Source organism: Pristis pectinata, chromosome 10 (assembly GCF_009764475.1).
Source record: "Pristis pectinata isolate sPriPec2 chromosome 10, sPriPec2.1.pri, whole genome shotgun sequence".
NCBI classification, from domain to species: domain Eukaryota; kingdom Metazoa; phylum Chordata; class Chondrichthyes; order Rhinopristiformes; family Pristidae; genus Pristis; species Pristis pectinata.
Genome location: NC_067414.1, coordinates 70,456,657 through 70,706,636, shown reverse-complemented (window position 1 = coordinate 70,706,636; position 249,980 = coordinate 70,456,657). Strand labels below are relative to the sequence as shown.

At 40.9% G+C, this 249,980-nt stretch overlaps 1 protein-coding gene across 1 annotated transcript; it reads left to right on the top strand.

Moving 5' to 3' along the window:
• Positions 1–14,059: 14,059 nt before the first annotated feature.
• Positions 14,060–226,962, top strand: greb1 (growth regulating estrogen receptor binding 1). The gene is given in 34 exon segments (XM_052024566.1): positions 14,060–14,260; positions 106,013–106,082; positions 133,339–133,498; positions 135,836–135,964; positions 138,806–138,982; positions 156,736–156,918; positions 157,617–157,763; positions 159,269–159,409; positions 159,854–159,979; positions 162,545–162,682; positions 163,596–163,781; positions 165,168–165,518; positions 168,172–168,300; positions 173,392–173,514; positions 174,950–175,153; positions 177,155–177,335; positions 182,661–182,847; positions 183,626–183,762; positions 187,818–188,157; positions 192,273–192,388; positions 195,090–195,293; positions 195,997–196,471; positions 204,079–204,181; positions 206,044–206,193; positions 207,482–207,624; positions 209,264–209,425; positions 212,059–212,263; positions 214,509–214,561; positions 214,563–214,684; positions 215,717–215,944; positions 216,718–216,853; positions 220,746–220,946; positions 223,288–223,426; positions 226,623–226,962. Coding segments are annotated over 33 exon segments (5,685 nt in total). The 5' UTR covers positions 14,060–14,260; positions 106,013–106,037; the 3' UTR covers positions 226,787–226,962.
• Positions 226,963–249,980: the final 23,018 nt, after the last annotated feature.

Below are 249,980 nucleotides of genomic sequence, written 5' to 3'. Positions count from 1 at the left end.
TAATGAGAGTAATATTAAAATAACTATTTAAGAACTCTTAGAAAATGCAACATTCAAACAAGTTTTGCAATTTGCAGGTACAAACAATTGGCTGGAGGAACTCAGTGGGTCAAGCAGTATCTGTGGGGTGGGGGGGGGAAGGAATTGTCAACATTTCGGGTCAAAGCCCTGACTCCTTTGTAATTAATACATTGTAGAGTTTAATGCCAAATTTCATCCTTGGTGGTGATGATAAACAAATACAATAGCACATTGGGTTGGGTTTTGTATGTTATGGAAGTTCAAAACAGTATAACTGCCACTCCAATGCAAGCCAGCATCTTAATTTTGACAAGTTACCTGGGATGCAAGAGTGGGTAAGTGTTCTTCTGATTCTAATCCAGTTTTTGATGAAGTTCAATTCTCCACATTTTATTATTGCATGTTTCACCTCAAACGAATCCTGATAGTGGGAGCCTAATGAGAATTCACATCTCCATTTGAACCCTATAATACCAATGAAGAACCATTTGGGAAAGAATTCTTCAAGTATCATTATGCAAAGTAGGCAGAAAAGGGATGTAGAAAACAGACCCTGCCTGGAGTTATAGCACAATGGAGATTAGAGAATATTAGGGAAGTGGAGAGCAGATTATAGTTGGGTCAGGATGGGGACAGAGTGCAGCACAGTGTACAGTGAAATAGAGGACTGAGGGAATGATTGTGATTGAATTTATCAAGTATTCTATTTTCATGCCACTGAAACCCATTCCAACCCATGTTTGATGGCTTATCATTAACTATCTGGCACTCTAATCCTTTCCTCATTGTTTGTCTGTCTTGACATGAATACAATCCTCCTTGAGCACATTTAAATTAGGATAACGATTTCATGCTATTAACATTTCCAGGTTCACTTCAGAATAGCTGGATTCTGTTTACACTTTGAAGAGAGAAAAGTTAGCCACTTAGGAAAAGAGCTTCGTTGTCACTACATTAATCATTATTTGCCTCTATACTATAATTTTGAATGCATGTTGCAACAAATTATTAAAACAGCTAATATTAATTCTTGACATATGTTGCTCCAGACAATGTGATTGTCATAGATTCATTGAGTTATACAGCACAGAAACAGGCCCTTGAATCCATTACGTCTATTCCTAACATTAAGTATCTATCAATACTAATCCAATATAGATCCATCAGGTTGTCCCCACCCCCCCCCCCCCCCCCACAGCCTCCTCTGCTCTAAGGAAAACAAACACCATCTCTCTAGTCTCTCATCATAATTGAAAATTCCATCCCAGGCAATATTGTAGTGAATCTCCTCTGCACCCTCTCCAGTGCAATTATGTCCTTCCTGTTGTATGGCAACCAGAACTGCAGAGTCTTCCAGCTATGGCCTAAACAATTTGTACCAAGATCTCCCTGTTCTTATACAGTATGCCTGGCTAAAGGCAAACATCTCATATGCCATCTCTACCACCCTATTTACCTGTGCTGCCACCTTCAGGAATCTTTGGGCTTGTACAGCCTCCATTATTATGGCAATGCTCTCCCTGATAAATAATGCAATGCCTCCTCTTTTACAAGACAATATTTTACATGAAGAGAATGCAAAACCAAGGAGCAAATGAGTTTTTGAAATATTGTACTGACATGCACCATGACAACTGGTTGTTCACCCTCTCAGAATGCCCTGCATCCTCTGAGGATATTCAAGACCCTGGCACCAGGGAAGCAACATACCATTCGAGAGTCTTGCTCACAACCACAGAAATGGCTGCTGCTCTTATAGTATAACCAGTACTGTAAAGGGGTTTAACTAAGCGCTAGGTTCAAGGGTATGACAAGGGAACTCAGACACACAGAATGGTCCTCCTGCAATATGTGGGAAATTAGAGAGACAACGTGATACATCTGTTTGGGGAGTCACAGATAACTCCTACACTACCTGCTTTGTCGACCAACCTTTCTGGTGGTCACCCACCACTTTTCCACCTGTTCAGTGATTGTAACCAGCTGGATAAATGTGCTATCCATGATGTCCTCAGCATCATTGATGCTCCATAGGAGGTCCATCTGCAGCTCCAGCTGCATGAGGTGGTCAGTCAGAAGCTGTAGCTGGACACTTCCTGCCCATATGGTCACTTGGGACACTGGAAGTCTCCCTGATTCCCCACATACTGCAGAAGTATTCCATGGGTCCACATTCTCTGTCATACCCTCGGACTCAGCACTTAGTTATCCCCCTTCAGTTATGACAGGGTCCTTCTACTTTAAGCACTAGCAACTGCAATTGACAGTCCCTGAGGTAAAGGAAGGTTGAAAACACCCACCTGATTGATACTCAATCACCATCCTCATTTGAAGCCAGCACAACATTGTTTGTTACTCTGTGACAGCAGTGCTCCAGGATCCTCTGTGCAAAACCTCTTAAATGTTTCATAAATGGCCTCTAAAATGGTCCACAAAAGAATTGAATTATCAGTTCAAATAGAAGCCAGTTTAACCATACATAATAACCAAGATTGACCAGGCAACGAATTCCAGGAACAGCAAATTTGCTCTCAGCTCTTGTAAAGACTGCTCTTACATTTGGGAACTAGTGCCTATACTGGTTGAGCTGCCCCACAGACCCATCAAGCAACAACCTGACAGTCATATTCACAGAATCATACCATACAGACAACATAACGGACTCCATCAAAATCTCTGGATATGCCTTGTCCAACTGGCATAAGCTGGAGCAGTGGCCCAGGTACAGCTGCTGCCTGGAAAATCTAGCAACATAGATTTGATCTTAACTTCTGGTGTTGTTTGTGTGGAGTTTGCATACTCTCCTTATGACTGCTTGAGTTTCTTCTGGTTTGTTCCCAAATCCCAAGTTATGCTGGTTGGTAGGTTAATTGGCTGGTGTAAGTTACCCTAGTGTAGGTGGATGGGAGGAGTTAATGGGCATGTGAAAGAATGGGGTACCAGGAAAGAACTGGGGAAATGCGATTGATGGGAATGCCCTGAGAGCTGGCATGGACACAAAGGTCTGGAAGGTTAGAAACCTAGCACCAAAGAATGTTGTTCATTGCTAATTGGGAAGGAGAGAGTAGCTCTCAACATTGGCCACAGATCAAACATGGGCAAGAAAACCTTTTGATTATCAGATATTGTCCTCAGTTGATGTTGAATAAAAGTTGGAAGAAAAATTATGTACTCTGGGTTAAGGACTTCAATAAGATATCTTTATTAGTCACATGTACATCAAAACACACAGTGAAATGCATCTTTTTGCGTAGAGCATTCTGGGGGCAGCCCACAAGTGTCACCATGCTTCTGGCGCCAACATAGCACGCCCACAACTTCCTAACCCATATGTCTTTGGAATGTGGGAGGAAACCGGAGTGCCTGGAGGAAACCCACGCAGACACGAGGAGAATGTACAAACTCCTTACCGACAGTGGCCAGAATTCTACCCAGGTCGCTGGTGCTGTAAAGCATTATGCTAAACACTACACCACCGTGCCTGCCCATATTCTTCACTGAGACTAGATTGGTGGCTCTGTGGAAACAAAGTCCTGCCTTCATGGAAGGATGTTGTATGACTCTAGATGGGAAAGACTCAAATCAGATCTGGTCACTCAAAGTCAAGATGTGCTGTGGGCCACTAGCATCAGCAAAAGTGTACTTCATCCCAATTTCTAACCTCACTGCCTGGTTTATCCCTCATTCTACCATTACAGTCTAGTCAGACAGTCATTGCTGGTTCAATAAGTACAGCAGTGCAGAAGAGCATACAGGAAACCAGGTTTAACCTCAAAAGGTGCTTGCTTTGTGAAGTTGCAGCACAGGACCACATGTGCTAAACAGCAGAAGCAACATGCAGAGCTATGTGACCTCGCAGCTAACAGTTCAGATCAAAGCTCTACCTTACTGCCACATGGAGTCATGAATAGTGGTCGACAATTAAATAGCTAAGGGTAGGAGGAGACTCCAAAAACATCATCATCAATAATAGCAAGGCCCAGGATTTAAGTGCCAAAGACAGAAATACAAATTTATTCAGCTGGCAATTCCAAGCAGATGATCCAATTTGACTTCCTGCTGAGATCCTCACCATCACAGAAGCCAGTTTCCAGCCAATTTCATTCATTCCACATGACATATAGAAATGGCTGAGGGTACTGAACACAAAGGCTATGGGACAAGACAATAATCCATCTGTAGCACTGAAGACTGTGCTTCAGTGACATCTGTCTCTAGCCAAGCTGTTCTTATACAGTTACAACAATGGCACCCATCCCACAATGGGAAAATTGTCCAGGTATTGCTTCTCAGCTATGCAGAAGATATTGATGTGACCAATGGCCATCTAATTAATCTTTCCTCAATCATTATTAAGGGATGGAAAGTGTCAACAACTATGTTCTCAATTATGCTATCTGAGTTTGGGCAAAACCACTTGTCTCCAGATCTCCTCACAGCTTGCTCCAAACATGAGCCAAAGAACAAAATCCCAGAGGCGATTAAAAAGTCAACATTTAACTGAGTGGATCATCAATGGGCCCTGTAAAACTGAAGTCAGTGGGCATTAAAACACTCCAATGTTTGGAATCAGACTTTGCAAAAAATGAAAATAGTTATGGCTGTTGGAAGTAAATCATTCCAGCCCCGATCCCACTGCAGGAGTTCCTCAGGGCAGTGGCTTCCTCCAACCATCTTCAGCTGCTTCACTGATGCTTCATTGCATCATAAGGTCAGAAGTGAGGCTGTTTGCTGATGATCGCATCATGGTAAATTCACAACTCAACAAAGTAGTAGATGTCTAAGCAACAAGATCAAGACAACTTTCAGGTGCGAGGTGATGAGTGGCAAGTAACATCCACAGGAGGAAAGTGCCAAGCAACGATTATCTGCCCTGATATTCAATGGCATCACCGTCACACCACAGGTGCAGAGCACATCAGCTGAAACATACTCCGCAGTTACTCTCCAAGGCTACTTTGTTAGCACCTCCAGAACTTGCAAACTGTACTGCCAGGAAGAACAGGGGTAACAGGTATATGGCAATGCCAGCATCGCCAAGGTCCATGGCAAGTCACGCACCATCCTGACTCAGTATCATTACTGGGTTTAAATCTTGGAACTCCCTATCCAACGGTATCATGGGGATGCAGCAGTTAAGGAAGGTGGTTCACCGACATCTTCTAGGGACGAACAATTCATAGATTAGCCTTTTCATCAACACTTGCACCCCAAAAGAATAAATAAAAGGAATGATGCTGGCAATTATTGCCCTTCCCCATTTGCTGATCAGAAGCAAACAACTTTCCTGTACTGCTGTGGTTTGTGCTGTCACAATATCGAGCGAAGAGCAAGCTCGCAGAGAACCCAAATGCGGCACACTGGTACAAGACTAGAGTCGGGATGCTTACTCAGAACCAAACACAGGCAGCAACCGGAAGGAATCTTGCCTCGGGGCTCTGAGGTGGGGTCCCAACACGAAAACTAGATATCCTAAGAGGAACAGTGAAACCAGGACTGCTCTAGAGTTGACGGCTCTAGGCAGCCAGGTGACAAAGTATACCCAAAGGTTGACCAATACTCTGGCAACTAGTGCTAGTGAAACCAGGGCTCTCATGCTAGTCTCCTGATGGGCTCAGGTGTGTGTTGTTATGCGACTAGTAGTGCATGGAATCCATGTGCTGCACAACAAGGCACCATCAAAAGAGCCGAATTGAGGGCCAGCACTCGAAACCATGATAATACCCCCACCCCGCCACAACAGGAGCCTCCAGGCGACCCACTGGGCTTATCTAGATGGTTCTGATGGCATTCCCAAATGAGGGAGGGGTCCAAAATGATGGAGAGAGGAACCCAGGAACGTTCCTCCAGACCATATCCCTCCCAATCGACCAAGTACTGCAGGCCCCTACCCCGGTGGCGTATATCCAGTAAACACTGGACCGTGTACGCTGGGTGGTCATCAACAATCCGGGGGGGGGGGAGCTTGGCTGGAGGGCACAACAGGCTGCGAGCCACTGGCTTCACCTGAGACACGTGGAAAGTGGGATGTATCCTCAGAGGAGTAGGCAATTTGAGGCAGACCGTTGTGGGATTGATGATCTGCTCAATTTCAAAAGGTCCCAAGAAGCGAGGAGCTAGGTTCTTGGGCTCGTCCTTGAGGGAGATGTCCTTAGCCGAGAGCCAAACCTTCTGCCCAGGCTGGTACACTGGTGCGGGAACCTGCCAACGATCAGCGAATCTCCAGTTGCAGTCAGCAGTACGGAGCAGGGCCACGCGTGTGTCCTCCCAGGCCTTGTGGCAATGGCAGAGATGGTCCTGAACTGAGGGCAAGGTGATGTCCCTTTCATGGATGGAGAACAGAGGAGGTTGGTAACCGAGTGAGCATTCGAAGGGGGATCTTCCAGTGGTGGTGCGGACCAGAGAATTGTGGGCGTACTCAACCCAAGCGAGGTGGGTGCTCTATGTTGACGGGTCGTTTACCGTTTTGCAGCGTAGCGCTTTTTCCAAATCTTGAGTTGCCCATTCCATCTGGCCGTTTGTCTGTGGATGGAAACCAGACGATAAGCTTACAGATGTTCTGAGGGCCTGACAAAAGGACCTCCATACTGCAGAGACAAACCAGAGACCCCAGTCGGAGACATTGTCTGCAGGGATTCCATTGGAGGCGGAAGACATGTTGGATGACCAGGTCAGTTGTCTCCCGAGCTGTAGGGAGTTTGGGAAGGGCCACAACATGCACTGCTTTGGAAAAGCGGTCCACTATGGTGAGAACAGCAGTGTTCCCGTGAGAAGGGGGCAGTCCTGTGACAAAATCCAGGGCGATATGGGACCACAGATGGCTAGGTACGGGTAAGGGACGAAGCAGTCCAGCAGGTGGTCAGTGGGAGGCTTTTCCACGGGCGTAGACAGTACAGGCAGAAACAAAGGAACGAGTATCAGCGTCCATGGAGGGCCACCAGAAGTGTTTCTTCAGGAGGAAAAGTGTCCTATCAATCCCCGGATGGCAGGTGAAACGAATGTCCCCACTGCAGAACCTGAGAACACACAGACGCTGGTACAAAAAGGCAGTTGGGTGGTCCGTTACCCGAGTCAAGTTGGGCTTCCTTCACTACAGCCTCAATCTCCCAGGTGAGGGCCGCCACCACATAGGACCAGGGAAGGATGGTCTCAGGGTTAGGATGGTCCTCCTCGATAGTGTATTGCCGGGATAGAGCATTGGGATTCCTGTTCTTGCACCCGGGATGATATGTTAGCATAAACTGGAACCTGCCAAAGAATAATGCCCACCAGGCTTGACAGGAATTCAGGTGTTTTGCGGTTCGTATATATTCCAAGTCTTGTGGTCTGTCCAAACAATAAACGGATGTTCTGCTCCCTCTAGCCAGTGCCTCCACTCCTCTAACGCAAGCTTGACTGCCAGTAACTCCCGGTTCCCCACATCATAATTACATTTAGCAGGGAACAACCGGCAAGAAAAAAAAGCACAGGGTTGCAGTTTCTGATCCAAACCGGAGCATTGAGAGAGGACCACTCCCACCCCAGCGTCAGAGGTGTTGAGCTCTGCAACGAATTGGCTCGAGGGGTCTGGTTGGACCAGGACAGGGGAGGGAGTGAAGGGTTTCTTCAGGTCCGTGAACACTGAGTCAGCTTCAGGGTTCCACAGAAAAGGGGTCTTAAATGAAGTGAGTTGAGTAAGGGGCGCTGCCACCCAACCGTAATCCTTAATGAAACAGTGATAGAAATCCACAAACCCCAGAAACCATTGGAGTTGCTTGCGTGTTGTGGGCCCAGGCCATTCCACCACCGCCCAGATCTTCTCGGGATCCGCCCTTACTCGTCCGCTCTCAATGATGTAACCTAAGAAGCTGACAGAGGGGACATGGAATCCACATTTCTCAGCCTTGACGAAGAGCTCGTTCTCCCAAAGCCTCTGGACATGCTGGGTGTGTTCCTGGAGACTACTGGAGAAGATCAGGATGTCATCCAGACAAACAAATCGATTTATGAAGTCCCATAGGACATCATTGCTCAGAGCTTGGAAGACGGCTGGAGCATTGGTGAGGCCGAATAGCATTACTAGGTATTCAAAGTGGCCGAGAGGGGTATTAAATGCTGTTTTCCATTAGTCTTCCTCCCTTATGCTGACCAGATGGTAAGCACTTTGTAAATCAAGTTTAGAGAATATGGTGGCCCCATGAAGAAGTTCAAACACAGAATCGATGAGCGGCAGTGGGTACTTGTTCTTGACGGTTATGTTATTTAGGCCCCAGTAGTCAATACACAGACACAGTGAACTGTCCTTCTTCCCCACAAAGAAGAACCCTGTGCCTACCAGGGAGGATGAGGGATGAATAATGCCTACTGAGAGAGATTCATTGATATACTCCTCCATTGCTTCCCTCTCTGGTCTGGACAAGTTATATAGTCAACTGGTAGGTAGCAGAGCTCCAGGGAGAATGTCGATTGCGCAATCGTATGGCCGGTGTGGGGGCAGGGAAAGAGCCTTTTGTTTGCTAAATACTTGCCCCAGGTCATGATACTCCACTGGGACCCTGGACAAGTCTGGGGTTTCAGTGGCTGACGAACTAGCAGTAGCCTGTACCAGAGAAAGGGCCAACTGGAGACAAGTGGAATGGCAGAATGGACTCCAACTGACTATCCTACCAGTGGCCCAATCGAGGTGGTGATTGTGGCAGCTCAACCAGGGGTGCCCAAGGACCATTGGCATCTGCGGGGAGTTTATCAGGTAAAAATTGGACCTGTTCCTGATGGTTTCCAGAGATCAGCAACAACAGCGGAGGTGTATGGTGCGTGACTCGGGTCAACAGTCTGCCATCTAGTGCCCGAACTTCTAGAGGGGTACTCAGTGGCTCCCGAAGAATCCCGGCCCAGGAGGCTATGTCTTCATCCAACAGATTTCCCTTAGTGCCAGAGTCACCAAGGCAGAAAGGGACAGAGACTGTTGGAGGTGTCTTATGGTAGCTGGGTATCAGCATCCAGTTCTGGAGACAAGAGGAAAAGTTGCCTGGCTCACCAGGACCCCCTCTCTACTGGTGAGCCCGGTCCTCTTGGCCAAAAGGCACAAGTGGCAAGAAAATGACCAGGCTGGCCGCAATAGAGGCAACTCCCAGCTCTTAACCTCCAATATCATTCGGAGGGAGAAAGGTGGCTCCGTCCCAGTTGCAATTGGTTGCTCTCCCACGGTGGTGCAATCGGCTGGGTCAGGAGCACCTCTAGGGGCAGAAGCAGGAGAAGGAGCAGAGGGGCTCAGGCCAGGAGAGGCTGGGAAGGTGACCCATGGGATAACTGGAGGTGTTGGACGAACCATCGTCTCTCTGCCATTCCTGGAGTCAGTTGTCCAGTCTGGTAGCTAGGGAGGTCAACACATCCAGGCTGGTTGTCTCATCTCATGCCACCAACTCATCCTTTATCCCGTTGCAGAGGCCTTGCCAAAAAAACCCCTGGAGAGCCTCCTCATTCCACCCAGAGTCAGCCATTAATGTCCAAAACTCCACAGAGTATTCTACAACACTGCGGTAGTCATTTGGCTGGCTCCTTACCCGATGGGATGGTCGGAGACCTTTCTGATTTCCTTGATGAAGGTGTGAATGAATGAGAGCAGGTCTCTAGCTGATCGTCCCAGATGGCAGTGGCCCATTCCTGCACACTTCCTCACAACAACCCCACGATAAATGAGATCTTGGATCTCTCAGTGGTGTACATGGAGGGCTGCTGCTCAAATGCTAATGAGCATTGTAGTGGGAAGGACCGGCATTTTCCCGGATCCCCAGTGTAGGGTTCCTGGGTCAGGTACATGCAGTTCCTTGGTGGTCAAGTCATCAAACCATAGGGTGATGCTCCTACAGATTGTCCAGGCTGGTCAGACAGTTCTGAGTGGAGGTGGTAAGAAGAGCAGAGACTTGGCTGATCTGTTCACTGACCTGCCCAACAGTCACTGCTAGGGTACAGCAGTCTGCCATAACCTCCCAGAGCTGCTGGTCATGCCAGACTGCTAGGGTACAGCAGTCTGCCATAACCTCCCAGAGCTGCTGGTCATGCCAGCCCAGAAGTGAGTCCTGGCTGTGTGAGGGCTTCATACAGGGGATTCATGTCCACTGGGTTCAGGGAGGCCAGAGTATTCTGTCACAATGTCAAGCAAAGAGAGCTCACAGAGAACCCAAATGTGGCACACTGGTACAAGACTGGAGTCAGGATGCTTCTTCAGAACCAAACACAGGCAGCAACCAGAAGGAATCTTGCCTCAGGGCTCTGAGGTGGGGTCCCAACACAAAAACTGGATATCCTCAGAGGTATAGTGGAAACCAGGACTGCTCTAGCATTGCCAGCTCAAGGCAGCCAGAAGACACCATATACCCAAAGGTTGACCAATACTCTGTCGATTAGTGTTAGTGAAACCGGGACTCTTATGCTAGTCTCCTGATGGGGCTCAGGTGTGTGTTGTTATGCAATTAGTAGTGCATGGAATCCATGTGCTGTGCAATGAGGCACCATCAATGGTGCCGAATTGAGGGCCAGCACTTGGAGCTATGACATGTGCCATAGTTCCCTTACATTGCTTTTAGATAGAGAGCTGCAGGATTTTGAGAATAAAATAATAATACATATTGGAAGAGGAATGAATGTAACTTGGAGAGTTAGATATTATGTTTTCATGATTGTGTTACTTTTGTCCCTCTGCATGGAGGAGGTTGTGGGGACTAAAGTTCTCATAATGAAGCCATAGCAATTTACTGCACACGTTTCTAGCAAACAGTACACACAGCAGCTATTTAAAGTGTATGGTAGAGAAGTAAGTGATGAGGGGCGTAGGTAAAGTAGTAATGAAGTGAATTGCTTTGTCCTGAATGGTGTTCTGCTTCCTGTAGCTACAATCATTCAGAGAAATGGATAGTCTCATCAATCTTCTAACTTTATTGATATTAGAGATTCTTTGGTGAGTCAAAAGCTGAAGCACTCATCAGTCATTATCTCATCTCTGGCTTGCTCTTCTGGCTATAGTATGTATATAGCTGGTACAGTTGAGCTTCTGGTGATTAACCTGCCCAGGCAGTGGATAGTGAAAGACTCAGTAACAGAAACAGCCTTGTTACTTAAAAGGAGGTGGTTAGGCTCTTTTGAAATAACTCTGGCATTTCTGTAGCAGTCAGTCAGGTCTTTCAGTTGATCTAGGTTTTTGTATACAGCTGCAATTGCATCATTGTCTGTGGAACTGCAAATGAAGTTGATACTCACATTCATCATCAAGCAGTCCAACCTCCAACTTTATGATACAGAGAATGGCATTAATAAAGGAACTGAAGTTAATTAGGTGCCTGAAGAATACCTACACCAATGTCTTTGGAGAGTGCAGTGATTAATTTCTAACAACCACATCCATTTTGTTTTGTGCCAGTTACTTGTCAAATTTGTCCTGGATTCTCATTAAATTTTAGTCTTACTGGGAGCTCTTTTGGTAAAACATGACATAATGTTCTCTTAATTATCAACTGCACATCAACTCTGGAATTTAAATCCTGCTTCCAAAATTGTAATTAGGTCTAGAGCCAAGTGCTCCCACTGGACTGTCAGTGATCATAATGCAGAGTAAGCGTTAACACATAGCACTGTTGCTGACTTCTTCTAACACCTTTCAGATTATTCGAGAAAAATAATATGGATACTCGAAAGCTGAAATAATATCAGAACATGTGGTAAATACTCAGCAGTTCAGAGAACAACCAAGGAGAGACAAATAGAGGTAAGGCTTTATGTTGAGAACTTTTCATCAGAACTCTGAAAAGTTAGATATATAGCAAAGTGTATAATGGAAATAAAGTAGGAGGGAGGAAAGAACAAAAGAGAATTTCTATAATAGAGTGAAAGCCAGGAGAGAATGAAAGGCAGAAGGGCTGATGTCAGGTTGTAATGTGCTTAATCAAATGATGAGACACTATGCTTGAGCTTACACTGAGTTTCAATGGAGTGTGTAGAAGGTAATGGTAAATTCAGAATGGGAGTGATATGGAGGAATTAAAGTGGCAGGCAACTTGAAGCATGTGCTCATACTTGCACACTGAAAGGAGGTATCTTACTTTAAAGTTGGAATTGATCCCCAGAGGAATGGGGACTTCTGTTGCTCTCCGTTAATAACCTAGTGTGTAGTGAATAAAGAATTCAGAGCAGTTTAACAATTTTAGTATGAAGTTACAAAATGCTCAGTGTCTTCTTTGCAATCAGGTGAATTCCTTGGCATCACTGGAATACTTCAGTGAATCAGTTAACTGGAAAGAGATTCCATATTTCATTAGCCATCTAATAGACATGGCATTGCTGAATTGCTAAGTATTAAAATGACTGAAAGAAATATATTCATTTTGGAAATTAATTCTATGAAATATTTCCTTTGTTTGTAATTGACTATTGAGGCTGGAGGATAGGATTCTACTTAAGGCATAAATATCCATTGTTCCAGAGGAAAGTTATAGTTTCAGTTCACCCCAGTTGTCTGAATAAAATGAAATACTACTGGAAATATCTATGACTTTTGATAGTTTTTTGGCTGTTGCAGCATTTATCTCAGACATTTGGATTAAATTGAGCCACATAACACCTTCCATTGGGTTCAGAAACGACGGGGATGTTAATAAGACATCAGCAATCTAAACAATCAAATGAGTTCACTAAGATGCTTCTTGATAGTGGAACTAAAGTTTCCCAGAAGAAGTAGCAATATTTTTTTCTCCATTGCTTGTGATACAACATGGATCATGCAAATGGTAATACCTTTGTACTAGGAGACTAGGAGAAGATTGATAGTAATTTCTTTTTGAGTATTTCCAACATTTCTGTTTTTTATTTCACATTCACTGATTTGCAGGTTTATTTTCAACAATTTACAGTGGACTGATACTGATCTTGGGATGTTGTGCCAAGGGGGAGAGATCAGCCTTTTGGAAATCCAACAGTGCCAGGGGGTGAAACCCAGCAATTTGGAGTCACTTTAAAAGCAAAAGTTTTGCAGCAGTGACATTGATGCTGATTATATGGAATGGATCTCCTTTTTGGGATAAACTCTCACTCTAAAAAAGTCATGTTTGATTTGAAAACGTGGCAAGATTTGATGAGGAGTGCTTGGGTATGATGAGAATTACACATATCGACAATGTCTGTGAAATTAGATGGTATAATTGTCCAGGCGTTATCTTTCTGTACTTTTTTTTTACCTACATTGGACATCAGCCTAGTCCATTAGATCATTCTTGACTTTTGTTACATAAGGTTGTGGATTCAAGCCCAACTCCAGAAATTTGGGTATGTAATCTTGCACTGTACTTCCCATACAGGGTGCAAGGAATGCTTTATTTTTTGTTAAACAAAGGTCTGTTTGGTTCCCCAAGTAAACACAAATAACAGCAGAGTTTTCTATAAGAACGGGGAATTCTTTGAAGACAATCATGCCCAAAGAATCTAGATTTGCTTGACATTATCTTATTGCTGTTTGTAGGACATTGCTGCAGTTAAATTGGCTACTGCATTTCCTTGCAACAATGACTAATCCTCAAACGTACTTAATTAACTGTGAAAAGTGCTTTAGGACTTCCTGTGGGTCATAAAAGATGCTCTATGCGGTGTATATAAAAGTTGGCTCAGTTCGACCCATTTTGACAATGGCAGAGATTGCAACAATTGTGTTAAGCCGTAGGAAGAGGGCGCGAGTGTCCTGTGCAGGATGATCACTTAAGACACACGTATCTACATCTACCACTATTTGAAACTAAATAAAAAAAAGGACATCTCCCAAATGCTGCTAACATTAATTCCTGCAAAAAGCAGTCAAGGTTCTAACATCGTTGAGCGGGATACTTAGGGTAAAAAGTCTCGGAGAAACAAACCCACCTAATAGCGAGAAATCAGAATATGTTAAAACCAAACGGACATGCAGTTGCTTTGTGCATCGATCAACTAATTAAATAGCGTCCGTTAATCGAAAGCTGGAGGGTGAAGGGATTCAGTGCGTGGAAGCAGCGTCCCACCTCCGACCACAAACCCTCCTCCCATTGGTTCCCTTCAGAGGCACTCCCCGGTGCGCGAGCCTCTCGCTTCTGCTTTTAAGTAGTTTGGGCAGCGCGGGACTGGTCGGCGAGCGTGTGCTTTTCATCGCTTGTTTTGTCCTTATTTTTCAAAGCAACAAGTAATCTTGCGCAAACGAGATCGGAGATTTGGACGGCGATAATATACAGCTGCATTTTGTTTGGCGGTAAGATTTTATTTTGCTCCTTCTGTCTTAATTATGCAAAGTTCTGACCCATATGCCGGAGTCACGAACGCACACACAAAAGTACAACATCTGTTTGAACGGGCTGGTGTGTGTTGTGGGGAAGCTTGGCGTTTGGATTCTGCGTTTAAAAGAATGCTTGCATTTCTGTCCTTTCGAGTGCAAAACGTATAAGTATACCACGATTGAAAAGCTTGCCGGGCACTTGATTTGCAGCTTGAAAGTGATGCTTTACTAAGAGTCTGTGGTAAAATCTACGCCCCCACCCCCTCCCAATGCGCGCGCCACACACACACACACAACCATCATCCTCAAACCCTTCAATGGATAACATCGTGATAAGGAACAGTTTAACCTTCGGATTCTCTTTGGTAACATTCTTGGCATCTTTTGAATTAAAGAGCATTCCTTTTACCTGCTTGAAGCTACGTTAATGATATTTGTGATCTAAAATGCTCAGAGTACAGTACATTTTCACTCATTTCATGTAAAATAATTCCATCGCATAGAAATGTTTGTGTAATGTATAGTGATCTGTCCTTAAAAAAAAGATAACGACCATGTGTTATAGAACATTCTAATATATGAATTGCAAATCAGTGTTATTGGTGCTATCCAACAAAGTATCTTGTTCATTCAAAGGTAATGAATGTAGTATTTTATGTTGCAGATATTTCAGGTGAATGTTCTGTAAAACTATTTTGGGAAAGCAACCTAATTATTACATTGTTTCTGGTGATTTAACAAACTGAAAATTTCGAGCTTTGGCCAACTTTTGGAGGTGGGCATTTTGAAGCGAAAACAGTCTTTTATACGAATTATCTGAAATAATTGTAGACCCTGTAGTTTATTCCTAGATCTATGTTGCAAACTCGCCCATTTTTCGGCATTGACAATTTAACATTCTGAAGAGCACGGTTTTCTACTATGTGTTTATTTACTTCGTAATATTTTTGAATTTCATATATTTGACTTTTGAGATCGTTGATGCAGTCGATAATATTTTACAGGATTGTTTCCCTCCACTATTGCAACCATATTGCATTGTTAATTTCACTCGTAAATCATTTAGGCTCGGGATTTGAATAAGCAGCAGTGCACATTGTTACATGCATTGCCATATTTGGTTCCTTTATTAATCATTAAATATGCACTCGCCACATTATAAGTAAATCAGACTAAATAAGTGGGTTTGAACCACTAACTAAATTAACAGTACAAGGATAGGGCACCCTGTCTCAGCCTATGTTTCTTCTGCAAAAGAAAATTCAAAACTAATCCTACCTACGTTTTTAAGCCCCTTACTTCTCTGCTTCAGAAATATATCTGCCCTCTTCTTTTGAAAGATCCAGTGATCTTCTCAATTGTTACATATGATAGGACATTCTAAGCTGTAATAGCTGACCGATTGGGGGGGGGGGGGGAATCCCAACTTCTGTCTCAGTGACAATTCTAACTTGATAGCTATTTGCTAAATCCTCAGAAATTTGTCTTTTCTCATTCAGACGATCATAACTCAAAACACTTGAAGATGTTTAAAATTTAATTTTAGATATTTCTGCTCTATTAGAGATATTCCAGTTCCACAAGTTTTTGATTAAGAATTAGAGTTCTTAATTTCTTTCTCCCATGAAGAATATTTTGCATGTTTCAAGTTGTTTAATGGTTATAGTGAAAGTAGTCCTACTTAGTTTAATTTTCTCTATACAGTAAAGTACACTGATTAGATTTTTAAAAGATTATATAAAGAAGCCCACAACATGGTTTTTCACTAAGAGAATTTAATGCCTAACATTGCACCTGAGTGTGATGATGCTTTGTAATAACAAGTCCCTGCCACTTAATGTGGTTTGGTTAAATTGTTCAAATTTTTTATTGGTGGCATGGTCAATTGTGAAAATATTGACCTAATGCTTCATAAAATAGAGCAAAAACAGACTGATTTTGAAAAATGATTTAAATTATTTTAGTACTTATTGATTTCTGCCTTTATTTTTCCTCCTTCCCATGTTGGAAATATTTGACCCCTTTCTGGAATGGGGTTCTGAATGCCACTTGCTGTCTGATACTTCATTCAGTTGTTCATTATTTAGGAGTCTTAATGGTGAACCTCCATAGCTATTTAAATAGTGAAGACATCACAACAAAACCCATTTCTGTTCATGAAAGCAGAATTTATAGTGGGGCTTTGTTTTTAGTCACCAACACTAAACCACGTGCAATGGGACTTCTGCTACTAGCTGATTTGAAATTAACTCAATAAATATAGCTGTTAGAAAGCAAGGCTGAGAGTTTGCTGATTTAATTATTTGTTAATAAAACATTAACATCTTTGTCATAATCTTTTGAAAAGTGCCTTTTTCTAGTACTTAAAAATCCTCATTGACAAGTTGCAGTGGAAATGTTTGGTGCCATGTTGATAGTAGAGCCACAGTTTGAAATTCCTGCATTTTCTTCAATGAAAGGTCACTTGGTTTTGAGATTATACTGAACCAAGCAGACTGGGAGGTCTTGGGTTTACCGTCGGTTTTTTGGTGAAATTATTCTATTGTTCAACTGAGGTAGCAGTGGAGTACTATATTTAGCATCTATGTCTTTGGGTTAGGAAGGGACAGAAGTTTGCCTTGGTTCTTGGAAACCAACACACTGTAGATGCTGAAAATCTGAAACAAAAACAGAAAAGGTTTGAAAAACTTATGAGGTCACGCAGCATCTGTAGAAAGAGAAACAGAACTTAATTTTTCAAATGGCAGACTCTTTGTCAGAACTGGTGAAAGGAGAAAACAACCTGGTTTTGAGTTGTGGATGAGGGATGGAGTGCCTTGGTTACTGCTTCTTCTTGCAATGGATTGATCTCTGCAAAAAGTAAGCAAATCACTCAAGTTAGAATTCCTTGGAAGTGCATCAGTCTAGTAAGTTGAATTAAAACCAAGTACATGGAAGTTAAAATCTTGATAAGAACTTGGATTCCAAAAAGAAGTTTCTGTCCTTGTTAATGTAAAAAGTTCCAGTTCTGTGTCCTTTTGGGGGAACAAAATGGTTCCCTTGTTCATTTATTACAGTGACATTACCATGTCCTATTGGAAAGCAAGAACCCAAGCATTTTGTCTATTCGCAGGAGGAAACAAAATAACACTTGTAAATTGCAAGCTTCTATCCCTCCTCTCAAGCACATTGGAGCTCGTAGGAATTGCACTTCAGTGATAACTTCAGTACCATCACCATTCAGCTATATTGCATGTGAGCTGTCAAATTGTCCAGAAGTGGACAGAATGGCTCACTTAGCTCTGCAGTGAATATTTCTTTGTCTTCTTCTGCTTTGTATTCCAAGATAACTGGTGAGGCCAATGTGGGACCCATACCCCTTTTATAGATAGGGCAGCAAGTATATGCTGGGACAAAGTAAGTGCTGAGCTGGTTCTACTTTTGAGACTGGGCTTCCACATGCTCACAATACATGCATTTTATGTTCTTAGTGCTACCCCAGATGTTCCCCCTGCACTTTGAATGGTTATGGTCCACACATTCCCTAGAATCAGAGGGGATGTTGCATTTTTTATTTCAGGAAGGCTTTGAGGACATCCTTGAATCTTTTCCTTGGATGCCCCTGGTAATTCCTCCTTGTGATTAGAGCTGGGAATAGACAGCCTGTTTTAGGAATGTCGGTGATGGCATGTGAATGGCATGCCTTCCCAATGGAGCCATTTGAGTATATTTAGGGCCTCCATGTTGGCAATATTGTCATAGAGAGGTTGTTGATGTTAGTTCACTTGTAGTTCGCCAAATGCACTGGAAAGATGTGGAAGCAGCATTGATGGTAACTCCCCATGGCTTTAAGGTAGTTGCTGTCATTTGTCTGTGTCTGAGCATCACATGGGAGGTAGGGATCCTCGTATATTCATGATTTTGTGTTTTGTTTGAGGTCTTGATCTTCTAATACTTTCTATTATTGGCCAGTGGCTATACTGGCTCAGTGAATGTGTTGGTGAATTTCATTATCGATGTTGTCTTCGTTGAGTGACCTCCTGAGATATGAGAGGCATCCATGTTTTTGGGATCTTGTCATAACTTTTATTGTCAGAAGGTGTTGTTTGTAAAGCTGGGCAGGTTAGTAGACCATATCTGCCTCTCAAGATGTAGTTAGACATACATCTAGATTTTTAGATTTCTAACTTTTGGGTAAGCTGGCTTGAAAACAGAGCTCTTGAACTTTACAACTGGATGGAAAAATATAGTCCTGCGAGGGTATCATGGCTTTCTATCATCAGTTCAGTGAGGGCCTGGCTCTGCACCTGGTGCATATCTTGCAGAACATTCTTCTTGCTGATGGTTAACAACATTGGAAGAAAAGTTCACATATACTTGGACTGTAGTTATTTCTTTTGTTGCAGAGACTATCAAATCTCTGGGGCCAATCTTTTTGAATGTACCTGTTATTTTCTTGTTTGGGTTTGTTGTGGAAAAGGTCCTCTTAAAAATTATGCTTTTGTAAATTCCACAAGAGTTTAACCTAATGTTTTGTAATACCTATTAAAACTGAATGAAAAGAAATGATTTTTGCTATTAAAATTAATGAAATACTCAATTTTGCCATTACCTGCTGAACATAGTTTTCTGCTTTTTTTGGGAAACTGATGGATCCTTGGGCTTATATTAAATCAGATTTTAGGGGAAGTAAAGCATAATTCCTCTGGAAAATCCTGATGGAACTATATATCCTTACCAACTTGATTTGCCCATTGCTAGTGCCATTGTTTTTAAATTTTATTTACAGCGTGGTAACAGGCCCTTCCGGCCTGACAAGTCCGCGCCGCCCATTTTTTTAAACCCAAATTAACCTACCCATACGTCTTTGGAATGTGGGAGAAAACCAGAGCTCCCGGAGGAAACCCACGCAGACACGGGAAAACGTACAAACTCCTTACAGACAGCGGGAATCGAACCCCGATCGCTGGTGATGTAATAGCGTCATGCTAACAGCTACGCTACTGTGCCGACTGAAAATGACCATTTTATTTTGATAACATTGATTGTTATAAGTGTCTGGAAGCTTACCCTTAGTTACAACAGAATTTTTTTCTGCACTGTGGATTTTCACAGAAGTCATATGGAGTTGCTAATCATTTTCCATTTTATATTTCTTCTGTTATCCAGAAGATCATCAGAGCAGCCTTTGATCAAATGAAGGGTCTTTTTCTCACATCAGTGTTATCCCTACATCAGTGTGCTTCTTGCATGAAAGGGGAAGAAAATTTATATCAAAGTAAAATTATTGTTCCCATAGCCTTTTTAATTCGAAACAAAATTCATGTGCAAGTATGTTTGTAATGGCGATGTGACTTGTATAAATGTTCCTCAAAGAACTGAGCTGTGTCTCCAAGTGAACAAAAATGAGACTGGTGTGGTAAAGTTGCTTCCAGCATTGCTAAAGTCATTTTGTATGTTGATGAGTTGCAATTCATGAGCTTCATTTTTTTTGAGGGTGTTAAAACATCTTGTAATCCTAGTCCAACAATGCAGGTCCTCTTTCTCCTCCCACGTGGAGGAAACAGCACGGGTCCTGAAATAGTGAAGTAGCCTGGAAATTGAATCAGTTAGCACTGGTGTGTTTAGGTGCTTGTAGCTAATTTTAGCAATTGCTTCTGAGAGAAATAGCAATGCTTTCAAAATTAGATGAGTCGCATTTTCCTGAAGCCAGATGTGTACAGAATACTGTCACCATGCATGCAATGCCCATTTCTGGCCTTCCTAACATGGGTTGCATCTTTGAGCTCCAGTTTGTTGCTTTTACTGCATTAGTTTGTGCTTTTCTCATTATTTAACAGGATATTGTGCTGCCTTAGGGACATCTAACTGGGTGGCTGCAGAACTGAATGCATGCTGTTCAGACACTTTCCAAAATCTACAGTGTGTGCTGAAACTACCAGGGAATATTTTCTTCAGCCTTTAGCTGCTAAGATACTTGTGCCATGGGGTACCTCAGGACTGATGCTACTGGCAACTTTCCACTTCTGCAGGTATCACTGTGATCATAACTTGCCAGTGAAAGGGTTAAGAGGTTTGGGGCAGGAGGTAAAACAGTCATCACTGTACAATAGTTTTGTGGGCTCCAGTTTTCCAAGGCTGTCATCACTTAGAGATGTGAAATGCTATAAATAACAGCTTTGGCCATGCTCTCATACCTGGACTGCCCTCTCTATCAATGTTAAGGCCACATTGAGTTCCAACTCCCTTGTCACAGAATATTTCTATGCAATTGCAGATTTCTTTATTTTGTCCCAATTTTATGCTCACTGTTGCTTTAGAGAAGGCACTGTAATGGTTTCACCTTTGAATTCGGTGATGAATAGGTGGCATCTCGGGAACTGAAATTTGCCAGCACTGCTAGCTTCCCATGAGTGCAAGCACCATTGTCTGATTTGTGCCTATTGGACTTCCAAAAACATCTGACGACCTCAGCAATAGGAAAAATTTCCACTCCCTCAATGTACAGGTGGGTATGGATCATGAGATGAATTTCCTGATGTACAATGCATGCTTTCAAAAAGTACATACAGTACCTTGGTGGCTACATTGCCAAATGTTTTGGGGGACAGCAACTTCTGGAGGGATGCATCCTACGCCAATTCACATGGTTATCAGGGCGGCCGAGGGCTCCTATAACAAGCAGTTCATTGTGGAAAAGTTATTGGTCTTCTAAAGAGGTTCCACTGCCTGCATCCTGCAGTACATACCAACCTGGCATGGAAGCTTCATAGTGATGCTGTACAACTCAGTTAACCAAAGGCAGTAGATGGTGTTGGAGGGAGAGCAGGAAACCTTGTGCAGGAAAGACGGCCATAGGGCAGAGCCTGAGGAGCAGGAGGAAGAAAGCAACAATTGGGAGATGACGAGGCTTGGATTCAAGCCTCGTCTCCCAGCTGAGCAGACAAGGGAAGCATTGTCTGCATCAGGTTTAAGGGACTCATTGATAGATGCTTCTCATAAGGAACTTGTGAAATCCTAAGCAAACCAAATGCCTCTGTCCACAGTCAGTGGTTATGAACAATCAAATATAAAGGCAAAGGACATCCGATGACACTTAATCCATCGTATGTTGGTTTGCAGTCCACCTATACTAGCGTATGTTTCTGTGTCTAATCCACCTTAATGCTGATTTGAATGTCTTTTTTTTGGGATAGTTTCACTATTTTCTTTCTTCCTCCTGCCAATCATCACTACATTTAGTGCTGAAAGGGGACAGGCACTAATTGCAGTGATAGCTTAGTGTGACAAAACTATGTGAAGTTCAATTTCCAAGATCAATTAAAAGCATCTACATTTATGTTGCCCCTTTTCCCCCAGAAGGATCGTGCCTAGCTTAGGTGTGCCCTTCTCTTGTTATTTATCACTGCAGCCTAACTTGAGGTAACTGAACCAGTTCCGAAGACCAGAAGAGGAAGATGAGGTGGTGGTACAGGGTCAGGAGGATGAGAAGGCTGAGGAAGTTAAATGTGAAGAGCACATTGTGTTGTTGCACCTGAATCTGCTAAGCACCCTGCCTGATCCTCGCTAGGGTAGAGTGCCATGGATTAGAGGGGTATGGGGCAAAGGAACAACAATAAGCACAGGTGTGCTGTTGTCATATAGGAGGTGTAAAGAATCTGGTTATGGCAGCTTGCTGGAGGGGATATCTGCACATCAGCACTGCTGAAGAGGATAAGTATAATAAAGAAATACTCGAGGTGGCAGATATGGATACATGGTTAGTTGGTTCGTGTGTTTAGATTGTCAAATAACTGAATGGGCTGATAAGAAATGTTGACAAATCCATTTCCCACCTGTTGCAAGAGGCTGTGCAAAGATGGGAAGCCAGGGAAACATCCTTTCCACCCTGAAGGTGAAATACAGCTCTCGTAACTTTTCAGTTATATGAAGACTGATGGGTCATGGTTCAGCCTTGAATAGGGGCATAGCAGAAGTTATTGATAGCAATGGAAAAATGGGATTGTTGTCCTGCAGTAGTGAAGCTGGCTCCGAAGAGAATATTTGAAGCCTTCATGGTGCAGTTAGCTTGTATGCACAATATGGTCATTGGATTTGGCACAGGTTTGGGGAAGAGCAGTCTGGATCACAGTAGACCACACTTCTTTGTCTACCTGGTCCTCCAAGAGATCCATTGGAATTGGGGAATATGCCAATAATGTCTGTATTTATCCTTCTCTCCCCTTTCCTCCTGCCACCCACCCCTTATCTCCCATTGGCTCTTAGGCAAGATGCTTGCCTTCGGCCCATAGCCAGTTCTCCAATACTGTGGCCACACAAGGTGGCATGCAGAATTTGGAAGCAAGCCATGTTCTCACGGGTATTTATCTCAGATATTTGCTGGCCCTCCAAGTACAATGGAGCAGCTATGTGCAGCCACTGTAAACACTTGGTCATTGTGTTAGGCCAACCAAACCTAGCTGAAAGCACTTGCAGTGGGGGGGCACTGGATTATATTAAGTTACCTGCTCAACTTTCCAACTGACTTAAATCCTGCTTCAGCCCTAGACAACCTTCATTGCTATCCATAACACCACCAATTTTCATGTCATCTGCAAACTTGCTAATTATGCCTCCTAAATTCGTATCAGAGTTGTTAATCTATATCACAAGCAGCAAAGCTCCTGGTACTAATCCCTGTGGTACACCATGAGTCAGACTTCCAATCAGAGACGCATCCTTCCATCACTGCAGTCTGCCACCTAACATCAAGCCAATTTTGGATCTATTTAGCCAGTTTGCCTTGGATCCCATGTGCCATAACTTTTTTTGGATTGGCCCACCAAGCTGGACCTTTTTAAATGCCTACTCAGTTTACAACCTTCAGATGCCATTTGCAGTGTTAGGCAGTGATAGCATGATAATGTATGTACCCTGAATGAAATAAATTTTCCTGCCTGCCAGTTTCAACTTTGTGTGATTTCCTGAACTATTTGTTTTTCTCACAATAATGCAGTATTTCATTTTCTTCATTACATGAGATCTACTGTAGTTGTAGATAATATTGGCCATGGCATAGTGTCCACTGATAGTAAATAGACACCCAGACAAGCTGTCCCTCCCGTGGTATCGCATAATCCAAACACACTGGCGCTCACAGTACTTGATACTCTTCCTGCTTTGGCTGAGTCCTACACCTGCTCATCATGGTAGTTGCTCGAGCAATAGATGACCTTTTCTATTGCTTATGTTGGTTAGGCTACAGAAGGTGATGGCAAAGTATTAAGACCTGTTTGGGTGTACAGTGGTGTGCTGCTTGACTGGTGGATTATTACTTTGCTGGTGGCATTCTCCTCTAGGATCCTGGTAGTGCTGGGGCTTTCAATATAGCACTGCTCAACTGGTGTTGATGGAACATGGAGAAGTGTGAAAAGCTGGAGAAGGAGATGATTGCCCCTCACCAAAATCCAGGCCTCAGCAGTGCTGGCTGTGAAAGATGGCCAGCAAGTGGCCTCCTTTTAGAATGAACTGTTTGGAAATCCGGCCCTAAGAAAATTCTTCTCATTGTTATCTGTGACATGAATGTTAGGGCCTAGTAGGCAATTTGTATAGTGCTCGGGGGTTCTCAAGGGGAGCCTGACATTCTTCAGGAGTGGAGTCCTAGCACAGCCTTGGTAGAAGCGAGAAATGCTGAACATCTACATGTTTGCTCAGCTCATCCTTTCCACAAAAGCACAAAACGAGGCACTCCTTTCTCCTGGGGTATAGTGCACTCTAGCAAGCAACAGATAAAGTATGGCATCATTAATCACCTGGAATAATCCCGAGGCTAGGAAGTTGCAGTGACCTTGACCTTGCATGGATGTAGGCCTGAACACAGAATGTCTCTTGACACTTGACTTGGTAAACACCAGTCTCTATAGACATTGCTATATGGGGCATTAACATAAGAATATGTGTCAGTGTGGAGCAATACACAAAAAGTGCTGGAGGAACTCAGCAGGTCAGGCATCGTCCACGGAGGGACATAAAACAGTCAACGTTTCAGGCCGAGACCCTTCATCAGAATTGGAAAGAAAGAGGGTAGAAGCCAGAATAAGAAGGTCGGGGGAGAGAATACACACAGGCAGGGGATGGGTGAGTGTCAGGTGATAGGTGAGCCCTGGTGAGAGAGGGAAGGTAGTGGGAGGGGGGAGAAGATGTAATAAGCTGAGAGGTGATAGAAGAGGCAAAGGGCTGAAGAAGGAGGAATCCGGTAGGAGAGGGCATTGGACCATGGAATAAAAGATGGGGGATGAGAGGAGATGGGCTGGTCATCAAGGTGGGAAGGGAGCCATAGGAATAAGAGAAGACAAAGGAGGAGCAGGGCAGGAAGAAAAGAAGGGGTAGGATTACTGGAAGTGAGAAACCGATTTTGATGTTCCTACAACCTGCATCTGGCCTCAGCGTGGTGGTAGAGGAGGTCATGGATAAACATGTCAGTATGGGAATGGGATGTGGAATTGAAGTGGGTGGCCACCGGGAGGTCCTGGCTGTTGCGGCAGACGGGGTGAAGCTGCTCGACGAAGCAGTCACCCAGTCTGCGTCGGGCCTCACTAATGTAGAGGACGCTGCACCAGATGCAATAAATGACTCCCTCAGACTCACAGGTGAAGCACTGCCTCACCTGGAAGGATTGTCTGGGACCCTGAATGGTGGTGAGGGAGGAGGTGTAGGGACAGGTGTAGCACTTGGTGTGGTTGCAAGGATAGGTGCCAGGGGGGTTATTGGTGGGAACTTTTTCCACCATCGAGCACCTTCACTCTGTCCGCCGCAACAGTCAGGACCTCTGGGTGGCCATCCACTTCAATTCCACATCCCATTCCCATACTGACACGTTTATCCATGGCTGTCTCTACTGCCACGTTGTTGAGGCCAGGCGCAGGTTGGAGGAATAACGCCTCATACACCTTGGGAGTCTCCAACCTGATAGCCTCAACATCAATTTCTCTAATTCCCAGTAACTCCACCCTTTCTATTGCTTCCTTTTTCACCCCCCCCCCAACTCCTTTTGTCTTCCTTGTTCCTATGGCTCCGTTCCCCTGCCTTGATGACCTGCCCATCTTCTCTCCTCCCCTCCCCATCCTTTTCCATAGTCCACTGCCCCCTCCTACTGGATTCCTCCTCCTTCAGCCCTTTGCCTCTGCTACCTATCACCTCTCAGCTTATTTCATCTTCTCCCCCTCCCCACTCACTACCTTCCCCTCTCACCTCCTCCCACCTTATTCTGGTTTCTGCCTTCTCCTTTCCAGTCCTGATGAAGGGTCTTGGCCTGAAACGTCAGCTGTTTATTTCCCTCCACGGATGCCTCCTGACCTGCTGAGTTCCTCCAGCACTTTTTGTGTATTGCTCCAGATTCCAGCATCTGCAGAATTTCTTGTGTGTCAGTATGGATCCTGTCGGCATAGATCTTCAAACATGAGCACTTCCATACTTCCTCCCTTGGGTCTCTGTCTTTGCCTGTAATACTTGGCCTGCAACTTCCAGCAGGATTGCCATGGAAGCACACGTTCTTAATAGTTTCCAAGTGTTGAAATGGCGATTGGAATCTGCAATCATGAGAGATTTCAGTCTGAATAGGCAGCTGAACAGAAAACTGAGGAAGACAAAACTTTCATTATGTGTCCTTAAATTGTATAGCTTGAAGGCAAATATGGAAACTTTTTTTGTCTTCTGAATGCTCACTGACAATGTTGCTTTGTCTTAATGTTATTTAATTTCTCCTGGCCATGCTTTAAAATTTCATTGCATGGGTATTGTCTTTATGTGCACATCTGAAATGGAAGATGCATCAACAGTGCAACAACTATCACGACCAGAAGTGTCTGCTTGAATTTCTTTTGATGCAAATTGGAAGTGGTTGTAATCCAAATTCTCTTGTGGGTAAACTTAGTTTTCACTTGAGTGATTATAATTTGTAGGCACATATGTTTGAAGCTTTGATTTTCAACCTGACATTCATATTTTGGTGCTGCAGTTGTTAGGCACTGTCACCCTGAGTAGCACTGAGAGGCTCATTAGAGGCAATTGCCTGTTTGTTCCAAGGAGTGAGGTAAAGAAACCAAATGTAAGCATAAAATAAATGATGTTCAGTGTTATGACTAATGGTTTCTTTTAGTGGATATATTATTTTAAATATTTACATGAAATTAATCTATATGATTAATTTAACTTTTATTGTAAATTAGAATTATTCTTAAAATATCCTGGCTACTTCCTGTTTGGTCTATTTGCTTAATATTTACAGCTTTTTCAGCTAGTTGATGTTTTACATTTGTATTAGTTTCTAAGAGTTTTGACCTTGCAATGATTTGATTTAAGTTCGGTTTACTCCCACACAATCTGTTGTTTCTCACTTCATGTCCAATAAGATTATAATATGTTTTGGCCCACTATTTGGTTCATTGCAATTGGCAATTGCTGTTCATTTGCTGCATTATTTGTAGGACCTTGGCCTTAATTTTAAATTGATTTGATTGAAAGTGACTTTATAATCATAAATCCATAATTTATGGCTTTGTAATTAACAGTAGGACCTGATATTGAATAGAATTGAATCAGAAGAATAGTGAAGGAGCAATGTGTTAAACTCATTTTGTTGTGAGCTAGTTCAGTTTAGAATTTGATTCAATGTAAATATAAAATTGATCATCTGAGGCACACCAATGAAAATTTCATCACAAAAGAACACACGCAAGAGTTGATTGAGCATTCTTTTCTTTTAATGAGATCAGTGAATAATGTAGTTTTGGCAGCCGAGCCACTTTATCTTTCTACTCAAAATACTGAGGAGAGGTGTGTTGGTATCATAAGTACTGATTGAATTTTGTCTCTTTAGAACTCTTTATGTTCTCATCTAAGTCTATTTCAGATCCATCTCAGTGTCCTCTGCTTTTTATAAGGCTGGACACCACTTCCATCTTATCTACATTATTTACAGTTACACTGGACATGTGACTATGGTTTGAAAATTACGTGGTTAAGAATATGAAGAACATAAGGCGCATTAGCCCATTCAGCCACTCAAGCCTGCTTCTTCATTCACTGCCACAGCTCTTTGGATTCATTTTTCCTGCTAATCCTTATAGTTAACTATATGTCCAAAAATCTCCCCATCCCACCCTTAATATACTTAATGAAATAGTATACACAGCCTTCACCAATTGAAAAATTCAAAAATTCACAACCTTTTGAGAGAAGAAATTCCCTATCTAATTCCTGAATGACAAACCTCAACTGGAGAGAGTACAGGCCAGCACTGCTTGACTCTTTCTTGAAGGACAGTGCTTTTATCCTCAGAAGTCCAATGAACTTCCACTGCACTGGCTCCAAGGAAAATATCCCCTTCCTGAAGGAAGAACAACAGAACTATCTTGGAGTACTCCACTGTAGTCTCGTCAAACCTGATGTCGATATTACAAGTCTTTGCAGTCCATTCTCCCTTGCTAAAAAGATCAACATTCCATTTGGCTTCCTATTGCTTATAGTACCTCTGTACTAACTTAGCAGTGTTTATGTACAGGGACACTGATATTGCTCTGAATACAAACTTTTAATTGTCTCTATGTTCTGCGTCTGTTCTTTTTACAACATTGTACACCATATGCCATCATTTTGACTTAATTTGTTTATAACCTGTTGTGGACTTGGTCCTCACAATGTACCTTTTCTCACCTTGCATTGTCCACTAACTGGGGAAAAAATTGATCCCTTCAGTTAAGTCATTAACATAGGTTGTCAATAGTCAAGGTCCAGTGTTGATTCTTCAGGCACCCCATCACCTGCTGCTTCTTGAACTGGAAATAACCTGTTTTTCCTTGTTGCCCGTGCATTAACCAATCCTTTATATATGCTAATATATTATTGTCAACCTATAAACCCTTCCATGTTCAGTAACCTTTGCGCAACCTTATTGAATGTCTTTTTAGAATCCAAATACACTGTATTCCATGACTGGCATTTTGTGGGTTATTGTCAAAAAGGACTGAGGAAGCAGGGAAGCTGGCCGATGAGTGGTCTGAGTCTTTGTCCTGTGGTGTCCAGCTGCTATGTAAGTTGACAACTGAGCCTGACTGAGATGAAGCTGAGTCCGCTTTCAGAGAGGATGGAGATAGATGTGTGAGGGAGAGAGTGAAAGAGAGAGAGTGGTCGTGGGGGAGAGAGAAATTGTAGTAGAGAATGGTAAGAGAGAAAGAGAAATTTTAGAATGAAGGGTCAGCCATTTAGAACAGATGCGGAGAACACTCTTCACTGAAGGCATAATGAACCCTCGGAATTCTCTTTCTGAGAGGACTGGAAGCTCATTCATTGTGTTTATTAAAAACATGGATTAATAGATTTTTGGACAATAAGGAAATAAAGGGATATGAGGATGGTGCTGGGAAATATTGCTGAGGTAAGAAGATCAGCCACAATCTTAATGGTGGAGAAGGCTCCAAGGGTAAGATGACCTATTCCTACTCCTTATGTTATAATGAAAAGGGAGTGCAGGCCAGGCTCTCTCTCTTGCACGCATGCTCTTGCTTTATTTCCCTTATGTCTTAAGGAGGGATCCAGCGGGGTGTGGCGGTCACATCAAGCTGACTGTGAACATAAGCTCAAGCATGTATTACTCATGAGTGAATGGAATTTTAAAGCACAGCGAGATTGCTGCTTTGGACATCGATTCTCTCAAGCTGTTTACCTTAAGTTCGGTTAAACCTGCATCCTTGAATTTCAGATGTCTATGTGTAGCAGAGATAGTGGAAGATCTGTCAGAGGCAACTGGAGTATTAATATCCAGTGAAGGGATTATAACTAGTATTGTCAAACAGTTTCTTTTGTAATCTTTGCAATTTGTTTTTGTTTTAGCCTGCTTAATTAATGCATTAAAAATTACTGTTTTATTTTGTATGTATTAACTGACATCCTGGTAATTAATTCTGTCTGGTTAGGGATATAAGATGTATCCTCTTCCTTTCTGGGTGCATTATGTATTCTTCTAAGAAACAGTCTTGAATACATTCCATGAACTTGTCCACTTAAAGTTGCCCATGGTTAATGCTTTATCTTTTGTTGAAGACCCCATTATTTCTTGCTTGATGCCCTAACCAACAGTTATAGAGCCATTTGGCTAAACCCGGCACTGTTTTCTGTCTCTCTTATCACAACCTAACCTGATTCTCTTTCTGATCTTCTGAGCCAGAAGCTTTTCACAACTGTTGCAATATCTTCCTTTGTTTTCAGAGATACTCTTTTCCCCACCTACACCCTTTTTCGTTTCTGCCTCTGAAATTTCATTCCATTCTGATACTTGAAGTCCCCAGAAAAATGCAGTGCACAGATCTATCATGCAACTATACTCTGTAATAGTATTACACGAAGCCTATATTCTCCATTTTTGCCATTAATTTATCCATCTTGTTACAACAGCTTTATGCATCCAGATAAAATTGCAAAACTTTATTTTTTTTCCCTACTTTGTCCTGATCTGCTGTTGCACTATAATTATTATATGCTCTCTCCCTGAAAGGTGCAATCTGATTATTATGGATGACTGGTTTGTGCATTTTCCTCAACTTTGTTTCCCCTCTCCTTCACTATTCAAATGTCCCTCTGCTGTCCTTAAGTTATTAGGACACTAGGCCTAATCCTATTTGAGTAAAGCTCCCTCTTTTCCTGGTACTGGTACCAGTGCTCCGTAAATCAAAATGCCTTTCTCCTACAACAAATTTTGAGCTATTTTTCAACTCTCTGCTTTGTTTAACCCTATGCCAATTTGCAGGTGGATTTGATCCAAAGCTGCTGGTGCTGCTGCTCCTCCTCCCCCCACCCAGAAAAACCTACACTTTTAAAAGAAATTTATCAATGTCATAATTTCCTTCATGGATCATATCAACTGGATCCTCCCCCTCTCACTCCAACCCTGATTAATATGAATCAAGAATTGATTGCTTTTTTGATCATTACAGACTCGCTGGACAAAAATCAGAATGACTGAAATTCGCTTCAGTTTTGTGATTAAGTTGTTAGTGCAAGTTTCCTATTTTCTCATACAAGTAGGGAGGGCCTCACAATCTGCTAATAAGAAGCTCAAATTTTGTTAAATGTATCCGGAGAAGTGTGAGATGGTACACTTTGGAAGGACAAACTTCAGGGCAGAGTACAGGGTGAATGGCAAGGTACTGGGGGATCTGGGGGTTCATATTCACAGTTCACTGAAAGTTGCCTCACAGGTGGATAGAGCAGTTAAGAAGGCCTATGGGATGTTAGCTTTCATAAGTCGTGGGATTGAGTTTAAGTGCTGCAAAGTGATGATGCAGCTTTACAAAACTCTAGTTAGACCACACTTAGAGTACTGTGTTCTGTTCTGGTCACCACATTATAGGAAGGATGTGGAGGCGTTGGAGAGGTTGCAGAGGAGATTTACCAGGATGCTGCCTGGATTAGAGTGTATGGAATATGAGGAAAGGCTTAAGGTGCTAGGGCTTTATTCACTGGAAAGGAGGAGGATGAGGGGAGACATGATAGAGGTATATAAAATATTGAGAGGATTAGATAGAGTAGACAGCCAGCGCCTCCTTCCCAGGGCGCCAATGCTCAAGACGAGAGGGCATGGCTTTAAGGTTATGGGTGGGAGGTTCAGGGGAGATGTCAGGGGGAGATTTTTCACCCAGAGAGTGGTTGGTGCATGGAATGCACTGCCTGAGGTGGTGGTGGAGGCAGATACATTGGACAGGTTCAAGAGTTTGTTGGATAGGCATATGGAGGAATGTGAGATAGAGGGATATGCGGGAGGAAAGGGTTAGATAGTGTGAGGGTGGTTTGACGGACAGCACAACATGGTGGGCCGAAGGGCCTGTTTTGTGCTGTATGGTTCTATGGTTTTGTCCCCATCTTTTTTATACATTTCACTTGTGATGTGGATATCATTGGTTTGGAGGGCATTTATTGTGCATGCCTAATAGTCCTTGAACCAAAGAGGTAGTTAAGTGTTGGGCCCAGAGTTGGATCTGCACAAAACTGGATAGGAGGCAATAGCTTTCCTTTCCTGATGGACGCGAGTGAACCAGATCAGCCTTTATTATAGGATGGAAGTTTTGTGATGGAACTGGAGCTGCAGCTGGATGACCTTCGGCTCCTACGGGATACCGAGGAGTACATAGACAAGAGCTTCAGGGAGACAGTCACCCGAGCTGCGGAGGCAGGGTAGCTGGGTGGACTGTCAGGAGAAGGATGGAGAATAGGCAGATAGTGCAGAGTACCCCCTGTGGCCGTTCCCCTCAATAGTTTATAGCGCTTTGGATACTGTTGGGGGGTGGGGGGGAAACGGCCTACCAGAGGAAAGCGGCAGTGACCAGGGTCTCTGGCACTGAGCCTGGTCGTGTGGTGCAGAAGGGAGGAAGGGGGGGGGGGGGGTGGGAGAGGAGAGGGAGCGGTAGTGATAGGGGATTCCATGTAAGGGGGGCAGACAGGAGATTCTGTGGATGTGAAAGAGACTCCGGATGGTATGTTGCCTCCCTGGTGCCAGGGTCAGGAGTCTTGGATTGGGGTCCACAGCATTCTGAAGGGGGAGGGTGAACAGCCAGAGGTCGTGGTACATATGGTACCAATGACATAGGTAGGCAAAAGAGATGAGGTCCTGAAGAGGGAATATAGGGAGTTAGGTAGGAAGCTGAAGAACAGGTAGTATTTCTGGATTGCTGCCTGGTGCCACCTGCCAAGAATAGGATGATTTGGCAGATGAATGCGTGGCTGAGAATGAGTATGGTGGCGGGGCAGGGTTTCAGATTTATGATCATTGGGATCTCTTCTGGGGAAGGTATGACCCGTACAAAAGGGACAGGTTACACCTGAACTCGAGGGGGACCAATATTCTTGTGAGCAGGTTTGCTAGAACTGTTGGGGAGGGTTTAAACTAGTTTGGTAAGGGGATGGGAACCAGAGTGACAGGTCAGAGGTTGGTTCATTTAGTGTACAAGTAGATGCAGAGTGTAGAAAGACTGAGAGGAAGGATAGGCTGTTGAAAGGACAAAATTGCACTCAGTTGGATGGGCTGAAGTGTGTCTACTTTAATGTGAGAAGTATTAGGAACAAGGCTGATGAACTTAAGAGCGTGGGTAAGTATGTGGAACTATGACATGGTGGCCATTACAGAGACTTGGCTGTTGCAAGGGCAGGAATGGCTGCTGGATATTCTGGGGTTTAGATGTCTCAAAAGGGATAGGGGCGGAGGTAAAAGAGGTGGAGCAGTGGCTTTGCTGATCAGGGACAGTGTCACAGCTGTAGAAAGGGAGGATGTCCTGGAGGAATCGTCCACTGAGTCAGGGTGGGTGGAAGTCAACAGGAAGGGAGCGATCACTCTATTGGGAGTATTCTATAGACCCCCCAATAGCAGCAGAGACACTGAGAGCAGATATGGAGGCAGATTTTGGAGAGGTGAAAAAATAACAGGGTTGTTGTCGTGGGTGATTTCAACTTCCCTAATATTGATTTGCACCCTCCTTAGTGTAAAGGGGATAGATCAGCAGAGTTTGTGTCAGTGTGTACAGGAAGGATTCCTGACACAGTCTGTTGGACAGGTGACGAGAGGAGAGACATTACTGGACCTGGTACTAGGCAATGAGCCCGATCAGGTTCAGATCTCTTGGTGGGAGAGCCATTTTGGAGATAGTGACCATAACTCCTTGACCTTTACCGTAGCCCTTTAGAGGGATAAGGGAGCAGACGATATGGGAAAGTATTTAAACTGGGGAGGTGGAATTTATGATGCTATTAGGCAGGAACTTGGAGCGTAAATTGGGGAACAGTATGTTCTTGGGGAAGTGCCACAGCGGAAATGTGGAGGTTGTTAAGGAGTATTTGCATGGGCTATGGATAAGTTTGTCCCATTGAGGCAGGGTAAGGATGGTAGAGTGAAGGAACTGTGGTTGACACGAGATGTAGAATATCTTGTCAAGAGGAAGAAAGGAGCTTGCCTGAGGTTTAGAAAGCCTGGATCAGACAGGGCTCTGGAGAGTTAAAAGGTAGCCAGGAGGGAGCTTAAGAATCGACTGAGGAGAGCTAGAAGGGGGCATAAGAAGTCCTTGGTGAGTAGGATCAAGGAAAACCCCAAGGTGTTCTACATGTATGTGAAGAATAGGAGGATGACTAGAGTGAGGGTTGGACCGATCAGGGATAAAAGAGGAAATGTGCCTGGAGTTGGAAGAGGTAAGGGAGGTCTTTGCTTCAGTATTCACCAGAGAGAGAGACCTTGACATTTGTGAGGATGTCATACGACCGACTGATATGCTGGGGCATGTCGATATGAGGAAGGAGGATATGCTGGTCCTATTGAAAAACATTAGGATAGATAAGTCACCGGGGCCACATGGGATCTATCCAAGGTTATTATGGGATGCTAGGGAAGAGATTGCTGTGCCTTTGGTGATGATCTCTGTGTCCTCAAAGAATTGAATTCTTTGAGGATGTGACAAACCACATTGAAGGTAGAGTAGTGGATGTGGTGTACATGGATTTTAGTAAGGCGTTTGATAATGTTCCTCATGGAAGGCTTATTCAGAAAGTTAGGAGGCATGGAATCCAGGGAATCTTGGCTGTGTGGATTTAGAATTGGCTCGCCCATAGAAGACAGAGGGTGGTGGTAGATGGAGTGTATTCTGCCTGGAGGTTGGTGACCAGTGGTGTTCCACTGGGATCTGTTCTGGGACCCCTGCTCTTTGTGATTTTTATAAATGACTTGGATAAGGATGTGGAAGGGTGGGTTAGTAAGTCTGCTGATGATACAAAGGTCGGTGGTGGTGTGGATAGTGTAGAAGGTTGCGGTAGATTACAACAGGATATTGATAAAATGCAGAGCTGGGCTAAGAAGTGGCAGATGGAGTTCAACCTGGATAAGTGTGAAGTGAAACACTTCGGGAGATTGAATTTAAAGGCAGAATACAAGGTTAATGGCAGGACTCTTAGCAGTGTGGAGGAACAGAGGGATCTTGGGGTCCACGTCCATAGATCCCTCAAGGTTGCCACACAGGTCGATAGGGTTGTTGAGAAGGCGTATGGAGTGTTGGCCTTCATTAGTCGGGGTATTGAGTTCAAGAGCCGCGAGGTGATGTTGCAGCTCTATAGAACTCTGGTCAGACCACACATGGAGTATTGTGTTCAGTTCTGGTCACCTCATTATAGAAAGGATGTGGAAGCTTTGGAGAGGGTGCAGAGGAGATTTACCAGGATGCTGCCTGGATTGGAGAGCATGTCTTATGAGGATAGGTTGAGTGAGCTAGGGCTTTTCTCTTTGGAGAGAAGGAGAATGAGAGGTGACTTGACAGAGGTGTACAAGATAATAAGAGGCATAGATTGAGTGAACGTTCAGAGACTCTTTCCCAGTGCAACAATGGCTAACATGAGGGCATAATTTTAAGGTGATTGGAGGAAGGTATAAGGGGGATGTCAGGGGTAAGTTTTTTTACAGAGTGGTGGGTGTGTGGAATGCTCTGCTATCAGAGGTTGTGGGGGCAGATAGATTAGGGACATTTAAGAGACACTTAGATAGCCCTCCATTTCTCTATGATTCATGTGACTATGTGAGAGGGAAGGGTTAGATAGATCTTAGAGCAGAATAAAATGTTGGCACAACATTGTGCGCTGATGGGCCTGTATGTGCTGTAGTATTCTATGTTCTATATAGATCTTGTGTATAATATAGTCATTCATAGTATAGTATATATAGTCATTCATCTTATTATTGCAACTTACTCTGTTTTCTGAATGGCATTTGAGATGAAAGTGCAAAATAAGATTGCTTAAAAAGTACCTTTTCAAATGTGAGCCTGAAAATTCTTGACAGTCATAAGATACCAAGTGCTTAATACAAGTGCTCTTTATCAAACCCCTCTTTCTACTGTTTTACTAAATGGGTCTAATGTTGAAATAGTGGAGCATGCAAGTTGCCTAGAAATTCTTGCACACCAACTGAGGTTTTGCAATTTCTTGTAGGTGGAACTGTGGCTGGTTGGGCGTTTGGGGGGGGGGGGGGAGATGCTTGGAGACCAATATGGGGGTGCAGTGTGGCCAGGAATGGAGAAGCATTCGGAGTGAAGCTGATTTGTTGTGTGTGGGTTTGGGGATGGATTGGGAAATCAGAAGCTGGGAGTTTATGAAAGAGAAAGGGATCAGAGACAGAGAAGTTAGGTGATTGGCAGCAAAGACAGGGTGGGCTGGAGGGAATTCCAGGGACTGTAAATGTGGATTGCATTTTTGACAACTGTCTAGAGATTGGGGTTATTGTGTTTGGTGCTAGGACAGTGGCAGAGATTGTGATTGTTATTGTGGACGTGGGACCAAAGGATACGGGTAAGCAGTTAAATGCAGTGGGAGCGAGACCTTGTCCTGGGAGTGTCCCATCACAAATATTCCCAAGGGTAACTTCCAAAAGGAGCAAGGGTTAGGGGTTGATGTCCTCCTGTATGTCCCCGATGAGGGGATTGTGTTGGGGTGGCCAGGGTGATTCAGGGCCAGAAGTGTCAGTCATATTTGACAAGTGACCCAGAATGATTGAAATAAAAAAAAGGTTTTCAGTTACATAATGCTGTGGGGTTTCTTTTTGGTAAAACAAAAATCAGTCTTATGCAATTGAAATTCAAGGGAAACATGTTTAACATTTGTGATATTGCACACAGTAATTTCCAAAATACTACTTGGTCTTGTAGTAAATCCCTGGAATCTGGAGCATGGTGAACATTATGGTTAACCACCTTCCGCAGAATCAAACCCCCAAGATTTTTAGGTTTATTTTAATGCGTGGTTTATTGTAAAGTTCTTCCCCATTTTGGTGATATAGGCTTGTACGAGAAGGTCGGGGAAAATAGTGTGCTTTTACATCCCTTAAAAGGCTTCTTTAAATTTAACGAGGATGCAGTAACTTAAAAGGTAATTGAATGTTTTGGTGAATAAAAGTTGACAAAGATGGTAAAAATACCAGAAGTGGAGATGTATTTTAGCCTCTGCAAAGGCTTAATTAGGAAAGATAAGAAGGTAGACAGAGGAATTTGAATTTGTGGGAGCAAGTGAGAGAGCAGCAGAATACATTCTGTCTGCTACTGGGGCATTGTTGATCAGTTGGCCAGTGGGCTTTTTGACTTCTTGTTAGTGAGAGGGTAGATAAACATGTTCCACTAGAGTAGAAGCAAATCATCAATCCCCAAGGAGCTGCCTCAGAAGAAAGGACACCGAGTCCCTGTGTGACATTGGCAGTCAAGTTGCTGCTCTAAAACATGAAAGCAAGGCAAGGGTGAAGCATATCCCCAAAACCAGTTAGCAAGTTGGTCTGTGATTGTTTTGGCACAGACATTTGCCTGTTAAATGTTCAATAATCACTGCTCTTTGTGGGATTTCCCATATTATTTTATTGCTCACACAGCATGCCTATTCTCCATTGTCACATATTTGTGTTAGTTTTTAATGGATTGCCTTGGCATATCTGTGCTTTTAAAAGGTCTTTGCAAATAAAAATTATAACACACAACTTGAATACTGAGGATGGGCCACAGAAGTTTCAGTATTTCTTTGAGTGACCCTCGTGCTTTGAAAATAGTGGTTGTAGTGATATTAGGAAACTGTCATGCCATTGTTGATCGATACGTAATTAGATGAAATTACTGGCCCAAGTAAGCTATACATCAGTCATTTATTTGATAAGTGGCTGGGTTGCTCATTAACTGATACTCTGGATGATTCATCTTTTAGCATGAAAGAAAGCAGCAGCAACAATTTGAGGGATAGTTGGTGGGTTTTACAGAGACAGTGTTGCAGGTTAGCTCAAGTTGCTCTTTCAGCCAATGACAAAGAGCATGTTGACCGCAGCATGATATGATAGAAGTGAAGAAAATCCACATGGTGGATAATCAGTACATATTTATTTTGAAAACTGATGTTGAGTCCTGGATTGTAGCATGCATCTGCAAATAGATTCTGCACGGTTTTGAGAGTCTTTAGTGCATGCAAAGCCTGGTTATTGATGCCGACTTGGATTTAAACCCATACGCGGACAAGATTGAAGTTTCCTATCTTTTCACTACTCAATAGCATCCTGGTGGCAGGTAGCCACAAATGGAGAAGAAGATGGTTGTAGAAAAATGGAAGATACCATTGTGGTGATACACAGTCCTACTGACTGGTACTGATAGGTAAAGGGTCCATCTCTGAATGACTGCATAAAGCGTTTGCAGTCTAATGCTATGCAGGTTTATGATGTTGACTAATTACTGTGGCCAGCAAATTTGGGTAGCAGCTGTTACAGGTCTTTACAGTTGAGAGGTGAAAGCCTTACAGAGATTGCTAAAAGCCACAAATGGTTCTTGCTTTTGTTCTAACTTTTTTAAGTTGTGTCTGGCCTTGGAATTCCTCTTGCTGATATAAAATATCACCTAGGAGTCCAGGAGGCATTTTTTTTTCAGGAAGAGGAAGGAGTCTATTGAAGAGAGTTTGGGCAAAGTGTTTCCCCAGCAGTGGATGCATGCCATGGTAGGTCCCATAGTTGGACTTGATTCTCTTCTTGAAGTGAATGATTTTAACATTCTTCAAATCAGCAAGATTTTCTTTCTGATTGCAAATTTTAATTGAGTCTGCTGGTGAAAACATCTCCATCAGCTTTGAAGATCGCTGCCAGAATTCTATTAGACTGGGGATCTTGCTTTTTATTGCCTCAATGGGATGACAAAGCTCACTGAGAAACGGGGTTTTGAAAAGATCACATTTTTGTTGGGTGCTATGTGATTCAGTTATGTTATCCATCTCCTGTGATTTTCTGTTTAGGAGCATCTGGAAGTTCTATTATCATCAGGTTTTGTTGGACATTCTTCTTTTGGGATGGTGGCACTATTTCAGGATCATAAAGGGGCTTGACCAGGAGAGCTTAGGCCATGAATGATGTTAGGAGCACTGTAGAGGCTCTGCATGTCATGCCTCTCTGCAAAGAGTTAGATTTTCCTTGCATTTTTATTTCACCAGTTGTTATTAATTTCTTCAAATATCTTTTGTATGTATGCCATGATGCTTTGGTTCCATTTGTGAAGACAATGGCTTGCTTTGCCAGTCACAAAAGGCTTTCCTATTTCCTCTGGTAAGTTCTTGTTTGGTGTATCATTTTCATCAAACTGATCCTGACGATGTTTGGTATAAAAGCCCAAGGATTCAGTGCATGCTTTGTCGATGGCAGTTTTCAGGACATTTGAACTGGCCTTCGGTTCTGGAGTCCTCATTATCATTTTGGAGGACAGATTATGGTGCAGCAGGGTGTTATTTTCTTAAGAGGCTTTTGGCATGCATGCATTGGACTTGTCTTGAATTTGATGGTGGATTTTACAAGCCAGTGATCAGTCCAGGGATTGTTAGCACCTCAAATGACTCTGGTGATGCAAATGTTCTCAATATTTTGGTCTTGGATGTCTTGGTGTTCTGACCATTGGTGTAACCATGAATTGTCATGTGATATGAAAATTTTATTGGCAATCACAAGGTCAAACTTGGCACATTTGCTGATATGGGGAGGTTGTTGGAATGTGCCAAGTTTGGCCTTGTGATTACCAACAAAGTTTTTAGATCACATGACAAGTCAGTTTAGCTGGCCACTATGTCTTAAAGATTCCATGACTGTTTGTGACCAATTTGTTGCTTTCAGCTTAATAGGTTCAGCTTGTTAGGTTCAGGTAATCTATTACTGCAAATGACAGTGCTATGGACAAAAATGTCAGTGTCAAACTTCACAAGTCACAAAAGAATTTAAGTAAAATATTTGTGTAGTTTTGCAATCCTCCACTGAGGGAGCCACGGTGTTTTTTTTTAATTGGATTGATGGTCACAATTGCATTGTCTTTAATTTAATATTTATGTAAGAGATGTGCAATGATATGTTGATATTCAGTTATGGGTGGACACCATATCTGTTTTTTCAGGAATGTGAAGTGTTTGCATCTTGAATCTGGTGTTAATTTGAGACACTTTTTAATCATTTGCTTGCCATTGTCCTCATTCTTGGATGGAGACTCGACTTCCTAAACACTGAATTGTAATAGGAGCTTGAACATGTTTAATTTCGAAAGTTAATCTGACACTCTCATTTCACTGCAATGGTCAATATAACATTTGCCATGGTTCATATTGTCCTTTTGAACTTGCAAAAAACAACTCATGAATAATTAGTCTGCGTTAGAGGTTTTATACAATTCCCTAAAACTACAAAGACCTGTCAATTAGTATTGGTTTATGATTGTCACATGTACCAAGATGCAGTTGAAAGCTTTTGTTTTGCATACTATCCAGATAGATCATTCCGTACATAAGTACATCAAGGTAGTAAGAAGAAAACAGAATGCAGAAGGTAACGTTCCAGTTACAGAGATTGTGCTGTGCAGGTAGACAAAGTGCAAGGGCCACAACAAGGTAGGTTGTGAGGTCAAGAGTTCATCTTTTAGTGTATGAGAGGTCCATTCGATAGTCTTAAGACAGCAGGATAGAAGCTGTCCTTGAGCCCGGTGGTACATGCTCTCAGGCTTTTGTACCTTCTGCCTGATATGAGGGAGGAGAAGTGAGAATGACCAGGGTGGGAGGGGTCCTTGAATATGTTGGCTGCTTTCCTGAGGCAGCAGAAAGTGTAGGCAGAGTCAATGGAGGGGAGGCTGGTTTACATAAGGACTGGGCTGCATTCACAACTCTCTGCAATTTCTTGCTCTCTTGGTTTGTTATTGTCTTTTGTACTGAGATACAGTGGAAAAACTTAGTTTTCCAAGCCATTTGTATAGATCATTTCAAAAACCAGTACATTGAGGTAGCACAAGGGAAAAGCAGTATAGAATGCAGAATAAAGTGTTACAGCTATAGGGGAAGTGTAGGCAGACAGTAAGTTGCAAGGGCCGCGATGAGTTAGATTGTGAGATCAAGAGCTCACCTTTGACGCACAAGAGGTCCATTCAAGAGTCTTGTGACAGAGGGATAGAAGCTGTCGTTGAACCTGGTGATGCACATTTTCAAGCTTTTGTATCTTCTACCTGATGAAAGGGGGGAGAAGAGAGAATGTCCGGGGTGGGAGCAGTCTTTGATTGTGCTGGCTGCTTTTCCGAGGCAGCGGGAAGTGTAGACAGAGTCCATGAAGGGGAAGCTGGTTTTTGTGATGGACTGCAGTGTCAAATAGACAGATTTGTGATATATTTTCAGCAATGTCACAAATATTAAGTATTGTAACCTACTCTGGAACAACACAATGGCTGACATTTTGTATCATTTAAGCAGCAGTTATATAAGCAAATTTTTTTTACTGGTAAACACAAATTGGGTGTCAACCAGCATGAAAGTTACTGTGACTTGGGGATTAGAACAACAAATCTGACACTTGATTGAACTGAAACAAATATTATAAGGCCATGAATGAATTGTATGAAACTAATTTGCTTTGTATAAGGGAGTGAAGCTATACACATGCACCTTAGCAACCTTTGGCTAAGTTTGTTTTCTGTAATATAATTGCACCAATTTAGGCTAAGTAGGGGGTTTTGCAGATTGGATAGGAAAATTTAGGAAGAACAAGAAATGGGATTAACATTGGTGTAAATGGGTGGTTGCTGCAAACTTGGTGGGCTGAAGGGCCTGTTTCTGTGCTACATCTCTCTATCAAGATTACTTTGTGGCAGCCTCGTAAGTGCCTCTAGTCCATTTGGTTTATTGAAGCTTTGAAGAAGGATGTAAATCCCAGAAAAATTTGATTAACTTTTATTTATGCCATTCACAAATATGGACAGCATTTATACAAGTGCCTTCCAAGGTGCTACGCAGAGGATGCTATTTGTGAATAGATCTTCTACCAATGAAGGCATTAAGAGGGATAATCAAAGACGTGACCTAGGAATGGTTTTTAAGAAGGCAAGGAGGAGGAAATTAATTTGCATTGGGGCTGGAATCACAACTGCTACTGATGGGACAGATGGCAGATGTATAATTGAAGGCTGGGGTCAAAGAAGTTGAGCATTTTTTTTATCGATTCTCAGGCAAGACCAGTGTTTGTTTTTCATTTCCAATTGGCAGTGAGTAGCCACCTTGAGCCACTGCAGTCCTGCTGGTGCATGTACCCTTCCAGTCACAGAGCAATACAGCATAGATACAGAGGACCTTCTGCCCAAGGGATCCATGCCGACCTTGGTGCCCACCCAGCTTGTCCTAATTCCCTGTGTTCGGCCCATATCCCTGTAAGATCCCCCCTCTATGTACCTATCCAGGTGCTTCTTAAATGATATTCTTGTACCTGCCTCAACCACCTCTTCTGGCAGCTCGTTCCATCTGCTCACCACCCTCTCTGTGGAAAAAGTTGTCCCTCAGGTCCCTTTTTAAATCTTTCCCTTCTCACCCTAAATCTATGCCCCTGAGTTTTGGACTCCCCTACCCTAGGGAAATGACTGCTACTATCCACCTTATCTAAGCCCCTCATGATTTTATAAACCTCCTATAAAATCATCCCTCATTCTCCTATGCTCCAAGGAATAGAGACCTAGCCTGGCCAACCTCTCCCTGCAACTTGGGCCCTCCTTACAGAGTTCTTGGGTAGCAAGTTTAGACCTAATGATGAAAAACTGGCGATACATTTTCACGTCTTTGATCCGACACTCAGTCAAATGTTGCTGATGTCACTTCTTCTACTTCACCTTCTGGAATCAACTCTTTGGTCCAAGCTTGGACCAAGGCTGTGGTGAGGCCTGAAGCAAAGTGGGTTTCACCAGGACCAACCTTGGCAGCAGTGAGTAGGTTATTGGTCAGTAAGTGCCAGTTGATAGCACTGTTGATGGTAGCTTCCATCATTTTGTTGATGATTTGAGAACAGAATTTTTGGGTGGCAATGAGCCGGTCATACCTAGACAGTTTTCCATGTTGTAAGACAGATGCCAATGTAACTATACTGGAACAACTCGGCTAGAGGTGCTGCTGGTTCTGGAGCACAGGTTGTCAATACAGTGTCTGGTCCCTTAGCCCTTTGTGTATCCCAGTGTTCTCGGCAGTTTCTTGGTAGAGAAACGTGGAGTGAATCAAATTGGGTGGAAACTGGCATCTGTGATGGTGGGGATATCAGGAGGAAGCCAAGATGGTATTTCTGGCTGAAAGTGGTTGTGAATGCTTCCGCTTCTATTGCTCACATGCTGGGCCCGGCCACCTTTGAAGAAGGGGTTGCTCTTGGAACCTATTCCTCCTGTTAACTATTTAATTGTCCACCAGCATTCATGACTAAATGTGGCAGGAATACAGAGCCTCCATTTGATCTGTTGATTTTGAGACTGCTGAGCTCTGTATTGTAAGCTATCTTTGTTAATTAGTCAGATTGAATGTTGTAGGCCTGGAGGAGATAGCAGGGAGAGCCAAAACAGAGATTCCTCCTTCAAACATTTGCATTAAAAAGATGAGTTGTTCTTTCAGCTCCAAGGAACTTTGTTGTAAACAAAATTGTGATCATTTGCACGACATCTGTAACTTCAATTCTTTAAAGGAAGAAGTTGTGGAAAAATTAATGAAGATGTAATGGGTCCCACGTAAACTTTTTTATTATCTGATACATCAGTAGACTTTGCATTACTTAAGTTAGAAAGTAAATCCCCACCTTCGTGAGACGGTATTATTGACAATATTTTGTGTTCTTTGTCCTTTATTTACTTTTCCACTACCGAAGTAGACAGTCTAACATCCCTGGCTGATTTCCAATAGCTAATTTTGCTCAAGACTAAATTATATCTCTGTGAGTCCTGCTTTATCTCAACATCCTCTCTTAATGTCACTTTTTAACTGCATATTGTAGCTAATGGTCACTTCTCAGCATTTCATATCCAAGGACATCCAGAACTCTGTACAGCAGCTTTCTGTAGCCTTTCTACAATTAAACAACATTCTGTTTTTCCATCCTTCCTACTGAAGTGGATAAACTGACATTTCCCCACATTAAATCTTCTCAATTTTTGCCTGTTTGCCTAAGCTGTCTACACCCTTTTGCAATATCTGTGTGTGTCTTTCCGAAAACTTGCTTTCTCACTTGCTTTTGTTCCATTCCCAAATTTTACTGCAATAGATTTGGTCCATTCATCTCAGTTATTAAACTCATTAGTGCACAATGAGCTTGTTTTTGTGCACATTTTTATTCACTTATTCACGACAGCATATAAGAGGATGTGTCTTGTACTTGACCTCCACAAAATAATGGTCCTTTACCAATCTATTTCTACCGTACAACACCACGCTTCAATGATAAAGGTTTATGGCATGACCCTGGACAATGTAGTCCACTTCCCATATCTCGGGAGCCTTCTCTAGGTGAAGACAGATATTACCCAGAGAAGATCGTCATTGACTTGAATATGCTAGTATAGCCTTTAGTTGACTGAGGAAAAGAGTGCTTGAAGATCAAGACCTCCAAACCAGATACAGAATATATGATGTACGAGGCAGCAGTGATCCTAGCACTCCTATATACTTCTGAGACTCTCCACAACAGCCACCTTATGGCACTGGAATTACCAGCAATACTATCTCTACAAAATCTCCAAGGGTAAACAGACCAATGTCAGCATCTTCTATCAGGCCAACACTGAAACCTTAATTACACCCAGTCTGCTCTGTTGTGCAGGCTATGTTGTTTACATGCTGGATACCAGATGCACAAAACAGATACTATTTGAGGCTCTGTCAAGGAACGAGATTACCTCTGATGGATAGAGAAAAAGGTTAAAGGATATTTTCAAAGTCTCATTTTCTAAAAAAAAATGAAGTACGCCCACTGATTCCAAATAATACCTGGCCTGTGACCACTCAAAGTGGAGATGGTACTCTGAATTTTGAGTCCTTGCATCAGGAGCACATTGAAGCCCAGCCTAAACAGTGGAAGGAGCGCATCACCTCACAAGCTATCCACCTGCTCTTCCTATCAGCTACCTCTTGACCTCATTTAAGGTAGAGATCGTAGGTCCATTATTGGCCTCATCAGATCCCGCAGAACTGGAGTGCAAGCAAATCATCCTCGGTCTTGAGGGACCAAGAAGAAGTAATATAGCTTTAGGACCCAGCTCTGATCCTTTGGCAACTGAAAATTTCCGGTTTGTCAGTGATTCAGTAATACTGACATTTTGCTTCTGCTACTTGGTCTCTATCCATTGCTAATGTATTACTGCTAAAACCATGAGCTTTAATTTTGTGCAGTTAACCTTTTCTTGTGGCACTTTATTGAAGAACTTCTGGAAATACAAATGCACTACATCTACTGGCTCCTCTTTATCTACTGCAGTTACATCTTCAAAGAACTCTCATAAATTTGTCAGACTGGATTTCCCTTCCATAAAAGTGTGTTGAATCTGCTTAATTGTATTTTGACTTCCTAAATTCCTACCACTTAATAATAGATTCCAAAAAGATTTGCTGTTTGAATACATTGCATAGTTCTCAAAAAAAAATTGTAACCATTAGAAATTTGTTTTTCTGTTGGATGAAGAGGGAATTTTAACACCAGAGTAGAAGTTGAGAGTCCTACTGCAGACACAGATCCTCACTAAAGATGGGATGCTGTTAACATTGCAGCCTGATTTTCAGTCCTGCACTTCAGTTGTAGTTGGATTACACATTCTTGTGGCCTTTCAATTTTCACTGTAATAAATTACTGGCATGTGAATTATACTGAAGTGAACTGCACATCAAGAAGAAAAAGTGAAGTGGTAGTTGTGTTTTCAAAGTAGTATTTGTTTCATAGGTAATTTTTATACCACGTGTGTTCTCCTTGGTGTCTGGGATTGTTGGTTATAAAGTTAGTTTACAAACGGTATTTTGTGATTGAAGTCAATATAAAAAAAAGCATGAAATACTCTGTGAATAATCTGATTGCATGGATTTATCTTTATCCATGTCCTTTGCTGCTGCTTGTTGGGGAAGCCAAGACTAGTTTCAGGCTTAAATGAGTTGGGGAAGGCCATGGATAATTGGCCAGGTACAGTCCCACTGCTTTAAGCATTCACTTTATCCTTAATTTTATTATCCTTTTTTATTCAAAGTTGGCACTAATGGCAATTTGAGAAATGGGGTTGGTTGGAGTGAGAGAGGGAATATCACTGCAGCACAGGCTGAAGTACAGGGAGACATATAACCAAGGTGTTACTGCAGCATCACTGCTGTGAAAGGTTAATTACAGCTTGACAATTTTACTGTGAATGTAGACAAAAGGATGTGTGTAAAATCTGACAAAGTGTGACAGAAACATTACAACAGGAAGTCGGGTTCAGTAAATGGGATGCTTTGGTGTACCAATTACACTTGTAGTGTTGAAATCCTGGCCAAATGTAGTCTGAATGAAATATATCAGAGGCTGAGAAATAATTGACCCAAGACACCAAAACAAAATTCAGTTCGTGTACAGTTATACATTCTTACTACTTTTCCAGCAGCTGATCTTCAGTGTGATGTTGAATGCAGATTTTTGGGTCATACATGTTCAGAGAATATTGGAGAGTGTTGGAGATGGGTAGAGAGCAGACAAAGGTTTCACTGTAAAGTTGTTCCAGGTCAGCCAATTTTCTAGTGTGCCACAGAGGAAGGATAATTGAGGGTGATTGTTCAGCTGCAATACCACATGATATTAAGCCTTTTATTTGCAGGTTAGATTGACAAGATTTTTCATTTGTTGTTCACCATTTTATCAATTGAAATTTAAAAGCTGCAATGCTGTATACTTGGGATGCCTGTTTTGCTTGGCTGCTGACAGCAGCAAAATGATGATTGAGAGTTGCAAAAACGAGTAAAAGAGAAATGGCCATAAGAAAAAGAACTACAATTTACACTGGGCAAATTATATGTCAATAACTTTAACAACTTCATAATATGAGGAAAGGTTTAATTTATCTTTTTTTAAAAAAAAAGGATAAACCTCAAGCATGGATCCAAAAGTTACTTGAGGAATAAAAGGTGACAGACATGGGCTCTGTAATTTTTCAGAGGCTCTAAGGAGATGGACAGCAATCTACCATTCAGGCAGAATTTAGCATATCAAATTTGAGAGTAAAATTTAGCCATTATAATGGAGAAAAAGGTAACAAATATGAGTAACCGTAATAGATGTATGCAGATAAGATTTTTAATATTACTTATTAAAACACAATTTCAATTTTGTTTTGAAAATTAGCTGGAAAGATATTGTGGCTGTGATGACTACAACAGATGATGTTACAAGTTTTACATTACCCACACTTCAGTTGCTAACAACTTTTGTATTCGACAATCTGAAAATGTTCTCTTTCAGAAATTTAATCCATGGCAGATCAACATTATTAGCCAAAGAACACAGTGAAGTTAATTTTCTTTCTCTAAGGTCCTAGTTTGTAGCTGCTTTAAACTGGGAGTGTGATGAAAAACTTGGAACAGTCTCAGATATAAAAGAGAAGTCTGTAGAGAAAAGATTAATATTGTATGGCTTACATTTGCATATTGTCTTCCACTTCAACCTCAATGTACAGCTGGTTTTTCTTTTGAAGGTGACAGTATAAGCAGCGAGAAAGTTCAGCTAAAACCAGAAAACTCTTGAAATATTAATGTGTTTGAGAGTAACTGGAAAATCTAGTTATATTTTGGGTGAAGAAGCTTTGGCCTAGAAATATCTCAAAATGTGCAAGTGTGCATTGGATAGGATGGTGGGGTGCTCCAGTTTTGTTTGAGGCATTGAATATTTGATATTCTTGGATGGATGACATTCATTGTGTCAAGCATTTTAGAGTGGTGAATCCTCAATCTTTTGTTGGTAATTGGGCATAAGCCATGTTTGCGGCAGCGGTTTGTACTATCTTTTATCACATTGGGAACCAACGTTTTAACTAATGGAAATGCTTTGTGGAAGTGCAGCCTCCAACAGATGTGATATAATGCTATCAGAAGTGGATACCAAGGAAGATGTAATGGCCACTTTCTCTTCCCCTACCCCTCCCCCAGCAATAAAGAACAAAGGACAGCCTTTGCCACCATCTGCTATGAATCAAATCATTGCCAGCTTCTTGGACATTGGTTCAGGTACTGATGGGCTTTTTAACTACACAGCAGCAGGTCTGCATCCTTTGGTTTGGGCTTGAAAAATTCTTGAAGCTTGCATTTGCAGTGTATTACAACTATGATGCTGTTTACTTTTGTTTGGTATAAAATTCTTCGAAACAGAAGTATTTGCCAATTAATTGGATATTAACAATCACTGAAGCAAGACAATGCCTTCATATGGTCATTTTAGAAAAAAATATGTCTTTTCATGATGTGTGAAGCAATTTCAGCCAGTTAAGTACTTTTTTTGAAGCATAATCTCTGCTATCATGTAGAAAATATTGCAGCAAGATAGATGTCAAAGTAGAGTTCATTGTTATACACAAGTGCAATAAAAGTTTACTTGTAGCAGCATCACAGACATAAAGCATCAAATAAGCAGCATTTGCAAGAAAAACATAAACTTAAATTATACATTTTTTTTACAAGAAGGAACACAATGAGAACAAGTCCATTGTAGTGTCAAGTGGTCATAGGGAGGCAGTGATTAGGGTTGTGCAGGTTGATTCAAGAATTGAATGGTTGAAGGAAAGTAACTGTTCTTGAACTTGGTGGTGTGGGACTTCGGGCCTCTGTACCTCCTGCCTGATAGCTGTGAGAAGAAGGCGTGGCCTGGATGGTGGGGATCTTTGACAGACATTGTCTTTTCAAGGTAGCTCCTCTGCTGGGGAGGGATGTGCCCATGACGTATTGGGGTGATTCCACTACTGTCTGCAGCTTGCATTCTTGTGCATTCGAGTTGCCATACCAGACCATGATACAACCAGTCAGGATACTTTCAACAGTACATCTGTCGAAGTTTGTTAGAGTGTTTGGTGACATTGCTGAACCTCCTTAATCTCCAAAGAAAGTAAAGACACTGGCATGCCTTCCTTATGATTACATCTATGTGCTGGGCCCAGGACAGGAGTCACAACAGCAGTGAGATTCTGACTGAATAATATTGCTTGAGACTTAAATATTGTCTTGGACACCAAGGAGAATGCTACTGTTATTCAAGATAGTATCATGGCATGATTCATGGTCAACCAAGAGGGTGGATATTATTGCACTAAAAATATTTCAATTGTGGTGCATTGGCTATGGAGCATGGCACAGCTATCAAAGAGGTACCCAGACAATACTGCACATATACCTTGTCTGAGTAGCAGTTGGTCCTTTAGCCTTTCGCCTTTTTGGGTGAAAATGTGACTCAGTAGTGGTTGACATGATGTAAGAATGATTAATGGAGATGCTTTGAATGGGAAAATTATGAATGCCACAGAAAAGTATATCCAGCTACATGGTAGCCTTTTACTAACAAATCTAGAGAATGAGTAGATTTGCCAGGAGTGGAAGGAAGAACATTTTTTTAAAACAATGAAGAATATCCTCTTTTCTTAAACTGCCTCAAAATAAAGGGATGTCCATTTAGAACTGAGATGAGGAGGAATTTCTTCAGCCAGAAGCTGGCAAATCTGTAGGATTCATTGCCACAGAGGGCGATGGAGGCCAAGTCATTGGGTGTATTTAAAGTAGAAATTGCTATGTTCTTGATTGGTAAGGGGGTTAAGGGTTACGAGGATAAGGTGGGAGAATGGGATTGGACAAAAAAAATCAGCCGTGATTGAATGGCAGAGTAGACTCAATGGGCCGAATGGCCTAATTTCTGCTCCTATGTCTTATGGTCTAATAACTGGTCTTCAAGTCCTGTATCATTATCCTTTTAGTTAATAACTTAATTGCAGGAGCTATACACTATTATCTGTTTATCTATTTATTTAGGGCGGGTCTGGCAAGGTGAGCACTTATTGCAATCCTTAATCACCCTTGAAGATGATGACGAGCAGCTGCCTTGAACAGCTGCAATCCTTATGATGATGGTAGTCCGTCAATCCTTTAGGGGAGGGAATTCCAGGATTGAGACTGAGCAACAATGAAGGAACATTTCTAAGAGAAAATGGTGTGTGTCATGGAGGAGAACATAGAATGGTTTTGTCATGTACTTGAAGCCCTTCTTGGTGGGAGAGATTATAGGTTTGGGAGGTGCTGTCTGAGCAGTCTAGAAGAGTAACTGCAGTGCAGCATGTAGACTCTGCAATCATTGTGTGCCTATAGTGAAGGGTATGAATATATTCACAGTGGAGGATGGGATACTAATCACGTCCTGGATGCTGTGAAGCTTGAGTGTTGTAGGTGCTGTACTCTTCCAGGTGAGTGGAGAGTATTTTATCACACCATCTGCAAGGTAGAAGTCAGAGTATCAAAGCTTTGGGGTATCTGCAGGTGAGTCACTCGCTGTAGGAAATAAAGCTTCCATTGCTCTTGTAAGCATGATGTTTATGAGGTTCTATCAGCAATGACCCCCAAGATGTTCCTGATGAGGGACATGATGATGATGTTACTTAATGTCAAGGGTGGGTGGTTATTCTCTCTATTGTAGGTAACAGTCATTGCCTGGCATTTTTGGGGCTAAAATATTACTTGCCATTTATCAGTCCATGCCTGAATGCTAGGTAAGTTTTGTTGCTTGCAGGAACAAACTGATTCATTTGCTGAGGAGTTGGGAATGAAAATGAATATTGTTTTAATCATAAAAGAAGATTCCCACTTCAGATCATGTGATCAAAGGAAGGTCATTGAAGCACTGAAGATGGTGGAGCCTAGGACTTGTGGAACTCTTGCAGTGATATCTTGGGGTTGTGGTACATGATCTGTGTATATGGCACTTCTAATGATTGAAAGCAGTTGTGCCCAATTCTCCTTTCGGTACTTGCAGGCCTCTGAAATGCACTTCAATTTTAGAAATTCCATTGGCAATTGTATAGCTGGTGTTGAAAATTACACTATGTTTTAAAGGCCTGTTGGACCACACTTCTTTGTCTGGTATTTGTGAATGTGATTTTGAAGGTTACTAGGGTTTTGATGGTGCGTGTGTTGTCCAAATTGGCAGATGGAACCGAAACAAGGAATCGCCAAGGATCAAACACGCAATTAAGTGCAACAAAATCAGTTAGCAAAAATAAGGTGATATGTTGATAGAGCTTATTTTAAGGAAGGTTGCATAAATTTAATGCTAGAGATTTAGGACAGGGAGCACAAGGTCTTGGAGTTATGAAATTCCTGTAGGTGATTATGATTGAAACAGATATATTGCTATTAATTTCCATGATTTGTCTGATCATTCCACTGAATCTTTGATGTTTTCTCAAACCTTTTCATTCATGATAAACAGAAATGCAAAAGTTTTCAATTTATCCTTTTGCATGTTGTTGTCTCATTGAAATGTCACATAAGGTAGATACTTAAAGTTCTGTACTGCATTGTGATATTCACAAAAAAAATCTACACTGATAAATTAACAAGTCGTAAATGAGAATGAAAATGCCAACACCAGAATACAAAGATGCACAGATTTCCATTTAAGAATTAGTCATCAACGAACTGCTGGAAATTTAATCATAATCACTCAATTTTTTTGAATATGTGTTTATCTTGTTTCCTTGTTTTATTAATGGTAAAACTCGCTTATTCTGGTATGCGTGGGACTTTGATAGACTAGCAGATTTTTCTGGACTACCATTTGTTATTAATATTACATCACACTTTTGATACACTTTTTTTTAAAAGAAAAAGATGTTACACAATAATATTTCAGTCAACCCTGTTAAATTTAAAGAGCACAGGAAACAGAACCAGGTGAATTTACCTGCACCCTGGTGAGTGGATGGAGACAATGTTAAATGTTTCCTGATGAGCCAGGTTCTGAATGGTTGGATAGTGGAATATTGGAGACTCCAAAGACTTCAGATGCAGGAATCTGGATCTGTGGAGCATATCTGCATCATCCGTGGAGGCAAATGGATTGTTGACGTTTTGCATCAAGGCCCTGCATCAGGACAAAGTGGAGAAGGAAGCTAGCGATTATATAGGAGGGGTAAGAGAGAAGCTGATAGGTGGAACCAGATAAGGAAAGGAAACTTGGGCAGATGGAACTGGGTGGGGGTGAGTAGAGACAGAGGATTATCAGACTTTTCCTGTAGTTTGCTATCGTGGTCAACAGTAACACTTGCTTCCAAGCCTGAAGGTAACACCAACAAAAGCTAACCATCCCATTCAGCTGTTTGAGGCTTTTCTATGTGGAAGTAAAATAATGACTTTTTGGCCAATTATGTAATTTGCCATAAAATCATTAAATTTACTTGCACAATTTCCTTTCCCGTACTTCAGAATTGCAGTTGACATCAGGTCAGTAAGCGGTTACTTCACTTAAATAAGCTGAACCTCTCAGTGGGCACCAGTTCCTGGAATCCATCGATTCCTTGCTTCAAAATGTAAATGACGTTTTGGAGCAGGACATTGCACAACAGAACAGGATTTGTAGAATACTGGCTAAAGGTATACTTGTACTAACGTACAAGTTCTCAACATAAAAATTCCTTAGACAGTGAATCATTTTAATCATGGAACACTACAGCACAGAAAACAGGCCATTCGGCCCTTCTAGTCTGTGCTGAAACTTTATTCCGCTAGTCCCATTGACCTGCACCCAGTCCATAACCCTCCATGGATCTGCAGCCTTTTGCTATGTCACCATAATTATTGTGTGCAGTGGCTTGTTATTTGTGATTCTCTCACCCCTTCTGTTCTTCAAACATAAATGGTTAATGGTCAGTTTAACAAGACGGCAGGGAAAACCTGAACCTCTGACTCTATGTGAGGTAACTTAGACAGGAATTGTAATGTAACTAATCATGATTAGCTTTCATGCACACATGCTACATGTTATGAAGATCCTTTCTTGCTGTTCTTGAAGATGTTATGAAGATCCTTTCTTGTTGTTCATTATAGCCTCAGTATCAAAACTCTCCTCTCTGGTTGTGCCCCAAGATAGCTTTGGTACATTTTGCAGGGAGGTAAGATTGTACATTTCAAAATCCTGTGAAGTGAATCTGAAGAGGTTTGGCAGTTTCCTGTCCATTTTTTTTTCTTCATTTTACTGGACTTGGAGTGTTCTACCTTATTCTATATTCCCATCACTGACCCAACCCTGCTGGAAGAATTCTTCATTACATTAACTTTTTTTTTAAAAAAAAGTTTAGTACTTATTGTTTCTCACAGAAGAACCTGGATCCACTAATGATTTCTAATGCCATTTATATAAAACAAATTACTAAAAGCAATGTGTGGGATATTCCAGGGGATAAGATTCATGGCAGAGTTTTCCTTCTCAACCACCAATTTAAAATAAAAAGTTTTGACCTGGTTGGTTATGGGAAAGAATACCAAATGGTTTGTCCAAGCAGCACAAGAGCAAAATAATTATGGTGACGTAGCAAAAGGCTGTAAATCCATGATTGAAATGATTCACTCCTGTAAGGAATTTTTATGCTGAGAACTTGTATGTTAGTACAAGTTTACATTTGGCCTACTGATATTATTGAGGTTGACTGGCACAAATTGTAAATTAATTTGAAAATATAGGATTGGCATCATTTTTTTAAACAAAGCTAGACTGAGTTTCACTACACCACCCTGGACTTCTGATCTCACTCAAAACACCCAGGCATCACAATAATTCATTGACAACTGACCTACTCAGATTTTATTGGTAAGGTTTAACTCAACTTGCAATTAATGTTGCCTCTTGCATAGTTAGTTGCTTTTATGGACTTCAGCTTTGTGTTGCCATAGGTCTGAATATCTTCTACACTTTGCTTTTCTCAGTGAATCGCTTGCTCTCCTGTTGATTCTCTCATATAAAGCACTTTTCCCACTATAACTCTGTAGAATATATGCAGAACAAGAAGTGAAATTGTGCATCTAGTTTGTAGTTGCTTCCTTTCTGATGTCTAGATTTTCCACTGACATTATAGAAGATAATTGGGAGGATTCTAATTGACATTCAACTGTTACTTTTTTATGTGAACTCATTGCTCTGTCCTCTGGTTAATGAGTTATCATTGGGCTTCAGATGATGGCAATGAAGTGTCTGCTGCTTTGTGAATCAATGTGCAACTCCTGTTACTTCTGTGTGGATAAATCTGTTGCTCAGGTTGTGGCCTGCTGTACCAATCTGATCAAATCCAAAAGTAATTCATTAAATTAAAGTTCAATTTAAAGCAGGCACTCATTCCTGCCTGATTTTGTTTTAGCCTGCCTTGTTGTTGTTGTTTATTATTATTATTATTAGAGAAATTAGCTTGTCTTTACATGTTCTGTGAAAACATTCCAATGTGAAAACATTCCAATGTATTTTGTATACTAATCTCGTGTGGATCAATGTGGCAGAAATTCTTTATGCTGTGGCCTCCCACAAACAGCAGTCAGGTGAACAGGCAGTTTGTCTGTAATTAACATTACTTCAAGGAAACTGGCCAAAATAATAGAAGAACTCTCTCTGCTCTTTGAAAAACACTGCTGCATTCTTTATAATCTACTGGAAGAGGCAGACTTCTGTTTGGCTTAATGTTTTGCACAAAGGAAAGCTCTTCAGACGATGCAGCACTGCACCTTGCATTGACATAACCCTTTAATAAAGTCAAATTGATCTTCGTTACCCAGTAGAATTTCTATATTTTATGCAACAATTACCTATCAGATTTTTTTGAGATAAAGCCTTTGATGTGGATGTAACAGGCAAGATCAATATTTATTGGATATCTTTGTTGTCCTTTTTTTAAAAAAAAGAGCAATGTTGGCAGCTTCTGTCTTAACCTTGTGCATTTGTTTGACTTAGTTCCACAGTCTCGTTAGGTAGGAAGTTCCATGGTTTTGACCAGATGATGCGTAAATCGTTGTGGAACCTGCAGGTGGTGGTGTTCCCATGCATGTGCTGCCTTTGTCCTTTGAACATTGATTGTAGGTTTGGGAGGTGCTATTGAAGAACTTGAAGGATTGTTGCACTGCATATAATGAATGGTATATATGGCGGCCTTGCTGCGTCAGTGGCGGAAGGAGTGAATGTTTTAGTGTTGGTGGGTTTCTAATCAAGTGAATTGCTTTGTCTGAGACAAACTGAGAGTATTCATTCACATTCCTAATGTGGCTCATAAATGATGGAAAGGCTTTAAAGACCCACTCTGCAGTATCTGTTTTGACTTTGATGCATTTTAGGCTGAGATTTCATTTATCTTTTTGATTTTTATAATTTCCATTATAAATGTTAGTAAATTTCTTAAATTGCCCATCATTATTGACTGAAAGGGCTTTAAATTGTGACAAATCATTATTTACATTGAAGTTTCCTACGTTGCAACAGTGGCTGCCTTTCAAAAATGTTTGTTTAATTCTGGGTGGGATATCTTGATATTGTGAAGATTATTATACAAGTGTCTTTCCGTCTCTGACAAATGCCCTTTAAAAGAGAAATATCTGTTCAAGATTCTTACCTGTGTTTTGTTTAAAAATAAATTTAAGTTATTCATGTTTTTGCATTATTGATTTTGTTTTGCCCAACACCGTGGATAATACCATATCCATCAACCTTTTTGAAGTGCTTAAATTTTACACAGTCCCTTTGCTAGGTGAAAATGGGATGGATTGATATGTTTAACTTGTTACCTTCATTCCAAATTTTGGTGTAAGAGGTGATTTAACTGCTCATGGATGTTTTCCCGAATCATTTTGTATTCGTGTGAAAAGCAAATACTTCCAAGAATCTCTTGACTACATAGATATATTTACAGGATCCTTCATAATATTTGCTGCTTCTCACAAAGGAAAGCTCTTAACAAGGGCCCATACCTTAAGGCGAGATCAGAATGGGCTAACTGGACTATTATCGTATTACATTATGCTCCCCATGTTATATTTGCTGTGATTTGATTAATTTGCACTGCTTCAATGCTTCAAGTTGAGCTTTACTTAACTGCAATAACTCCAGTTAAAATGCCATATTGTTACAAGCCTTTACTATCCCTCCATTGCTTGTATTGAACCTTTTAAAGTGAATTGCTGTCAAGAGCATAAGAAAATACTTGGGCTGCATTTTCATTTCCCATTTGATAACTCATGACATAGACAAAAAGAAAGAACCCTCTGTCTCAGTAATTTAACACTGAATTTAATTTTTGACTTGACTGATTAGTTCCAAAATGTAGCCTTTATGTGAAATGCACAGGTCACAGTACAAGGGCTTAGGGTGTCAAAAGGTGGTGAGAATAATAGCTGAGATGGAGATGTGGCTTTCAGCAGTCTTTTGTTTCTACAGGCTAGTTGGTGAGGATGATGCCTGGAGACATCAAAGCAGTGTTATATAGCTTTTTCTTTCAATGGTTTTAATTCCCAAGGAAACATCATTAAAAGAAGAGCTAGATGTGAGAAAGTTGGAGAATAAAGCAATTCTGCACAAACAAGCTAGTTTCTGTTCTTAACCTTGCTAAATTCAAGTTTGCCAACAGCTAGTCTTTCTACTCACAAATTTTAACAAGTCGGTTTGCAGCAAGTGCAGTTAGCATTTTTCCAGCGCAACTTACAAACTGAATTTTCCTCTCTATTTAGGGGCATCATATGCTATCTGAAATCACGTTGGTATAGAAAGCCACAAATTGCAAACTTTCAAGAGGACTCTTTTATCAGGGAAGGTTACTGGAGTAGCTAAGCAAATCATAAAATAAGATGTAGAAGAGCACTCTATTGCAAATCCTCAGAATCGCAGTTACTGCACAGAATCATTCAGCCCATCAAGTCCATGCTAGATCAGTGCTTTCTCCTGTTTTTGCCATGGAGCAAGATGTGAAGACTTGGGAACCTGGCAAAGTTAATGGAGATGTTTTGGGAGCAGTCCATATTACATTAGGAAAGGTGTTACACGTTTAAGATGTATGAATGTTGACAAATCTCCAGGTCCAGATGAGGTATATCCAAGAACACTATGGGAAGCTAGAGAAGATATTTGCAACATCTCTGGCAAGGTGCTGGAAGACTGGAGAATAGCAAATATTGTGCCTTTATTTAAGAAGGGCTGCAAGGATAGACCTGGTAATTTTAGATCTGTTAGCCTAATATCCATGGTAGGTAAGATGCTGGAAAACAGGGATAAGATATTCTTGCATTTGGAAAGGCAGGGGTTGATTAGGGGTAGCCAGTGTGGCTTTATACATGGGAGATTTTGTCTTAAGAATTTGATTGACGTTTCTCAGACAGGAGGTGTGTAATTAGTGATGTGCTCCAGGGGTTGGTACTGGGTCCATTGTTATTCGTCATCTATATTAACTACTTGGATGATAATATACAAGGAATAGTTAGTAAGTTTGCTGACATCACTAAAATAGGTGGTGTTACAGACAGTGAAGAGGAGTATCAAGAATTGCACCAGGATCTTGATCGGGTGGGCTGAGGAATGACAAATGGAATTTAATTCAGTTAAGTGCAAAGTGTTACATTTTGTAAGGATGGATCAAGGTAGGACTTTCACAATGAACAGAAGGGCCTTGGGTACTGTTGTGGAACAGAGACCTTGAAGTACAGGTGCATAGCTTCCTTAAAGTGGAGTCATGGGTAGATAGGATGATGAAAGCTTTTTGGCATGGTGGCCTTCATCAGTCTGGGCATTGAATATAGAAGTTGTGAGGTTATGTTGCAATTGTACAAGATGCTTGTGAGGCCACAGTTGGAGTATTATGTTCAGTTTTGGTCACCCTATTTTAGGAAGGGTGTGATTAAATTGGAAAGAATACAAAAAATATTTACAAGTATGTTGCCAGGACTCGAGGGACTGAGTAATAAGGAGAAGTTAGGCTGGTCCTTCACTCCTTAGAGCACAGGAGACTGAGAGATGATCTCATGATATAAAATCATGAGGGGCATAGACAGGGTGAGCAGTCTTTTTTCAATGGTTGGGGAGTTGAAAACTAGAGGACATAGTTTAAAGGTTAGAGATGAAATGTTTAATAAGAACCAGAGGGGTAACTATTTAATATACACAGTGGATGGTAGATATGGAACCAGCTGCCAGAGGAAGTGGTTGATGCAGGTACATTTGGTACACTTGCATATGTGGACAGGTATATGGACGACGAGTTTAGAGGGATGTGGCTCAAGTGCTGGGAAATGAGATTAGCTTGAATATACCTATTGGTCAGCAAGGACAAGTATGGACCGAAGGGACTTTTCTCTTGCTGTATGAGAGTGATTCAGCTTGTTCCACTTCTCAGTCTCCCCAAAGCCCTGCATACATTTTCCTTTTAAGTACTTATCCTGCTCTTTGAACACCATAATAGAATTTGCCTTCATTTCCTGTGGGTGTACATTCCAAGCCCTAAAGAACTGCTATTCAGACTAAGCTTTTCTTTATTTAGAACAGTGCAGCACTGGAAGGATTATTCAGTCCACAATGTTGTGCAGATCTTGATGCCAATTTATACTGTATGTCCTCCTCTTGGTATCATCCATCTCACCATTCCCTTCATATTCATGTGTCTATCTAAAAGCCTCTCAAACTCAACCAAACTGCCTGCTTCCACAACTACCCCTGGGAACCTGTTCCAGGCACCTACCACTCTAAACACCCCACCCCACCCCACCCCACCTTAAAAACATGTCCTCTGGTGTTTGACATTTCTACCCTGGGGAAAAGATTCTGACTGTCTACCCTATCTATTCCTCTCATTAACACCTCTCGGGTCTCCCCTCAGCCTCTGATGCTCTAGGCAGAACAACACAAGTTTGTTCAACCTTTTCCTTATAGCTCATACCCTCTAATCCAGGCAAAATCCTGGTAAACCTCTTCTGCACCCTCTCCACATCCTTCCTATAATGAGGCGATCAGAACTGCACACAATATTGCAAGTGCGGTCTGATTAAAGTTTTATATAGCTGCAGCATTACTTCCTTGCTTTATCTCCACCCCTAACGATGAAGGCAAGCATGCCATATGCTACCTTTGCCACCTTACCAACTTGTGTCGCCACTTTGTGAACTATGGACATGGACACCAAGATCCCTCTGTACCCCAATGCTATTAAGGGGCCTACCATTAACTGTAGCACTTTTTCCTTTCATTTGACCTCCCAAAATGCAACACCTCACACTTGCTCAAATTAAATTCCATCTGCCACTTCTCTGCCCATATCTGTAACTGATCTATATCCTGCTGTATTCTTTGCTAGTCCTTTACACTATCCACAACTCTACCAATCTTGCTGTCATTTGAAAACTTGCTAATCCACCCATCTACATTTTCATCCAAATCGTTAATATACAGTATATCACAAATAGCAGTCCCAGCACTGATTCTTGCGGAACACTCCTGGTCATGGATCTCCAAGCCAGAATTACAGCCTATTCTGTCTTCTATGGACAAGATAGTTCTGAATCCAAACTTGCAATTCACCCTGGATCCCATGCATCTTTATCTTCTGGTATGGGTAGTAATCCTGAGATTACAACCCTGGAAGTCATGCTTTTTAAACTTTCTACCTAGCTCCTAAGATCTCTTTGCAGGACCTAGTCCCTGCTCCTGCCTATGTCATCGATACCAATATGGATCACAATCTCTGACTGCTCACCTTCCCCTCTCAGAATGTCCTGTACCCACTGCAGGGCATCCTTGATCCCGGCACCAGGGAGGCAACACCATCCTGGAGTATCAATTGTGGCCACAGAAACTCCTATCTGCACCATTAGTATTGAGTCCCCTATCATTATTACTGACTTCACCCTTCCCTTCCCTTTGCCTCAGAGCCAGGCACAGTGCTACTAACTCAGCTGCTGCTGCTGGCCTCTGAAAGGTCACCCCCCGATGTATGCCTGTTACTGAGGGGAATACGGCGCTGTCTGCTTACTCCCCTTACTTCTCCTGGTGGTCACCCATCTATCTGTAGCCTGTACCTGAGGTGTGACCACGTCACTAAAACTCTCATCCATGATATCCTCAGCCTCCCAGATGACCTTGAGTACATCCACCTGCATCTCCAGTTCCTTGACCTGGTCTGCCAGGAGCTGCAGCCAGGTGCACTTCCCACAGATGCAGTCATCAGGTTCCCTGACTTCCCACATCTTGCAGGAGGAGCATTCCACTGCCCTGACTACGATTTTGCCTACAATAAATCAAAGGTCACAAATTAACAGGAAAATAAAAACCTTACCTGCTGCTCACCAAAACCTCCACTCCCCACTCCTACACTGGTCCACTCGCAATATGGCCACTCTGCTTGACCCTACCTTCCTTTTCATCGACTGAATTGCCACACACTTAGCCAATCGGAATCAACTACTTTATAAAAATAAAAGCTGCTGGCTCCTCCTCTCTGCTGCTCTGGCTGCTGGAACTGCGGAGGGAAAAAAAAACAAGCTCTCAACTGAAAAACACTTTTCCTCGTGCTGTTTTTGCCATTTGTCTTAATTCTGTGTTTTCAGGCCCTGAGTCTTCCACCACTGGGAACATTTTCTACTCTTGTTATCCATTTTGTTTTTAAATATCTCCATCAGATCTCTCTCCACCACCTCTGTTCTGTGGAGAAAAACTTTTATTTTCTGCATATCTCCTCTCTCAGTACTTAAAAACTTCACTCCTGGAATCTTTCCTGTAAATTTCTTCTGCACCCTCTCCAAGGCCTTCTGATCTTTGCTAAAGTGTGGTGCTTAGAACTGCACACACAACAGTAAAACTCTGAGAACCTGCTGTCCAACTGTTCAGAAATTCTGACTGGTTTTTTATCTGGCTCACCAGGTGCTCCATTGCAGCTTGCTGGAGCCCCAGTTCCTGCACTTCCTTTCAACTCACCAGGACCCTGTGTCCTCCTGGTGCAACATGCAAAGATTCTGCCTTGGTAGTCTCTAACTTTTTGTGTGTGTTGTTTCATCTGCAGTCTCTTGTATGCCCCTGCTTCCTTTCAACTCCGCGAGTTCACTGGAAAATTTATTATACAGTTTGAAACTCTCGAATCATCCCACAGAAAATCCAGACCACAGAATTTGTCCCGATCATCTTCCTCCTAGCAGGAGAACTATTCTTTTTAAGTATGGATTTATCAGGTCATGTAAGGGTTTCAAGAAACGTCCCTAAGTCAGAAACCTTGTCAGCTGAGATTACAAAAGTGGGTTAATTAGCAACAGGTTAGTACAGACCTTAGTTACTTTTAGATCTTGGTTAGAATTAACGTGCATTGATCTGTACTGTAGATTCAAAACGTCAGGTGGTGCACCACAGAATGCCGGACCAGAGAGTTTCAAGCTGCAGTGCTGTGTAACGTCATAAAAAATGTGAATTAAAAGTGTTTTTTGGTATTAATAGAAATAACATCCAATCGTGCAGAAAATCTCCTAGTCAGGCACCATCAAAGTCCTAATGTGCCACAGTATTAGTTTTACTGCATTCGCAATTGTGGTCAAACCCGTGTTTCATGAAAGTTTATCAAAACTTCCTTGCTCTGTGCCTCTGTTCATGAACCCTAAAGTTCTCTATGCTCTTTATAACTGCTTTCTCAACTTGTTCTACCACTTTCAATGACTTGTGACATGTAGCCCGAGATCTCTGTTCTTGAGCTCCTTTTAGAATTGTGCCTTTGTTTATGTTCTTCCCACTGAAATTGTAACACTTGGTGTTTTTGGTGTTAACTTTTATTTGCCACTTTTCCACTGATTCATTCCATTCCACCCAGACTATCTATATCCTTCTCACACTTTACTGTGTCTCCCAAGTTTTATGTCAGCTGCACATCTAGAAATTGTGCTTTGCATGTTGTGACCAAGTCATTCATATATATACTAAGAAATGCAGTAGTTCTGACCCCTGGAGAGCTCTATTGTATACTATGCTCTGCTCCAAAAACCAACCATTTGACTGCTCTCTGCTTCCTACCATTTAGCTAATTTTTCTTATGTTGCCAATTTTATATTGAACTGCCACTTTTATTCCATGAGATTCAGTCTTTATAACAAGACAATTTATGTGACAACTAGTCCATTGCCTTTTGAAAGTCCATATATACAATACCAACCTTATTTTTCTCATCAACTCTGTTACCTCATGGAAAAACACATTTGGTTTGGTTAAATGTTCTGACTGGAGCCTTGGACAGGTGGTCGCCCTCCTGATTGGAGATGTGAGACAGGCGGTCCCTCTTCCGGCTGTCTACTGACAGGTAGTCACTGTCCCAGCCATAGCCTTGGGCCGGGTGGTCCTTTCTTCTGTCCTGGAGCTCTGAGCAGAGCATTCTTCTCCCAGTCAAAGTGGAGTTTATTGTCACATACACAATTACAGGTGCAATGAAAAACTTTACTTGCAGCAGCATCACAAGCACATAGCATCATATAAGCAGCATTCACAAGAAAAGCATAAATCATACACAATTTTCAGTTTTCAGCCACTCTCATCCTTTGCCTGACCTACTGAGCACTTCCAATATTTCTGTTGTTACTTTGCATTTGCATCATGAAAAAAAAACAAAAATGAGGACTAAAAATTATAATATTTCCCTTGAATTGTGGTTTATTCGTAGTTATGTACTTGTTGAAAGTGCATGAATAGTCTTTCTGATTTTGTGTCCAATACTGGAAGTGTTCATTCCTTTTGAGTAACTTCATTTTGTAAACATCAAATTTTCAAATTAAAAAGTAAATTTGATAAACAGAGGGCAACTTACCATGACACTGAGGATACTTGATGTGATACTTGATAATAATCCTTTGAGTAGCATTCCTCTTTTTAAATGGAGTTAACCATGTTAAGATTGCAACAGCAAAAATAGGTAAACTTATCAGTCTTTTGAAGTGTGTTTTGTCTGATACTACTCCATTCAGACCTTGTAGTTACCCAATAGGGCCAACAAACTTGGTAGGTCACAGTAACCTCTTTATTTTGTGCCTCTTACAACAAAAATGTTTGCTGTTCTTTGTCTTGAACAAATATTTGACAAAATAAGTTATTTCTCATATGAAAGCTTTCTTTAAAATGATGCATACAATGTTGTTTGCCTGTATTTAGTAGATTTGTAGTGCTAGTTTTTCCTTTTCGTATATAATGTGCAAAACATTCCCATATAACAAATCAGTTTTCTAAAGTTTTTTTGTTTATTTTAATCCATGTAGCTCTTATCTGGGCTACTGGGAGGAAGTGAGCCAAAAAAAGCAGGTCAAAAAATGGATTGAGTGACATTGCAAGTGGCAAGATGTAATCAGTGCCAGGATTAATCTTTTATTGCTTCACTGAAGCATGACAGAATAGATGTTGTATTTTAGAAAGGGATCGTTGCTTTTGAATTTTTTTATCTTTAAGTTCCTCACATACCAGTAGTGTTCTTCAGTTAATATTATGGATAGTCTTAATTTTGACACCATTCACTTTTGTATGACTTCATTTATTTTTGCAAAGTTAACAAATTACGATGGGAATGAACTTCATTAGTGTCTTATAGCTATATCTTATCACATGATTTCCACCTTTCATGGTTCATATTTGAAGCTTCCTAACCCAACTTATCTTCACTTACGGTGTCAGCTTGACTTGGTGTTTGCATATACGTCTTTGAGTCAGTAGATCATGGGTTCAACCCCATGACAGGGATGTTGACATGATCTCGACAGCTGTTTCAGTTGGACACTGAAGGTGTTCCACATTATTGGAGGTACTTTGTTTTACATGAGGTTAAATGCTGGCTCAATCTGTTAAGTGGATGCAAAAGATAAGCCAACGTCCTCTTCCTTTATAATATCAGCTTGGCTCAGTGCTCTCATCCTCGAGTCAGTTTCAAACCCTTTCCAGGGACCTTGGCAATGTTGGTGTAATGTATGCTTCATTATTGGAGGGACAACTCTTGGATGCGGTGTTAGACCTTGGCTTTGTCCACTTAAGTGAGTGAGAAAGAATTCTCGGCACGATTTTGAGAAGAGTTCTCCCAATCTTGTCGTTGACAATTATTTCTCAAACACAATTTGCTGTGTGCAGATTGGCTGTTGTGTGTCTTCAAAACAATGACTACATTTGAAAACAATTAATTCACTGTCACTCTTGAGGATGAATGCTAACTTTCTATTTTCATGGATTTTTAAAATGTGAGCATTGAATCTACTTTTCAAGCTGATTTCACCACTCATCTTTTCAAGTATGAATTAACATAGAAATGTACTATTAATATCCTCTCCGGTAAGTTTATTTTTTACATTGCTGAATGCTGTCATGGCTAGTTCTCTGCTCAAAACAAAGTTTCTTCTATCTGCCTTCCCTCTGAAATTTTATCCCCCACCCCCCTATTCCTTCCCTGTTTCTCTCCTCTCACTTGTTTCCCCTGCACAAACTGTCCTAACCTCTCTTATTGGCACAAACTTCTTCATCTTGCCTTTGCATTCAAGACCCATTTGTCATTTCAGCTTAATTTTGTTGACTGTACATTTAAGTTAACTTTTATATCATACTGATTTTTATCAAAATGAAAAGGAATGTATTTAATGATAACATTCAGAAACTCTGACTTACCATGTGGCAACATAAACATCAACTTTAATATTGTTCATCTCCTATGTCTGACAAAAATTGTGTGAGCTGAGATTAAAATGGAGTATAAAACTTGCTTTATTTTCATTTCCATTTTAACTACTGTGTTTTGGGAAGTCTGCCAGGTAGACATGGTTGTCATCGATATATGTGAATATAAATTTCTCTCTGTTGCAGATACTGTTAATATGAAGGACACGAACAGCATTTTAAATATTTAAACAGAATACTTATGAGTATTTCTTGGTGCAGGTGTAGTAAAACAGTCTCGTCATGTGTTTATCACAGCAATTAGATACATGTATGGACAGAAGAACGTGAACGGAGAGAGACATTGTTCTCCTTTCCATGCAAGTGCAAGAGGCGCCAGTTTTATTTAATAGTAGATAGCAATTGTTGTAATTTTCTATTATGTTTGTAGAAGTTGCAATATTATTGGTACAGATTTAACGTTCTATCCATGCTGGTAAGATTGATTCTTTCTGAACTTTATTTTGCAAACGTAATTTGAATAAAACCACAGATTTATACTTGTTTTCAAGTCCTTTGGAGCATAATCACCGCAGACATGTCTGTTGGTAATTTAAGTAAGTTTGTTGCATCAGTACTCCTGGATATTCCCTATTTTCATAGGCACTGATGTAACAATTGATTCAAAGTGTACAAAGTTTGGAGATGCAATGTATTTGGCTATAATGTATTGATTACAAGTACAGCATTGTCTTTAGCTGCTTCTTCAGAAGAAGTGATTTTGTTTTCTGAAGACGACCAATACAAGATTAGAGTTTCCCATGGCCTAGCGCGTAGGCAGTTAGTTTGGATTTCATCTGGTGACTTGCAAATCACGTGAGCACAGGCAAACAGTGGAGTTGCAGATGGCTACAGAGGGTCTATGTCAGATAGTGCAGCGCTTTGCTGAGGTGGACACACATTTGCTTCACTTTGAGATCATCTGTGAAAGGCAGGGAAAATCTCTAAAGGACTGACGGATCTTCCATGATTACAGAGGGAATGTAGAAGTCCAGCTCGTGCCCAAGAACCCTGATGTTGCAGTTCTTTGAGAATTTCTTCTTTGTGATGGATGTTCCATGGAGTTAGACAATCACAGTCAAATGAGTTCCTGTAGGCTTTGGCCACTCTCGTGTATATTCCACTTGCCGATTATGCCTGCACCATATGCAGTTGCAGTAGTCTGCAATAAGTTTCTCTCTGGACAAGTGGCTTACCGGGGAAAGGTAAACTTAATTCTCCTGGAGTTGGTCTCTGGGGCAAAATGTATTTTAATTATGTAATTTTTTAAAAAACCTATGTCTTTTTGCAATTCAGGCATTGTCAAAAAGGCACATTTACATCATATAACAACATCTGATGTTACTAAGCTGGAATAGAAGTTGCAACTGATCTATTTTTAGTCAAGTTTTGCTTAAAAACAAAATGGTTTGATCTAACACTGAGATTTTATAGGGGATCCAAAGAAAATTTACAATTTATTGACATCATAGTGCTAGTAAGAATGAATGGGCAGCACCTGTTTTATGGTGTGTGTGAACAGGGTATCTTTGAGAGAGTTGCGATCAATAAATTACTTTACATGGTAGGGAAATTGTTGGAAGAAATTCCGAGGGACAGGATTAATCTGCACTTGGGGAGGCAGTGATTGATCAATTATTAGTTTGGGGGGGGGGGGGGGTAACAAAGCATCTCTTTGTTGACGGGAGGTCCTGTCTGATGAACCTGATTGATTGAAGTTTCCACGGAGGTGACTAAGTATGTTGATGGGCTCGTGCAGTTTCTGTGGCCTGCATGAACTTCAGTAAGACCTTTGACAAGTCCCGACATGGGAGACGGGCTCCAAAGGTAAAGAGTCTGTGGAATCCAGGGAAATTTGGCAAGTGGAATTTGAAATTGGCTAGGCAAAAGAAGGCAGGAGTGATGGTGGAAGGTCTTTTTTTGTGTGTGATTTTGAAGCTGTGACCAATGGTGTCCTGTAGGGATCATGCTAGTATTCCTGCTGTTTGTTCTAGTAAAACTACAGAAACCTCAGGACATCAGTGGTGCCAGACTGACACATCTTCTAGAATATTGGATATTATTCCTATTAATAGACCAGCACACATTTACTTCACTTTTATTGATGTTAAACAGTAGTATAATGCATTTTCCAGTGAACCAGGTGAGTTTAAAGGGAACACAGGAAATGGGCCCCCAGTGAGTTTAAAGGGTGTATGGGAATGGAGCTCTGGTCAGTTTAAAGAGTGTGGGAAATGGAAGCAAGGGTGCTGGATGCTGAATTGTCTTGATTTCCAAACAACAGGATAGCAGATTATTGGAGTTGTACTGTATATGCATTAGTAATGTGAATGTTGGAGGTATGACTAATATGTTTGTAGATCACATGAAAATTACTGATAGTCAGGCGAGCAGTCTTTGGCTGCAAAATTACATTGATCAGTTGGTAAAATGAACAGAGAGATGTGAGACGGAGTTTAATCCTGAAAAATGTGGGACAATGCATTGAGGGAGAACTAGTAAGGGTAGGTTATACACAAAGGAATTTAGAACCCTAAGAAGAGAAGCATCTTGGCGTACATGTCCAAGCATGTCTGAAGGCGGCAGCATGGGTGGTTTAGAAGGCATATGGAATACTTTTATTAGCTAGGACATAGAACATGAGAGTAAGAGTTGATGGCACAACTTTAAACATTAGTTAGGCCACAGCTTGAGTTCTGTGTGCAGTTCTGTTTGCCACTGTAGGAAGGATATGATTATATGGGAGCGAGTGTAGAGGAGATTCACCAGGATGTTGCCAGGGATGGGGAATTTCAGCTGTGAGAAGAAACTGGATAAATCATCTGGGTTTGTTTTCCTTGAAGTGGAGAAGGCTGATGGGGGACTCGATTGAGGTATACAAAATAATGAGAGGCATTGATAGAGTAGATTGTAAGAAACTTTTTTGCCACAGCAGTGGTGTCTGTGACCAGAGGGCATAAGTTTAAAGTGAGGGGTAGGAGAACTTAGAGGGGATTCAAGGAAGAAATACTTCAGCAAGAGTAAAATCTGGGACTTGATGCCTGGGGCAGTGGTGGAGGAATTTAGATGAGCACTTAAAGTCATGGCATAGAAGGCTATGGGAATATGCTGGAAATTGGGTTTAGTATATAGGCAGGCACGGTCGTGTAGCGGTTAGCGTAACACTTTACAGCGCCGGCAACCCGGTTTCAATTCTGACCACTGTCTGCAAGGAGTTTGTACATTCTCCCTGTGTCTGCGTGGGTTTCCTCCGAGTGCTCCGGTTTCCTCCCACATTCCAAAGATGTACGGGTTAGGAAGTTGTGGGCATACTATGTTGGCACCGGAAGCGTGGCGACACTTGCAGGGTGCCCCCAGAACACTATGCGAAAGATGCATTTCACTGTGTGTTTCCATGTACGTGTATCTTACATTGGTACATGATGGTTGGTGGGGACATGGTGAACTGTGCTGTGTGACTCTGACTCAATTTGGATCATTAAACTGACTTGACTTCAATATAGGTTTGTTTACCAAGTTTAGGGGAAAGTGATAGTTAATTTGAATTTGGAAAGACAGTTTTCAAGCTGCATTGAATGGGAATTAAAGGGATATCAACAGTTAAATTGCATATAAAACGATGTGAAATCATAAAATGCTGGCAATGCTCAGCTGGCCAGTCAACATCTGTCGAGAGAGAAACAGCTATGTTTCAGGCCAGTGGCTTCATCAGAACTGATGAAGCATTTTAAAAATCATAATAATAGCCCTACTCCAGAAATAACTGTATTTCAAAGGGTCAGCCAAGGCTCGCATCTCAAGGTAGCAGTCATAAGAATATTTCCAAAAGTTAAATAATCTTTTCTTAAATTATTTACATCTGTTTCATTTTGCTGGAGCTAAAGATATAATCCCATGCTTTAAAATGTGACAGTTATCTGTTAGTACTAGGTAACGGTAAGAAAATGCCTATTTTAATTAGAGCTCTTACAGAAAAACAAGCTTTGACCTTAAAAATGCTGATTTTTTTTTGAACTGTTAAAGCAACAACTAATGTCATCAGGGGTGTGAATGCATTGTGACCCTGATCTATCCATTTGTTCACATGTGACCCCTCATCTTCATCAGCTGATGTTGTGGTCGACCACATTATAGAAAAAATAATATGGAAGTGTTATTCTTTTTGGATCTCCAGTCCAGCTGGGCAGAGTAAGTTGCTTTTAATTGAAAGAAAGGAATGAGGTACTGTATTTCAAATTGCTCATGAAGAGCTACACTTGTTTATTATGAACTTGGGTTTCTTGCTGATTGAGTTTTAGAGGTCTCTTGCTGGTCAAAGAGATTTTTGACTCTTGGGTAGTGGCCAAGGTATTTTTCTTTTAAAAAAGGTTGATTTGATTTTATTGACTGTTTACCAGTATAAAATGAAACTTCAAGCAAAAGTGCAGAAAGCAAATGCTGCTGTTACTGTGATTGCCAATACCCATAGAACTGAAGGTACTAAATGATTTGGAATAAGATGATTTTTAAGATGATCTTTGTGTGACTTAAAGCAATGATGTAATTTTTTTTTGTACAAGTAGTATCCTGTGCTGTTATCAGTAGAAAAAAATTCATAAATATTGTTCTGAAGGTATTTCTGATGATGACTAAAATAAACTAGAGTGACCTATACACTATTGAGATTATTCATTTAACATCTGAAGTCCTGTAGACAAAATTACTCTGAGCAAATCCTGGTGATATTCCAAAAAAATAAGTTTGGTAGCAGCTGCTTTGGTAAACCAAGGAAGTTGAGTTTCAAATACCTCTCAAATGTGTCAGTTAAATAGAAATATGCCTGTTTATCGCTTTGCTGTGGAAGTGCGGCCTAGCTACCTTCAGTTTGATACTGAATAGAATGTAAATATGGGATAGCGTCAAACCTGGCTTTCAAAATAGTCTGGCAAACACACTTGATTTTAATACAAATGTTTAGGGGGAGAATGCTCCCAGTGCTTCAACCTGGGAAACCAGTTTCTACCTTTTTTGATGACACTTGGAAAACTTGGTTTTAAATAGACATGTTTATGCTCCTGTCAGGTAAGAACCAAATAGTGTGAAAGGGGGTGTGTCCGGCTGGAACATGAACCACAGCAACTACTTGCCTACCAGTAACTGCAATATAAGTACTCTTCAGAAAAGTGTTAGTTCTTTACATGGAGCCAAACTGCAGCCAAATTTAGCAATCCAAAAAGTGCAATAAACTCATCTGAAAGAGAATTTGTTATTGGAGGCCTAAAATCAAGTGATAACAAGAATAAAGGGAGAGCTGAAGGACTGAAAGTAGGATCTATCTCAAATCATAAATGTGATGTAAAGATTGCTTCTGGGGACTGCACTATTCCCAGGCTACATAAATGTTTAATCAGCTGTCATTTGTGGCAGGTGCTTGCTTTTCCTTCCTTCTCTTCCTTTGCCTGATTACTTCAGTTGAAATTGTAGTCTTCAGCAGCCTTGCATTCATTGGCAGTGTTATTCTGCTTTGGGAGTTTGTCAGCCTTTGGGTTTGGATAGAAGCGAATCCTAATGTCAGTATTTTTCCATATGCCAGGAGATTGAATTGTGCACCTGTGTGTGCAACTTTTACATTTGTCGCAGTCCTTCCCATAAACCTGGTGTTTCTTCTCCCTAACATTCAGTCTGTTTGCCACAATATTTATATATATTAAATGGTTGTTCTTTCTTTGGTTTCTTTTTGACATTTGAATGGAATTCTGTTGCCTGCTGTCCAACTAGTCAATTCTGGCTTTAGACAGCTCTGAGGCCCTAGAGGTTTGATGTACTTTGGGAGGTCTTTGTACATTTTAAAAGATGCACCCCCAGTCCTGCATCTGGAATTCTACATTCGATCCTGTTGGGGATCAGTGAATCCCTCAAATTTTTGACTTGCAGCAACAAATTTCAGTTAGTCAACTGTGTCAAATGCCTCTCCATTCAGCAGCCAAGTCTGGGGGGGGTGGGGGTGGGAACAAAATCTGTCCCCTGTCTAATTTCTATGGAGGGTTACAGTAATTCTCAAAGACTTTGAGAACTACTTCCAATATCTTATTGATGAGCCTGATTTGTCTGGTAAAGCTCTTTGGTAAACAACGCAGGTGTAAAGCATCTTTAGTTTTATTTTCTCTTCATTGGCTATTGCCAATTCAATATAGAAAATAAATTCCTCCTTCCATTGCGTCCACACGTTTGGCAGGTTGCTTTCCTTAAAGACCAGCTGTTTGGATGCTTTGTCTGTTCCATCCTCCAAAGCGCATATCAATGGTGTAAAGCAAAGTCTGACATTTCCAGTTAGTCTTTCCTGTGTCCACAGTCAGTTATCTCTTTGTGGCTTTATCAGTCTTGTTATGGCAGATGAATCTAAAATGTGTCACTCTCAAACCTCACCATATACCCTCTTTCTCCCCCAGCGTCTCTATAAAGTTTCTCAAAGCATTATTCTCAAAGTCAGAATTTTATGCAAAATCACATACTCAGTTTCCTCTATGTATGGATACCACAAAGTACCCCATAACATATTTTAGGTAATGACATTAGATAAAATTTTGTGTAGCACATAAAAATGCCACTTCACAAGTGAATTTCAAGGTATTTGAATGTAAATAATGAATAACTATTTCTGCTAGTGACAGGATTGATATTCAATGGACATATTATGCTTTTCTGCCTGGATATGTGAAACAAAGTTATTTTTAGCTGAAAACTCCTAATATATTAATTAGGATTTTTAAGATGATAGATGTAGGATTCAATGCTGCAACTTGTAAAATCACAAGATAATTACAGGTGATGGAAACAAATTTTTCTTTTTTGGATTGAGGACCAGCTGGTATCACAGGTCCAAGATGGGTTACAATAGAAGCTACTGCTTGGGAGCTGATAGTGATCCTTGTATCCATGTACGAAAAAAAATCAGTAGGAAATGGAATAACGCCGGAGGATGGACAGACGGAAGTCTAATGTAAAGACATATGAGGTGATTCATTCTGACGCAAGGATTTAGGAAGCTATTAGCTAACAAGCTATTAACTGAGTTATAAGGCAAGTATAAGCTTGTCAATAACAGGTTAGATTAAAAATCTTTACATGGAGCCATAAGAATATGGAAGAATATGGCTGTCTCGTGGGTTGTTTAAGCAACAGTTCACGAGAGATTTTAATGGAAATGAATGATGGGATGATTTGAATGGCAGGAATTCCACTTAGAAATAGAAAGAATTAGCATTGACCAGTTGGGAATAATGTTCAGATTCTGATGTATATCCTACGTAATTGCTTAATCCATCCAGTGTACACTATCTTCTTCCACCTCCCAAATACCTTCCACAGTAGTATGTTGTTTCTTTGTGTTGGAGTGGAAAGATTGATTTAACTCCTTACTGCTGAGTGATCTTTTCCAGTTTGCAATAAATATTTTTCCTACCCCACACTTCTGCTTAAAATACATACTCAAATGTTTTTTTGCACTGTAAAGCTAAGGTGTCTTCAAACTATTTATAATGGAGATCTGTACAATGAATTTTCATCTTATGAACTTGTCTAACTGTGCAACTCTTCCATGCTCTACAGCTTTCTTAGAGATAACATTGTTATGTTAAAAGAATTTACTCCCTTTTTAGAAAATCAGCCTTCAAATTTGACAACTTGGTTTCTTGCTTATTCCATAGAATACATAATACATATATTCTTGAAGATTCGTGAGCATTGGTGCAAGACTATTGAAAATCCAAATTCATCCACCCAAGACCGTGGATGAACTGACATATAACTGATATGTTACGTTTCCAGCTATTATCATTTTTATGAAGGCATTTGGAACTGTCAGCTATGTTCATGCTAAACAAAATCCAGTAGCATTTTAATTTACTGTCATATAAAAGTTGCAATACAAAATCTATATTTGAGTATCAGCCTGTACACCCTTCTGGACTTGCAAGATCCCAACGTTATTTTCTTGCTTAAAAGACAAATCATCTTATAATTGGTACCAGAATGTTGGTATTCAAAAACACGTGCCTCTTTCAACACTAGTGCATTGACTCGCCTTTCTTCCCCAGCCCTTCCCACTTTCTGTCAGTGAGAATGGAGCATGACTCCAGGGCTGGGGAAGAAGGCTGTAGTCTTCTATATCTGCATCAATCATTAGATTTGTCACATGTCAGCATCTTGAAGGGACTAGGGAAATCAGTTTGAGGGGCTATTGCAGACAAATGAGAATATGTAATATTGTGATATCTTGCTGGAGCAGGAATGCATTGACTGGAAGGCTGACTCTTCTGAGTATCCTCTGCTTCAGAACACATGATTATGGTTATTCCTAGCTTGGTATACAAGTACAATTAAAGTTATATTGCTGAGGTGAATATAACTTTATGAAAATATAATTATATGAAAAATACATTAGCCTTTTGCTTTTACCCCTTTATGACTATGCTCAATCATAATCCTCTTGCACACTATGTGATATGGAGGTGCATTGGAGAGCAGAGTTCCTGACTTTTGCAACAGCTGTGGATTTGCTGCAAGCTTTCGAAAGGGGCTTGGACCACCACCTGAGTATTTTTGCTATAACTCAGTAGAATTGTGTTGTTAAATCTGTTTCCATCATTGTAGACTGCTGGACTTGTTTTTGATCATGCTTGGAAGAATAATTCCTTTTAAGTTGCAGAAAGTATATTTTCTCACTTTGTTGTGAATATGGTTAAGTGGGGGAACACAATCATTGTGTGTTTATAATGAGAACCATGACATGATAAGATGCTACTCTGGAGCAGTTGATATTTCAAGTGAACCTTTTCCAGTCCTTCATGTTTAGATCTTTGTATTGTGTATAAATGGAGGCATTGGGCTTTTACATTTAAATACTTTGCGTGATCATCATTCCCCTTTCTGTATCTTGAATGTAACTTTCCCTTTAAACTTAAAACAGGTTGATTTTTTTTCCCCTGTAGCAAAGAACAGCTGTGAATTTTGAGTTTTTAAAAATTTTATATCCACAATAACCACATGCATTTGTATAACAGCTTTATGATCTGAATTACCTCGGGGGCGCTCAGGAACATTATCGTACAAAACTTGACACTGAGCCACAAGGAAACATTGAAACAGATGAGCAAAAGTTTAGTGAAATTGGTATGTTTTGAGGTCCTCGGATGGAAACTGAAGTAGGAAGCCTATGGCCAAGAAACCATAATGCTATGCCATCAACAGTGGTGTAATTAAACTAGGAATGGCAAGAGGCTAGAGCTGGTGGAGTGCTTAGAATTTGGAGGAAGTTAAAGAGACTGGTTTTCACTAGTAGGACAATAATGAACAAGGGATGTAGCTGGAAAATAAGGGGCTGACTGAGGTGCATAGAAATTGCTCCTTTTGAGGGTGTGATCTCTGGAATTCTGTCTGAGGATGGTGGAGCATTAAGTATATTTAAAGTGGAGATGGACAGATGTTTGAAAGATCAAAGAATTGATGGTTATGGGAAATTGGCACAAGAGGAATGGAGGATAGCTTAGACCAGCCATAAGCGTATTGAAGAATGGGTTGGGTCTGGGGGGACCTGGTGGCCTGCTCCTGGTCCCATTTTCCTGTGTTTCTATGACCACCACATAGGAGTCTGAGTTTGGGCAGAGTATAAGTTGGGAGGCTCGCCAGAAGAACATTGTAATAGAATCAAAAATTGTTTATTAACTCCCACGTTTAAAATTGGCCTGTTGTCTTGGGTAATGTTTTCCTTCTCCTTCAATTATTTTTAACAGTTCCTTCCTTGCACTCGGCAAAAGCCAAAACCTAAAAATCAAGCTTTCTCCCTGCTGTGGAAAGGCTTTTCTCATAGCCAACCATTTCGTCACAGCTTCGTGGGTTGTATTCAACAAGCTTCCAAATAATATTTTGAGAGAAGTAAGTCTACTAATTCAAAAAGAAACAGTTCTCTGGTTGGAGTACAAATATAGCAACTCTTTCTGCATGTGCCTATTTTTCTTCACATTGTTTTGCCTGTTTAAATAATCTCTGCCACCTGAGTTGGAGTCAATATCTTACTTTCTTTAACCATTGCATCAACTAGAGGAAATATGGAGCACTTATGGAAAAATACAGTCACTGACTGGTTTGGGTAAGTTCCATTTCAACTTTGGTTTAAGAAACAAAGCAACCTGCCAGTTTTAAGATCATCTGTGAGTTGATTTGCATTGCCAGACCATTATCACTTCCTTTTCTGCTTAGTTGCTGTAGGAATCTCCGCTGTCCATTGCCTGTCATCTCTCTCCCACTAATTTAGACTAACTTGCCTTTAATCTGCAGCGGAATTTTTTCTCTTCAGTTATTGAATGTCAAAAGATTTATGATTTTTCTGGTGAAATTATTTTGAGCAAGGAATCACTCAAGAAATCCTTCATAATGATGAATAGTTTAGTGGTGTTAGGAAAAAAAAAGAAAAAGATTATAAGTAATAATGGAATGAATGCTAAATAGAATTTTTGTTCATTGTCATATGGTTGTTGTGGAAGCATGCTTTTGGAAATAGTTTGCTGGTTCCCAGATTAAAGGACCAATGTCCTTCAAAAAGAAGCACTTAATTGGTTCTGATTGGCATTGGAAGCTCTGAAAAAGTGAAAAGTGCTATGTAAATGCAAGATTTTTATTTATTAATGAAGTATTGTTTATAGCTAAAGGGGTATTTTTCAAGTATTAAGTTCAGAAGGGGAAGCATATTCCATTCGGCAAAGTCCCACAGATCATCATGACGTAAATGATCAAATTGTCTGCTTGGCAATGGTCACAGGATAAATGTTGGCTGTGGCATTTTTCTTCAGTAAACAATGCCAGGGATTTTTTTGCATCAACCCAAGAGGCCGTTGGGTTGCAGTTCATCAGAAAAATGGTACCTTTCCCAGCATAACACTTTCACCAGTCAAGTACCAGGCTGGATGATGATCTTGGGTCCTTGGAGTGGCCTTGATTTGGGAAAGAGTATGACCACTGAGCCAAGGGCAGTTAGGTATCAGATTACAATGGCCATTGAGAATGCTGTTCTTTCAATGATATTTCACTGACTGAAGATAGACATGTACATAATCAGCTTCTGGATCTGAATAATATGTTTGTAAGAAAAAGATTAATAAAATCAGCTTGCTGTTGAGGTCATGATGGAGAAAACTTTGTTCCCTGTGACCATGTCAGTACATTCAAAATCTGAAAAACAAAGTTAAGTTAGGCTCAATATTCTGCTCTATTTTTTTTGAATTTTGCTGTGTGAGTGAACACCCTGGTGATACACTAATAATATGTAAAGGAAGATCCCTCGAGCTCGTTGTTAAATTCTCTCCCCAATCCTATTTGTCAAATGTCTCACCTCAGAGCTATAAATGTTAAACATGATGGGAGAGGATTTCTAAACAAATTCATCAAGTAAATTGGATTTTCTTAAAGAAATTTTGATTAGCATTTCAAATTTGGCTTGGATATAAAAGTAGAGAATACATTATTGGTATTAGTTTCAGTTACCTTTTAATTTTGTGCTAACGATGATTTTGCATTTTATCACTGTTAAACTACCTGAGGAATTGGGTAATGGTGCTTAGATTTCAAATACACTAAATCCACATGTATTAAAAGTTGTCTCTTGAGAATATTTCTGACATTGAACCAGATGGGCTTTTAGAGCAGGAGAGTAATTTCATTATCGTTATTAATGCTGGTTTTTAATTCCAGTCTTTAATTAACAGAATTTAAATTCTCCTGTTGCTGTGGTGTGCTTTGAATTCATGTTATTAGTCAGAAATCTGGATTATTAGTCTAATAGCGTGACCCACGACTCCACCATTCAGTGTATACCACAGTGTCCCATAAGTTTTGCCAACTTTTTAAAAAAATTAAACATGTAATTTAAATTTTGAGGAATGGATAATTTAATTTTTAGCTAGGTCATGCCATGCTTCTAGTTGTAAAATATCACCACTCGTATTAACAATGTGAAGTGATTCATAAACTTGTGATCCATTATTTTTAGATACAATAGGAAAATAGCTTTGCCCATAAAGGAAGCCAGAAAGTGACTGGAATATTACTACATGGAATTGTTATTAACTGCTTGCCCACTCTTCCTCTAGAAGCTGTTTCAAGTTGTAATTCATGGTTTGTTTTGAAACCTGCTCGATTAGGTTATTACAGTACCAAGGGAAGTGTTTTTAATCCATCAGGATGCCCGAGTGTTACATATTTGCTCTAGAATCTACTAAGGCATGCTGCAGAACTGGTTCAAATTCTTCAAATCTCCCTGTACAAAAGTTGCAGTTTGTCTTTGACTATTCTTCCATTGATTTTTGTCCTTTAGGGAAAACCTTGGATAACTCTGTGACCCTTATTAAATAGTTTCATTTCAGTATTATTTAACAGCAGTCAAAACTACCTCCTATCTATCCTGTTGGCTACACCCTCAGTTTAAAAAAAATTGATATAGAAGTCAAAGAAAATTTTTCTTTTATGAAGCCACATTGATTGGCTAATCAGATTATTTTTTAAAACGCCCTGTTACCAAGTTCTTAATATAGTAAAACTGCTAATCAGGCTCTCTTGAGACTTTGGTGCTAGATTGGCAAATTTTCTGATTTATTGGATACTTTTTCTGTTAATACCCCAACACACTTCACTTTAAGATGTTAAACAGTAGTATAATACATGTTCCAAAAGGGAATGTGGGAAACAGAACATGGTGAGTTTAAAGGATGTGCGGGGAAACAAGGCTCCATTGAGTTCAAGGAGAGTGCTGGAAATAGAATCCCATTAAGTTGAAGGGGAGGACCATTGGGATTTCCGAACAGTTGGATAATGGAATATTGGTGTTTCACTGTACATTCCAGTATTTTGCCAATGTAGGTTGCTTTTCTTACAATTTGTGTTCTCCATTTCCAAAGGAGGTGCCAAGTAGAAATTAGATGGATCCTCCCTATTTTCATTCATATAGGGTAGCTTCCCTTGTTTAACGAAAGCTGGTTGATTATCAACAATTTGCATTAGTATAAAACCCCTTATGTAGAAAAATACACATCTTAGAGAGGAGATAAAACAACATTGGAAAAATAAGTGAATAGACTGAAAGAAAAGTTTAAAAGAGGATTCAAGAATTAGTGAAGTCAAATTTCTGTGCTATCAAAAATACAGAAAACAAATTATGTTGCTCTACATTAGTGTAAAAAGATGTAATTATGACAATTTTTTTTTGGTCAACTAACACTGACTAAGAAGTAGGGATTGCGTTTAGATTTTTGTTCTGTGAATATTTGCAGGTGAAACCTGGGATTCTTAAGACAGTTTGAAAACTTTTGTGAAAGAATACAGAGAGAACACTGTCCTAGACATGCTACACTGGGTTATTTTTTAGCAAATGGTCTTGATAAGAAGTATGTGGAGTATGATTGCGCAATCTGCCTTTTATGTTGTTTACAAAGTATTAGGTTGTGATCATCTTATGTGAATTGAGAGTAGTATGGATTGGTGCCTGACAGCTTGAGTTTGATCACATGTATTCAGGCACGAGTTGAAGTACACAATGATTGACCATCAGAAGTGAAGGAGCTGCTATCAGAAGTCCATGTGAACCATGTTTAACAGTAGTTTTAGTTACTGCTTTGGGTTCACATGTAGACGAGTCATGTTTTTATTGCTGAAGTTGCAATCAATCCATCTTTTCAAATTTAAAGCTAAAATTGAAGTTGAATTTTTTTGGATGTCTGAAGAAACTGAATGTATAACACAGAAAGAATGTGATTACTGAATCAATCACTACCTTAATCTGGCCTTTTAGGTGCACAGAACTGGTTTAAGTAAATTCTATGTCTGAGGAAGCAGTTGAAATTCAATAATTCATTAATTTACAAAAAAATTTACTGTAACCATTGAATAATTCTGTGGAAACTAAAACCACCTATCTGACCTACTTGAAATGGTTTGTGGATTAATTCTTGTTCAGCAATCGAATTTGAACTTGACACAAACTTGATTTTTTTTTTGCTCGAGTGCCGGATCCTTTTCGGAACTTTCCATTCTCTTGGCCATTTGTTTGAAAATAACCTGTACTTCAACATATAACTTCTGTTCAGGGACTTTGGACTTTTTGTTTAATCTCGGGCAGATGGCCTATACCAAACTACCTTCTGTAATTACAACATTATTTTTCATTCTAGAGCTCCAGCTCTTGCAAAGATACCGGAAAGTAGCTGGAGCCTAAAACCTGCCCCAAGTGGCTGTTCTTTCTTATTTGAGCCTTATGGTGAGCATTACTAGGCTTTCTAATTGGACTTTCTCCTCAATGATCATGCATGGTTTCAATTATTTTGTGATCTCATGAAGTTAAAAGCTTTCTTAGAATTTGAGTCAAATATGATGCTAGTTCTGAGATGCAGAGGGTGTCCTGGTACATGATTTACAAAAGGCTAGAGTGCAAGTACACCAAGTAACTTTGTTTGTAATAATGTTTGTGTTCATTGCTTGAGAATTGAATACAAAAGTAGAGAGGTTATGTTTCAGTTTTATAGGTTTGAGATGACAGCTGGAGTACTGTGTACACTGTTGGTCTCCTTATTAAAGGGAGTTTATTAATACATTAGAAATGCTGGTAAATGATTAGTGTAGATTAGTAAAGATAAGTACTTGATGGTTGGTATAGACATGGTGGCCTGAAGAGCATGTTTCTGTGCTCTGTGACAGTTCAGGCTAGACTGTCAATGGTAGCTGTGAAAAGATGGCATAGCCTGGATGTTGTGGGTCTTTGATGATAGATGTTGCCTTGAGGCATTGCCTCCTGTATATACTACCAAAGGTGGAGAGAGATGTGCCTATAATGTAGAGTTGAAGTTTCAATTGGTTCCAACCAATGAATGGGAGACCAGGCTGAAAAGGATCAAGCTGCCTGCTCCCCTTCTTTGTTGTTTTCTTTCCATTTCAAGTCCTGTCAAGTAAAGGACTAATTTACGATTGGCAAAACTGAATAAGAATAAAACTTTTGAATTCTCATCTTCAAGTTGTATTGTAACACTGAATAGGAAAGCCATCTGGAGAGCTTGGCGAGAAGGTAAACTTAAGACAGATATTTAAAAATGATTATAGGGAATATCTTTTCATTGGGTATACCAGTAAACATACATTAGAGTAAATTTTGTGATTTTTGTTTTTCTTCATGTTACTTATTCCATGTGGCAAAAAAGAGAAAAAAAAACAGGTGTTTAATGCCTCGTGAGAGAAATAAAGAATGAAATGACCTTGCATTAGAGGAACCTCGTGGGCTTTTATCTCTTAGTAATTTTTAGTTTTGTGCTTACAACTATTAACCAAGTGTAGCGGTTGCTACCGCGGAATAAAACAAGACTCTACTCGGAGGATTGCCAAACAGAACTGGTTTATTTTCCCGCCTTGCGCGGGCCCTTTAAGGGAGAAAGTTCCCGCCCAAAACAACCGGCAATGACGTAAGTCCTACGTCATCAGGACTTTCCCGCGCGCGGGTTCTGCCCGTCGCTCGGAAAGACGAGGCCCGCCGCCATCTTGGGCCTCGTCGCTCCGACGCCGTGCGACCCGACTGCCGAGCCGGTTCGCCCGACTAGACGGTGAGTCGCCACACAATCCCCCCCAGAACCGGCGAGACAGTCCCCAAGGTCCGTGGGCTGTGCCAGCTGCCGCTTAGGGGGGCGGCCTGTGCGTCGCGGCGTGGCAACCTCGACAGGCTGTTGCAGATCCAAATGGGCCGGTTTGAGGCGGTCCGCCGTGAAAACCTGTTCCCTGCCTCCAATGTCCAAAATAAAAGTGGATCCGTTATTCCGTATGACTCGGAACGGTCCCTCATATGGTCGTTGCAATGGGGCCCGAGGTGTGCCCCTGCGAACGAAAACAAACTTACAGTCCCGTAGTTCCTTGGGCTGGCAGGATGGGGCTTGACCGTGCCGTGAGGTGGGAATCGGGGCCAAGGCGCCAAGCTTCTCGCGCAGTCTTTGTAGGACTGCTGGGGGTTGTTCCCCTTGGTCCCGAAGGGCAGGTATGAAATCCCCGGGGACAACTAGTGGCGCCCCGTATACAAGCTCAGCTGACGAAGTGCAGAGGTCTTCTTTGGGGGCAGTGTGTATGCCGAGCAGGACCCAAGGCAGCTCGTCAACCCAGTTAGGACCCTTCAGGCGGGCCATCAAGGCCGATTTCAGATGGCGGTGAAAACGTTCCACCAACCCGTTTGATTGAGGATGGTAGGCCGTGGTGGTGTGCAGCTGCGTCCCTAGCAGGTTCGCTAATGCAGCCCAGAGACTGGAAGTGAATTGGGTGCCTCTATCTGAAATGATGTGGGCCGGAACGCCAAAACATGAGACCCGAGTTGTGAGCAGCGCCCGGGCGCAGGAATCAGTTGTGATGTCAGTCAGGGGGGTTGCCTCAGGCCACCTCGTGAACCGGTCCACGATGGTAAGGAGGTACCGGGCTCCTCTTGAAACCGGCAGAAGGCCCACGAGGTCGACGTGTATGTGGTCGAACCTCCTACGGGTAGGCTCGAACTGCTGTGGTGGGACCTTGGTGTGTCGCTGGATTTTTGACGTCTGGCAGTGCGGACAAGTCCTGGCCCACTCACTGACCTGTTTGTGCAGGCCATGCCAGACAAACTTGCTGGCGACCAGTCGGACAGTAGATCTGATGGACGGGTGCGCCAACCCATGTACCGAGTCAAAAACGCGTCTCTGCCAGGCTGCAGGGACTATAGGGCGGGGCTGACCAGTTGCAACGTAGGGTCCGCTGACCTGGACCAACCAAGAAATCTCGGAGCTGCAGACCCGAGACTGCGGTTCTGTAGCTGGGCAGTTCGTCGTCGGCTTGCTGTGCGTCAGCTAGGGCCGTGTAGTCGACACCCAAGGATAGGTTGTGGATGGTTGGTCTGGAAAGTGCATCAGCAACGACATTATCCTTTCCGGAGACATGTTCGATGTCAGTTGTGAACTCGGAAATGTAGGATAAATATCTCTGCTGACGAGCTGACCAGGGATCGGAGACTTTGGAGAAGGCAAAGGACAGAGGCTTATGATCGGTGAAAGCGGTGAAAGGCCTGCCTTCTAGAAAGTATCGGAAATGCCGGACCGCCAGATACAGCGCTAGAAGTTCCCGATCAAAAGTGCTGTACTTCAGTTCAGGCGGTCTAAGGTGCTTGCTGAAAAATGCCAAGGGTTGCCAGCGGCCTTTGAGTAGCTGTTCCGGTACCCCACCCACCGCGGTGTTGGACGCGTCTACCGTGAGGGCAGTCGGGACGTCAGTCCTGGGGTGTACCAGCATCGTGGCATCTGCCAGGGCGTCTTTGGCCTTAACGAAAGCAGCCGCAGCCTCGTCAGTCCAGGTGATGTCCTTGCCCTTACCAGCCAGCAGCGAGAACAGAAGGCGCGTGATACGGGCTGCTGCAGGGATGAAACGATGGTAAAAGTTGACCATCCCAAGGAATTCCTGTAGGCCTTTGACTGTGTCGGGGTGGGCAAAATGGCGGATAGCATCCACCTTGGCGGGTAGGGGTGTTGCCCCGTCGCTGGTGATTTTGTGGCCGAGGAAATCGATAGAGTCAAGTCCGAATTGGCACTTGGACGAGTTAATCGTGAGGCCGAAATCGCGGAGGCGGGAATACAGCTGGCGGAGGTGGGAAAGGTGTTCCTGGCGGTTACGGCTGGCGATCAGTATGTCGTCCAAGTAAATGAACACGAAGTCCAGGTCTCGGCCTACCGCGTCCATCAGCCGCTGGAAGGTCTGCGTGGCGTTCTTAAGGCCGAACGGCATCCGAAGGAATTCGAACAGGCCGAATGGGGTGATAATCGCAGTTTTGGGGACGTCATCCGGATGGACCGGGATTTGGTGGTATCCCCTAACGAGGTCCACTTTGGAAAAGATGCGGGCCCCGTGTAAGTTCGCTGCGAAGTCCTGGATGTGAGGGATGGGATAGCGGTCCGGGGTGGTGGCGTCATTCAGCCTGCGGTAGTCGCCGCAGGGCCTCCACCCTCCGGTGGCTTTGGGGACCATGTGCAGGGGCGAGGCCCAGGGGCTGTCTGACCTGCGAACAATCCCCAGCTCCTCCATGTGACGGAACTCTTCCTTTGCCAGGCGGAGCTTGTCTGGAGGTAATCGTCATGCTCGGGCATGAAGGGGTGGCCCTGTGGTAATGATGTGGTGTCGTACCCCGTGTGTGGGCCTAGAATTTGTAAATGAAGGTGCCAAAATCGATGGGAATTGGCTAGGAGCTTGGCGAAATCGTCACCAGAAAGGGAAATGGAGTCCAGGTGTGGGGCTGGTGGGCTGATTTCTCCCAGGGGATAGGTCCGGAGAGTGCTAGAGTGGACTAACTGCTTCCTTCGCAGGTCGACTAACAGGTTGTGGGCCCGAAGGAAATCGGCTCCTAGGAGTGGTCGGGCGATGGTGGCAAAGGTAAAGGTCCAGGTAAAACGGCTGGCGCCAAAGTGTAATTGAAGCGTACGGGTGCCGAAAGACCGTATCGTTGTACCGTTGGCGGCATCGAGTAGAGGACCTGGTGGCCTGTCACGAGTGTCGCGGCCTGTCGGGGGCAAAATACTGACCTCCGCTCCAGTATCAACGAGGAAACGCCGTCCAGATTTCTTGTCCTGAACGAATAGGAGGCTCTGTCGACGGCCAGCTGCCGTAGCCATCAGCGGCGGCTGGCCCTGGCGTTTCCCTGAAACTTGCAGGGTGGGCGGCATCGACGGGTCTCCGCACCCTACCTCTGATGGTAGAAGCACAGCTGGTCACCCGTGTCGTCGTCTGCGTTCCTGGGGCGTGGCTGCTCAGTTGCTGGTGCCGGGCGAGGCGGGCGTTGGGCTCGCGGCCTGGTGATTTGACTGACAGACGGACGAACCGCTCTCGCGCTTGGCCCTCCATAGGACATCTGCCCGGGCGGCCACCTCACGGGGGTTGCTGAAGTTGGCGTCAGCTAACAACAAGTGGATGTCATCGGGGAGCTGTTCGAGGAAGGCCTGTTCGAACATCAGGCATGACTTGTGTCCCTCGGCCAATGCCAGCATCTCATTCATTAGGGCGGATGGGGATCTGTCCCCCAGGCCATCCAGATGAAGCAGGCGGGCGGCGCGCTCACGACGGGAGAGGCCGAAGGTCCGGATCAAAAGGTCGTTGAAAGCCGGGTACTTATCTTCCTCCGGAGGCGACTGGATGAAGTCTCCAACCTGGGCGGCTGTCTCCTGGTCCAGAGAGCTAACCACATGGTAGTACTTCGTGGAGTCGGAGGTGATCTGCCGAAGGTGGAATTGCGCTTCGGCCTGGTCAAACCAGATGCTGGGCCAAAGTGTCCAAAAGGTGGGCAGCTTGAGGGCCACTGCGTTGGCTGCTGCGCTGTCGTCCATTTTGCGGGTCCAAAAGCCGTTTGGACCGTCGGGGTCACCAACGTAGCGGTTGCTACCGCGGAATAAAACAAGACTCTACTCGGAGGATTGCCAAACAGAACTGGTTTATTTTCCCGCCTTGCACGGGCCCTTTAAAGAAGAAAGTTCCCGCCCAAAACAACCAGCAATGACGTAAGTCCTACGTCATCAGGACTTTCCCGCGCGCGGGTTCTCCCCGTCATTCGGAAAGACGAGGCCCGCCGCCATTTTGGGCCTCGTCGCTCTGATGCCGCGCGACCCGACTGCCAAGCCGGTTCGCCCGACTAGACGGTGAGTCGCCACACAAGAAAGCATTATGACCTGAATGATTCATACAGAAATCCATGACGATATTTAAGTCTTTCCAAACCAAGTTACTAAGAACAGGTGGAGTTTCAGGTTGACTGCAGGGGTGTGTACACACTTTCTGTTGAGGCAAATAGATTGAAGCAAGATGCTAACTTAGTTGACGTCACTAAGTCGATGAGTCATCTGATCTAGATGTATTGTAGGTTGTGAAGAGAAGCACAGCTGGAGAGAGATTATGGTCAGAGCATTTTTTTGCCATTGTTCTTTTGGGAGTGGGAGGGGCAGCAGAGAATTTAAGCACGACAAAACACTGAAAAGGGGGAGCTGGATAAATATCATGGATGGTGATCAGGCTAGAGAAAACTTCGTGAAAACATCAAGAAACCATTGAAGTCAAAATTAATTGTTGGTTGGAGATGGTATGTGTTAAATGAGTAGCCAGCATGAAGTAAAACTTATGTCTGCCTATTCTGGTTATTCAATGAAATATCAAGATGTTAATGTAGCTAATCCAATAAGTGTTTTCTAAATTACAAAATGGACTTCCCAAAGGCATTTGGTAAATACCACATAACAGAAAACACAGGCATGTGATATTAAAGGGAACTTGTTTGTTATTGACCACGTGATAGGACGTAGAGAATTAGTGAATAAATACATGATGAGAAAAGTATGCAGTGGGGTGCGGTGGTCTAGAATTAGGGTCACTATTATAATGAACAATATATTGGTCAATGAGTTGGAAATGGGATGAATGTATGGTTCACAGCAAACAGTCTATTGTACATCGAACAAGACAATACACTCATAACTGAGTCTGCTGAAATGATGGTGGAAACCTGGTAATTTCTCCACAAAAATGTAGTGGGTGAAGGTCAGCTGCATAAATTATATACAAAACATTAATCACAGTTATGATTAATGGTGTGCCAGTCTACATTGGGGAATCGACAGTGGAGAGAGTCAGCAGTTTTAAATTCCTAGGTATTAACATATTGGATGACCTGTCCTGGGCCCAGCACATAGGTGCAATCATAAGGAAGGGGTGCCAGTGTCTTTACTTTCTTAGGAGGTTCAACTTGTCATCAAACATTCTAACAAACTTCTACAGATGTACTGTTGAAAGTATCCTAACTGGTTGCATCTTGGTCTAGTACAGCAATCCAATTATGCAGGAATGCAAGAAGCTGCAGAAAGTAGTGGACCCAGCTCAATACATCAGCGGCACATCCCTCCCCACCATCGGTAGTATCTACAAGAGGCACTGCCTCAAGAAGGCAACATCCGTCTTCAAAGACCCCCCCACCATCCAGGCCATGCCATCTTTTTGCTGCTACCATAGCCTGAAGTCCCATAGCACGAGGTTCAAGAACAGCTACTTCCCTTCAACCTTTTGGTTCTTGAATCAACCAGCACAACCCTAATCATAACAGCTTAGCAACACTGACTACTTTGATCACTTTGCACTAAAATGGACTTTTGTTCTAATTGTGTTCTTTCTTGTTCAAAAAAATTATGTAATTTATGCTTAATTTACGTTTTTCTTGTGAATGCTCCTTATATGATGTTATGTACTTGTGATGCTGCTGCAAGTAAGTTTTTTTTTATTGCACCTGTGCATACATGTACTTGTGCATTTGACAATAAACTCGTCCTTGACTTTGATTTATATATACATGGCTTGGATGAAATTGTAGATGGGTGGATTAGTAAATTTGAAGATGACACAAAGATTGGTGGATTTGTGGACAGTGAAGAAGTTTGTCCAAGAATACAGCAGAATTGGTTTACAGACATTGGCAGAATAATGGCAGATGGAGTTTAATCCGGGCAAGTATAAGGTGTTGCACTTTGGGAGGCCAAATGTAAGGGGAATGAATATAGCTCATGGCAGGACCCTTCAGAGCATTGATGTACAAAGGGATCTTGGGGTCAAAGTCCATAGCTCCCTGAAAGTGGCCACAGAATTAGATAGGGTGGTAAAGAATGGGTGTGGTATTTTGCCTTCGTAGATCAGGACATTGAATACAGGACGAAGGAAGTCATGATGCAGCTGTATAAAACTTTGGTTAGGCCGCACCTGAGGGATTGTGTGCAATTCTGCATGCCCCATTACAGGAAGGATGTGGAAGCTTTGAAAAGGGTAGAGAAGAGGTTTACCAGGATGCTGCCTGGATTAGAGGGTATGAGCTACAAAGAGGTTGGATAAACTTTGGGTTGTTTTCTTTGAAGCATCAGAGGCTGAGAGGAGACCTGATAGAAGTTAATAAAATTTGAGGCATAGGTAGAGTAGACAGCCAATATCTCTCCTTTTTTCCACCCCCAAAGAGTAGAAACGTCAAATACCAGAGGATATGCATTTCAGATGAGAAGGGGAAAGTTTATTACAGAGAAGTGAGTGCCTGGAGCGGGCTGCCAGAGTTAGTGGTGGAAGCAGATACAATAGTGGCAGTTAAGAGGCTTTAAGATAGACACAAGAGTATGTAGGGATATGGATCATGTGCAGGCAGAAGAGATTTGGTTTAATTTGGCATCGTGTTTGCATAGATGTCTTGGGCTGAAGGGTCTTTTCCTGTGCTGTGCTGTTCTGTGTTCAGTCTCTTACCATGATGCATTTATTAAGCTTGATTGAGTAAAGGAAATTGCTGAATCATCTGTTGACGCTGGCTGAGCCGAGTTTCTCCAGTACTTTTTGCTACGGTTTTGAAGTTTACGGATGATGCAAAAAAAAAATGTCAATGCAGTAAATAGTGAGCTGAATAGAGGTAGACTTGTGGAAGAAAAGGACTGATGAAATGCAAAGGTGCATGATAGATACAGTCTAATGTCCTTAAGAAATGAGGAGTAGGAGTAGCCATTTAGCTGCTTGTGCCTGTCCCATCCAAGATGATGTTGGCTGATCTCTTACCTCAGCACCACTTTCCTGGACTGATCTCATACTCCTTAATTCCCTTGTGTTTTTTTTTTAAGAAACTGTCTTGGAGATAGAGAATTCCAAAGATTCAGAATGCTTTGTGGAAAATTCTTTTTGTCTGTGCTGAATGACAAATTCCTTTGAAACTTTAACTCAGCCAAGGGAAACCTCATTCCGCATCTACCCTTTCAAATCCCTTGAAGATTTTGTACACTTAAGTGAAATCCCCTCTCATTCTTCTAAACTCTGGAGGTTACAAGCATAAGCTATTTAATCTCTCCTGTGTGACACACCTGCCAAAAGTTTTGCAACACACCTTCAGTCACAAGTACATACTTCCTTGAGTAGCAAGACCAGATGTGGTCCGACTAGGGCTTTATGTAATTGGAAATGACCAAGACATTTCTACTTTAATACTCGAATCCTCTTTCATTAAAAGTCAGCATTCCATCTTTCCTAGTTGCTTGCGATATGAACGTTCAGTCATATACTAGGATACCCAGATGCTTCTAAACATCTTTCTATCTTCTACCACTTTTTAAAAAAAAATTCTGCCTTTCTATTTTTTCCTCCACAGTGGATGAATTCACATTTTTCCACGTTATATTGCACCTGCCATGTGTTTGCCCATTCATTCAGCTGCCTATATCCCCCGAGGTCCCTCTGCATCCTCCTTGGAGTTCACACTCACTTCATTTCATATTATGAACAAACTTGGATGTGTTACTCTTGAACCCTTCATCCAAGTCATGGATATAGATCCCTGAGACACTTCACAGTTCAAAATTTCCTAATCCAAAAATGATGCATTTATTTCAACACTGTTTTCTATCTGTTAACAAATCCAAGGCAGTATATTTGAAATAATGTGAACTTAATCTTGTTTTATAACTTCTTGTATCCATCTTAGAGCATTCTCAATGTCCAAATACACTAACTGGTGCACCCTTATTTATTCTGCTATTTACAACCTCAACCTATCCAACAGATTTCATTATTTTCTGAGTGTTCTGTTACCACTTCCATAATAATAGATTCCAGTGTTGTCCCTACTAGTAATATTTTTCCCTTTCTTCTCTCTCCCATCTTAAATAATGGGTTATTGTTGCTACTTTTTAGGGAACCATTCTAGAATCCATGAAGTTTTGGATTTAATAATAAGGACAGTCATTGCCTCGACACTACATTCAGAACTGGAGAATGCAGTCATCATGGTCTGAGAATTTATCACCTTTCATTCTCATTACTATCTCTAATAATACTTATTAATGGTAATTCTTCTGAGCTCATTTGCTCTATTCTCCCACTATGGTATGCTGTATCTTCCCTGAAGGTCGACACAAAAATTGTTCAATTCCTTTGCCATTTCCTTCTTCCCCCAAAACAATTTCTCCTGTCTCAGTCTGTATTCTTTCACATTAATCTGTTAATCTATTTCTTTTTACATACCTAGCCGCCTTTATGATCTGTTTTTATTTTTTGTTAACTTTCATTTTCTGCTCTCCCTTCTATCAACACCTTTGAGCTCCTTTATATAAAAAAAAGTAGTAAGCTTGAGGATGAGGGGGGAAAATTCAGAATCCAGCAGTTCAAACACATTTCTTTTGATCTAATGCTGGCTTTAGTTTCTGATAGTCATAACTGAACCACATTTCATGTTGATATTTGTTTGCCTTAAAGGGATATCTATTACTTGTAAACTATATAATCATGTACCAACTATGTAATAATAAGTTAGCTATTGCTGGTTTACTGTTATATCTTCCAATGTAGTTTTCCAAATAACAATCCTGGACCTATGCTTCATGCCTTCAGTTTGCTTCATTCAGATTGAACTAAATTACTTTCCAATCTCTAGATAAAATTCTATCATACTCTGATCACTGTACCCTAAAGATCCTGTAACTATCAGATTATTAAGTAAGCCATTTTCATTGCACGAGATCTAAAATAGCCAGTTTCCTTGTTGGTTCCCTGATACACTGAGCTAGAAAACCATTCCATACACATTTCATAAATTCATCTTCTGCACTTTTACTGCCAATTTGGTTTGCCTAGTGTACATAATTGAATTCCCCCAAGACTATAGTATCACCCTTGTCACATACACATTAATTTCCTGATTTATACCATGTCCTATAGTATTATGTTTGGATGCTCAATATACAACTCCAGCCCCTAATGGATCTTAGCTCCACCCAGATTGATTCTATTTAAATTTCTGAATTAAGACATCGAGGACTCTTTGCAATCAAGTGGCTGCCTGATGAGAGCTTAACCTGCTGACACAGAGGAGGATCCTAATGCTGATTGGGAAACCAGTCTAACTCCTCTGTTCAGCTAACGACCACATTGGGATGGCGGCAGCGAGGAGTACCTCGGGAGGAGGGATCTGCAATATGGTTTGACTGATGGTTAAGAATCTCAGCGAAGGGAACCCTTTCACTTGGGACCTCTTCATCAGAAAGGTCTTGCTGGATACTTGCAAGTTCGAGGTGAAGGATATCTACTGCCTTCAGGACTTCACGGGTAACGGATACTTCGTTACCTCAAGCACCCGATGGGATGGCAAAAGCTGCTGCAGGACTTCTGGGAGAAGGGGAAAGAAGCTCCGCTGTCACTGCTGAAGGTGCAGCCACTCTTCACCCTCCCCACACAGAAGGAACGTGTGGTAACATTGCACATATTTAACCCACATGTGCCTATGGTGGATGTCCTCACCTTCCTGGCTTGTTACGTCGAGGGAGCGGGAAGCTGCATCAACATCAAGGACCTGTTTGGGATCTGGACCAGCAAGTGCCAGGTGAAGGTCAAGTTGAGAGTTGATGCAAATGGATCCATCATCCACTCCCCTCAGTGTTTGCCATCGGAGGGAACTGGGGATATATGGTGTACACGGGACAACCCAGGGTGTGTCGCAACTGCAACAAACCTGGACACGTGGCGGCCCAGTGCAGTGCAGTCATCTGCAAGAACTGCAAGCAGGAAGGTCACCACACAAAGGACTGTCGGGAAAGCAAATGCCGCAACTTGTGCGGGGAAGCAGGCCACTTCTATAAGGCCTGCCCAAAACGGGCCTGTACCTACACACAGGCAATAAGAGGGGGTGCCAGCACCAACACCACCCCGAGGAATACCGCACCCCCTACCAGCACAGTGGCCCCAGATGAGACCGAGACCAGGGGGGGCTGAGGACAGCCCGACCGCCTCGAGCTCCCAACCCCCAGCCATGAACTCCCAGCCCCCTCCCCAAGAGGAGGAATCAATGGAAGAGGGAGTAGTGCGGGAGGACAGGAAAGGGAATGGCAGGTGGTGAAGAGAAAGAAGGTGCAAAAGACACCACCCAAGAGACAACGGGCCACAGAAAACAAGGGCACCAGCAAGAAAAGAATAATGCAACAGGTGGACACCAGCAACCTCACCTCATCGGAGGATGAAGGCAACAGCAGAAGCAGACGACAGAGGCAGAGGAAGCGGCAACATGGAGGAGAGAACATGGAAGAGAACCAACAGAAAGGAACAAGCGAGGGAACAACCCTGCCTGCTGACCCCCAGCTCCAGGAGACCGGGAGCAGCGCGGAGGCTGTCGCCCCCCAGCTCCGGGAGACTGGGAGCAGCATCACAATCCGATTGCAACCCAGCACCGGGAAAGGAAGAAACTGGACCACCAGTGAAAGGAACAGGAGCACAGATGGATTTCCACCCCCCCCCCCCCCCCCTTCCAGGCTTCCAGCCTGGGGATTCTGATGTGGGGTGGCAACTTCTCAATCACCGAGGTCAGAGCAGTGATTTTGGTGGTTGGGGGGTGGGTGCAGTTCCTTGTGGCAGATGTGATGTACTGGAACCCTCTGCTCTGGTTACTTAATGTGTACACCTCACCCGTGCAGAGCAAGCGGCTGGCCGTCCTCCAGCAGCTCCCACCGCTGCTGGTGCGTCCTGGCCAGTCGTTTGGGCCGGTGACTTCAACTGCATCATCGATGCAGCTGGATGATCCAGCAGTACTGACAGCAGACTGGATAGCACCTCCAGACTCCTGATGGAAATGGTAAAGGATGTCAAGTTGCACCCCTGCGGGCGGAGCACAGCCAAAACACACCTCGGTCGAGTTCGGACGGCTCAGCCTGGTTCCGGATAGACTTCCTCTTCGTGTCGGAGCCAATTATGATCAGATCCACCGACGTCACGCCGGTGTTCTTCTCTGACCACCATCTCCTTCAGGCCTCCTGTCACCTACAGGAAGACCAGAAGGCAGGCAGGGGGACATGGAAGTTGAACGTCAAGCTGCTGACCCCAGAGAGCATTGAGGAACTAAAGAGGGATTACGCAGGTTGGAGAACCGTGAAACCCCTCTTTGACTCCCCTGTGCACTGGTGGGAAGCGACAAAAGAGAACATCAAGAGGTTTTTCATCCACAGAGGCGTCCAGAAAGCAAGACAGAGTCAAAGCGAACTGTGCCAACTCCAGACAGACTTGCAGCAACTTCTCCTTCTGCAGTCGAGGGGTGTGGATGTGAGGGAGAAATTCAGAGAGGCAAAGAGCCGGCAAGCCCAGCTCCATGCCTCTGAATCCTCCAAGATTATCTTCTGATCCAGGGTTCGCTCTGTGGAGCAGGATGAGACGTGCTCATGTTTCTTCTTCCAAAAGGTGCACGGGGGAGCTCTGTGATCCACAGCCTTAAGGAAGAGGACGGCTTAGTAACATCCTCGCAGACGGACATATTAAGGATCTGCAGATCCTTCTATTGCCAGTCTGTACGACAAAAAGGCCACAGACAGCACCGCCTCCCAGAACTTCCTGTCCTCTGTTACGGAGGTCTTAGATGACAGCAAGCGGGAGAGTCTGGACCAACCACTGACCCTGGAGGAGCTGACTGGCTCAGTCCATTCCTTTGATTCAAATAAAACTCCCAGAAGTGACAGCTTACCGGTGGAGTTGTACTCGGCTCTGTGGGACTGGATGGGCCCGGACCTGCTGGAAGTGTACAGTGCTATGCTTCTGTCTGGCAGCATGTCAGAATCCATGAGGAAGGGCAGCATTACCCTCATCTACAAGCAGAAGCCGGAGAGGGCAGACATCAGAAATTGGAGACCCATCTCACTGTTGAATGTGGATTATAAGATTCTGTCCAAGGCCATCACCAACAGGGTCAAGTCTGCTCTGGGACAGGTGATCCACCTGGACCAAACCTGTGCTGTACCTGTATCTTTGACAACCTTGTGCTGCTCAGGGATACCATCACCTACATGCAGGACAGGGGTGAACACCTGCCTGGTCAGCTTGGACCAGGAGAACAACACATACATGTTGGATGTGCTCTCTAAAATGGGCTTTGGGGAGGGAATGAGGAATTGGATCCAACTGCTCTACACAGACATCTGTAGCGCAGTCCAAATCAATGGGTAGGAAACAGCTTCCCCATCAAGTCTGGAGTCAGGCAGGGCTGCCCCCTCTCCTGTCTTGTTTGTGTGCTGCAAAGAACCCTTTGCCAAATCCATCAGTGAGGACGAGAGCATCAGAGGGGTGACGTTGCCAGGCAGTGAGGTCACCCAGGTGAAAACCTCCCTGTACATGGACAACGTCGCCGCCTTCTGCTCAGACCCGAGGTCAGTTCGCAGATTGATCAGCATCTGCGACCAGTTTGAGTTGGCTTCAGGAGCCAGAGTTAACCGTGCAAAGAGCGAGGCCATGCTCTTTGGCAACTGACCCGACCGATCCAATGTCCCCCTCACCGTCAGGCCTGACTATCTGAAGGTGCTGGGGATCTGGTTCGGAGGAGCTGGGGCGTGCATCAAAAATTGGCGGGAGCGGATTGGGAAGGTGAGGCAGAAACTGAGACTGTGGGAACGGCGCTCCCTATCGATAACTGGGAAGAACTTGGTCATCAGGTGTGAGGTGCTCTCAGGGCTGCTGTACTTGGCACAGCTGTGGCCTGTTCCTCGCTCCTCTGGCTAGGAAATCACCCGTGCCGTCTTCTGGTTCATCTGGGGATCCAAGATGGAGTGGGTCTGACGGGTCACTATGTACAAGTCCCTGGACAATGGGGGGTAAAGGTGTCCCCAATGTCACCCTCATCCTGATGACCACCTTCGTCTGTGGCTGCATCAGGCTGTACGTGGAACCCAAGTACGTGGGCACCAAGTGTCACTATGTACCGAGGTTCTACCTGTCCCTGCTGTTGCGAAGGATAGGCCTGGCCCCATGGCCACACGATGTCCCAGTCAGCTGGACGTTGTGGAAAAGTTCTTCCAGACCAGCACCTTTGACTACAAGTCCATCAGGCAGTGGTCAGCACGGAACATCCTGCAGACACTGCAGGAGAAGGACTCGATGGATACTGTGGGGTGGTTCCCTGAGCAGACTGTCCAGACTATCTGGCGGAACGCCTCATTGCCAGAACTCGCCAACAAGCACCAAGACCTTGCTTGGCTGGCGGTGAGAGGGGCCCTCCCAGTCAGATCCTTCCTGCACGGTCGGAACATCAGTCCCAGCGCACGCTGCTCCCAGGAGGACTGCACTGGGGACGAGACGGTCGCCCACCTCTTTGCGGGCTGTGGGTTTGTGAGGAGGGTGTGGCGAAAGATGCAAGGGTCCTAGTCACTGTTCATCCCCAGCAGCTGCATAACAGGATTCTCCGATCTACAGGCTGTTCCCTGGGATACACTGAGACGGACATCAACTGCTGCTGGAAGGTTATCAACTCAGTGAAAGACTCCCTTTGGTCTGCCCTAAACTTGTTGGTCTCCCAGCACTGCGAGATGTCCGTAGGGGAATGCTGCCGACTGGCACATTCCAGGCTGCAGGAGTGTGTGCTGACGGACGCACTGAAGCTGGGTGCAGCCAACGCAACGGCTTGGTGGGGAAGGATGACAGTTTAGGGTTCTCCTGGCACTGGAGAGGGAGGGGCAGGCTCAGGTGAGGAAGCCCCTTGAAGATTGTAAATATGGGATTGGGGTAGCACCCCAGGGAGCCACATGAGTGGCATCGGTGCTGTGGTTTGTGTAAAAAAAAACACAAAAAGTAACACTAATAATTGATCTGTACATGAATGTAAAGGTTTGCACTGTTATTATTATTGTATGTAGTTTGTCTTTTATTATGAATAAAGTTTATTTTGGATATATAAAAAAAGTCCTTCCTCACTATAGTTTTTACCTCATTCTTCAGAATCAAGTCTACTTTGCCATTTTGTCTTCCTCTTGCAAAAGTTAAATATCCTGGAATATGTAAATTCCACCCTCGGTCACTTTGCAATGATGTTTCTGTAATGACTATTAGATTGTATTCATTTCTGTGTGAAGCATTAATTTGCTTGCTTTGCAATGAATCCCAATTGCATTCAAATAAAGAATTTCCAACTTTGTCTTTCTACTATTATCTCTTTCCCTAACTCTGCATAGAAATTTACACTTACATTTGTATGCACAGGACCTTTCAGACTTTGGTCATTGCAACCCATTTTGCTTTCCTGCACTTTTGCTTTGTCCTTCTTAACTTTCTAAATTTACCCTCACCAGAACTGCAACCTCCAATACACCCCACAACCATTCAAACAATATTTAGTTTAAGATCTTATCCACAACTCTGCAGAAAAATAACACATGTTTTCTAAATGGGACATTGAAAACACAAACTAGGAAGTCAAGTTCAACCTTTAACTAATTTTTGACTAGGCCTCAGCTGGAGCATTTTCTACAATTCTATAGAGTACACTTTAGGAATGATGTAAAGATCTTGGTGAGGGTACAAAGGAAGTTCACCAGCATGATTCTAGAAATGAGAGGCAAATTATATGTGGAAATTTTGGAAGAAACTGATGTTTCTATTTTAGAGCAGGAAGGATCAAATGGAGATCTAATAAAGATGTTAAAAATATCCCATGTTTTGATAGAGCAATCAAGAGAAAATGTTAACTTTGACAAAAGATTTAGAAACCTGAAATCATAAATTTAATATAGTTTTGGCAAAATGAAATAGTAAGACATAAAGGGAACATTGATCTCAGAGGGTTGCTTAAATTTGGAGCAGTTTTTTTGTATAAGCTTTCAAAAGACAATTGGGTATGTATTAATGACTGTTTTGTTTTTCAGGGTTAATGTGGGTGGCGGGTGGATGGAATGAATAACTTGGGCTGATGATCTCCATCAGTACTGTAAGACTCTATGATTTGGCATCATATTTAGGAGTAGGACAGGTGCCGGCTTAAATAACTAAATTTGGAAGCAGTCAGTTGTGTGGAGGTACTGCTGAAATTTATCCAGCTAACCTGTAATTTGCCTGCTCTAGTAATCTTCCTGTTATTTGTCCAACCTGACTGCTTATCTATTAGGGCATTAGCTTGGAAGGTTATCTGGGGCTGACTGGGAAGAATTCCAATCCTCGGTACCATGGCTACCTTTCCAGCTCCCATTGATCATGCAATTAATCATAAGCACTTTCATGTAGGATTCAAGATTTTCTTGGCTCTGGTATCCATTAGCTAAGGATTACAAAGGTTGATTTGAATTGAGCATGACATCTTGGAACATATTTCATCTTGCACAGACCAGGACTAAATTTGATAGCTCTCATAAACAGGCCAGGAAATTGCATTATGTTATTAATCTGCACTTGTTGATTGCAGTATATATGGTACACCAACTTTCTGATAGCTATTCATTTCAATGATCTCAGTGAATTGCTGCTTTTTTCTGGCTGTGTCAATGGCACATTAATACTAGCAGTGCCCAGATCTGATTAAAGCTAACCTGCACTGCTTAGAGCCACCTTGCATCTCTTCAAGAGGACCTGCAGGGTGCAGTTCATGCTGCTGGTTTTGTAGGAAGTGAAATGGTAAATGATGGCCCAACATTGGCAGACGGTAGACAACAGTTTTCAAACTGTCTTTAGGAGGCTGTGGTAGAAGTGTTGCAAAGTTCGAAAGCTGTTCTATATGCAAAGACAGGAACCCTGAAGACAGTGGGAGCAGATGTGTGGAGGTTGACAGCTGGACTTGAGCTCTGGGGATCTGCATGCTATATAGCAAGAGGTTTAAAGACCAGACTTGAGCAGCCTAGTCATTAAATGTGTTTTCAAATGTTCATGGCTATCAGCTGCACCTTCTCCACAACACAATATACATTCTGAACCAGGGCCCATGCCTGACACCTATGGGCTCTGCTCCACCCTCACATACTCAGCATTACTACAAATTTGTCCACTGCATTCTGTTGATTTCACATGCTGCCAATTATTCAACCATACCAGCGACATCACTCGAATGGATTGCACAGCTACCAAGCAAGCTGAAACTGTCAACATTATGGTTGTGGGTAAAGTGTGCAGAGAGACCCTCAGCAATATCACGATCAGTCCTTGCAACAGATTTCTGCAATAACTGAGGTGCCGTTCTAGGGGGATGGCTCTTTGGTGCAGGAATCTGCTGCCCCACTCAGCGACTTACCCTGCCACTCTTCTGGAGCCCTTGCTAAAAACTATCTATCATCCAACTAACATTGCTTTCAAAGCTGAGATGGTGCAGTCTACAACTGGGACTTTTGTTCTATTACTTTCTATGTCATCCTCCAGGACCTTGTACAGATCCCTCTACTGAAACAGTAGACTTCCACCAGCCTGCTACACTTACTTGGGTAACACTGTGCAAGGAACAAGAGAACAGGCAAATTCATGTGGCAGGCAGGCATGAAGGGAAGGCACAAGTATGATTAGTTCAAATTTATATGCAGTGTGGTACAATTTCTTATGCAAGTTAGGCTGGAATACTTATTTGATGGGTTTTATCCTTTGGTTCATGACTAACAGACACTGATAGCCAATGAGTGGCCAAGAGAAAATAAAATGGGAGGTGAATGGGGAGTAATTGTGATCCTGCATCATGTTAAGATGAATTATTCATGAACAGACCAGACAGAAGGGGGCTTTTTAAGCTCCCTCATTTGCCTATGCTCCTTTTCTGCAGCTGCTCCCTGTTTAGTTGGTTACAGGAGTGTCCTTTCATTATTGGTGAGGTTGTATAACATTCACTGGGCCAGCATTAAACATAACACCTGCTCTACTGAATATTAAGGACCCTCCAAAACACCCCAGGCAGTAGAAGCATAGCTTTGCCACAACAATGGTCTCTCCATCAAATTTTTGTCATGGCTTTCATTGTATGCATGTTACATATGTGTAGTGGTTGTGCACTGCAGAGGTTTCAGTGGACAATCATTGGTTGTCTGCTACTGCTGCATTATGAAGGCACCTTGGTGCTAGGCATGGATCTGGCTGATTTGGTTCCTATGAATGCATTTCTAGAAGCAAGAGTAGACAAAGGGAACCCACAAAGCAGTGTAAGTACCTGGTAACTTGCAAAGCTGCATGCTCTCTTTGCTTTCTGGTACTTGGGAAAAGAAAATTAACTGTATTTGAACAGGGTGTCTCAGTGATTTCCCTTGCACACTTCAGTGAGGAGACTGAGATAGTCAAGCTGCACCCTGGAAGGTGCCAGATGTGCAAGAGTTTATTGCTGCAGCCACAGTAACAATCATTGTGAAGATGCTGTCTGCTCTACTGAGTTGAAATGATGATTGTAGTTGGTGGAAGATTGCACTGTGAAGCTCCTTACTGAAGCATAGATACCTTGTATGTCATTCTTCACTGACACTCAAAGGAGAGCTGCACCATGAATGATCTGGATAATTACAACCTCCTGCTGTAAGCTTGTTTTGTTTCCTTCCTCCTTCTCCCTTGTCCATTAGCATCCTGCTGTGTATGCCCTCTGCTTAATCTCTCTAATGGTGCTTTGCAGGGGCATTGCTTACTTGTCTGCCAGTCTGAGGCAACCGGTTTGTGCAGAAGCATTGCATTCAGCATTAAGCACTTCAATGTTCACTGCACTACTTACTGTGTACTCTCATAGCTATTGAATAATAAAGTGATCTGAACATCAAGGAGGAATCAATTAGCAACTAGCCTACACATTTGTGCTATTGACTTTGGCTCCTCTAACTTCCTCCAGCTTATTTCTCCTTGTAACACCCTCGAGGCAAATTTATGCCCACCACTCCTAATTGGTCTTTCTTTCCTTGGCTCCGTGTCCATTTTTCCTTTTGCCTCTGAAGGTCTGAAGTGCAGGTTGCCATTGTTGTTCTGTTCACTGACTGCATGCACGTGGAATAAAAAAATGTCAGCTCAAGGCTGAACTGAATACTAGATTGTGCAATCTGATTCACCCTAGTAAGCAACTGGTTAATGGTGCTAGAGTATGAAACACTCAAATGTTAGCAGGAACTGAAAGGAAAAGCTGCTGCTGTTAAAGTCTGAACTCAAGAAAAAAGTAATTTTTCCAATTACTTGATGTTGAACAGATAGCAAGATATCAACCAGTGGATATGGCTGAAATGTAGAACTGAATCACTGCCAGCACATGTCAAAGTTAATCTTAGATTTGCCAACAAATCACTGAGACATTGCTCCTAATGTTCTGATGAGAGGCCATCAATATGGAATTTAAAATGTTATTCTCCCTACACGTGCTACCTGATCTGTGTATTTCCAACATTCTGATTTATTTCAGATTTCCAGAATCTGCAGTATTTTGCTTTTGCTCCTCATATTTATTTGAAACCAGAAGAGGGCAGCATGGTTTCCTGTCCAAAAATTCTCACACCTAGCAGTACATGTTTTGTGCACGTTCTGATGAATTTAATGAAACTTCAAAAGCCTAAAAACCAGGTACGTTTACAGTCCAACAGTAAATCTGTCAAAGAATCAATGAGCAACTGCAAGGAGTGTCTGACATTGTTGGGGTAGGAGTTGGTGGGGGAAAACATGTTTCAGACTTTATGGAGAGCAGACAGATATTGTGGATTGGAGATGTTGGATGGGGGTTAGTGGAATGTATGGAGGGAGCATGATGGGCTCGAGGAAAGACCTTCCTGGTCCAGGTTTGGAGCAACAAGGATGTCCTCCTTGCTTCTCCTTTATTTCCTGGGATCCTGGAGGCCTCGCAAACCCACCCTGGAGGAGTTTAAAAGAAAACTGAATAAAAATTAAGATGGGCAACTTTACAAGATTTCATATGCCTACTGGGTATGGATTCTTCACCTACTACCCAACTCCTCCTCGAATTTGGAAATGAGAAAATTGAAGGTGGGTTGTTGTCTGGTTTGAAAATTGAAAGACATCTCTTCCTACACTACTTCCAATCTCTCCATCCAAGTGGCGTGGAAATGGGCCCAGGATTGAAAATTCCTTGCCACCTCAGTGTTTTGGATGTAACTTCTTCATTGGAACTTATCATTATGAGCACGAAGTAGTATCTTGGTTTTAGCCTCATTATCTTTGTCGTGAATATTGGTAATTGCTTTTGGAAACTAACTTTTAAAACTACTTTGGGTGTCAGAAGTTCTTTCTGCTAAAATAACACCATTGCTGTTTGTACTGTACATGTATGGAACAATAGGTCTCAGTTTGAAGATGAATAAAGCTTGTCCTGATCAGCAACATTGGTGATAGAATATTAAATGCAAAAAGGAGACCAATTAATTTGTCTGGAGAAAAATAGATTAAATGAGCATGTAGAGGTATATCAAGGGCACAATATTATACTTTTTTTCTTAAGCCTTTGATTTGTTTGCCTTGGTTGGAATTTAGAGTAATAATGCCTTCTGTTCTGGGGACCAAGGGTCAGATTGGTTTGCTGTTATATTGCAGACAACTTGAAAAGGTTGATGATTTGCTTTCCTAAAGAGGATTAACATATTTTGAATTTTGTAAAGGAGTATATCTTTACCAGAAGAATTGGTGAAAAGACCAACTTTTAGTTTTTGCTAAGTATTATGACAGCTTAGAATTGGCTGTATCCAAACAGAAGTAGACAGTGTCAAATTTCTTACATAATATTTGTGGTCAAATTCATCAGCTAAAGTCTGTTAACCAAAAAGAAGCAATTAACAAGACTTATTTAGTTAAACTAAATGGAAATAGGCTAGTTACTTTTTGTATACTTAGTTTTCCAGACTATTTTAGCACTCCCAACTTTCTCTACTGCTTTGTAAACCCTAATGCAAGTTAGATTTTAGTTTTGCTGACGCCAGTCAACCTTTGGTATCTCAGCCAGATGGTCATTCCTCATCCATGAGCCTATATGTTCTATGTCCAACTTCCAAAAATGCATACTTTCTAGTAGGATTTATTGAATAGTGATCTGGAGCAGAAATTCAGGTAATTTATTTCTGTCAACCAAGCATGGCGAATTGTTGCAGAAACTAAGGTGAAGAAACCAGGTGTGGAAACATGTTTTGATTTTGCACACAGAAGCTACTTGTGTTCAGTTTTTATGACAACTGTAACAATGGAATGGTTGCATTTACTGCATATGGAATTCCACTCGTGGTTTTGACAGCTCTCAAAGTCTTGTATGACTTGTTGACATTAGTATATATGTTGAAACAATATCTGGGTATAGAATTATTTGGCTGTTGTGCATAATCTTGTAATTTGGACAATGGACTACATTAGAGGTATAGAAACTTAACTACTGCAATGACAAATGTGCATGATAGAAGTGTGACAGCATGAAAGAGCCTGATGGGTGAAGTACTGAAGAAAATCTTTCAGGGAATCATTCCCCATGTACGTTGCTCAAACCAAAATTGATATATATATAAAAAAAAATTCCAATTTTGAATAGTTTGAAATCAGTTTTCTTTCCACTATACATTTCAATAAGTAAATGTGTGTAAGAGGGATGGGGAGTGTTGAGAGAGGAATATATTGATTTGCCATGCCTCACAGGGCCTGTAGATAGAGTAGAGGGTAGGGTAAGGCAGGTGCAATCCCCAAAAGGCAAGGATGTGGATGGGTTCCTTGAAGGATTTGGATGAGGATATTGGTGACTTGCTTTCAGCTGGATTATGGGTTATGAAATATTAAGAAGAATGGGGAACTCCAGCTCCAATGGCTTTACACAGAGTCTGTCAACATTCTTTTAAGGATTTTCACAATTGCCATGCCATTCATCATGTTGCATTTAATAGCCAATATTTTAACTACTCTTGCAGTGCAAGCAGAGCCCACCTATGTCTGAGTGCTGCATTGGGAGTTTGGGCATCTGTCATTGTGGTTCTGTAATTCCAAGGCTGTCACAATGTCCCAACATTTGTTGTACTCAGATTGGTGGATTTTGGAAGTACTGCCCTGGGAAGGGTGTACTGCCCCCTGCACCTCCTGCAACCCCCCCCCCCCCCAACTCAGAATGGCCATGTTTGTGCTTCCATCCCTGACACTTCCAAAGGTGGCTTACTTCCATTCCAGTTTTGAGAGGCCTGATGTGGCTCATGAGTGCTTGGTGAGTTCTGCAAATTCTGCCACAGGGCAGCTGGATGGTTGTTTGGAATATTATACCCTTCTTCTGTTTTGCATGTAGAATCTGAAGGTGCATTCCAAAATACTCCTCCAATTTGAGTAGTCATGGCAAAGGATTCCCAGTTTCTACCCATCCAAAAGTTTCTTTCCATGATGGGGATTGGATTAGAGTGCTGGGATTTTGGTGCCACCTACCCAGAAGGCGTGGCTGACCTCCTGCAGCTGTCTGACTGTAATCGCAGACTTGATGCTGGAGGTGACAGGATACTGACAATAGTTTGCCTATCCTGTCAGTGGATTTGGAGGATTGTGTGGTGATGGCATTGGTGGTACTTTAACTTCTTTGAGATACCTGCTGTAGATTGACCTCACAAAAGGTATACACTTCGTCAATCAAGGAGGATTTTGGAGAATCCTCCTCAAAGTTAGCTATCCTCAGAAATAGGTTACCATTCTACATCTGCTGCATAATGACAGGCCACCACGTGTGCGCCACACACCCAACATCAATGCATACTGGGCCAAAGCAAGATTTGGATCCATCTTTGCTGCAATGCTGCAGCCCACTCTAATAAGCTCCCTGCTGGAGTGGAGTACCTAGAACAGTACAGCACAGGAACAGGCCCATGATGTTGTGCTGAACTAATTAAACTAATAATTAAATGCCTAACTAAACTAATTCCTTCTGCCTACACAACGTCCATATCCCGCCATTCTCTGTACATCCATGTGTCTAAGAGCCTCTTAAACTCCCCTATCTTATTTGCCTCCACCACCACCAGCTGCACATTCCAGGCACTCTTTAAAAAAAAACTTGTTCCACATATCTCCTTTGAACTTACCCCCTCAACTTAAATGCATGCCCTCTAGTATTAGACATTCCGATGCTGGGAAAAAGATACCAGCTGTCTATCTATGCCTCTCATTATCTTGTAAACTTCTATCAGGTCTCTCCTTGGCCTCCAGTGCTCTAGGGGGAGCAACCCAAGTTTGTTCAACCTTTCCCTATAGCTTATACCCGCTAATTCAGGGCAGCATCATGGTAAACCTTTCTGCACCCCTTCCAAAGCCTCCACATCCTTCCTATAATGGGGCAACCAGAATTAAATACAATACTCCAGATGCAGCCTTTTATAAAGCTGCAAGATAGCTTCCCTAATCTTGAACTAAATGCCTTGACTAACAAAGGCAAACATGCCATATGCCACCTTTACCTCCCTATCAACCTGTGCATCCACTTTCAGGGAGCTATGGACTTGGACCCCAAGATCCTTCTGTACATCAGCACTATTAAGGGTCTTGCTATTAACAGTGTACTACCCCTTTATATTTGATCTCCTAAAGTGCAACACCTCTCATTTGGCTGGATTAAACTCCATTGTCATTTCTCCACCTACATCTGCAACTGATCTACATCACATTGTATCCCTTGGCAATCTTCTACGCTATCCACAACACTGCCAATCTGTCTTGTCTGCAAATGTAGTAACCCACCCATCCACATTTTCATCCGGGCCATTTTTTATAATGAACAGTAGAAGTCCCAGTATGGATCCCTGTGGAACACCACTAGTCATGGACCTCCAGCCAGAATAAATCCCATCAACCACTACAGTCTGTCTTCTATGGGCAGCCAATTCTGAATTCAAGCGGCCAAGTTACTGTGAATCCCGTGCATCTTACTCTTCTGGATGAGCCTCCCATGAGGCACCTTGTCAAACACCTTACTAAAATCCATGTAGTCAACACCCATAGATCTACCTTCATCAATTACCTTTGTCATCACCTCAAAAAAACTCAATTAAGTAAGTAAGACAGGCTGACTGTTCCTATTTGGCCATGGTTTTCCAAATGCTCATAAATCCTATCCCTAAGGATCCTCTCCAAGAGCTTCCCTACCACTGACCTGAGACTCAACAGTCTATAGTTTCCAGGATTATCCTCTAGTTCCTTTCTTGAATAACAGAACAACATTAGCTACTTGTCAGTCCTCTGGGACCTTACGTGTGGCAAGAGGCAGCATGAAGATCTTGGGCTAGGCCCCAGCAATCTCACCTTTTGCCTCTCTCAACCTCAGGGGGTATGTTATCAGGCCCCATGGAATTATCCACCTTAATCTTTTTTTAAAGAGACCCAACACTACATATTTATCTCAGAATGTCTAAGCATATTGGCACACTCCACACTGATCTCACTATCCACCAGATCTTTCTCCTCTCTAAATAACCAACTTGAAGTATTCATTTAGGACCTCATCCACATCCTCCACCTCCACCTCCAAGCTCATGTTGCCTCCTTTATCCCTGTGTGGCCCTACCCTCTCCTTAGTTCTCCTCTTGATCTTGATGTGTAGAATGGCATGGGATTCTCTTTCATCCTACTTGCCAAGGACTTCTCATGACCCCTCCAGGCTCTGCTAATTCCTCTTGAGTTTTTTTCTAGCTTCTTTATAATCCTCAAGGGCTCCACTTAATTTTAGCTTCCTAAACCTTATATATACTTTTTTTTCTTGACTAAATTTACCACCTCTCTTGACATCCAGTGTTCCCTTACCTTGCCATCCACATTCTTCCTCCTCACTGGAACAAACCTATCTTGTACTCTGTTTAGTTGGTCTTTAAACACTCTCCATGTGGACTTGCCCAGAAACAGCTGTTCCCAATTGACTCTCCCTAATTCCTGCCTAATACTCTCATAATTTGCCCTGCTCAGATTTAATACTCTCCTGCAAGGTCCATGCTTGTCCTTGTCTCTAGCCATCTTAACACTTAGGGATAGTGACCACAACTGCTTAAGTGTTCTCCCACTGAAAGGTTAATCACATTTTTAATTTAATTTAAAATGAAACTCTTCAACCTTATTCACCTTCTATTAGTTGCTTGGCAGCCAACCAGCTAAGACAGCTGCTGCTCAGTGAGAAGCTAAGCCTTCAATAAACAGCTGCTCGAAGTAGACTTTGAAGATATCTGCTGTGTCCTTTATGCTGGGTCAGAAAGCTTCAACCAACGGAGCTGCAGCCACTTGAGAAGCACGAATGGGAGTAATGGGCGGGCACATCACTGGGTAAACAATATAAGTGATTGCACAATATGATGAATTGTTTTTCTGTCAAGACAGGATATTTAAATGGAGTTTGAAACGTGGATCTCGTGTAGTGTTGTATTCATTAATTAATTGGTCAAGCAGGCTGCGAGACGATCAGCGATAGGAGGAAGTAAAATGGGAAGTATAGAGTAATGAATGTTTTTTTTAATTTATTCATCATTAGGATCTGGGCTTCACTCTCAAAGCCAGCATTTTATGCTCATCTCTTATTCCCCAGTAATTGTGGCAAATAAGAGGTTGGATTACAATGTAGTTATTTATTAAAGTATGTTGTCACAAAGTTATTGAGTGACTGGCTTGACCCACTGTACTGCTGGTTAGGGAGTTCAAGGATTCTGACCCAGCAACAATAAAAATGATACATTTCCATGTCAGGGTGGTGTCTTAGGGGTGTGAGCTCACAAAGGATGCTGTTCCCAATGGTTAGGAAATTGATGACAATAAAGCCTTACTGAATTGTGACAGATTTTGTAGATTACACACGTTGAAACCACACTGTGCTGGAAGGAGGGATTGCTTAGTGTGGTGAGTAGACAGCCAATCGACTGAGCTGTTTGTCCTGGATGATAAGCTTCCTGAGCGGTATTGGAGCTGCACATATCCACGGAGGTGAAGAGACTTCATTCCATCACACACTGCGGTTCACAGAGCACCTCCATTCTTTCTAGAGCAGCAACCCTGAGGTTACAATTGTCTGTCACTGTAATTCTCTATCACACTCCCACTCTAACCTATCAGCCTGTGGGCCTCCTGGAATGTTCCAATGATGTCTGAACATAAGCTTGAAGATCATCATCTCATCTTTTTTCGAAGCATATCACAGCCTTCCGGACTTGATATGAAATTCAATAAACTCTGAAGTTACTTTTTTCTGTTTGCTTCAGAACTAGCCAGTTCTGCTTTAAGGTTTTCCATCTGTAATAGTTTCTCAGTATTTCCTCTCTCCACTGACACTGTCCAATCAGCTGGGCATTTGTAGGATTCTCCTTTTGGCATCAGGTCACACAATATTCTGACCAACATTTCACATCTTTGATGTGTCCCTTTGTTCTTGTATCTCTCTCTCTAACTTCTTTCATTAGTCAGTCAACCAAGTGGCTTTATAAACAGTGGAATCACCTGGACAACCCTGGCCTTGCTACTTTGTCTTGTCCAACTCTTCACCACCTCCTTTGCATCTTAAAATTAACTCTTTACTCTCTTTCCCAGTTCTGATGAAGGGTCTTCTCACATGCTGAGTCATTCCAGCATTTTGGGTTTTATTTTAGATTTCTGATATCTGTAGTTTTGATTTTCATTTACATTTGGCTTGTACTTTGTAGATAATGCAAAGATTTCAAGGAATCAGGACAGTTACTCACAGCAGAATGCCCAACCTCTGAGCAGCTCTTGCAGTCACAGTATTTGCTTGGTTGTTTCAGCTAAGTTTCTGGGCAGTAGTGAGTCCCAAGATGTTGATGTGCAGTTTGGCAAAGGTAATGTCTCTGAATGTCAAAGGGAGGTGTTTAGACTCTGATGTGGATTTGGGCATCAACTTGTACAGTGTGAAATTCTTGGTTGAAATCCCTCTATAAATGGAATTCAGAGCTTCCAAGTTAAAAGTAGTGGACATATTAGAGTAATTTCATATCATAATAGAGTGATTGTTACCTGCCAGTCAAACAAGTGGACATTTGATCTCAAGGTGAAACCTGCTGTTTATTTTTTAGGTATAGCTATGTTGATTAGAGGTAAGATGTTCCACAATTTGGAATTCAGACAGTTTTTCCATTAGATATTTGTTTTTGGTTTTGTTAGATAATGGCAGTTTGACAATTTTGTGCCCTGTCTGGGAACCCGATCTAATGAAATTCCGATTAGAAATTTAGATCCGTACTTTGCACAATCTTCCACCATTGGTCTCAGTAACGTGGATCAGCTAACCTATGAAAATTAACAATGGAAACCTCCTTTCAGAATTTGGAATTCTCCTTTGATGTTAAAAGCTGTTCCAGAATGGATGAAGCAAAAATATTGCAAATAGAAGCACAATATTAGTAGATTGAATTTTTTTAAAAATTGCAATCCAAGTATTTAACAGTTTTTCAGGGAGGCCTGATTTCCTTTTCTCTCTCAATCCCTCTCTCTTTTTCTCTCTCTCTCTGTCTCTTATTCAGGCATGCAGTAGAAGGCAAAGTCCGTATGTGTGTAAAACAGATCTTCTGTTCAAACAATGAAGAGTACAAGGTAAATCTTGTTTTCCATTTTGTTCTATGCTTTGCATAATTACATTTTTCTTTAGTTTGCAATTGATCTATATCAATTTTTAACATGTTACCATGTTAAAAATCTCAATTTACTTTGTGTATTGGATATTCAGGTGCCACCAGTCATCCAGGGCAGGAACAAAAAATTAGTCACCTAATTTTTGGAAAATGATTTGGGATGGGAGCAGTTACTAGATGTTGGAAATGTAGTTAGCTGTGCAGTGACACCTGTGATGATGAATGGTTTGAAGTTTCCATGAATAAAGGATGGAACACATTCGTTGTTGATGCCCTTTTCGAGTGAAGGCTGCATTTTTGGCCCAACTGGCAGCAAACCTTAGACTTGGGGTGTTGATCCTTACAGACTGGGTTAGGTTGCAGCTTTATTATAAATACTTTTTTATCCCAGGATCAAACCTGACTGATTTACAGCCTCTGAAAGTGCTTGCTCAGTCTCTTATGCCAATGTTTAATTTTAAAGGAACTGCTCAATCTGAAACTGTATTAATCAACTGGCTGAATTCATGGCATTTGATATTTGGCTGCACTTGATGCAGCTCCTGTCAGTATTTAGCAGATGAGGATTTTTTTTGTTCATATTTTGCTGCAGAACATAGAACAGTACAGCACAGGAACAGACCCTTTGGCCCACGATGTTGTGCTGAACTAATTAATCTAATGATGCCTAATTACACTAATCCCTGCTGCCTGTACATGGTCCATCTTGTACATGACGGAATTACACTGGTTGCCTGAATGTTTTTTGTTTTTGCTCCATTAATTCATAGAGCCATAGAGTGTGGAAATTGGCCCATTGTTCCCATGCTAGCTATCAAGTACCTCCTATACGATTTCAATTTTATAGCTCTTGGCCAATAGCCTTCTGCACCATGACACTTGAAGTACTTATCAAAGAACTTCTTAAATATTGTGAGAGTATCTGCCTCCACCATCCCCTCAGGTAGTGTGTTTTAGATTTCAACCACACTCTGAGTGAAAAAAATTCCTCAAAGTTTGCACTAAGCTTCGGTATAGTTGTCGAAGATTATTGATAGCAGGGTGACATGTTGGGAATGGGAATGTGCTCAGTAATCCAGTAGAATTTCTGGGTCCTAATCTGTTGATATTTTAGAAGTAGCTTGATTTTTATTTTAAGTAGTAATTTTGTTTCATTGGCTGGACAGTGAAAAAGTGTAACTCAATAAAACAAAGTACATTTATCGAACTTGGCATTAGATTTGTTTCAAAATAGAAATCAAAGTGGTAAAGGGCTTTATAACAGACTTAAGATGATAAATTTCCAATTTCCTAGAAAATGTTTGCAATTATTTACTGACAAGTATTTGCGTGATCTCGCAGCACACTCAAGAAAAGTGAATCCTATGCAGAAAGCGGTAAACAAAACCAGTTCAAAATCCCAATGTGCAATATAGCTGAAGATTCAACTTTGAAATATTTTATAATATAATGCTGATTAGCAGACATGTCCATCATGAGGATATTCTAAATTAACATCTATACCATTGAACAGCAATGATATTGGGATTGTTAGCTCTTAATCGATTGAAGATGGGCATGTATTTTTGATCTATCAATGATGGCTGTTAAACAATCCAATAATTTTAATAGAAACATAGAAAACCTACAGCACAATTCAGGCCCTTCGGCCCACAATGCTGTGCCGAACATGTCCTTACCTTAGAAATTACTATGCTTACCCATAGCCCTCTATTTTTCTCAGCTCCATGTACCTATCCAAAAGTCTCTTAAAAAACCCTATCATATCCGCCTCCACCACCGTTGCTAGCAGCCCATTTCACGCACTCACCGCTCTCTGAGTAATAAACTTACCCTTGACATCTCTTCTATACCTACTCCCCAGCACCTTAAACCTATGTCCTCTTGTGGCCACGATTTCAGCCCTGGGAAACAGCCTCTGACTATCCACACGATCAATGCCTCTTATCATCTTTTACACCTCTATCAGGTCCCCCCTCATCCTCCGTTGCTCCAAGGAGAAAAGGCCGAGTTCCCTCAACCTGCTTTCATAAGGCATGCTCCCCAATCCAGGCAGCATCCTTGTAAGTCTCCTCTGCACCCTTTCTATGGCTTCCACATCCTTCCTGTAGTGAGGCGACCAGAACTGAGCACAGTACTCCAAGTGGGGTCTGACCAGGGTCCTATATAGCTGCAACGTTACCTCTCGGCTCGTAAATTAACCTTGTAATTATCAATCATTTTATCAAGATCAACTCTAGTTAATGTGCAATTGTGGTTATTGTTTTCTGGCAGATAAAGAGAGGAAACTATGTCCATCCTTGTCTCTGAGTAAGAATATTGGCTTCAATTTACTTTCCGAAAGCTCGAACGCATAATCTCAAACTGACTCTTGAATGAAACAATGGGAATTGTCTTGCTTCAGGTGAATGCTTTCACTGCTAACTTGGAGACTTTGCCTTGTAGGAACATGGTTGTCTTCAGCTCATTGAAGAAACATTATAGGCAAAAGATACAATGCCATATTTTCTGATCTGCATCAGCTGTAAAAAGAAAAATTGTTACAGCCTCATTATTGGGGTCCTGGAGACCTCCCTACTACCTACTTTTGTAAGCTGAAACAAATGCGGTCAGCAAGCATTGTGGAAATGGCCTCCTATAATGGCATGTATGGAATAGCAAACACTGGTCTGTGGAAGTTCTATATCAATATGCTGTGCTGAACAAGTGATTGTTGCTTCTGAGAAAAAAATGCAAGTGATACAAGTATATTAGGCCTGGCTGTGGAGCATGTAATTAGCTTTCAGGAATTCATTGCAATCACCTGGTTGACTATACAGCATACCACATTCAACATTCATTCAATTGGGGATGTATGCAGGAAAAACACGTTCATGAAGCATGGCAAGGCCATGGAAAGATTTGAAAAAGGGTGATAATTTTAAAATTGGGTGGAAGATGGGTTGCAAAGTTTAGCATGTCCTCAAGTTTTGAAGATGAGCCTTGGCAAGCTGTTTAGCAGTGTTGGAATAGCCAAACCAAGAAGCGACAAAGGGATCAATTTGAGCTCATTCAAGAGCATGGTCAGGCATAGTTATAGAGTGGAAATGGGGTGTTTCAGATAGCATGAATATGTAATCTGAACTCCATTTAAGAGCTAGAAGTGATACTGAAGTCTGGATCAGCTTCACTGTTGATAGGGAGGTGACTAACCTAAATTTAGCAAATGAGTTTTGGAGAACAATACTGTGGAAAGGGTGACAAGTATAACCATGTACACATTTATCCTCCTCCTGTTGGCTTAGTTTGATTGGTGGCATACCCTTGAGTCAGGAGGCTAAGAGTTCAAGCCTACTCCAGGAGATGAGCACATTGCTTTGAAGTTTCAGTGAGAAATTTCAAATTAGCTTTCAAAAGAAAATGTCTCTGTGTTATTTAGAGGCACATAAGGAATTCTTCTATGAGTTAGCTAACGTTATTTCATGATTAGTATCTTCAAAGTGGACTAACTTACACGTTGTTGACTGAGCGATCTTGCAATCAATGCCTATACTGCAGTTCATCAAAGTTCAGAAGTAATTCATTGTCTTTTCTGATCTGTGGTCATTGCCAGCTATATCATAGTGTTTTGGACTATCTAGAAGAGAAAAATCACAAAACAGGCACTTGCAGTAGGTCCTACAGGCAGAAGGTGAAGCACTTTGGAATGCCACATAGACAGGAATGGTGCCTCATAAATTCAAGTCTCTTTATTGTTTCACTTAAACCTCTCTCTCACTCTATTTGTCTCATTGTATCTACATTTCTGCCAGAATTCTTCAGTCAGATGGCACATCTTAGTACATCTGCATTGTTGAGCCTGCTTCTTCACCCTGCATGTCTAATGTTGTTCTCTTCAATCTGGCTGGCATGGAGCCTACAGCAAGTTTTGTGCTTGCTGCACCCTCTGCTCTCCTGGATTGTGTCCTTCTCATTCCCTTTCTATGGTAACATATCTGTTGGTATCCACGGACTGAAGTGAAAAGAGAGTCTGCTGGATTACATTTTACTTCTTCACATGCAGCCTTGAGCTCAAAGTTGTTCTTTTTTCTCCTCTTCTGAAATAATGCTTCAAAGAGAATTTAATTTAAATAATAACTTTAAACAGGTGCTTGGTGCTCCTCAGAAATAGGGCAAGTGTACTTTGGCTTTTGGTGTTAAGTCTCTAATTAGTTTGACTGAGAAAACAGATCGTGCTGTAAATTCAAAATCAACCATGTCCCTGTTTATACATTCAGACCTCTGGAGATTAGAGTTCTGGTCATGATGACCCGAACTGAAAATTATTTTCCAGGGTTTGTACTGAAAGACAGTACGCGTGTTGCTGTTCTTGACTGTTCAACGAATGTATTCTAATATCCTTTTGTTGTGTTTTTAAAAATATTCATTTCAGATCCGATCTGCAGATTTGCATTCATTTAGTATGCATCTCCTAAAACTGCATACATATATAATGAGTGCTGTGTTTATGCTGATACCACACCAAATTAATTAGATTGGTTCATTTATTGTGACTGTACTGCAAATTTGGGTTTGCAACTTAAGAATAAATTGAGGTACAAAGCTCAAGAAATATTCAGAGTTAACTTGTCAAGTATATATAATCTTCTCATTTCTTAAGGAGCTGTTATATCCTTCATCTACTTTGTCAAGCTGCTGGCGTGTTCCTTCTCTCCTGAAATTGTGCTCCAAAGAGATTGGCTTTCACCGTTTGCAATCATTTGCGCCACTTGGTAAAATTGTCACCATAATCATTCTGATTAAACTGAGTGGATATAGGTGTGACAAAAAGAACTGGAACTTTTTAGGGAAAGGAAGCAACCTGCTTTGTAGATAAAAACAAAATCGGTGGATTACTGATATCAAAATTAAGTTGGGATTTGAAAATAAAATGAGTGACATAATTCATAATATTGGAGAATCTCCCTGTTCAGTACCCACCTGCTTTATAGCTTTATTTGTAAGATTTGTTGAAACTCTCAATTTCCCATTTGAAGCAACCAACTTATAGAATGCTCCACAAACGAATATGTAACACCACTGTAGTGTCCATTATTGCTGGTCTGTGTTTAGCCAGCGGTTAATGCTTCTTGTGCAATACACGTCCACATCTTGACTGGTCTGCTTTCAGCTAAAGCTTTTTAATCTTTTATTTTGGACATTGTTCCAAACATCAGTTTCAGATATGTTATGCCTTATTCAATGACACTAGGTTAGTCGTTAATGAGTGGTGCGAGGCAATGTGCTCCACAGAACAAACTGGGATGCTGTTTGTTCATCAATTTGGAAACAATTGGTGTAATAACTTAGCACAGAATTTATGCTAACACTTGTTATCTCATCTGTATTCTTGATATTGTGAATTTGGGCAAAAGTTCTTGGATGAAACCGGTTGGCTTGTTCGGCTGGCACAAATAGATTACAAAAAAATTGCAGTGCTCTGGAACAAAAGGTAAGGATTTTTTTTACTGCAACACATAAAATTTTGTTGATTTTCCTGGCTTTTCATTTACATTTTTGAAAACAGATTTTGCTATGATTATTTTTAAGTTTCATATATTTAAAAAAAGGGAAACAGCTGCAGTGAAAGATTATTTGTATCTAAGATTATGCAGACTTCTTCCCTGTGACTTTTATTTTAATAATGACCAAAATGATGTAAACACGTACTCCTCAGATTAGAACATTTTACATTGTTGACATTTTAACAATGCTTTTTCACCAATTTGCTTTTATTTTCACTTTTTTTCAAGCATCATTTATTGTCCTGCTTCTATAATGGAGGACTGACGGCAATCAGACAAATTTGAAATATTAATCTAGTCTCTCCCATAATCTTGTTTCAGTGCACAGTCGTAATTACCGGCATTAGCGGCATGTGGTGGGCGCAGGGATGGTGGTGAATTCGGCTATTCTAAAGGTTACAATTTTAAATGGAAGTCTTCAGTTTAGCTCAAACTTGTTTGACTACACTTATTAAGAGCATAGTATGACTTGGTCCTAGACCTGTGGAATGCATATCAGAGTTTCAGGAGTGCACCGCGTATCATCCCAACCGTTATTTTAACTGGTTGGAACATATGCAGAGCATGGGCTGGAGTGAACAAAGTAATTCTTTGCAGACAAGGATGCATTTAGTTCCAATTAGTACTTTGAAGCATCTTAATCAATATACAAACTGCAGATTAATTTTTAATGTTCTTTGTAGAAAATCTCATTTCATGACACTGCTATTTAATTGGGTAATTCTAAATATTTTCCCAGCTGGAGTTTGATTGGAAAACATGCCAGAGAGACTTAAATGTAAACTTTCAATTGGATTTTCTGGGCAGGCAAAGCTTCTCATCAGGACAGAATTGAAAATGTTACCCTTTAAAAAGAATGTCTTCCTTCTTGGCACTGGAGGTTTTAAATTTACAGGAAAGAGTAAAGAAATATAGATGATTTATTGGACCTGTGATGTATTACATTGAATAGTGGATTACTAGCCAGGATTGTGTTACTAAGTGCAGGAAGGATTCTGGTAATGACCCAGCCTTGAAACCGTGACAGGGTATATTGAAAAGTGAAAAAACTGTAGGAGTTAATAACCATAACAGGTAGGCTCCAGCGGTTATGTTTTTTGTTTACATTTCATTGGACAGACCACATTTGGAGAATGGTCTTCGATTGTAGCCAAAAAAAAAATCATAAAGGTGTCGGAAAGGCTGAGACCAGCAACAAGTACAAATGGGATTAGTCAGAGTGCAGCTTATGTTTATTCAGTTGACAGTGATCTTATTAATACATATAAAATATGAAATAGTATATGCTAGGTAACTTCGAATATTCAAAGCAGAAGATTAAGACTGGAGGTCAAAGTTCAAATGAGTGAAATGAAAATTTAAAATTGACATTTGGAATTCCTACTTAAAGCATGATTAAGTAGTTGGAGTAATCTGTCTTACTGCCTATTGGTTAGAAAACATGAAGGTTATTCAAACTTAATACTGAAATCTTCAATTACAGTGGCACTGAAGGCAGTGCTGCTGCCTCACAGCTCCAGCGTTCAGGGTTCAATCTAGACCTCTGGTGTTTTCTGTGTGTTTTCCCTTTGACCACATGGGTTTTTCTGATTTTTACCACTGTCACCACAACTTAGATGCTGAATGCTATTGTTTTGTACAATAGAAAAGGTGTAGCATGTGTTACAATGCTGGATGATAATGATAGCAGTAGTTGACAAGGTGAATATTTTTACTGTTTGAAAATCTTGTATACTAAAAATGGAAACTCATCTTTGATATTTCGGTGTAAAAATAAATAAAAGTCAGAAATCTAACATGCCAAGCAGTTCTATAAGTCCAATTTCTAAAACCTGGCACCATTCCAACCAAGATCATACCATATTTTATACTTGCCCTGATTTTGGTCAATGTAAACATAATATTTGAAAATTATATATATTGTATTTTGTACTCGCCAAATATTCTTCTTGTTATCTGCTTCAAAAGTCAGGTCAGGCTTTTTGGATTGGATCAGGTCAGGTTGGGTCAATTTGGAATGTGGGAACTAGACTGGTGCACTATTGTAAATGAAGTGGCAAAGCTGGAGTACTGGTGAAAGCAGAAATTCTTAAAATGTAATTTTTGGACAATTCCTGTTTCTGGACAGCAGGACTTTGGACATTTCATTTGCAGTTTCTTTCTGATTACATTTAGGGGGGAGTGACTGAGAAGTGGAGATGAACTCACTTCTTTTACTGCTGACTGGCCCTAAATCTGTTCAAAAATTGCTAGAAGATTCCTTTTTGAGGAACTGAACAATGAAGCTAATAAGCAATTGGTGGGAGTTGCTTTCACTGTTTCCCTGAGCCAGCTGATAAAATGATGAGCCTCTTTTGAATACACACAAAAAGATCTGCGAGTGTAGGTAAAGAAAATTACAAGCCTGCAGCATGCAACTTCCTGGTTAATGCATGCTTCCAAATCTGCTTTGCTGCAAAGTACCCTAAATAGCATACACTACCTAACAAAGGAAAGGCATTTTCACTAGTTAACAATTCAAGAATCTGTTCCTGAGCATTACAGGAGGCTAGGTCAACAGTAGGTTGCCTTGACATTTATTCCTCATTTAATTATTGTAAAGTCAATGATAAATTGCGACTACTAGAGTAGGTTCCCTATTTTTTTTAGCCCTTTCATGTACATGTCATAAAAAAACAAGCTTGCTTTGTGGGAGAAATCTACTCATGAGTAATCTCCTTCTATGGCAATCTAAGCATGTGGTCACCTCATTAGTTAATTTTGAGTTGCTTAAATTGGTTTGAATCTGGTAGGCAAAGCAAGGTCTAAGATTCAAAGCAGTTAACAGTACTTCAAGATATTTCCCCCCCATTAAATGTGGTTATTGTACCGTAGATTTTCTGTGTGATGTTACACATTTTTACGCTTGGATTTCTTGGAGTGTTATCTGATTTTGCTTTTCCTGATTTAGGCTACCAGTGCAGCTAACTTGTTTTGTGTTAGGGCAACATGACCCAGTGAATATTTCTTCTATCACAAATGAAAGAATGACATTTGCAGACAAGGGATTGCAGCCACTGTTTTTTTCCCCTCTGCGTTGAATGTAAATGTAATAAATATTATATTTTTTAATATTTTACTTACAGTGTGGTAAGAGGCCCTTCCGGCCCAACGAGTCCGCGCCGCCCATTTTAAACCCAAATTAATCTACCCATACATTTTGGAATGTGGGAGGAAACCGGAGCACCCAGAGGAAACCCATGCAGACACGGGAGAACGTACAAACTCCCTACAGACAGTGACGGGAATTGAACCCCGATCACTGGTGCTGTTACAGCACCGTGCTAACAGCTACACTACCGTGCCACCCATAACAAACACAATTACGTGGAATTCATTGTGTATTTGAGTATGGGAGTATATATTAGTTTTGCAGCTTTACCGTTGCATCTTAGACCTGCTTTCTGCTCATTTTTATATTGAGGAGTTCGCAGTGTATGGATCACTCTAATCAATGGTAAGAGGAAGAGAATTTATACTGATCAGCACTGCAGAGCAACCCAGTCTTCCAAATTTTTAACATCAAATTCTTGTTTACAAAGGAACAGAACAAATGAACCCAAAAATAGAAAGGACAGGCCTTCCAAAGTACGATTGATGGCTTTGTGTATAATTAAGGAGCTTTAGAAAGTTATGGGTTAAGAGTCTGCAGGTCCTTTATCAACCAGTCAAGGTCAAATCAGATGCTCTTCGGCACATTGGTGCACTGACCTCAGAAGTTTAGTACAGTACTGAGGAAAATCTACAGTTTCAGAGGTGCTGTCTTTTGGATGAGACATAAACTGAGCCCCAGTCAGCCCCCTCAGGTGAATGTTAAGGTTTCCATAACTCTAGTTTGATCAGGGGAGTTATCCTCACTGAAATAGCACATATTTAACCATTAATCAGCAACAGTGAAACAATATCTGTCTATTATTGCACTGCTGTTTGTGGGAACTTTTTGAGTACATGTTGGCTTCTGCACTTCCTTAGTTGCACCAGTGACTATATTTCAAAATTACCTTTATTGACTATAAAGTGTTATATGGCATATACCAAGTTTGTGAAAAACGCTACATAAATACGAGTCTCGTCGGCCCAGAAATTCATCCCTCGTGGTAGTGCTAAATGAGTTGTATTCTCCTTCAAAATCAAATTTTGGAAATGGATCTGGGATGAATTTCTTGACTTTTGATCTGATGCTTCCCTTAACTAACAAAGCTACTTGTGAATAAAAATACAATGAGTGAAAATTGGTTTTGAAATGCTCCTAGGAGTTCTAAAAAAGCACAATAGAATTGCAATTCTGATTTTTCTTTTCAAAAAACACAGAGAAATGCATGTGGATTCAAGACAATTGTGCACTTTCTTTTCCCTTCATCTGAAAACAGCCCTAATGCAGGTTTTGACCCAAAACGTCAACAGGTTTTTCTTCCCCCCCCCCCCCCCCACCACAGATGCTGTTGACCCATTGAGTTCCTCCAGCAGATTGTGTGTTGATCCAGATTTCTGCATCTGCAGTCTCTTGTCTACACTTTTGTGGAAACTGATTTTAAGATGTCAGCTTCAGATGCTTTTGTTCAAAAACATGTTACAGTGAAGTTTACTAATCTTGAAGTTGAACTAAAATGTTATCGATACAATAGGCTTTGCCTCATGCTTGTTGGATCTTAAAATACGAACTCAGAGATTCCATTTTCATGATCATTGAGGTCATGTATAGTGCATGTGCATGGTACATCTGAACTGGCAAAAAAAAAATTCACCATTTACCTGGAATTCTTGAGAGCTGGGAAAATTTACCTTTGTCACATGTATTAGCCACTAGATCGGAAATTTGGGCAAAGTGAGGAAGAATTCTGATCCTAAAGGATGAATAAAGCCTCCGATCAGTTGCAGGCTCTCAGATTTGGGAACAGAGGTAATTGTCAGGATTGGGAAGAGTATCAGTTACCATTTTTATTACCTTACAGTTGAACAGTCATGGAACCCTTTTTATCATATAACTTGCAAAATAATTTAATTCTCAAAGAATTTGCTTTTGACTTTGCAATGGCCTAGTGTATAAACGTTACACACCAGAAGGTCAGAGGTTTGATCTCTGATTCATGCTGAGTGATCTTAGTTAGTGCAAGAGCTGGAATACTACATCTAGCTCCAACTAGCCCCAAGGGAGGAGGGAAAAAGTAATCAGGCAACGTTCCCATACTTGACTGCTGTTTGGTAATACTAACTGAAATGTATCTGTGTGACAAAAACCTTGCACTTATGGAGTCAGATGTAGGAATTCTATCCTGCAGTTCACCATATGTATGCTACATGACAGAATTTTATTGGAAGAAAGATCAGTTAATACAATCAACTTAATTAATAAAATTCACAAAGTTGCTTTCAGCTCCTCCATGCACATGGCTTGATAACACTCGGGGGCAGCCAGGTTTGCATTGTAATGTCCAAGGCCATGCCACTTCCAGGAAACTCTATTGTGTGTGCTTGGGCAGTGGATAGAATGGACTGTCACGAAGACATAGGGTGCAGTGAATGTGATGCATGCTTTAGCGATCCTTTTAAGCTAGGGGACGGCAAGAGCAGATCACAGGCTGTGGAGTCTAGTGCTATGAAATGGCTGCTGATAGATCCCCTCTCAGTTCAGGACTGGTTCAGGAGCAGCCAACCCAAACCACCCCATACTTTGACCACATAGTCGTAGAGCAATACAGCATGGATACAGGACCTTTGGCTCAACGAGTTCATTGCTGACCACAGTGCCCGCCCAGCTCGCCCCAATTTCCTGTATTCCCCCTAAGCCCCTCTATTTACCTGTCCAAGTGCTTCTTAAATGATACTTTTGTACCTGCCTCAACCACATCCTCTGGCAGCTCGCTCGATATACTCACTGCCCTCTGCGTGAAAAAAGATGCCCCTCGAGTCCCTTTTTAAACCTTTCCCCTTGCACACTAAATCTATGCCCCCTTGTTTTGGACTCCCCTACCCTAGGGGAAAAGACGGTTACATCCACCTTCTCTATGCCTCTTGTAATTTTAAACGTTTCTATAGTTCCAGTCTTCTCTCACACTAAAACATACAGGTGATGCACAACAGGTCAGTGTGTGCAGGACTCTTTGAGGACACATTGGTCCAATTCTGTTGGCACCTCAAAGGTTTAAGGTTGGGGAACTATCACCATGTGCTAGAAAGTACAATGGATCCAGCTTCAGCAAAATTTGCAAGTGAATCTTTGATGATCAGAACCCTCTGCATCTTTGGTATCAAGATGGAAGGTTTTCATTTTGATTGGATGCTATGCTTGAGTGACCTACCCAAGACTCCTGCCACATCAGTGAGCGACTGGCACAGTAACAATAGATTGCGAAAGATAACCACAACAAAAATGGTTCCAGATTTTGTTTCAAAGTAAGTCCGTAACTGGCTAACCAACAATGCCATAACGCGTATAGTGTAATAGTAACCAGTGAAAACTGGCTGTCAGCTATAGTCAGTGAAATAATTGAATTAGCACCCAATGTGAAGTGTTAATCTATATATTGTTGATAATTAAACCAGCTTAAATGGATAGGTTAGTAAAGAACATAATGTAGACTGTTTCTGAAGAAGCTATGTAGATTCACTGATGCTAGTGGCACTGCACAGTTGACCAAGCAGAAATTGGCCTCAGTGATCAATAGCCTTTCATCTCTCCTTGATTTGAATTAGGATTGGATTTAGTTTAGGACTTGTACGGCCTTTGAAGGCTAACCTTGGTGGATTGTTCTTTGAATGCAATATGGAACAGGTTGACTTTGACAGTGCCACTTTAAAATTAATAAAAGAAATCTAAATAGCCAATGAGGTTGTTCATTTTAGATACTGCACCCAACATATAAGATCATGGCTCCCTCATCTGTCATAAAGTATTTAAATTTTAATATCACTTTTCATTTTTAATAGTCATAGCAAAGTCATTTGCACTAATTTCACCACCACCATCATGTTTCCTGGAAAGTGTTTTCTAAACTATTGCATGTTTTGATTTGTGTATAGCATTTGGCGTATAGATGACAAAGGCCATTAAAGCCTTTTCATCTTGCCTATGATTCTCCTTTCCAACTACTGACGTCCAGTCACGGTATTTGGCTGTTTGTGGAATGATTCCATTAATCACTGGGAAGAGAAGTGCACCCTGACAACAGCCATGAATTAACTTATTTTCCAGTTTGACTGTGTCGCCTATCTCTGCGGTCTTTCAAGTTTAACCTAAAGTAGTGTGTGGGGCCAACCCTTTGAACCACATTTATCCTCTGTGGGATCCACTATCATAAACTATCTTTCGAAGCTGAAGACTTCCAAGTTTCTAATCTTATTTTGTGACTTGGTCTTCTGAGACCAAAAAGGTCACACTTAATGTTGCCGCCCAAAGATACCGGAATAATTCCTTCTGCCTTATTTTTGCTTGATTTCAATCTACTATCTTTCTAGATATTGTTGGCCAACAGAGGCAGCTGGATGTCTCATGAATGCATGCACATTTGTGGATGTAATTTGGACCCCAATGTGACCTAATTTCTCAAAATAGAAGTGCCACCCACAGTATAATCCTGTGAGTAAATGACCATTGTGAGCAATGTTTAAAGGGTAACTCACCTGCAAGCCCTCACCTCCATGAGTAATTATTTACTTTAGTTTGGATTTCCACAGGAATGTTTGCCTTAAATAAGACTTTAAACTAAGGACCAGCACACCTTCTTATGGATATCAAAGATTACATAACATTTGAAGAAACAGAAGTGAGAATTCTGTGATAGACTGGCTCATATTTATCCATTAACCACTAGCAGTGAAACAGATCATCTATTATTGCAGTTTGTGGGATCTTGCTGTGCACAAATTGACTTCCAGGTTTCCTACATTATAAAATTGACTACACGTAGAAGTTCTCCATTACCTGTACAGCACTCTGTGATGTCCCATAACACAGTCTTGATGTAAACTCTTTGTGTTCTCTTATGTCCCAGTAACCACACAGTTGATAATGGTTGGCTTTCTTGCCATTTTGACCATGTCACACAATGATGAGAAGATGAAATATCAAGGTTCTATGCATTGCAGAGCACTAGCTGTCATTACCAGTATAACCATCTCCCTTTTGATATTCAATAGCATTTCGATTGGTGCTCACACTATCGATGTCCTGGGGGCCACATTTAATCAGAGATTCAACTGGACTAGCCACACAAATACTGTGGCTATGGCAGCAAATGAAAGGTTAGGTATCCCGTTGTGCATGGCTTGCCTCCTGTCATCACAAATCCTTTCCGTCATCTACAAGGCACAGGTCAGGAGCATGACGCAGTATTGTCCACTTGCTAGGATTAACAGGATGAGTGTAGTACTAAAGAAGTTTGATACCATCCAGAACAAAGCAGCCTATTTGAATAGTAAAGGGTCCACCACGCTAAACGTTTACCCACTTCACTAAGGTTACAAAATGCACTGCAGTTACTTCCCTAGACTCTGCTCTCAAACCCATTACCTCTACCACAATGACAATGACAAGAGCATCAGTTGCATGGGAACACCACCACCTGCAGGTTCCTTCCCAAATTGCACATCAATCTGATTTAAAAAATGTATTTCTGTTCCTCCTTTGTTGCTGAGTCTGGAGTCTTATAACTCCCAACCCAGGAACATCTTCAGCAGAAGGACTGCAGCAGCTCAAAGAGGAAGCTCACTGCCACCTCCGAAAAGGTAAGTATGGATGGGCAATAAACACTGACATTGACAGCAACTCTCATATCCCAGAAAATGAATAAATAAAAACATGCTGGGCATAGACAATGGTAGTGTTTTAAGGGGATTAGTCATTGGCCCAGTTCATAGTCTGGTGCAAAATGAACTAATGCTGACTACCTGTGGCGATTCTGTATTCTGGAAATTTTCTAGGAAGGGCCTTTCAGTATATAATTGCATCAGGGATAAAGTTTTGCAGGCAGAAATGATAATATGTTGTTGATTCCCTTGAAATTTTGCATCATCCCTTCCTTTCTTAACATTCCTTGTGATCTCTTTTATTAATCTCTCAATCCAACAAGAAACATCTGAACAATTTTGTCAAATTTAATGTGGCTGACGTCTAGATGGCATAGACTGTGGCGAAGCCACGCACAGAAAGCTGGAGAAATTCAGCATGTCAGGCAGCATCTATAGAGGGAAATGGACAATTGATGTTCTTGGGTCGAAATCCTTTTATGTGGTCTAAAGTAAAGAGGGGTGATGGCCAGGTGGAAGCAAGAGCTGGCAGGCAATAGGTGGATCCAGGTGAGGTGGGGGGGGGGGGCGTGGGAGATTGATAGACAGCGGGGAGGGGAGTGGGAATAGCATCAGAAGCTGGGAGGTGATGGGTGGAAGCGACAAATGGCTGAAGATGAAAGAATCTAACAAGAGAGGGAGGAGGAGCCCAGAATAAAGGCGGGGGGGGGGGCGGTGTGGAGGGCAGATGAGAGTAGTTGGGTAGCGGAACCAGTGTGAGGAGTGGGTGGGTAATAGGCAGATGGAACAGGTGGAAGAGGAGAAAGGGGGGAGGGTGACAGGGGCTGGGTAGTTCAGGAGGAGAAAGAAAGGGACAGAGGGGGAACAGTCTACAGGAAGTTGGAGAATTCAATGTTCATCTACCTCATCTTGGCAGTAGACGGGGCCATAGACAGACATGTCAGTGTGGGAATGGAGAGGAGAATTAAAATGGCTGACAACTGGGAGATCCAGATGGCCATGGCAGATGGAGCACAGGTGCTTAGCGAAGCACTCGCCCAGTCTGTGTCCAGTCCCACCAATGTAGAGGAGGCCAGATTGGGCGCACTGGATGCAATAAATAACTTTGGAGGTTGGTGAAGCCTGTTTATTTTAAATGACGTCACCCATTTCAGGATCGTGCGATATCTTAAAAAGCCTTGCAGGCAGTAATTTTGCAGTATCATTGCTTTTGTACTGTAAGAAATATAGTAGCTATTTTGCACATATAGGCTTTAAAATTGGATCCATTAGCCTCTTTATCATGCACATAACTGGTGTCACATTGATGTCATAAGTCACATTCACCATTGTTGGTGTGAATTGAAGCTTTTAGTTGTAATTTGTGACTTTCGTTGAGCTCTCACAAAAAGCTTAGGGGTTTGTCAATGCAATGTCAATTAAAGGGTCTGCACTGTCATTGATTTCTTGTGGACAGAATCTTCCAGCCTCAATTTTCAACACTGAGGATAATGGAAATGGTATCAGGGTTTGTCCCTTCACTGGCTGCAGCCCCTTATAGAAATCACATTAGCACTGCCTGCTGCAAGCTCTGCCCCCTTGATCAGCCTGTGATTTTGCAGTGGTGTGAGGCTAGTTACAGGTCAGGATTTGATCAGGGCAGACCATTTTGTGGGGGATTCTCCAACACAGGAGGTTGCTGTGCCCCTCCTCCCCCACATTGTCCCTCTCTTCCATGGCATCCTTTCATGCAGCTGTTATGTAACCGCTATGGGATGCGATTGTTTAAGGTCCCACTGATAACATGGCAATGACTGCGGGCTTTTCCGACAGCTCTGACCGGAACCACACAGATCCTGTTTCGGCACAATTCAGCACCTGGTTTCTAATAAATTTTTGCCCAATTTCACAATTTCTGTGCACGGTCTGACTAGGCATAAGCAGCAAATGCAGCAGCTGTTTAGCAGAGCAAAAGAGTAAAGTTTAGTATCTAGGCAAGGGTGTTCCGTGGAGATGGACCGCGTAGTTGTTGTGTGGGCATTGCGAAAATGGCTTCAGAAGGAAGATGCAGCATCTGCGACTTAGGCTGGTTCTGGGCGTTTGGTTGATGGGGGAGAGTAGGCTGGATTTTGGAGGCCTGATTGGGACCAAAGTAAAGGCTAGGAGTGCCAGTTGGAAGGTCTAATTGGGATCTGTGAAGTTAAGAGTACTGCATTGAAGGCCCATCAGACCAGTGGAGGGAAGTGGGCCTGAGATTGGTGCCTTGAGTAGGACAATGAGGGTGGGGGTTTGGCCAATTCATGGTCTCCATTGGGGAGATTGGTGGGGGAATTGGGTTCGGGGCAGCTGAGAAGGTTTGAGCTAGGGACAGCTGAAGGCCAGAGAGTTGACTGAGAGGTGGGTGGACCCTGGGAAACAGCTGGCTAATACCCAGCAGACGGGTGAGTAACCTTTAACTCTTTGCCTGGGTGCATTGGCCTCAGTGGCTGTGCTGTCATTTATTGTATCTCCTTATTGCCCCTGTTCTGAGGCTGTGTTCTGTGCCAGTGGGCCTGCAGTGAGGTACAGTCCGGGCTGGCTGTGGGCGGTTGGTAAAGAGTGTTAGTGAACCAGGTTTGATAATCCAGTGACTCCACACCCACGATTGCTGCCATCAGCAATCTCCATATACCCTTTACCCCACAGTAGAAGGCTGTTCAACCCCTCTAGTTGATGCTGGCTCTGAGTGTTACCATCAGCCTGTTTTCCCCCTCACTTCCTTTCCACCTGAGTTGTAAGGAGAGACTGGATAGGCTGGGACTGTTTTCCATGGAGCGAAGGAGGTTTTTAAAATCATGGGGGGCATAGATAAGGTCCCTCATGTATCTTCATCATGGATATGGGTGAGAAGTTCTTTTACAATGACGTAGTCATGAAATAACCAATACTATCCATTAGAATTACAGGTTGAAACTCTATAGTCCAGCACCCTTAGGACCTGACTGGTCTGGACAAACAAAATTGCCCCCAACTCCCCCGACCCCCCCCCCCCCCCGATCATCTTCGTCTGAGCAGGAAAACTGTTCCTTTTCAAGTATGGACTTACCGGGTCCTGTAAAGGTTCCAAGAATGGTCTGTAACCTGAAGGTTCCATAAATTGGAAACGCTGTTGGCTGAAATCACCAAATTTGCACTGGTTGGTTAATTATCTACAGATTAGTACAGATCTTAGTTAATTTTATATATTAGTTAGATCTTAGTTAGAATTAGTTAATTAGTGCCGGTCTACAAGAAATTTGGCATGTCCCCTTTGACACCAACTTTTATCAATGCCTCATAGAAAGCATCCTATCTGGATGCATCGTGGCTTGGTATGGCAACTGCTACGCCCAGGACCGCAAGAAACTGCAGAGAGTTGTGGACACAGCCCAGCGCATCACAGAAACCAGCCTCCCCTCCATGGACTCTGTGTGTACCTCTTGCTGCCTTGATGAAACAGCCAGCATAATCAAAGACCCCACCCACGTGGGACATTCTCTCTTCTCCCCTCTCCCATCAGGCAGAAGATACAGGAGCCTGAAGGCACATACCACCAGGCTCAAGAACAGCTTCTATCCCACAGTGATAAAGACTATTGAACGATTCCCTTAAACAATGAGATGGACTCTTGACCTCACAATCTACCTTGTTATGACCTTGCACCTTATTGTCTGCCTGCAATGCACTTCCCTGTAGTTGTGACACTTTACTCTGTATTCTGTTGCTTTTTTTTTACCCTGTACTACCTCAATGCACTGTGTAATGAATTGATCTGTACAAACGGTATGCAAGACAAATTTTTCACTGTACCTCGGTACAAGTGACAATAATGAACCAATACCAATACAAATACCTATACTAGAGATTCAAAACACGCCGGACCACGGGAGTTGCCGGGCCACAAACTGCTGGATTCAAGTTTCAACTAGCAAACTAGCACAAATACAACAATCAGTTAATCAGTTTATGATGATGACCAAGATGTAGATATTGTTCAGAACTACTTGCTAATTATTTGAAATGATGGCAGTGTATCATTTGCACCCATCAGACAGAAAAAATGGATTCTCCTTTTCAGTAATCATCCAAGAAACAGCACCCTGATCTTTCAGGATTAATCTGTACTTGGAAAGGCTGGGGTTGATCAGGGAGATCCTATCTGACTAATTTGATGGAATTCTTTTTGAAGAAGTAACAAAATATATTGATGAGGACACTGTGGTTAATATAGTTTACATGGACTTCATTAAAGCCTGGGACAAGATCCCACAGTGGTCCAAAAGGTCAGAGCCTATGGGATTTTTGGCACTTTAGATTCCAAGTGGGTCATAGGAGATTGAGCGTGATATTGAAGAGTTGCCTATGTGATTTGAAGCCTCTGGTTAAGAGTGCATCAGAGGGATTGGTGTAGGAGTTATGATTAAAGTGTACAGATGACCCAAAAATTAGGGCTGTTGTTGGCAATGAAGAGGATAGTCTTGGGTTACAGAACAATATTAACTAGCTGGTAAGTTGGGTGGAGCAATGGCAGATGGAATTTAGACCTAATAAATACAAGATAACTGATAAATGCATTCGGGCGGGGGGGAGGGAGGAGGTATAAGGGTAGGACGTACACCATAAATGGTAGGACCCAAGGGAGTATTAGGGAGCAGAGGGATTCTGGTGTGCAAGTCCAATGATTTCTGAAGGTGCCAGCAAAGGTGGTTGATGGAGGAATACAGGATTCTGATCTTCATTAGCCAAGATATAGAATACAAGGGCATGGAGGTCATAGTACATCCTTATAAAACTTTGTTTAAGCCACATCTGGAGTTCTGTGTGCAGTTCTGTGTCACTGTGTCAGACAAAGGATGTGATTGCATTGGAGTGGGTGCAGAGGAAATTCGCCGGGATGTTGCTTGGAATGGAGCTTTTCAGCTATGAGAAGAGATGGGATAGGCCAGTTTTGTTTTTCTTCGAGTGGAGGAGGCTGAGAGGGCCCTCAAGGAGGTGTACAAAATAATGAGAGGCATAGATAGGGTGGAGAGTGAATTTTATATTTCTGTAAGTGGAGATGTCTAAAACCAGATTGCACAAGTTTAAGGTGATAAGTAAAAGGTTTAGAGGGGATCTAAGGAATATTTTTTCTCACCCGAAAGGTGGTTGCAATCTGGATCACACCATCTGAGAAAGTGGTGGAGACAGCTACTGTCTCACAACATTTGAGTAGTAATGAGCACTTGAATTGCCAAAGCATAGTAGGCTATGGACCAATTGCTGGTAAATAGGATTGATACGGATACGTACTTGATGGTTCGCATGGACATGGTCGGCTTAAGGGCCTTTTTCTACAACTCTATAATTAATGCAGCTCTTGCTTAGCACTTCACTGGAATGTCAGCTTAGATTTGCGTACCCCAATCTCTGTAAAATTAAAGAAGGATAAACAGAAGCCTAAATTTTGTGGCAAAAATAATGATGAGCATATCTGTAGACAGTGTTGTGAAAGTGGAAATAAAATAGGAAGTCTGACAACTGCAAAGTAGGACAAGTGGGAGAAATTTGTGTTCCAGAAATTTGCCATTGAGAGATTCGGCATTGAATAGGGCAAAGCTGTTGTACTCGTCTGATAGATGCCCCGTTTAAGCAACAAAATGTTAGGCCTTGTCCGCTCCAGTGAAGATGATTTTCTTAACGGTTTGTTATGTCTTTATTACAGCCTAAATCCTCTCTGATATTGAAAAATATTTCTAACTATTATGGGATCTCATTGCTCAAGATTTCAATGATTCCCTCTGTCTGTCTGTCTCTCTGTCTTGTCTTTTTTCCTTCAATTTTGCTTTCCTTGACTGATTTGGCATGAATATCCTTTTCTGTTGAGGGGAGTGAAAGTTTGGAATGAGGAGTTGAAACTGTGTTTCCTTTGTTTCTCCAGACTCTGCAGTTTTGTCCTTTGTACTTTTCTAGTACTCCTTGTTGAAAACATGCCTTAAATCCTGCCCTGACAAAGCTTTTGGTCACCTGTTTTAAAATCTCATTCTTTGACTTGTGTTAATGTTTGTATGATAATGTTCCCATGAAGTAAGTAGAGACATTTTACTGTGGTAACAGTATTACAAAGTTAAAATTATTGCCTGATTTTGTTTTTATTATTATGGAGAGGAGATTGTACCCAAGGAGTACTTTCAGGTACCTTGGTGGCCAGCTGAATAATGACACTAACATAACCTGAGCAATAGCAACCTGTGGGTGATTATCAGCACCCTCTGTAGACAACATTAAACTTCAGTGAGGTTTGCCATTTCCGTGTGTATTTTTGCCAACTTTCCTTTTGCAAATTCATTTCAGCTCAGAATGATCTTGGAAGACGTTAACCAACAGAGCCAAATTTGTAAGGAAACAGCATGACAAATTAACACTATCATCCACAATTTTTGTTTGGAAGTGAAAACTGAAAGACCTATGAGCAACTTTTAGTAGGGTTGAGAAAAATGAGCTGGTGAGAAAGCAGGTACTCTGATTAGAAATAAGTGGACTAAATGAACTGCATAGTAGAAGGCTTGTGTGATTAAAATGCATTCCATAAGATGCTGGAAAGGCATCAAAAGCACTATACAGGATGCTAAAAGTGCTAAAACTAGGATATAAATGATTCTTTTCCCAGCTTTCAATGTCTTTTTGCTGTTTGCTGTTGGACTCATTAGAACTGACAATGAACAATTTGTATAGTCCTGGATTTGCCCCAATATATTTTATCTCCTTGGATCCAAAGCTTTTCAGAACTGAGAACAATATATTTCCAACTGCTAGGAGCTGGTCAGATCATTAATCTAACTTTACATAGTACACATCTTTCACCAGTTGCATTCTGCAGATAATACTCATGGTCTCAAAAGGATCATGCTGATAGTTCACCTTAAGCAGTAATAATTAATTTCAATTTGTAAAATACTTGTTCAGCATTATTTTGTAAAAGTGATTTGTTTTGGGCATAATGTTAGCATGGACTCCTGAAGTGATTGCTCGGTAGGGGAGGAGATTGCATTAAGATTATGGCCTATTGGTTGTGTACTTTTGTTTTTACCATCATTTCTTGAGTTATGTGATCCTTATATTTTGAATTATCTTTTTTTTTAACAATTAAAAGAAAACTTTTTGTTGTAAGATTTGGAGACAGCATAGGATCTAAGAAATTATAGGATGATTTGATATGAGGTTTCTAGTCATGGAAATGTGTGGATACTAGATTTAATGTGAGAGATTGAGGACTGAGTGTTTTTTTAATATATATCAATTGTGAGTCTGGAATGCACCATTGGAGTAATTGAAGCACATAATTATGATAGCATTCAAGATCAAGTGGGATATGTGGCTAAAGAAAGGGAAATCTGGGGTGGGAACTGGAATTCTTACCAGCTGAGTACCAAGATGGATGGTTGGATTTTCATGTTTAGATTTCCATATTCTTTTATGGTTCATGATTACAATTGGGTACTGTGGCAAAGTGATTCTTTTATATATGCAAACTTCTTTCCAGGGGCTTAAGTGTTGTGAGAAACAATTCTGTTTCTTTATCAGTTAACTGTCAGTTATGAAAGGATCAGCTAATGAGTTAATGGAATTTACTTCAGTTGTCATGATTGTTTAGAAGATGCTGTAACAGATTAAGACTTTGCATTTTTGATTTATTCTAGTTAAATATCAGCACATTTTATAGAAAAAGTGTATGTACAGCATTTGCAGCTTGTACAAATATTGGTGTGACTCTGACAGCCGAGTCTGGCACCACACCCAATCTGAGTGACTGTAGATCACCTGAAATTGGTTCTCATGCTTCATTCAGGCTAGAGTTTGAGGAAACACTTCAACTTTTGGTGCCACATGACACTTACCAGTAGTTCGTTGCTGTAGGGGAGGATTCTGAGCAAGGTAGAGCTGACACTGCCATGCTTATCAGTAATTCTTTAGGAAGGTTCTTCAGCAAGACTTTAACATATCAAAGACCCTAATCAGCCTTTTAGGCAATTGTCCAGAAAGTCTTGCTGAAGAACCTTCCTAAAGAATTACTGATAAGCATGGCATAGTCCTGACACAACTGATCAAAGCCACCAATGGCATCCACACAATTGTGAGAGAGATCGTCTGCCCCTCTGTGTCTTTCTAGATGTGTCTGCATCCTTTTGCCATGGCTGAGTACACCATCTTATCCAACACCTCACCACTGTTAACTCGCTGAAGGAGCTATACCAGTACTCTGCCATTGTTATCCATCCAGTCATGGCCAGCAAGTCATCAGCAATGTCTTCTCTTCCTATACATGCAATGTTATCCTTGGAGTGCCAATTAACTATCCTCAGCTCTTTCCTTCATGTGCTTGACAATGTCATCTGAAAATGTTGTTGGTTCTTAGAGGTGCACTGAAGACATCTTGTTTTAACTTACTATTACTTTGCTTGCCTCTGTCACTTTCATTGCCTCTAAATTATCAGGCTTTTTTTCTGACATTATGCATTGGGTGAACAGAGATGTGGTCCATTTACGTTGTTGTCTTCAGCCCCATGACAAATTCCATTTGCTAGTCACTGATGCTGTCTCTTGCCAGGCATCTGTCTGAACTGAACCATTCTGTATCCAACCTTGCTCTCATTTATGATCTTGAGGTGAGCTTTGGACCTCATTGTGCCACCTTCAGGATCACCTTTTCCCACCTCAGGATCGCAGAAAGGTTACAGCACACCAGAATGCCACTTGGTCTTTTGTGCTGGCCAGTGCAAGAGAAATCCAGCTAGTCTCACGCCATTGTCCCTTCCCATAGCTTGAAACTTTGGTTTTCTTTCCAGTGCTAAACCAGCTATCTCTCTTCATCCCCACCTCCTCTGACTACTTGTTTACTGTTCACATGCCTTTTGAAAGTTTTTTGGATTCCCTTTTGTATTTAATCAATCCTTTCATACACTACTTTTGCCTCTAATTAGTAGCTGGTAAATGGTTTATTTTTGTCACGTACTGGGATACAGTGAAAAGCTTTTGTTTGCATGCCATCCACACAAATCATTCCATAATTAAGTACATTGAGGTTGTACAAAAGGAGGGGAAAAAGAGTGTAGAATGTAGTGTTGCAGTTACAGAGAAAGTGCAGTACAGGTAGACAAAGTGTAAGAGCCATGTCGAGGTAGACTGAGAGATAAGAGTTTATCTTTATTATATAAGAGGTCCCTTCGAGAGTCTAATAACAGCGAGATAGAAGCTGTCCTTGAGTAGTTGCTTTTTCCTCTCCTTTTCCTCTTCAACCTATCACAGTAATACACCTATTATTTCATGCTTTGTTTTTATTTTGTTCAATTCTTGGGCCATCCAGGGAGTTCTGTCTTTAATTGCCTTACATTCCCATAGGAGAAGAAAGTATCCTGTACTAAATGGTTGCTTCCTTAAAAGATCTTCTATTTCCAGTTACATTTTTGCCTGCCAGACTTGTTCTCATTCCATTGAAATGGACCCTTTTCTAATTGGAGATACGAGACTGCAGATGTTGGAATCTGGAGCAACAAAAAATGGTGGAGAAGCTCAGCGGGTCAGCAGCATCTATGGACGAAATGGTCATTTGACCTAATGCCTCCTTCCTGTCAGCTCCCCTTTGTTTTACTTTTTCAGTCTGTATTGCAAAGTTGAAATTTCCCATTATTAATACTTTATGGCACTTGCACATTTTTGGGCATAAATTTCCTCTTAAGTATGCTTCCCACTGGTTGACATCCACAAAATAGTCCCAGTGACACAATCGAACCTCCATTGTTTCTCAGCTGTAACCTAGTAAATTCCATCCATGTCTCTCCAGCTTGGCAATATTTCCTGTAACACTGCCATCAACTTTCATCATTTTGCTGTTTCCCAATTCATTGAGTCTAGGAATGTTTGGAACCCAGTCCATTTGTCAGCCAGTTCTCCATTCTTGCCAAGTAGTATAAATCGATATGACTGGTGACAACTGAAGCTCTCCAACTCAGTTTAATGCATTTGTGCATTAACATACATGGATACATGAATATGGACATTTCTATATTCTCTCTTATTTTGGTAAAATACTTGTGCTGAACTTTTTTTTAACTCTCTTCCCCCTCTCCCTTCTCCCCAGTACTGGACAAACACAGGAGAATGTCTCTTTGGAGAAGTTCTGTAGAAACCCTTTGAACTCAAAAGTACACTTAGGTTTTATACTCTTTAAGCACAAACGTAACAGCAAGTGAACAAGTACAGTTTCAATAGTCACAATTACAGTTTACTTCAACATTCTGGGTACAAATATGTGGCTCTGTAGAATTACATATTTACAGTGGGAGCACTTCTCAACAGACGAGTGTAGCTCTGCATATTCAAACCTTTGGAAATCCACACACCCAGAACAGCTGCATGAATACATGCCATTGTCTGCAGAGAACCATCTTTCAATGAAGTGGTAAAAGGCAGCTATCTTTGTCATTGACTGAAGACTGGTTCTTATTTGTATTAACTAGCTGTCCATAACCCCTGAAAGATGTCCCAGTCCGAACAATCTCTAACACTCTGCACCCCCTCAACTTCATAACATAACATTGGTCATCCCTAGCCAGGTTTTAACTTATCTCTGCTGGAACTCTTATTTGTGTCTTTGCTGTCTCTGGACTTGACTTTCTCAATGCAGTCCTCATTCTCCTCTTCATATACTTGAAGTCATTCAAACCTCTGCTACTCCTGTCCAAATTCAACCAAGTTCCATTCAGCATCACGCCTCTGCTTGCTAACCTGGCTCCCAGTTGAGCAATAACTGAGATTTAAAATTATCATTTTTGTTTTCCAATTCCACCTGGGTTTTGCCTTTCCTCTTTTATATTCTCCTTCAGCCCTTTGCCCACCAGAAATTGAGACTCTACTCGTATGGTCTGGTGAGCATCTCCAAATTTAATCGCTGCCCCTACTAATGACTGTGCCTTGGAATTCGTTCAAGAAATGCCTGTCGCTACCTCACTTCTCTAAAACATTACTTAAAAAAACAAGTTTTTACTCATCTGTTCTTGTATTTCCTTTTTGGCTATGTAGCAGATTTCTGTGAATTGATAAATGTCTGACTTCATTAAAGGCAGTACGTGCTGAGAAAGATGCAAGTGTAATCCTTGTTGAAGGGTAGCACATGCTGAATGGCTGCGCAACCAGCTGTTGGGTTACAGGGGAAAAAGAGTTCAACTTCAGGGTTGCAAAATGCGGGTCTGGGGCGGGGGGGGGGGGTGGGGGGGGGGCGGTTCCCATTGGGACAGTTTTGCCATGTTACATAACTGGAACTTGTTGCCACTTGAGGTTCATTTTCTTGATACGTGCTTTATCTTTCTGTTGTTTGTATGTTTTTAATATGCCTGTCATTTTTTTTTGCTTTATTTTGGGCTATTTTTATTTCATTTAATATTGTGTATCCATTTTCCTCTGTTGTCTCATTCTATCTCCCTATTTCTATTGTATGGCATTGAAAGTTGGTACTGTTGCAGGCAATAAGCATTGTGATTTAGGTCACATTGCTGCCAATGTCCTGATAACTTCCTGTGCTGCTGTGTTTTCTGGGTGTCACACCACTGCCAGGATTGAAGCCTTGATTCAGTTTTCTGGCATGCATCATGAACTCCAAGTTCACATTTGTCACTTGTTTGTAACAAATTCACCTCTTAAGGCAAATGTTGTACATTATTAGCATTATATCAGAAAAGGAAAGTTACTTTAGTGGGACAGGGGAGCAATAATTTGAAATAAAAATTTCTTATTTACGTCATTTAATAAGTATGAGATTTGGGATTCTCTTTTTCATTTCTGACCCTCATCGTGATTGAGTTGAATTATTTATTGGATTGCACTCTTTCTATTTCTATCCATTTAATGTATGATAAGACATCATAATAGGTTTAAAATTGTGGGAGGTATTGAGTGTTTCTTCTTGTTGAGCCTGAATTCATATTGCAGAAAAAATGTCAGTATGAAATGTCAAAAATAATTTACTGTTTTGTTTTATCCACTCCTAGGAGGAGAACATTATAATCCTGATATCTGGATATATAATGATATATAATTTATATATCCTGATATAACCTGATATGTAATATCAGGCTGTTTCTGATGAAAATTGGGGTTATGACAGGGCAATAGAAAAACAGTCACCTAGGAAGAATAAGGACTTATAACATCTGCAAATATTGAATTACATCATTCATTAAAGCTGTTATTTTGTTTGCAGCTTTTTTGTGATGCAGATAAGTACGTTGTTATTAGTCAAAACTGTGTGTAACGTTGATATTAGTTAATACAATTGACACACCAATTTCTGTTGTATTCTTTGGCTTTATTAAATTGCAGCTACAGACCAGCTTGTTCCATCATGCTCTAACCATTTTTCCCAAATGTTTCCATATTGGCTCCTTCAGATTATGTGAAACTAAATGACTCGTCTTAGAATAGCAAATGTAAAGCTTGCAGACCTAGTCTAGACTAATTCATGTAAGAAAACAAAGTGCCCTATCGTTCACAGGTATTTATATTTGAACGGTCTTGCTGACTTTTACATAGGAGAATTAGAAGGGGTTTATTGCTTTTTTTAAATGCATGTACTTACTACTGCATGCCTCATTAACCTATAACATTAGATGTCAATAACTTCCATAAAAAGGGAGTCACACTTGGCTGTCCCTCTGCCCTGGGCTGTTGAGAGCAGGGTTTCCTGTAATTTACCAGCAGGGTGCTTTTGCTGTGCTGCTCCACTTGACTAAACATGTTTAAGAAAATTCAGAGCGTGAACATAATTCCTCTTGGAATAGCTCGATCTAGTTTCTGATTCTCTGTGTTCAATTCTTCATGTTGTCAGCCTATTCTGAAATTTGAGGCATTTGTGTTTCTATAAAGATGGGAAATTCATATGCTGGGCAACTGAAGACAACCCGTTTTGAAGAAGTTCTGCACAATTCTATTGAAGCTTCTCTTCGTTCAAACACCTTGGTCCCCAGGCCTGTGTTTTCCCAGTTATATCTCGAGGCTGAACACCAATTAGTCTCTAATTTTGAAGGTAAGAGCAAAGATGCATTTTTTTTAAAAAAAAGCTTGACTTTGTACTAGTTTTCATGCTTGAATTTGGTGCACGTTTCATTTCAAAAAAAGCAGAAAAGGTTTTTATTTTCAGGAAAATAACACAAACTGTTGGCTTGTATCAACATTACATCTCTCTGCATTGTTAAAGGTTATTTTTAACTGTGCAGTGCCTTTACCAACAGCTCCATTTTCTAAAGAGTTGGTTTTCATTGCAGTTATACTAATCTAACAATCATTGATCATTAGTTCTGGAAAGCTGACAAATATCCTATGAAAATTTTTTAAAACTCGTTGTTTGGACTGTCTGTATCAAAGGTTATATAAGATTGCTTCTGTTTATGCTCGAAAGTTGAGAAATCTGCCTGTTTTACAAGTGCCCACTGTAGGGTGCAGGAATATGCACCAACTGTATTGGCAGTGGCTCTGCTCTTAGTGTCCAGGATCCATCCTGTAAGCACTGTTAAGACTTTTACATATGCAAAAGGGGATGGGGATGTAGCATCTGTTTGAGAGACACTGTGCAAAATTCTGCTACCCTGAATAATCAGCTGTGTTGATGCTAACCAGGCTTGCATGGGGCCTAAGCAGCAGTCCTTAAAGGGACAGCTGAAGGCTATCACCAAAAAGACTCAGCAGTAGTCCTAGAACAGACCTCTCCCCACACCCTACCACTCACCTTCCTCCTGTTGGTCCCCTCCCCCTTCTTGAGGGCCACTCTTGGCAGGTAACTGGCCCCAACATGTAATTGGGCAACGAAAGGTAGTTCACCAATGGATATTACAGTTCACTGGCAGGAGGCTGATGTATTCTGAATGGCACTTTCAGGTGGCCTCCAGCACCCCGGCTCCATCAAGGATAAGCAAAGGCCAGATTAATTTACTTGTCGAGTGTAAGAAATGATTTAAAAGATCTTGCAGTTGATATTGAAGTAGATTGTGTTGCTGACTGATAGGAGGAAAACTTTTAGGCTGTAGGAAGATGTAGGTGGTTGAGTCTATTTGATGGAAAACTGACAAATGGAATTTAATCCAGAAAATTGTGAATTAACACATTTGTAAGGCGCAAAAAGATAAGGGAATATACAATAAATGCCAGGATGTTGAGTGGAATAAAGGAACAAAGATCTTGGACTGTATGTCCACAGATGCTGAGTGTTTCATTTTCCAGATTTCCAGTACCTGCTGTTTTTTATTTTCAATTAGCATTTTTAGATAACTAATGTTGATTTGGGTGACATGCATTAAAGTGTTCGTGATTTGAAAGCAGCACTTTGAATAATATATTCAATTGATGAGCTGACCAAGATGATAGGTGGTAAAGCTGCGTTTGTAGAGCCCCCTCTGTTAACCTGGAGTACTGCAGCTGTAGCCTGCCACAGGTCTACAGCCCTTGGATTGTCTTCACATTATTACCTGAACCATTTGAATAGTCGAGAGATAGCTTGGAGCTGCCATGCTCCTCTAATCTGCGCTGTTGGGATGTTCTGGCCAATTGAAGTGTGAATTTACAGGGGGCAAACTACAATTAAAAGCTGTTGGCCACTTTCAGGCCACCTTGCCTCTGAGAGGATAAACCACCTGTATTCAAGGGTAGTTCTGGGCCCAGGCCATCGTTATAGAGTCATAGAAAGATATAGCATGGAAACAGGCCTTTGGCCCACCAAGTTCGTGCTGACCATCAACTATCCATTTACACCTATCCTACATTAATCCCGCTTTATTCTTGCCACTTTGTCATCAACTCTTTCCCACTGCCCCCCCCCCCCCCAGATTCTACTACTCATCTACTCACTGGAGGTAAATTATAGTGGCCAATTAACCTACCAATCCACATGTCTTTGGGATGTGGGAGGAAACGAGTGTGTATATGAAACCCATGCTGTCGCAGGGAGCATTTGCAAATTCCACACAGCACCAGAATTCAGGACTGAAGCTGGGTCTCTGGCGCTGTGGGGCAGCAGCTCTACTCTTTGTTTCCTTAATTGTATTAAATTTTTCTGACTAATCCCTGAAGTAGACAGGCTCCAGGAATATTCCTTCTTGTCTCATTAGTACAGATGCATTTAGTCTTAGGCAGGCAAAGATCAAAGCTTGCATGTTGGGTATGCTCATGAGAATTCGCCTGTCCATTAAAGTTGGGTTGTAGTTTCTGGCACCTTCAAATACACAAGCAGGCTGGAACATCAATCCCACTTTCAATGGTCCATTTTTAAAGAGCTCTAACCTCTGTGTAAAATGGGTATTTACATTCTGTGGGTTGTAATAGTTTCAATAATTTGTGAACCCTTTTACACCTGGACTTGCATATAATACAGCTTGCAAAAGATCAGGCAACGAAGAGGAGGAGGAGGAAGAGGAGGAAGAGGATGATGGCTCGGAGTCCAGTAGCCCTCTCGTTCATTATCAAATGAAGGCTCCCCCAGAAGGATGTTGTACCACTGATGGTAAGGTGATAAACCTTGCATCTAAAGAATGTTGATTTTCAATCAAAGTTAACATCATTAAGAATGACCCGCCTTAAACTTAAAATGTTCATGTATAACTAAACTCTGTGCTCCATCAATTCCTGAGTTGGGAATTAAGACAGTAGTTGTGAACAGACGGTGACAAAATCTATTAGAGAATAAGCATCACAACATTTTTTCCTCTTCAGTTGTGTAAATACAGGGCATCAACTCACTACATTTTTCATGCCTAATCACAGAGTGCCATCTGCGCTATTGTCTCACAAATCTTGATTAACCTTCCTTTGTATCTTATTGTTTGCTTTTGTTTGTGCTGATGGAAGAGTGCTGCACCAGTTCCAAGTTTTAACGCTGTTTTTGAGGTGCTGTGTGCTATTTTAGATGACTGCACTATGTTACTAAAATATTCATGTTTGTGTTGGTCCTGATTCCATTGGCCTTCTATAGGTTTGCATATTATTTCTGTAAGGGATGAGATGGCTGACTGATGAGGGAGAATTGAGAATCTCTGTTGGATTTTTCAGTGTTTACTCCCCTTCCAGTGAAGTTTTGTGACTCCTGCATCTCGTGGATGAGCAATGAGACCCAATGCAATCAGTGACTTTCCTGGTCTTGTCATTTGGGTGAACCTTTGGACAATACTATCTAGGAAAAACTTCAGTTAGTTCCCTTTTTTCATTCCTGCTGTTTCACCTTGTCATCATATGTGTTTTCATCTTGGATGAACATTTGGACGTTTGCACCTTCAACCTATATATTTAATGAAGGATGAGTAAAATAATTTGTCGTTATAGGCTGACCCTTGACAAATAATTTGTGTATGTGTGGTACATTTCTTTAAAAAAAATTGTGCATACCAAGGTACTTTTTATTCATGTTTTTATTGTTGAAACTATTGCCCTGCATAACGGGACATAAGTAGGTGAACAATTAAAATGAGCTGCTTACCCACTGTCATTTCTTTGTATAATTTACTTGTTGCAACAAGTCCTTAAACAAAACATGCGGACTCACTGTGCACTTTGTCTAACATTCCTTTTCCGTGTGGAAGTATCTTTCGGTATGTATATTGTATAATGATACAAGCATGATTCTATCCCAGAAAGCTTGTGAGTGGAACAGTAGCATGGATTTTCTATATATCCCTAATAGGGAGGGACATCTACCTGTCCACAGATGGCTGCATCTTTCTTTGGCAAGTCTTTAGCTCGTTTACACTTATTTACACATTTGATGTGGATTCAGAGTGTAAATTGCTGGCAGCTTCTGTAATGCTTGTGAGAGGGCCCAAGTAACTTGATAAGAATTAAAGTTGTCTCTTTGGTCTCTGCAAACTATTGCCCACGCTATGGCAGCAAGCAAAAAAATTGTGTGCTTTGTGCAGCCGTTTAGTCTCGATGGTTTGAAATAGGACACAGTGTATCCTTTTAAAGCAGCATCACCACTCATGTCCAATCACAGTGGAAAGCGCACTGCAGAAAGTTTTTCTCTGCTTTGTATCTTATTAAAGTCGCCATGCATGGATATATGGAAATAGGAAGATTTATAGGCAAGTGCAATCAGAAGAGCATAGTAAGCTGGAGACCTGGCAAAGAGTGTAACCAAACAATCCTTGCTCCAGATCTTTCAAGACATCTGTGGGTAAAACATTTTCCCTCTCCACACTCTATCCTAATGCAGGGTTTCAATCCGAAACAATGAATCATTCTCTTCTCCCCACAGATGCTGCACGATCCACTGAGTTCCTCCCAGCAGTTTGTTTTTGGTCAGTCAGTGTGGTAATAGTTGCTTGGCCAGAAACCAACATCTAATGCTATTCGAAATGTTCAGTTTGAGGCCAACGATTCCAAAGACACAGGATCAGTTTATTTTGTACCACAATTTTCCAGTTTCAGACTCTGATGTTATATGGCCGATGAGTTGCTATAGCAACAGCATTTGGCTTGCATTGTCCAGGTGCAGGAAAGGTTAAGAATCTGAACAGGGTAAATGCAATGATACAAACTTGCATTCGTTTGCTTCATTTTCAACCCCAGGACGTCCAACGCACTTCACACTCAATGAAGCAGACTGCTTGAGTCCAGCTGAAGGGGCTTGACCTGAAACGTCAACTGTCTATTTCCTTTCATAGGTGCTGCCTGACCTGCTGAGTTCCTCCAGCACTTTTTGCGGTACTTGAAATGCAGTTACTGTTATAATGTTGGAAACACTGGCCAGTATGCGCAAAGCAAGCTCCTCCAAGAAGTAATGTGATAAAGAGTAGATAATCTTGTATGTTAGTGCCATTGATTAGTAAGTATTGACAAGGAAATTGGGAATAACTTGACCTGGTAGAAAAACTGTGGCCTCAGATTATCATCCGAAGATGCGGCACACCCCTCAGTATTGCATCAGAGCATCAGCTTTATTTTTTGTCTCATGGGACTTGACACAAAAACGTTCAGACTGTTGAGGGGAGAGCACTATAACTGAGCCATCTCTGATTGGCTAGGTTTAATTGTATAAAAATAAAATCATTTTTCTTGCTGGCAACACAGTACTAGATACAAGATGAAATGTATAGCATAGTTTTAGTCAAGGTATATATACTACCTTTTCTGTCTTTAGGTTTGTCTTCATGGATTACTCAAAGATTAACTTGAACTTTCAAACAAGTGCAAATTTCCTGAGAAATATTCTAACCAAGTAGCCAAGTAAGTTTATAAATGTGAAAATTGAGGAACTTGCTTTCTGCTGTTTGCAGATGAACCTGTTCTTTCTCCCTTGCCTTAAAGAAATCAATCTATTTTAGTCTGATTTTTTTTTTATTACTTTTTTTAGGCTTCTGTCAGGCAGGAAAGGACTTGCGACTAGTTTCTATATCAAATGAGCAGATTGAGCTGCCATCAGGATTCTTGCTAGTTGGTGCCAAGTCTCCTAACCTTCCTGAGCACCTTTTAGTCTGTGCTGTGGATAAGAGATTTTTACCAGATGACAATGGTCGAAATGCTCTGTTGGGTAAGATTATCTTTTTTATCGTAACAGTCTATTACTTGTCTTCGTAGGAATGGTGAGATATAAGGACCCTGTTTTTCTTGTGGAGTTGGAATCAATATACAATCCTCTTAGCTCATTAAATTTGGATGCAACATTGGTATTATTTTCGTAATTCATCAATTGAAATTCCATGGAACAAAAATTGCAAATTGAAGAGCTAAAAATGCAGCTTTCACCTCTATAACTTGTGCACTGTGGGGGAAATTGAAATAAATCATTTTGTTGAAACTAGACAATCTCTAAATCTATTGAATAAAATGTGCATTTGGCAAAATGATTTGTTCTGAACAGTTGGTTTAGTTGAGGTAGTAACAAATTACATAATTTGAAGCATTGATTAACCTATAGAAATTGGTTAGATTTGAACCAACTGCATAAGTAGTCTTTTAAATGCAGAAGGAGTAAAGCATGCAAATACTTAGCGGTAATATTATTCGGATGGAAACAATTGGTTTGCATAATCCATTTTTACAGTGATCTACATAAGAAAGCAACAATTGTGAAAATTTATTTTTATGTTTACATATTTAGCTGAAGCTCCTGAAAGAGAGAGCTTTCCTGCCACATGTCTTTCCATGTGACAGTGTTCTGATATAAAACTATCCAAGGAAGGCAACTTTAACCCTGTGTGTGGAACATAGAACAATTACAGCACAATTCAGGCCCTTTGGCCCACAAAGCTGTGCCGAACATGTCCCTACCCTAGAAATTACTAGGCTTACCCATAGCCCTCTGTTTTACTCAGCTCCATGTACCTATCTAACAGTCTTCTGAGAGACCCTATCGTATCAGCCTCCACCACCATTTCCGGCAGCCCATTCCACGCACCCACCACTCTCTGAGTAAAATACTTACCCCTGACATCTCCTCTACATCTACTCCCCAGCACCTTAAACCTATGTCCTCTTGTGGCCACCAATTCAGCCCTGGGGAAAAGCCTCTGACTATCTACCCTATCAATACCTCTCATCATCTTATATACCTCAATCAGGTCCCCCCTCATCCTCCGTCTCTCCAAGGAGAAAAGGCTGAGTTCCCTCAACCTGCTTTCATAAGGCATGCTCCACATTCCAGGCAGCATCCTTGTAAATCTCCTCTGCACCCTCTCTATGGCTTCCACATCTTTCCTGTAGTGAGGTGACCAGAACTGAGCACAATACTCCAAGTGGGGTCTGACCAGGGACCTATATAGCTGCAACAATACCTCACGGCTCCTAAATTCAATTCTCTGATTGATGAAGGTGTAGCGACTCATCGAACCGGCTCCTGACATCGCGACATCGTCGGAGGCCTCGATCCAAGATGGCGCGGGGCCCTCCTCCTTCCCCAGTGTTGGGCTGGGAAAGCCCGCGCACGGGAACGTCACGTGACCCGTGAGTGACATCAGCGCGGGAACTGTAGCGCAGGAAGTTTTTGGCTATTAAAGGCGCACTGCGCCCCAGGTCGGCATTCGACCTCGGGTTTCGAAACCAGCGACTCTGTGTCTTCATTTCGTGGTGTGTAGCTAGCCGCTACATTGGTGACCCTGATGGGCCCAAACGTTTTTGGACCCATGATGTCTGCACAGCAAGAGGTACAGGCAGTAACCCTTAAACTGCCCACCTTCTGGACCCTCTGGCCCAGTGTCTGGTTCGACCAGGCCGAAGCCCAGTTCCAGGTTCGCCAGATCACCAGGGACGACACCAAGTACTATTACGTGGTGGGCGCCCTTGACCAAGACACCGCCGCCCAGGTCGAGGATTTCATCCAGGCACCCCGGAGGAGGAGAAGTACGATAAGTTCAAGACCCTCCTTCTTGAGACTTTCGGCCTTTCCCGACGCGAACAAGCCTCCCACCTACTCCACCGCGGTGGGTTGGGCGACAGACCCCCCCCCCTCCGCGCTCATGAATGAGATGTTGGCCCTGGCAGACGGTCATAAACCCTGCCTGCTGTTTGAGCAGATCTTCCTGGAGCAGTTACCCGATGACATGCACCTGCTCCTGGCGGATGCCGATTTCAGCGAACCCCGGAAGGTGGCGGCCCGGGCGGATGTGTTTTGGCGGGCGATAAAGGAGAGCGGGGCGTCTGTCAAGTGCGTTGCCATGCCATGTACCCAGCGGCCCAGCAGGCCGGCCACCATGCAGGTTTCCGGGAAACGCCAGAGCCAGCCGCCGCTGATGGCTACAGCGGCTGGCCACCCGGATAGCCTCTTGCATGTGTGGGACAGGCATTCTAGACGTCGGTTCCTAGTGGACACCAGAGCCGAAGTCAGTGTCGTGCCTCCCAACGGCCGCGAGACTCGCAACTGCACACCAGGATGAACCTCCAAGTAAAGTTGCAGGTGCCGAACTGGAGGTGTACCAACCAGGTGCCAAAGGCCAACGGCACCGCCATTTGGACCTTTGGCACCCGGTTGGTACACCTCCAGTTCGGCACCTGCAACTTTACTTGGAGGTTCATCCTGGCCGCCGTCGCGCAACCACTCCTTGGGGCAGACTTCCTTCGTGCCAACAGTCTGCTGGTTGACCTGTGGGGTAAGTGTTTGGTACATGCCAGGACCTTCCAAACATTCTTGTTGGGTGAGGCCAAGCTGCCAGCCCCACACCTCGACTCTGTCACCACGTCGACCAACGAGTTTGCCAGGGTCCTGGCAGAGTTCCCGTCCGTACTAACGCCCCAGTTCTCCACTACCTTGCCCAAGCACGACATCCAGCATCACATCCCCACCCAGGGCCCTCCCCTCCACGCCCGCGCCCAGCGGCTACCCCCAGACAAGCTCCGCCTCGCGAAGGAGGAATTCAAAAAAAATGGAGGAGCTGGGGATCATCTGCAGGTCGGACAGCCCATGGGCCTCTCCGCTACACATGGTCCCCAAGGCAGCCGGAGGCTGGCGGCCCTGTGGCGATTACCGACACCCCAACGACATTACTACCCCGGACCGGTACCCCGTGCCGCACATTCAGGACTTTGCTGCCAACCTACCTGGGCGGTCCATTTTTTCCAAGGTCGACCTCATCTGCGGGTATCACCAGATCCCGGTGCATCCAGACGACATTCCGAAGATGGTGCTGATCACACCTTTCGGCCTCTTTGAATTCGTCTGGATGCCCTTTGGTCTCGAGAATGCTGCTCAGTCCTTCCAACGACTCATGGACGCGGTCGGGCGCAATCTTGACTTCACCTTCATATACCTCGACGACATCTTGATCGCCAGCAACAGCTGCCAGGAACATTTCACGCACCTCCACCAATTCTTTTCTCGCCTGAGGGATTTCGGCCTGACTGTCAACCAGCCAAATGCCAATTCGGGCTGGAGACAATAGATTTCCTGGGTCATCGGATCGACAAACACGGCGCCACGCCCCTGCCTGCGAAGGTCGACGCCATCCGCCATTTCGCCAGACCCACCTCCATCAAGGGCCTGCAGGAATTCCTCGGTATGGTAAACTTTTATCACCGGTTCATACCATCCGCGGCCCGCATCATGCGCCCATTGTTTGCTCTCCTGTCGGGCGGAAGCAAGGACATTGTTTGGTCGGAAGAGGCTCACACCGTGTTTGTCGAAACCAAGCAGGCCTTGGCGGAAGTGGTCATGTTGGTGCATCCGTGCACAGACGTTCTGACTGCCCTCACAGTCGACACCTCCAGCACAGTGGTCGGAGGTGTGCTAGAACAGCTTATCGAAGGGCGTTGGCAACCGCTGGCGTTCTTCAGCAGGCACCTATGCCCACCAGAGCTCAAATATAGCGCCTTCGACCGCGAGCTGTTGGCGTTGTACCTGGCCATCAGACACTTCCGTTACTTCTTGGAGGGCAGGCCGTTTACAGCTTTCACCGACCACAAGCTGTTGACCTTCGCCTTCAACAAGGTCTCAGATCCCTGGTCAGCACGGCAACAGCGGCACTTGTCGTACGTCTCAGAGTTCGCCACTGACGTCCGAAATCTGTCGGGCCCACTGTCACGGCTCACCATCCAGGTTTTGTCCTGGGGGTGGATTTCGGTGCCTTAACGGAGACGCAGTGAATGGACATGGAGATGCCCAGCTATCGCACCGCAGTCTCGGGCCTGCAACTGCAACATCTTCTGGTAGGCCCCGGTGAGCGCACCCTGCTCTGCGATATCTGCACAGGTAGACCCCGCCCCCTCGTCCCAGCTGCCTGGCGCAGACGGCTGTTTGATGCCATCCACGGCCTTGCACACCCATCTATCCGGACTACTGTCTGGATGGTGTCAGACAAATTTGTCTGGCATGGCCTGCGTAAACAGGTTTCCAAATGGGCCCGGTCCTGCACTCACTGCCAGACCTCGAAAGTACAGCAGCACGTCAAGGCCCCCTTGCAGGATTTTTAGCCTACCTGCCGGAGGTTCGACCATATCCATGTCGACCTGGTCAAGCCCCTTCCAGTCTCTCGAGGAGCGCGGTACCTCCTCACGATTGTCGACCGTTTTACCCGCTGGCCTGAAGCCATTCCCCTCGCAGATACCTCCGCCCAGTCCTGCGCACGGGCCCTTTTGTCAACTAGGGTGGCCCATTTCGGTGTCCCGGCACATATCAGTTCAGACAGGGGAGCTCAATTCACCTCCGGCCTGTGGTCTGCCGTCGCTGATGTGTGGGGTTCCCGGATCCACCTCACCACCTCCTATCACCCTCAATCCAATGGCCTGGTGGAGAGGTTCCATCGCCACCTGAAGTCAGCACTCATGGCCCGCCTTAAGGGGCCCAATTGGGTAGATGAACTCCCCTGGGTCCTGCTGGGGGTACGCACCACGCCGAAAGAGAACCTGCATGCCTCGTCTGCGGAGATGGTCTACGGAACGTCCTTAGTTGTCCTGGGCGAGTTCCTACCAGCCCCTTGGGGGTCAGAGGAAGGACCTGCCGCGGCGCTCGACCGACTGTGCGAGCGGCTCGGAAGCCTGGCCCGATTCCCACCTGGCGACACGGACAGGTCCCGACCCGTACGCCGACTTCCCTCCAAGACTGTAAGTTTGTCTTAGTCAGGAGGGGCGCGCACCGATCACCACTGCAACGGCCGTACGAAGGGCCATTCCGGGTCATCAGGAGCAATGGATCTACGTTCGTGCTGGACATTGGGGGGCACGAGGAGGTGTTTACGGTTGACTGGCTGAAGCCGGCTCATTTAGACTCGGACCAACCCATGGTGGTACAGCGAGCGCAGCGCAGGGGCAGGCCACCCTAGTCATAGTTTATTTAATTCTGGTTTTCGCGACAGTATTGCTGGTTCTGGGGGGGGGTTATGTAACGACTCACCGCACCAGCATCGAACTGGCTCCCGATGTCGCGACGTTGTTGGAGGCCCCGATCCAAGATGGCGCGGGGCCCTCCTCCTTCCCCAGCGTTGGGCTGGGAAAGCCCGCGCGCAGGAAGGTCAGGTGGCCCGCGCGTGACATCAGTGCGGGAACTGTAGCATGGGAAGTTTTCGGCTATTAAAGGCGCACCACGCCCCGGGTCGGCATTCGATCTCGGATTTCGAAACCAGCGACTCTGTGTCTTCATTTCATGGTGTGTAGCTAGCCGCTACAAAGGACAATACACCATATGCCTTCTTAACCACAGAGTCAACCTGCGCAGCCACTTTGAGCGTCCTATGGACTCGGACCCCAAGGTCCCTCTGATCCTCCACACTGCCAAGGGTCCTACCATTAATACTATATTCCGCCAACATATTTAACCTACCAAAATGAACCAGTAGTAGTAGGGAATTAAAATCGCTTGGTTTGCTCAGAGTCCCAGAGCCATCTGCAGCTGACAGTTTTTGATTTTCGCCATTTCTTCCGAGGAAGCAATGATAGGGTCCCTTTTGCAAAAAAAAAAGATGGATAAACAAAATAAATTTGAAATAAAAACAGAGAAAATAGTAGAAGCACTCAGCAGTCAGGCAGCATTTATAGAAAGCGAAGCAATTAACATTTCAGCTCAGAGACCTGTGGAAAGCTGTTATTCTTTCCACAGCTGCTGTCTGACCTGCTGAGCATTTCCAACATTTTCTATCTCTATTTCTATTTTGTCTGTTGATGTAATTGAGATCTAATTGCAATTTTAACCAGCCAATGCAAATAGAAGGCTCTGTTAAATTTCCTCACCAAGCAACCCAATAGAAGTCCAAAGTGGCAAGGTTTATTCACCAGATAAACTCTAAGTACCTCTCCCACAAACTCATCTTGGCACATTGTCAGGACAGTCTGACATTAGCCCCTGCCACTCTTGGCAGAGTATCTCTGGGCATACAATGATCCCACTGATTTGATACCTGGGAAGTGTAAGGAGCTGGCTGGTGAGATTTAAATAAAATCTGGAAATTAAAATAATCCCAGGTGACATCACAATAGAATTGGAATTGGTTTGCAATTGGAATTATTGTCACGTGTACTGAAGTACAGTGGAAAAACTTTGTTTTGCATGCCATCCATACAAATCATTTCATTACAACAATGCATTGAGGTACTACAAGGGAAAACAACAATAGAATGTAGAATAAAGTGTTTCAGTTACAGAGCAAGTGCAATGCAGGCAGACAATAAGGTGCAAGGCCATAACGAGCAAGGTCAAGAGTCCATTTTATTATACTGGGGACCATTCACCATAGGGGGCCAATGCACAACATGGTTCAGTCAGCAGAAACTAAACCACAGTTAAGAACCTGCTGCTCCAAATTGCAGGTTCTTAAATTGATGTCTTTTGTCAAACTTAAAATTAAAAGTAAAATAGCAGGTTGTATGTCAAGATGAAATTGTATCAGCAGTACTTTTTTTTCACTTCTTTGTTTTTGAATACTTACTTTTTGCTCAGGCTGCATCAAACGAACTTACAAATGGCACTTTGATGGAATTATGGTATCAAACTAGAAAAAAATCTTGACTTGCAATTGTCATCCCTTAAGCTTGGGCAAGATCGTGAGGAGCACTCTCACACTCCATAGCACTTCTACAGACACATTGAAAGTGTACAGTTCTTAAACATAATGAAAATTTATTGGATATTATAATGGACGTGTACTCATTGTACAAAGAGTCAGTGCTTGTGCTTTGCCTGACCCTTTTACAATGTAATTTGGTTTTTGGCATGTCTTAGCATTTGTTGATATGTCAGCTCATTTGTTTATGTATTATATTCATCTTTGATCTCGTGATTATTTTTGTTTTATGGACATTAATTTTAGGTAAGTAAGAAAATGCAAGTCACTAGGTGAGGTTTGGATGTATTGTGGTGCAATTCTAATAATTTTTGCATGAAGGGAAGAGTGGGCAAGTATTTGTTATTGACATGGATTCTTTTAAGTGGATTATTTCAAGCTTCAGTACATAAGGTTGAAAATCAGCAGTAATCACACAATTGGTAAAATTGTTCTCACAAAGTTATTAGGAGTTGCCCATGTATGAGAGCTGTTAATGGGAAAGTGTTCACAGGAAATTTGTAATCTCATAATGAGGATGGATATATATATATCTGAAGTGTCATAAATAGTCTAGATAAGAACTGTAACAAGCTTATTTGTTGAGGCAATTAGTAACTATTCTAATGTGAAACGTGTGCTTCAAAACCTATAATCCTAAATCCCATGTTTATTCTTCAGTCAATGTCATTTAAACACATTACACTGGTCACTGTCATTGTGCTGTTTGTGGGAGCTTGCTGTGCGCATATTTATTGCTGCAATCCCTACATTGACTATAAAATGTTTTGGAATATCCTGACTTCATACAAGGTGCTAAATAAATAAAATATTCTTTTTGGAAGTTGTGGAATCCTGACCAGCATAAATGGGTAATTGGTGTAGAATTCACTGCCCTCAGTTTGCAAAACTCCCAGTTTCCCAGTTCTCTTCTGGAAGTGGAGTACTGGAATCTCAGTTTGACTGTTCAGCAATTCATTATAACTGATACAAGTTAAAACCTTATGGTGATTTCAGTTTTATATTGGAGAAATGCCAAGGACAAAAAAGAATAAGGAAAAATATTAAAACGCCCTCCTCTTGTGCTACCGGTTGCCATAGCCAAGAGGTCAAAGGTGAACATAATATGTAAACAAATGAGCTGACACATCAACAAATGCCAAGACATGCTAAAGACCAACTTAAATTGTAAAAAGGTCAGGCAAAGTGTAAGCACTAACTCTTTGTAAACTGAATATATATACACATTATAATATTGAATTTTCTTCCATGGGGAAAGAAAGTAAATGTGGATGCTACCACCTTAGTTGATGGCCTCTGGCTGAAAGCTGTGTACAATGTTCTATATGTGAAAAAAGGAGCATGTTAGTGACATTCTTGAGAAATGATTCTGTCAGAGGAGAATAACATGCACTCAATGTGAAATCAACAGATTGGGTCAAAGTTCTGGATTATGCCATATGCAGTGATAAATAAGATGACCAGTTAAATATTGAACTGGTGAACGTAGCTTCATGAATGTCGCCAGTCTTGGTGATTGCAGGGCCTAGCCTTTGAGTGCAAAAGGTGAGGCTGAAATATTTTCAGCCATTGATACCCTTAAGTGTCAAATGGATGAGGACCCCTTTGCCACAGTAAGCAGCTTTTGGCCAATTTGATTTGCTCTGTGTGATAAGAGGAACCGTTTGAGTATACTGAATTTAGCAAAGACTGAGCCCAGACAATACCTTTGTTGTGGTACTGATGATCTACCTCTAGAATTAGCTGTGCATCCTAGCTCTTTCAGTAGAGCTGCAACATTGGCACCTCTAATACCATTCAGAAGTTCAACATCCAGGACAAAGCAGCCACATGATTTGCACTCAATTCTCCATGTAAACTATTCACCCCCTCCACCATTGTGGTCACGGTGTGTCCCATCCACAAATTTCAGTTCAGCAGCTTCACAAAGTCTTCTTTCGAAGCACCTCTCAAACACACGAATTCTAAAACCTGGAGGGATAATACCAGCAGATGTACCATCATAAGGCTTCCCTCTAAGGAATACATTTATCTCTCCATCCTGAACATTCACTCTCTCATCGTGACTGCAGTGTTTACCACTGATAAGAACTATGGCAATAAATTGCCAATGCTTCTTCAGCACGACTTCCCAAACAAATGACCACTACTGCTGGAAAGTACAATGGCTGCAGGCTCATTGGGACAGTGCAACAATGGCTCCTTGAGGACAGTTAGAGATTGGATAATAATTGGTGACACTGCAGTTGACTTACACAACCAGTGAATGAATAAAATGTGCAGTATAACAAAGTGATGCTTGTAGAAGTGTGTATGAGGAAAATGAGATAAAGTGAAATGTGATGCAGTGATTGTAGGAGAATGAAGGGAAGTGGAGAAAGCGATTGTATTGTTTTGGTAGGACTACAGAAGGTAGAGGTGTCATTTAAGAGACCAATATTCTTGACAACTCGTAGAGTCTGAGGATGTTCCTGCCATTGCATCATGTTTTTCAAGTTAATCTTCTGACATAGACTCCTCTCCTAATACATCCCTTTGATAACAGTGGTGTTACTTAGAGGGCTATATGTCTCCTTAGTGAACAGGATCTCTTTTCCTGTGCACAGTCTAGACCAAGTCCTATAGCTAGGCATTGGAGACCCTGAATGCACCCTCTGGACCCTTTCCAGCCATTTTCAAATTTTCTAGTTGGAACTGGGCTCAGCATCAGTACCTTCATGGGACTAGATCAACAGGAGACTGAAGAAAGTATGTCTGCAACCAGCTGTGTTCCCTTCACCCATTGTGTATGCATTTCACATCTGATCAAGTTTCTAAATCATTGCATTTAAGACTAGCTAAGCTTGTATTTATGGAGCAAGTGTGAAGATCTGGGGTGGGGAACTTTGGCTGTTTCTTTCACATAGCTGCTGGTTGTATTCACTTTAGCACATTCAGCTCCAGTGGCTTCAGTGAAGCCACGTGCATGGAGCAGAGTGCAAACAGTGGCCATTGTTTCCGCATGTGCTTATATTCCAACGATGGTGCTGAAAGTTTGTGCTCCAGAACTAAGCACATCTCTAGCCAAGCAGAGTTAGTATTTTTACAACACTGGCATTTACTCAACAGTGTGGAAAATTGCCCAGGTATGTTCTATCCACAAAAAAAGAACAAATCCCATCCAGTTAACTGTCACCCATTTATTAACAGTACTGTCAACTGATACCTCCTGCTCCTGATATGCAGTTTGGATTTTGCCAGCACAATTAAATTCCCTTTCACGGCCTTACTCAAAAAAAAAAGCAACAAAAAAAAACTTAACTTTCAGAGGTGGAGGTAAGAATGAGCTCTCTGAATTCAAAGCAAAATTTGATAGGGTATGGCATCAAAGAGTCCTGACAAAACTGAAATCGATAGGAATCAGGGGAAACTCTCCATATCTGGAGTTATCCTTAATATTCGAGTGGGTGAATTCTGCAGGTCACTGTTCGGGCTCAACCATCTTCAGCTGCCTCCTTAATGACTTTCCTAATGTCATAAAGTCATTAAGTGGGGATGTTTGATAATGAATATACAACAGTAAGCTCCATTTGCAGCTTCTTGGGAATTGCAGCAGTCCATTCCCTCATGCAGCAAGATCGTGTCAATATTCAGGGATGGGCTGGTAGGTGGTAAGTAACCAATACACCACACAAGTACCAGACCATGACTATTTGCAACAAGAGAAAATTGAATCACCTCCTCTCGGCATTCAATGGCATTGCCTCTGCTGACTCCTCCACCACCAATTTTCTGGGGTAGGGGTGTGTGGATGTTCACCACTGACCAGAAATTGAACTGGACCAGACACGTACTGTGGCTACACCAGATCAAAAGCTAGATATCCTGTGGTGAATGACTTGGTCTCCAGACATTACAAAGCCTTTCCATTATCTATAAGACGCGTGTGAGGAGAGTGGTGTACTTTCCACTTGATGGGGTGAGGGCAGGTCCAACAACAATCTCATAATGGACAAAGTACACCACTTGATTGGCATCCCATCCACCACTTTAGTATTCACTCCCATAGGAGCAATATGGTTCCAGTGTTGAACCACCTACAAAATTGCATTTTCATGTCTTATGTACTTCAATGACACTTCCCAATCTGCATCCTCTACCACCAGGAAGGACAAGGACATCAGACTCAAAGGAGCCCCACTCACATGTTCTCTCCAAGATGCTTATCACTGTGACTTGGAGCTATGTTGCTGTACCACCTCCATCACTGGGTCTAAATTCCAGAACTCCTTACCCAACAGTGGGAACACTTTCACCAGAAAGACTGCAGCAATTCAAGAAAGTGGCTCCACATAACCATATTAAGGGCATTAATAACAGTTAGTAAATGCTGACCATGCCAGTGATGCAACATCCCATAAATTAAATAGTAACAATGAGAGTGAGGAGAGAGATTTCTGGAGAAGGGAAAGGCTTGCAGAGAATGGAATGCTTTGTATTTGGAAGAGTTGAGGCAGAAAGTAAAACACTTTTTAAGATAAAAATGAATAAATATTTGAGCAAGAGGAAGACTGCAGCCTTGAGGTTTGGTTTTGATTGCTCTTGCAATCAAAGGTTGAACACAGATATCATGGATTAAATAGACTGATTCCTGCTGTAAACATTTATGGTTTTATTGTTAATTCCCTTAGCAAGCTGTTGAAAGCATGATCTAATTTTTCTTTGGTGTGACCTTGCACAACCCTGCTCTCAATAAACCATATGTGTCTGAGTGGTGCTTTCCTTTGGTGGATACAGATCTTGTACAAAATGTACAGAAGCTTTATTATGCATATTTAGTTTATTTAACTAATTGTGTTAATACTTAATTTTCTTAATTTTTATTGAAGGTGCTTCCAAATGCTCAGTATGCTTTTTAAAGCAGGCAGAATTGTAGAGCAATCTTGTGCATGAAGAAGAAAGTTCTGATTTATAGTAAACTTTGTTAATGTCAACTTGAGTTAAAAATCATACCTTGCTTGAAAATGTTGTTGCATGGAAGAACCATGGCACTTTCATTTTTCTCTGCAGGAATATAATTTCTGTACACATGAAGTGCAAGCAGCATGACTTGCCAGCCATTAGTAAAGTATGCATGTTAATCATGCTTAATTGTGGGAATCCTGTGCAAAGAATGAACTTATCTACTTGATGGATCATCATGGTTAAAGGTATCAAAGTGGTGGTTCTCTACTGGAACTAATGGCCAATTCTTTCGAGTAGTTTTGGGTGACCTGACCTGATTCTGAAATTGCCAGGAAGGACATTGGAGTAGGCAACCTGCTTTTCTGGTACACCATGATGGCATTTGAATCACTTGAGAAGATGATTGGAGTAGTCTGAGGTTGCAACTAAAAAAAAGTCAAAGCCCTCACCTGAAAAACACAGACATCATTGCCTAAGGGAAGAATCTGACAACGTCTTCAACATCCCAATGATGAGTTGGTGAGGTCTGTCCTTTGAAGAGCACATGAGCTAGTTTGTTTCCTTCCATTAGGGCCTGCTTTCACTGTATTCACTCCATCAGCAGTGCACTGAAGTACCTACTTACTTAAGCGAAGAAGTGGGACTTATCTCACAGCTACTAACTTAGCGATTACTATTATGAAATCAAGACTGGTTGAGGACCTGTCTGTTTCTGCTTACATATCCTAACTCTTAATGTCTGTGAACATTCCACACTGAATAACTGCTGTGTGCCAGTGTTATCATCAGTAATTGCGATTGTACTTCACATTTTTTACACTGTAATTCAGTCATGTCATTCAGAAACAAATTGCTAAGCAATTGAATTTCTAAGCTGACAAGTTCCTCTGTGATGGATGTTGCTTTAAATCTGAAGAAGATCAAAGAGGCGTGTTATGAAGATTGGCTGACACTGATTCAAGGCTGCCACTAAACTTCATAAACTAATTGTTTTCTACTCTGTCTAACTGGCAGTGGCCAAGAGAAATTGTCTCCTAAAAATATAGTATGTCTTGCACTCAAAGTGCTTCATAGCCAACTAATTATTTTGAAATGTAAGCGCTTGTTCTGTCAAGGCAAGCACAGCAGGTAACTTGCATACAAGGTACCAGAACCAGCAGTGAGGTGAATTAACTTCAAATCTATTTTGGCAGTATTGGTCAAAAATTGTACAGGATAAAAGGAAAGTTCTCTGCTGTTCTAAGTGATTTGGGAGGATCTTTTGTATCCATCTAAACTAGGAGATCATGTCTCAGTTGCCATGTTATGGAAGAGAAAGCTCCTCTGCATGCACCACACCCTCAGCACTACACTAAAGTACCTACCTACTCATGTGCAGGAATGGGCCTTATCTGTAACCATTAACTCACTAACAATTAAGTCAACATTGTTATAACAACCAATTTTAGATCCAAGAAAAGTTACGCACCAACTATTCATATCAAAGTGTATTCACTTTCCTGAGTTGCCACTTGAAGAAATTACCCAAATATATTCAATCAAAGGCTCTACCCCACCAGTTCCTCTGCACCATCTTGCCTTGCTTATTTTGCTACCTTATTGTGCATCACTTGCAAGAAGTTGCAACGATTAAAGTAGAACATAAAACATTACAACGCAGTACAGACCCTTCAGCCCACGATGTTGTGCCAACATTTTATCCTGCTCTAAGATCTATCTAAACCTTCCCTCCCACATAGCCCTTCATTTCTCTATCATTCATCTGTCTATCTAAGAGTTTCTTATATGTCCCTAATGTATCTGCCCCTGTAACCTCTGTTGGCAGTGCATTCCACGCACCCACCTCTCTGTGTTTTTAAAAAAAAAACTTACCCTGACATCCCCCTTATATCTTCCTCCAATCACCTTAAAATTATGCCCCTCGTGTTAGCCATTGTCACCCTGGGAAAAAGTCTCTGACTGTCCACTCAATCTATGCCTCTTACCATCTTGTACACCTCTATCAAGTCATCTTCCTTCTCTCCAAAGAGAAAAGCCCCAGCTCACTCAACCTATCCTCATAAGACATGCTCTCCAATTCAGGCAGCATCCTGGTAAATCTCCTCTGCACCCTCTCTAAAGCTTCCACATCCTTCCTATAATGAGGCAACCAGAACTGAAAACAATACTCCATGTGCGGTCCAACCAGAATTCTATAGAGCTGCAACATTACCTTGTGGCTCTTGAACTCAATACCCCGACTAATGAAGGCCAACACACCATACACCTTAACAACCCTATCGACCTGCGCGGCAACCTTGAAGGATCTATGGATGTGGACCCCAAGATCCCTCTGTTTCTTCACACTGCTAAGAGTCCTACCATTAACCTTGTATTCTGCCTTCAAATTCAATCTCCCAAAGTGTATCACTTCACATGTTTCCAGGTTGAACTCCATCTGCCACTTCTCAGCCCAGCTCTGCATTCTGTGAATATCCTGTGTAATCTACAGCAACCTTCTACACAATCCACAACACCACCAACCTTTGTATCATCAGCAGACTTACTAACCCACCCTTCCACATCCTCATCCAAGTCATTTATAAAAATCACAAAGAGCAGGGGTCCCAGAACAGATCCCTGTGGAACACCACTGGTCACCGACCTCCAGGCAGAATATGCTCCATATACCACCACCCTCTGTCTTCTGTGAACGAGCCAATTCTGAATCCACACAGCCAAGTTTCCCTGATCCCATGCCTCCTGACTTTCTGAATAAGCCTTCCATGAGGAATCTTATCAAATGCCTTACTAAAATCCACGTACACCACATCCACTGCTCTACCTTCATCAATGTGCTTTGTCACATCCTCAAAGAATTCAATCAGGCTCATGAGGCACGACCTGCCCCTCACAAAGCCATGCTGACTGTCCCTAATCAGCCTATGCTTCTCCAAATACCCATTAATCCTATTTCTGAGAATCTTCTCCAGTAATTTGTCCACCACTGAAGTAAGACTCACTGGTCTGTAACTCCCAGGGTTATCCCTACTCCCTGTCTTAAACGAACAAGATTTGCCACCCTCCAATCATCTGGCATTACTCCTGTGGCCAGTGAGGACGCAAAGATCATTGCCAAAGGTGCAGCAATCTCTTCCCTTGCTTCCTGTAACAACCTTGGATATATCCTTGTCAGGCCCCAGTGACTTGTCTATCCTAATGTTTTTCAAAAGTTCCAGCACATCCTCTTTCCTCACGTCGACATGCCCTAGCATATCAGCCTGTCGTACGCCATCCTCACAAACGTCAAGGTCTCTCTCTCTGGTGAATACTGAAGCAAATTATTCATTAAGGACCTCCCCTACCTCTTCCGACTCCAGGCACGTTTCCTCTTTTATCCCTGATTGGTCCTACCCTCGCTCTAGTCATCCTCCTATTCTTCACATACATGTAGAACGCCTTGGGGTTTTCCTTGATCCTACTCACCAAGGACCTCTTATGCCCCCTTCTAGCTCTTCTAAGTTCATTCTTAAGTTCCCTCCTGGCTACCTTGTAACTCTCCAGAGTCCTGTCTGATCCAGGCTTTCTAAACCTCAGGTAAGCTCCTTTCTTCCTTTTGACAAGATATTCTACAGTACATCTCTTGTCAACCACAGTTCCTTCACTCTACCATCCTTACCCTGCCTCAGTTGGACAAACCTATCCAGAACCCCATGCAAGTATTCCTTAAACAACCTCCACATTTCCGCTGTGCACTTCCCCAAGAACATCTGTTCCCAATTTACGCTCCCAAGTTCCTGCCTAATAGCATCATAATCCTCCCCCCTCCCCGGTACTTTTCCATATCGTCTGCTCCTATCCCTTTGCAAGGCTATGGTAAAGGTCAAGGAGTTATGGTGACTATCTCCAAAATGCTCTCCCACCAAGAGATCTGAAACCTGATCAGGCTCATTGCTTAGTACCAGGTCCAGTATGGCCTCTTCTGTGGTTGGCCTGTCCACATACTGTGTCAGGAATCCTTCCTGGACATACCTAACAAACTCCGCCCCATCTATCCCCCTTACCCTAAGTATATTAAGTAGGTTAAGTATAACCAATGTCATGAAAGCAGAAAATGTTCAGCAGGTTGGGCAGCATCTGTGGTGAGAAAAACACAGTCAACAAATTATGTTGATGTCCTTTCCTGACAAGATCATGGAATTGCTTCCGTTATGGCCCCTGCTGCAGTGGCTACCCAGTTCCACCACTTCCTGACACAGTTGAAGGTGTGGGGATTGGCTCAGATGCAAGGTGTGGAACTGCATGGCTTGATTTGACATTATCTTTGGAGAAAGTATGCATGCCTATTTATCTTTTATTCCTGCTGCTGAGCATTTTGAAACCCATGCCACTCCTCCCATTTGTCCACCAACAGTCGTTGTGCTGCAGACTCTTCACCACAGCTCTTTACCTTGTGTTTCCTCCTCCTTAACACTCCCACCCACCTCCACATGTATATTTATCTCCTCATTTGGTTCATTTCCCTTTTTTGTCCTCTGTGCAGAACTTTGGATCATTTCTCTGTGTTAAAGGTGCATTTGAGGCTGAACTATTGAACAGGTGATGTAAGTTCAAGTTTCACCATGGCAATCTGAAAGGTTAACTTTAGTTTATTAGATCTGGAGACAAAACACAGTTCTCAAGGCATGTTGAACAAAGATAAGAAACAGAGTTGAGGTACAGAGCTAAGTGAATGGAAGAGAAACCTGAGTAATGGGCCTGTTCCTAATATTAATATGTTATATTGGAGTTAGGGATTAATTAGTGGGGATTTTGTGCTCTTTGATCTATTTCCACAGCATTAGGAATACAACTTGGTTCCTGAGAGAAGCCTACAATAAAGCAGAGAATGTCATTGTGCAAATCAGCACACACGGCTATAATGTGCCGCTGCCTGTCCGATAGTGGAGTGTGTACATGTACGATTTGTGGCACCACTCATCTTCATTGTAATTGAATTATACACTTCTGACTTCACTAAAGACTCCAGTTTGTGTTTGCTTAAAAAAAAGATTGAATAATTTCTTAGAAGTTTCATTTTCTTTGTTAATTTACAGAATGAGGGCATTACTGGCAAGGCCAGCACTTTTTTATGCATCATTATTTGTCCTTGAGCAATTGGTGTGGTGTCTCTCTTCAACCACTGCAGTCTTTCTGGTGAAGATTGGTGTTGGCTAAGGAGTTCCAGGATTTGGATCCAGTGACAATGAAGGAATGGTGATATATTCCCATGTCAGTTGTGCCAGGAACCTGCAGGTGGTTGTGGTTCAATGCACCTGCTGTTTGCCTTTGGTGATAGAGGGCATAGGTTGGGAAGATGCCATCAAAGTTGCATATTGAAGTTTTTTTTAATGCACACAACATTTTGGATATTTTCTTGAATCCTTGAGTTTGCAGGAAACACTTTCCTGGAATGGTTGTTTTGTTGCAGGCAAGCAAATGGGAGTATGAGGATAATTTTTACATTCTTGGAAATCCTTTTGCGTAAGGAGTGACTGTCATTTGGAGGAGAAGCTTCATTAGTTTGTATGTACATCCTGCAAGTCTGTCATTGTGGATTGTTCAGTGCCTTATAGCTATATCAGGTCATTTTTGTTTTCCCCAATAAGTTTTGCATAAGCCTTGAACACATTATGGCTGTGTTTCTATTTATGAACTTGTGAACCTGCAGTTATTGAAGAGACTTCTTTCCTTTTGAGTTTTAACAATGCAGTTAAGACCTGGGGTATAAAATTCTCCTCATTGACAAGCTGTAAGTCCTTAAGGCAAATGAGGTTATTCAAATTATGCAACAACCCATTATTTCTGCTAACTGCATTTATGCGCGATGTTTCTCCAGGTTTCTCTGGAAATTGTGTTGGCTGTGGCGAGAAAGGATTTCGGTACTTCACAGAGTTTTCCAATCATATCAACTTGAAGTTGACCACGCAGCCCAAGAAACAAAAGCACCTAAAATGCTATCTGGTTAAGAATGCACAGGGCAGTCTGACTAAAGGGCCCTTAATCTGTTGGAAGGGCACAGGTGAGATCTGGGTAATGAATTTTGATTTAAATAAATATTTAGAGCAGGAGCTTCATCAATGCCCAGCAGATTTTGTTGAAAATTCATTGGCACAGATTCATTGCAAAGCAAATGCTGGTTTTAGTTGATTATGGGGACTTGACCTGAAATGCTTCCTTTATCAAGAATTTTTTTTACAAGTGTGTTTCACCTTTTGAAAGGAAGAATTAAGGTGGTGAAACCCCCAGTCGCAATGCCTCATTTTTAAGTTTAGCACTCTCAATTTCAGAAGCCTTCTCCATCTCCACCACCCTATGATAACTATGTCTTCCTATTGTGAACTCTTCCAATCTCTACTATGTTTGCACCATTAATGGTGGTCGTGCCTTCAATCAATTGAGAGCCCTATCTCTGGAACTGCCTCCATGATTCCTTCCATCTCATCACTTCTCTTTTCTCCTTTTAAGATGCACTTTAAAACTATCTCTGACCAAACTTTTCATCACCCTGTTCAACAGTCTTTTTTGTTTCACTGTCAGTTTTTGACTGGTCAGGTTCCGGCAAAGCTTTTCTATATTGTAGATCATAGGATATTGCAAGTTTTTGCAGATGCTTTTGGATTGATGATAGTTTCCTAGTGTATCTGAAGCAAAACTTGTTTGTAAGACTAAGGATTCAAAGTGTCTTTGTTATTAAGAATACACTTTTAATTTTAACAGAGGGCAGGACACAGCAATCGGGCTCTAGTTCCACCTCTAGTGTTCCCTCACAACCTCCCGAGAGCCCAGCCTCATCCACTACAGTGTCGTCAGCAGAAAGCATTGCTGGAACTAATCAAAGTATGTCAACTGGATTTCAGCAAGCAGGTGCTGCAACCTTTTATTCCATTAATGGTATTCTTTTGGTCCCCTTTTGAATAATTTAAATTTGAAAATCTGTAAGCCCAACCAGAGGAGGCAGTGGCAGGGTGAATTCTAACATTGGCCTGTGCACTTCAGAGGTAGTTGTGCTTCTTTCACCCTGCAAGCTTCTCCCTTCTATTGGAGTTAATGGAAAGGTAAGTCTTAGAAGTGGATTAGATAGTATTATAGAAGGACTTGACCTTCTGTCATCTCATTTGTGCCCATGCTCATGGTGCTGTCCATTGATTATGCTTTTAAACTTGTCTGAAAAGCAGAAGTAAGACAAATAAGCCTGATTTGTTATATCCACATTCTTGATGTAGGGTCTCACCTGCCAGGCATCAGGATCAACTCTTCAGGATCTGATGATTTCTGCCCCAGCAAATAGATAAGGAAGTTACAGGAGTGTTAATCATGATTTTCCAAAGCTGTCTCTTTTCAGTAATTTTTCCTATGGATTGTAATATTGAAGAGGGGGAGAAACCAGGTAATGACAAACCTGCCAATTTTACATCAGTTAAGGTGATTATTAGAGTCAGACAGAGGGAGAAAAGGTGATCAGAAAGTCAGCATAACATTAGAGTAATCTAGATGATTTTTTAAGAATTTCTTAACATCATTTCAGAGTTGAATTGAATCAGCCCCCTAGCCCAGCCACCATTCTGATCATGGACTAAATGCAACTGAGGCTCCAAATTGTGTAAATTTGTACAACTACTCTGCTGTAGCACTGTTTAGTTTCTTACATTTATGCAAAGATCCCAAAACTTATTGCTGCCTAATGCTTTGCATTTTTTGTGGTACTAAAGTCGTAATTTCTGTTTTGTGCTTTGGGGTTGTTCGGGGTGAGGACAGGGAAACAGAGTAAGTTTCAGTCAGAGAAGAGCTGTGGACATCAAGGATCAGACTTTGGTACCATTTGGGGCCAGAGTCATGTTCCCATTGTTGGAAGGGATGATGATGCATGCTGGCGTGGTAGTGATGGTGACCACAGTGAGGTGAGGATGGCAGGTAAGATAGATGTGAGGGACATAAAAATCTTAATGAGAACCCATTGCATGAGGATCCGTGCATCAAACTACAATGAAGCCAGAATGATATCTAATGATGTCTGAACAGCATTTGACATCACTTTGTGTGCTCGGACACCTCTGTCCATAAGAACATCATTGTCACAGAGGACCCAGAACCAGTTTGGTGCCCTACACAAACCACAGTTAAGTGTCTAATGTCAGAATAAAATATTTTGGTAACTGAAAGTAATTCTAGGCCTGCATGCCTTACTGCTTCTGGGTTTTCCCAGGAATCTTTTCCTAATTTTGTCATTGCCTATTAGTACTTTTTTGGCACTATACTAATTGGAAAATTATGTAAACTATTAGCAATATAATGTCATCTTATTTCCCTGTTTGCTGAAGTTCTGTTCTGTTAAGAGGTAAACCATTGACAAGATAAGTTTGTAATTACAGGTTCACCAGCAGATCAGGCTCTTGCTCGAGCTGCTCCAGGAGTTTCTGTAACTCATAACAACAGAGAATCATCCAGACACCAAAATGCAATGAAAGTCAACAATGTACCCACGCAGAATATGTCAAGGCCTTCAGTAATAGGTATATAATTGTGTGCATTGACAGCTTCTTTTTGGTTACAGCTCTCGTCTGCTAGTTAGCACTTTCCTATAGGTTACGGATTCAAGCTTGCTCTAGATACTTGAACATAAAGGTCTAGGCTTTTACTGCTGTGTAGTACTTAAGGAGTGTAGTAACATCATAGATGCCATGCTTCACATGAGACACATAAAGATGTGAATTAATAATGCATTTCAAATTCCTAAAGTTTTTAGGGCCTACTTTTGAAGTATAGTCAAATTTGTAAAATGCCTAGTATGACAACAAACGTGTACTGAGTAGGCTCTGAAAAATATCTGTATGATTATAAAATACCAATTGTTGCTAAAAATCTTTGTTATGACCTTTGGTTTTGCTTAGCTGCAGCCATGGAATTGTGGTCAGAATAAGTAAATGCCATTATCTTGATTGTTGGTATCTTTTCAGGCAACTTAGCTAATTCAGGTCCTCCAAAGAAGCGCCACAGGGGTTGGTCACCAGATTCCCCATCAGCAGCAGAGACGAGCTCCATTCAGAGCAATCCACCTCCTCAGAATTCAGGAAACAAAACTGGTATGACATATCAATAACATTCTCAACTTTCAGTTTCTGTTTTTGTTCTACTTTGTTACTGCACTATAAATTCGTGTTTTCCAGAAGATTGTTTTATTGGTGGTTATTCTGGCCAGGTGGGAGTAGAGAAATGATGTTTTGTTCAAGGTTCCTTTCCTTCCAGCCTTTATCATGGAATGTATTTCATCAATGTTCTTAAAAACTTGGTCAGCATGGGCCTGTTTCAATGCTATATGGTTCTGTGACCCTCAATTGCCAGTTGTGGTTCAGTTCTCTCTTTACAACTGAGTGAATGCCTTGCTGGGTGTTACCAAGTTTGCTATTTGCATCATTTGTTCAATGTATTTCCATGCAATTTCACAACAATATGTTGCACAACTGCCCTAACATTTTATAGATTCCATGATGGGCCTTTAAGGATGTTCATCTCCTTCATACAAACTTTCAGTCCCCAGACACAGGCCAATCTTGACTCTGTATAAGTGCAAGATTAATTTGACATTTATAGGTCTTAAGATATTCAGTAGAATTGTCTTAAATTGAAGGCATAACAACAGTTTCTAATCAGTGCTGTTTCATCATCAGTGATTCATTCCACTTTTTTAATAGAAAATTTAAGAATGTTTTTCATTTTGATTTACACGTACTTAACTATTGTTCTGCCATGTTTACTCTGGCATTCATTTTATAGGCAACTAGATGCACTTAAGAGCAGGGAGCATTAGTGGCTTTGTAGACAAAAGACTTTTTTCCATTTATGTCAATTAGGAAAGTTTTTGAAGAGATGTGTTGGAACTACTTGAAATAAACAAAGTTTGAAAAGTACTAATTTTCCAGTTTTGGAAATGCACCATAACTTAAATGTGTTTTCAAGAAAGCAAATGCATTTGCTCTAAGCCTTCCTTGTAAATATTATGTTGTAGCTCACAGTAGAGTCCAGATATCGTGACCATTTCAAATCCTTGCGACAGATTGAATATGTCCCTTTATGTTACGCATTAATGAATAATACTTCACCACAATTATTTTCTGCATATTTATTTAGTTACTTGAAAGAAAAAACAAATAATGCACAACCATGTAAACCAGCAAACTAAATAAACAATGGAAGTTAATAATGAAAATATTAACAGTGAAATAAAAGGTGCTAAGTTTCAGAGATCTGGTGCCTTTCAGAATATTTTGGTTTAGAGTAGTTAATGGATAATTGTGGAAGGGACAGTTTCTTGTTAAGATGTAACAGTTTGTTGTACAAGCTGAAGCTTTAGGTCTGACATTCATGAGAATTTTTTTCCACTTTGGATTTGGATTTTGGGTCAGCAAAAGTACTGTTAATGTCCTTCTGATAATGTTGGTCCAGGTGCTGCCACTGCTGTAGGAAGTGCTGGTAGCTGCTCTCTGGGGGAAAAGCTGTTATGGTAGTGGTGCAGCCTCAGTGCATGTCTCCCAAGATGTTAGTGATGGCATACTGGGCCGATTGTACTCTTGTTGATGTGTGTTTCTGCCTGATGGATTGCCACTCCCAATCTGCAGATTGAAGGCTGTTTCTTTCCTTTGTTAACTCACCTGCTGGGTAGAATCAGCTGACCAATAAGTTATTGTTGGTTGGAAATCAAAACATTGCTAATCTGGAAATCTGAAATAAAAACAGAAAATGTTGCAAACATTCATCATGTCTGGCAGCAGCAGTGGAAAGAGAAACAGAGTTACAATATCAGGTCAAGGATCTTTTATCAGAACAGGTATGGCACTTTGTCGCATGTATCAGCTGTTGTTCTGTCAATCGTGAAACAGCTCCTGCCATGTTAAAGATATTTCTTGATTTTTCTGATTGGGAAGAACTTTTTTTTCCTGGAAGTTGCTTTCCATTTTAAAAATTGGATCCAAGGTGAAAATAGGAACCCTGCACCTGCAGCTTTCCCTTCAAGTCTTGCGCTATCCCGATTTAAAAGTATATCACCATTCCTTCATCAATGCTGTGTCTAAATCCTGGAAGTCCCAGCCCCAGCATTGCTGTAGTAGTACCTCCACCTGATGGACCTAAACAGTGTCTCACCACTACCTTCTCAAGGACACTAAAGGGTGGATGATAAACGCTGGCCCTACCAGCAATGTCCAATTCCAGTAAATAAAAAGAAAAGTTTTCCTAAACATCTGCTGATAAAGGTTGCCAAGATTGTACAATTTATACTGATTTCTCTTCCATTATAGTTCCATTAAACTATACAGCTTGTATCATTTACCTTTTCCCCTTCTGCCAGACTATATGCAAGCAAAGTCATGGAAAATTACATAAAGTTAGCTAAAGTTCCACAGGCAGAGAGGGCAACAGTTTTAATACCTTGGGCCAATCACCTTTCATCACAAATCTCCAGTGTCTGCTGTATTTTGCTTTTCATCTACGTACATTAGTTGGGGGATGCCTAAGGATATGCTGTCAATCAGCATTATCTTATTACCTTATCTTGGTTAACACAGGAAAAGTACATCTGCACTTGCATTGTATGCTGGACTGCTGACTGTAAGTCTTCCATAAAATTCATTGACTCCTCTTGCTACTTGCAGAACATGTGGAAATGACTTGCATGACTCAGTCCAGCCATTTGGGACCAGCTCCTTCTCCACTTACAGCTTCCGAGGAGCCTGTGGTTGTACCTGACAATTTACTTAAAATTTGCGGGACCCGACCTGTAATCTTTAAAGGTAAATGAATACAAATGAAATGAACTGGACATTCTGGTCTCTATTCTGGCTGAAAAGTAGGTTCAGTGGGCCCTGTAGAGGGGGGTACTTGGAGACTGGCTGGGACTGCGGAGCCTCTGCCAATCTTATTGGCAAAGCCTGGTTTAAATTAAACTTCCTGGACTTCTGCCCTGCATCTGGTCACATTCACAACTTGGGCAGACACATGCAAGAATTTGTCCATCAAAAGCTCTGGGCCCATAGGCACGGTCCTTGGCTGTGACCAGAAGGAATTATCTTGGTAATTGCAATTAGGTTGGGGAAAGATTGGATCTCTTCACATTGGGTGACTGAGTAATTCATTGAGGATCCTAGGAGAAGCACTCCCTGAGCAATTGAGAGGTTTTTATTAGCTAAGATCAACTGGGCCCCTTCTGGCCTGTCCCTATATTTCATTACTCCTTCCAATTCACAATTTAATTGAGGCACCAATATATCAATCAGATGTTACCTTTTGCATCTTAAATTGACCCCTGCTGCTTTTAGAGATCTACACCAGAACCTGAATCACTGCACTAACATTATGATTGGCATGGAGGGTTGGAGGTGGGACTTCAGTTTTCCCAGATGTTAGCTTGGCCTATCCTCTTGTGGGACTGGGAGGGTCAATGAGTTCATTGAGGTAATATCATCACATAGCCATAGTCTACAATTTGCTAAGTATTTTTTAATCACTTGGTATGCCAAACCTACTAGAAGAAGAATTGTTTATGTACTGAAGATAGAACTTTCAGTGGAATTATTCTCTTATAATTGTAAAGAAACTTTAATTTAAACTGTCTTTAAATCTGAATAATACCTATAGTGAAATAAAAGGAAATAATTAATAATTGTAAAATGACAAGATAAATATAAAAAAAAATCTTTTTTTTAGGTCATGGAAGCTTTCCTTACCTTTGTGGTAATCTGAATGATGTAGTGGTCAGTCCATTGCTGCAGAATTGCTATGGAAACACACAGTCTTTACCCAGAGTATATGAGCAGCATTGTACATCTGTGACCATGGTAATGTCTGTCGAGATGCAGATCTTACTAACAGTGTACTATCTAGTTCAACTTGGTAAGTGATTCAAAAACAATTGTATTAGATTGTTTCTATTTGAGTTATTAAATTCTTCACATAGTAGAGTTCAGTTATCTTGATTATAAGTATAGTTTCTAGAAAAAAGTGAGTATACGAAATGCTTTAACCCTGGAGTTTCTTTCTTAAACCCCTCTGCTCTTCTCTCACTCCTCCTCCATTAAGGTGCACCTTAAAGTCTGCCTCTTTGACCAAGCATTTGTTTGCCTACCCTAGTACTTCCTAATGGAGTTCTAGATCAAACTTCAGATAATATTCCAAGCCACTCTCTTTTAAAATGTTAGATAAGTACATAGTGTTGCTGCTGTTGTTGCAATAATATCATGAATACCTCAATTTTTTTTGTTGTTTTCAATAATTCAAGATTTTGTAATGGACTTGCCCTAAAATATTCAGAACAATACTCCACCATATATGCCTGTACTTAAATCAAGAAGTCAATGTATTTGGAACAATATGTTCAATGTCCCATGCTTATTTAAGAAAAAGTCTTGGAATTGCGTAGTCCTTTTAAGAAACAAGGCAGCCAACTTGCCCAAGTCAAAATCCTACAGACAGCAGTGTGATAATTCGTGGATTATCATTGTAAGTGTTTAAGGGATAGACATCAAGTAGGGCAAAGGGATTTGAAATGGGGTTGTGGAATGTTTTATGTCATGTGATTTGAAAGGTCAATATCTTGCCTGAAAGACACCACATCCAACAATTCAGCATTCTTCCAGAACTGCAATAAAGTGTTAGTCCACTTTTTTTGTTCATGTTTCCAGAGTGGGATCTGAACCCAAACTACCTGATTCGCATAACCAGTATTGTTGCAAACCTCGACTTCCATAATGAATTCCTGCATGGCAGGAGAGGAGATTGAAGAAGTGTTAAAATCTAAGGATGCAAAATGTGGAGTATTGCAAATTGGCACATCAATTACTGCGGTTTTTCTGATTTCTGTTTCTGTCAATGGGGCTGTAAAATAGGGACTAAAATCTCTCAGTTATTCATTGATTTCACATTTCTTCCTTTAATTCATATTCATTTTTCATTGGCTGCTCCGAATAATATCGATGATCTGTTGATGCACAGTATGTTGCTAAATGAAGAAATACTTCATTCCCACATTAAGGTGTAGAACATAGAACATTACAGCACAGCACAGTACAGGCCCTTCAGCCCAGAGAAGCTCTGTTTAGAGAAGTTCTGGTATCTGCTGGTCATACACTGGTTTAATTGTATGAACTAAACTACTGTTTATAATCCAGTTCTTCCTTTACTAAGTCATGTTTCCTATTTTTATTGAAAATAGTAAGGGATTAGTTTTCTGTACCATTCGAAATCTTATATATTTGAACTTATTTATTTTTTGACTCCTAGAACCAGACCAGGTCCCTTTGATTGAGGATTTGGAACATGTATTGGTGAGAGCATGGCAGGAACCGAATCTTACCGAAACCAAACATTACCAGCAAGCAGTTTCTCAGTTAGGACCATATGTGTCGTCACAGGCCTTGGTGGTCACCCCAAGTCAGCTCACCTGGTTGGCCAAATTAGCAGCCAGTTCCTGCAAGGATGTTGTCAAGATCATTGACTGGACAAATTCATTGGCAGAAGGCCTTACAGAAACATTTAAACTTCTTGGTGAGGGTCAATTACAAGGAAAGAATTTTGTGGTAATCATTTGCACCACTAAGAACCAAAGCACTGAGTCGTGTGTGGTGGTAACAGGTCAGTATTTGACATTCTTGAAACTTGAGCAGAATAATTTACTAATAAAATGTGAGGGTTAGTTTTGGCCTTGCCTTAATATGTCAGCATATAGCCAGTTTCCAAATCCATGTCCATTTATTCCACAACTCCCTTTATGAATCTCCCTCGCCAGCGTTCCTACCCCACCATAGTACTGCAACGGTTCCTTGCCGAAGTTACAAATGACATCCTATATGACTATGAACATGGTAAACCATTCCCCCTCTGCCCTCTCCCCCCACATTCTTCACAATCTTTTTTACAGAATTTCACATGGTTGAACACACCTCCTCCACCATCTCCCCTCCCTTGCCCAGCTGGATGGACTACCTTTGCCTGGGTTCATTCTTCTCTGTCTACTTTTAACCAGTTTTAACCTTTATGACTTCTGGATTATTACTTCCCAACTCTCACTCCTGTGCTGATACCTCCATTTGGTTCTGTGTCATATCTTTTTGGTAATGCATCTTTTGTGCACCGAGGTACTTTTCACTATACTGAAGATGATACAATAACTGCAAATTTTTTGTGATGCTTCCTCAGTATTATAGATTTCCAGAAGTGGCATTTCAATGTGTCTGTGTTGGCATTATCGCACAGTAGGTTTCCAGCATCCACAGTATTTTGCTTATGGACAGAAATTACTACATCATTCATTTTTCTCAATTAAGGTGAAATTGCATTATAATATATTTCCACAGTTAATGTGTTTTGCTCAAATTTCTTTGTGTTCTGAAATACAGCCACACCAACTGGAATTTGTCAGGGGAATATTTGACTGGGTCTAACTGTTAAGCTGAAAAGAATTTGCACTTAAATCAAGTCTTTCATGCTCTTGGGATATTCCACAGTTCTTTATGGCCAATTAAACATCTTTTTGAAATGCTTTCTCTGTTGTAATGCAAGAAGCAAGGCAATCAATTTGCACGCAGCAAGCTTCCATAAATAGCAATGAGCTAAATCAGCTTTGTTCAGATTGATGCTGATTGGGGAATAAATATTATTCAGAATCCCAAGGATACAACCTTTCCACTTTGAATAGCGGCTCAGGATCTGTTATGTCAAACTACGGATGCAGATAGGACACTCATCATAAAAACTGCACCTCTGATAGAGAACCACATCTTTATTACTACAGTGAAGTACTACTTTGGATTACAGACTCAAATCCGTAGTGTAGGTGGCTCACGTCAATTTCTGCAGTCCTAAAAAAGAGGTCCAGGTATTACGCACAGAAATAGTGAAGGAATGGTCCTGTAAATCCGAGTATGGATGATGTGTCACTTGAGGGAAACCTGTAAAAACTGATGTTCTTGTGACTTAGTGTTTTCAACATTTTTGATTAAAGGTCACAAGCAGAGAGGTGTTGTCAGTGGTGAATTGTTGAGATGCACTAGTCATCAAAGAAGTCTCATTGGAGCAGACACTACTGGGACTGTAAACATCAACTTCTAATTAACACTTTCCTAGCACATATTGTAATCAACAACACAATTTATCCAATGCAGCTAAATGAACAATGATTTTATTCAGTGTGTCTTTCTGTTCACTCGATCTTTCTATCTTTTCTCCATCTTAGTTGTTATTATGACAAAAAAAAACAATGGAACAGAAATTGGATTGTATTTCCAATACTAGAAAATTGATCACATAATTGGCATGAATAACTAAAAATTATTTGTCAATTAGCTTCATTAAAATCCATGTTATAGTGCAGCACAGCAAGTAGAGACTCTTGGCAAATTACGTTTTCCCTCTGGAAATCTGGGAAACATTCAGCCTATCACTTAAATCTCTCAATGTAGCTACAAGGAAGAGAACCTTTTCTTGTATAAAAATAGAGGCATTACTCACATTATTCATAAAGACTGAAAACTAGTAGCACTTTAAGTGCCAACGGGTACACGACTACTACTCCTGTGTCTCCCTCGGCTCTGCTCTCTGCCGAGCTCCCTCTTCCTTACTGCAGGCTCTCCCACCCCCTCCCCCCAGCTGTTGAGAGTTCAGAGAGTTGAATGCAAGGTGGCTGGAGGAGATTGATGTAAGCCTTTTTTATCAGCAATTCCAGTTCAATAAAAGGCCCCAGCAGTATTACCATCATTGATCAAGCTCGCCAATCTGTCCCACCAGGTTTTTTGAAGATGCCCTTATCCACAGAATGCAAACACAGACGTGCCCTTTTGTGGAAATAACTGTATACAACTGATATAACTCTGCAGCCAAAATAGCTTACTAACGTGTGGCTGATGTGTGTCATAGCTATATAGAGTCAGTGAGCGAAAAGCAAACTACTGCAGGTGCTGGAAATCTGAAGCAAAAACATAAAATGCTGGGAATATTCAGCAGATCAGGGAGCATCTGTGAAAGGAGAAGCAGAATTAATGTTTCAAGTTGATGACCTTTCAATTAAGCTAATAGCTTAGGAATCATTTATGTTTTAATTTGGAGAGAAGGGGGAGGGTTGGAGGGAGGTATGGGAACATATGATAGGATGGAGAGTCTGAATGAGATAAGTGGTGTTGGTGCTGCCTATGAGAGTGTGGTGAAGGCACGTTAATCTCAAATGATCTGTGTACAATATATTTTAAACAGTTTCCAACTGTCCATTTGTATGTACCTCTTATTTCTCCAGGGAAACGTCAGGCTGGATTTTTGGCTGGAAGAATGCTCGGTCCAAAAGAGCATCTGAAAGAAATTAACTATCAGCTTGTCACTGGGAAAATTGGGGCACTAGGGACTTTCTTCAGCAACCTTTGTCCAGGTAACCTATTGCTGTCACTGGTTTCTTTCCCATCCATGTTATCTGGTTGCTGGGGGGAATTAGATTTGGTAAATTGCGATGGGGGTGTTTTATCAGGGCAGGAGTCGGAAAACGGCATTCACTTTCATTGCATTGAGCTGTTGTCTGGTCCCACGCCTCCATGAACTTAACTGACCTGAAATAGCACTTAATGACATCCTGTGTATGTAGGAAGATCTGTTTCATTGTGCACATATTGAAGGTTGTGACATTCAGTGGTTATACATTGAAACAGGTTTTTCCACTTTGCACCAGATTCTGAAGAATCTTGGACTGGTGTGCTATCCAAAATAGTAGTGAGCTCACTGAGCCAAAACCAATGAAAAGAATTGTAGGAAAACTCGCCTATCGTCAGAAACCCAGGTATAATTTTGCTGCCGATTGGATAAAAGAAAGGCCATTTCTCTCCAGGCTGTTATAAGATGCATGTTTAAATGGATCATTGTAGTTGTTGAGATGCTACTTTATTAGCACATCGTTCTGTCTCTTTGTATCCTGTTTTGAATTAAGCTCAGCGGGGGGGGGGGGGGGGGGTGTGGTTTGCCTTAATGGAAAGGGAATAATTCCAAGTTCTAATTTGAAGATGATGGCAACTTGCCAAACATCAATTACTTGCTGAACTCTTGTTTGGGTGTCTTTGGCCAATGTCTCGGGTTGCTCCAGCAGGATCTATGCTGGGAATTTAAAGTTGGGGTGTCATGATTTTGGGTCACATAATTGGCAGCAGTACCAGCTTCTTGAGCAATTCTTGCTGGTCTTCTAACATCAAGCCTAGGTTTGGGCTGGTGCTGAGCATGTACATTTAAATGGGCTAGGAGTTAATGCTTGATGTGTCCCACTGAGCATGTGATCTCTTGTACAAAGGTCATCATTTAGCTTCCCATGGATGCAGGAATACAAAATGTACCATAATTTGTACTCAAATTGACATGCAGGGGGAGAAATCACCTACTTTTTAAAAATTATTGTATTGTAAGGTAGACTATAGTGCTCTATGACTCTAATTAATCCTTGTAATTAAATTTAATCTTGAAGCCTATGAGTGCTTTATGTTGGCAGAATCATGGTATCGGGGAGAGAGAGATTGTTTCACAGAGGAAAACTGTTTAATTATTAAATGCTGACATTATTTCCTTTATAGTTATTTGGCATGAACAAGGATTAATACATAACAATATTTAACTGGTAGTTTATAAAGTACAGTCGAGAATTATATTATCCCCTCTCCTTTGGCTAGAAGTTGTGACATATTCCTTGCACCACCTACTCACTTATTTTCATTGACTTGTGCACTCAGAATCTGCTTTTTTGTTTAAAAAAAACTCTAGACTGATCCATCCAGACATAGATTTATGTCCAGACACTGGCTTTGGGCCTCCTTTATCTGTCTATTGGTCACAACACTAGGTTTTTACTGTTTGATGACGCACGGCATGGATCTTGATGACAATATCAGTTCAGACCGTAATTAAAATCTAGGTTCAATATTCGTCTCCCTAATCCTGTTAGAAAATAATAACATTTATAGAGTAGTAAATGAATATTAAGCTGTAATTTAGCAAAGCTTAATATTGAAGAATAATAAAAGTGTAATATATTTGATTTTATTTCAATCAATAAGGATTCATAATGCACATATTCACATTAGAGGAACAGATAAGAGATAAGGATGTAGGCAGTTTCAAGCCTCAAATTGTTTTTAACTCCCTCCTGACAATAATATGTCTGAAATTCTTAAAGCAATTTGATTTGTAAAATAACTGTTCCCGCCAAAGGTTGGGTTTTTTTTTACCCTTCATTCCCTAGAACTTGTAAACACTCTTAAAACTACTTTATTGCACAGTGGTGGTAGAATTATAGGATCATACGGTTCAGAAGATCGTTCAGGCCCATCTTGTTTGAACCAGCTGTCTGAAGGAGCTACCCAATTTCTATTATTCGCCTGGCTTGTTCTACTTGACCATACAGATTTTCTTTCAAGTAAATAATTTCTTTTCAATGGTAATTATTGAATCTGCATTCACCACCTATTCAGGCAGTGCATTCCAGAGAGGTATTCAAAGTAAAATGTTTCCTTTATATTACTTGTGGTTTATTTAGCCATTGTATTAAATCTATCCCCTCTGATTCCTGACCCTTGCAAAACTGGAGAGAATTTCTCCTTATTTCATTAAGACAATTCATGATTTTTGATGCCTCCATTGGTCCTCCCCTTATCACTGAGGAGAAAATGCCCAGACCTTCCAAGTAATTGAAGTCCCCAGTCCAAGTAATTGCATTGTTTTTGTTTCCTGATGCTTTTCTGGAAAACCTCTTCTCTACACTTTCTGAAGCCTTAGCATCTTTCCTGACATGTGACACCCAGGCGCATAGTGCACCAGGATCAGTAATATTGATGAGTACTGATCCCAACACTGACCCCTGAGGGCAAAGCTGCTAGAACCTCTGCAGGGAAGGGCAATATGTGGGCCCTTGTGTTAACTCTGTGAAAGAATGGGCAGTTCCCAGTATATTAAAGTACAGAAGGACAGAAAGTAGGAAACTGTGGCAAGTAACAGTGACCTAATGAGCTTCTGCAAGAAATGGGATGAAATGATTGGTCTCCTACACGTACCACCATCTTCTTTTGTGTGAAATATGATTGCAGCCGGTAGGTAGTTTTCTCTTTGATTTCCCCTTGGTTCCATTTTTTACAAGAGCTCCGTGTTGCCATGCTTGATCAAATGCTTCCTTGGTCAACAGCATTCAAACTTCTTTTCCATGTTTTTACCAAGGTTGTAATGAGATCTGAAGCCAAGTGATCCTTGTAATTTCCTAAGTGAACAGTTTATTGGTGAGAAAGTGTTCCTAGAAAAGTTGATAAGCCTTCATTTTCCTGCCAATTGAGATCAAACTGATGAGGTGAAAAATTATTCTATCTTTTTGTGGACAGGCAGGCCTGGTTGTCAGGTAGGTGATAGTATTGTTGCTGGGAAGCCCAACAATTAATGTCCATCCCTTATTGCCCTTGAGGAAGTGGCAATGAGCTTTCTTCTTGATCTGCTGTACTTGTGTACTAAAGATATGGTGTATTTTTTGGTAAAGATTAAACTAACAGATAGAGCACAACACCTAGGTAGAGTGTTCCAAGATGCAAACCCAGTGACAATGAAGGAAGGATGACACATCTCCAAATTGGTATTGGTTTATTATTGTCACTTGTACTGAGGTACAGTGAAAAGCTGGTCTTGCATACCGTTCATACAGATCAATTCATACACAGTGCATTGAGGTAGTACAGAGTGCATTGAGGTAGTACAGGGTAAAAATAATAACAGAATACAGAGTGAAGTGTCACAGCTACAGGGAAGTGCATTGCAGGTAGACAATAAGGTGCAAGGTCATAAGGTAGATTGTAAGCTCAAGAGCCCGTCTCATCGTATAAGGGAACTGTTCTATAGTCTTATCACCATGGGATAGAAGCTGTCTATGAGCCTGGTGGTATGTGCCCTTGGGCTCCTGTATCTTCTGCCTGATGGGAGAGGGGAGAAGAGAGAATGACCTGGGTGAGAGTGGCCTTTGATTATGCTGGCTGCTTCACCAAGGCAGTGAGAGGTATAGACAGAGTCCATGGAGGGGAGGCTGATTTTCATGACATGCTGGGCTGTCCACAACTCTCTGAAGTTTCTTGCGGTCCTGGGCAAAGCAGTTGCCATACCAAGCCATGATGCATCCAGATAGGATGCTTTCTATGGTGCATTGATAAAAATTGGTGAGGTTCAAAGGGGATATGCCAAATTTCTTTAGCCTCCTGAGGCAATAGAGGCATTGGTGAAGTTAGAATATGACTTAGGTAATTTTAGGTGGGGATTCTCAAGGGCCTGCTGCCCATCTTCTTAGTGGTGAAGTTCGCAGGAGTGGAAGTTGCTTTTGAAGTTGCTGTAGTGCATTTTGTTAGCTCCGTCTATCCCATTTTTTTCTTCCACTGTTCAGCAGGTACATAGCCCTGTGTTGTCGTTTAACCAGGTTGACATCTCATTTTTTAGGTTTGCCAGATGCTGCTCCTGGCACTGCCCACATCAAGTTGAGTTGTTCTCCTTGTTTTCATAGAAAATTTGGATATTGCTGGGCCATAAAGTTAAAGATTGCAGGTGGAATACAATTCTGCTGCTAATTGCACAATGGGTGCCCAGTTGTCAACTTCCAGATTTGTTTCAAATCTATTTAGCATGGTGTTTGTGCCACATAGTACAATGGAGAATACCTTCAGGGTGAAGGTGGACTTTGTGTGGCAATTATTCCAGCTATTATTATCCTGGACAGATAAATCTGTGACTGGTAAATTGGTCAGGATGAGGTCAAGATTTATCCCTTGTGTTGGTTTGCTCACTACCTACCTCCAACTCATTCTGGCAGCTTTATCCTTCAAGAGTCTACCACTTTGGTCAGTGGTGACATTGAAGTCCCCCTGCCAAATTACTTTCTGTGCCCTTCCTGCTCTGTTTCTTCCAACTGATGGTCAGTATGGAGCAGTACTGACTTGTCAGCTGAAGGAGGACTGTAAGAAGTGATGATCAGCAGATTTCCTTGTCAACATTTGGGCTAATGCTATGAAACAACAGGGGATCCCGGCCTATGCTTCAACTGAACTACAACCAAGAGTAAAGTTTCTCTGTCTTTGAAAATAGTAGTAAGTTTTTGGTAAAGGTTAAACTAGCAGATAGAGCTGAGGAGAAATGAAGTATTCAAAGCAAGAGAATGGGTACTTGAAAGTCTCCTTGGTGTCTTTGGTCAGTGTACAGGAAAATGGGTATAAACCTGTTTGAGAGGTTTGTTTCATCTGTGCTTTCTTGATCAAATTTGATGAAATTACATCCATATTGTGTTTGACAGCCCTGAGAGCAAAATCTGGCAACTCCAAAATATATTTTAGATGCAAGAGGAATGAAAATAAACAGTATGGATATCAGTTTATTCTGCAAATGAAACTTTAAACTGCAAGGCAATATTCTGTTTATTTATCACATGTAACATATGGTTAACATATTTGCTTCCTGTTGGCATTTTAACTAGATGGAGATCTCGACACACTCTTAGAAAAGTGCAGTCTGGTGGAGAATGACCAAGGTTCTGGTTTCATAGCTTCATTAAAGAAATTTGATGATGCCTCAGTTCAAAGACCAACAATTTGTTCAGGTGAGCATACAGATTTAATTCCCTTCCAGTTTGCATGTGAAGTAGGGGGAGCTGCCCTGTGAGGAAAGATTAAGCAGTCTGGGCCTGGAGTTTGGAAGAATGATAAGTAAGTCCATAGAAACAATACAATTCTGAGAAGACTCATCAGGGAGAGTCTAGAATAAGGAAATGTGCTCTCAGGATAAGGAGTCAGCCACAAGACTAATATCAGGAGGAATATCTTCTCTGAGGGCTGTAAGAGTTTGGAATTCTTGACCCCAGAGAGCTGTTGATACTGAGTCATTAAGTTTAATTAAGTCTGGGATAGACATGTTTTTTTAGATTATGGGGATATTTGAGGATTATGAGGTTTGGGCAGAATGGAGTTGATTATTTTATTGAATGGTGGACCAGGTTTGAGGGGTCACATGACCCACTCCTGCTTGTATTCTTCTGATTAAAAGCATTCAAGTTCAGCAATGTTAAAAAAAATGTTTTTTAAAAAGTCAGTACTTGCTCATTTATTCCCGAGGAAAAAGTGCAACAAACAAGTGAAAATGTGTAGATGTGAACATTAAGATGGGAAAATAGAGGCAGCTACTTATTCTGCAAAATTGATTATCTCCATTATAGATTTTTTTTTCCCAACCTAAAAGAGAGTATAACAGACAATAAATTTCTAATTTCTACCAATCAGTTGTACCTTTTACCAGTGGGTGGCATTTGTGGAGATTTCTCCCTGGATTTTCAACTAAATGATGCAATGTAAGGTACAAAATGTGAATTAGAAAAATGGGAAGCAACAGAGATCAACTTGGAGACAGTCTGATACAAATGCAGCCAGAAAGTGAGTAATGGAGTTGCACACTGGTTAAGATACAGGTCCTGTATCCAGGGGTGGTTCATCCAGAGAGACAAACTGGAATCTCAGTGTGGCAACCAGGGAATCCAAATTCAAGTAATTAAAATAAAAATGTGGAATAAAAAGCTACTGATAGTAATGATAACCGTGAAACTATCAGATTGTCGTTGAGCTGCACCAGGTGAGTGGTTCTTAACTGTTTCTGTAGCTAATCAATAATAACTCTACACCCTATGAATGAATACATACAAAGAAAATGAAACAGATAGAAAGACTGGAATTAGAGAATGTGAGAGAAGTGGAATGGCAGTTAGACAAGAATAGTGGTCAATGATTTTCGTGTGTAAATGACAATGAATGAATATTCAGAATACAGTGGGAATCAGTTGTATAATTCTTAAAAATCAGTAATTTTTTTTTACTTTTTGTGTGGGCTCATCTTGTTAGGATGATACAGGGGAATAAAATCTATTCTATGTAATTATACCTTTGATTGTCAATGTAGTCTGTCATTTTCAGTGACCCAGTAAATTCAATACATTGACATTTTAAAAACAATGATGAATTTTTCCATTTTAACTTCTTTCTTATTAGCTACAATTTCAAACAAGGAAACGTGTCAGATTCATCCCATGCAACTTGCTGTGGCTCGAAAGCTATTATCTCATGTCTGCGCTATTGCTGATTCCAGCACGCAAAATCTGGATCTGGGCTCCTTCGAGAAGGTGGACTTCCTTATTTTGGTGCCTCCATCAGAAGTGGCTTACCAGCAGACAGTGCTGCGTGTGAAGCGGTCAGGTGATGTTACAATTTCAAGCTCCTGTTAAGTTTATGTTTTGGCTTTAAGTTTCACCTTTTTCACTCTTGGAATCACTGGCATAGGCCGGCATTTATTGCTCATCCATATTTGCCTTTGAGAAGCGGGTGGTGAGTCACCCTTGAATTGTTGCACACCTTTCCTGTACTATTGTTGGATGGACAATTCCAGTATTTAGAACCAATACCAACGTCGCCAGAATGCCAATACATTTCCAAGTCAGGATGTTGTTTGATCTGCAGGTAGTGATGCTCCTATGTGTCTGCCGCTGCTGAATCTTTTTGGAGGTAGAATTGTGGGTTTGGGAAGAACTGTCAAGAGTAATGTAAGTGAGTAACTGCAGTGCATTTTGTACATGGTGCAAACTGCAGCTACAATGCTCTGGCAGTGGAGAGAATGAATGTTTAGAAGGGTGGATGAGGTTCAGTCAGTTGGGCTTCTCTCTGAGTGGAAAAGCTTTCAACAATCAGGATGTGAGTCACTTGCTGCAGGGTACTTGGCCTCTGACCAGTTCTTGTAGCCACAGTATTTTTGGGCCAATTAAGTTTTTGGTCCATGATTAACCTCGATATTGACACTGATGCTAATAATTTGAATGTCAAAGGCTACTCCCATCTCCCCAAGCTTGAATGTTATGTAGACTGTGCAGCATTTAGGCACAGAATGCTTTGTTATCAGAGCCACAGCTGGGAGAACTGAACACTGTGCTTTTGGAACTCCTTCCTAGAGTCACTTAATTTATTGATCACACAGGGGAAGTGCTCCCTGAACAACAAAATTAGGAAGGGCCACAACATAAGACGTCTCTTTGTCTGCTCCTCCCTATCATCTGGCACATCAAGAGGATGGGCAAACAAAGCAGCTGTTTCTGTGAGCAAGAAGTTTTGCTGAAGCCTTGAAGTGAAACATGATCTGTTTTAGGCACGAGTTCTTCGCAAACTGTAGCAATACCAGGAAACACTAAGCAGCAGCCTACCCCAGGCACCACTCCAGAGGGTGATCAGCAACTACTGTAGGTTGGGCCGTTGAAGTCCTTCTCTGAGTCAACTGCAACAAAACTTGTGTGTAAGTTCATCCTTCACTGAGCTTGACTGCTGAGTTGCCCTTTCCTCCACCCTGGCTATAGACCACTCATCCACAGTGATTCAGGGTGATCCCCACAGCATGAAGGCTGCCTGTATCTAAGTCAGTATGATGCATGTATCAGATCAAGTCAAGGCTGCTTCCATCTTTGTTCTCTTGCTGCTCGATCACTGTATTCCAGATCGGACATCTGGCTCTCTGAAAGGAGGAAGACAGAAGGGCGAGGTTATGAGTGAAGGGGTTAGGGATGGGAAGCAAAAAGTGCAGGGATCTGGTGAAGTACAGAGCTGAAATTTAGGAAGATATCCTTTTATCGTCGTATGGTTGGAGAGTATCCTGTCAGTCCACCTTATCAAACATGGCCTCTAGTACTTGGTTGGAAAATTGACCTGTCTGCTGTCACTTGTGTGCTTCCAGCAAGTTGCAATTTGGATGGTACTAGTTGCCCACAGTGATGTGCAAGGATAGTTAACAGTATGTTTAGCTCTGGCTAGTCACTAAACATCTGAGAGTGAGCAGGCAGCATGAACTTCAAGGCAATCTACTTCGGGTAATGGGCACTAGGCCATTGTCATTAGTACACGTTTTCTAGTATTAATTATTTTAACCCTGTCAGTGTTAAGTGAAGTGCATTTGACGTGGATTGTGGTTATTACAGAAGAATATCTTTAACCTCAAAAAAATCAAAATGTGATTGTTATGTGGATTTTTCCTCCTAATCATGAATTGCATTTGATATTTAAAGTTTTGTATAAACTATGTTTAATATTCACAGCAAGTTAACAGATTGCAATCTTTGAGAATTATTCTCAAAGGAATACTTTAAACCAAATTGGCAACCAAAGTATTGCTTTTGGATTCACTGAAATGTAATCACCTGATTTACCGGTGTTTTGCAGGGATCTTGGTTGAACTTGGATTGGAGGCAGAATCTGTTGCAGATCAGTGTGCAGAACATTATGTAATGAAGCTTACTGCTGAAGCTCAGAGCAAGTTTGAAGCTTTTCAGCAAAGAGTATTAAACAGCCCTTACACACTATTCATACTGATCCACGACCATGCACACTGGGATTTGATGAGGTGAATGTTTGAAATGTATTTCACTCTTGGGCATTTTCTGAACGAAATATTGATTTTTAGCTGTAAGACTAAATGTGTGTCTGCTGTGTCCATAATTTAAATTGCAGTCCAGTCACATGATTTTATTTATTAAAATTTGGTTTGGAGAATTTGTATCTTATTGATTAAATGGAACCATTCACTCCTTCTGTCTTGTCAACTTTGGTGCACAAGTGGGATTGCTTTTGGATGTGCTACATGCTGTGTCTGTTGATTGGTGTCTGAGGTTAAAATGTACTCTATGTCACCTGCATCCTTACCAGCACAATCCCTTACATCCAGTGCCAGCTACTGGGCTCTTACTACTCTCCCTTAGCTGGAGTCCGGTAACAACACTGTAATGTCCTTTTGTATAGTTTTGAAATACTCACTGATGGCTTCATTGTGTGTTTTTGTTTCTCTTTATTTTGTATTTTATACACAATAGAGTGAATTACATAATGCCTGTTATGTCAAGGGTGTTTCCTACATCTGAGTATATAATCCTGACATTTAAAAACCTTTTTAACACCTTAGGAATGAAAATGTGTGACATGTTCGTGGAAATATACAGATATTTTATAGTCTCAATCTTTATGCTATATCACTGTAAATAATCCTGGCAATCAGAAAACCTTGTCACATTTTGTTTGTAATTCAGTATTGTACTGAATGATGACACCATCTAGGAGATTCTGTGTGTATGGAAGTAACATCACAAAATTTTGTTTTGTTACTTTTCTGGCCTATGTTGCTTACGGATAAGCTTCAGAGGTAATGGTCCGGACATCAGTAATAAAATATGCCCCAGAAACTGAAAACGGGACTGTGGGATGTGTAGCACATTTTTCATTGGGATAATCTGATACAATTTTTTGTTGCTTTTCCTTTCTCCAATTATGTTTTTTGACTGTCTCAATTAGATGGATGAACCTTCCCATTCCTTTCGGTACTCTGCTATTGATTCTGAGTTGATAACCTGTATTTTTCCTTTTGAAAACAAATTGTGATTTTGTGTGTAGATTCTTAAACAAGGTTTTCATAAGCAAAAATAGTGCAGTGCTATTGCTAGTGCGCTTTTCTAGCTGTTGGAGCTGTTTTAACAAAAGTTAACATGTATTTCATTAATACCTGAAGAAAGCTTTTATAATATCTTGCCATGTCTCTTGGAAACATCTCACAATGCCTCGCATGATATTAATTATGATTGTTGTGACATAGTTAAGTGTGTCAATGATATTTTAGTGAGGGGAGGAAAAGCTTGAATTTGCGTAGCATATTTCAGGGCCTCAGAATGTGCCAAAGTGTTTAGTTAAGCTGCTGTCGTGATGGAGGGAATCATGTTAACCTATTTTTGGAAGGCCTCATAAGTATCAATTTATTATAAGTACAGATTTCTCTTTGTCTGAGAGATAAATGTTGGCCAAGCTAGTAGTAATCTTTCAAAAATGCCTTTGGATCTTTTACATTTTGCTTGGGGGAGGGTAGGGCCTCAGTTTAACATGGAGGATAACAGCAGTGGCATATTGGCCCTATTCATGTACTACCCAGTATTTGTAGCCTCAGCTTTTTGTGAAACTCCCATGAGACGTGGGAAGATATTATACAAGCTACTTTCTGGCATTTGCAGATGAGAATTATGCCCCCTAAATTAGCTGGCAATGCAAATAGTAATGGAAAAACTTGCATCATGATGTGAAATTCGTACACTTACACCTTGAAGATAAGGAGCAGTTTTATCTCCACAGGGCTTTGTGAAATAATTTTAATAATATGATTAAACCCTAGAAATGTCAGACAGAGCATGCATGATGATGTCAAATTGTGGGGAAAAAAGAGGCTAAGAAAGGGGAGAAGGGAAGAAGCATGGTTGGGGAGGGGGGAATTACCTAAAGTGTAACACTTTAGATAATCCCCACCCCCACCACCATGCTTCTTCTCTTCTTCCCTTTCCTTGCCTCTTTTTTTTCTACCTTTTTTTCCTTTCTCTCCTTACCTTTGACCCATCCCCCGGTGGATCTGCTCTCCCCTCCTCCCCCACACCTGCCTCTCACTATCTCTTACCTGCATCTACCTATCACCACCTAGTGCCCACCCCACCTTCCCTCTTTTGTCCACCTATCACTGCTCTGCTTTTCCCTCCTGTATATTGGGCTTCCCCTTTTCCTATCTTCAGTCCTGAGGAAGGGTCCTGACCTGAAACGTTGTCCGCTTGCTTTTCTCCACGGATGCTGCCTGGCCTGCTGAGTTCCTCCAGCATCATCGTGTTTTTCATCACCATTACTTACTCTGAAATTGATCAGCTGTCTGAATATTTGGAATGGATCAGAAATGCACAGGCTTATAATTACTTTTATATTTCTGCTTATTAATGACTTTTAATAAGCTTACAGTATTTGTTTAAAAATGTTTAAATATCATAGAATTGTCTGTGCTTAGCATCATCAGGGTAAATGTTTTTATTTTGTCCATTGAGAATAATATTCCTTAGCTGTCAATAAAGTTTCGAACATTGGCATTGCTCTTAGGATCATACCAGTAGTAGAACTAAGTTTTTACAATTTTCTATTCTTTGCTATGGATACCAATGAGAACTTAATGAAAGTAAATTTCATCCTCCGCTTAGTCTTAATGTAATAGTATTTACTCTTATACACAACAGTAGTCCAGAATTTCTAAAATAAGAATGATGGAAATTATGGATTTGGATCTCAGCATATGTAATTATATGCTTTGCCTGAGATTATGTTCTAATACAAGTTACCAAGACATATCTATTACAAGAAGCCTGATGGACATGTTTTTAAAAAGTCATAGTCTCACAAGCTTGTGTGCTGTTTTTAATGTTTCGCATGCATGTAAGTGTCCAGCCATGCATGCGAAACATTAGCACTTGCACCTTTCAACATTTCTAAAGCCTTCTTTAAACCCAAGGCTCCCAGCTTTTGCAGTCTGCACTTCACCCTGGTTGTGGAACTTATAAAAGTCTCCTTGTTGAGGACTCTAATTTTTTTTTATTCCAAAATAAACTTTATTCATCATAAAAAAAAAACTATATACAACAATAAAGCAGTGCAAACCTTTACATTCGTGTACAGATCCGTCATTAGTATTACCTTTTTATATAAAAAACACAGCACTGATGCCTCTCGTGTGATGTTGTTGCAGTGGTGTGGAGATGCAGCATTCCACTGAGTTTTAAAAATGCTAATGTCTCTGGGACTGATTCTGTGAAACCACATTTTGTTCGTGCTGAGGTCAACCTCGTGCTTGATTGTTAAATCAGAAATATTAGAATCACTGAAAGAGCAGAGTGAAGATTTAAGTGTTTCCTTAACAGATAGACTGAATGGAGGAAGCAGATGATAAGGAAATGTGCTGAATGTGTCCGTTCTTCATAAGATAAACTATTTGCTGGAGAGTTTTTTTTGTTATTGAGGTGGAAGGAATAAGCCAAAGGTAGTGAAATATTTGGTGCCGGTGTCAGCATTGTATTTACAATCCGATATAACATAACCTGGGCCAAGCACTGTGTACCTTCTTGGTCAGCACCAATAGTATATTTGAGAATCATCCACATCAAACAAAATCACTAACTACTTAAATGCAGACTGGAAGATTGGAAATCTGGCACTAAACAGCTGGTTTTATTGTGATCTGAGCAATGGACTACATTCATAAATACACGATCGAACCTGTGATTCAGCAGGCATCAATGAAACTTTAAGCCTATCATTCCGTGCTACATTATCTTGTTCCTCATGAGACAACCAAATTGTTTAAATTTAATTTTTGCTTTTACTGACATTGTCATTGCTTTAAATAAGTATAATTTATTTTCTTCAATATGCAAAAAGAGAATTGAACAAAGTTGAATGTGAAAAATAATTATCAACTTCCTTTGTCTGGAAACACAGACAGAAATTGGCCAAAACATCAGAGACCCGAAACTGCACCGTGGGATCTTTTCAGTTTTGCATGGTTTGCTACAATACTACATGGTATCTCAGATTACAACCTAATTTAATCTGAGACGCATAGGCATAGATCGAAACACTCAGCAGGAGTCATATAGACAAGAGCTAAAATAGATATTAAGTGGGATTATAATTGGGTTCTTGTAAAATTGAGTATCTTCTGTCTCCTGTCTGTTCCTGGCAGGAAGTGGATGGGATTATTATTTCCAGTGATAGGATAATCCAAGGAAGAAATAAATGCTTAGGAAAGATGCCAAGAGGGGAAAGGCTGGTTCAGGGGGCTCCTTCTGGAGCTGGAGAAAGACCTATGTACCTCTTTAGCCCACAAGAAATTGTTCAAGTTTCTAGCCCTCACTTTATTTTCTTTTTTGTAAATTAAATATTAATTTATTCTATATAATGTGTGTGTATAAAGAAATATACTTTTAAATAATACATAAATCCAGGTGGGTTTTGCAGTAGTCCACCTGACTAATGTAATGACAAAGGAGGTTGCATTGAGCTTTTGGTCAACTTTCATGCATCTGATCCACCATTTTTTAAACTTGCTGCTGCTTGTCAGTGTAAAGGCTTATGTCAAACAACACGTGGCTTTTATTTCAATATTGCATTTTTAAGAGGCTGTTTTCTATATTGCTTGTTGAAACAGCGCAAAATTTCAGAATCATCATTTTGTCAAGCTGGCGTAATAGTGGTTGGATGCTAGCCCTTGCATTGAGACCATTATAAATGGCGCGGGTGAATTGGCAACAAGCGTACTATTAACTGATCTGGTCATATGGTGTGTGATTTGTTTTATGTTTTCTCTTGAGCATTGGTATTTAGAGTAAGTAAAATCGACTCTATTGTGGGGAGAGGGAGATGTAATTTTACAGCTGCTAGGAATCGATCAACTAACTTCTAATTGAATTGATCCCTACTTGTAGTGGATTCTGATTAATGGTGATCGTGAAACATGTTGATGCAACACCAGTACCAAAAGCAGTGTAAAGTGCACTATTCAGGACGAGTGATGGTGTTATGTTACAATAAACGGCAAATGGATTTCTCAGCTAATGTGTTCAGTCAACATAGACAGCAGCATACTTGTTGCACATTAGTAATTAATTTACCTTTTTAACATAAATAATTCACGGTGGTTGCTCTTTCATCTGCAACATTTTTACTCTTTAAACAAACAACCATCACTTATTTTTCTTTTTGAATTTGTTTGCCTTGCATTTTTCTTGTTTTTGCTGTATTTTTATAAGGCATTTTGCTGCATCAGGACTTGTATTTATCGAATGATCTCACTGATTCACACTCCTGTGCTTTTTTGTCCTGATTTTAGTGGAGGAGCAGTTCCACGAAGTGAACCATTCCTGGGCGTAGCAGACAGAATCGTAAACTGCAGAGAAATGAAAGAAGCTCTGAATGTCTTAACACTCCAAGTTACGTCTTTCCCCTTTGCTTTCCAAACACAGCAGACCTACATCAGCCCCTATAATGAGATCCATTGGCCATCATCCTGGAACAATGTAAATGTTACTGGTGTTTACCATTCCTAATACATAAATGTTCTTCACTTACGCTATAATTGAGTGAGAGCATATTGAGAAGGCAGAATCCTTTTTACTGATTGTTAGAACCTTTGGTCAAAGGATTGATAAAAATAATTGAAAAAGCAAATATTCTACCTTTCCTACTTTGCTGATCTGAACCAGGCAACATTAAGGTTGGATGAGAGAAGGCAAAATGAGCCAATGAATTTTGTTCATTTATTGTCATCAAGTGACCACTGTTGAAAAGTGCGGGTAAACTGTGACTGACTTGTGTTTTGTCCCAGTCACTGAATAGCCAGTCAAGGCTCCTGTGACATAATTGAGACCCTGCATCAGGGCTGAGAGTGTAGAGGGAAGATACAGTATAAAGGGGTGAGAGGGAGGAGTGAGACAGGGCTGGTAGGTGATAGGTGGAACCAGTGAGATGGCGGTTGATAGGCAGATGGAGCGTGGTGGGGGGGGGGGTGATGGTGCCACCAGGTGGCACCTGCCCACTTTTTTTTGTACCTGGTTCTACCTAACACCCACCAGCTTCTGTGTCAAAATTCATCTCATTGTCTGATGTGTGGATGAGTTTTTTTGTATCTCACAAATCATTAAACTATCTAAATTGACAGGATTATTCTGTTCTTATTTCTTGGTAATTTATAACCTAATTGTTAGAGTAAAATTCTGAGGCTTAGTCATTTTTTCTGTAAAATACATAGTAGTTAGTTGATGTTGTGTACTTTGTTCTGTTCTTTGCATCTTGTAGAGAGTGGACTTGTATCAGGAAAACAACAAGTACTTTGGGCTTTCAGACTTCATTGATTCCACGTACTCTGGTCACAGGCTTCCATTGTTGAGATATGACAGTTCATTTGAGGCAATGGTTAATGCAGTACAAGAAAGGTGGGTAATTAATACAGTTTCATGATCAACATAACAAGCTTTAACTCCAGAGGTCACATCAAACCTGTATGGTTATCTCAATGATTTGCTAGGACTGGTACGAGGGAAAAGGTAGCACATAGCAAGCTGCAAGTCCATGAGATGCTCGCTACAGTTGTGAGACATCATTTAAGAAGCAAGACCTGAACAGCCTGAATGTACTTTCACCTCATGTTTTACACATTTTCCTGATTTTTTTTTAAATTTGTGTTTTGCCATCCATTGTGAATACTCAAATTGGAGTGCACAGTATTTGCTACAGCAGGAATATACTTCTATTTCCATGTTCAGTTCATGATTATGCACCGTGATGCATAATCTGAGATGTGTGCATTCTTCTAGTTCTTGTGCATTCCTGCATTTCATCATGCTAGTGTTACTTGTGTCTTCAACTTTTTTGCACTGTACTGCTGCCGCAAGACAACAAATTTCACGTCATATAAGATAATGATAATGAACCTGATTCTAATTCTACTTGTAAACTCACATTTCCTCTCCATGCTTCTCTACCTTTTCTCTTTTAAGATGTCCCTTAAACATCTCTTTGATCATGGTTTTGGGACACTGGACTAATGCCCTCTTTAAGAGACTAATTGTTAAACTTATTTGATACATCTTCCGAGAAGTGCCTCAAAATGCTTTATGATCATAAAAGATACAACACAAATTGCATGTTGTTATTCTTTAGGTCTGACTGGGGCAAATCAATCCTGCTCAGATTGGACTATTCCGTATGTCCTTTCACAATGGGGAAGATGAACGTTGTCAGATTGCTTGCTCTGTTTGTGCTTTCACACTGGGTCATTTATAACAGAACATTGTGCTCCCATTTGAGTTGTGCTCACTACAGAGAACTGCATGCACCTAATTATTCATTTGAAATCTGATGCCAATTCAAGCAATATTGAGGGAAAAGGAATCAAAAATAGCTAATAAAAATAATTTACAAAAAACAAATCATCCAGCATATTATAATAAAATGTCTGACAATGGAGGGAACAGTTGAAGTGTATGGCATATGCTGTAAGCTGCTTTGTATTTAGTTTAAATAGCCAAAGATATAGCTGCAAATGCAAACAGATATACCAATCAATCTTTGGTTTGCCCAATCCTGCTAGCTTGCCTAAAAATCAAGTGTCGAGGCATCATCAGAAACTGACCATTTAACGCTGTTAAAGTGCACCAATTGGTCATTTCCTGGCCTGGAGGCCTTCAGAGGATTCAGTTCAGCTCTGTTGTAGGAGGATTAAGGATTGTGGTGGTGATAGTGGGGTTGGGTAGGCTTGCTTGTCATTGGATGAGCAGGGTCTAGAGGACGATGGAGGGTTAACAGAAGATCGTGGCCAGGAGTGGGTCCATCCGTCGGAGTATATGAGGATCTGAATGGGGAAGTGAAGGTTAGGGTTGTTTGGAGTATATAGTATCAGTGCATTTGGCGGGTTTGTGGGAGGCTGTTGGGTTGGGGCCAATAATGACGCGAGGGATGGTGCCAGGGGAAATTAGGGCATCAGGGAAGCAAGGGTGTTAGAGCTTAGAGTGATCAAGTGAGGTAGGGAATGGGTCTGGTAGCTATGGAGGTGATGCCACTGCTGCATGGAACTCTGGAACAACAATGAGATCCCATTCAGGTATAGTTGTATTCAAATGTAATAGTTGTTGGATAGACCAAGGGAATCATGGATAACTTTTATAAAACACTGGTTTTCCAGCATTGTGTTTTGTTCTTGGTTCCACACTTTAGGAAAGATGCAAAGACTTTAGACAGAGTGCAGAAGAGATTTATCAAAACAATTCCATGGATGAAGAACTTTGGTTCTGTGGAAAGACAGGAGAAGCTGGGGTTGTTCTCCCTGGAACGGAGAAGGTTGAGAGTGGGTCTTTTAGAGGTATTTAAAATCATGCAGGCTGTAGACAAAGTAGAAAGGGAGAAGCTGTTCCCATTGGCAGAGGGGACCAGAAGCAGGGGATATGGAATGAAGGTGAATAGCAAATGAATCAAAACTAACTTGAGGAAAATCTGTCTTACAAAGTGAGTAGCTGGGGTGGAATGCACTGGCAGGAATAGTTTCAATGATAGCATTCAAAAGGACAACTAGAAAAACTGCAGATGCTGGAAATACTCAGCAGGTCGGTCCACATCAGTGGGTAGAGAAACGGTTAACATTTCAGGTTGAAGACCCTTGTTGTCAGAACTGGGAAGAAGAGAGAAGCTGGTGAAGCTGCAGGGAGGGGAATGTCTCTGTTAGGGTAAAACTGGGGTGACCATGGGGGTAAGCTGTAAACAAGATTATCTGGTCAGTGAGTGAATGGACCAGTTAGAGATTGCGAATATAGACAAAAGAACATTGACAAAGGGAAGTAGGAGTTGTGGAAAGTGGAATAGGAAGACATGCCTGGCAGGTCAGGCTGGGAATATCCTCCACTTCCAGAGAAACACAAATGGGGAAAAAAAAGGAAACAAAAACAAAGAAGGTGATCCAATATCACAGATGGATGACTGACACAGACAGAGAAATCAAGTTACCTGAAGCTGTAGAATTTAGTGTTGAGTTCAGAAGGCAACAATCTGCCTAGATGAGGTGCTGTTCCTCAAGCTGGCACTGGGCTTCATTGTGACACTACAGGAACCTACAGACAGAGAGGTCAGAATAGGAGTGGGATGGAGAATTAAAGTGGTAGGCAACGGGAAGCTCAGGGTCACCCCTGTGAACTGAAGGCAGGTGCTCTGCAAAGCAGTCACAAATCTGCATTTGTTTTGTAAAGTAGACCTCATTGTGAATACGAAATTCAGTACACTAGATTGAAAGAAGTGCATGGGAATTGCTGCTACGCCTGGAAAGACTGGTTGGCTCCCAGGATGGTGGGAAAGGAAGAGGTGAAGGACAAGTGTGGCATTGCCGGAAGTTGCAAGGGAAAGTACTGTAAGAAGAGGATGATTGGCGGGAATGGAAGAATGGACCAGGGAGTTGTGAAGGGAAATGGTCCCTGCAAGATGCTGAAAGGGGAGGAGAAGGGATGTGTCTGGTGGTGGAATCTCTTTCAAGCTGGTGGAAATTGCAGAGAATGTGGAGGCTGGTGTGGTCTCCATTGTATTTTCTCCAATGATGTGACTTTACGCACAGGTGTCCCTGAAGTATATTCCTTCTTCCTGAATCATGGCTTCCCTTCTACTATTGTTGTCAACAGCCTTGACAACACCTCATCCATTTCCTGTACCTCTGCTCTCACCTCCTCTCTTCTGGGACAGAATGAGGATAGAGTTCTCCTGGTCCTCGTATTTCACCCCTCCAACCTCTGCATTCAAGAGATCCTTCAGCAGAGAAGTCAGTAACTGTGGGGCTTATTGTTATGGGAAAATTAGAGGAGACTTCAAGTATTATTTCACTCAATGACCACTTGAACTCTGGCATCAGGGCTCTGGACCAAGAACACAAGCTGGATTAGCCTATGAAGCCCATTTTGACTGGTGTAGATACAATAGTGGAATGGCCTCCTGTGCTGTACAGTTTTGTGATTCTGGCTGATTCTGCTTTTCCCTTTTGTCCATTTTGCTTTTGACTTAACCACTATGGTTTTCGCTGCTTCAGCTAAACTAACCATTTTGATGTGTACAATTACATCTGTAAGAATAACATTCCTGAGTCTCTGCTGCTTTAATTCCAAAAGGTTTGGAAATCTTTTTGCTAATTAGGAAATATATTCCAATAATCCAATCCCATTTCATATGAATCCAGATCTAATGAAACAAGTGATTGATTAAGAAGTAGCACAAAATGATGTTTCCAGAAAATAGAATTACAACCATATACCAATGATGTCTATAACATAACAATGGAACCTAAGTATTTTCATGCAGTGCTAGAGTCAGTCGAACACTTTAAAATTCAATACGAGTATACACTAATATGTGCATTAGTAAGACAATTAATTTAAGGAGCTCCATATTTTCTATTGGTTAACTCTCTGTAAATGGTGAGAAAGTAAAGACCAATTAATTCTTTTTGTTTTGGTTTCAGGTTTCCCACGATACACCGCGCAGTGATCTGGACATATATTTTAATTCAGCATTACTCTGCAGCCATGATGGTAACAGCAGGGCACTCGCAGATGAAGAACTACTCTTCTGTGGAAACACTGGAGATAATTCAGAGCCTTATTAACTCCGCAAGGAGCTGCCCAAGTAGTCATAGTTACATGGTTTTACTCAGGATTCCCTCTGTTTCTCTGGCAGCACTGGCTTATGAACGATTATGTCAAGTTAGGTGCCGTCTGGGCCTGCAGTATAGATTTGAAATCATCCTTGGGACACCAAATGCAAAGATCACTATTGACCAGCACTTTCTGACACAACTGAAGGTAACCACTGGTTTATATTTACAATAATTAAATTCCATGTCAAATGATCCCTAAAATATGAAATTATCTCTCTTCTTTACCTAGAAGTTCCTTGGTGCCTGTTATGTCTTCATAGGTGCACTGAGGCACAACGTATATAGATGCAAAGAGATGGTTGTTAATTGTTAGGCAGAACATCTAAACTATTTCTACGTTGAGGCTATTATCAGGCAGACTGAATGTTCCAGACTCTATGACAATGTTACATTACTGCAGAGAAGGCACACCATGGCTTTCCAATAGGATCACAATATGAATGCATACATGGATACAGAGAGAATGCCATGACCATGCTTAAAGATACATTGCACTGCATTATCCTTTTTTTTTTAAAAAGCAACAAATTGGTAGAAGGAGTAGAGAGGAAAAGAAATACGACAATGGATTTAAGTGGGTCTTGGAACTCGCTTCCTGACAGGGTGGTAGAGGAAGAAACCCTCATACATTGGGGGAAAAAAAGCTACCAGAGTGACTACTAGGAAAGCCAAAACTTGTAATGCTATGGACTAAGAGTTGGGGATTAACCTATAGTTCAGCATGAATGTGATAATCCAAAAGGCCTCAATATGGATTTCTGTGATTCTCTGAAAGTAAACATCTGTAAATGTGATGATCTGCAGTGTAACAATGAAAGAAGCTAGAGTTCTGGACTGGCTCTCAGCATCTAAAACACACCACTTGCTGCCTCTGAAAGAGCTTTGACTTAATACTCTGCAAGTCAATTTTGATTTGGTTTCTAACCTGATTAGTTGTACAGTAGACAAAGTACAAGGTACGCGGATGTGATGAGTAACACTGGATACAGTTGGTGCCCATCAGCCATTTATGTATTATCCCAGATATACAGAACACCATGCATGGGCCCACTATGATGCATTTTCTAAATGAACCAAAGTACAGTCTCCCTGTAATGTAAACCACAGACCATAGCAGATGCATGTTTCTTTCAAACTGTGACAAGTCTCTTGAGGGTCCATATTTATCTTTATTTCTAATAATGTTGATTTTGGGGAAATAAGCCCTTGTTGCATTTTGGATTATCTTTCTGCTCAATTAGCTTTCATAACAATATAACAATAAGACATTGATTTACCTTACTGTCATTAAATTTTGCTCCAGTGTTTCTGTAGTCTTTGAAAAGGCTGCAATTCGAGCTAAAACTAATAGTCCTAAAGACAGCATTTTGCTCGGCAAATCCACATCATTCCCACACAAAAAGCAAATCAGAGGTCCTGACCCGAAATGTTGACTGCCTGATTTTCTTCACTGATGCTGCCTGGCCTGCTGAGTTCTTCCAGCATCATAGTGTTTTTCATCTGGAATTATGTCCAGAGAAACAAAGGACTGCAGATGCTGATGGAATCTAGACATCTTTACTTAAGGTGAACACTTGAATAAAAAATAGCACATCCTGTAGGCCTTGTATTAACAGTTGCTAAAGGCACATGCACTCAAATTAGCCCTCACATGAAATGATCTGATGCAATTAATGATTTCCAATGTAGCTTTTAGCCTGCTGTTGTATTGTTGATCTTGTTTGCCAATGATGTCGATCCCTAGCGTTCTACTCATGAACATTCTGGTGTTCACTTTGTGATTAATTTATTCAAGTCATTTCCAAAAGCTTTGACCTGATTTGACATTGTGCATTATATTAATACAATTTTCTACTTTATGAAACTTCAAAACTATATTTTTGTCTGAAAACACATTAGAATACCCTGAGGTGATCTAAATTCAAGTCTTTCTTTAATACCTTTGTACTCTTGTCTGCCTGTCTTCTTTCCTTTGAGCTATTAGGCATGTATCCTAAAGGCTCTGCCTCCTCATTTCATTTTGTGTGAATGAATCCAGGTTCATTATTACCGAGCACCTCAAAAACTATGGAACTCTTATCTTGAGATGTTCCAATAAATAACAGTGGATAATATTGCAGCAATTTTAGGATAAAATTAAATAGTAGAATATCTGTTAGACATTCAATTTTCTTCAAAATATAAGAACTGTTTTGTTTTATTTTGTCTTCAGGTGGACCTGGGTAATAGTTATCTCTCAACTAACAGTACTGAAATAGGTAACCTGGTCATTAACCTCATTCTCATTGCAGTGCAGACATTGGTTGCCACATTTTCCCCCATTCCAACTGTGACTGCAGTTCCAAAAGTACTTTACTGGCTTTTAAGTGCTTTGCTTTCCATTGGGAGCAGTAAAGAATAACATGATGTTAAAAAAGGTTTCTGTAGTTATTGAGAATTTACATAGGGCAACTAGGAAAAGACTATTCAATCTGGTTAATGATGGGCAATTGTCAGTTTAAGATAATCATAAATATAGTGAGAAGGGAATTAACAGAAACATTGCTGTACTAAAGCTGCTAAGATATGAAATACTTAGTCATGGGATTGGTTGAAGCTGCACTCATTGAATTGGACAGTATTGTGATGGTAAAAATACAGGGATATGTGGAAGAGAATGAGAAACCATATTAGTTTGAGTTATTCTTTCAAAAAGTTGGTTTTGCTACACTGGGCAGAATGGCCTACTTCAATTACAGTGGCATGCAAAAGTTTGGGCACCCTGGTCAAAATTTCTGTTACTGTGAATAGTTAAGTGAGTAGAAGATGAACTGATCTCCAAAAGTCATAAAGTTAAAGATGAAACACATTTCAACATTCAAGCAGATTGATGTATTATTTTTGTTTGTACAATTTTAGAGTGAAAAAAGGAAAGGACCACCATGCAAAAGTTTGGGCACCCCAGGAGATTTAAGCTCTCAGATAACTTTTACCAAGGTCTCAGACCTTCATTAGCTTGTTTAGGGCTATGGCTTGTTCACAGTCATCGTTAGGAAAGGCCAGGTGATGCAAATTTCAAAGCTTTATAAACACTCTGACTCCTAAACCTTGTCCAACAATCAGCAGCCATGGGCTCCTCTAAGCAGCTGCCTAGCACTCTGAAAGTTAAGATAGAATCTTTTTGGCCGCAATGAGCAAAGGTATGTTTGGAGGAAAAGGGTGCAGAATTTCATGAAAAGAACACCTCTCCAACTGTTAAGCACAGGGTGAATCAATCATGCTTTGGCTTGTGTTGCAGCCAGTGGCATGGGGAACATTTCACTGGTAGAGGGAAGAATGAATTCAATTAAATGCCAGCAAATTCTGGAAACAAACATCACACCATCTGTAAAAAAAAAGCTGAAGTGAAAAGAGGATGGCTTTCTACAACAGGTTAACGATCCTAAACACACCTCAAAATCCTACCTCAAGAGCTACAAGCTGAAGGTTTTGCCATGGCCCTCACAGTCCCCAACCTAAACATCATCGAAAATCTGTGGATAGACCTCAAAAGAGCAGTGCATGCAAGACGGCCCAAGAATCTCACAGAACTAGAAGCCTTTTGCAAGGAAGAATGGGCGAAAAATCCCCCAAACAAGAATTGAAGGACTCTTAGCTGGCTACAGAAAGTGTTTTCTGTGATACTTTGCCAAAGGGGGGTTTTACTAAGTACTGACCATGCAGGGTGCCCAAACTTTTGCTTTGGGCCCTTTTCCTTTTTTGTTATTTTGAAACTGTAAAAGATGGAAATAAAAAGTAATCTTGCTTAAAATATTAAAGAAATGTGTCATCTTTAACTTTATGCCTTTCGGAAATCAGGTCATCTTTTACTCGCTTTGCTATTCACAGTAACATAAATTTTGACCAGGGTGCCTGAACTTTTGCATGCCACTGTATGTGATCTTCTAATTTTTAAGTACCAACATCACTCCTTGTCATTTGACAAACTGGTAGTTGTTCATCTGATCTGAGTCTCAGTCAGTTAATTATCTACATATTTAATATACTGTTTATGAATGAAGTAAATCCCTACAGCTTGATATCAACAGGTGCAAACTGATTTGAAAATAATTGTGAAGCATAAATGGCCAAATAAATGGTTCTCAGCTCCCCTTACTGTGAACGCTAATGATATTTCATTTGATTTACGGACAGGAGCATTGGCTCAGTGGAACAGATCAGATTGAATATTCAGTAAATGTATACTACCATTTGATTACAGTGTGTCTGTTGTTTTGAAAGGGCTGGCAAAGGATAGAAGATCCTGATTGGGCACCTCAAACCTACTTGGATCTTGAAGACCTGCCGTGCATACTTATCCTGTCTGGCACTGATCATTACGGAGAATCTTTTCCAAGGTAGGCAACAACTTGAGAAAAATATTTTACTGCTTGTGTTTCCAGCTAAAATTTCTCACCAAAGTAATGAAGGGAAACTTGGTGAAGGAAATGTTTTCTTAGATATCATGGATAATGTGCATGACCAGTTTTCATTTTATGGTGGAGTTATTTAGCTATTTCTGGTGGAGTTTTCCATAGTGATAGGAACAGAGTGAACCTAATTGGAGATGAATTTTGTCATTTATTTCAGTATATCACTCATCTTGTTGCTCTTTTTGTCACTCTTCACTGGTCGTTTTATCGCTCGTCAATCAGTAGTTGTGATATTTTAAATAAATAAACTGTATTTTGCACTACTACAAAGCTGTCTTCTAAATACCTGAGCAAAGTTGCGGCAAGGATGGGGAAGCTCTTTTGCATCCATTTTAGTGGTTTGATGCAAGTACTTGCTAGGCCACTTCAGAAAGTAGTTAAGGACAGACAACAATGTAAGAAGGAGGCCAGAAGGATGAGCTACAATTGTTAAATTAGTAGTCCAGAGACATAAAGTCAATTCTACCTTTGTAGCTGTGGAAGTTAGATTCTATTGACCTGGAATTGGGGCAACAAAACTAGCCATTCATAACAATAACCTCAAAACTATTAGCTTGTTATAAAAACTGAATTAAAGCGCTGTAGGGGTGTAAATCCATAATACTTACCAGTTCTGGCCTATGTCATTGACACGTAAATGGTCTGGTAAGCCATCAGTTCAAGGGCAGTATGCAAATGGGTAACAGATGTTGGCCTCATCAGTGACTCCCAGATCCTGAAAAAGAAGTACATTAAAAAAAATTCCTTCTCTAAAGGTTGATTGATTTCAAGTCTTAGATTCATTTCTTGTCTAACTGGGTTTTGAATTGAAAATCGTTACTTCATTCCTCTCAAAGTATGATCTCAAAATAATTATGATGGCAACAGATTTCAGGCAATGGTCATGTCTTCTCAGTAACTCAATTTTAAGACATCTTTTAGATTGCCCTTAAGGACCAGCACTTTTTCTCATCTTTATTATTTATTTTTGATAAATTGATCACTTCAGGCAATGTTGTAATCACTCTCAGTGCCAGAAAGCATGGACATCATATGCAACTAATGCAAGGCAAGGAAATGTTTATTGATTCTTGCTGTTATGCTATGCTTGAGAGTTCCAGCATAGGGAATCCCCCAGTCCTTTACAAGTGGCTTGACATTTGACTGATTGTACAGAGACTGTAAGTGGATAAGCCAATTTGGTAAACTTCATTGAGCTTTTCTGCAAAGGTTAAGTAGTAATAGTTAGTCATATAATGAATATTTCTTTTGACTCCTAAGATTCTTTATAGTCTGACTTACCCACTGTGCTTCAGTATCACTGCTCACAAGTCTACTTGCACTCAACCAATATCATCTTCATTTCTTCTCCACTTCTCTCTTCTACAATTCTCTTGTTCCTTTCTGTTCCACACCCTTCCCTGCATCTTTGTGCTCTTTGTAGCTATGTTTCTTCTGTCCTATATTTTCTTCACTGCATAGCCACATCCACTTCCTTCTGGAGGAGTGTGTTCTCCCATCTTTGCCCAGTGTATTGTGCAAGCTTGATCCATCAGCAAGAGGCTGGAATCTCCATTATAATATTTAAATCAGGCACCCAGAATTCATTTTAGAATTTGATTTAACTTTTGTAGTTGGTGCCCAAGAGCTTATGAATTTAATGGCTGCCAGGGCAAATTGGCAAGCATTTTGAAATATTTTACTTAATGTTTTTGAAAATATTCTTTGGTAGATCTAAGAGTGATGACTGTGCAGTTGGATTAATAAAACAAAAAATAGATTTATCATGGAAAACTACCAGTAAACAACCTTATTTTAGATATTATACAAAATCACCATGTTTTCCATACCACAGTCAGTCTTTTCGTAAATTTTAAATAACTTTCCAGACATTTTAAGACAACACCATTAAATTTTTTGCACATAATAATTAGCATAATTTTTGGGTCTCCTTGAAAGGCCACACAATTAGTAGAAACTCGCAGTAGTGATCAATGAGCAGTTTATTGGCCAGTGACAGATTAAAATATGATATTGTGGCGACTCACCGTCTAGTCGGGCGAACCGGCTCGGCAGTCGGGTCGCGCGGCGTCGGAGCGACGAGGCCCAAGATGGCGGCGGGCCTCGTCTTTCCGAGCGACGGGGAGAACCCGCGCGCGGGAAAGTCCTGATGACGTAGGACTTACGTCATTGCCGGTTTTTTTTGGGCGGGAGTTTTTCTCCCTTAAAGGGCCCGCACAAGGCGGGAAAATAAACCAGTTCTGTTTGGCAATCCTCCGAGTAGAGTCTTGTTTTATTCCGCGGTAGCAACCGCTACAATATTCTTTAAGCCAATGTAAATGGTGGCGGATAACTTGATTTGCATTGTCTAATTTGTGCTTGAACATCTGCAAAATTTTCAGCTGGTCGGCCATTGACTGCCCAGGTGCACTGAGTAAGCCCCACCATTTATCAGTGCACATGTCCTTGTGATCTTTCACATTGGCATTTGTTAAAAATAATTTTGTCCCTGCTGTCATTTCCCTTAATATTCCTGCAAGATACAGAATTCTTATAGAAAGTAATCAGTAGATTCTGTTCGGTTAATGCAAATAAGATTACATGAATGTTTGCTTGTAATTGCTTCAGTTTTCTGCCTTCGTCACAGATCTGCAAAGTACTACGACTTGCGTTTAATAAATTCAACTTGTCTTTTGCGAACTGCTTTGGAACAAGAACTGGGTCTGGCTGCTTGTTACATAGTCCCCGATGCCACTGGGCAGACAGGAACACTGAATGATCTCTCTGAGAGTGACTTGGATAAGCCAGGCAGCACTGATGATGATGAAGACAGTGTTGCAATTGAAGGCAAGTTGTTTTGAAACATGTAAGTTACCAAAATCTCGGCTTTTTTAGAGACTAGTGGATATATTTCAGAATAGGGTAAGGTGGTCCTGGTGATTGTTGTTCTTTTTTCACTCTATGACATAGAACTGAGCAGGAATAGTCCTGCCTTTATCCTTGGCCTATGCTGAGTTATCAGCAGTAAGCATTTGATGCATAGGTTTAGCTGTGATGTACTACAGATCTAATGCCTTTGTACACCCAACGGCTATGCTCAGAGATGACAATTGCTACATCAACAGGCTAACAGGGACTGCAAGGATATACTCAACTGAAATATTAGATGGGCTTTCATTGTGATTTCTCTTTTTTTTTGCTATTATTTTAGCATCAACAGTTGGAGACACAATTAAGAAAAATAGTGTTAACAGACAGTGTTCCCATTCTAATCACTCACCTTCGTCCAGGTCATCGAAAGCTTCAAGTAAGAAAACTAATGGAATTTAGAAATTTCCAATGCACAATAAACCAAAAGATGAATTAGTCAAATATTACAATTTTTCATCTGATGCAAACTAATCTCTTTATTTTTCTGTGCTGAAATTAGGCTTGATTGGCGATCGTGATCCTTTCTCGGTCCCTGGAGCAGAGGATTCTGCAAGACATCCATTGAACGTTGAATCTGTTAATGTTGAGGACAGCGCTGTGGCCAGAGAGATGTCGAAGCAAAGATCAGATAACACTAAGCAGATGTCTATACATGAGATTAAGCATTCGGAAAAGCAAAGAATTAACATAGGTCAAATTAACACCAACAACAAAAGCTCAAGGAGAACCTCAAAGACAATTTCTTCAGACTCTTCCTCAACTCAGACTCCCATTATAGGACAGATATCATCCCAATGCCCAAAGGCAAAAGCAGCCAGTCAACCACCAACTGTGTTTCTCCCAAAATTGGTCTATGAGATAGTTACTAAAGTGGACAATGCTGGAGTGGCCAAATTATCATCCTTTCTTCCTCACCATTCCGTTCAATGGATTACCCCCTTTCATCCTTCATTAGCTAAAATGATGACCTCCACTGAGCAATCCCTTTACTATCGCCAGTGGACAGCAGCTAAACAAAACCATATGGATTTTAACAAGGTGCAGAGTAGAACTGAGATGTTTCATCCCCGCAGGCTTCTGCTGAATGGTCCACCACAGGTGAGGTGGAGGGAGTGGAAAAAGAACATGAATCTTGTATGACTGTTGTTTTAAAACATCGATTGAGATGGGGAGTTAAAAAAAATCAAATCCACTTGTAGCACATCTGCACTCAAAAGATGTCCCTTTCAATTTTCACCAAAAAATCCACTGGGCAGATCTGTCAGTAGTGTGCCTTCGACCCAGGTTTCTGGCTCATTGTGTTCAGCATGGACCCCATGGTCAATCATGGAGTCAACCCGTCTTGAATATCCTTTGATGTTGGCTGATTTTATCATGAGATTACATTTGCTGTCTGAAATGGAAATTGCAGGCACGGGTATTTAAAGAGCCCAGAATCACCAATGTGTAGGAGGCACATTTTTATGGGATTTTATGGCTTGTAAACATTTGTAACAACAAATGGGATAGGATATTGGATGGAGGCAGGAAGGCAACTTACAAATACTATTGGATCAAATAGAGCAAGTGGAAGAGAGAAAGGCTTCTAATCTGTGAGGCAGCTGCAAAATGTGTTACTGTCTGGTGTGTGGTGGGAGTGGTACTGGATCAGGATTGCATCTGTCTCACCCAGAACAGCAAATCAATGTTGGGAAAGATTGGAAAAACCGGATGAGGACAGGAAAAGTAACACTGGTCACTCACTGGTGGCACAGCAGTGTAGCAGTTAGCGTAACGCTATTACAGCACCAGTGACTCAGGTTAAGGAGTTTGTATGTTCTCCCCGTGTCTGCATGGGTTTCCTTCAGGTGCTCTGGTTTCCTTCCACATTCCAAAGACATACGGGTTAGGAGTTGTGGGCATGCTATGTTGGCGCCAGAAGAGTGGTGACACTTGCAGGCTGCCCCCAGCACATTCTCAGTAACGCAAAAAGACGCATTTCACTGTATTTTGATGTACACGTGACTAATAAATAAATATATCTATATCTACCCCTTCTTCCTGGGAGGGTCTAGAGCATCAATACATTGTTCACCCTCTAATAGTTGTATACACAAGGTAACCCATCTAAACTGCTGACTCCTGTTTTATTGATATTGCCACCTGCCACTGCCAGAGTATAGTTCTGCCTCATGCACACCAGCAGCGTATGTAGAAGCCAGAAGATTGGGCCGTGGAGTGTAACTTGCTACCTTCCCACCATAGTCAGGGGAGAAAGGTACCCCAGGCTTCAGAAACATAAGACTTTGGACTCGTGTAACTGTCAGAAGAGAATAGTTTAAGAGCATCATGCCTACATCCAAGCTCTGAAGTCACCCTTTAGGTATATGTAGCAATGGACAGCTCTTTGCATCTTTGTTCTGCAACAGGCTCCCACTTCAAATACAAACTGAAACTGGTCAGTGACAACATCTCTCGGGTATCAACTGCAGCTCTGCTGGCAGTGGAAAATGGCTTAAACAGTGGTCTTCATACCAGCTTTCAGTCAGAGCAGGTCAGCATTAATGTTGGTTTCCCTAGGAATGTCAGGATCTTGGAGCTTTCATTAAACTGGTCATCCACCCATCAGTGGACATAAGTCCTGAACCCAGTATAATAACAATGTCTGGACTTGATTGCAATGGCAGTAGATTCCTTTCTACAGAGCACTGTTCCTGTAACCAGTAATACCAGTAATTAACATCAGACTAGCTAGACACAAGCACTGGGGATTCAGACTGTTGCAGGTACTTCAACGGTGCTCTCAGATGGAGTGGTTTCAGGAGTTTATGGCTTTGTCACTTTCAAGTGACATAATCACTGTATACATTCCTTAGCTTTCTTTAGAGCACAGTTCCAGTGGCAAGTAATTAACATCAGAATAACTAGGCTCAAGCACTGTACGTACAGACTGCTGCACTCAATAACATGCCCTCATGCAAAATATTTGCATCTGGCTGCACACAATGGTAAATTGGTTTATTATTGTCACATGTGCTGAGGTACAGTAGAAGAACTTTGTTTTGCACACCATCCATACAGATCATTTCATTACACAGTGCATTGAGGTAGTACAAGGGGAAAGCAATAACAGAATGCAGAATAAAGTGTTACAGTTACGGAGAAAGTGCAGTGCAGGCAGACAATAAGGTGCAAGGCCATGTCGAGGTAGATTGTGAGGTCAAGAATCCATCTTACCATGCAAGGGGACCGTTCAATAGTCTTATAACAGTGGGGATTAGAAGCTGTCCTTGAGCTTGGTGGTACGTGCTTTCAGGCTTTTATATCTTCTGCCCAATTCGATGGGGGAGAAGAGAAAGTGTCTGGGGTGGGAGGGGTCTTTGATTACGCTGGCTGCTTTACCGAGGCAAGCAAGAAGTGGAGACAGACTGGTTTTCATGATGTGCTGAGCTGTGTCCACAACTCTCTGCAGTTTCTTGTAGTCTTGGCGAGAGCAGTTGCCATACCAAGCTGTAATGCATCTGGATAGAATGTTTTCTATGGTGCATCTGTAAAAATTGTAGACATTCATTGTTATGAAACATTTTCCATTTTGAAGTTTTGTGTATGGGGTGGAGTTACATATGGATACTTGTAACATTACATGATTGTGGGATATTGTATGCTGCAGTTTGGGAAAGGATGGGTATGAGATAAAACTTTGTGCTCCTATTGTGTTGCTGTCTTACTGTCATGCCAAACCAAATCCCCTAACTTTCTTGAGTGTTGTCAAGCTGCCTAAGGACTATACGTTTGATGTCACTATCTGCACTGTTGCTGTTGCACAGTTCTCTAGTGACTGCTTGAAATTTGCCTGCGGGTCTAAGAAGTTGTGTGATTCTCACTTTCACTACTTCAAGCTGAATTGTCCAGTATAATAATCTTGGGGAGTAATCTTCAGCTCATTGCTAATGCTAAGACAAGCATTTCTAGAAGTAGAATCTTTAAAAGATCTGTGCAGCCTCTAAATCCATAAGAGCATAGGCCTTGTGAGCAGGTGCAACCTCCTCGTGTGCTGCTGTACCTTCCCCCACCCTTTACTGCTGCTCCCATCTCCCCCATTAAAATCTCAATTTCTAGAACATTCATTCAGATTCTCATACCTGGATTTCAGAAGCTTTTCCTGGCCTTGGGGTGAAAAGATCCTTGTGGTCATGGAAGCCCTGAAACTGTTACAGACAATTACCAAGTTGCAAGAAAAAAGGAACACTATGAAAATCTTTAGTAACTCCATGCTGCAGACTCCAAAGTGAATCACTTCTAATCTCAGCCAATGTTGGCAACAGGTTTGCCTTTTCTAACTCCTTGTAAGATACTTCTTCTGAAAGAGGATTTCTACTCAGGGGTCTGTGCATCCAATGTATCTATTTTTAAAATTATCATTATTATTAATACAATATTACAAGATCCAGAAACTCAAAAGTGCAGGCATGGAAGCTCCTAGAAACATGATTAAAACAATAGCATTAGGTGGAAAGTGAATAAAATTGGGAGCTGGCCCAGAATCTATTCATAATATTAGCCTGTGCATTATTTCTAAGCCTTATTTTTTCCAAAAATAGCTAATTTGCAGCCTTTTTGTTTGCCAGTAAATCAAAACATTTGTACTTGGATTGCTCCACCATCCCCACCTAGGGCCGTTGGGTCAGTTTACTCAATAAAGTCCATTTAAAGTGTAGAGGAAAGCAACAACTTTTCTCCTGCAAATGCATCGTTATTAATGTAAGGATAATCACATATAATTCTGTACACTAACACAATCATGGACACTTAAAACAGTGTGGTCAGCAAACTTGTTTGAGAGATAGTCAATGCCACTTTGTCTGGCTACAGTGTGGTCACAATGTGCAGTCTTTCTGTTAAGCACAAGGGATATTTCTACCCTACCCTAGCAAGAATGGGTTTATCTTCCAACACCCATTTCCTCTCTGAAATCCTGCTTTTTGTTTTGTTTTAGAGGATTACATCCAAAACATTAACACATCTTTACCCTTACTGAATGTTAACTGACCTGTTGCCTGTTTACAGTTTTTGATATTTTTTGCTGTTTTGCAATTAACTGTTTTAAAATTTCCTGTTCCGCCTCCTGACGTTATATTCCATATGTGATTTTTTTAATCTGACTTTTCCCCATTTATCAAGCCCCTTTGCCCCCCTGCCCATGCCATTTCTTTGTCTTCTAAATAATTAACTCTTCTATTGTAGATTCATCTGAAAATGTTGATGTAGCTCCCTCTAGGCCTTTGCTTAAATCATGGTAATCTCTGTCATTTTCTTTGATCCATGTTTATTATTCAGGCACTGATTGTTGACCTGCTGTAATGGGTAGGAGATACACCCAACCTACTGTGTTGGAAAAGGGCACGTGAGGAATTGGGTGAGAGGTATGTTGGGGCGGGAGGAGGGGGAGGGAGACATTAATCTAGTGTCTTTTGCTTTTGCAAATAAAGAGTATAATGTCTCTCATTTTGGACCAAATGGGAGTTGATGATTATGGAGATTGGGCAGGAAGGTGGAGCTGAAGGCAACAATCGGATCAGTCATAATCGGCTCATTTCTGCTGTGTTCTTGTTGCAAGATCAGTTTACTTTGGGAAGCTGATTTTATCATTGGCTTTTTTTCAGCCAACCTTTCCTACAGAATGATGGCAGTGGGGTAAAAAGGGAGGATGGTTACCTCTGAATTCAGAACTGAGAGGACTATATGTGCTGGTGTTCTCGGCACAAACCCCTGGCCTTTCATGCCCTGAATACGTCGGTCACTGCAGGCTGCTGTCTGCGCTCCTGGAAGCCACTTCTGCCCATGTGTGGCTACATGCTGTGAAGGCACCTTCAAACACTCTGCAGTGCTGTACCTGCTTGAATGAAAGCCATGGCCCAATATCTAGGGGCTGTGAATTTGTCCATTCATATGCCGGGTTCATGACCTCTACATATCCACAAGGTTCTAGGCAAGTGAATGGATGCAGCCCAGTACTAACCATGAGAATTATCCTGGTTTTACCACCTTCAGCCTCTGTACTGTCTTACTTTATGTTTTTGCCTTTGTAACCGATTTTTAATCTAGCCTTCTTTTGTCTGCTTAATTCCTTTGCACTTAATCCCCTTAATCATTTTCCTGTGTAGTGTTTTATTAAAGGCTTTCCACATGAGGACAACGAAAGGCACAATGTGAGTGCAAGTCTGCTTGTTTCTTTTCCCTTTTCCTCATGTCCATGCATTCTGCTTCTATAGATTACTTCCATCTACCATGTCTGTTACCTCCTCAAAGAACTGAGATTTGATTAGCATAATTGTGCCATTGGAACTCTATCTAATTCTGATTCTAACCTAAATCCATTGTAATTTCTTCCTTAATTGAAAATGCTGAAATATTCCTTACTGCAGATGTTAAACCACTTGATCAGTCATTACCTGGATTAGCTCTGACTCCCTGTTTAAAACTCTGTACGGATTGGCAACTTTCCAGTTTCTCCATTGCATATCTGCATTGCTTTGAAATAAAGTTACCACAGCCTCTGCAATGTTTTCATTCAACTCCTGGAGCAATCTATCAATTCCTGGCATTCTGTCATCTCTCACCTAACAAACAAGGCAATTTTCTCTCAGGTCCTTCAGAGAGCTATCTACCTTAAGAAAAAAAGTATAGTGTTAACAATGGGCTGATTATTGGGTGGAAGTGACATGATGTAATCATGCAGGGCATGTGGTTATAATAAATATGTTTCCCCATTATTTTAACATAACACCAATGTAGATAATGCCAATGGTAGTAATTTCTACCTTTGGACTCACTTAAATTTGTTGAAGAGCTTTGGCTCTATGCTGTCTTGATGTTATGAATTATTAAGAAATTCACTGTGACTTGTCTTCTATGCCTGGATTTGTTATTCATTTTCCTCCTCCACCTGGGAGTGCTAGTTCAAAAATAATGTCTGTGTTTTATGTGTGTACCTTACGCTAATTTTTTGGAACAGATGGACATTGTCAATTGCACCTATGAATTAAAAACAAATTTAGATGGCTAGAGAGGTATCCATGAATAACTTAGATAGCATCGACCCATATTGGGTGCTCCATAGTGGAGTAAAATATTTTGACAAATATAACGCTGATCTAAATTACAAAGCAGATGTCTGTTCTGGGATTTTTGCCAAACAGAGCATTTTTTTCTGCAGCCACAGAACTAATCAACCTTTTGTTTACGTAATGGAGATCTACTTTAATAACTTTGTATTTCAGTGTAATTCTTTATATCCACAGCTGATGCAGCCAACACAGGAAACTTGACTTAAGTAGGTCTCTTTTAAGATGTTATTTAACCTGCGCTCCCTCAGCCAACCTCCCCCATACTGCACCCCTCCACCCACAATTTTTCGCCTATTCGGTTCACTGCCCCAAGCCCTGATGTGACAGCCCGACTCTTAACCACCTTGCCTATGGTGACCCTGGTTGCCCAGTGCAATTCTTGGCATGCTCCGCAATGTTGCATTATGCAAAACGAAATGTGCAAGGCCCACTGGATAACATCGGCCTCCTTGGGCCTCTGCCACTACCGAATCATTGTACAACAGGCCTATGATCTGATCATTGGCCACAGCCTGAGTAATGGCTACTCAAGTGGAAGTGAGCACTGTCTCTTCATTCAGTAAGGTCACACAGCTGCACTTATCCCCTTAGGGCTTAACTGTTGCTCTCTATGCTGCCTTGTGAAAGGGCAGGGAAGATCATCAGTGCACATGAAGGATTATGTTCAGGTGAATTGATCAAACAAGTGGAAGTATTTGTGTGTGTGTGTGTGTGTGAGAGAGAGAGAGAGAGAGAGAAACTTGCAGCAGTGTTAAGTGCATGAGGATGGGCCAGACCTATGAGTGTTCAAAAGGAGTCCTGGCCTGAAAGAAATGGTTGATAGGTGAGTGATGGAGCTACAGTTCGTGGAGCTGAGACTAATGGCGCAGATGATTAGTTATGACATTTGAAGATCCTTACTAGTAAATCTCTTGCAGCATTGAATTTAAGTAATTTTGGTCCTGTTGTGACCAGAGCATCAGCATGGCTGCTCCAAAGATGATGAGCATTTGTTTCTTCTCTTGGGAATTGTCAGGCTGCAATACCTCTGTCCTCCTGTTTAACTACTGCTTTGCAACTTTGCCACACTGCTTCCTGCAAGGGAGAGGGGGTTTTGGGCTCCTGGAGGTTTGACTCCTGGCTTCAGCAGCCACAGTAAGCCCTTCCACCATTGGTCAGGAAGGCTGGCTAATCCTGTGAAGATCTCTTTGCTTTTCTCCGCTTACCAAGGTCTCTGACGCGTCAGAAAACCATGGAATCTGCTGCTCTCCAATATCTTCTATTCCAGAATGAGTTCTAGGATGACGGTCAACATCTGCCCTACCTCCAGGGTACCTTCCTTTTCAGAGGTGTAGGTCAGCTTCGAGTAGTTTGGGCCAGCTTCAAGTGGTGATAATCATTCATGATGTTGGCTCTATGTTGAGGCAGTAGTCATCCAAGAGAGCAGATAACAATGACACCAAGCAATGATTATGCAGTTTGCAGGTGATGCAAATGTGGTGTATTGATCAAATATTTCCATCCGTGTGCTCTTGTTGCTCTTAACAGCCTTAATTTTTATGAAATGCAGTTCATGGATCTCTTGTAAATGTATCCCCTAACCTATATCATTGTTCTCAGGTGGGGAAGACGGGAGCTTATCTACAGTTCCTTAATATTCTGTCGAGGATGTTGATTCGACTGATGGAAGTAGATGTTTATGATGAAGAAGAAATTAATCTCAGTGAGTGATTATTCTATACGTGATATATTCTCTGACATGATATTGAAGAATTCATCCATAATGTTAGCTGGGTTTACAGTTCTACTGGTGGCAAAACTTTCAGTGTTCACCATCATCACACTGTATATCTAATAACTTCTGAGGTATAATGTGATCAGACTGGAAATCTAGAAGTTACTGTCGGTGATTTTTAGCTTTCTCCAAAGTATTCTCCAGAAATCAGGGAATTGGTAAAAACTTGATTTCCAAACTATGAAATGCAAATTTTCAAGTTCTTGCACCATGCTTCACATAACATACACAAGACAGGTATTTGACATTGAAGCCAGAAGGTATGGATTCTCACTTTAGTAGTAATTTCTCTCTTAGTCACCTTAGCACTAGCTTTACATTTGAGATAATTTGTATTGTGTGGCCCTGATAAGAGTTGTCTAAACTTTCAACTCTGGTGTGGAGTAAGATGCATAACACCAGATTTGCCTGCCCTTATACATGTCACCCAATCGTCCGTATTTGGTTTTGCCACTCGTTTTATACTTCTGTTAAAGTGAAGCATTACCTGCCTAAAGTGAAGTATTATCTGCTTTTCATGAGTAACTCCACAGGATATTAATTCACATTTAATGATTTACTACAATTTCATGATCAGACTCTGTTCACAACATTCACCTGAGTACAGTAGCACTGTAGTCAAATTACTTGACCAGTAATCAGACCTAGACCAATATGATTTGGGAACACAAGATCTCACCACAGCAGTGGGAGAATTTAAATTCACTTCATTAAATGAAAATCTGTAATTTAAAGAAAATCTGGAAGATGTAATGGTGCTGACGAATCTACTTTCTAATTAAACAAAATATCTTTCAATAATGTCTCCCACTACCACTCAGGCTTAATGTGTGGATCCATATCCACACTGACATGATTCTTTCTTAACTGTCCTCTGAAATAGTTCACTAAGACAAAACCAGTTAGGGATGGGCCAGAAATATCAGTCTTGTAAACAACACCCACTTCCTGTAAATGAACTAAAAAAATCTTTGGTGAATCTAAACACAATGAAAAAGCAGTGATAGGTGGAATAGTTGGGCTTTTCTAATAATTCTGTATAAATCATAAAACAGATCCTAAACATTATAAACTCTTAATATGTTTATTGTAACCATGACAATAATGATATTCAATAGAGGTGTTACAGAGTTGAAACTGTTGAAATGGGTGCAATGTGTGCCTGCACCTAATCCAGTCATGAAGACTAATGTGAGTATGAATACACTGGAGATAATTTTGATTTGTGTAACTGTGTAAAGGAAGTGGGATAGTAGTGAGTTGGGAGCCCATTTTAAATAAAAATCAGTAGGATGTAAAATGGGCTCCCGATTCATTAACAACACAATCATACAAAATCTGTATTACCCCAACATAATGGAGAATAATCAAAATTTAGAGATGTTGCAAAGCATTAGTCATGAGGGTTTGGAGTATGTGATAAGATTTAAGAGTGAATTCAGCAAATTATAGCCATCATGGGAGGGTTTGTCGTTTATAAGGCTTAGATTTGAAGATCCACTTTATATACCAAGAAAAATAAAAATTTTTATTGTCCTGCTGTTGGTTTTATTACGGAGATTTATTTGTCATTGCAGCATTTGTTTATAAGACATGGATCTTATTCTACTACCTTCTTTTGTTTTAATACAAACTGAGGAATCAGTGTAATACCTCTAATCAGATTTTCTTGTGGTGTTACGATGCTTGTTATTTACTCATGTAAGAATAAACCTTTGTTACTGAAATGCACATTGCAGTGAATGAGCTCGCAATTTAATTTTCTCTATTTCTATTCGATCTTTTAAAAGCTAAAGAACATCCTGTATCACAACAGGAAGAAAGCTTACTGTGGCCTGATTTGGAAACTTTCAGTAAATTGCTATTTGATTACACGGTCCATGATCCAAAGTATGAAGATGCCAGTCCAGTTTATTCAAGGGACCTTGCCAACGATAAAGGTCAATCATTCATTTCTTTTTCTACTGCATAAACAGCATGTATTATTTTATAACATGGAAGTGAAAAAGATGCTAGAGTGGTGCTGGATTGTAAGGGTGTCTGTATTTCTCAAAAGCTGCTGCTGTTATTAAAGACAAGGCAGGTCTCATAACTTGTTCTATTTATTGAAATCTTTCATCCTCTTTTGAAAATCACAGGTTATGGTCAACTGATGTATAACAGTAGGTGGTGTTGAATCAGATGACCCTATAGAGGTATATAAGATCATGAGGGCTGCTGATAAGGTGGATGGTCACAGTCCTTTCCCCAGGGGTAGGGGAGTCTAAAACTAGAGGGCACAGGTTTAAGGTGAGGGGGGTAAGATTTTAAAAGGGACCTGAGGGGCAACTTTTTTTCTTTACACAGAGCATGGTGGGTGTATGGAACAAGCTGCCAGAAGAAGCTGTAGAGGGGGGTACAATTGCAATATTTAAGGAGACATTCAGACAGGTACATAGATAATAAAGTTTTAGTGGGATCATAGGCCAAACGCATACAAATGGGACTCGGTTGGATAGACATCTTGGTCAGCATGGACAAGTTGGGCCAAAGGGCTTGTTTCTGTGCTTTCTGACTCCATGATGAGATTATAATTATCCAGGCTATTTATCTTTCAAAATTAGCATATCTGGTTTCTCAAGGGTTTTCTAGTTGAGTGGCCGCTTAAATGCTGGAGATTCTCACACAAAAGACCAACTCTACCAGTATCTAAGTCTGCTCTCTCTAAGCTATCAAGGGCTCATCATGTGTTGTCTTGTGTGATGGACCCAGCATGTTCATGCACAGGGAAGTTGATCTGTCTTGTGCCCAGTAAACAAGTGCGTGTTTTGTAATTGCCTGAAATGACTCCAACTTAGAGAGGATGTGGGTCCATCTAATTGGTAGCAGAACTACCACACTGGTATAACACTTAAAATTAGCTTTCTGCATCTGTACTTGAGATTATTATATATTGATGCCTAACTGTAAATTGATGGTTCTGAGACTTAAGATTATAGTGTGTTGAGCTATGTCACCTAACCATCCTCTTCTCATCAGTCTTCACTGGGACCTTAGCTTCATGGCCCAGTTTTGTACCTGTTTGGATATAGTTAGGTCAGTGGGTTGCCTTAGTTTTTCCCTTCATTAATTGAATGGATGGAAATATACAATCCTATTGTGCTAAGTTCCAAACTTGAACATAAGTTATGAAAATCTCTACTTGTGTATTGCTTACTTGAGGCTTACCAAAATCCCCTAATTTAACAGGATATATAGCCAATAAGAAAGATGACGACATCTATCTGCGGCGCCATACAACACGTATAAGGTTATCCAAGTATGCTGCCTATAATACTTACCACCACTGTGAGCAGTGTCATGAATACATGGGTTTCAATCCCAGATGCCAGGTATGCATGAGGGTCAAATGGCAATGAAGCAATAGTTCTGTTATTAAAATAGATAAAGAGTAAAGGAGGCACAAATGGATTTGAGCTCATCATGGCGGATTCTTTCGTGGCAAAGTGAAATATCTCTTTCACAAGCAAAGCTCTTGCTCTGCATGAACTGAAATCTAGGCTTGAAAGCCATCTTAGAAGGCTCCCAACACTAGAATGATGGTTTGTCTGATTATTTCCCAAGGAAGATTGGCGATTCCAGCTGTTTGCTGCAATAAACTGCTGTTGATCAGATTAATTTGTGATGTATTTACAGAAACAGCACAGACAACTTATTGAATCGATTCAGATAAATTTCACACAACTTTAATAGGACATAGTTATCAAATGAATTTTTTTGGAAACTCTCTTTCATAGCTTAAAGTAAAACAGTTATTTTTCAAAGAAAGCAACCCCATTCCTTAAGTCGTAAACATTATGTAGCTGTTATAAGATTAATCAACTTGATATATGTGAAATCAATATTCTTCGGTAGGCAAAACTGAAGTTGTTACATTTAATGAAGTGCAACTTTAATACTCAAAGAAATTCTGCAAAATATTTTCCAATTTGAAGGACAAACTGATTCATATTTCCTACTTAAACAGCATCTACAGTTTACACAACTTGCAAACATCAAGGCATGATTAAGGTGTTTGTGAATTAACAATTTTATATGTCTGACTGGCTATAAAGCACCATCAACTCAATTCAATCCATTTTAAAACGAGATGGATACATTTTCTTTAACTAGATTATCACGATTGTTTTGAGTGAATATTCACTCTTGACCAGTTTTTGGAGTCAAGCTATTTATTGAGGAGGTAGATATTATCTTTTCCAATTCATAATTCACTTCTAAATGAATCTAGGAACATTATTTTAAATAAATCATTTTAGAACTAATTTTAAGAAATGGAAAAAATTAGCAAACAATACTTTTTTTGCTGCATTATGTACTTTCCTTAAACCCATCCCATGTAGACTAATATCAATGATGATATTACTTACTATTAATTGATAACACTTTAAAGATGGCAAATTTTCATAGGTTTACATTACATTGCTTTACATGTAGTGCTTGAAGATGTAGCAAAGCAGATAAAATCTAAATGTGTAATATTTTATATTCATCTGACAATTCTACTCTCTGATACTAATTTGTTAATGAGTGGGACGTTGAGTGGAGCCATGTTATAATTTTCCCTTTCAGGATTCCAGTGGAGCACAGTTGTGTGAGGGGTATGGATTCAGAAAATTGGCCTCGTACATTTTTGATTTACTTCTGATATAGGGATGGTTACTATCGCAAATGTGTTATATGTTACATAAAATCAAAATGAGGAATTGGCTTTCATAAATTCAGATAACTATAAAATCCAGATTACATTTTCTGGTCAAACTTTTCAACATAATGATACAACGTGCACCAAACTAGCAAATGGAACCATATAATAGTGGACATTTTGTACTGCAAAAACAACTGCTTAATGTGCTCAATCTCTCATTTAATTTTTATAATTATTCATAAAGGCATACAAGGTGCAAAAAGATTTTTTTTTGCATGGCAAAATGCATTCAGAACTAATTTCACTTCTTTGTTTTCTGTTAGCCATATGATTCCACACTCCATGCCTTCACCTTCTCCTGTTCAATGCTAGGAGAGGAAGTCCAACTCCACTTCATTATTCCCAAATCAAAAGAACATAATTTTATTTTCAGTCAACCTGGAGGGCAGCTGGAAAGTATGAGATTGCCTCTTGTTACTGACAAGGTAGGTTTTTGTTTGAAACTACAATTTTACTGCCATTTGTGTTGTGCTTATGATGATTAGTCACATGATCTAACAGGAGTAATTAGACACTTGAAAAAATTTTTGCTATCATTTATCATTTAGAGGTAGCACCAGAGAACATGTTCTGGCTTCAGCAGAGAAGACAGTGTAATGACTACAAATTAGGCAATGTTTATTATGAGGTGCCGAGGTTTTCTACTATTAGGTTAGGAGGAGAAGCTGTTTTCCTGTAACATCCTAAAAAGTCATTTACACAGTGTGCCTAGTTTAACCATTTCTGCCCTCATTTTATTGTTTTCACGTTCGGTTTACTGAAGATAGTTTTGATTCAACAGCATGGAGGTGGCTTGTGTTGAAGGATGAGCCTGCCAAGAAGACAAAGAGGAGGCTCTTAATGGTTCAAGAAAACACTTTTTTTTCCTCAGTGATCACAGCAAGCCTCCATTGAACTAAAGGACTCGAAAGGCATAAACAGTAATTTAGCAACCCTGTGAATCTGGGGATTTTTATTTTAGAGAAAGACTGATCTTCATGTAGATGGAATGGCCTATGTCATTGAAAACAATTTCCATCAAAATAGTCTCTGCTCCAAGTTTGGAAAATACATGGGAATGACAGATAGGCTCCATTTCTAAAACTAGTTTAAGAAATTAAATAGATACTTGTAAAACTAGTAACATCCAAAACTAGTTTGGCAGGGGAATGGGAACCCAAGTGATAGATCAGAGGTTGGTGCATTTAGTGTACAAGTAGATCCAGCGTGTAGAAAGACTGAGGAAGGATAGGTAGTTGAAAGGGCAAAATTGCAGTCAGTTGGATGGGCTAAAGTGTGTTTATTTTAATGCGATAAGTATCAGGAACAAGGGTGATGAACTTAGAGCATGGGTAAGTACATGGAACTACGTTGTTGTGGTTATTACAGAGACTTGGCTGTCACAAGGGCAGGAACGGCTGCTGGATATTCTGGGGTTTAGATGTGTCGACAGGGACAGAGGTAAAAGAGGTGGGGGAGTGGCTTTGCTGATCAGGGACAGTGTCACAGCTGTAGAAAGGGAGGACGTCCTGGAGGGATTGTCTACTGAGTCAGTGTGGGTGGAAGTCAGAAACAAGAAGGGAGCAATCACTCTATTGGGAGTATTCTATAGACCCCCCCATAGCAGCAGAGACACTGAGGAGCAGATCGGGAGGTAGATTTTGGAAAGGTGCAAAAATAACAGGGTTGTTGTCATGGGTGATTTCAACTTCCCTAATATTGATTGGCACCTCCTTAGTGTAACGGGGATAGATGCGGCAGATTTTGTTGGGTGTGTCCAGGAAGGATTCCTGACACAGTATGTGGACAGGCTGATGAGAGGAGAGACCATTACTGGACCTGGTACTAGGCAATGAACCCAATCAGGTTTCAGATCTCTTGGTGGGAGAGCATTTTGGAGATAGTGACCATAACTCCTTGACCTTTACCATAGCCTTGGAGAGGGATAGGAGCAGACAATATGGGAAATTATTTAATTGGGGAAGGGGGAATTATGGTGCTATTAGGCAGGAACTTGGGAGCGTAAATTGGGAACATATGTTCTTGAGGTCCACGTCCACAGATCCCTCAAGGTTGATAGGATTGTTAAGAAGGCGTATGGTGTGTTGGCCTTCGTTAGTCAGGGTATTGAGTTCAAGAGCTGCGAGGTAATGTTGCAGCTCTATAGAACTCTGGTTGGACCACACTTGGAGTATTGTGTTCAGTTCTGGTCGCCTCATTATAGGAAGGATGTGGAAGCTTTGGAGAGGGTGCAGAGGAGATTTACCAGGATGCTGCCTGGATTAGAGAGCATGTTTTATGAGGATGGGCTGAGTGAGCTATGGCTTTTCTCTTTGGAGTGAAGGAGGATGAGAGGTGACTTGATAGAGGTGTACAAGATGATAAAAGGCATAGATCGAGTGGACAATCAGAGACTTTTTCCCAGGCTGAAATTGGCTAACGCAAGGGGGCATAATTTTGTGATTGGAGGAAGGTTTTGGGGGGGATGTCAGAAGTAAGTTTTTTTTTCCACAGAGAGTGGGGTGCATGGAATGCACTGCTGGCAAAGGTGGTGGAGGCAGATGCATTAGGGATGTTTAAGAAATTCTTAGAAAGGCACGAATAATAGAAAAATGAAGGGCTATATGGGAGGGAAGGTTTAGATAGATCTTAGAGCAGGATAAAATGTCGGCACAACATCGTGGGCCGAAGGGCCTGTACTGTGCTGTAATGTTCTATTTAAAGCTGCAGGATGTATGCCACAATCTCAATATTTCTAGAAAATCATTTACCTTTTTCTAGATTCCTTCCATCCTCTTCCACATATCAACAGCATGAAGATTGATAAAGTTGGATTTGAAGTGCAGAATTATTTCGTGGAAAGCAATCTAAATTAGGCCATCACTGTGGCAGGTCCAGCTTCTTTGCTTAAAGGCCAAAAATTGTCACTCCTTGAGTATTTTCAAGGCAGAGATCAAATTGATTTTGTACACTAAAGGGAACAAGGGATATGGCAATAAGATAGGAAAGTGGACAAGGCACAGAATCTGACTTGAAAGGTCGTATAGCTTTACTCATGCTACCAGTTCTTATGTCCTAGAATTCAGATTGCATAAAGAGTCCCGTCTTTACACCAACGACTGGACGTCATGAACATGGTCTCTTCAATCTGTATCACGCTATGGACGGTGCTAGCCATTTGCATGTGCTGGTTATCAAGGAATATGAGATGGCAGTCTACAAGAAATATTGGCCAAACCACATCATGCTAGTCCTACCCAGCATCTTCAATACTTCTGGAGTTGGTATGTTTAAAAGTAATCCCTGTGAATTTATTTTGTGTTGTTTGTAGAATGGTCTTTCAATCATTTCCAACTGCTGATTTTCAAGTGTATTTGTTCCATTAAGTTTTGTTTATTTTGATTTTTATCTGGTGCAAAGCTTTTCGTGCAGTGTTAATAGATTTTCTGTAGCTGTTAGTCAAATAAGTTGGACCAGGATTCAAAAAGAATATATATAGTCCAGGGGAAAAAAAAGCAACACTTCCTTAAGAGTGTGGTTATTCTGTTAGTACGTCTGATTTTTAATGAGTTTCTATTGTTATTACAATCATTAGCAATGTGGAATGATTATTTGAATAACAGTTATATGATTTAAGTAGTGTACTTTGTTCTTTCATGGTATTTTGTGTAGGTTTGTAAGTCTTAAGATGTTGCCCAAAGTTAATAGTTGGGTCCAGTAAAATAATTTACAGTCTTACTATAATTGAGTGGTATACCAAAATAAAGTCAAAACTAAGTATATTTATCACATGCAATCGGAATTGATTTCAAATTAATTTCAACAATAATGAGCTATTAATAAGAAACTCTTTTCATTACTTTACATTTTCAGCTAAAACCAACATGAGCCCCTCAAATAATCTTGTTAATAATTATTGGCAATTAACACCTGGATTTTGTTTTTGTTAATTAAAAAAGTTCTGATGGTCCCAATTCAGTAACTTCACTTGTGTCTAAGTGAAACAGTTCTTGTATTCCTTGTAAAATGTTTTGCAAATTGAAATCTGGGAGGTAATAAGACTTATAAACATGATAGGTGGGGACAGAAACTCAAAAAAAAACTTTGTCTTGGAGCATGCACACCCAAACTGTAACTAATACATAAAGATTGATAAATCGTAGTTCAACCTATTTACTTAGGTTAAATCTGTTTCAGGGCAGAAGAAAAATTTCCATTTCAAACTGTTGTAGGTTATATTTTTATACCCTCAACCTTTGTTTATTTATTTATTTGGCAAAGAAAAAATGGGTTTGCATTGTAAGATCTGCCTTGGTTAGCATAACCCAATTCTACCTGCTCTGTGGTCAACTGTACCAAAATTTCATTACCCTCCTTCACTGGTTATCCTGTGATGTTGTCTTCTCGTGCTATGCTGTGCTGTGAACACTAACTTCAAGTCAGTCATAACCATACCTTCTTTTTATGGAACTGATTTATGATCATGCAAAATGCACAAGTTTTTGTACCATTTTTTAAGAAGGACATTAAATTTTATTACAGGTTTTCATGAGACTACTAAAAATTCCAATCTGGGCTCAGTAGTACATGTGGTAGAGAATGGATCTCTTCAATGGAGCCAAGCCAGAAATTGGACTTGACAGAGTTGACTGACAGAACAGACATAAAGGACTGAATGGCTTTCTACTTAGAGTTTATGGAGTCATAGTGAGATAATGCATAGAAACGGCCCCGTCGTCCCACTGAGTCCATGCCAACCAGGTTCTATTGGTGCAGGTTCTATTCATCAGAAGAGGTTTGGGAATCCTATAACCAGAAGAGGATCTTGAGCTAGATATTGAAAATCGGTTCCCATTTGTTATACAGAAATATAAAATTGTTTTATGTAGAAGTGGATGAGAGTGCCAGTGGTTGGGGCACTAAATTTATAATCCAGAGACAGTGAACTTGCTTAATTCAACACCTGAGGAAGTGATTAAGACTTCTAAGGGCACCTGAATTGCTAATATCTTTCAATCCCAGCTGAATCTGGTCTATGTTGTACCAAGAAAATGAGTTACTCTAGCCAGTTTAGCAGAACGCACAAAACATCCCCACCAGCTCCAGGGAACTTATGGGCTATTGCCCACTCACAGTGTAGAAGTAGCTTTCGGGATGATATTGAGAACCTTAAGTCCAAACATTGGAAGCACAGAGGCCCGGCATAAGGTGCGTAGCAACCTGACAAAGTACCTACCCACCCCATGTGCCCCCCCCCCCCCCAATCCATCAAGCCACCATCTACCCTGTCTATGGAAGATTTGATAGTTTCATTGCCTTATCATCCAACTTAGAACCCACAAACCAGAGTGGAAATAAGTCATCTTCAATCTCAAGGGACTACATGAGAAGGAGGAGGACGCCTGTGGTGTGTGGATTGGGACATTACAAAGAAGAGCAAGATATGAACCCAAATATTTTTTTTCCTTTGCACTGCAAGATTTATCAGATTCAACCCTCTGATTAACATTCCTGTTATTTATGTTCTAGGCGCAGCTCACTTTTTGATTAAAGAGCTGTCCTACCATAATTTGGAACTGGAACCGTAATCGTCAAGAGGAGCTTGGAACTAAACCCCAAGATGTGTGGCCATTCATTATCATTGCAGATGACTCTTGTGTGATGTGGTACAGTCTTAATACTGAAATCCCCAAGAACTCTACCAGGTAATTAAAGGCATTCCCACTTCAAGTGTCAACTTCACTGCTGTTTGAGTTTTAAATGAACTTCTTCAGCTAATACCTTTTGCTCTGAATATAGCTATTATGTAGTAATTTCAGTGTTGTTTGCCTAACTCAATTTTCATAATGAACTGGTCCTAGAATTTACAGCAGTTTGAATGTTAATCATTTTATAATTAAAAGTAAGGATTTCTCCTGTCTGTGTATACAGATAGTTACAATTAGGTAAAAGTGATAAATAAATGAAAACTATATCATAAGTTTTTTTTGCTTTGTTACTTTGCCAAAAGTAACAGCTTATATTTTAATTCCCAAATGTGAGCACTTAGATCTCCATTTATATGGAACACTATTGTAACATCTTTAATGCTGTCAAACAGAATATTTCAGAATTTGTTATGGATAATTTATTTCACATCAGAAATTTGGCAACTATTTTGTACTTGGTGAGATCTACAAAATGCACTCAAATAACAGCTCTGATAACCTGGTTTTGCTGAGATTTAGGGATTAATTTTTCCCCAGGTCATCAGGGCAGACTTCTTCACTGAATCATGCAGCAGGATTCTGAGGGCAACAGCAAGAGCAGGTGGCACTTTGACATCTGAACAGTGACATCTCTGGCAGAGCACAAGCTCTCAATGCTGCACTGAAATGTCGGGCTAAACACAAACTTGTGGATTTAGCTTCAAATTAAGTGAAGGGGGGGGGTTAATATTCAAGAATTGGCAAAAAGTTATTTGTATGGGAATTTCTGATGTTGTTTTTGAAACAGAGAAAAGTGTTGTTCAAGCTACTAAATTAACTACGATGAAGGCATCTGCCAGTTTGAGAAAATAATTATAGATACACCCATCTGAATGTACAGAGAACTTAATTTCAGTGAGTGTTTTTCCTCCAACAATTAGGATAGTTTAATGTACATGGTATAACATTGCCCTGCCTTTGTCAGCTCTTACCAGTTACCCTTACCATGAACTAATTTAATTTTAACTTTTAATCTTTTTTGACATCCAGTGTACCTGCTGAACAAAAGCTTGTAGAGAGAAATGTTTCTTTGAAGCATGTACTCCAGCATATTGAGGCAACTACTCAGATCCCACACTATGCCCTTTGTGGGATCCGAAAGTGGTCCAGTAGAGTAAGCAGTCCACACCTCACAGAGCCCTTCTCTCGATGTCATCTGCATGACTTTTTGATGCTGAATGTGGATTTGACACAAAATGTCCAATACAATCAGAACAGGTAAGTTGTCTAATATTGCTTCTTATTTACTTTGAGATGTAAACCTTCACCAAAAATTGTATTTCATAATCAAATTTTGACCTCATTAGCGTAAAGAGAATTGCTCTCGATAAGTTTGGACTTCAACATGATAACAACATAATTTGGGTTTTGAGAAAATTTATTTGCACCTGCCTAGAAATTCATCCCTTGTTGTTAGCACTGAATATGCCATATAGCATTGCTCGCCCATTCTACTGTCTCCAAAAGACATTCTATTGAAATCCATGGGAGAAAACTTCAGAGGTAGATGAGCATGACCAGGGCTACTAAATAGAACTAGCAGTGAGGGATAAATTTCTGGGCAACAATCTCACAATTTGTTCCAAAAGCCATATATTGGGTATGGAAGCAGAATTAGAGTATCCTGGATGGTGTTTGATGTCAGAAGGCTATCTTGTGCATATGACTGTTGCTGCTGTTATAGAAATGGCTCTGCTGCAAGTAAATTCTGTGACATTGATTTATGTCTACGAGCTTCAAAAAGTGGCAGACCACTCTATCCCTCAAACAGAGACTGAATGGAGGGCTGTACACTGTGGGGAAAATGTACAGTTAGCCACACATCAGTGGAGTTAGTTGATGCAATGACTGTGCTAGCCAATACAATCTCACTTGTCAGTTGAATATTTTCTTGGCTTAAGTCTGTCATATGACAAACTTAATTGGTTACTGTGCACAAGAAATATCATGTCATGCTTAAGCAAAACAAGAAAAATTATACCTTGTTTCAGATTTACCTGTGATGATGTAGATTTCAACCTCCGAGTCCATAGTGCTGGTCTTCTCATCTGTCGTTTTAATCGCTTCAGTGTTATGAAGAAACAAATTGCCATTGGCGGACACAGGACCTTTCTCATCAAGTCAAAGGTATTCTAAAGGGAAATTTATCACTTTTACTTTTTACTGCAGTTGTTCTTGTTTCCATTGAATCAATGGATAAATGTTGTGCCCATCCAGTAAAGATGGAAATACAGTGACAGATAAATAAATATGCTAGCTAACAATGTCAGCCTGGGTGCTTCCTCTGTGCTGCCTTTGCATTGGGCACGGGTCCTCTGGACTTTGTCTGAAGTGCTGGTTAATGAAATGCTGGCTGGCCAAGGTTTTACTGTATTGTGAATTTTAAACATTTTGTTTTATTATTCCCAGTGGTTGAGATTGAAAGTTTCAGAGTAGATTCAGAATGGATTGGACACAGTGGAAGGTCATTTTTGCTCAACCCAAACATTGTGCCTTTACCTAATTTTCTGAAGATGGCTAGATTGAAGTCATTAATCACAAACAAAATAATCACATTCATCTCTTAAATGAGTTCAAGGCTCAAATATTGCTGTGCTAGTCTAATTTTTTTATTTCTGTATAGACTGTGGTTGTAGTTTAAGCTTGTTAATTTACAAGCCAATTAATACATGCTATGGGATCAATATGATGCCTGCACCTGTAGTGTTACAGTTGTTACAAACTAGGTTACTATTGGTGAATGTCCCTTTAAGATAAGCATAGGGGGTGTGTGTGTTGCGTACTTATGTCAACAGAAGATAAAGGACGTCATGACATTTTTGAAGGAGTCAGTCTGAAGAAGAAAGAGAGAGACATCAGCCTGCTAGTCTCCATTGATGGATGAAAAACAGTAAATGTGCCTGTCACTACAATCCACGTATGGATTTTTGGAGTAATCCGGTGGAGTCCACTTTGTCATTAACCTGTGGAGGGAAACAGGTATTTGTGTGGACGGCCACGTCTCGGATACTTTTCGGGGTGGCAGATACTTCGGAACAAAGCAGTGGAGTTCACTTTGTTGTTGACCTGTAGAAGGAAACAAGTATTTGTGTGGAAGGCCACGATTTGAGAGCCTTTCAGGGTGAGGCAGATGCAGTGGAGTAGTCACTGCTGAGTTAAACACAGAGGTGTCGTTTGGGTTCCAAAGTGGAACATTTGGATTTCGTAATTACTCTCTATTTTCTCTCTACATCTACGTTTTGTCTTCAGTCAACAGTGGTTGTGGAAGAAGCCTTTGCTCACGTTTCGTCTTAAGGCTTGCTGAACTGAACTTTAAGAACCATTCCTGGACTTGGAGTTTGGGAATTTGCCACACACACACTACGATTTTAGTTTTGGGGTTAATGTTTAAGATTCTAACATCATTACTTCTAACATTCTAACATTTTTACTTTTATTTTTCTTATTATCGTAAGTAGCTATTAATAAAGTAGTTTTTAACACTGAATCATGACTCGGTGTGTTTCTTTTGTTGCTGGTTCATAACACAGTATAATCAGGTGCAGCACATCTTTATCATTTGAATGGAGCACCTGCTAGAATCAGATAAATCTTTGCCCAGAGCAACATCTGTTACCTGTACTGGTTCCTGCCATTTCCTTCATGCTGCATTGCTTCCTTATTGTAGACAGTGATCTGTCAGTGAGCAGAGCACTGTGCAAATGAGAGGTTTAGCATGCATCATCATATACCCCAAAGTTGTGAATGCAGAGGAAGCACGGCTTTTCTTACTCGTTCTTGGGCAATGGGTGTAAGATAACAAGTCAAGACAAACAAGACAAGTATTTATGGCCTATCCCTATTTTCTTTTTACGTGGTTCTGGTGACAGCCATTTCTCTGGCTGAAGCCATTAAAGAGTCAACCCCTCTGTGCTGGGATTATTGGCTAGAATGGGAGATTTTCTCCCCTGAGCAGTTTGTGTGAACCAATTGCACTTTTATGACGATCTGTCAGTTTCTTCTTCAGTCACTCATGTCAGCATTTCCTTTAGAATGCCCATTTTTTAAAACTGATTTTGAATTTATAATCTGACACATTTGGGAAACTATATTACATAGAACATAGCAGCACAGTACAGGCCCTTCGGCCCACAATGCTGTGCTGATATCTTATCCTACTCTAAGATCTATCTAACCCTTCCTTCCCACATAGCCCCCCCAATTTCTCTATCATGCATGTGTCTATCTAAGATGCTCTTAAATGTCCCTAAACTATCTGCCCCCACAACCTCTGCTGGCAGTGCATTCCACGCACCCACCACTCTCTGTGTAAAAAAAAAACTTACCCCTGACATCCCCCTTGTATCTTCTTCCAATCACCTTAAAGTTATGCCCCCTCATGTTAGCCACTGTCGCCCTGGGAAAATGTCTCTGACTGTCTACTCAATCTATGCCTCATCATCTTGTACACCTCTATCAAGTCACTTCTCATCCTCCTCCTCTCCAAAGAGAAATATTCTTCACTGCTGTCTGATTCTGTAGCAGTGTTGACTCGTGCTATCTGGATTACTAGTCTAGCAAATAGCTCTGCCACAATGCTCTTACCCACTAAATCCCCACCTGTATTTTTTTTTAAAGTAATTATGAAGTTCTGTATCTCAGCCAAGTGAAGCTCCAGTTGGAGTGGCCTGGAATGATCACGTACAGTGCATAGTGCCTGGATGCTTTATCTTATTCAGTCCCATTAGGAACTTTTAAGAGCCAAAAAATAAAAGTTTAGATTGTTGGAAGTAATTTGAAAACAATGTGGCAAGATGTGTGCCATGATGGCGTGCTAAGCTAAGGAAAAAACAAAGATTGTAAACCTGACCTTGATAAAGGCCTTTGACCACTGTTCTCCCACTTTGTTACTTCCCTGCTAAGAATCGCAGGGCCTCTTGTCATGAGGTTACGATTATGCGTTGGACGAATCTGACCCATCCAAGATCCACATGAGCCCCAATCTGTTATCTGCAGCCTTCTCTTAGAAAAGGGTACAGAGGGGATCTGGGTTGAAAGAAGAAATTAGAGCGATGCACTTCACTTTAAGTCATCAAGCATTTCCTGAGAGCCTGATACAATACCTTGTGGTAGCATTGTACTCAGTGGTAGTTGCTTGTTACAGATAATGAACACACATGTTGTGCAATGGTGGTAATACATGATTTTCTGGTTAAAAAATTGGATCTTTGGAAAGTATCCTACCACTTGCCAGAACACTCTATTTTTCCTCCATTAAAGTTCCATTTTTGCATCTTGTAATAAGACAGAATAAAGCAATATATAAAAGTACATGTACCTTGGCAACTTTCCTGAGGCCATCACCTTCCACATCAAATTGGTCTGCTTCAGTACTGCTCTACACAGAAAGATGGCTCGACTCCACGTTCATGCTCTTGCTTTAAGTTCCTCTCAAATTTTGGACTTAAAACAAGCAGGAGTCTTTTACTGCTGATGTCCAATAATTTGCCTCCCCCCCCCCCCCCCCCCCCCCCCCCCACCCCCCCCCACCCCCCCATGCCCAGTGTTCACCCTGTGCACCAGGTATACTGTTCTTGTGCCATTCAGCTAACCCTGCATCACAGCAGGTGGCTAGATTCCAGCATCATCATGCATGAATACCTTTCCGTTCTGAAAAACACTTCACAGAACTGCACTATTTCAGTTTAGTACTGTTCCTGTAAGCACAAGAGGAGACTCTGAACAAACTTTACAATTACCAGATTATAGGGCTCAGTCAAAATTTAACTAAAGTCCAGGTTTCAGATGCAGACTTATTGTGATAACTCACAGCAATAATTATTCCAGTTTGTGTTCACATTTCCACTTCTCCTCTGTCAGACATCACATACAACCAGTATTGCTTCCCATTCTGTATTTCAGTATCTCATGGCACATGCCTGTCACATCTTCATACCTTTTATATCTAATCTTATCTAGCTCAAGCTCAAAAAAAGCTGTTGTTTTATAATCTCACTGACTACATTTTTGTGTGTTACAGGTCCCTAACGTACCAATGTCCATTTCTCCATCTCAGTATATCTGTGCTCCAGACAGCAAACACACATTTTTAGCTGCACCAGCCCAGTTACTACTTGAAAAATATCTGCAGCAGACCAGCAACAATCTTTTTCCATTGTCTGTGAGGAACTACAGTCATCCAGTGCTGTCAGTAGATTGTTATCTTAACCTGGGACAAGAGGTATGACACTAATATCATAAAATCCATTCTCTCTCTCTCGCATGTTAGTAATCACAGGTTGAAATAAGCCCTTTGGTCAGAGAAATAAGTATAAACAGTTAAACTTTAACGTTAGGCAGTGATCAGGTTTCAGCTAGTACACCTGCACCATATCACCAGTAATAACATCATTCATGCATGTCACTTCCTGGAATTTTAATTCTGCCTCATTTTAGGACATTCCAGCCTGCTGTAGAGAGGAACTTTTTTTTGGCTGGCAAGAGGTCACTGGGAACTTGAGGTGGAGGAAGGCATTAGAGGGTGGGAGCAGGAATACGTAGAGCACAAGAAGATTAAGTTTTCTTGTTGAGCAGATGGGCCACATTGATAAATTGAACCAGGAGAGAAGGGGTCAGTTTTGGGGAGAAGATAACATGACACTGGGAATGATGCAAATTCAAGGCTGGCAGCCAGGTAGTCCGAGGAAAGGTTAGTACTTGCAGCAGTTGGGAGTAATCTATGTCCTTACCACAGTGTAAGAAATCTCACTTTGTCCGTGAATAGTAGTACAAGAGCAGCCAAGACAACCCCATTCTTCGACCTCTGGTTGTAGGGGGCAGGTTGCATGGTGAAATTACACTAGAGTCAGCTCCTTCCCCTTCATAATTCTTGGTTGCAATGTCTCATCCTTTGAGCACAGTTTATTTCATTAGCTTTTCTTTTGACTAGTGTCAATCCAGGTAAGTGTGAAGTGGTTCATTTTGGTAGGTCAAATATGATGGCAGAATATGGTATTAATGGTAAGACTCTTGGCAGTGTGGAGGGATCAGAGGGATCTTGGGGTCGATTCCATAGGATGCTCAAAGCAGCTGCACAGGTGACTCTGTGGTTAAGGCGGCATACAGTGTATTGTCCTTCAAGCGTGAAATTATGAGCCAAGAGGTAATGTTGCAGCTATATAGGACCCTGGTCAGACCCCACTTGGAGTACTGTGCTCAGTTCTGGTCGCCTCTCTACAGGAAGCATGCGGAAGCCATAGAAAGGGTGCAGAAGAGATTTACAAGGATGGTGCCTGGATTGGGGAGCATGCCTTATGAAAACAGGTTGAGTGAACTCAGCCTTTTCTCCTTGGAGTGACGGAGGATGAGAGGTGACCTGATAGAGGTGTATAAGATGATAAGAGGCATTAATCGTGTGGCTAGTCAGAGGCTTTTTCCCCAGAGCTGAAATGGTTTCCACAAGAGGACACAGGTTTAAGATGCTGGGGAGGAGGTACAGAGGAGATGTCAGGGGTAAGTTTTTTAGTCACAGAGTGGTGAGTGTGTGGAATGGGCTGCCGGCAACGGTGGTGGAGGCAGATACGATAGGGTCTTTTAAGAGACTTTTGGATAGGTATATGGAGCTTAGAAAAATAGAGGGCTAATTGTAAGCCTAGTAATTTCTAAGGTAGGGACATGTTCGGCACAGCTTTGTGGGCCGAAGGGCCTGTATTGTGCTGTAGGTTTCCATGTTTCTATATCATGTCAGAAAGAATTGTGTAGTTGAAGTCAGCATACTCAAAACTCCTGGTGTGGGGGGTGGGGGGGGTGAGTGGTGGGGTGTGGGGGGAGTGGTGGGGTGTGGGTGGGGTAGTTAGGAGAAGTCACCCTATCATGAGATCCTTGCCATGAAGTTATTATCAACCCTTGTTTTATTTGCTGCACGGGCAGATTTTGTGTCTGTTTGCATTTGCTCCCTGACCTCAATGTTGTATGGATATGAGTGAAGCCACTTTTGTTTCAACTTCTGGGTCTTAGAGCAAAGTGTTACAACAATAAGAATTTACAACATCTCAAACTGAAACCTCTCAGTAAGGGAAAATTCTTCTAGGGTACAATCAGTCAAAAATCTTACAGGCTATTTTTTATCCATTTACATGTGGCCTAATCAGGGATAATGGAAGGCTAGCCCTGAAAGATTCTTGCTTAAAACTGCTTACCTGAATGTTCACCCAGTCGATTTGCTTTCCTTGTTCTGACCACCTCGAACTCACTTCACCCCACCCAACCTCCCACAGATTTTCTACCTTCATTTTGTGATTGTGTGCACCCTCTTCCAAAGGCTGACCTGAAGTTCTGTGCCATTAACACAGGAGCACATAATTAGAAATGGGCTTAATGGCAAGGTGCGTGCAGGAAAATGTGCTCAATATTGGGCCATCAGCATCATTTATGTCTCAGGGTTATCCTGCCAGCTGCAGCAGTGTTAAAAATTGTATTCGTTCCTAGCTGTAAGCTTGTTATTTAAGTAAATTATGTAATTTAAAAGCGTAATTGATTTTTGAAGGTCGTGACATTCGCAATCTCAATTTTTAACATTTCAGATTACAGTCTGCTTTGTGAGTTCCCGTCCTCATTCTTTAAACATCAACTGTTCCGACCTTGCTTTCAGTGGGCTCCTCCTGTATCTCTGTGACTCATTTGTCACAGCGAGTATTTTGAAAAAATTCCATTTTCTGAAAGGTAAGATTGGATTTGATTCAGCTTTACACATTTTGAAAAGATGGTGTGGCTTTCTCCCTGGTGGTATCACTTCTTAAATGGATTTGCTGAGGTAATTTTAACTACAAGAGACAGTTAGCCTGATGATGGGTGTTCAGGTGGAGCTGGGACGGGATCAGCTACCAGCTTTCTCCCCAGGTGGTTTGATCATTCATATATTCTAATAATGCTACGTGCCTTAGGTTTAAATCTTAGGCTGACTGTAGAAGAGACAAGTGCTTTATGATTCGGCCCATAGCCCATCTCCCTACCTGCTGCCTGTCTCCTTACACCACATCCCAGAGTCCAGCAGTCAGATCTGTCAGGATGCTGCCCCCATCCCCATGTTCCTCATGAGTCCGATGCAGCCTCCCTGTTTTATCTTGGCCTGTTGCCTCCTCAGTTGAACTGGCATCTGGGTGGGAGAAAAGGGCGCTTGTAGTGGACTTGCAACTTTTCTTAACAAAGTAGATTGTTGGCACTCACCTAACCTGCCACGGTTAAGATTGGAGAATCTGCAATTTAACCAAAGTTTTCCTTTAAATATCACCCTATATTTTATAGCTTCATGAAATGCTCAGAAACTTGCTTCAAAATGGCTGAAACCAAAATGGCTTAAAATCCCTGAACAAGTATTGAACTTTAACTGTCTGCTCTTTTCCCCAAGAGCATAAAGATTTTTCTTCTGTTACCATGGTTTACTATTTGGTCCTAACTGTGGCAGTACCCAGAGACTACATTTACACTCGTCTGCCCCAATGGGTATCTGTTCTGGTGATCATTTTTAAAGTTACTGCTGTGCGGTAAAGGCATCTTTTTATTTTTTTCTTTAAAAAAAACTATGAGCAAATTCAGCTTTCGGGGATCACCCTTCTTTAAACACAGTCTCCAATCCATGCACTCTCAGACTTGCCTACTTTTGCACATGATGCCTCTCACAATAAAGACCAAAATTCCACCTGCCTTGCTAATTGCATGCTCTACCTACATGCTAACATTGTCTAATATAAAAGGCCACTCATCCCTCTGTACAGCATTCTGTTGCTTCTCTCCTTTTAACTAATATTTTGCTTTTCTGTTCTTTCTACAAAAGTGAATATCCTCACATTTCCCCATATTAGTCTCCATATGCCAAATTTTTGTCCACTCATTTAAGCTACCTATGTCCCTTTGCATTCCGTGTCCTCCTCACATTGCTAATCCACCTGTCTTTGTATCATCAGCAATTCTGGCTACAGTACGCTTCATCCATTCATCTAAGCCAAATGCATAGATTTGAAATAGTTAAGGTCCAGAACTGATCCTTGTGGCACTGCACTAGGTCACCAAAATGATCCATTTATCCTGACTTTTCTGATAATTTGACAATTCTCTATCCATGCTAATACATTACTCCTAAACCCATGAGCTCTTAATTCCTAGGGTACTCTTCCAGAGTACCTCAATGAATGCCATTTAGAAATTCAAACATATCTACTAGTTCTCCTTTCCCATCTTGACCTTTACATCCTCAAAAACTTAATGGATTTGTGAAACACAGCTTCCATTTCACCACACTACATTGATTCTACTTGATTGGGGTCTGATTTTCTGAATGTCTGCTGAATCCATCATCAGAGACAAGAGCCTCCCCCCCCACCCCCACCACTTTGCCCAATCATTTTATGCTTTAAGTATCATGTTATCACTTCCTTTTAGTAATGGACTTGAATATTTCCCTTGCACCTTATGTTAGACTAATTGGCCCATAGTTTCCTCCCCCTCACCCTTTTCTTGACCAGCAGTATTAAATGTGCAGTTTTCCAAGCAGCTGGCATTTTCCCTGGATCTATGCAAGTTTAGAAGATGACAATCAATCTACTCACCATTTCTATTGGTAATTCCATAACTCTAGCATACAGGCCATCATGTCTGGAGATTTATCAGCTTATAATCCTATTAGTTTGCCTAATATTTTTCCTCTCTACTCAGTCTTATCCCTTCATTACCAACTACTTTTGGCAACCTTTCAGTATATTCTACAGAAGCCATTTTCAAAATATTTTGTTTGTTTCTGCTGTGGGGAAGTGGATCGAGGGGTTGAGAGGGAGAGAACATGAGATGGAGGGTAGGTGGGAAGGGAGAGAAAGGGGAGGAGGCATGGAGAGAGAGTGAGTTGGTGGTTTTGAAATGGAAGATAGAAGGAGAGAGAATGGGTATTGGAGAAGGTGGGGTGGAGATAGGAAGACATCCCTCTTCACTGTTCCTGTATCCCCCTCATTTGTAAGATTGGATGCCAGCAAGAGTCAGAAACCTTATTGTCAATCCTGGAGTTTGGCAGAGAGAGTCAGGAACACACCTCTCATCATTGAAAGTTGGGAGTCAGAGTCTCAACATTGGTGGGGCGGTGGGACAGGGAAGAAGAGGGACCAAGGGGATTGGGCTCTGGTATTGTTTGGTGATGGGTATGGAATTGGGTTGTGTTCAAAAGGTTTAAAGACTTGCAGATGCCAAAGTTGTTATGTTTTAATGCATTAAAAATGCTAATAATTTGCTTTCCTGTTCATGGCACTTAACTGACAGCACCAGTAAATAGTTACAAAAAAAAAACCTTAAATTACTTTGAAATTAGTTGCCTTGAAGCTAGAATTAATTATCCTGTTTTTATTCAGTTAATATAATTAATTGAATCAAGCAGGATAATTAAGTCTAATGCTACCAAAATCTTTAGAACATAGAAACATTGGAAAACATATTGTGATACTGGTATCAGACATTGTTTCCTTAGGCCTACATGACATAGTTCCTTAGCTCAGAGGAGTCAGAAGCCACCAGAACTACTTTGGCCCAGATGAACCTAAAAGCTTTTGTGAAACACAAAAGATTACAACAACAGAGCATTTTTCTCATGCAGACATATAGAATTTTCATAGAAATCATTATTGTCAACAAAGCCTATTGTAGCTAAATGTACTTCCTCAATGTGGCTCATACTTGGATGCAAGTATTACATTTTCCATTTAAAGTACAAAATGTTGAAATTTGATTTTGCAAACATTTTGTAATACCTAAAAAAAATATTCAGATATTAATCTCCACTGCCTTTGTTGCAAACACAGGCTTGAGTAATGAGCAGTTTTAAAAATTGTTAAATATGAAAATTCGCTCACCTATATTACTCTCAAATTCATCTGTTTAGGTGCCACATTGTGTGTCATTTGTCAAGATCGTAGTTCCCTTCGGCAGACTGTTGTAAGACTGGAGCTGGAGGATGAGTGGCAGTTCAGGTTAAGAGATGAATTCCAGACAGCTAACTCACAAGAGGACAAGCCACTCTTTTTTCTGACTGGACGACACATCTGAGGAAATGAACATTCTCTGGTAAAACGTACACAAGAAAATAAGCACTCCAGAAGTAACAATTTTCTTTGAGCCATGAACATATTTCAATGTGTAAAACAGTGTTTTTCTTTTAAAAAATGAAGAGAATGGTACCAAATCAAATGTAAATACTGATACCCATCAAGAAAAATTCTCATAACCATTCACCTATCTTATGCACTGCCTTAAATATTTTTTAAAATAGAATTTTGAAGTGTCTTTACTTGCCTGAATATTAGACAGAAGGTTAAATTCAGTGTTAGACTAAATGATTTTGTGTTTGATCTGGTCTAAAACGTCATATAAAACGTCAAGGCTTGAATCTGAGCTCTGCTGTTTTGAAAGGAATCAGGAAGTTACTATGGTAGTTTGTGGCAAATCTGCACTTTAGGACCACTGAACTGTGAGAAGAAAAATGAGTGGCTGAACTCTCCTGTAACCCCTGCAGGTAATGGATTTATGCATAACTGGGCCTTCTAGAAGCTTTGACCCTCTGATTTAAGAAAGAAACACGGCCTGTCGTTCCTCAAAGGGTATTTTTAGGTTAAGGGTTGGGGATAGTTTTCAATTAGGGATGGGCAGTAAATGCTGGCCTTGCCAACGATGCCCTCACCCTGTAAATGAATGAATAAAATCCATTTCATCTGCTGTTCATTGTATTTTAGTATTTTTCAATAGCATAGTTTGTTGCTGTAATTCTCTGAAGGTATTGAATGTCAGACACTCTATACTAGTGGCACTGTCAATCCTGGAGGACATAGTACACAGTGATACTTAAACTAAGAAACATTCCTTAAAGCTGTTTGATTGGAACAGTGTTGGTTGGAAGTACACCTCCAATTGTATCATTTTTGTCTTACTTTAACATTGTCAACACGTGGGAACCAACAAAGATTGAGTCGCCGCACTAAAAGCTTGCAGTTGGATTTTGTGCCTCGTATTAGAAAATTGTTCTATTTTAACAGAAAATAATGCAAAAACAGGAATATATTTTTCAGGATTAAAAAGTTGAATCACTCCTGTTTCAGAATATGTTGCATAACCTCTTGTGCCCAATTCCCTAATCTCCTAGAGTATAACGTGTATAAAAACTCAATGCTGTATGAGTTTTGTATGACTGATTAAGGAGGTTGCCAATAATGAAGCCTCCCCACCTGTCTATACCTTCCATCATTTGCTGCAGTGGTGTTATAGCTCTTACCTTGGTTTGTCAGCCTTCTCCTCTGGCACTTTCTCCCCCTTCAAGTACCCCATCTTGTCCCACACCTCTGCCCCTCTTAAAATCCAACTATTCATCTTTCTCTTGATCCTCTAAAATTAACTGCCCTCCTACCATCCCTCAATTTCTCCCTTCATATAAACCCTCTATCTCATGTTCCTGGCTCACTGTTTCCATTGTATCAGTCGAGGCCATCTCAGATCACTTGTTTTGCTCCTCTCCTTACCCCACTTCCTTCTAGTCTCCTGCCCCCAGGAGAGAAAAATCTCCCTAGTTCATGAACATCTGTGTGTTCATAATCCTGGATCTCTGGCATGTGATTTCTACTCTAATGATTCACTCAACCACATCATCACTTCCATCTTTGATGAAGTAGTCCAGATTAAAAATATTACTGTCCCTCACCCAGCATTACCATAGGTACACCCCTCATCTCTACTTCACCCTCCTCAAATAACACCGTGTTGATCTTTCTCTCTTTTCCAATCTTTTTATTAATTTTCAAATTAATAAACATAATAGTAATTATACACACGATACAAAGAGATCGGGGTTACAATAATAAGTTAACGTATACAGACACAAAGAGTAAAATATGTAATCTGAACCTCCCAATCTCTTGATAATTGAGCATGAAAAAGATATAAAAAGAAATTTGGTATGAAAAAACCCAAACTTAAAAAAAAACAAATAATAATAATAATAAAGAAAAACTAAACAAAAGCTGGGCTGTCGTATTTCTTCGATTAAAAGCATTATTATGTCATTAACTCCACTCCTCTATATTCAAATAGAAAGTTATTGAAAAGGATTCAGAAAAGGTCAGCTTACATCATATGAAAATGCTGAATAAATGGGCTCCAAGTTTCTTCAAATTTCACCGAAGGCTCAATAGTACCACTCCTAATTTTTTCTAAGTTTAAACATGTTATAGTTAGGGAAAACCATTGGAATGTAGTGGGGGGGGGGGGGGGGGGGGGTTAGGATCTTTCCATTTAAATAGAATGGATCTCCTGGCTATTAATGTAACAAATGCAATCATACGACAAGCTGAGGCAGATAAATGGCCAGAATCCATCATTAGTAACCCAAAAATTGCAGTAATAGGATGAGGTTGTAAATCAATACTCAATACCACTGAAATAATATCAAAAATGTCTTTCCAATATTTTTCCAAAAGAGGCCAGGACCAGAACATATGTGTCGGGGAAGCCACCTCAGAATTACATCTATCACAGATAGGATTTATATGGTTATAAAAATGAGCTAACTTATCCTTAGACATATGGGTTCTGTGAACCACCTTAAACTGTATCAAAAAGTGTCTAGCACACATTGAAGAGGTATTAACTAATTGGAGAATTTTCTTCCATGTCTCTATAGGTAAAAGTATCTGAAGTTCTCTTTCCCATTCATTCTTACTTTTAATCAGGTATCCCTAAATGTAGTTTCATAATCAGATCATAAATTATTGCTATCAAGCCCTTCTCGTAAGGGTTAAAACCTAATATTTTTCTGTAATTTCCATTTGATGTGGTATCGGAAAAGTAGGTAGAGTGACGTTTAAAAAGTTTCTAATCTGTAAATATCTAAAAAAAAAAGTGATCTAGGCAAATTGTATTTATTAGACAACTGTTCAAAAGAAACAGTTATCAACTAATAGATCACGAAAACATATTATTCCCTTCGTTTTCCATAAAAGAAAAGCTAGATCAATTCTAGATGGTTGAAAGAAAAAATTGAATAGAATAGGACTTGATAAGATAAATTTATTCAATCCAAAAAATTTATGAAATTGAAACCATATTCATATTGTGTGTTTAGTTATTGGATTAATCATTTGTTTATTCAATTTAGTAAGTGCAAAGGGGAGCAAAGGGGAGAGAGAGCCCTAAAATAGAAGCCAATGAAAACCCTTGCACTGACTCACGTTCGAGATACACCAATCGTGGACATTGAATTACATCCAAGTCTTATGTCCAAAAAATTAAATATCAAATATTAATTGCCCAATAGTAAAATCTAAAGTTAGGCAAAGCCATACCACCATCCTTTTTCAATTTCTGTAAATATTTCTTACTTAACCTTGGGTTTCTATTCTGCCATATATATGAAAGAATTTTAGAATCAGTAATATTCAAAAAAAAGGATTTAGAGATAAAGGTTGGAATCGCCTGAAATAGATACAGAAGTTTAGGTAAAATAGTCATCTTAACAGCATTGATTCGACCAATCAGTGATAGGGACAATGGAGACCATTTAGTAAGCAATTGTTTAACATGATCAATTAAGGGTAAGAAGTTAACTTTAAATAAGTCCTTATACTTCTTGGTAATTTTAACACCCAAATAAGTAAAATAATCAGTCACTAATCTGAATGGTGATTACCTATAGCTTGGAACTTGCATATTTAATGGTAAAAGCTCACTCTTATTAAGACTTAATTTATAGCCAGAAAAACCACTAACCTGAGCAAGCAGTGATAATACTGCAGGGATGGATTTCTCAGGGTTAGAAATATAAAGTAACAGGTCATCTGCATATGATGATACCTTATGCTTCCCATCTCCACGAATAATGCCAGATATGTTGGAAGAGTCATGAAGAGCAATTGCCAAGGGTTCCAAAGCAATATCAAATAGTAAAGGACTTAAAGGGCAGCCCTGTCTAGTACCTCAAAAAAGCCTGAAAAAGGGGGATCTCTGATTATTGGTAAGTACAGAAGCCAAAGGTGTATGATATATCAATTTAATCGTGGATATAAAATTTTGGCTAAAATTAAATTTCTCAAGCATGTTAAATAAATATTCTCAATCAACTCTATCAAACGCCTTCTCGGCATCAAGTGAAATAACACATTCTGGAATTTTATATGAAGGGGTATATGCAATATTCATTAACCTCCTAATATTAAAATGCAAATACTGATTTTTTTAATAAATCCTGTCTGATCGTCAAATAATTTGTGGAAGTACATTTTCCAGTCTAGTAGCCAATATTTTAGAAAAAATTTTGCAGTTCACATTCAATAAGGAAATAGGTCTGTATGATGCACATTCAGTAGGATCTTTTTTTTAGGAATTAAGGAAATAGATGCTTCATAAAAGGATTGTGGTAATGTACCTACAGATAAAGCATCTTTAAAAATTTTACATAACCAAGGAGAAAGAAGATCAGAAAAACATTTTAAAAATTCTACTGCATACCCATCAAGACCAGGTACTTTACCAGAATTCATCGAAGAGATTGCTTTCTTTATTTCTTCCTTTGAAATGGGTGCATCTAATGTTGAACGTTTGTTAAGTGGTAATTTCAGAATATTCAATTTCTTTAAAAATTCGTGCATTAAGGTGGAATCCTCAGGAAATTCTGATTGGTACAAAGAGGTATAAAATTCTTGAAAAGATTTATTAATTTGGTCATGGTCAACTGTCAAATTACCATCTCGTTTACGAACTTTAATAATCTGATGTTTAGCCGAAGCAGCTTTCAGTTGGTTGGCCAATAATTTACCAGACTTATCACCATGTATATAAAACTGGCTCTCAGCTTTGAGTAGTTGGTTTTCAATTGAGGATGTTCATAACAAACTGTGTTGCAGTTGAAGCTCAATTCTTTTTTCATAAAGCTCCAGATTAGGAGCAACCGAGTTTTTTTTTACCAATTTCTTTAATCTTATTGACCAATATAGTATTTCATTATTAGTTTGTTTTTTCAATCCAGCAGAATATGAAATAATTTGACCATGGATATAAGCTTTAAAGGTATCCCATAATATCCCACTGGAAATTTCTTCCGTAGAGTTAGTTGAAAAGAAAAAGGCAATCTGTTCTTTAATAAAATTAAAAAAGTTTAAATCCTGAAGCAGAGAAGAATTGAACCGCCATTGCCTGGCACCAGAAATTACGTCAGCTAATTTAATTGATAGTTTCAAGGGTGCATGATTGGAACGGCGATTGTATCATACTTACAATCAATAACAAGATGGAGCTAATCGAGAGTCGATAAAGAACTAATCAATTCTAGAGTAATTGTGATAAACAGGAGAAAAAGAATGAAAACTATCGTTGGAGTGTAGAAAACCTCCAAACTTCTAAAATTCCAGAATCAACTAAAAAGGAATTGATAAAGATAGCAGATTTGTTTGGAAGTAGCAGATTAGACACAGACCTATCCATCGAAGGGTTCAAACAACAGTTGAAATCTCCACCCATAATCAACATATATTCATTTAAGTTAGGAAGAGATGCAAATAAATGTTTAAAGAACTCAGGATAGTCGGCGTTAGGTGCATAAACATTAACCATAACAACTTTTTTGTTATGAAGTAAACCAGTAATTAGTAAAAATCTGCCATTCAGGTCTGAAATTGTTTCATAGTGAACAAATGAAATCGAGGCATCTATAAAAATAGAAACTCCTTTCACCTTGGCTTTTGAACTAGCGTGAAAGTGTTGACCTTTCCAAAACCTAAAAAAAATACTGATTATCCTCCTTCCTAATACGAGTCTCCTGAGCAAAAATAATCTGAGCATTCAATCTATGGAAAACTTTTTAAATTTTCTTCTGTTTAATTGGATGATTTAAACCATTTGTATTCCATGAGACAAAGTTAATAATATTATCCATTTTACTTGAATAAAGCATATGGTATGTAAAGGGTTAACCTTGCTGCACAGGAGACTCATCAATCAGGAAGAGGGAAAAAAGTTCAAAGGGGAGCTGGATGTTATGACAATTCAGACATATTTGTAGTTTTAGATCAGCCTAAACTAAACTAAGAATAGCTCCACCCCACCACCCACAAAAGCCCGAAAACTGGCCAATAGACAGCCAGAAAGCCAACTACAAATTCCCTTAACCCCATCTCTCTTGATGGCAAATCTCCAAATTAAAAGGAATGCAAAACACCACCATTAGTCAAAACATTGAGATAGAAGTACCATAAACATTCCAGACATATAAACATATAGAGAAAAAACAACTTACTGGAAAATTCTACACAGTTAGAAATTCTGAAAGGTGACATTTTGAAAAATACAGTCTAATATTTCAAAGAAAAAAAACTACCACCAAGTCAGATTCTTAATTATTTCAAAAATAAGCAATTACAAATAATAAAATAAGGAAAAAAGAGAAAGAATTGTAATAGAGAAGCATGATAAATATTCATATTCCAGAACCAGGCACGATAGTATTAACAAAGGGCACAAATCTCCGGACTTAAAAAGTTCAAATCCATGAACTAGTTATTGACTTGTGGACCAAACAGATATAAAAAATAAAAGACTAGTACATTTATTGGCCATCTAAAGTCAAAAGTTGATCATCAAGAAACTTTGTAGCTTCATCCACGGATCCAAACCATTTACGTGATTTGTCAGGAGGAACAACCCTTAAGTGGCTGGAAATACCAATGCAGGTCAAAATTTCCTTTGATACAGCTGCGACATGATCAGTTTAAAAAGCAATCTCTCTTTCATAATTTCTGGACTGTAATCTTCAGCCCGACAAAACTTAAGATCTTTGTGTTGGATAATTCCTTTACGACAAGCAATTGGAATTAAATGCTGTTTAGTACTCACATAGTGGAATCGCAATATTACTGGTCGTGGTTTTTGCTCTTTGGGAGGCTTGGGTCTTAAAGCTCTGAGCACGGTCGAGTATAGGACGGGCAGAAAAAACTTCAGAGCCAAACACATCCATCAAAAAGTTGGAAAAGAATTCAATAAGATTACCATTTTCAACGTTTTCACAGAGACCAATTATCCGCAGGTTTTTTCTCCGACTTCGACTTTTTAAGTCAATAATCTTCTGTCTGTGCTGTTCAAGGACTTGAGCGGTCAAAGTTAATTTCTTTTCCAACGAGTCCAATCTACGATCCCTGTGTCTGCCAGCTTCATCCAGTTCAGAAATTAGTTTCTGTTGCTTAACAGTGCTGTTAATCTACCTTCAATCTCCTTTAACAACATTTCCAAAGTGGAAAATCTTTGATCGAATTTTTCATCCAGGAGTTTTGATATAGCTTCCAAAGTGAGTTGAGATTCACCAGACCCCTTGCTTTCAGCTGCTGCTTTTTGCCCTCTAGTAGTCATTTCCAGCAGTTAAAAATCAAAGTCCAAGCATATAAAATTATTATTAATACTTTAACATAGGTAGTATAAGGGTGGTGGAAAAAAATTAAAAAGGGAGTGAAGCAGTGCCAAGATGCAACCTACTCCATATAGCGCCACCAAGAGAATCCACCATGTTGATCTTTTCAAACCTCCAGACTAGTGCCCATCTCAGATATCTTCAAGTCGCAATGTGATATCTCCTTCTAAATCCATGAGCATCTTTGCCGTGACGCCATTCTAAATCCTCTCAGTTTCGTATCTGCCGCTGTACTGACAAGGCTCTTATCAAAGTTGCATATTGTATCCTACGTGACTGTGACAAGGATTCGCTACTCCTTGGACACACCATCCTCCGCTACCGCACTGTTGTTCTGCACCACACTCAGCTGATTCCATTTTCATCTCACTTGTAGACAGAGAACCATCTGCTCTTAGCGTAACGCTATTACAGCGCCAGCGACCCGGGTTCAATTCCCGCCGCTGTAAGGAGTTTATACGTTCTCCCCATGTCTGCGTGGGTTTCCTCCGGGTACTCCGGTTTCCTCCTACATTCCAAAGGTGTACAGGTTAGGCGTTGTGGGCATGCTATGTTGGCGCAAGAAGAGTGGCGATATTTGCAGGCTGCCCCCAGCACATTCTCAGTAATGCAAAAAGACACATTTCACTGTGTGTTTCGATTTACATGTGACTAATAAATAGCTTACTATCCTCCTGTGCCTTAGGAGTCTCCAAGGATCTATCATTGCCCCCCCCCCCCCCCCCCCGTATTTCTTATCATCTGAAAACACACACCGTTTCCAAATTCATGTTGTTGAAATCAAGTCCTACTTCATTTCTCTTGCAACCCCTCTTCCCCCCGTCTTTACATTCAGTTTTTAGATATTTACCTGACGTCCTGCACTGGATGAGCAGAAGTATCCTCCATCTAAATAGCAAGACCAAAGCTATTCTCCTAGGTTCCATCCTTCTCCCAGGCACTTGTCTGATGCTGAACCAGACAGTTAACAAAAATTGGTGACAGTCACCATCAAGTTTGACTGCATAAAGCACTCAGGTCCTGCTTAACATTTCCAGAACCATTTTTGGAGTACAGAGGTAACTCATAGCTTCTCCATCTTTTTAAACTCGCCCCACCCCCCACACCGAGTTGGGCTTCTCAATCACATACCCTTGTTATTACAAAGACTATGAAACATCCCCAAAATCCACACACTCAGCTCATGGGTTGCCAAAGCCCACATTCAACTCTTTTACACCTCTTGACCTAACTATTTGACACACTGCTGACCACCCTCGCACATTCTACCCTGCCCAGCTTTGAGGATATTCAAATCTCTGCTCCCCATGTCATAACCCATACCAAACCCCATTAACCGCTGTGCTTGCTGGGTTCTCTGTTTAATCTACATTGCCTTTTTAAAATTCTCTTCCTTTTTTCAAGCCCTTCATAGCCTTGCCCACCCCCCATTTATCTTACAGCTCCACAACATAAATGTGCGCCTACAATTGTGCACTGCTAATTTTAAATGCTGCACTGTGGGCAGTCACGCCTTTAGCTGCACAGACCCTTGCCTGTGGAATTCCCTGATGAGCTGCATCTTTCTTCCTCCAGACCTGCCTCTGATACCAAGCTTTTGGTTATCTACCCAAATACCATTGCAACTTGGTGCAAGATTTCTTTTATAATGTTCCTGTGAAGCACCTTGGAATGTTTTACTGTATTAAAAGGAAATTCATTAGCAGAAGCTGCTGTTTTAAGATCTAAACATCAGACAAACTGCTATTATGCCAAACCTTGACATTATTTTGGTTCCAAGCCAATAATTATCAGAACTTCAATATAAACATTGAAGAAGAGAAAAACTAATTGCCTCTGAATGCTTAAATTACTGCTAAGAGGATTGCCTAATTTAGAGAGTTGGGACCATTGCAAGTTCTGTTTTTAACCCTGCCTACCTGATCAGAGTGGACATACGATAAACACTCTCGTATTTACCTCTGCTTTCCAGATTGCCACTACTGTACCTTATTTGTTCAGAGATGGCCAAAATGGCCACCACTAACCGGGGTTTTGTGACTTAATTGGGACCCATGTGCAATTTTAACCAATAATTCTGGCTACTTCGTCATACCAGTAAAACCTGGCAGTATGGGGTCTGCCACTAACGCTCTTTTGTTAGTGATTACCCACACAAATGCCCAGGCCTATTTCTTTCAGCCTTCTCACTGGCCTTGATCTCACTGATGCCACTGTTCAGCTAATGTTTGGAGCCAGGCTTATGAGGTGGTGGACTGGGTTCCAAGCAATTGAGGCAGAGGAGTTAAAATCTGACGAGTAGGGGCTGCTATACGGTTTCTTGTCGGTCTCGGGCCCTGCCAGTTCCCCTCAACCATCTGTCATGTGACTGCAGCAAAGTTTAAAATCTCAAGTATATATTCTCACCTGTAATCATCACCAGCATTGGCTTCATCTGGCAGGCACATAGTTCAGTCTTGAGTTTGTCATCATAGTCTCTCCTAATCCCCAATCTGATGTAATAATAAAGTGACAATTGTTCTTTTGTGTGTAGATCTTCAAAGTAGAGTTTGTTGTCACATGCACAAATGCATGAATGCATTGGTGCAATGAAAAACTTGCTTGCAGCAGCATCACAGGCACATAGCATCATGTAGGCTGCATTCACAAGAAAAACATAAATTAAATATACATCATACACAGTCTTCAGTATATCTCTGCAACATTAGTGGCTCTTTCTATTCCATGCTGTTTGACTGCATTTTAACCACATTCAGCTTCAATTCTAAACTGAAGTATTATGCGTCAAACCTTGTACACAAAAAAAAACTGCAAGTAATCATTGTAATATTATTTAATGGAATTTCTGCGCAATGATAATTCAACTTCTGTTTGCCATTACTTCATTGGTTTAGACAACACACCATAACCTTTGTATCAGTAATTGAAATATAAAAGTTGGCAAATGCCTACAAAGAATCTACTTGAATGATACATCATAACAGACTGAAAATAAAGGAGGCATAGATATTATTTTGCTTCCTATTTGTGCCCTTGGGCTTTATTAACTTAAATTGAATTGAATCACTCCTTGCCACTCCAGTTGCATTTTCCTGCCCAAAAGAGGGGGAAAGCTCTTGTTATCACCAGCCTTGGGGTGCCCCTTTGCATTGTTGATTTAGATTGCTCCTCCCATTTCTTGCTTTTCCCTATCCTATGTCTTCCTCTCCAGAGGTGCTGGCTCTTTCCTAGGATTCCTGTATCTCATGTATTTTTCATAAATTTTGGCAGGTTATTCAACTTTGAGGTAATTGCAAGCAAAATCATCATTATACATATTATTTACAACAAGTGTTATTGAATAGTAATCCAGATTTGAAATCCCATCTCAAATTTTTATCTCCTGCAGCCAGTCCTGTAAAGGTCCATCTTAGCAGTTAGCCAGGATTTGATGGGCTAACAGTGCAGTTTGGGAATCAAAGTTTGAACTGTTCTGCTACGTTTGGTTCTAGGTGAGCATAAAGCTAGTCTTGTTTCTGTCTGCAAAGCCATAAAAATATTAAAAGTTTGAATCAATATACAATTACTGCTTGGACCTGCTTTGAAAGCAAAGAGCAGCTGGCAAAAGGTTGTTTTTTTGTTTAATGTCATAATCCCTGAGAGCATACAAAAATATTCAAAATGGCCACTGTGAAGAATAGTTCCAATAAACTAAGTTACTTTATTCCATTCCAACTATGGCAGCAGGGCAACATTTACAAATTCCTTAAAGTCAGTTAAAGGTAATATTTGGTTTACATTTTCAGAAGTACAATCATTATCAGTTTTAAAAAAGTGTCCACATTTCTCACAAATTACCGAATCCCTACTTGCATTTTGTTTTACAGTTGAGGTGAATCCCTTACAAGACCTTTTGTAAATGTTTTATTTTAGCAAATCATTAACTTCTAGAGTGATTTTTTTTCTATTTATGAATTTATATGTTTCCAAGAACAGTGTTAAAGTAATTCCAGTATAAAGGTTTTATTTTTCATTTGTGCTGACGCTGCTGATGTTTGGTTCTCTTATTAACAAGCAACGTGTGTAGATAAGCAAGAAGATCCTTTAAATATACCTCGGGTCAAAGCAATTTGCATTCACATGGCAAACGAATATGAGCTGTGATACAGTTGTGACTGATGGAGCCTCATGCTTCACTGTCCTGTTATTTGTATCATTTAGTAAAAGCAAAATTCAATGTGCACAAGAGAAAAGAATCACTACTTTTACGGAATTTTAAGAGCCTTTAAACGTAGTATAAGATTTGACAACACAAATTCTCTAGATAATCACCATTCTTGTGAAAAGTGATGTTGTTAACTTGTCAGTACCTAATGCATAATTGAAGAATGTTGGGTAAATCACAACATACAAACCAGTTACATTGGCCTCTCAGGCCTGCTCTCCCATTCAATAAGATCAAGAGCGATCTGATTGCAACTTTAGCTCTGCATTTACCTCCACCTGTGGTAACACTTCACCCCTTTGCTAATCAAGAATCTATCAACCTCTGTCTTAAAATATTCAAAGGCTTCTGCCACTCTTTGAGCAAGAGTTTCAAAGGCTCACAGCCCTCAGAAAATACTCCACCTCATCTCTGCCTTAAATGGGCGGTTCCCTGTCGTTGAACAGTTCTAGATCCCCCCACACAATCTTTCAAAGGCTCACAGCCCTCAGGATCCCGTGTGTTTCCATAAGGTCCTCACCTGGTGTTGTAAACTCCAGTAAATACAAGCTTAGTCTGTCCAACCTTTCCTCCTAAAACAACCCACCATTTGACATACCAGTCCAGTAAATTCTCTAAACCGCCTCCAATACATTTACTGCTTTAATAAGGAGATCAATAGTGTAAACAGATGTGGTTGACGCTTCTGGTCCCAGATCTGTATGCTAACGGATTTTAAAGACATGACCAGTAGCAGGCAAGATACATTTTTGTTTTAAATGAGATATGGGCATCGCTGGTGATGCAAAATATTATCCACTCTCATTGCCCTCAAACTAAGGAGGCAGTGAAGCGTCAACCACATTGACAGGTCTGGAATTGTGTAACTGAGCAGGGCCAGTAGGTATGAAGGGTTTCCTTCTCTGAAGGAAACAGGTAAACCAGAAAGGTTTGTTTTTACAACAATCCAGTAGTTTCATGCTCCCTGTTGCTGATACTATTTTTTGTTTTAAAATTATGGAAGTATTTATTGCTTCAAGATAAATGTCCCAGCTACCTTAGTAGATTTAAATTCTCCTCTTGGGATCAATGCTCCCGAAAACTGCCCACTAGTCTGGTAATTTAGCCACTACACTATCGTAACCCGGTATAACATAAAAGCATTGAAAACCTTTGTGTTTATCTGCGGCACAGTGGAACTGAAGGTAGTGCAGCGGTCTCACAGCTCGAGCTACCCAGGATCAATTCTGACCTCCAGTGCTGTCCAAGGTGAGTTTACACCCTCTCCGTCGCAACATACTTTCCCCTGGCCATTCCGACTTCTTCCCACATAAGACCACAAGATATAGGAGCAGAATTAGGCCATTCGGCCCATCAAATTTGCTCTGCCATTCAGTCATGGCTAATTTAATTTAAACTCCATTCTCCCCCCTTCTCCTCATAACCCTTAAATCCACAGAAGTGCAGGTTGGTGGATCTTTGGCCCTTTTAAATTCCCCCTTGTGGCTGCTGGGAGAATCAGGGGGAAGTTCATGGGCATGTTAGAGAAAACAGGTTACGGTGAAGATAAGTGGGGCAACGTGATCAATGTGAAAGCTAGCATAGATGCAATGGGGTGAATAGAGTCCTATGAAATTCAAGTCAATAGGAAGGAAGGCTCATTTAAACATCTTCTTTACCTGTAGTACCAGCTGTGCCTGTGGGTGGTGCTGCAGCTAGAACCTAGAGTTAAAATCTGTTGTGGAACACAGTTGGTAAAGCAGCTGAATGGTGCTGTGTTCCTGGCATTTGAATCCAAGGAGTCAGCATGCAGTTCCAGTACAAAGACTCTAGGTAGCAGCAGAGGTACATTTGAAACATTATCGCAAGATCATAATGTGGGGACCAAAGACATTTATTTCTGGGAGTCTCAATTGAGGAATAAGCAAATTCTGAAATGGAACCGTGACTAGGTGAACTTGGAAATCACCTCAGCTTAAGAGAACAAAAGCAAGCCCATGTAAAAACACCTTCTGAAAATTTTCATCCACTCGTTCCAGAATGAGCAGCCCATTGGCACTCTTGTTTGACAGTCTTAATCCTTTTCTCTGGTTTATTCCACTACTGGCACACAGAGTGGTTGTGGGATCTGGCAAATTCACCCCATTCCCTGCTGAAAGTTCCACTTTTTAACCAGCAAGGTGATAAATCTCAGTCTGACACTTGCTTCCACAAGTTTGTATCATTATGGTAGGAAAGCAAACCTGATCACTGGTTATTTTATGAGAAATGCCCTCAATGTGCCAACACTAGTCATAAACCTTGATAGAAGTAGCATCCGTGCCACTGGGAGAGAGGTCAGTGTAGTATCCTCCCCCTCACCCACTTCCTTGGTCTCAATTCCTCCCTATTGGCTCCATTCCCCACCCTTCTACTTTATGTTTTGACTCCCTACACATTTTACAGCTGACAAAATATCCCAGCTTCAACCTCCTCCAGCGTTTTCCAAATTGTTTACTTCATTTTCCTCATTGCTGATCCCTTTCCTCTAACCTCCCAGCAACTCTCCCGTCCTTCTTCTTAATTCCTATCCACCTCCTCCTTCTTATAGCTGTTTTGTCCCTTTTCCTCCTCTCCCCATCTTCCTTCCCAACTTGTTTCTCTGCCTCCCCTCCTCCATTGTCTTCTTGACCTTTGTCACCCATATTCTACATCCCACATTATTTCATTTACCTTCCTTTCATTCTCCTGTTCCTCCATCCTTTCCCCATCAAATCTCATCTTCTCCTTTCTCCTTCTGCACTTCTGCCACAATTCAATTAAACCTCCTGCCCTCCAACTTTTAGTTGTGCTTTCGGCTCTCCATGTGCAATCCCAAGGGCACCAACTAATCAAATTAAACACATTTCTCTCTACACATTCTTGACATACACCAGGACCATTTTATACCCAATTGCATGTAGGATTACTCAATTTCTAAACTGTATTAAGTGCCAATATTTATACACAGATATATTTGCAAATTTTCATTATTGCTTTCATACTTTATTGATCTACAGCAAAGTATAGAATCAAAAGGCTATAAATACTACAAATTGAACAAACCATAGGTAGAAAACTCACCCCAAGGAAATGACACTTTGCTTTCACCTGGTTAAACTAATTTTTGTAATCTCACTTTCTCATCTGAGTATAACAGATTCTGTTCAGAAATATGCTCAAGTTAAGTAAGTTATATTCTGTATCACAGCGAAGGGTTTCCAGCATCATAGTCCGCATCATGGGACACTGTTGACAATTTCAGTCCTATCTACTACTCTTTCCAAATCTCATTACATTTCAATCACTGCTTTAAGACTGTAAACCAATTCCACAGCTGCACTCAGATTTGGAGACCATGACTGTTTTTAATTACCAACCTTATTTAAAAACCTTGAGAGAGTTTACCAGCCTGGCTCTGTCCATTTCCGTCATGCCCTTCTATATATTCCATCATCTCTCGTTCTTCTTTCCATCCCCTTCCTCTTCCTACTCTCCCTCTCTATTCTCCACCCACCCCACATTCTCTCTTTTTCTCCTTTCGTCTTCGTTCTGTTGCAGTAAAATAGGATGTGATCCTACCTTTTAATTCAAAACACATTTTAATTACAGCTATTATTGTCTATGATTACTTGCATTTATACATTAATAGGTGTTATATTGTTTACACTGGCAAAGGAAATTAAATTTAATTTTGGTATTCAGGTACAAAGTGGTCACTTAGAAATTTTGGCACGTTTCAGGAGGTGAGTGGCAGGCAACATGTGATCAAAGTAACCATTCAATAGCCCATAGTTTTATTTGCATTAGCCCAGTGAATTGCAATGGCTGTTTCACTGCCTATGGTAGCTTGCTAGCAGTGGGTAGGAACCTTCAGCATTTCTGAAGTTTTGTTTCTGTGGTGTGGGCAGCATTCATTTTTCAGGATCTGGACATCACTGGCAAAGTCAACATTTATTGCCCTCAAGAAGGTGGCGGTGAGCCACCTCCTTCAACTACTACCTTCTCGTGAAGCTATTCCCATAGTGCTGTTGGGGAGGGGGTTCTAGATTTAGACACAGCTACAAATGGCATTTTATTTTTGCTAGGCAATTATATTGCCTGTCCCAATCACTTTTAAGTGCCACTGATTTGCTCATTCAAGGCCTGTTATTAGTAGACAGAGGACGTGATGCGTGCTTCACTTATTGGTCCCTGACTGTAGGGTTTGGATGCCATCAGCATCACAATACCACTAGCAGCAGATTTGATAGAAGTGGCAGGCAAGCAGAGAACCACCCATGCATATACATGCAGGAAAGTAGCAGTGGATGGGAACCTAGCAGTAACACCTGCACAATATATCCTCATACCTGTCTAACTCAGTGACCTTAAATCCAATCCCTCTTTCCCACACTCCCCTCCTCAAGACTTCATTGAAGAAAACTTACAGATTAGAAAGTACCAGAATTGATTGCTTCACATCCACCCAACCTCTCAATTTGTGGATTTAATGCACCTTTTTGAAAAGTGATCCTTTTCCATTTTTTGTGTGCATTGATTGGATGCTAACAGTATACAGGTGAACAGTTTCTCGACATTTAATAAAATACAAAAATCTCTCAGTACTTTCTGGATCCTTTTATGTATTATTGTCAAATGATTTTAATTCTGTGAATACCTATAATGTAATGATACACTTAAAGAACATCTGGTTCTTACAAGTTAAATTAGGTCTTTAATTACATTTTGTAAGAACAGTATCACAATTTATATTTTTGTTCACCTAAACAAATGATATTAATTTTTTTCCCATTTTCTAAAGTTACTTTTCCAGAATTTGTTTAAGTTAACTTTAAGAGTTTTTATTTTACAAATCTACATGTTTGTGCTTTTTTTTGTTAAAGACTTTCAGACAGTAATTGAATCTTTGTGCTGACAGGCATTTTTATATTGACACTGGAATTGACATTTGTGAAACTGTTTTCTATTTGTACTTTTATTGCCAATTATCCGTGCTTCAGTAGAGGAATTTGAAAAAGTTTGTATATAATAAAATCAATAAAATACTACATTTTGTAAGTAAGGAACTATTTAGTAAGTAATTCCAAAAGATATTCCCAAAATGTAGGAACATGAAAATCTGATACAGATTTCCAGCCATGTAATATACACAAACTGGTAAACTAAATTTACATTAAGTAAAAGCTAAAAAAAACTTATTAATGTGTATTAAGTTGTATGACAGAGATGGCCTTTTTAAAAAAACACACAGAATCATACAGTATAGAAGAAGCCATTTAAAGTTTCACGTCCATAATGGTTTTCAAAGCGCTATGCAATTTGTCCTACTCTTCAGCAGGCCTCAGCCCTGCAATTTCTGAAGTTTGTAACCAATTCCTTTTTGGAAGTCACTGTTCCAACAGAAATTGCATTCCAGCTCATAACAACATGATTTAAAATTATTCCTCTCATCTACCCTCTTGTTATTTGGTTGTTTAACTTGCATTTGCAGATTCAATTTGTTACTCACACCCCATAGTGGAATATTTAAGTCAGGATTTTTAACAACTCCATTAAATCTCACATTAACATTCTCATCTTCGAGAACAATCTTTGGTTCTCTAGGGTCTCTGCATAAATGAATTCCCCACCACCACCCCCAGCTTCTTTGTCTGTTTAATCTCCTTTGCACCTCCTCCATGACCTTGACATCTTCCTTGAGAAAAGTGCCCAAACTGGGCAGAATTTTTAAAAAAATCAAATATGCCCTGCTTTAAATGGGCTACAGATTTATCACAATCCTTTTACGTGCTATTAGCTAAATCCAATCTCACTTACTTAAAGTGACCAAAGGATACAGAGTCTAACTTTTGGCTTCCAATAGCTTTCCCAATATTGACAGTTCCATGATTAAAGTTGCCATGCCCATTAAATATTTGAAGGAAATATAAACAGATGTGGAAGTAAAATATTATAACAACTGTGTTTTCTTGTCATTGCTTTGTGGTTAAAATAATGGTCAACTCCAAGCTGTAAATGCCTTTTTTTTAAAAAAGTATATTGCAATTTTGAATATATTGCAACTTTGAAATGTATGGTTGATCTTTAAAGTGACAGACTAACATTTTGTTTCATTTTTTTCATCAGTGAGCTGAAAGTCACATTTTTAGCTCTAAAACAAGTGCAAGTAAACACCTGTACCATGACAAATAAACCAAGTCACTTTGTTTATAGTGAATTGGTATGCTCTCATTCATGCATATGTATCAAGTAGAAAAGCTAGACTTCAGAGCTTTTCAAGATTATGTTTTATAATCTACATTGGCTGTACAGCCTATTGTAGGAGGAAATTTTACTTGTTTAATAATATAAACTATTGTAGCAAGAGAAGCTCATCATATCTTTGGTTTTATTTTCACATTATGGACAAAAGCTTGAAATTCATTTTTTTTTGTGTTTACAGTTTCCACCTCTGGGTATGTGCAAAAGTCCATATGTTGTATTTTGAAACCTTAAGTGTGCACATGGAGTGTACTGTTTGTAATTAATATTTTTGAAATTTAGTTGTCAATTAATAAATTTGTTTTGTTTTTCCCATGATTATTCTTCATTAATTTTTGAAAATACTTGTGCAAAAACATTCAGGTAAAACGCTGCAAAATGTTCACCTTCTTTGAACTTCCTGGAGAAGTCTACTGTTATGGAGTTGTTTCAGATTTCAGCTTCATTTGAAAATGATCATAGAACAAAAATGGAACAGCCAATACACAGAATTTTCATCCAGATTCTGAAAACAATTCTGTTTTTGTATTTTGATTTAAGTAGGGAAGTAAGTTTGCATTGTGTAGTTATTTTGTATAATTATTTGACTCTTAGGTTGACATTTTAGATGTGAATGTGATAAAGAAAACTAGCAAAAGTTAACTAGATTTTCAGAAATTGCTAATACAGCCCTCCAAATGATGGATAACTCAAGTGGGTGACTGCATGACAGTGCTAACTGATGATCACAGTAAAACATGTGCATTCCCTGAATCTCCTGAAATTAGATCTAAACAGTTATTTTATTCACCTGCATCTAAAAAGAGTATTTGCTCAACTTTATTATGCACTCATTTGCAAAGTAAATACTTTTGAAATAACAATGTATCTTAAAGCATCCTCTCCCAAAAGAGGATTACTACCGATTTAAAAACATGATACTTAATGTTCATTTGGAAAAATTGCAATTAGAATATAGGAAAATCCTATCAGGCCTTATTAGCCAGTCAGGCTTGCAGGAAACTGGTCATTCCAATGATTTACCAACCAAGGAAAGTGTTGTGATAGGTTTCAGAGACAGATTATTGCTATCAACCTCAAGGATCTCTATGGTAACCCTACACCTTGGGAATGGCTCAAGCCATAACGGCCATCTGACACTTTATTTTGGTCCCTTTCCAGGCTAGGTTGGGGACCATCTGCTCTTGCAGCAACAGCTGGATTGATTGCATGGCTGCACAACATTGGTACACTTCTGAAAATAGATGGGTTATTAATGGCAAGCATGTGCTATCCTTTCTCAATAAATGACCTTGCATGATTTTGGTAGGAAACGTTACAGCAATCTTATGCACAGTAGCCCTTTGTAGATGTAAAAATATTGCTTGTGTTCATTGCAAGATGAAACTGGTATACTGCTCCCCATAACACATTTTATTTGGTAGGACAATGCCGATTAAGAAAATGGTAGTGTTCATGATATTGAGCATTAAAGATAACAAAAATTTTATATACATACCTGAACTTAATCAGTAATAAAAATGGGACAGATTGACAGGTCCAAGCATGACAAATTCAATGACTCATGAGCCACTGTTGTGGAATGGAAGGACCTTAACCTGACATTGAACAGCAGAAAGACCTTGATTAATTCTTCCTCATTGCCACTGAACTATGATCCCACTATTAAACATCATCTCCAGCCCATTCGTGACCAACAGCCCACGTTATTTCCCAAAGCTTTGCCAACTTATTCCAACACTACTGTCTCAGCCTCCTCCCAAAGGAGCTTATTTCCTTCTACCTCAACTATTTCTTCTTTCCTTCATCACTTCCTATGCACCAACATGTAAATATCATGTCAGCATTTGCCACTTCAACCATTATTCAGTTAAAACTGAAATATTTAAAAGGATCCTGGTCGCATCTTTTCATAGCACATTCATTTTGTTCCTTTTCCACTCAAGTCAGGAACCTTTTACCCTTCTGGTACGTGGATTATTAATGCTTTCTATTAAGTTACATTCCTGTGAATTATGTCAATGAAACACCAAATAGTCAGTGCTAGAGCTTGGGTTTCTCTGTTAGCCATTCTACACAAGATAGTTTTATCTTGTTTGGAGAACATCGGCTGTGATCTCAAATGTATGCACATTTCCAAAGTCTGTTTTTCAGACAAAACTTTAGACTGTGGCTCTTTCTGTCAATCATTCAAAATATATCGGAACTATCAACTGACATTCATTCCTTAACCTTCCTCAGAGCAGATTATTGTTACTCATTTATTTTCTGTGTGCAGGACTATATGTGAAGTTGCTGCCATGTTTGCCTGAATAACTGTAACAGTGTGTTCTTGGATAAGAAGGATAAAATGCTCTATATTTTATAAAGTTAATTCTTTGAAATTTGCAGGCATCTCTATTCTTTAGCTAGATTGCAGTTTGTGCTGAAACTAGTAGGGGCATTTTGTTAAAAAAATATTTTTCCCCATTCTTCTCTCTGCTTCCCCTTTAATAGCCTAAGTATAAAATTATGTAGCATCTTTAACAGAAATCCAAACTTCACCACAAACGACTTGGGCAAAAGAAAAGTATTTCATTGATGTAATTCTTAGCTTTTCATAATTAACCACAAAACTGTGCATCTGAAGTCATGTTTAGACTGGACTACTCCCCCACCACTCAAAGTAGGGCTTCTCTTAAGGACCTTAGTTAACCAGTTCAGTTTCTACAACAATCCAGCAGCTTGAGAGCTTAGATTTTTAATTGATTGAACTCCCCAGCTATGGTGGTGTGATCTGAACACTTTTCATTGGTTCAGATCTCCTGATTGCCGGTTCAGTAACAAAAACACCATGCCACCAGATCCCTTAATTTCCATTTAAAGTGAGGCATGCAAAATTAGGAGAGAAGTAGCAATTATTAGGAGTGTGTACATTATGTTTGTGGACAGTATTGACTATGAGGGGAGGTCCAGAACTTTGAACAATAAAGTCAGTGGGGAATGCTTCCTCTTCAGATGTCTCAACTGGGGTCTTGCTGTGGTAGTTGCAGCACTGATGGGCGACTCATTTTGAAGCTGGCAGCTATCCAGTTAAGTACAAAGTGTTACTGGCAAAACAAGCAACATAGTTTCCCAAGTGTGGTGGAGTTGACTAACAACAAAAGTGCTAAGGTAAGTGGTCCATTTTTAGTATCAATGCATTCATCTGCTGCATGACAATTATATGGCTGCAATCACAGAGATTACCTCTGGTCCATCTCTCAATGTTCTTTCATTTTACAAAAGTTATAGGCTGTAATGCTAATGGCCACACAAGACTGTCTTCACAGTTCAGCCTAGACATTAACAAAAAATATTGTACTTTTAATTCATACTTTGCCTTTTTCTTTCTTAAACCACAGTGCCAGCCTCACCAGTTGTATGGGGCTTTGCAGCCAACACACTTCCACAGATACTGTTGAAAAAGTTCTGTGTACTAATTGCATACATATACATTCAGAAGTGATCTATTCAACCCATTTTCAGATGATATGGATAGCTGTGAAATAACTTTTCTCAGTGGAGGGCATCTGTAGGTGAATGGTAGTCATTATGGGTTCAAATTCAAGTCCCCTGATCAGAATCATGCACCTGGCAGTAGGTCATACAATGGAACATGCGTGGAAAGTGGGCTATTTGGAACTTGGGCTCTGCTTCATCAATGAGCGTGGCTGATCTCCCCAGTTCCATTTGCCTGTCTTTGCTCTATATCCTTTGATAGACTAAGTTCAGTGCTTTCAGCTCTACACTTGTAGAAGTCCTTAAATCTATGCATTTTTATAATGAACAATGCCGTTGGAAAGGGTACAAAGGTGTTGAGTGTTCCTGCTGCAATATACATTGCTGTGGAATTTGGCACCGTCAAGAAGGGTGTTAAGCAAGGGAAAACAAACTGAGGTCAGTTGCTTCATCACATTCATTATGCAAGTTTGCTTGTGCTCATCAGCAACAGAGCTGCGTTGGGATGAAGACACCAAACACAGATAGTGTTAATAAGTAGATAAGAGGGTTTTAATGAGCCAAGACAGAATTGAGAACAAGATCACCATTAAATCTGCAGAATAATTTTCTTTTAAGAAAGGTGAGGTTGGTCAAGTTACCTTGATAAGCATTGAGGCACTATTTCAGTAAACCCACGTTTCACCTCTGTCCCTCAAACAGTGTACCATGTTCTTGTCAGTAACAGGTGGCAACTCCACTTCTGAAGTCATTTAAATGATGGGTCTGTTATTTCTTGCTGTCAAGAACTTGCAAAAGTGTTTTGCAATATGGCTATATCTGTCACTTTGAGCTACCAATTAGTTAATTGCCCATGTAGAGCAGTAGTGCATACACCGTAGTTTAATCACCAACAGCTCCGAACAGTCACATGCAGTCACTAAGATTGACAGGACAAAATACAAATTAGCTGTATTATAATTTGGTGACACTCCAAGATGAAATGTAGAATTTAAATGAGATCAAGAAAATGGCCAACAGTTTATGGATTTATACAATGGAAACTTCATTTGTATAATCAATGGCCACAGAAGTGTTAGGAAAACAACATCCTGAAAGCTTAATATCAATTTTCATTTAAATCTCTTGGCTATGTGGGAAATAATTGGTACCAACTTGATACATTGATCAAAACTGTTCAACAATCAACATTGGTTTCCATTTCAGCAGAATTAACCCAATTGCTTCCGTCGAGAATTTCTTTGTTGAAGCTGACTGTAGGTGCCCGTGTCTCAAACATTTTAAACAAGATGAAATTGAACAATGGAAAAAAACTTCAGTCTTTTGTGGTTGAAAATAGTATTCAGTATTTCAGGAAAGTAAAATCACAACCTATAGATGCATGCTTCGACTCAACAGGTTTCAAAGTGGTATTGTAGTGACATGGTACCCATCAACCAAGAGAAATGCGGACTTCATTTTACATCCATCCTTAATAGGTTGCCTAGCACTCTGCCAGCTTTCAATGACAATCTGCTGCATATATTGCTACCTTTCATTTAACAGCTGAAATACCTCCATGTCAGAATCTTTCATCTTGTTAATTGATCCTCTTCCCATCTGAGCAATCATTACCCATGAATGGAAGAAAAACGAGATTGATTGAAAAGACAGGAAGCATTATATAGGACAGGCATTCAGTCAACAAACATGTCTCGTCAGGCAATGGCATAAACATACTGTGTCCTTGTTTCTCATGGAAGAACATTGAGGTTAACGTGGCCAAGGGCTGGAAGCAGACTCTGATGTGGTACGTTAAAGTTCGGATGCAGAATATAAATGTTCAATTAATATTGAAGATTATAATAATGATTGTGCAT